Source organism: Oncorhynchus kisutch, linkage group LG4, assembly GCF_002021735.2.
Source record: "Oncorhynchus kisutch isolate 150728-3 linkage group LG4, Okis_V2, whole genome shotgun sequence".
Lineage (NCBI taxonomy): Eukaryota > Metazoa > Chordata > Actinopteri > Salmoniformes > Salmonidae > Oncorhynchus > Oncorhynchus kisutch.
In genome coordinates, this window is record NC_034177.2 from 67,472,063 (window position 1) to 67,715,855 (window position 243,793).

The 243,793-nt window shown below is 41.9% G+C and overlaps 7 protein-coding genes across 11 annotated transcripts; 4 read left to right on the forward strand and 3 right to left on the reverse strand.

The window, feature by feature from the left end:
* Positions 1 to 14,829: 14,829 nt before the first annotated feature.
* Positions 14,830 to 22,756, reverse strand: vax1 (ventral anterior homeobox 1). The gene is made up of 3 exons (XM_020479953.2): positions 21,821 to 22,756; positions 19,414 to 19,601; positions 14,830 to 16,036 (listed from the first exon to the last, which is right to left on the reverse strand). The coding sequence occupies exons 1-3, from the start codon at positions 22,032 to 22,034 to the stop codon at positions 15,497 to 15,499; spliced, it is 942 nt and encodes a 313-aa protein (XP_020335542.1). The 5' UTR covers positions 22,035 to 22,756; the 3' UTR covers positions 14,830 to 15,496.
* Positions 22,757 to 60,981: 38,225 nt separating this feature from the next.
* On the forward strand, positions 60,982 to 90,027 carry pla2g4f.1 (phospholipase A2, group IVF, tandem duplicate 1). The gene is made up of 20 exons (XM_020481686.2): positions 60,982 to 61,086; positions 63,180 to 63,252; positions 63,439 to 63,575; positions 66,596 to 66,730; positions 66,821 to 66,861; positions 74,424 to 74,466; positions 76,388 to 76,442; positions 77,114 to 77,253; positions 77,355 to 77,462; positions 77,587 to 77,621; positions 81,634 to 81,772; positions 82,050 to 82,186; positions 82,486 to 82,708; positions 84,137 to 84,254; positions 84,541 to 84,678; positions 86,853 to 86,960; positions 88,050 to 88,229; positions 88,483 to 88,652; positions 88,820 to 89,006; positions 89,324 to 90,027. The coding sequence occupies exons 1-20, from the start codon at positions 61,078 to 61,080 to the stop codon at positions 89,563 to 89,565; spliced, it is 2,418 nt and encodes an 805-aa protein (XP_020337275.1). The 5' UTR covers positions 60,982 to 61,077; the 3' UTR covers positions 89,566 to 90,027.
* A 10,421-nt stretch (positions 90,028 to 100,448) lies between these two features.
* On the forward strand, positions 100,449 to 111,584 carry kcnk18 (potassium channel, subfamily K, member 18). 2 transcript variants are annotated; one of them, XM_031823458.1, is made up of 3 exons: positions 100,449 to 101,010; positions 101,287 to 101,442; positions 109,789 to 111,584. In XM_031823458.1, exons 1-3 carry the CDS (start codon positions 100,782 to 100,784, stop codon positions 110,607 to 110,609), a joined length of 1,206 nt encoding a protein of 401 aa, XP_031679318.1. In that variant the 5' UTR covers positions 100,449 to 100,781; the 3' UTR covers positions 110,610 to 111,584. The 2 variants fall into 2 exon arrangements, with proteins under 2 accessions (XP_031679318.1, XP_031679319.1); XM_031823459.1 differs by having other exon boundaries at positions 100,451 to 100,797.
* A 1,247-nt stretch (positions 111,585 to 112,831) lies between these two features.
* Positions 112,832 to 132,998, forward strand: LOC109888781 (synaptic vesicular amine transporter). Its single transcript, XM_020479956.2, has 16 exons — positions 112,832 to 113,415; positions 113,717 to 113,889; positions 117,011 to 117,371; positions 119,332 to 119,390; positions 119,519 to 119,602; positions 119,825 to 119,917; positions 120,018 to 120,107; positions 120,215 to 120,258; positions 121,217 to 121,277; positions 122,369 to 122,464; positions 123,217 to 123,295; positions 123,826 to 123,877; positions 124,384 to 124,447; positions 124,554 to 124,673; positions 125,110 to 125,243; positions 129,533 to 132,998. Exons 1-16 carry the CDS (start codon positions 113,318 to 113,320, stop codon positions 129,629 to 129,631), a joined length of 1,707 nt encoding a protein of 568 aa, XP_020335545.2. The 5' UTR covers positions 112,832 to 113,317; the 3' UTR covers positions 129,632 to 132,998.
* A 571-nt stretch (positions 132,999 to 133,569) lies between these two features.
* Positions 133,570 to 205,568, reverse strand: LOC109889898 (PDZ domain-containing protein 8). 2 transcript variants are annotated; one of them, XM_031823460.1, is made up of 6 exons: positions 204,517 to 205,568; positions 186,060 to 186,188; positions 177,201 to 177,303; positions 152,111 to 152,188; positions 138,838 to 139,000; positions 133,570 to 138,683 (listed from the first exon to the last, which is right to left on the reverse strand). In XM_031823460.1, the coding sequence occupies exons 1-6, from the start codon at positions 205,398 to 205,400 to the stop codon at positions 136,420 to 136,422; spliced, it is 3,621 nt and encodes a 1,206-aa protein (XP_031679320.1). In that variant the 5' UTR covers positions 205,401 to 205,568; the 3' UTR covers positions 133,570 to 136,419. The 2 variants fall into 2 exon arrangements, with proteins under 2 accessions (XP_031679320.1, XP_020337282.1); XM_020481693.2 differs by lacking the exon at positions 152,111 to 152,188 and having other exon boundaries at positions 204,517 to 205,567.
* Positions 205,569 to 208,138: 2,570 nt separating this feature from the next.
* Positions 208,139 to 229,171, forward strand: edaradd (EDAR-associated death domain). 3 transcript variants are annotated; one of them, XM_020481690.2, is made up of 6 exons: positions 208,139 to 208,252; positions 225,335 to 225,393; positions 225,789 to 225,831; positions 225,940 to 226,010; positions 227,682 to 227,730; positions 227,952 to 229,171. In XM_020481690.2, the coding sequence occupies exons 2-6, from the start codon at positions 225,382 to 225,384 to the stop codon at positions 228,338 to 228,340; spliced, it is 564 nt and encodes a 187-aa protein (XP_020337279.1). In that variant the 5' UTR covers positions 208,139 to 208,252; positions 225,335 to 225,381; the 3' UTR covers positions 228,341 to 229,171. The 3 variants fall into 3 exon arrangements, with proteins under 3 accessions (XP_020337279.1, XP_020337278.1, XP_020337281.1); XM_020481689.2 differs by lacking the exon at positions 208,139 to 208,252 and adding an exon at positions 219,106 to 219,413; XM_020481692.2 differs by lacking the exon at positions 208,139 to 208,252 and adding an exon at positions 219,106 to 219,413 and having other exon boundaries at positions 225,339 to 225,393.
* Positions 229,172 to 229,551: 380 nt separating this feature from the next.
* LOC109889896 (neuroblast differentiation-associated protein AHNAK) lies at positions 229,552 to 242,661 on the reverse strand. Its single transcript, XM_020481688.2, has 5 exons — positions 242,425 to 242,661; positions 237,316 to 237,369; positions 236,572 to 236,695; positions 234,715 to 234,890; positions 229,552 to 234,549 (listed from the first exon to the last, which is right to left on the reverse strand). The coding sequence occupies exons 2-5, from the start codon at positions 237,316 to 237,318 to the stop codon at positions 230,053 to 230,055; spliced, it is 4,800 nt and encodes a 1,599-aa protein (XP_020337277.1). The 5' UTR covers positions 237,319 to 237,369; positions 242,425 to 242,661; the 3' UTR covers positions 229,552 to 230,052.
* Between the last annotated feature and the right edge of the window lie 1,132 nt (positions 242,662 to 243,793).

Below are 243,793 nucleotides of genomic sequence, written 5' to 3' on the forward strand. Positions count from 1 at the left end.
AGGAAAAAAAAACTGCACTGATCCTGTCTCACTTGAAGCAGCACGTCCAGCACAATAGGTTGTAAGCGAATGTTTGAAGATGGTTTTGAACTGGTGCCCCCTACCCAACTGACACACACACATACACACCAGCTCTCTGATGGCAGAAAAAGCACTACAGATTGAAGTGGGTAAGCGCTGCAGCGGTGAAGCTGACGACACAACCCATTCCCGTAGTCCCTGGAGAGCCTATCCAAACGTTTCAGACTGCATGCAAAAAATAGCAAATTAATGCTACTGAAGGGCTCCCACCCACAGGAGCACTGCCCTCATTTCAAAAATAAAAAGAAATTCCTGAGTATTTTCAAATAAGTTCAAAGGATATGATTTCGCACAAACACCTTGTTACTATCTACCTAAGCTACTTGGAATATTGTGTTACTGTAAAGGTGAGGTCATTGTACATTTGGTGTTAGTTGATATGTTAAATCAACCAACATTTGGTGTTAGTTGATATGTTAGATCCACCAACATTTGGTGTTAGTTGATATGTTAGATCCACCAACATTTGGTGTTAGTTGATATGTTAGATCCACCAACATTTGGTGTTAGTTGATATGTTAGATCCACCAACATTTGGTGTTAGTTGATATGTTAGATCCACCAACATTTGGTGTTAGTTGATATGTTAGATCCACCAACATTTGGTGTTAGTTGATATGTTAGATCCACCAACATTTGGTGTTAGTTGATATGTTAGATCCACCAACATTTGATGCAGGTTTATATGTTGGATCCACCAACATTTGGTGTTAGTTGATATGTTAGATCCACCAACAAATGGATAAAATAATAAAGTCATTGTTTTCTAAGGCTGTTAGTGGCTACATTTGTATTATTTAATTTGACTAAAATGTATTGATATGACTACACAAAGATTTCTATAATCTTATATCTCAAGGCCAATTGACCTACACGAAATTAGATAGTTTCCCACATCCTCGAAAAATGTAAAAGCCTTTTGAAACACATTACTTGAGGTTTAGTCATCATGCCTACAGAATGCCTTTATATAAGAATGACATAATGTCTGTACATATAATGGTAAATACTGCAATTCAATTGTTATTGTTTCAAGTAAGGCCACTTAAAGGGGCAATCCGGGATTGTAAAAACAACAAACCGTTTTGAAGCTATACAGGGTTTGTTTACAATTACATTGTTCACAAACAGCAGAGTAAAAACAAGCTTATATTATGGGTTCTGATAGGGTAAGACAGTTGAACTACCGTAAGCTTGTGAGGTGTTAGTTATATTGTAACAATCTTAACCCATCACCTAGCGACCTCATCAGGAGGCCTAATGGCTAAGGTGTTGGCTTGACAGTCGCTGTAACTTTCCAAACGTGGGCCTGCTGCAGAACCACTTCCTCCTCGCTTATCTCATGTCGAAATAAAAGTTATCCGCAAGCTATCGCTTAGTTGGGCACATATGGTGCATGTGCAGGACTTCTTCTTTGACATGAGGTGAAGCAGTGAGCAAGAGATTTGTCAGGCAGCAGACCCATGTTTGGAAAGTTTGTTTATTAATACATTATTTAAGATATTTTATCTCAAATTCCCAACGGTATAAAGACTAACCACCCAGACAACCAACTGTGTAAGTTGAAATGTAATTTTCTCTAACACCTGGCTTTGCATGGACTGATTGTTAGCGACGCTAGTGTTATGTATTGGGATTATGCCGCAGAGCATCATGGGGGTTGTGTGTGTTGAGATTATCATATTCTAGATAAATGTATGAACTGAATTCCTGTCTCCCGTCTCATCATTATTGAATTGTTCTAAAGACGTGGTTATGAAACCCACTAGACATAACAAAAGTTCGGAAACTACACTATGTGTGGAGAAAAAAGCACAGCACACCAACATCAAATTCTCATCCCAACTGTAAAGTATGTTGGAGGGAGGACCATAGTTTGGGGCTGCTTTGCTGCCTCAGGGCCTGGACAGCTTGCTATCATCAAAGGAAATATGAATTCCCAAGTTTATCAATACATTTTGCAGGAGAATGTTAGTGGCCCAGTCGGAGTCCTGACCTCAACCTGAATGAGATGCTGTGGCATGACCTCAAGAGAGTAGTTCACACCAGAAATCCCAAGAATATTGTTGAACTGAAACAATCGTGTAAAGAGGAATGGTCCAAAATTCCTCCTGACCACAGGTCTGATCCGCAACTACAGAAAACGTTTGGTTGAGGTTATTACTACCAAAGGAGGGTCAACCAGTTATTAAATCTAAGGGTTCACATACTTTTCCACCCTGCACTGTGAATGTTTATACGGTGTGTTCAATAAAGACAGGAAAACGTATAATTGTTTGTGTGCTATTCATTTAAGCAGACTGTGTTTATCTATTGTTGTGACCTAGATGAACACACCGTGTCACCGTCATAGGATGCCACCTTTCAAACAAGTCAGTTTGTAAAATTTCTGCCCTGTTAGAGCTGCCCTGCCCGGTCAACTCTAAGTGCAGTAATTGTGGTGGGAAAAAAAGAAAAGAGAGTTAGTCAGCGTGCCTGAATGGGCAACATCGATAGTACAAGTCCTTAACAAGGATGGTGGAATCATGTGGAGACTTTAAAGTCACCCTGTGTTGTTGGCTGAGCTGTATCCGCTACCACACATCAACAACCTTTTCACGGGCTTAGCTGGGGGTCAAAAGTTACACAAAACAACCTTTGCAAGCCTACTTGCAGATGCACGTGGATGAAAATTCAAAGGAGATCCTGACCATCGTGACACACAAATGTCTCTTCAGGTACTGTCGCCTACCGTTTGGAATCACAAGTGTGCCAGACCTGTTCCAGAGGGCAATGGACCAGATCTTGAATGGATTACCAGGAGTACATTGCTACCTGGATGACATCCTCGTTACTGGAAAAGATGAAGAGGGACATTTGATTTTTAGCTCAGTGCGCCTGTCTAACTTAGTTTTTTTTTTTTGCAAAGGTATTATTATCTGGCTAATAATGGGGGCCACTCATTGCTACAACGGATTGCCGCTAGTGTCCCAAGAAATTGTCACTTTCCTGGAGGTGAATGGCGTACAACACATCAGGGCCACACCATATCCTCCTTCTATCAACGGGCTGGTGGAGAGGTTTCTACAGACCATGATACATGCCTTAAAAGCGTCTCATGGTCAAGGGACACTGCACCAATGCTTGAACAGATTCCTGCTGTCCTACAGGATCATACCTCACTACAACCAAGGCTTTGCCTGCATCGCTACTCATGAAGCGAGAGCTATGCACAAGCTTCGACCTACTCAAACCTCTGAATGCAAAGGAGACCGTGTGATGTCAACAGGAGAGTCAAGTCAAACATTGTGAACTGAGAGCAATGGACAGAGCTTTCAATCCTGGAGAAATTGTCTTAGCTAGGAACTACCTCAAAGGACCAATGTGGGTTCCTGCTACAGTCATTGCTCAGACTGGTCCTGTGTCCTACACTGTCCAAACTGCAGAGGACGTCATCTGGAAAAGGCACACAGATCAGTTACTGTTGAGTAAATGCACAGGTTGTTGAGTAAAAGCACCAGTTGTGAGTGGTCTGGAGCTGTTGCTGGGTGATGCCCTGACCCAGCGATCGTCATCTAGAGGCTCACAGTCACCTTCTCAGGACACCAGCTCAGCCGCACCAAGGTGTTTGGCGAGACTGCCTGTGACACAGGCAACTCGCATGCCTACACCTGTGTCAACGCCACAGTCTAAAGGCATTGTTGAGAGTCACGTTGACCACCTATGAGAAATAGGTGGACACCTAGATGTTTGGACTTGTGGACAGACCCTCCCAACAGTTAATGTAAACTCAGAAAAAAATGTCCCTTTTTCAGGACCCTGTCTTTCAAAGATAGTCCGTAAAAATCCAAATAACTTCACAGATTTTCATTGTAAAGGGTTTAAACACTGTTTTCCATGCTTGTTCAATTAACCATAAACAATTAATGAACATGCACCTGTGGAACAGTCGTTAAGACACTAACAGCATACAGACGGTAGTCAATTCATGTCACAGTTAAGAAAACTTAGGACACTAAAGAGGCCTTTTTACTGACTCTGAAAAACACCAAAAGAAAGATGCCCAGGGTCCCTGCTCATCTGCATGAATGTGCCTTAGGAATGCTGCAAGGAGGCATGAGGACTGCAGATGTGGCCAGGGCAATAAATTGCGATGTCCGTTCTGTGAGACGCCTAAGACAGTGCTACAGGGAGACAAGACGGACAGCTGATTGTCTTCGCAGTGGCAGACCACGTGTAACAACACCTGCACAGGTTTGGTACATCCGAACATCACACCTGCTGGACAGGTACAGGATGGCAACAACAAATGCCCAAGTTACACAAGGAACGCACAATCCCTCCATCAGTGCTCAGACTGAGAGAGGCTGGACTGAGGGCTTGTAGGCCTGTTGTAAGGCAGGTCCTCACCAGACATCATCGGCAACAATGTCACCTATGGGCACAAACCCACCGTCGCTGGACCAGACAGGACTGACAAAAGGTGCTCTTCTCTGAGGAGTTGCGGTTTTGCGTTTATCGTCATTTCTGGGGGGTATGGCCAGCGCAGAGCCCGGATCTCAATCCCATTGAGCACGTGAGGGAGCTGTTGGATCGGAGGGTGAGGGCTAGGGCCATTCCCTCCAGAAATGTCAGGTGCCTTGGTGGAAGAGTGGGGTAACATTTCACAGCAAGAACTGGCAAATCTGGTGCAGTCCATGAGGAGGGGGTGCACTACAGTACTTAATGCAGCTGGTGGCCACACCAAATACTGACTGTTACTTCTGATTTTGACCCCCCTTTGTTCATCGACACATTATTCCATTTCTGTTAGTCACAGGTCTGTGGAACTTGTTCAATTTTTGTCTCAGTTGTTGAATCTTGTTATGTTCATACAAATATTTAAACATGTTAAGTTTGCTGAAAATAAATGCAGTTGACAGTGAGAGGACATTTATTTTTAGTGTAGGAGGGGAGGAGTTATGCATTGGGGTTGTGCCGCAGATTATCAAGGGGATTATGTGTGTTGAGATGATCAGGTTCTAGATAAATAGTTGAACTGAATTCCTGTCTCCCGTCTCATCATTATTGAATTGCTATAAAGACGTGGTTATGAAACCCATGAGATGTAACACCTAGTGTGCATGTCAACACCACCAGCATTGCTAAAATTGAATAGTAGGTTCATTTGGAAGTTCATGTGTCGTCTCACGGTCAGGGAAAGGGAAGGGGGGCATTGACAGTTCAACTGTTCATTAGTAAGAGGCAGATGTCAGCAGCAGAACAAGTTTTAAACAAGTTAAGACTAGGTAGCTTGTTTCAACAGCATATCTAACTAGCTGATTCATTTATATGCGCTATACCACAGGAGGTTGGTGGCATCTTAATGTTTTCCATGTGTTTGATGCCATTCCATTTGCTCTGTTCCAGCTATTCATTTGAGCCTTCCTCCCCTCAGCAGCCTCCTGTATGCCATACACACTCATAGATTCTACCCACACATCCACAGGCACATACACTGACACTCTCGCACCTCCCCACAAATACACACACACACGCATGCACACACTGAAGCTCTGAAGCTCATACACACGCACACACACACACATTCACTCACACACTACACACACACACAACCACACGGCAGGTAGCCTCGAGGTTGGAGCGTTGGGCCTGTAACTGAAAGGTCGCTGGTTCGAACCTCAGAGCCGACATGGTGAAAGATATGTTGCTGTGCCCTTGAGCAAGGCACTTAACCCCAATTGCTCTAGGAGTGCTGGACAATAGTGACCCTGGCTGTGACCCCACTCCCTGCAGGTGTCTTAGGTAGAGTTGGTCTATGCAAGAAACACATTTCCATTACACACTTGTGTGTACAGAACAGAACAAATATAAACACCCCAAAAGTATTCTTACATCTACACACAATTACCTTATTCGCTGCTGCTACTATTTGTTATATTTATCCTGCTGCTCAATCACTTTAACTTTAACCCTGATTACACAACTTTCACCAGTATCCCTTTCATTAATTGCTACTGATGTTGACCTTGTATATAGTGTATATTTTTTGTATTTCTCATGTGTATTTCTTTTATATGACTTAGTATTACTGCAACGTTGAGGAAGAGCTCAAAGCAAGCATTTCACTTTACTGTTTACACCTGCTGTATCCTGTGCACATGACAAGTAAACTCTGATTTGATTTGATTAGATTTAGTATGATCAGCTGATAGCCCAGCCCAGTGGTTCTAGCTTGCTTATGAGTGGAGGCCTTCATATACAGTGCCTTCAGAAAGTATTCACACCCCTTGACATTTTCCAAATGTTGTTGTGTTACAGCCTCAATTAAATGGTTCTCACCCATCTACACACAACAAATGTCACTGGCCTACATACATACAATTCCCCATAATGTCAATGTGAAATTATGTTTTTAGACATTTTTACTAAATCATTTCAAATGAAAAGCTGAAATGTCTTGAGTCAGTAAGTATTTACCCCTTTGTTATGTCAAGCCTAAAAAAAGTTCAGGAGTAAACATATGCTTAACAAGTCACATAATAAATTGCATGGACTGTGTGCAATAACAGTGTTTAACACAATTTATTTATCTGTACCCCACACATACAATTATCTGTAAAGTGGGTCCCTCAGTTGAGCAGTGAATTTCAAACACAGATTCAGCCACAAAGACCAGGGAGGTAGATGGGTAAAACAAATAAAAAGCAGACATTCAAAATCCCTTTTAAGCATGGTGAAATTATTAATTACACTTTGGATGGTGTATCAAATGCCCAGTCACTAGAAAGATACAGGCATCTTTCCTAACTCAGTTGCCAGAGAGGAAGGAAACCACTCAGGGATTTCACCATGAGGCCATTGGTGACTATGAAGCAGTTATAGTGTTTCATGGCTGTGATAGGAGAAAACTGAGGATTCGTCAACAAAATTGTAGTTACTCCACAATATTAACCTAACCACAACACTAACCTAACCCATCAGTCGGATTTTAGACCAGGTCATAGCACTATATCTGTTGCATCCCTAGTTATATAAATTAAGTGGTTAACTGTATGGATAAAAGGCAACATTGCGCTGTCCTCTTCATTGACCTGTCAAAGGCTTTCGATACTGTTGATCACTCACGGCTTTCCTCAATCGGCTTAGACCAGACTGCATGTAACTGGTTTAAAAATTACTTGACGGATAGAACTTAATGTGTATCCACTGATGGTTTTAAATCAGGTTTCCTGATCAACAGGGGTTGATTCTGGGTCCTGTACTTTTTACTGTTTACATTAACAGCATCAACTTGTCTGTAAAAACATTTCACCTGCACTTGTATGCAGATGATGGTGTTGTGTATGGTATTGCCCCCCACGGTTGACCAGGCTCTATCTGAACAACAGTCTGTCTTCATTGTATTACAGAAAACCTTTATTGACCTGAAATTAGCATTAAATGCCAGTAAAACAAATTATACTGTATGTTGTTCTCTAGAGCGGATAAAAATAACTCTGATGATTTAATCATATGTCCTTTGGATGGTGCATTTGGATAGATGAAAATATATATTTTAAAAAGCATACTGATGAGTTTATTAAGAAGCTGAGAATAAAATTGGGCTTGTTTTATAGAAATAGGTCCTACCTCTCGCTAAATAGTCGAAAGCAGATTATACAGTCGATGTTCCTATCGGTCCTAGACTTTGGCGACATCATCTATATGAACGCAGCTGCCACTTTATTAAAGATATTAGATGCTGTTTATCATAACGCACTGCACTTTATTACTGGTTAAAATGTTAGTACTCATCATTGCATTCTCTACCAGACAGTCGATTGGCCCTCTTTGATGATGACCAAGTTGATCCTAACTGTTATAATGTAGGCCTATTTCTATTTTGCCCTGTTTATCAAAAGTGTTGGAAAAACTTGTCAATAATCAACTGACTGGTTTTCTTGATGTCTATAGTATTCTCTCTGGTATGCAATCTGGTTTCTGCTCAGGTTATGTATGTATCACTGCAACCTTAAAGCTCCTCATTGATGTCACCATTGCCCTTTATTCTAAGCAATGTTGTGCTGCTATTTTTATTGACTTGGCCAAAGCTTTTGATATGGTAGACCATTCCATTCTTGTAGGCCGGCTAAGGAGTATTGGTGTCTCTGAAGGGTCTTTGGCCTGGTTTGCTAACTACCTCTCTCAATGAGTGCAGTGTATAATGTCAGAAAATCTGCTGTCTCAGCCACTGCCTGTCACCAAGGCTCAATCCTAGGCCTCACGCTCTTCTCAATTTACATCAACAACATGCAGTAGGAGGCTCTCTCATCCATTTATATGCAGATGCTACAGTCTTATACTCAGCTGGCCCCTCCCCAGATTTAGTGTTAAACGCTCTACAACAAGGCTTTCTTGGTGTCCAACAAGCTTTCTCTACCCTTAACCTTGTTCTGAACACCTCCAAAACAAAAGCTATGTTGTTTGATAAGAAGAACGCCCCTCTCCTCACAGGTGTGAATACTACCTCTCAGGGTTTAGAGCTTGAGATAGTCACCTCATATAAGTACTTGGGAGTATGGCTAGACGGTACACTGTCCTTCTCTCAGCACATATCAAAGTTGCAGGCTAAAGTCAAATCTAGACTTGGTTTCTTCTATTGTAATCGCTCCTCTTTCACTCCAGCTGCCAAACTAACCCTGATTCAGATGACCATCCTACCCATGCAAGATTACGGAGACATAATTTATAGATCGTCAGGTAAGGGTGCTCTCGAGCGGCTAGAGGTTCTTTACCATTCGGCCATCAGATTTGCCACCAATGCTCATTATAGGAAACATCACTGTACTCTATACTCCTCTGTAAACTGGTCATTTCTGTATACCCGTTGCAAGACCCACTGGTTGATGCTTATTTATAAAAACCCTTTTAGACCTCACTCATCCCCTATCTGAGATATCTACTGCAGCCCTCATCCTCCACATACAACACCCGTTCTGCCAGTCACATTCTGTTAAAGGTCCCGAAAGCACACACATCCCTGGGTCGCTCCTCTTTTCAGGTCGCTGCTGCTAGCGACTGGAACGAGCTGCAACAAACACTCAAACTGGACAGTTTTATCTCAATCTCTTCATTCAAAGACTCAATCATGGACACTCTTACTGACAGTTGTGACTGCTTTGCATGATGTATTGTTGCCTCTACCTTCTTGACTTTTGTGCTGTTGTCTGTGCCCAATAATGTTTGTACCATGTTTTGTGCTGCTACCATGCTGTGTTGCTACCATGTTGTTGTCATGTTGTGTTGCTACCATGCTGTTGTCATGTTGCTGCCTTGCTATGTTGTTGCCTTAGGTCTCTCTTTATGTAGTGATGTGTTGTCTCTCTTGTCGTGATGTGTGTTTTGTCCTATATATATTTTTTTTAATCCCAGCCCCCAGCCCCGCAGGAGGCCTTTTCCCTTTTGGTAGGCCGTCAGTGTAAATAAGAATTTGTTCTTAACTGACTTGCCTAGTTAAATAAAGGTTCAATATTTTTTTTTATTTTTATGTCAAGTAGGTTGATACATTGCTATGGTTTTATTTATAAAGCCCTTTTACAAAAAGTCGAACATCTTTACTTAACTTTATACATTCGAGGGATGGCTAATTCTGGAAATAAATTTGGTCTCTACTGAGTAAGGTAAATCAGCTTTTAGTTTTCTTGCACCTTATTTGTGGAACGATCTTCAAAATGTTCTTACATTTGATGTTTTGATGCCTCTAAGGCATTACTGATGAATGCTTGCATTTTGTGTTCATATTTTGACGTGTGTATTTACTGTGATTTATGTAATTCAGGGCTTATCTGTAAAATAGTATGACTCCCTGATAAAATAAAGGTTAAATAAAATAAAATTGACAGAGTGAAAAGAAGGATGCCTGTACAGAATAAAACATATTCCAAAACATGCACCCTGTTTGCAACAAGGCACTAAAGTAATACTGCAAATAATGTGGCAAAAGCAATTAAAAAGTTGTTCTAAAACAAATACACTCCATATCTTCAAGCATAGTGGTAGCTGCATCATGCTTGTAATTGTTAAGGACTGGGGAGTTTTTCAGGATAAAAAATAAATGGAATGGGGCTAAGCACAGGAAAAATCCCTGAGAAAAACTTGGTTCAGTCTGCTTTCCACCAGACACTGGGAGATTAATTCACCTTTCAGCAGGACAATAGCCTAAAACAGAAGGCCAAATATACACCTTTGACTTAAATCAGCTTGGAAATTAATGCCAAGACTTGAAAATGGCTGTCTAGCAATGATCAACAACTTGACTGAGCTTTGAAAATAATAATGTGCAAATATTTTACAATCCAGGTGTGCAAAGCTCTTTGTGACTTAAACCATAAAGACTTACAGCTGTAATTGCTTTTATTTTCATGACATTTGCACACATTTCTAAAAACATGTTTTCACTTTGTCATTATTGTGTGTAGTTGGGTGCATTTTATTATTATTTTTAAACCGTTTTTAATTCAGGCTGTAACACAACAATTCAAGCTAACTGTAATTGTAGAGTTCTAAGGTATTATTATGGCTTCTGTTCACTTTTTAAAAACTTTCCAGGTGTCAACAATGTGTTATAATAGATTTTGATCAAGAAATCAGACTCGGTAACGTCAATGGCAGAGTGTAACATTCATAATAGTAATTGTTCCTCTCCAAAGTAATAATGGAAATGACAATATTTAGAAAATTATAATATTTGTGTTCAGCAAAGCCTTTCACTCGAAATGGCTATCTATGTTTTGACCTAAGACTTACAAACTCACAGACTTTTGGTAAAGCTTGTCAATTTCATATAACATCCATGACGCCTCTTATTTACTTTATTTCGCCAACATGCCAATACTTAGAAGTCTGCTTTTTAGAGACACGCATAAAAAATGTCATTTATATTTTGTCTGACCATTCTGTGAAACATTACATTTTGTTGTAATTTTGCATGCAAATGTGATGTCGGTAATGTTGGATTGGCCCACTACTCAAAGTAGTCTCATAGTTTAGACATGTAGGAGATTAGTCACTAAGGGTTTTTTCTCTTCTCAATCTTTTGATTGCGCATAATTTGATTAATTATTCAGTGAGGTTACCAGCCTGTCCAAGGTAGGCGGGTCACTTAACATTCTGGGAAGGACTAGGAAATCCTCTAGATTTGTCGCACTTCAGGAACTGAGGTCACTAGTTCTCGCTGGTCTTATGTGGCATGAGAGAGTTGGCACTTTGATGAGACCTGTTTACTTTCTAATCCCCATACATATGTACAAACAGAAAGAGGAAAGAGGTGAACAAAAAGAACAAAAACAGACTGGATGCAGCTTTTCTTTCCTCCCAAGGCCTTAGCTTAAAGACAGGTCATGTGATGGGAGAAATGTGTTGGTGGTCTCAAGCTATGACACTCCCCCCAACAACTCCACCGGCTCCCTGACCCCCCTACTTACAAAATCTCCCGGCCTTCTGTCTAATTGGACTGCAGGAGAAGAGAGATAATGGGTGGGTGTAGGGGTGGGGGCATAAATGTGACCGTTTTTTTCTCCAGGGAGAGTCCCAAGACACAGTGGGAAAGGTAAGATTCTCTGCCTGCGTTCATACTGCTGGTAGACAAAAGGCCCTCAGTTTCCAATGCCACTGAAGCATCACTTCACTCACCCACAGCAGGGAGAGGGATTGATGGAATGGAACTGCATCTTCAAATTTTACTTAAGACCCAAGGCAAACATGCGCTGAACATTTTTATAAATGTATATGGGATGTTAAATCTGAACAGGGTTTTGTGTTCCCATGGTACCCCAAATGTAATAGGAGGTGCAGCATCAGCACTCTGAGATCAAATATTTAAATGGGCACAGACTGTTCTCGTATCATCAGGTTTCCTTGTAGCATATATTTCACGGTAACACATGACTAAAATGTTCATTTTACTAGTTCAAAGTTAGGTATCAAAGTAAAAAAAGATGAATCCTTTTTATCAAATTCCATCCGCACACAGGGAAATATATGTCCAACATGAGCCATATTGGATTACTCCCCTCTTTATATATGAATCACTGGTTGAATTGCCATGTACTTTGTGTGCAAGCTCTTTGTACTGGTCCATATTTAAATGGTTGCTGTGGCAAAAGAGGGCTATAGAATTTTTAAATATGTGACAATAATTGACAGCCAATGTACCAGGTACAACTTAATGAACTTGGCTGATATAAGCTAACGCTAATACATTTGAAAAAAAATCGTATTATTTATGCAATAATCATTGACTCAAATAAACAGAAAGCTGTTTGACACATGGTCGTACAATTTGGTACACATGTAGTATGGTAGAGCAGTAGCCATTCCAGGGGTATTATGCCATTTAGCCAGATGGTGGGCTATTTGCTTATTTGTTTGGAAACCCTATACTACCTTGATAACAACAATAATCACATTCGTCCCCAGACTTTCATGGATTTGACCACTGCAACTCCTTTTTTAAGAGACGTTTTTTGTGTTTTTTTCTCCAGGGAGATTCCCAAGACACAGTGGGGAAGGTAAGATTCACTGTCTATGCTCATACTGCTGATCGACAAAAGACCCTCAGTTTCCAATGCCACTGAAGCATCACTTCATTCACCCACAGAAGAGAGAGGGATGGACAGAATGGAACGTTGTCTTAAAATGTAACTTAAGATCACTGAAACTGCTTTTTAAAGAGACAGCCCCCCCCCCCCCCCCCCCTTGTATGACATTTCTTTGCATTTTGAATAGTTAAACTCAATTCTTTTCATAGGCCGGAGTGGGATTTTTTCCTATTCCATAGAAAACAGTACTAATGAAAAGTCCTCCATGGGTTCTTCAAGACAGAGACTGCAAAGGCCCTTTTCGCTGCATTGCTTGGCTTCCAGACAACGTTTTTTCAGTGTCCATTTTGACAGATCTATAACACTTTTAACAATCGTAATCTTTCAACTAACCCCATCTAGTTCCGAAAGTTTGTAGAAATGAGTCAGACCATATATAGACCATATTCATTCCCTCAATCACATTTTTGAATTTGTGATTGGGCACATTTTTTGTTATATTTATACATCTTTTTTATGAATTTTTTGTTTAACATTTATTTAACTAGGAAAGCCAAATTCTTATTTACAATGACGGCCTACCCCGGACAACGCTTGGCCAAGTGTGTGCCGCCCTATGGGACTCCCAATCCCGGCCGGGTGTGATACAGCCTGGATTCAAACCAGGGATTGTAGTGACGCCTCTTGCACTGAGATGCAGTGCCTTAGACCACTGCGCCACTCGGGAGCCCTAAGACTATGTACTCTCACTTCCTCCCCTCTATGTTATAATGATCTTTATCCAGTTAACTTACGAACGTCTTTCAAAGTCCTTTGACTTTAGTGGTAATATTCGAGAACACACTGTGAAAACAACATTTTGAGAGAGTTGCACTTTTTGAAGTGCACTTTTTTCCCTATTAATTAAAGGGTAAAAATGTATCAACATATGACATTTATTCTTCTATGCTCCTATCATGATTTATTAAACTGTCTCACACGATTTGTTTATAGCAATTCCATCTGCAGCTCACTATACTGTACATTTTCCCATGAGTGAGTGGTTAGTGTTTGGATTAGGGTTAAGGTAGCAAACAAAAACCCTCCCCCAAAACACGTATGCTACTGTTGAACACAATCCTGGTTACCAGCTTAGGGGGACTAATTCAATAACTAAAATGTCCTTCCCCTTGTGTCAGCATTTCCGTTATAGTGCTGTGTGAGTTCACCATCTGCTGAATAGGCTACAATAAGTAGCATTGCAACCCAAAATAATACATGAGAAGGTCTCTGCATAGGGCATTACACCCCATTTGAATACCAACAAAATATGAAATAAAGTGCTATTCAAACCCATTGTCAATAAAGGTACAACATGGCCTTTTTTATCAGAACTGGATTATCATCAAGACGAATCCATGAAAGAAATTGAAAAAACACACATGGCTTTTTTTGGTAGCCATATATATATATATATATATATATAATATATATATCCACACTCGTGCCACACATTTCACAAAGTTCAAGATATTTCACAACAACAGCACCAAAGAGCTTTGATTGATTTATCACCCCCCTCTTTTACATTCATTCATTAATTATTTTGCAGATATACTAATTATCAATTAATTACAGACGTGAATAATTTACAATAAAATAACAATTTTAGGTACAATTCTCATTTTCTTTCTTTTCTTTTATACTACAGCCATGGTGACTGGTCTTAAAACATTTCACATGAGAAAAGTTGTTGTCTCAATTAAAGATTGCAAACCTTCTGCACCGTTTTCAATCCTGTCGCATCAAGCTCAATTCTGTATATCCAACTATGCAAGCAGCATTCTGAAGTTCAAAGGCTTTCCCAGAACCCACTCTCTTTTCCCCACCCCACATTTCCAAGCTTTACTCCAACTCTTACCTGTACATGTAAATCTGGACTACCATACCACTCTAATATTATTCAAATCACAGACGAAAAAGTGGAATACTGCATCTTTAAGACATGAAAGTCACAAATTTAGACTGTGTTAAAAATCATATTGGGAAAACCCTCACAGAACCATTTAGAAAACAACTAACACAGAACCATTTAACTATCATACTGTATGACAACATTTTTCTTTAGTTTGTTTTGGGCCAAAAATAAAAACAAATACAAACTGGTATAAAAGACTGTTATTGTAGCTTAATATTGGAAAACTGCATATGTAAATGGCATTTGCATGTTAAATACCTGTGTTCCTCATGAGTATCTGCAAATGGAAAAAGAGACCTGCGATATTTCCGTAAACAGAAATGTCATATTTGACAAAGGGCCAAATTAACTCCAAGTTCACCAGGCCGTCCTGAACTGACAGTCTGTCACCTGAATTGCACAAGCTGTAGTGCTTGATAACTCTAAGTCTACACACTGTGACACAAGTCTACCCAAAACAAGCAAATAATAAAACACTAAATCAAAAAAGGTACCATCATGTTACACCCAACCACTCAAAAGCTTTGTATGTAATGTGTCAATTACCAGTAGGTACAACATTTGTGATGTGTTACCCAAACATAAACAGACTCATTTTCTGTGCTTTTTTGGGGATTACTATTGCAGATAAATCTCATGGATATTTGTTTCTCTGATCATTTGTATTGAAATTCAGAACTTGGAGATTCAATTTTAATTTAGTGCATAAGTAAGAATTAAAATGTATACGTGTATGTTTTTGTTTTCCTCCCTCTGAGAAGCATCAAATGATCAGTTGGATTTACATGAACAACAACCACAACACAAACAGGACAGAAGAGGGTGAAACAAACAAACTAAACCAAGACAATAAAAAACAAGGAGAACAACAAAACAAATCAAAATCCTTTGAAAAACATCATTCCAAAACGTTCTTGTCCACACTCTCCTTGCCATTGGTCCGTGAGTAAGGTTCAAAAGCAGAAGAGCTCAGATAGCGGGCAGACAGTTCTTGCAGGTTCCCGGCCAGGGAGCCGGCCATGGAGAGCGGGTTGGAGGACATGCGGGTGGCCACGCTGCCAAGCAGAGAGGGCATGGGGAAGCTGAACAGGCCGTGAGCTGACGGGGAGCTCTGGAGGCCTGCCACCGTCCCTGAGCTCGTCACTATAGGTAGAGGGGGACTGCCGCCGGCCGTCCCTGAGCTGGCACCACTGCTGCTGCTGCTGCTTCCGTTGCTGGCCATGCCCATGGAGGGTCCTCGCAGGGCGGCACCCAGGGAGCCGTTGCCACAGTGCTGCAGGAGCCCCGGCAGGCCTGGTGGCGTGAGGAGCCGGCCCTGCTCCAGAAGTCTCAATACACTGCAGGTGGCCGCCGTCTCTGACACCACCGAGCGCAGCTCTGAATCTTTGCCCTGGTCCTTTTTCTGTTTTGTGCGTCGGTTCTGGAACCAAACTTTAACCTTGAGGGGAGGACAAAAAAAGCAGTAGAGACCTTCAGCAACAGGGTCTATTTACAAAAGCCAAATAAATATACTTTGGTTAATATGGATTCTTTTCTAATATCTGCAGGCATTTATTGCAACACCAATGTTTGCAGAAAATGACTGAATAATTTGGATTGTTGTAAATAATTACTAATTCCCTTGTGATCTCAGTATAGGTCACTTTGATGTTCACATGAATTGAATTGTGATAGTAATAACATTGGTAGCACGATCAGGGACTTAGACCAGGGGGCCCAGCTTCTACACCTTGACAGATTTAGTAGCTAATTTACAGATTTAATTTAATTCACATTTTTGAACTCAAAGACATGAAAGTAACAAAAGCAGGGTCAGATAGTAATGAGTATATATGTATGTGTGGCTGAAGTATACTGTAACAAGGATATGAGTATAACAAAGTAAAGTGTGCATACAGATAAACATGGCTATTGTATTCCTATTCATGTGGATAAAGAAAAAAACGTGTTTGTGAAGAGGCCATTTTGACGCTAATGAAGTAATGTTACCGCATTTGCATTGCACATGTTTGATAGTCATTCAACAATGAAAATAGACCTCTCTTTTCCCATTTGCATTTCATATATTTCTATTTTATATATTCTATTCCTTTTCCAAAAAGGATAATTGGAGTTTGTATTTTTTTGTTGCAGTTTTCTTCATGTATTTCCCCACCTCGATCAAGTCTGTGGCAATTAAACCTGATTGCTTTCATACGGACCATAATTAGAGTGAATGTGTCTCAATCAATGAGCCTCCAGCTACAGTACCTCAAACTGCAGCTACTTCAATCACATCTGAATAGCATGTTTTCCTCCATGTAGTTGTTGTAGATAAACAACTCAGTAATTCTCAAGGTTAGTTGGTCAATCGCAAATCTATTTTACACTCTGGAAGTAAGGAATTACATTATGACCATATTCCCTCATGTTATAAGAATATCCTAAATTATTGGTGAACATCTTTTATCTGAGAGGATACATTTTCAACAAGGTCCAACAAGGGGCTCTGAAGCCAGCAACCCAAACAAAGATGATTAGGTGTGCACACTTCAGCATATGGCTGTCGTTTCTTAATGTAACACCCCAAGAGTGCATTGGAACAAAATGTTAATTTCATGATGCCATCATTAGAGACCACTTCATCAACGAATGAAGGAGACATTTGAAGATTTAATGCAATCAAGGAGCATGGCGGCGTGCAACATTTAATGTAGCATGTGAAAATACATTAAGAAATTCAAGCCTATTGTCCTCCCTATGAATGGGGACCTAAGGGCTGTGTGAAGTCTAAAGCACCATTATTCTATTCTAAAAACCACCAAAGAATTCTGAATTCATTGTGTGCTGGCTGACATGGTAAACTACATGAATACTGTAGCTGAATACAAAATAAATGCATCAAATGTATTGGTCCAAATGTATTGGTCAGGAAAACATTTATTTATTATTGTAAAATGTATGTATGTATGTATGTATATATATATATATATACACACTCAAGTATAAATTCCCCGAGATCAATATTAATATTTCTTGTAATGATCAGAAATGTGTGACAGAAACACGTGTCTATGCTGTGACTCAGAAAATAACTTTGCATAATGCTCCAGTCTGACCTCTGTCCAAAGTCAAGTTTGTTTATGTCCACTGAAACGTTCATGATGTACGTAATAAACATAAGGTAAATGTGGCTGACTATGCCATTAGCCAGCTTGCAAGATAAACTAAGAAATAAAATTGTGCTACAAATATTTTGTACTAAGCTCTCTGAAGCAGAGAGCAAGATTTCCCTGAAGTGAAAATTATACATTGGAGGGTGACTAAGCTTGGTATCTCGTCGAGAACGAGCAGACAAGTGCAAATACAGTTCACCCACAGTAGGCGCAGTGTGACCTTTCCCTGACCCGACAGCTAAGCACTTTTTTCTTTTTTTAAGGCCTGTGGACTAGAAACATACTGTTTCTGCACTGAAAATGAGCCTCCTTTATGCAACAATTTAGGCTAACAAGGTTATAGAATTTGTTGGGATAGCAGTGATCTGAGATGCATAGTTCACTAGGCTAAATACAATGAGAGAGATTTGATTTGATTTGAGTTTTGTATAGGATCATCACTTAACTTAATACTATTGCTAGAGCTATATGATCAGTGAAGCAGTCTGCAGTCTGCCTTTTTCTAAATGATCTTTAACTAATCAGTCAGCTAAATAGAAAATGCCAGGGTTAGAGTAAAACTTGTAAAGATTGTATTGGAATGGGATATGCTTACAGAAGTATGATGACAATATAGAAAGCATTGCGTAAGTGAGATAAGTGTGTGTAATCATACACTCTATTTTTCACATTTGAGATAAGATGTTGAAATACATAAGGGTCGTTCCACGAATAGAGTGCCCTTTATGTCCATGTGAGATTATCTGTGTGCATTTTGATTAACCACTAAATACTCCAATAGTAGTGTTTTCATGTTTGTCCGACTTCTAGGAAGATTGTAACTCACTTAATTTATTTTTATTTAATTTAACTAGGCAAGTCAGTTAAGAACAAATTATAATTTTTAATGACGGCCTAGGAACAGTGGGTTAACTGCCTTGTTCAGGAGAAGGCTACCTGTCACCCCTTAACCCCAAGACTTCACCAAGTTTTCACCATCCTTGTAAAGCCCTAGTTCTTTTGTTGCTTTGAAAAAGTAATTTCTGAAGATTATTATTTATTTACTGTGATTTAGTGTTTAATATTAAACATCTAACATTGAACATCTAATAGTCAAATAATATTGTAAACGTAGGTGAGCTGGTTCTACTCCTTTTGGCCATTGGCCGGGGTTTTGTTGTAGAAAACTGAGTACAACGAGCATAACATGTCACGCCTGTTACACTAGATCGATAGGCTAGCTCAATTTTTTGGAAAGCTTGCATTCAATTGCCCCTCCCTGTTGTACACAACAAGCTTCCATTTCCCCTGTCTCAAGGGGAGTTACGGCTGATTTAAGATGAAATCGTCAACTTTGTTACGGTCAACCCTGTTACGGTCAACCCTGTTACGATCAACCCTATTACTTTAATTGACACTTTTATGGTATTTTATTATTTTACTTAACCTCTTGACATGGGAAAACATATTTTTTATGAAGTTGAACAAGTGCTCTTTATGAAAGAATGTTAAAATGGGGTGAAAAAGAAACAGTTTTTATTTTACAAAATTACACTACCCAAAAGGCACTCTATTCGTGGAATAACCCATAACATATCTATGATAACACAGAATGTGGATTTGGTATTTATTTACTGATGGCCAGTGAAATAGGTACATGTATTGTGTTGCTTGAATTTACCTGCGTTTCAGATAGATTTAGCTGGCGGGCCAGTTCTGTTCGTTCCCTCCCAACCACATACTGGCACCTCTGGAACTCCATCTCCAGACGATAGAGTTGCTCTGCGGTGAAAGAGGTCCGGGTTCGTTTGGGACGGTCCAAATCCAGTCCCTTTGGCAGAATGATCTCTCGGATAGACCCCTTTGCATCTACAAAAAAATAACAAGTGACCATTGAAGATTTGTCAATGATAACTATATTCAAAATGTAGAAACACTCTTGGCTCATCATTATCACAACATCAGAATGACCATTCATCATTTTTAGTAATGTGTGTAGGCCTTCTGTTGTCCATGAAATGACCGATTACCGTCAATGAAAGACTTAGGTCTTGTTGCAGTGCATAGCATAAAGCTATATGAAGATATCGAGGATGATTTCATGTTTGCAAAATTTAAAAATGAACCATCCAAGTATGCACATGAATATGCTACATCATTTATATGAATGCATCAAATGCACAACATCAACCACAGTAATATGCATAACTAAAATTAACACACTGACATTTTCCAAACCAACTAGTGTACTTTCAAAAAATACTAGGGGAGTAACCTCAACCACATTAAAAGCAGTCAAAAATAACAATTAATTCATTTGAAAAAGCACCGTTTAAAGAAGAAAGTTGATCAAAAGTATAAAACAAATACAAAATACAATGATACATTTTTTTTATTTCATTGTGATCATTTCCTTTGGTCAACCCATTTAATTGCATCAATACTCTAGTCTAGATGATTATATTTTAGCATCTCAATCAGTACTCTCAGCATCTCAATAGTTGTTTTCCCTATAGTTTTCTACAATCAAAATGTAGTGTGTAATTAAAAAGTTGTACTTTTGTCATGTAAACAGAAAATAATTAAAGGATATACCTTTAGATAACGTGATATTAATTTTATAACTGTATGAGCTTTTAATGACTTAATAAAAATAGAGAAATGAGGAATAAAAATAAGGAAAATGTTTTTTCTTAAGAATTTACTCAATTAACTCAAATGAACTACTACTTTTTAAATTGTGATTATTTCTCCCATCATCTAAAAGCAGCAAAAGATAACCTGAAAGTATAAATATTTATGTTTGAATTTAGCTGTCATTTCGTTGCTAAATTATTTCCATAACAATCAGCAAGGATATATTCATGTTTTCAAACAGTCTCCATGTTGGACCAACTGTGTTAAACAGATTAAATAAATGATGTGTGCTTATTCTGCTACAATTTAGCCCTGAGGCCAGACGACACTCAGAAAGAGTACTAAAACAACATAACAATTAACTCATTTCTTTGTATTAACTGTATATGAAATACCTTATATTATTTAGAACAAGTTGATGTAAGCAAATGCAGTTTACGTCCATTATTACTACTTATTCATCATCTGTATCAGAATACGATAAGATAGTGAAAACCTGTGTATCTTATGATTTGAAACTTCTGTGAATATATTGCTTTCAAATGAAATAGTATTTTCATGGAGAGAGATAATATAGAGTAGCATGAAATTCATCCTTTATTTTAAAACCAAATGTACAGTACTTAATATCTTAAATAAATGTGCTCTATGATTCTAGAAGTGTGCTGTATAATTCAATTTTGGAAGAAACAAAATTGTTGTGAACGCAAACCATTTTGATAGGAGTATATCACAGGGGTAAAATTCGTAACATTCAAAATTCATAAAAATGTGCAGATAGTACATTTTTACAAAAGTGCAAAAATAAATAAATTTGTATTTACTTTGAATTCAAAATGGTTTAACAAAAAAGCCAAAAATACTTTTACAATGACAAAAACTACCATGAGACAGATAAGAGTGAGTGGGGGTGTGTGTTTTTTCCTTTTTTTCTTCTTTGGCATAATGTTGCACTCTCACCCGAGAACGCCCCGGAAGCTGCAAAAGGGACTATAGCGCATTGTTAACTGATAGCGCCTAATTTCCTGTGCTTTTTCTGAAAATGAACGAGTGATAAAAACAACAAAATAAACCAAATAGCGCTCAGGAGAAATTTGCTGCTTTGTGTCAAATATATAAAGTCAAATAAATAAGTGGAACAATTCTAATGGTTGGGAAATTTTAGCAATCCAATACCTCAAATATACTGTACATACAGTATAAAAACAGAGCAGTTGGTTGTGAACAATGGAGCAGTATGTCTGTAAAAACCAAAAGCTATTTCTATCCTTCTTGAGTCTACACAAAGCCACTACCAGAATCCCATATCCAAAACATCCGTCTGGCAATTCAGCATATCTCACATAGCAAACGATCTTATTTCATCCTGTGGATACATATCAAGTAAACCAAATGAACAAACAGAGTCCATACACTGCAACAGGAGTAAACATGAGTGGAAATCCTCTCACCTCGGACAAGTATTCTCCGGCAGTAGTCCGGGTCCCCAGTGCCCCGGTTTTTCTCACAGCTTTCCACCGTCCCAGATGGCGAGAAGGACTCCTGCTGATCCTTTAGGAAGGTTTTGGAAAGGTTTCCCTGGGAATCCTTGCCGTCGTTCCCATCCTTTATGCCGTTCTTCAGCCCCATCCCTGGTTCAGGCTCTTGGTTGTATCTGACCTCCATACTAACTTATCCTCTTCAATGTTTCTTTCTTTTTTTCCTTTGTCAGGTGAAGAAAACAAGGATTACAGAGAGTATTGCACGTTGTGTTGTCTCAACAGTGTGGCTTTGTTTTAAAACAGCACCTTTCAGACCAGAGAGTCACCTACCTAATGTTCGGGGAGCGCTTGCCTCACCTGCCAAGGTGCCCGATTATCGTTGTCCAACTCACTTGCCCAATGATCATGGACTTATCACTGAAACTCAACAGCCTTGTTACATACACATCAGGCTGATAGATGATCTCCAAATAATCAGAGCCATGGACCGACGCACACTCACTGTTTCAATTGATTACGGTCATTTTGCTGCCTCCACATTTGCGTAGCCTCATGAATACACTAAATTGTTTGGGAAATATATCAGGTCCTAATGGAGGGGTTTGCTCGCTCCGTCCCTCTCTGTCAGCCAGGGAATCAAGAAAAATGATTGGTCTCACTTTGCAAAAAAAGCCTTCCTGAGCACACAGACACAATCACAGAGGTACGACACTTCCAGAAAAGTTCCCAGGCACTTCATTCTTCGATCCCAGAAACATTGCCAGCCATTTTCAGCGTTTCTCCAGTGTTGGTTGTCTGGCCACGATGGCTAACTTTAATCGCATTTACTGTGTCTTTCGCCAATGACCGTCCCTCTGCAACATACAGCTCTCACCGCTATAGTGCTATCCCAGGCGAGTGGGAGGGAGAGAGGGATAGAGAAAGAGAGAGATAGAGAGAGAGAAAGTGAGAGCGAGATGAGAGAGAGAGAGAGAGAGAGAGAGAGAACAAGAGAGAACGAAGAGAACGAGAGAGACTGAGATAGAGAGAATAAAGGAGAGGCGGAGAGACGGAGGATACAGAAAAAAGTGAATACACCCCAATTGGAGTTTGTACTGGCCAACACAGCTGATTCACAAAAATCACCCGGCTCTGCTTCACAGGAACTGTGTTAAAGTTTCCTGTGTTGACCCACGTCACTCAGCACGACAAACAACAACAGCACGACGAGTAGCCCACAGGTCCTTGTCATTAATGCTGCGTCCCCACCATTCATATATATGCACCACAGAAGCAGTCTGTTGCACTAATACAATCTTAACCTGCACGATCTGAAAAACACAAAAATGGGACAAAACTTGTCATTAGTGCCTACATTAACACCCCTGGAACGGCCCCCCTCTCCAGCACTCTCCTTCCACCCCGCTACCCACCCACCAACTTTTAGCTATTTTCATTGTCAGAGCAACAATATCTCAGGGAACAGCAGTTGCCAGTAATCCAATAAGACCATTGATTAGGCTACAATGACTCAATTCAAACCAATGGCCTTGTGCAAGGAACATTCTCCGGCCCTTCTCGTCACCTTGTGGGGCCAGAAGCCCTCTTCAAGCTGCCCCCCTCCCTGAACACCATTCATTCCTTTATGGGAAACAGAGAGGAAAAGGAGTGAAAGATGGCAATTATCTAATTGGACTATTAACAAACAATTCTGTGAGTGTGGCTGCCAGGCAGCAAACTTGGGGTGGGTTTAAGGGCCTCATGTTGGACTAACTTTATTCACTGAGTGTTTGGGGGTGGCTGATTGGAGTGGAGAAGGAGCGATTGTTAAATAGAGGTAAAAGGGGGCTAAAAAGAAAGCGACTGAAGGGGACTTCTGCTTCTCAAGCTGTGTTGCTGAGCTTCAGCCTGGGAAACAGCTTGTACACGCAGCACTGTGGCCTCTCGGGTTCCAACAATGGCTCATCTTGAAAAATCCGGGCCTCAATGGACAGTTCTACAGCAATATTGCAAAGACAGTACCGCAGAATAGTATGAATATAATGTTAACATGCAAAATCCATGTTAAAGACCGGAAAATAGTATGCACATTCAACATTTTGAGTATTCAAAAATCAATGGGTGGGCTTGTTGGGAAATGAAATGCTCTATTTTTTGCCTTAGCTACTTGCATGTCCTTTCGCAGGCTTCACTGCTAGTTTTACAATTAATTCCAATGTTTTCATCACAATGTGTTTGTTGTGTTTCTCATTTTTAATGATGAGCTCACTTGAAAGCTTTGCATACATCAAACAAGGTAGCTCTGTACCTGTGTAGTAATGTTGTAATTACTATAGTAACAACATTGTATTAACATGCGGTTAATCACTTTGTAATGGTTATGGTATGCACACATGCATACCAACACAACACAAACACACATATACACACACACAAACACACTCATTTGCTGCTGCTACTCTGTTCTTTATTTTAGTCTTATTATTTATCCTGATGCCAAGTCACTTTACCCTGCCTTCATGTACATATCTACCTCAAATACTTCCTACCTCTGCACATTAAGCTGGCACTTCCTGTATATAGCTCCATTCTTGTGTATTTTATTCCTCTTGTGCTACTCATTTTCCTTGTATTATTATTTTTTTATTTGTTGGGAAGGGCTTGTAAGCAAGCATTTCGTTAAGTCTATACACGTTGTATTCGGTGCACGTGAACTCCATTACTACGCAATCAGATTTCAATAACTAAAATGCTCCGTACTAACATGGTTATTACGCAAGTATAATAGCAAGTTTATGTAAATTGTTACCAGAACCAGCAAGTACGCTAATACTGGTCAAAGTGCGACTGGTTGAGCACAATATGAAGAGGAAGCCACTGGTTGTGCTGCGGGTACTAAATGTGCATAGCCTTCCCCAGTATCAGTCCTGGCAGAGCAGTGTGCCTTCGGATCAGATGGCAAAAGCAAAACGAATACACTTAGAGGCTGCACCCCATGGTGCATCAGATTTTCCACTCTATCCAAAAAAAGAAGATTACATCACTCCCAATAACGGGCATGAGACATAACAGTCTGAGTAACAGTAACATTTTGCAACAGAAATAGCACTCTCCTTTAGCATTATCCTCCTACAAATACAGTGGTTTCCGCTTATAAGAATCACAGATAAAATAGGGAGAGAAACGTTACTTACTCTGCTCGTTAGAAGCAATTGGTTATAAGATTGTCAAAGTTGTGTGGGTTGAATTTGTTTATTTTAAGAGAAGTACATTGTGGTACACATTATTCACGTATGTACAGTTGAAGTCGGAAGTTGACATACACTTAGGTTGGAGTCATTAAACCTCATTTTTCAACCACTCCACAAATTTCTTGTTAACAAACTATAGTTTTGGCAATTTGGTTAGGACATCTACTTTGTGCATGACACAAGTAATTTTCCCAACAAATGTTTACAGACAGATTATTTCACTTATAATTCACTGCATCACAATTCCAGTGGGTCAGAAGTTTACATACACTAAATTGACTGTGCCTTTAAACAGCTTGGAAAATTCCAGAAAATTATCTCATGGCTTTAGAAGCTTCTGATAGGCTAATTGACATCATTTGAGTCAATTGGAGGTGTACACGTGGATGTATTTCAAGGCCTACCTTCAAACTCAGTGTCTCTTTGCTTGACATCATGGGAAAATCTAAAGAAATCAGCCAAGACCTCCACAAGTCTGGTTCATCCTTGGGAGCATTTTTTAAATGCCTGAAGGTACCACGTTCATCAGTACAAACAATAGTACGCAAGTATAAACACCATGGGACCACGTTGCCGTCATACCGCTCAGGAAGGAGATGCGTTCTGTCTCCTAGAGATGAACATACTTTCGTGTGAAACGTGCAAATCAATCCCAGAACAACAGGAAAGGACCCTGTGAAGATGCTGGAGGAAACAGGTACAAAAGTATCTATATCCACAGTAAAACGAGTCCTATATCGACATAACCTGAAAGGCCTCTCAGCAAGGAAAAAGCCACTACTCCAAAACAGCCATAAAAAAATCCAGACTACAGTTTGCAACTGCATATGGGGACAAAGATCATACTTTTTGGAGAAATGTGCTCTTGTCTGATGAAACAAAAAAACCTGTCAGGAGGTATGGGCCAAAATTCACTGGGAATGTGGTGAAAGAAATAAAAGCTGAAATAAATAATTCTCTCTACTATTATTCTGACATTTCACATTCTTAAAATAAAGTGGTGATCCTAACTGTCCTAAAACAGGGAATTTGTACGAGGATTAAATGTCAGGAATTGTGAAAAACTGAGTTTAAATGTATTTGGCTAAGGTGTATGTAAACTTCCGACTTCAACTGAATGTATAGCTCTATGGCAGATGGTAGGGAAACTACCCCTAATCTTTCCCCGAACTTTCATCACCAGTATCCCACTTACCACTATCCTATCATATAATATGCATCTGTAGCTTCATTCAAAACCTCTTTCAGAACACCTAACAGCAGCAGCCCCAATGACATATTGGTCATCATGGGTGGGCTAGCGACTGTTTCCAGAAAAGGCCAAGTGCAAGCAGGGCAACTACCACAACCAGTTCTAGTAATGCCATAAAACATTCATCATGATCACAGCCAGCATGATTGTTGGGAAGGTTCAGTATCAAAACCTTGCTCCTTCAGTGTGATTGTGTGTGTATAGTGCAATGGATTGGGAATCAGAGAGAGGGCATTTCAATATCCTTCCAACAATCAAGGAAACCAGAGGTTTGCTCTAAACACATTTAATGCCTCGATAGAAATGTATGTGTTTTACAAACAGACGCCCAGAAATCAAATAGGCCTGCAGGTAAAATATAAATTGGTGCAATGGTGTGGCTTGACATTTATAGCTATCTAAAATATGAAATGGTAAATGTTGACACAGTCCCAGACAATAACATCCATCTGCATTTCTATTCTAATTCCTTTATGCTGCCTAAGCAATGGTACTCCTGGCATTAGTGAAGAACCTGCTCAGTCAACAGAGAGAACCGGAGAACTCTCTTGTCGTAGGTCATTAAGGCCTAATTACCAAGCTTCCCAGTGTTTTATGTGGGTGATGTTACTTGGCACTCACTAACAAAGCCTCTAATAGTAGATCATTCAGTCTTTACATTTTTTTCAAAATGTTCTATTGAAGGTAAATGCACGTATTTAAAGAGTTTTACGTTTGCAATTAGCATGATTATGTCCTGCACAGTGGTGAAGCCAACTGTTTTCCAAACTGAACTCTGTTGTAAGGAGCTTATTGTACATAGGTACCTAGGGGACTGCACAGGGAGCTGAGCTGGAGAGTCTTGTTGGGGGTTTACAGCATAGCACAAGCTGTCATTTTTATCCTGCTTTGACATTTATATTTTCTTGTCAAAACCCTTGAGCCTTTACATTGGAGTGCTTTTGGTTACAAGTGATATTTTGAAAATAAACTTGCCTCCCAATTATATTCAACATTTTGAGAAGTGGGTTTGCACTCAGTGTACTGGGGTTTAAAAAATGACCAATTGTGACAAGTGAGCTAATAATTGGGATGAATGAGTTTGTATTGGGTTCAGGTGCCATATGTTCTTAAAGGTCCTTGCTGCGCCAAAAGAAACTCTGTTGTTTTCAAAGAGCAGGGCGTGAGCTAATCTTATGCCCTTTCTCAATCATCAGGTTATAAAGACGAAGTACTGTAAACTTACTGAATCCTAATGTATACTACACTGAACACTGAAATGTAGCCTGTAAATGAAGTGAGAGAAAGAAAGAACTTGATATTTAATGTCTTGTTGTACTGCTGTTTCATTTAACAAGGCCTAAATAAATGATGTCTTCATATCAAGAAACAGAAATGAGGCAACATAATCATAACCAATTCATATTCCACCAAAGGTTTACCATGAGACCTGTTCTCCCCTCTATGAGCTCAGTGAGGGGGAGGGAGAGGGCGAGGAACAAAAGCCAGCAAGAGAGGAGAGTGAGGGGAATATTTCAATAGGTTCAGTCTTAGAAAACAAAGGTGCTATCTAGAACCTTAGAGGGTTCTTCGGCTGTCCCCATAGGAGAACCCTCTGAAAGAACCATTTTTGGTTGCTGGTAGAATCCTTTTTACAGAGGGTTTTACATGGAGCCCAAAAGTGTTTTACCTGGAACCAAAAAGGATTCTCCTATGGGGACAGTCGAAAAACCCTTTTCAAACCCTTTTTTCTAAGAGTGTAGGCGCTCGTCACACACCAGGCCTGTCCCTATGTAGTGACTGTTCCACAACTGTACATTGCGTAATAGGTACAACTCACAGCAGGAGTAATCCTCAGTAATTCTCTATCACGTAATACAGTTAAGATGAGGTTAAATGGAGAGCACCACAGCCTCCCCCACTCGGCCTCCCATGTTTCCAAACACTCACAAAGATTTACCCCAAAAATCCATCTGTGCGCCTGAAATGACATCTATTGTTGGGTGGGAAAAATTATCTATTTTAAAAGCCTTTATGGCGCTTTTCATCAAGACTGTCATCCTTAGTCGAAAGCTATACAGTGACTGACAATGGCACATAAGTGTTCCAGAGATACAAAGGAACAGCTCAAATTACACCTGTAGCAATTACTACACCGATAAATTATACAGGACAAAGAGTGCTATCTAGAATTCCTCGGGAATACTGTAGAAAAATCTAAGGCCCATATTTGCTTCATCATAGCTTTTAAGCAGCCTGGTAATGTAAAAAATGTATTGTATTTTAAATAGTAGATTAGTGCATGCACACTTTAATGTTTTATTTCTTTATATATATATATACCAGCCTCCTGACTATTCAGAATATCCAGAATATTGAAAGATACACCTGACAATGTAAAATATTTATATTTTCAAATCAATTAGAGATAAAATGGTATCATTTTTTTGTTATTCTCCTGGCTAAACTTCATTGTACAATAAGATCAATTAAACTGTGGGCCTAGTCATACTGATGTCGAGTGATGTAACACAACGGTTTTAAAGACCACAGCACAATCGGTTCAACACAAAGATATCATAGGAAGGTAGGCAGACAATACCCTCAGGGTGAAAACAAGGTGTCACTTTGTATTTCCCTCACCATCTTGTGACCAACGGCATGAGTGTTCACATGGAGGCCTCAGATGCCTTCACCCAGACAGAACATGAGAACTGTATTGCATGTGAGTAATAACAAACAACGAATATGAAATCTGAATGAATTCAGACTTAAAGGGAACACTGTAGTCTTGTAATGTGGAGTTAGAAGTGCAATGGTGGTCTAATTAAGCAATAAGGCCTGAGGAGGTGGGTTATATGGCCAATGTATCATGGCTAAGGGCTGTTCTTAAGCACAACGCAATGCAGAGTGAATGGTCACAGCCATTTAAACAGCCACCACTAACATTGAGTGGCTGCTGCCAACACACTGACTCAACTCCAGCCACTTTAATAATGGGAAATGATGTAAAATATATCACTAGCCACTTTAAACAATGCTACCTAATATAATGTTTACATACCCTACATTATTCATCTCATATGTATAGGTATATACTGTACTCTATATCATCTACTGCATCTTTATGTAATACATGTATCACTAGCCACTTTAACTATGCCACTTTGTTTACATACTCATCTCATATGTATATACTGTACTCGATACCATCTACTGCATCTTGCCTATGCCGCTCTGTACCATCACTCATTCATATATCTTTATGTACATATTCTTTTTCCCCTTACACTTGTGTGTATAAGACAGTAGTTTTGGAATTGTTAGTTAGATTACTTGTTGGTTATTACTGCATTGTCGGAACTAGAAGCACAAGCATTTCGCTACACTCGCATTAACATCTGCTAACCATGTGTATGTGACAAATAAAATTTGATTTGATTTGATTTGGTATATTGGCCATATATCACAAACCCGAGGTGCCTTATTGCTATTATCAATGTAATTAGAGCAGTAAAAATGCATGTTTTGTCATACCCGTGGTATACGGTCTGATATACCACGGCTGTCAGCCAATCAGCAGTCAGGGCTCGAAACACTCAGTTTATAATGAAACATATCTGATCAGATAAAATCTAATTATTTTGCTCTAAAATTGTGAGGGATGCAGTATGAAGAGTTTGATTGTATTCTTGCTGATATACTGTAACTCTCAAGGCTATGATTTAAAAAAGTAACTACACTCTCGACTGATGAGGATATGATCATGTGCATGTAACAAATCAGATACAGTTTACATCCCAGCAAATGACAGAGGGTATAGAAAAGACTGAACATTTTAAATAAATTACTGCATTTAATCATGTGTATTAGGATCCCATTCTATCAATATCACCAGAAAAAATGTTTCAAGGTTAGTCAAATTTAAAAGAATATTGTCACCTGACGGTTTCATGTGAATAATTGTTACAAATATCCTCAATAATCAAACAGCATTCTATCTGGATCTGTAGCCATATGCGATCATTCAGTCTCCAAAGAAAATCAATACCTTCATAAGTAGCCTACTTCTTCAATAAACAAACCAATGCAGTGAACCAAGTCTGCACAACAATGACTACCTGGGTGAATTCAGCTCTTTTCAAATATGTCCCCATTACCCTGTGTTTAGTCTTTCTGTATTGGGGTGATATTCTTGTCAAGTGCATGGCCTGATCTTCCTCATCAGAAAGGATATGTGCTCTTTTTATTGTAGGCTCCTGAGGTCCAGATCAAGGGGGGGAAAAAAAACATATATTTTGATACAACCAGGAAAAACAGAATCTCACCAACATTGGCAATCATTGGAAGAGGGAAAGGGATTATTGTGCTGAGAGTGATCAATAACTTGATAAGCATTATAGATGTGAAGTACCATATACTTTAAGGAAATAAATGCAGTACATTCAATTTTGCGTGTACAGTTGCTCAACATGGCATCAATACAAACTTATGCACAGTGGTTATGCATACAGTAACATTTGGACCTGTGAATCAGAGCAAACACTTCAAATAAAGCAGATCAAAACCCATTTCATGCAGTCCAGATTGCTTTCATGAAAGGAATAAGAAAAGTAGCATCTATATATAACACTGTCCGAGATGACTAAATATGTCTATGTCCATGTTTAGTTAAATTCATTAATATCTTATTCAAATAGCATAAAACAATTCATATAACTATGATCTTACTGTAATTGTAACATTTTGTGCATGGCAAAATGTTTAAAGGAGAAAACATTCAGCATTTGAAGAACGATTCATTATGTATGTTTGCATACAGTTATTCAACACCTGCAACTATGAAATCTTGACATTGTCAACTTCAATGTAGCCAGCATTTGGACAAAGGTGTGCAGAGGCTTATTAGCTTAGCTATGAGATTTTGGGTGTTGGGCCTCATTACAGTATCTTATACAGCCACAATAACAATATGAAAACTATAAGCATCTCATGTTTGTGACTACTAGCTTGAATATTTCCTGTGCACGTAGATTGATTATGGTGCAGCCAGCCACATTTAAGTCTATTGATGAGTATCCCCTCCCCCAACCGCCCTCCAGCCCCCCACCCCTGAGAGTGTCCCACTTTAGCTTGGTATCAGAATTTCGTCCTCAAAGCTCTGCTATAGGAATATCCTAAAGACTCCAATCTGTTTGCAAGGTATTTAAACTCGTCTGGCAGCCTCTTACACATTAGAGCTGTCCCCTGTTCCTAAAATGAGTTAAATGGGTAAATTAGGGGGAAGAACTAATTCTATTTAATCAGACTCTGATTTGGGAATTAAAGAGGTCTGGTTGTGGGCTATTTTGAGATTACAGTTTTACCTGGCATGTCTAATTTAGAACAACAAATGCGAAAGATAAATTGATGATTACTGTAACTCCATCAAAATGCTCTGACATACACCACTGTGAATGGTAGGCCACTGTGAAAGTGAGAAAATGACATCCAAACTGGACTTATTTTAGGGTAGAATACCCCAAATGCTCTCCACTGCCCTGTATCCCCAAACAGTTGATGTATATAACAGTTATTAACATGCGAACTGATGGTGGATGTTTAAGCTACTAATGGTCAATCAGACTATTTTACATGTTGATTATGGGTATTCAAAACATCTCAAATTGAATTTTTTTTTTTTTTTAAGAAGTAAGGTGAGCCGTAAACAAACTATGACAAAGACCAAACAGAGAGGTGATCAAGGACAGACAATAAAATATGGCCATGGGTTTCAATAAGCTGCAGCCTCCTCAGTTGATGACTGAGACTGGAGGTCTCTAACTATTGAGGCTCTACCGCCCTCATGTGGCCATCCCCATCCCCTGTAGTGATAATGGGTGGGGGTATCAGAAACAGATCATTGTGAACAAAGATAAGTGTAATACCAATTATTTACAGATTATTTTGTGTTTACAGATTAGTAATAAAGGCATAGAGTTGTCAATTCTTCCGTCTGTGACTCGAAAAACATGAAAGGCACTTGTTTTGGTATACAATTAAGGGATGGAGCTAGGAATATATAACCCCTCTTAAAATATCAAAAACAGTGTTCTACATGCAAGGTATAGCAGTCCATGACTTCCAAGAGACAGTTAAACCATATTTTGAAAGTATACAATGTTTGTTTACATTCTTGTTGTTTGTAAACAATGGAGTACTAAAACCATTTTAGCCAATCGCAACCACAGGACAGAACTGCATGCAGATGTGCGTTAGAATGTTACTATGGTTGTGTTACACTGCTCAGACGTTGCTGACACATGCAAGCTTATCCTTCTGAAAAATGTCAAGTTATTTCGGGAACATTTAGGCAAGTTGCTGGCTAACTCATTGATCGTGCTTTGTAGTACACCAGTTTGTTTGAGTAATTTAGCACAGAGTCTTATCCAGAGCAACTAACAGTATTTCTATTTTAATTGAACCTTTATTTAACAAGGCAAGCCATTTAAGAAAAAATTCTTATTTACAATGACGGCCTACCCCGGCCAAACTTTTACCCAGACAACGCTGGGCCAATTGAACGCCACCCTATGAGACTCCCAACCTGGAAATGAACCAGGGTCTGTACTGATGACCCCTAGCACTAAGATGCAGTGCCTTGGACCGCTGCGCCACTCAGGAGTGCATGCATTTTACTACTTTTCCATACAGGTCCCCCGTGGGAATCGAACCTACAACCCTGGCTATTCCAACTGAGCTACATGGGACTAACCCTCAGCAGATCAGTCGATTTCATGTCATAATGAGACTACAATTAAACTAAAACATTCCTGAGTCCCGCCCTATGGACCTCTCAGGAACATTGGAAGTCACAAGGTAATTATGCAGAGTTATTGAAAGCTTATCGGAGTTATTGAAAGCTCCTAGTTCCCAGTGGGAAGTTTCACTTAAATGGCCCTCCAAGTCGGAATTTACAAGTGGGAAACTCAGATAAAATGTTGTTACCCAAGTTGCAGAGTTGTGATGTCTCACCACTGACCAAAACAAATATTTTTTTCCCCACTACAACCTTATCACTATGCATAATGTAGCTGGTTTGACCATATTGCCAATGCTAACCAAGCGAGCTTACTTTATTATTAGCAATGCTAGCTTATCAAGTTAAATAAAATCTTAATGGTTGAAGAATTTTTCCGACTTCAAAAGCACTTGAACACAATCAAGTCGGATGTATCATTTCCCACTTTCCCATTTCCCAGGAGCATGTGAAGCCTATTGCCACAGGAAGTAGGGGGGCTTATGGTGCTACAGCACCCCCTGAAAAATCATAATTAAAAAACAAATGTATTTGTTTTTATTGATTTGTTCTTTTATATACATGAAAGTAGTGCAGTGGGCCTTTACTATTCCTGTATTAGCGGTCCTATATAGCCATCTGTCGAGGTGCATTTTCCTACCAGTGGTGTGTTTCCACCAAACAGACTTGTTGCGGATAAAAATGAGTGTGTGATGACATAGTGCACACAAAATGTATTTTTTTCGCTCAAGTTTTCATTGGTTGGTGGCACCTTAATTGGGGAGGATGGGCTCATGGTAACGGTTGGAGCAAAATCAGTGGAATGGTATCAAATACATTAAACATAGGATTTTCATATGTTTAATCAACTTGGACTCATAGTAAATGAAAATCCGGGACACTCAATTTAGTATGATATGTTATGTTTGGTATGGTAGGTATTCATTTGTGGATGTTCATTATCCATTTCGTATGATATGTTAGGAATTACAATTCATATGATACCGATATGTTACAAATTTGCAATACGTATATGTTACAAATTCCAATTTGTTGTGGCTAGTGTTGGCTAGGTGGCTAACACTAACTTTAGCTAGGTGGCTTAACGTTAGCTAGGCTAGGGGTTAGGAGTTCAGGGGGTAAGTTTTGGGTTAAGGTTAGGAGTTAGGTTAAAGGATTAAGGTTAGGTTAGGGTTAGGGGAAGGGTTAGCTAACATGCTAAGTAGTTGGAAAGTAGCAAGGGAGTAAATGTTATTTATACTGAACAAAAATATAAACGCAACATGTAAAGTGTTGGTCCCCATGTTTCAAGAGCTGAAATTAAAAATGATACATAAGCACAAAAGGCTTATTTCCCCCTTAAAAAAATGCTACGCCAGCCCAGGGCCTTTACATCAGGCTTCTTCACCTAGATGTTCTGAGACGAGTCACCCGGATAGCTGATGAAACTGTGGGTTTGCACAATTTAAGAATTTCTGCACAAACCTCAGAGAAACTCATCTACGTTCTCGTCGTCCTCACCAGAGTCTTCACCTGACTGCAGTTCGGCATCGTAACTGACTTCAGTGGGCAAATGCTCACCTTCGATAGCCACTGGCACGGGGAGAAGTGTGCTCTTCACGGATGAATCCCGGATTTCAACTGTACTGGGCAGATGGCAGACAACGTGTGGGCGAGCGGTTTGCTGATGTCAACGTTGTTAACAGAGTGCGCCATGGTGGCGATGGGGTTATGGTATGGGCAGGGATAAGCTACGGAACAACAAACACAATTGCATTTTATCTATGGCAATTTGAATGCACAGAGATACCATGACGAGATCCTGAGGCCCATTATCGTGCCATTCTTCCATCGCCATCACCTCATGTTTCAGCATGATAATGCATGGCCCCATGTCGCAAGGATTTGTACACAATTCCCAGTTCTTCCATTACCTGCACACTCTCACCAGACATGTCACCCATTGAGCATGTTTGGGATGCTCTGGATCGATGTGAATAATTTAAATGGACTAATTTCCTTATCTGAACTATAACTCAGTAAAATATTTTAAATTGTTGCATGTTGTATTTTTATATTTTTGTTCAGTATAATTTTTTTTGTTGACCTCTCTGAAATGAAAATGGATGGCGCTCCAAAATAGGACTAGGGTTACCTAAACCCTCCCTAAAAGCTTGACATAAAAAAAAAGTGACCCTCCCCGATACCCAAAATAATAATTAGAACAAAGTGGATAGCAGAGAACATGTCTACTGTTTACCCTCACTTCTTGGACAGACCAGAGCCTTAGATATGCAGTTTTAGGAACTGTTCATTGTCCTGTAAGCACTACATGGCATCGCACATGGCTGCGGGCCAGAAGGTTGTGGTTTTACAGATCACCGTGGACAAGAGTAGATGTGGATAGATCTCCTGTCACGCCCTGACCTTAGAGATCCTTATTATTCTCTATGTTTGGTTAGGTCAGGGTGTGACTCGGGTGGGAAAATCTATGTTTTCTATTTCTCTGTGTTTTTGTCTGAGTATGGTTCCCAATCAGAGGCAGCTGTCTATCGTTGTCTCTGATTGGGGATCATATATACTGTAGGTTATCATTTTCCTTTTGGGTTTTGTGGGATCTTGTTTTCTGTATAGTTTATTTTGCCTTACAGAACTATGCGCTTTCGTTTTTGTCGTTGTTATGTTGCTTTGGGTGTCATCAATAAAATGAACGATGTACGCCTACCATGCTGCACCTTGGTCCGGGCATTCCACAAACGAGAGCCTTAACAGAAGATTCCACCAAAAACAGACCAAGCAGCGTGGCCAGGATGAGTGGACATGGGAGGAGATCATGAATGGAGAAGGACCCTGGACATGGGTAGGAGAGTATCGCCATTCAAGGGAGCAGATGGAGGCAACGAAAGCAGAACGGCGACGTTACGAGGAATTAGAGCAACGGAGCAAGCACGAGAGGCAGCCCCCCTCACAAATATTGGGAGGGGGGCACACGGGGAGATTGGCGGAGTCAGGTTTTAGACCTGAGCCAACACCCCGTGCTTACCGTGGCGAGCGTATGACTGGTCAGGCACCATGTTATGCGGGGATGCGCACTGTGTCTCCAGTGCGCATTCACAGCCCGGTGCGCTCTGTGCCAGCTCCTCGCAGTAGCCGTGCTAGAGTGGGCATCCAGCCAGGACATAATGTGCCGGCTCAGCGGTCCTGGTCTCCAGTGCGTCTCCTCGGTCCAGGATATCCTGCGCCAGCTCTACGCATGGTATCCCCAGTTCGCCAGCACCACCCAGTGTGGCCTGTGCCAACTCCCAGCACTTGCCGTTTTACAGGGGTATTCAGCCACGACGCGTTGTGCCAGCTCTGCGCTCCAGACCTCCGTTGCGCCTCCACAGTCCAGTGTGTCCTGCGTCGGCTCTACGCACTATGCCCCCAGTGCTCCTTCATAGCCCAGTGAGTCCTGTGCCAGCTCTCCACACTCACCAAGCTAAAGTGAGTCAGGAAGTGTTGTGGCAGCTCCACTCACTAGGCTGCCAGTATGTCTCCTCAGTCTGGTGAGACCTGTTCAGGCTCCACGTAGGAAGCCTCCTGTGATGATCCATGGCCCGAAGCCTCCAGTGATGATCCATAGCCCGAAGCCTCCAGTGATGATCCATGGCCCGGAGCCTCCAGGGATAATCCATGTCACAAAGCCTCCAGTGATGATCCATGGCCCGGAGCCTCCAGTGATGATCCATGGCCCGGAGCCTCCAGGGATGATCCATGGCCCGGAGCCTCCAGTGATGATCCATGGCACGAAGCCTGCAGCGACGGTCCCCGGTCCAGAGCCTCCAACGACGATCCCCCGGTCCGGAGACTCCAGCGACGGTCCCCTGTCCAGAGCCTCCAACGACGGTCCCCTGTCAGGAGCCTCCAGCGACGGTCCCCAACCCAGAGACTCCAGCAACGGCCCGCAGCCCAGAGCCTTCAGCGACGGTTCCAAGTCCAGAGCCTTCAGCGAGGGTTCCCAGTCCAGAGCCTTCAGCGAGGGTTCCCAGTCCAGAGCTTTCAGCGAGGGTTCCCAGTCCAGAGCCTTCAACGAGGGTTCCCAGTCCAGAGCCTCTGGCGACGATCTACGGTCCGGAGGTCACGGCGACGAACCCTGCACCAGAGTCGTCACCGAAGTGGGGGGAGCCTCAAGCGGAGCGGGTCTGCGTCCCGCACCGGAGCCTCCACCGAGAGTAGATGCCCACCCGGACCCTAGAGTAGATGCCCACCCGGGGGGGGGGGGGGGGGGGGGGGGGTACTGTCAAGCCCTGACCTTAGAGATCCTTATTATTCTCTATATTTGGTTAGGTCAAGGTGTGACTCGGGTGGGAAAATCTATGTTTTCTATTTCTTTGTGTTTTATGGCTGAGTATGGTTCCCAATCAGAGGCAGCTGTCTATCGTTGTCTCTGATTGGGGATCATATATAGGTTGTCATTTTCCTTTTGGGTTTTGTGGGATCTTGTTTTCTGTATAGTTTATTTTGCCTTACAGAACTATGCGCTTTCGTTTTTGTCGTTGTTATGTTGCTTTGGGTGTCATCAATAAAGCGCCTACCACGCTGCACCTTGATCAGGTCATTCCACAAATAAGAGCCTTAACATTTCCTTTTTTATAAAAGCATTGCATGAATCTATCATCGTATTTGCAGGTATGATAAAAAAAAGTAGCTTTTCCAAACGTTTCATGCAATTCTACGTATTTTTACATATTAGCAATTTGTTTTTAAATACCACTCAAATTACAGAAATTACAAGCTAAGAATGAGAGAGAAGATAGGCATGTGTTTATCATATTTCTCCAATGCCAAATCAGTTTGTCCTGTTTGCAAATAATTAAATCTGAGACGTCATTAGGAATCTGAGCATGGTACCTTTCCACCCCAGTCGGAGTAGGCCTACCGAAAGAGAAAAATGTAAGCTTTAACTGCTGGCTACTCTTCTTCCATGGCTTAAGTCAATGAGAGAAGGACACAAGTGTGGGGTAGGGGCGTGCGGGGGTCCCCCTCCCCCAAAAAAGGAACTCAGTCCGGCTTTCAACTTACTCTTCAGAGTTGTAATAGTAGAATGCATAAGGTGTAATTTTGAAATTGGGTAGTGCATCATCAGTTTTCCTCTTGTCATGTCTGTCATTCCATATCTTAGAGAGCACTTTAGACCTTGTCAGAAATGTCCAGATCAACTAGCCCATGTCAGCTAATGTTTTTTTGTACTATTTTGTACTAATGTTTGAGTCACTCAAATATCACATGAATATACATTAGACATGGCAAAATGTATGGAATTGCAAGAACATGAGCTGTGGGGGGGGGGGGGGGGGGTTGGGAAGCCCTGTTCTATTGTACAGTGAATAGCTTAATCAATTGATAGTGACAGAATTAGATTACTTCCCAAGCAAAGTAAATGTTTTGTCCCCTCAGCTGTAGGTTGTAGCTCAGTCTCTGAATGAAAAACAAATGAAATTATATCCACATATGCAATGGAGTTATGTCTTTCACCGGTACTTTACAGCTTCAAATCAAATCAAATTTTATTTGTCACATACACATGGTTAGCAGATGTTGATGCGAGTGTAGCGAAATGCTTGTGCTTCTAGTTCCGACAATGCAGTAATAAACAACGAGTAATCTAACCTAACAATTCCACAACTACTACCTTATACACACAAGTGTAAAGGGATAAAGAATATGTACATAAAGATATATGAATAAGTGATGCTACAGAACGGCATAGGCAAGATGCAGTAGATGGTATAGAGTACAGTATATACTGTACATATGGGATGAGTAATGTAGGGTATATAAACATAAAGCGGCATAGTTTAAAGTGGCTAGTGATACATGTATTACATAAAGCCTTATGGTTGTGGGTGGAGAAGTTGCCATACCAGGCGGTGATACAGCCCGACAGGATGCTCTCGATTGTGCATCTGTAGAAGTTTGTGAGTGCTTCTGGAGACAAGCCAAATTTCTTCAGCCTCCTGAGGTTGAAGAGGCTGCTGCGCCTTCTTCACAACGCTGTCTGTGTGGGTGGACCAATTCAGTTTGTCCGTGATGTGTACGCCGAGGAACTTGAAACTTACTACCCTCTCCACTACTGTTCCGTCGATGTGGATAGAGGGGTGCTCCCTCTGCTGTTTCCTGAAGTCCACAATCATCTCCTTTGTTTTGTTGATGTTGAGTGTGAGGTTATTTTCCTGACACCGCACTCAGAGGGCCCTCACCTCCTCCCTGTAGGCCGTCACGCCGTTGTTGGTAATCAAGCCTACCACTGTAGTGTCGTCCGCAAACTTGATGATTGAGTTGGAGGCGTGCATGGCCACGCAGTTTCTAGCATAAAGCATCGCGGACCAAAGCACTGTTATGGAACACTTTATATAATTGGATCCGTTTTATTTTCTTCAAAATCTTAAGCTAACAATGGGTAGGCGTGGGCTTTTTGCCATTTACTTGGCATACTCTCTCAATTTGAGTCTTGGTTTTAACTTAACCTACCTCTGTGTCAGTGAAGGGCTGTTATTTAAAGAGTGCACGGTGGGTGGAGGAATTGACTAGGATTTAGCTTCTCAGATTTTTTTAACATAGTGTACCAGGCATTCAATCTGCCTTTAACCCTTAATGTTTTTAATGAAGCATTATTATCCACAATAGTATTGAAGGCATCTGCAAAGAGGCTCAAAGCTAAATCAGGTTCAGGGATAGCTGAAATACAATCAAGATGTTTTAAAAAAGCCTGTTCTTTGTGATGACACGAGGCTTAGAATTCTCTAATACAAACAGCTGGGCAATGGTCACTAATGTTTTTGGCAAAGACACCAGTAGAAAAATATTTCTCTAGTTTATTCTTTAAAATAAGATCAATCAGAGATGACTTTGAAGGATCTTGTAACGGGGTTCTTCCGTCGAAGGAGAGGCGGACCAATACGCAGCGTGGTTGAAGTTCATGGTTTTTTAATAAGAAAAACTATACATGAACAAACTACAAAACAATAAATGTGAAAACCCGAAACCAGTCCCGTGTGGTACAAACACTGACACAGGAGACAATCACCCACAAAACCCAACACCAAACAGGCTACCTAAATATGGTTCCCAATCAGAGACAATGACTAACACCTGCCTCTGATTGAGAACCATATCAAGCCAAACACAGAAATAGACAAACTAGACACACAACATAGAATGCCCACTCAGTCACCCTGACCAAACAAAACATAGAAACATACAAAGTAAACTATGGTCAGGGTGTGACAGTACCCCCCCCCCCCCCCCCCCCCAAGGTGCGGACTCCGGCCGCAAAACCTGAACCTATTGGGGAGGGTCTGGGTGGGCATCTGTCCGCGGTGGCGGCTCTGGTGCTGGACGACGTGGCCCCCACTTCACCATAGTCTTAGTCCACCACATTGTCCGCTTCCGTGGCATCCTAACCACGGCGAGGGGCAGCTCGGGACAGAGGGGCAGCTCGGGACAGAGGGGCAGCTCCGTACTGGCTGACGACTCTGGCAGATCCTGGCTGACTGGCTGCTCTGGCAGATCCTGGCTGAATGGCGGTTCTGGCAGAACCTGGCTGACTGGCGGCTCTGGCTGCTCCATGCTGACTGGCGGCTCTGGCTGCTCCATGCTGACCGGCGGCTCTGGCTGCTCCATGCTGACTGGCGGCTCTGGCTGCTCCACGCTGACTGGCAGCTCTGGCTGCTCCACGCAGACTGGCGGCTCTGGCTGCTCCACGCAGACTGGCAGCTCCGGCTGCTCCATGCAGACTGGCAGCTCCGGCTGCTCCATGCAGACTGGTAGCTCTGGCAGCTCCTTGCAGACTGGCAGCTCCTTGCAGACTGGCAGCTCTGGCAGCGCTGGACAGGTGGGAGACTCCGGGAGCGCTGGAGAGGAGGAAAGCTCCGGCAGCGCTGGACAGGTGAAGCGCAATGTAGGCCTGGTGCGTGGTGCTGGCACTGGTGGCACTGGGCCGAGGACATGCACAGGAAGCCTGGTGCGGGGAGCTGCCACCGGAGGGCTGGTGCGTGGAGGTGGTACTGGATAGACCGGAGCGTGCAGGCGCACTGGAGCTCTTGAGCACCGAGCCTGCCCAACCTTACCTGGTTCAATGCTCCCGGTCGCCCTGCCAGTGCGGCGAGGTGGAATAGCCCGCACTGGGCTATGCAGGCGAACCGGGGACACCATGCGCAAGGCTGGTGCCATGTAAGCCGGCCCAAGGAGACGCACTGGAGACCAGATGCGTAGAGCCGGTTTCATGGCACTTGGCTCGATGCCCACTCTAGCCCGGCCGATACGCAGAGCTGGTATGTACCGCACCGGGCTATGCACCGCACTGGGGACACCGTGCGCTTCACAGCATAACACGGTGCCTGCCCGGTCTCTCTAGCCCCCCGGTAAGCACAGGAAGTTGGCGTAGGTCTCCTACCTGGCTTCGCCACACTTCCTGTGTGCCCCCCCAATACATCCGCGTCGCCGTGCTCGTCCCTCCAACTCCATTCTCCTATAACCCTCTTCGCACTGCTCCAGCGAATCCCAGGCGGGCCCCGGCACTCTCCCTGGGTTGATCGCCCACCTGTCTATTTCCTCCCAAGTTGTATAATCCAGACTCCGTTGCTCCTGCTGCCGCTGCCTGTCACCACGCCGCTTGGTCCCTTTGTGGTGGGTGATTCTGTAACGGGGTTCTTCCATCGAAGGAGAGGCGGACCAATACGCAGCGTGGTTGAAGTTCATAGTTTTTAATAAGAAAAACTATACATGAACAAAGGCCGCACCATAGGGCCTGAGGCCGCAGCCAATTCAGAATTCTCAGAGTAACCAATGATGGATTGTTATAAACTGACTTACATGGGTTTTGGTTGCTATCGTACAACAGCCGAAACACTCTACGTGATTTGAAAACCAAGGGGGTATTCAGGTTTATGGAATTCACATTTGAACTAAAAGCAATGGGTGAGCAGACCACAGTGGGTTTCTCTTTTGAGATAATAATAGCAGATCTAAGGTGCTGCACCTTTCTCAGTCATGACCCAGCGACAGCACGGGACCAGAGATAATTGAATGATTTTCAAGCCTTTTAGGGTGTTGATCAGCTCAATAAAATCATTTTTCAGTAGCTCTGATTTATCCTTTTTGATATAATTTGATCCCATACTTACTACGACAGCAGCAGCTCTTAGCTGTTGATGTAGGACGGACGGAAGACATTCTGTGATATCCTTCACCATAGCCCCTGGGTAGCACAGGGTCTTTGCTCCAGGAACTAAGATGTGCCTCAACAAGAAACTAACAATGATGGCTGGAGGAAGGTGAGTGGCCGTCCGGCCTTTTCTGAGCCTCCTTGAGGACCGACGCGAGATGGAGTACAGAGGACCCACATCATCAATAGAAGCCCTCCGAACAGGGAGGCGGGGGGTGCTGGAGCCTCAGACACCATCGAGGCCTGATGTGCGAGGGAGCCTGGTAGGTACAGGCCTATGGTAGAGTCCCCCTGACCTGGACCCTCAGGTAAAATATGACGGAGCAGGAATCTCTGGTAGCAGGTGGGCAAAAATGTTGGTCAGCAGTATGGGACCCCCCCCAAAGCCATTTCAGCCCCATTCACCAAAGACTGCTGCCTTGCGTTGGGTTTACGGTGTGTGACATTTCTCCACTTGGATGTAGCATCGATTACTGTGGCATAAGCCAGCTCCTCATAAATACATAATAGGCAAGAAACATATGTTTTTTAAATTAAATCAATTATAGTAGTAGCATGCTATCAAAGTTGACCTCCGGTTCTCCTTGTCATCTTCGAGCTCTCTTTCTCAAACTGAACAGAACATAGGCTATAGGCTAGTCCACACACAAGACAGTGCATTTTTCTGCCTAGGCCTAATCTAAAAAAGATTTGCGGTAGAAGACTTTTTGACTCTCATCCTGAACTGCCTTAGTTTTATTTACACCATCCCAGCAACTGGCTTAGAAATATAACTGTGCTCTGTGCTTCTTCAAGCATGCACTTCATAGCCCATAGCTTACAGGCTATGGATCATTTGATTGAGACCACACTAAATAGCTTATAGGCAAACTTGATATTGCGCGCCCAGAGGAGAATGCATTATGTATTATGTACCCATTATGTAAATGTGGATCCATCCCTAAGTAGTTGCCAAGTTGCAAATGAGTTCAAATGCTAAAGTTGTCCGTGATGAGATTTAAACACGCAAATTTTGGGTTGCTGGACATTCGCATTATACGCCCACCCATCCACCCCGAACAAACAACCAACCAACCACCCACCTTTCATTTTTTCTGTAAGTGCCCTTCAGTCGTATGTAACCATATCAAACATAACATATCATACTAATTTGAATGTCTCCGATTTTCGTTTACTTTGTTACATCTAGTCTGAGACCAGCCTGGTTTGGTGGGTGATGGTGTCCTGTGACAGTGGGTGATGGTACTGGTAGATCAAAGTTTAATTCATGGAATGGGGGCGTGGTATATTGTATATCTTAAATGTATTCCTACATTCAGATACTGTTCAATATCACTTACCCTTTCATTTCTTGACCAGCTATCTGGGAAAGGGATGTTGTTTAGTTGGGCCAATTCGTAGGCAAGTTCTCTGTATTTGAGGCTACTAAGCTCATGAAACTGGTCTGCGAAATTCTTGATAAAGTATGTTTAGCAAGTTCAGACTCGAAGTCATCAGATAATACCTTGTGTGCCCCTACTACTCTATCATAGCCTCTCTTTCACACAGGTACATGTTTGTTTATTTTTTTGTCAATGTACCTCTTCAAAATAAAAATCCTGCGATTTCCGATTTCAAAATAAGAGTCCCTCGCTTTGTCATGACAAAATAAAAGTCCAACAGTTTACAATTTCAAAATACAAGTCCCAGGATTTGTCATGTATGTTGGTTTTTTTCAATAGTAATATCAAACCGCAGGGGGGAATGTCATAAAATGAATTGTCAAGGCACAAATATACATTAAACATAATGTCATGCTGTTAACGCACCCCTTTGTCTATGTTAGCCCAACTCATGTTAGGTTGCCTCTGATTACCAGAACAAACACATCTACATCTGCATTTACATCATATTGCTGTTTATGGAAATGATTCATGATACACGGAATGAAACAGCATGGGAATTGCTATGTTTTTGTTTGCAAACAAGACTAACCTAGAGACAGCAGTCAGGATTTATTCAATCATATCGGGAAAGGGTAACATAAAATATGTTGTCAACATGTAATTAATCATTTGTTTATGACTAAACAGGTTCAATCAAACAATCACTTTATTCACTGTTTTTAGTCTATCTTGTGAGGGATGGTATTCTGGTGGTTTCCATTTGATAAACACCTATCAAACAGACAGGGTCCTATGTCATTGTGTCATTTGAAGCATTTGGGTCGGGAAGGATCCTTCAAAGAAGTGTGTGTCTTTTCCTGTCAGTGTGGAGACGGTTGTAGACACAACATGGACCATACAGTAGCTGCAGCCACCTCTTTCAGTTCAGCTTGAGTTAATGGTGTGTGACATCCATCCAGCCCACAAAGGCAAAGGCATATAATCAGTATGAGTCAAGACATGTAAGAACTCCAGTGATACTGAGAGCATCAACATGTTTTGCAATATTGTCCAGACTAAACAAAAATTGTGGGTCTACCTTAAAGTTGGTATTACTAGTTGCAGTTGGGATCCCTGTAAAGTTATCTCATACCGTAATATTGGAAAAAATACATGTTGTCAGTGGTTTACCAAATTAAGTTTTGACATTCAACATTCATGAATTGGAGACATTCATTAGAACAAATAACGCATTTAACATAGCAAAGAGCCAACTGGCTACATAGACAGATTGGGTCGTTCCATGTCATTTCAGCAAGCAGTGACACCCACCATGTCAGATCATATTGACATTGTTTCTGTAGTTAGAAACAGATAAGATTAGAATTCCTGCAACATTATTTTGTTGAAATATTAATTTGATCTCTGAGAAATTAAGATAGTTGATTGCACCCAAATTGGACATTTGAATTTATAGGATTTATCAAATAAATGCATTCAATAAATATAGTACCTAACATTCGATTTGGACCAAACTTGTTTCTAACAATGAGTAAGACATGAGGAATCGCAAGAAATAGTCAAAAGCCACCCACGGACCCCCCACACCCCACGCCAATCCCACCCCATCAACAAGTATACAGTATCAGTTCTCTATACAAGTAGTATGGAGCTGGGATTCTGACTATTGTTTCTTCATGCTATGTAACATATTCTCAACGAATTTGTAGATTATTTTTTTGCCCATGTTCAGAGAAATTTGTCTTCGAATTTGTTAGCTTAATGTCCCATCCTACACCCTGATATTACCAAGTTTTACTCCCCCTGAATTACAAAATGAGCACTTATGTATTTTCATTGCAGAGAGGTATGATTTCTCCATGTACTCCTTACTATAAATAACACAGTCCAGAAGTTAACACAAACATCAGCTATAGAGAGTGGTAATATGGTGGCCAATAATGGTTGCAATTAAGATCAGCTGTGTTAGGGACCTTAGCGCATATTAATGCTTTAACGAGAGATCACCTGCCAATAATACGGTGGCCAACAATGGTACAGTAGCAATGATTGCAACACACACACCTTTTATCCACATCCTTCTTTACCAACATCCTCTCTAACATAGAAATAGGATTTCTAGGATCACACAGGCAGGAATGTTTTGTTGGAGACTGAGATTATGAAGGAAAATAAACATTATAGTAACAGGTGGGTGGAGTGAGTGATACATTACCATGACTTGAAGGCCCCACCAGAAGGGAATGCCACCCCTATTTAGACGTAATTCCTGTCCTAGAGCGGAAAAGCTCGTTAAGGTTCCACCTCCGAAGAATGACGTAGTGGTGATTTCTAGGTTGAGTGGAGAAACAACAACAAATAGGGCACTGACAGCTGCTAACCTTATTTAGCTAGCTAGTGTTACTGTATCTGTTGTTGCTTTTTTTTATTACACCGTATAAAATATATTAGCCAGCTAGCTAGGCTATGGCTGGATTTGTCATATGCATTTTAGGGAAAACTTAGCCACAGATGGATAGGGAAAACCAGTATCTTCGACTTCACAATCTATTGTTATCTACAACATTTTGGCATCTTCCATAAACTGCGGACGTGAATCCGCCATTGAAATAGTTAGAAAGATTAAGATGAAGCTCCAGTATGTATAACTACTGAACGGTTCGGGCTAGGGACGTGTTTTTCTATACTATAATGAGCACGGTGCAACCATTGATAGGCTGGCAGGCTATTTGTCTGTGGTAGGGCAAAGCCAAGTCTCATGCTCATGGTTCTCACAGGGGTGAAATTGTAGGCTATAATGTCTTTGCTCATGATGCACAAAGCAAATGATATGTAACAACACTGTGTATCGGACAAAAAACACCAATACAAATGTAACAACAGCACAACAAAATATTTCAACATTTTCCTTTAAATGTCTTTTTGTTATAGGATAGACACTGATGGTTTCTGGCTGCACTATTCAAAGCAGTGGAGTGTGTAGTGACCAAAACTTTAGTGGTCAAAACCACTCATCTTAGGGCAACGGAGGAAGCAGGGTTGCAAAATCAAACAAATCATGCAATTATACCATTTATAAAGGGGTCAGATAAATATATTCCTTATACGGACTAGCTCAAAAATAATTGAAACTTGACATGTGAGGTCTTAGTGGCCGGGAGAGGGGTGCCTAAGCGCAGTTGCCTAGGTTCGCCTGGTGGGCAAGGTTGCGGGGGTAGCTGAGCCATGGCCGGGATGCTTTGACGGTTGATGCCCAGAGAGAGGGATGTTGGCCGAGTAGGGAGAGAAAGTGTGGAGGCATGGAGGTCCAAGGAGTAAGCTGAACCCTTAGGCCCAGGGAGAGGGCCCTCACGGGGAGGACTGCGCCCCGGCCGTTCTCCTCTTAACACGCCCAGGTTTAACCTCTACGTTGCGGGGGGCTACCTGGTTGATCCTGCCAGTAGCATATGCTTGCCTCAAAGATTAAGTGTAACAGTATAGCTTTAGACCATCCCCTCGCCCATACCCGGGCGCGAACCAGGGACCCTCTGCACACATCAACAGTCACCCTCGAAGCATCGTTACCCATCGCTCCACAAAAGCCGCGGCCCTTGCAGAGCAAGGGGAACTACTACTTCAAGGTCTCAGAGCAAGTGACGTCACCGATTGAAACGCTATTTAGCTCGCACCACCGCTAACTAAGCTAGCCGTTTCACATCCGTTACATAAGCCATGCAAGCCTAAGTACACATAGTCGGTACAGTGAAACTGTGAATGGCTATGCTAGCGATGATAATGATAAAGATGATCAAAATATACATAACCAGAGCATGATTTGTAAACCTGATTGTAATCCAAACCCAACCTTAATTTACTCATTGTGGCGCACTGAGGTTCCAATCTACATTTTAGATGAGACTGACTTTTGTTCCTATTTACACTTTTTAGTCCATTTTGACACTGGAATAAATGTTTCTGACTCATATAGATGCAACATGGGGCATTTTCAAAGTGATTTGTTCAAAGTGAGTTGTTTTTTAGGGGCAGTTACTCTTTAAAGAAACTACTCAGTCACAACCACCCATAGTAGGCCTTTTGCAACCACTGTACGCCACCATTTGACCTCCAGGTGATCTCTTATTAAACCATTAATACACACTAAGATGCTTCCAACATGTCCCGCTTCCAAAAAGCTGAAATACGCGCGAGGTCGGTGCTAACTTAGTCCTGCTTTCTTCCAAACTTTTCCAAGACATATTCACCCTCTACGGGGTATTATCTTCATTTGAAATAAAACCTGACAATCGAGAATACTAAGTGGGGATTTCACTATTTTCCATCAATGCTCAATAAGAAAAGCTAGCGGTAATGGCAGAAGGCAAACAAGAGTTGTCTTGGGGGTGTGGTTTGATGTGAGTGTTTCTGCAGTAGTGGTAATAAGGCCTTGGTAATAATACACTAGTGGGAATTTCTCGTATTCCTTCAGCCTCCTTATGTGCTCTTAGCAAATTATATGACCTGCAGTCTAACTATGCTAAATCCAAATTATTAGTAGTTGGTGATCTTAATCTGAATTGGTTGATGCCAGTATCTGATAGGCTGAAAGATGTTCGTACTGAGCTAAATCTAACTCAGCTGAAAACTAACCCAACTCACCGCAACTTTAAACACCCTGAAAAATCTACTATCTTAGATATTATTCTAACAAATGCCCCTTATAAGTTTACAGCCAATGGGATATGAGTTCAGTGACAAAGAGAAATTATTAGAATTGTTATGAGCAATTTTTTTTGTCTGAGCTGGGGTTGGGTTATGTCAACTATAACTGACTTGGATCAGGCCCTTAATTGTTTTATTTCCCTATTTAACTCTATTGCAGATAGAGTGCTGTTCGGGGCCTCCCGAGTGGCGCAGCGGTCTAAGGCACTGCATCGCAGTGCTAGAGGCGTCACTACTGTGACAGAAAAATGACATACAGTATTTACTTGATCTATTTGTTATAAATGGTTAACAATTCATGTTTAACTAATAGGAAGACATTTCTGTCCTACTAGTGTCTGTGTTTTTATGGTTTCCACTCTAGTTCCCTGTAGCTGATCTGGGTGTATGGTCACTAGATATTGCTTGTTGACAAATGATTTAAAGACTGCATTACATAGATAAGATATGGTGTGTCCTCATGTTTCGGAGGACACATGGCTCTCGACCTTCGCCTCTCCCAAGATTGTAGTTACTAATTGGATATCACAAATTTGGGGAGAAAAAGGGGTAAAAAGTTTTTTTTCAAATGTATAGATTCTTCCGTGCAAAAGAATAAGGATAAAATACAAACATAATCCTTGGTTCGCACATGAATTGTCTGAGAAATTACAGGAAAGAAATGTAGCTTGGGCTAAGACTAGACTGACTGATTCTACATCTGATTGGCAGTTCTTCAGATATTTTAGAAATAGATGTCTATCCCTGGTTAGAAAATCAACATATTTTGTATTGGAAAGTGGTGGAAATCCAGCCAACTACTGGAAAGTGGTCAAATCTTTGAAACCATCCCCTAGTTGACCCAGCAGGTTTTGACAGCCACTGGTCCCATACTAGACAAAAATGGAATCACACGATGATATTGTGTGTGGTCTTCCCACTGCTGCTAGGGAAACCATACAGTTTATTAGGCTACAGATGAAACAACTTTTGGTGGTGAAGGTGCACGGTGATGTTGATGTTAATTTTCAATAAATATTGAATGTCTGAATCTAGCGACATGTACTTGACTGCTGTTTGACAAAATAAATATCTTTATTCGGTACATTAAAAATGATGTGAAAATTACATTTTGTGGGCACTATGTCATCACGCACTGATGGGAAAATGCGCATAACTTCTTTATGCAGATTTTAGAATATTCGCATGAAATTCTGTCACCAATAGGATGGAAACCTAGCTATTGATGTATTAAGTACCTTGCTAAAGATCAATGTGAAGAAATCCACAGGTGCTGATTCACTTTACCCCTTCTTACTACAGCTCTCTGCCCCACTCATTGTTAAACCTTTAAAGATGGGTGGACACTACACGGCTTTCAAAATCGCTGAGCCTCTCACATCAAATGACTGTCTTTCCTGTAGTTTTTTGTCTTGCCAATGTCTCGCAAAAATAATGATGTGATTAGATTGTTAACGTAGCTAGAACAAAACAGCCTCAAACATTTCCAGTCAGACATTCACACCTGCCATACAGAGTTGAAACATCTAGCCAACATTTTGAATTTAATTACATTGCTTGTGAACTTCAGAGCTTTAACGATTGGACACTTTTGATGCAGAAAAATGTAAGCTTTAACTGCTGGCTACTCTTCTACTGGGGGTGGTGCCACCTTTCCATCAAGTCAGTTCCTCAAATTTCTGCCCTACTAGAGCTGCCCCGGTCAACTGTAAGTGCTGTTATCGTTAAGTGGAAGCGTCTAGGAGCAGCAACGGCTCATCCACGAAGTGGTAGGCCACACAAACTCACAGGACAGGACTGCCGAGTGCTGAAGCTCATAGCTGAAGCTCATAATGCAGTAGTGAGTGCCCTCGGTTGCAACACTCACTACTGCATTCCAAACTGCCTCTGGAAGCAATGTCAGCACACTGTTCGTCGGGAGCTTCATGAAATGGGATTCTATGGTTAAGCAGCCGCACACAAGCCTAAGATCACCATGGATTGCTGTAAAGCTTGCTGCCATTGGACTCTGGTGCCATGGAAACACATTCTCACACTTCACCACCTGGCAGCCTGACAGATGAATCTGGGTTTGGCGGATGCCAGGAGAACGCTAGCTGCCCGAATGCATAGTGTCAACTGTAAAGTTTGGTGGAGGAGGAATAATGGTCTGGGGCTGTTTTTTATGGTTCGGACTAGGCCCCTTAGTTCCAGTGAAGGGAAATCTTAACACTACAGCATACAATGACATTCTAGATGATTTTGAGCTGTCAACTTTGTTGCAACAGTTTGGGGAAGGCCCTTTCCTGTTTCCGAATGACAATGCCCCTATGCACAAAGGAAGGTCCATACAGAAATGGTTTGACGAGATTGGTGTGGAAGATCTTGCCTGGCCTGCACAGAGCCTCAATCCCATCGAACACCTTTGAGATTAATTGGAACGCCGACTGTGAGCCAGGCCTAATCGCCAGGCCTAATCGCCTAACATCAGTGCCAAACCTCACTAATGCTCCTTTGGCTGAATGGAAGCAAGTCCCTGCAGGAATTTTCCAACATCTAGTGGAAAGCCTTCCCAGAGGAGTGGAGAGTGTTATTGCAGCAAAGGGGTGACCAACTACATATTAATGTCCATGATTTTGAAAAGACGATGCCACATTGAAAGTCACTGAGCTCTTCAGTAAGACCATTTTAGTGCCAATGTTTGTCAATAGAGATTGCATGGCTGTGTGCTTGATTGTACTGTATACACCTATCAGCAACAGGCCAAAACAGCCAAATCCACTAGTTTGAAGGGGTGTCCACATACTTTTGTGTATTCAGTATAGTGCATTTGGAAGGTATTCAGACCCGTTCCCTTTTTCCACATCTTGTTACCTTACAGCCTTATTCTAAAATGTGTTAAAATATTTTTTTCCCTCATCAATCTACACACAATACCACATAATGACAAAGTGAAAACAGGGTTTTAATAGTTTTTGCAAATGTATAAAAATGAATAAAGTATTCAGACCTTTTGCTATGAGACTCGAAATTGAACTCAGGTGTATCCTGTTTCCGTTGATCATCCTTGAGATGTTTCAACAACTTAATTGGAGTCCACCTCTGGTAAACTCAATTGGTTGAGCATGATTTGGAAAGGCACACACCTGTCTATATAAGGTATCACAGTTGACAGTGCATGTCAGTGCAAAAACCAAGCCATGTCAAAGATAATGTCTGTAGAGCTCCAAGACAGGATTGTGCTGTCTTTCACCGATCCGGCCAAGAACACAGTGGCCTCCATCATTCTTAAATGGAAGAAGTTTTGAACCACCAAGACTTTTCCAGCCTGAGCCCGGACTTGAACCCTATCAAACATCTCCGGAGACTCCTGAAAATATCTGTGCAGTGATGCTCCTCATCCAACCTGACAGAGCTTGAGAGGATCTGCAGAGAAGAATGGAAGAAGCTCCCCAAATACAGGTATGCCAAGCTTGTAGCATCATACCCAAGAAGACTTGATGCTGTAATCGCTTTATGTGATCAATTTGCAAACATTTTGAAAAACCTGTTTTTGCTTTGTCATTATGCGGTATTGTGTGTAGATTGATGATGGAAAAAAACAATTGAATACATTTTAGAATAAGGCTGTAACGTAACAAAATGTGGAAAGAGTCAAGGTGTCTGAATACTTTCCCAATGCATTGTACATGTATTTTCATCATATGATTTTCTTTTCATCAACAAGTAAAGAAAATGTATAAATACATTTGTAATGCTTATTTTGACCATTGCAACTGTCAACACAGGAAAAAAATGTCACAATGTAGCACACACAGACGTCAATGTAAATTATTCATAAGATACACAGAATGAAACAGCATGGGAATGGCTATGTGTTTGGGGCGTTCTTTGCAATGCATTCTGCAACAAAACTAACCTAGAGACAGCAGTCAGGATTTATTCAATCATATAGGGAAAGGGTAACATAAAATATGTCGTCAACATGTAATTAATCATTAGTTTATGATAAAACAGCTTCAAATCAAACAATCACTTTATTCACAGATTTTTTTCTATCCTGTGAGGGATAGTGTTCTGGTTGTTTCCATTTGATGAACACCTATCAAACAAACAGAATCCTATGTAATTGTGCCATTTGAAGCATTTGGGTTGGGAAGGATCCTTCTCAAGAAGTGTGTTTGACATGCTTGAGCCTGAAAAAAGTGGAACAGCGGCTTCTCCCATTTTGCCTCTCACACTTCTTGAGAAGGGCAGGATCCTTCCCTAGAAGTGTGTATATTTTCCTATAAACACAACATAGACCATACAGTTAATCATGTGTGACATCCATCCAGCCCACATAGGCAAATGCACATCATCAGTATGAGTCAAGACATGTAAGACCTCCAGTGAAACTGAGAGCATCAACATGTTTTGCAGTATTGTCCAGACTAAACAAAAATTGTGGGTCTACCTTAAGGGAGAGGGCCCTCACAGGGAGGACTGTGCCCCGGCTGTTCACCGCTTAGCGTGCCCAGGTTCAACCTCTACGTTGCGGGGTGCTACCTGGTTGATGCTGCCAGTAGCATACAAGTCTAAGTACACACGGCCGGTACAGTGAAACTGAAAATGGCTATGCTAGCAATGATAGTGATAAATATTTTTTAAATATACATAACCAGATACAGTCTATGGTCTAGCTGCTGGTATACTCACCCCCACTGGAGACCAACAAACTTCAACCAGCTGCTCCGCATAATATGGTCAATCGGCAGGACTTGCAAACCATAGTTGTTGGCTGTGCATTCTGCTGGAAGCATGCATTGCATGGTCAATCCGTATAGGCCTTTTCATCTCATCCTTTGAACGCGCTAAGGGCGATGAAACAAATCAAATCAAATTGTATTTGTCACATACACATGGTTAGCAGATGTTAATGGGAGTGTAGCGAAATGCTAAAAAGCAGCACGGTCAGGTGGACTGGGGACAGCAAGGAGTCATCATTTCAGGTAGTCCTGGGGCATGGTCCTAGGGCTCAGGTCCTCCGAGAGAGAGAAAGAAAGAGAGAATTAGAGAGAGCATATGTGGGGTGGCCAGTCCCCTTCTGGCTGTGCCAGGTGGAGATTATAACAGAACATGGCCAAGATGTTCAAATGTTCATAAATGACCAGCATGGTTGAATAATAATAAGGCAGAACAGTTGAAACTGGAGCAGCAGCACGGCCAGGTGGACTGGGGACAGCAAGGAGTCATCATTTCAGTGAAGGAGAGTCGGACCAAAATGCAGCGTGTAGATTGCGATCCATGTTTAATGAACAAACGTAACACGAATCTAAATACAAACACTACAAAACAATAAACGTAACGAAAACCGAAACAGCCTAATACTGGTGCACATACACACAGAACAAGGACATCAAGACACTAGGGACAATCACCCACGACAAATTCAAAGAATATGGCTGCCTAAATATGGTTCCCAATCAGAGACAACGATAAACACCTGCCTCTGATTGAGAACCACTCCAGACAGCCATAGACTTTGCTAGATCACCCCACTAGCTACAATCCCAATATATACACACCACATACAAAAACCCATGCCACATCCTGGCCTGACCCAATACATGAATATAAACACAAAATACTTCTACCAGGGCGTGACATTCAGGTAGTCCTGGGGCATGGTCCTAGGGCTCAGGTCCTCCGAGAGAGAGAAAGAAAGAAAGAATTAGAGAGAGCATATGTGGGGTGGCCAGTCCCCTTCTGGCTGTGCCGGGTGGAGATTATAACAGAACATGGCCAAGATGTTCAAATGTTCATAAATGACCAGCATGGTCGAATAATAATAAGGCAGAACAGTTGAAACTGGAGCAGCAGCACGGCCAGGTGGACTGGGGACAGCAAGGAGTCATCATGTCAGGTAGTCCTGGGGCATGGTCCTAGGGCTCAGGTCCTCCGAGAGAGAGAAAGAAAGAGAGAAGGAGAGAATTAGAGAACGCACACTTAGATTCACACAGGACACCGAATAGGACAGGAGAAGTACTCCAGATATAACAAACTGACCCTAGCCCCCCGACACAAACTACTGCAGCATAAATACTGGAGGCTGAGACAGGAGGGGTCAGGAGACACTGTGGCCCCATCCGAGGACACCCCCGGGCAGGGCCAAACAGGAAGGATATAACCCCACCCACTTTGAAAAGCACAGCCCCCACACACCTAGAGGGATATCTTCAACCACCAACTTACCATCCTGAGACAAGGCTGAGTATAGCCCACAAAGATCTCCGCCATGGCACAACCCAAGGGGGGGCGCCAACCCAGACAGGATGACCACATCAGTGAATCAACCCACTCAGGTGACGCACCCCTTCCAGGGACGGCATGAAAGAGCCCCAGTAAGCCAGTGACTCAGCCCCTGTAATAGGGTTAGAGGCAGAGAATCCCAGTGGAAAGAGGGAAACCGGCCCGGCAGAGACAGCAAGGGCGGTTCGTTGCTCCAGAGCCTTTCCGTTCACCTTCCCACTCCTGGGCCAGACTACACTCAATCATATGACCCACTGAAGAGATGAGTCTTCAGTAAAGACTTAAAGGTTGAGACCGAGTTTGCGTCTCTGACATGGGTAGGCAGACCGTTCCATAAAAATGGAGCTCTATAGGAGAAAGCCCTGCCTCCAGCTGTTTGCTTAGAAATTCTAGGGACAATTAGGAGGCCTGCGTCTTGTGACCGTAGCGTACGTGTAGGTATGTACGGCAGGACCAAATCAGAGAGATAGGTAGGAGCAAGCCCATGTAATGCTTTGTAGGTTAGCAGTAAAACCTTGAAATCAGCCCTTGCTTTGACAGGAAGCCAGTGTAGAAAGGCTAGCACTGGAGTAATATGATCAAATTTTTTGGTTCTAGTCAGGATTCTAGCAGCCGTATTTAGCACTAACTGAAGTTTATTTAGTGCTTTATCCGGGTAGCCGGAAAGTAGAGCATTGCAGTAGTCTAACCTAGAAGTGACAAAAGCATGGATTAATTTTCTGCATCATTTTTGGACAGAAAGTTGCAGATTTTTGCAATGTTACATAGATGGAAAAAAGCTGTCTTTGAAATGGTCTTGATATGTTCTTCAAAAGAGAGATCAGGGTCCAGTAACGCCGAGGTCCTTCACAGTTTTATTTGAGACGACTGTACAACCATTAAGATTAATTGTCAGATTCAACAGAAGATCTCTTTGTTTCTTGGGACCTAGAACAAGCATCTCTGTTTTGTCCGAGTTTAAACGTAGAAAGTTTGCAGCCATCCACTTCCTTATGTCTGAAAAACATGCTTCTGGCAAGGGCAATTTTGGGGCATCACCATGTTTCATTAAAATGTACAGCTGTGTGTCATCCGCATAGCAGTGAAAGTTAACATTATGTTTTCGAATAACATCCCCAAGAGGTAAAATATATAGTGAAAACAATAGTGGTCCCAAAACGGAACCTTGAAGAACACCGAAATTTAGAGTTGATTTGTCAGAGGACAAACCATTCAGAGAGACAAACTGATATCTTTCCAACAGATAAGATCTAAACCAGGCCAGAACTTGTCCATGTAGACCAATTTGGGTTTCCAATCTCTCCAAAAGAATGTGGTGATCGATGGTATCAAAAGCAGCACTAAGGTCTAGGAGCACGAGGACAGATGCAGAGCCTCGGTCCGATGCCATTAAAATGTCAATTACCACCTTCACAAGTGCCGTCTCAGTGCTATGATGGGGTCTAAAACCAGACTGAAGCATTTCGTATACATTGTTTGTCTTCAGGAAGGCAGTGAGTTGCTGCGCAACAGCCTTTTCTAAAATTTTTGAGAGGAATGGAAGATTCGATATAGGCCGATAGTTTTTTTATATTTTCTGGGTCAAGGTTTGGCTTTTTCAAGAGAGGCTTTATTACTGCCACTTTTAGTGAGTTTGGTACACAGCCGTTTATTATGTTCAACATAGGAGGGCCAAGCCCAGGAAGCAGCTCTTTCAGTAGTTTAGTTGGAATAGGGTCCAGTATGCAGCTTGAAGGTTTAGAGGCCATGATTATTTTCATCATTGTGTCAAGAGATATAGTACTAAAACACTTGAGCGTCTCTCTTGATCCTAGGTCCTGGCAGAGTTGTGCAGACTCAGGACAACTGAGCTTTGAAGGAATACACAGATTTAAAGAGGAGTCCGTAATTTGCTTTCTAATAATCATAATCTTTTCCTCAAAGAAGTTCATGAATTTATCACTGCTAAAGTGAAAGTCATCCTCTCTTGGGGAATGCTGCTTTTTAGTTAGCTTTGCGACAGTATCAAAAAGAAATTTCGGATTGTTCTTATTTTCCTCAATTAAGTTAGAAAAATATGATGATCGAGCAGCAGTAAGGGCTCTTCGGTACTGCACGGTACTGTCTTTCCAAGCTAGTCGGAAGACTTCCAGTTTGGTGTGGCGCCATTTCCGTTCCAATTTTCTGGAAGCTTGCTTCAGAGCTCCAGTATTTTCTGTGTACCAGGGAGCTAGTTTCTTATGAGAAATGTTTTTAGTTTTTAGGGGTGCAACTGCATCTAGGGTATTGCGCAAGGTTAAATTGAGTTCCTCAGTTAGGTGGTTAACTGATTTTTGTCCTCTGGCGTCCTTGGTTAGACAGAGGGAATCTGGAAGGACATCAAGGAATCTTTGTGTTGTCTGTGAATTTATAGCACGACTTTTGATGTTCCTTGGTTGGGGTCTGAGCAGATTATTTGTTGCAATTGCAAACGTAATAAAATGGTGGTCCGATAGTCCAGGATTATGAGGAAAAAGATCCACAACATTTATTCCATGGGACAAAACTAGGTCCAGCGTATGACTGTGACAGTGAGTGGGTCCAGAGACATGTTGGACAAAACCCACTGAGTCGATGATGGCTCCGAAAGCCATTTGGAGTGGGTCTGTGGACTTTTCCATGTGAATATTAAAGTCACCAAAGATTTGAATATTATCTGCTATGACTACAAGGTCCGATAGGAATTCAGGGAACTCAGTGAGGAACGCTGTATATGGCCCAGGAGGCCTGTAAACAGTAGCTATAAAAAGTGATTGAGTAGGCTGCATAGATTTCATGACTAGAAGCTCAAAAGACGAAAATGCCATTTTTTTTTGTAAATTTAAATTTGCTATCGTAAATGTTAGCAACACCTCCGCCTTTGCGGGATGCACGGGGATATGGTCACTAGTGACTAGATGGTATCGAGTACACTATATACATATGAGATGAGTAATGTAGGGTATGTAAATATACAAAAGTGGCATTGTTTAAAGTGGCTAGTGATACATGTATTACATAAAGATGCCAAGATGCAGTAGATGATATAGAGTACAGTATATACATATACATATGAGATGAATAATGTAGGGTATGTAAACATTATATTAAGTGACATTGTTTAAAGTGGTTCTTGATAAAAATTTTACATCAATTTTCCCATTATTAAAGTGGCTGGAGTTGAGTCAGTATGTTGGCAGCAGCCACTCAATGTTAGTGGTGACTGTTTAACAGTCTGATGGCCTTGAGATAGAAGCTGTTTTTCAGTCTCTCGGTCCCTGCTTTGATGCACCTGTACTGACCTCGCCTTCTGGATGAGGTCAGTACAGCGGGGTGAACAGGCAGTGGCTCGGGTGGTTGTTGTCCTCGATGATCTTTATGGCCTTCCTGGGACATCGGGTGGTGTAGGTGTCCTGGAGGGCAGGTAGTTTGCCCCCAGTGATGCGTTGTGCAGACCTCACTACCCTCTGGAGAGCCTTACGGTTGTGGGCGGAGCAGTTGCCGTACCAGGCGGCGATACAGCCCGACAGGATGCTCTCGATTGGGCATCTGTAAAAGTTTGTGAGTGCTTTTGGTGACAAGCCAAATTTCTTCAGCCTCCTGAGGTTGAAGAGGCGCTGCTGCGCCTTCTTCACCACTCTGTCTGTGTGGGTGGACGAATTCAGTTTGTCCGTGATGTGTACGCCGAGGAAATTTAAACTAACTACCCTCTCCACTACTGTCCCGTCGATGTGGATAAGGGGGTGTTCCCTCTGCTGTTTCCCGAAGTCCACGATCATCTCCTTTGTTTTGTTGACGTTGAGTGTGAGGTTATTTTCCTGACACCACACGCCGAGGCGAAGGGGGTGGAGGGGTGATTTGCACAGGGAGATTTGCACAAGGAGTACTGATATAAGTAGGCACATAACATCCCGGCAACTTTGAGAAAAAACACTTTATATCGGAGTTGTCTTGAGATGGATATGCATATTTATGGCATGAGGCTAGTAGCATAGCATCTCTCTCCTTTTAATACAGGCGGCTGACGTCAACAACCCTCATCAAAAATTCAAAAAAAGGATTACAATAATGAGATGTATCCACCAACCCAAAGAAAGGATAGCCAGGAGCAAGACAGGCCACCATGCCACTTTGTGGACAACGACCCCCATTGCTGGGGCTGAGAGACATGTACTGCATTTATCTTGTCAGGATATACATAATCTATGTGGCAGGTAGCCTAGTGGTTAGAGACTTGGACTAGTAACCGAAAGGTTGCAAGATCAAATCCCTGAGCCGACAAGGTAAAAACCTGTTGTTCTGCTCCTGAAAAAGGCAGTTAACCCACTGTTCCTAGGCCATCATTGAAAATAAGAATTTGTTCTTAACTGACTTGCCTAGATAAAAAAAACAAAAATGTGTATGCTAACATGTTGGTTGCAATGGGCCCATTGGGTTATTAACAAGATAGACAGTTGTGCATGAGACAATGGGGAATGGGCCCATTGGGATATTAACAAGGCAGATGGTAAGTGCATGAGACATTTATAAGTTATATTCTTCAAGAATAAATGGGTAAATATCAAGAATTGAAATGACCATTGAACAGCTTCCCAAATCACAGACTGTAGCTTTAAAGGGCCAATCTGGAATTTAATCAATAACAAAGCATATTTCCCACCACTGTTTTGGTAAAAATCTGAGGGTTGGGGCTAGAGAAATGTAATCTCTCTCAAATTCATAGACGGTGATATGAGAGCAAGGAATGACCATCTATGATATAACAATTATAGTTTAAACCGTGTTTTGAGTCTATATCATGTTTGTTTCCATTTACTTTGTTTACAAACATGGGAGTAAAACAGGCTTATATTTTGGGTTCTGATGGGGTACGACAGTTAAACTAAGTTCATGCTGCATTTACAATAATAATAATGTGATGGTGCTTATATTTGTCTTATTTCACACATGTAAAAGTGTGTATTAATTTGCATGTGTGAATGGGAAATGAGACACCCTGGCAGAGTGGGTTCACTGTCAGTGTCTGCCATTATCAATGATGAATCAAATCAAATCATATTTATTTATATAGCCCTTCGTACATCAGCTGATATCTCAAAGTGCTGTACAGAAACCCAGCCTAAAACCCCAAACAGCAAGCAATGCAGGTGTAGAAGCACGGTGGCTAGGAAAAACTCCCTAGAAAGGCAAAACCTAGGAAGAAACCTAGAGAGGAACCAGGCTATGTGGGGTGGCCAGTCCTCTTCTGGCTGTGCCGGGTGGAGATTATAACAGAACATGGCCAAGATGTTCAAATGTTCATAAATGACCAGCATGGTCGTATAATAATAAGGCAGAACAGTTGAAACTGGAGCAGCAGCACGGTCAGATGGACTGGGGACAGCAAGGAGTCATCATGTCAGGTAGTCCTGGGGCATGGTCCTAGGGCTCAGGTCCTCCGAGAGAGAGAAAAAAAGAGAGAATTAGAGAGAGCATATGTGGGGTGGCCAGTCCTCTTCTGGCTGTGCCGGGTGGAGATTACAACAGAACATGAACCTGGAACAGTTAGGGTTAAGTGCCTTGCTCAAGCTAGCAACCTTTTGTTTACTGGCCCAACGCTCTAATCGCTAGGCTACCTGCCGACCTGAACCATCCATGATGTAACCATGTTTTGAAGCTACAGTATGCTGTGTCTGTTTTCAATTATATTCATATAAAAGTTTTTAAAAATGATGTACCAATCCTAATCTAGAATTGGTCATCCATTTTTTACCAAAACAAGTGGCAGGGGAACTGCTTTGTTTGTTTTCGAATCCCGGATGGCTCATTTAAAGGTTTCGAAGGCCATTTAATAACTGTTAATGGAGAGACCAGTCCCGGCCAGTGCCCACTCCATACAGGTTAACGTGAATGTAGGGGAAGGTTGCTCTAAAGCTGTCCTTTTTAGGATGCAGGTTTCATGAGGCCTCTGTTAGAATGGAATGACATAAATGAAAAATGAACTATTACCAACAGCAAACATACTGATGAGTTGCTGCTGATCAAAGTGTAATTGTGTCCAATTCAAGCACATATATATATATATTTGACCAACTTTTTCAGAATATGGAAAGGTTTTTGCGTCTGGCTTCAATTGAACAAAATTACGCTTTGATCAGCAGCTTCTCTTGTCAGAATGTTTGCTGTTGATAATAGTTATTTTTTATGTTGCAACCGAGCCCTTATAAACCCTACATCTCATAAAGGACAGCTTTAGGGCAACCTTCCTCCACATTCGGATTGACCTACATAAAGTTTGACATGCTTGAGCCTGAGAAAAGAGGAACAGCGGCTCCTCCCATTTTGCCTCACCTATATAGTTTATACCTTCCACTCTGCAGGGAGAAGGATACCCGACAGCTGACAGGACATTCAATTCTCTGCAAACCTACTGTAGGAGGAACATTAACTAACCATGTTGAAGGTACACTCTTTATTTTAAATATGTAGCTAGAATATTTATGCAACAGATCTTCTGAGAACTTGTGAGGACAGTGTAGGCCCAGGGTTCCTCAACTAGTGGCCCGCGGATGATTGTGTTTGGCCGGCCAAGTTGGGGTGGCAGGTAGCCTAGTGGTTAGAGCGATGGGCCAGTAACCGAAAGGTTGCTAGATCGAATCCCTGACCTGAGAAGGTAAAAATCTGTTGTTCTGCCCCTGAACAAGGCAGTTAAACCCACTGTTTCTAGGCTGTCATTGTAAATAAGAATTTGTTCTTAACTGACTTGCCTAGTTAAATAAAATAATAATAAAATTTTATTCAAAAAAAAATCATATATATATATCAAAAGTTTGGACACACCTACTCATTCAAGGGTTTTCTTTATTTTTACTATTTTCTACGTTGTAGAATAATAGTGAAGACATCAAAACTATGAAATAACAGATATGGAATTATGTAGTAAAGAAAAACCTGTTCAAAAAATCGAAATATATTTTATGTTTGAGAATCTTCAATGTAGCCACCCTTTGCCTTGATGACAGTTTTGCACACTCTTGGCATTCTGTCAACCAGCTTCATGAGGTAGTCACCTGGAATGCATTTCAATTAACAGGTGTGTGTGCCTTGTTAAAAGTTCATTTGTGGAATTTATGTCCTTCTTCATGTTCTGTGCATCTGTATATTCTTTACTTTACGCATAGAGAACAGGCCACTCAAGAGAATGGTGGTCATTAAATAAAGTTAGATTAAAGCTGAATCAGTGTCTGCAAGAGCCCATAATGATCACATTATTGTACAAAACAGAACCAAACATTTTAGCATAGTAGTATAACGTAACACCGCCACATTTTTCTCTCACGTGGTCAACATTCAACAGCATGTCCCACTAGGCAAAATACACAGGTAGGCTATTCTATGGTTTGTTAACATCATCTGCTCACCATTCAAAACAACCCTGTAGGCTACTTCGAAACAACACTGTAGGCTAATTCGAAACAACGCTGTAGACTACTTTGAAACAACGCTGTAGGGTGCTTTGAAACAATACTGTAGGGTGCTTTGAAACAACACTGTAGGCTACTTCGAAACAACACTGTAGACTACTTTGAAACAACACTGTAGGGTGCTTTGAAACAACACTGTAGGCTACTTTGAAACAACGCTGTAGACTACTTTGAAACAACGCTGTAGGGTGCTTTGAAACAATACTGTAGGGTGCTTTGAAACAACACTGTAGGCTACTTCGAAACAACGCTGTAGACTACTTTGAAACAACACTGTAGGGTGCTTTGAAACAACCCTGTAGGCTACTGAGAAACAACACTGTAGGCTACTTCGAAAAATCACTGTAGGCTAGCTACTTCCAAACAACACTATAGGGTACTTCTTCTGAGTAGCCTGTTCTCTACGCATAGAGAATGATCCACACGCCCAGAAGCTTTGGGAAGCTCCGGATCTTTAAGTCAGCAGATCTCCAAAAAGTTGGATCCGCATCCATGGCCTAAAATAAAAGTGTATGCTATGGTCATTTCTTATCAAAATTAGGGGTAAATAATCCCTGGGCTGTACATATTTAAAATGTGTAACTAAATCTTGTCAATCTAGGGAATTGAGTTATTTGTGCCAGAAGGGCATGGGCCGGAATCAGTGGGCCGAAATATGTGAAGGCAGCGGCCCTAACCACTAGATCACCCCAGGCCACAATTCAACAAAATGTTGACAGTTGATTCGTAAAATTAGGTTCGCTAGAAACGTTAAGATATCCTCTGATGGCCCAAATCAGCTTATCGACTCAGTCAGGGAAACACAAACAGTAGCCTGTTATCAGTTTTCACACTTTCAATTATGTGACAATGGATAGACCCACTGGTCCGAATGACTGCCTCCGCATGGAGAAAAGAGACATGTGGGTTTCACAAAGCTCATTTGAATTTCCTGATGCGCAAGGGAAAACAATTGCGACTTATGAGATCCGATATCTGTACACTATTCAGCACATTTGTCCATAATATGTATATAGTATGTAGTATGTGTTTGTATTTCTGTAACCATGTATGTTTTTGCCTCCCCTATTAGAGAGAGGTTATGACCTACCAGAGCCTGACAGTTACCGTACTCCGAGCAATAAACAATTGCTCTCATGATTATTGTGAGTCATATTGTTTTCAATATACTTTTCATAGATTTCTAAATTCATTATCAGAGCAGACAATTATTTCAGTTGAAGATTTATTTATTTATTTTACAAAAAAAGTGAACTATCCCTTTAAGCATTTCATTTCTGATCTGTTTTTAAGAACAACATGGTTTCTAAAGGTCGTGTTTTGTTTTGCAGGGTCTGAGTCCGACTGTTATGTTACTGTAGGTCTCCCCACAGCGTCTGCCAGGACCCTCTGTACTAAAACTGTGCCCAACAGCAAGACCCCAGAGTGGAATGAGAGTTTCCAATTCAGGGTCCACAGTCACGTCAAGGTAAACCCCCTCATACAGTATGCCAATCACTAGGCAGATATACCTCAAATCAAATCAAATTGTATTTGTCACATACACATGGTTAGCAGATGTTAATGCGAGTGTAGCGAAATGCTTGTGCTTCTAGTTCCGACAATGCAGTAATAACCAACAAGTAATCTAGCTAACAATTCCAAAACTACTACCTTATAGACACAAGTGTAAGGGGATAAAGAATATGTACATAAAGATATATGAATGAGTGATGGTATAGAGTGGCATAGGCAAGATACAGTAGATGGTATTGAGTACAGTATATACATATGAGATGAGTATGTAAACAAAGTGGCATAGTTAAAGTGGCTAGTGATACATACATAAAGATGCAGTAGATGATATAGAGTACAGTATATACGTATATATATGAGATTAATAATGTAGGGTATGTAAACATTATATTAGGTAGCATTGTTTAAAGTGGCTAGTGATATATTTTACATCATTTCCCATCAATTCCCATTATTAAAGTGGCTGGAGTTGAGTCAGTGTGTTGGCAGCAGCCAGTCAATGTTAGTGGTGGCTGTTTAACAGTCTGATGGCCTTGAGATAGAAGCTGTTTTCAGTCTCTCGGTCCCAGCTTTGATGCATCTGTACTGACCTCGCCTTCTGGATGATAGCGGGGTGAACAGGCAGTGGCTCGGGTGGTTGTTGTCCTTGATGATCTTTATGGCCTTCCTGTGACATCGGGTGGTGTAGGTGTCCTGGAGGGCAGGTAGTTTGCCCCCGGTGATGCGTTGTGCAGACCTCACTACCCTCTGGAGAGCCTTACGGTTGTGGGTGGAGCAGTTGCCGTACCAGGCGGTGATACAGCCCGACAGGATGCTCTCGATTGTGCATCTGTAGAAGTTTGTGAGTGCTTTTGGTGACAAGCCGAATTTCTTCAGCCTCCTGAGGTTGAAGAGGCGCTGCTGTGCCTTCTTCACGATGCTGTCTGTGTGGGTGGACCAATTCAGTTTGTCTGTGATGTGTACGCAGAGGAACTTAAAACTTACTACCCTCTCCACTACTGTTCCATCGATGTGGATAGGGGGGTGTTCCCTCTGCTGTTTCCTGAAGTCCACAATCATCTCCTTAGTTTTGTTGACATTGAGTGTGAGGTTATTTTCCTGACACCACACTCCGAGGGCCCTCACCTCCTCCCTGTAGGCCGTCTCGTCGTTGTTGGTAATCAAGCCTACCACTGTTGTGTCATCCGCAAACTTGATGATTGAGTTGGAGGCATGCGTGGCCACGCAGTCGTGGGTGAACAGGGAGTACAGGAGAGGGCTCAGAACACACCCTTGTGGGGCCCCAGTGTTGAGGATCAGCGAGGTGGAGATGTTGTTGCCTACCCTCACCACCTGGGGGCGGCCCGTCAGGAAGTCCAGGACCCAGTTGCACAGGGCGGGGTCGAGACCCAGGGTCTCGAGCTTGATGACGAGCTTGGAGGGCACTATGGTGTTAAATGCCGAGCTGTAGTCGATGAACAGCATTCTCACATAGGTATTCCTCTTGTCCAGATGGGTTAGGGCAGTGTGCAGTGTGGTTGAGATTGCATCGTCTGTGGACCTATTTGGGCGGTAAGCAAATTGGAGTGGGTCTAGGGTGTCAGGTAGGGTGGAGGTGATATGGTCCTTGACTAGTCTCTCAAAGCACTTCATGATGATGGAAGTGAGTGCTACGGGGCGGTAGTCGTTTAGCTCAGTTACCTTAGCTTTCTTGGGAACAGGAACAATGGTGGCCCTCTTGAAGCATGTGGGAACAACAGACTGGGATAGGGATTGATTGAATACCTCAGAGGGATATGGTGTCCCTAAAACATAAGTATTTGCATATAGGGTGTAATGACAGCAGTGTTGCCAACTTAGCGACTTTGTTGCTATATTTAGAGAGTATTCATACCCCTCTAGAGACACGTTTTCAAAAAGGCAACTAGCGACAAATCTAGCAACTTTTTCTGGTGTTATTGGAGACTTTTGGTGAAAGCAGATATCGTTCTTACTCTTCTCAACGAGCAGCGGGTGCTGCCATGGGCCCCAGCCCTGTCCCAAAGCACTCACAGGCACAGGGCACAGGGCCCAGTCCTCGCGCAGCAGTCCCTCCCAGCTGTAGTCAGAGCAGGAGATGTTCACCCCTCTGCGTGGGAAGCCGCAGCTGGCTGATCCCGCCCTGGTTTACATTCAGGACGGGATGTAAATGTAAAAAAACTAAACAAAAAAATGAAAGACATTTTTTTTAAATTAAAAACTAAGTTACTCCGCCAGAGTGTTTCTTTTGGGTCACTTTTACCGGTCCCAAGCCCGGATAAAGGAGGAGGGTTGGAATTGTGACATAAAAAAAACAAGAATCGACAGAAGAAAGTACAAACGTTATTCCTCTCTCCTACAGCATACATCACAATTACATGCACATGGCCAATTATGCAAATTAGGCGATGATGTCATTTTGTGACTTCTAGCGACTTTTAGGACAGCCACTATAGCTACTTTCCTTACTGAGGAGTTGGCAACATTGAATGACAGGCGTAGCTACACATTTTGGGTGTTCGGGCATGCTGGTAAGTCACATCCCTTGGAATCCCCTTAAGGCCGCTACACACTTTAAGCAAACTACGCAAAACTTTAAGCAAACTACGCAAATGCAGCAACGTACTTTTGTGCAGCTCAAATAATACATTTTATTGTAACATCAGTTGAATTTTAAAACATAAAAAATACATTCTACCCGACTTTGCTTTCACAAACACCTGAAAAGCTAGTTTGGATGCATTTTTTTCACTTAAATATATTGAAAATAATAGGTTATCGTGTTATTTCACATGCCATGGAACAGATTAGAATTGCAAAAGGAATGTGTTATCTTGTGTGAAAATTCCAGTAAATTCCAGAATGAGAGTTTATAGACTTACTAGTTTTGCATGTGTAAACAAACATATACTGTAAATCAAAATACAGTACATCCAATACAGTCACTGTGATAAAGAGATGCCCTTGTCTTTTCAGAATATCGTGGAGTTGAAGGTGTACGATGAGGACAGTTTCATTGGCAATGACGATGACCTGTGCTCCACCGTAGTGTTTGACATCAATAACCTCATCCCTGGGAAGAAGGAGACCAAGACCTTCATCTGTGAACCGGTAGGGCATGTTCTAGTGCTAAGGAATATAACTAGAATATGTCATTAATGAATCACATCCTTAGTCTCCTATGCCTCCTCTCTATTTCAGACCAAAGATGAATTGTGGGTTGAGTTTGAGTTGCTGGAGAGGTGAGTGTCAACTTTGACATCCATGCCATTGTGGGACCGCTATCAAAGCAAAAGATGATGAAAAGTTTTGTTGTAACAACCCTTACAAAAAAGCACAAGTGAAATAGCTGTTTTCACAAGTTGAGCTTAAATTTCACCTATGGAATTGCAAGTTCACGTGAAAAACAATGTCATTTACAGTTTCTTATGTGAAAAACTTTGTTTCTCCAAATGTGATAGTAAAAATCAAATTTGCAGTTTCACATGTAAGAAAACAATTATTCATTTAGCAGACACTCTTATCCACAGCAATTAGGGTAAAGTGCCTTGCTGAAGAGCACATCGACAGATTTTTCACTTAGTTGGCTCAGGGATTCGAACCAGCAACCTTTAGGATATTTGCCCAAAGCTCTTAACCTCTAGGTTACCTGCCACTCTTAACCACTAGTTTACCTGCCGCTCTTAACCGCAAGGCCAGTGGTGTGCCTCCAAACAATTCTAAAAGTATTTTCAGGTGTTCGACCCAGGGCTGTTGCAGTGACCGTCATGAAGGCAGTCAAATTCCATGTGACCGTTTAGTCACTGTAATTAGGCTTCTCCAAGCTCTGATGCTGCTGGTCATTAGTAGCCTACCAAACCTGCTAACTGCCTGGTACTCAGCACTCTAGTGTCCCTCTAATCACTCTGACATCAATGCAAATGTAATCGAAAATCTAACCAAACGCTTCACGAGAGCCCATGAGCTCATGTTGCGCAACATTTCAATAGGCTATGCAGTTGCACGAGAAAACTGAGTGATGGCCTCTATTAAAAAGAGGAGGATCCCATCAGCTTTCTATAGGCTAGGCCTACTAAACTCAGCAATAAAAGAAACGTCTTCTCAATATCAACCGTGTTCATTTTCAGCAAACTTAACATTTGTAAATATTTGTATGAACATAACAAGATAACAAGACTGAAGTTCCACAGACATGTGACTTACAGAAATTGAATAATGTGTCCCTGAACAAAGGGGGGGGGTCAAAAGTAACAGTCGGTGTCTTGTGTGGCCACCGGCTGCATTAAGTACTGCAGTGCATCTCCTCCTCATGGACTGCACCAGATTTGCCAGTTCTTGCTGTGAGATGTTACCCCACTCTTCCACCAAGAGTATGCAAGTTCCTGGACATTTCTGGGGAGAATGGCCCTAGCCCTCAAACTCCGGTCCAACAGGTCCCAGACATGCTCAATGGGATTGAGATCCGGGCTCTTCGCTGGCTATGGCAGAACACATTCCTGTCATGCAGGAAATCACACACAGAACGAGCAGTATGGCTGGTGGCATTGTATGCTGGAGGATCATGTTAGGATGAGCCTGCAGGAAGGGTACCACATGAGGGAGGAGGATGTCTTCCCTGTAACGCACAGCATTGAGATTGCCTGCAATGACAACAAGCTCAGTCCGATGATGATGTGACACACCGCCCCAGACCATGACATACCCTCCACCTCCAAATCGATCCCGCTCCAGAGTACAGGCCTCGGTTCATTCCTTCGACGATAAACGCGAATCCAACCATCACCCCTGGTGAGACAAAACCGCGGCTCGTCAGTGAATATAACTTTTTGACAGTCCTGTCTGGTCCAGTGACGGTGGGTTTGTGCCCATAGGCGACGTTGTTTCACGGTGATGTCTGGTGAGGACCTGCCTTTCAACAGGCCTACAAGCCCTCAGTCCAGCCTCTCTCAGCCTATTGCGGACAGTCTGAGCACCGATGGAGGGATTGTGCATTCCTGGTGTAAGTCGGGCAGTTGTTGTTGCCATCCTGTACCTGTCCTACAGGTGTGATGTTCGGATGTACCTGATCCTGTGCAGATGTTGGTACACGTGGTCTGCCACTGCGAGGAGGATCAGCTGTCCGTCCTGTAGTGCTGTTTTAGGCGTCTCACAGTACGGACATTGCAATTTATTGCCATGGCCACATCTGCAGTCCTCCTGCTTCCTTGCAGCATTCCTAAGGCACGTTCACACAGATGAGCAGGGACCCTGGTGTTTTTCAGAGTCAGTAGAAAGGCCTCTTTAGTGTCATAACTGTGACCTTAATTGCCTACCGTCTGTAACTGTTAGTGTCTTAATGACCGTTCCACAGGTGCATGTTCATTAATTGTTAATGGTTCATTGAAGAAGAAACACTTTACTATTTAAACACTTTACTATGAAGATCTGTGAAGTTAGTTGGATTTTTACGAATTATCTTTGAAAGACAGGGTCCTGAAAAAGGGACGTTTCTTTTTTTGCTGAGTTTATATTTATTTCTCAACTTTCCTAATTTTAAGCACTTTGTTTATACTTACAACAGGAGTATAGCCTACCTGGCTGGCATGAAAATGAACCATGGGAACAGCGTCCTCCATTCGCTATTTAAGTCCATCGATTACATATATTTTTTCCTGCTGCCCCTGTTTCGATACAGGTGCATGATAATGGTCCATTCTAAATAAATAAAAATTCACACATATATTATTTAGTATATGTAAAAACAAGATTAAATCAAGAATAGTCTGATGGGGTGACATTAGCCTATCACTTGTGAATTATATAGTATCACTTGTGAATGATGCCTAGAATAAGAAACAATGCCTTTATCTGCGTCTTTTTCTAATCATAGTCGCACACCTCATGTAGCCTAGCCCACAGGCCTATATGTTTTAATAAGGTTAGTATCACACCTCATGTAGCCTAGCCCACAGGCCTATATGTTTTAATAAGGTTAGTATCACACCTCATGTAGCCTAGCCCACAGGCCTATATGTTTTAATAAGGTTAGTATCACACCTCATGTAGCCTAGCCCACAGGCCTATATGTTTTAATAAGGTTAGTATCACACCTCATGTAGCCTAGCCCACAGGCCTATATGTTTTAATAAGGTTAGTATCACACCTCATGTAGCCTAGCCCACAGGCCTATATGTTTTAATAAGGTTAGTATCACACCTCATGTAGCCTAGCCCACAGGCCTATATGTTTTGATAAGGTTTGTATCACAACTAAAGTGGCCAAATAAATGAAGCACATTAATCTGCTTTACAAGGGGTTTAGAGCCTAACTGGCTTACATAAACACCTGAGTTTCAAATTTGGGGAAAATAATTTCCACCATAAAAATGCGCCTTTATAATTAAAGCATTACATGCATAATTGCATTTATGGTCACTTTTGATTATGGTGTTTTCTGCTAATGGAACATTCGGCTGATAGCCTACTACCATGTGCTCATTCCTATGCTTATAATGTGAAGAAATATCCAAATAGCTTCTCAACATTTAAGCTAAACGTTCTGATCTGCTGCGTCAGTCACATCGCATTAAAAAAATGTTTTGATGCTAGTGGTTATATTAATTTGGGATTTATCGCATCCCACAACTGTCCCAGACTATGTTTGGAATATTTATTTATTGCACAGAATAGAATAGGTCAACGTTTATACTATGGGAGATAGTAGATTGACATAGGCTAGTGCTTTTGCTGTTCGTTAGACCTACTCATCTTCTCGGCTGATGAAAAGTAAATGTGGACAGTTCTTCCAATATCTTCAATATGCACCTCAGAATTGGATAAGGATGCCCACAGTTGTGTCCCCGATGTGTCTGCCTTCACTTGTAACCTGTCAGAAAGACCCGATCACTTGATGGAGAGCCATGTGAGTGAGAGGTGATTCTGAGCGCACACCCCTCAGGGAAAAGGGCACAACCGCCACTAGCCGCAAAAGGCATGGATTTGTTTAGGGTGCATTATGTCCACAGAAAGGGGATGCCACCGCGAAATTCTAGGCATTATCAAGTGCTTGTCAAATTGTGAATGAGAGACTGATGAAGTGTATACAGCCTGCGCCCCCAAAAAACTGAGCTCATGCCTTTCAAGTGACTTTTTTCAAATCATCATTAGAGTTGCATCATGCAGCCTTACAATGTATTAAAAATCAAAACATATAGACCAACGTTTGTATAGTAAATATCTATTTCTTTGTTAATTAACGGCTCAACATAGCCGCATGTGCACACTACCTCAAATCGTTTGGAGAAAATATCCTTTCTATTTTATTCAGCTTTGTTCAATTGAATTCTTCATGCTATAAAATAATGCCACGGAATTCTAAGCAAATCTTGTCTGCTATATGAACTAGTGTAGCCCACAGCCATTTGACGTAACCAGATCAGGACCTAACGTAAGGACAACTCAGAGTATGATATTCTGGTCTTCTGAAATAGGCTACATTTTCTTCATATCGTGCATCTTTAGACCTGTCTAAAGTAAATAATAGATTTACTGTGAAGTGTAGGCTATATTACATTAATTTATTAGACTTTTTAAAATGTAGATATTCATCAGAGACAGTGGAAGCCAGGAGATGCTAAATGTGTTTATGTTAATTAACTGTCAATTACCATGAGACCAACAGTCATTTGTGTGACAATCACCGGCTGACAATATTTTGTGACTGCCACAGCCCTAGTTCCACCGTAAACTGTCATAAACAAATCTCACAAATATCTCCTAGCGACTATCTAATCAATGCAACATTGACATTATCCCACACCTGGTTAGCCACTATTGGCTTAAAAAGCCAATTAGTTTCCTGCAATATTGCCCCTCTGTGCCACGCTTGTTTATCACTCCCATGTGTAGCCAGTGGATGTGATAACCTCCTTGTGGGTTGACAGAAATACTTTCTCCAAAACCTTTATATTAAATGTTAATTGTAAAGTAGGCTTTCCTGTCAGAAGTATATCATGAGTAAGTAAAGTATATAATTTGTATCTATTATTTGTTATTTGAAAACTTTGCCATGAGCTGCTGTAGTACAGAACCATCTCTAGACCGGCACATTGCACATTCCTCACTTGCTAGATGCTCAATTAAAGGGCCAGATGCACAATTAAAGAGGAAATACACTCAAAAGTCAAAATTTCTTCCAGACCAAAAAAAAAAAAAAATGTTTTAAGCATTGACATGCTGCATTGACAACATCCAATGTAATTGTTTCTCTATGAACAATTGTAATTTTAAGACTGAAAAGTAAAACTGAGAACATCATTTGGGAAAATATGAAATATGAAAATTATTTTACCAGGTATATTGACAGAAAACACTACAACACTACTACTTCACTACTTTCTCTTGTACACTAAGGACCCGAGGCAGAGTTGCAGGTGAGAGGGAAAGAATGTGCCTATTTGTAAGTTAGAAAGAAATTACTAGCTCGTGACGTTTCATTTTTTAAAAGGAGCTCTAATGCAATAAAAGGTTGAAGACCCCTGCACTAGGCTACCTGTCTCCAATGTGTAAACAAAGTAAATGTAAACAAGCTCTGTGTAGCCTAAAAGCATTGTTACAACTAATTATGATGTCATGGATGGTCAGTCCTTGCATCCATAGAGTAATCGAGGGGTCCCCAATTACAGTTGAAGTCGGAAGTTTACATACACCTTAGCCAATTACATTTAAACTCAGTTTTCACAATTCCTGCCATTTAATCCTCGTAAAAATGCCCTGTCTTAGGTCAGTTAGGATCACCACTTTATTTTAAGAATGTGAAATGTCAGAATAATAGTCGAGAGAATGATTTATTTCAGCTTTTATTTCTTTCATCACATTCCCAGTGGGTCAGAAGTTTACATATACTCAATTAGTATTTGGTAGCAATGCCTTTAAATTGTTTAACTTGGGTCAAACGCCTCATAATTTTCCTGCCTCATGATGCCATTTATTTTGTGAAGTGCACCAGTCCCTCCTGAAGCAAAGCACCCCCACAACATGATGCTGCCACCCCCGTGCTTCACGGTTGTAATGGTGTTCTTCGGCTTGCAAGCCTCCCCCTTTTTCCTCCAAACATAATGATGGTCATTATGGCCAAACAGTTCTATTTTTGTTTCATCAGACCAGAGGACATCCCTCCAAAAAGTACAATCTTTGTCCCCATGTGCAGTTGCAAACCGTAGTCTGTTTTTTATGGCGGTTTTGGAGCAGTGGCTTCTTCTTTGCTGAGCGGCCTTTCAGGTTATGTCGATATAGGACTTGTTTTACTGTGGATATAGATACTTTTGTACCTGTTTCCTCCAGCATCTTCACAAGGTCCTTTGCTGTTGTTCTGGGATTGATTTGCACTTTTCGCACCAAAGTACGTTCATCTCTAGGAGACAGAATGCATCTCCTTCCTGAGCAGTATGACGGCTGCGTGGTCCCATGGTGTTAATACTTGCGTACTATTGTTTGTACAGATGAACGTGGTACCTTCAGGCGTTTGGAAATTGCTCCCAAGGATGAACCAGACTTGTGGAGGTCTACAGTTTTTTTCTGAGGTGTTGGCTGATTTATTTTGATTTGCTAATGATGTCAAGCAAAGAGGCACTGAGTTTGAAGGTAGGCCTTGAAATACATCCACAGGTACACCTCCAATTGACTCAAATGATGTCAATTAGCCTACCAGAAGCTTCTCAAGCCATGACATAATTTTCTGGAATTTTCCAAGCTGTTTAAAGGCACAGTCAACTTAGTGTATGTAAACTTCTGACCTATTGGAACACTGGAATTGTGATACAGTGAATTCTAAGTGAAATAATCTGTCTGTCAACAATTGTTGGAAAATGTACTTGTGTCATGCACAATGTAGATGTCCTAACCGATTTGCTAAAAATATAGTTTGTTAACAAGACATTTGTGCAGTGGTTGAAAAACAAGTTTTAATGACTCCAACCTTAGTGTATGTAAACTTCTGACATCAACTGTATATTCAGCTGTGGCGCAATTTTTCCTTGAGCGGATGGTCGTGGGGTCGGAACATAGTTAAAAACTGAATAATTTCAAACTTTAATTACATTGGGATACAAACAAACATGCCTTTCTATTACTTGGGAACAGATTTCATAAAATAAAATCACGCAATTTAATTTCCGGGTGATTTTGCAGGCATTTATATCCGACAGCAAAATGAATACAAAACAAATAAAATCACCCATGTGCTGAATTTGGACAGCGGGCTGCTTATTGGGGAACCCTGTTGTCACGCCAAGACCTGAGAGAGCCTTTTTGATGTCTCTATTTTGGTTTGGTGAGGGTGTGATTTGGGTGGGCATTCTATGTTCTGTTTTCTATGTTTTTTTGTGTTTTTTTTGTTTTGGCCGGGTATGGTTCTCAATCAGGGACAGCAGTCTATCGTTGTCTCTGATTGGGAATCATACTTGGGCAGCCTTTTTTCCCTGTTGTGATTGTGGGAAGTTGACTTTGTTAGTGGCACTATAGCTCGCTTAAGCGTCACGGTCGTGTGGTATTGTTTATTGTTTTTGTTGGCGACATCAGAAAAAAAGTTATGTACGCTCACCTCGCTGCGCTTTGGTCCATTTCTTCTGACGGTCGTGACACCTGTAGTCTATGGATTTGAGAGTGGTTGCAATTCTTCAGCCCCATCCCTCAGCTTTTTACCGAAACTGGAGGGGCGAACACTTTGTTCATGTTTCAATTAAGGATTGCTGCTTTAAACACCTTTTTTGTAAGGGAACTACTTCAATGACTGAAAAAAGTTTGTTTCTTGTGTTCCCTGTTTGCAGTAACGAGCCTGCTGGCGAGTATCTCTCTAATGGTGTACTCGTGGTAAGGGCATTCATTTGGTTTGCTGATCATTCTAAGGCAAAGTCAACATCACAAGGATGGTCAGAGATGGATAATGATGAGGTCAATAATGACAGGACATAGCAATGTGCTATAAGAACCAACAAATTATTCACACCCCTTTTTCCACATTTTGTTGTGTTACAGCCTGAATTTTAAAATGGATTAAATTGAGGTTTTGTGCCACTGATCTACACACTATAGCCCACAATGCCCCACAATTTTGACAAATAAAAAAAAATGAAAAGCTGAATTGTCTTGAGTCAATAAGTATTCAACCCTTTTGTTATGGCAAACCTAAATAAGTTCAGGAGTAAAAATGTAACTTAGCTTAACAAGTCACATAATAAGTTGCATGGAATCACTCTATGTGCAATAAAGGTGGTTAACATGGTTATTGAATGATTTCCCCATCTCTATTTTTATTTTTTAATTTTTTTACCTTTATTTAACTGGGCAAGTCAGTTAAGAACAAATTCTTATTTACAATGAGTGGGTTAACTGCCTGTTCAGGGGCAGAACGACAGATTTGTACCTTGTCAGCTCGGGGGTTTGAACTTGCAACCTTCCGGTTACTAGTCCAACTCTCTACCCTGCCTACCCTGCTGCTCTATACCCCACACATGCAATTATCTTTAAGGTCCTTCAGTCAAGTAGTGAATTTCAAGCACAGATTCAACCACAAAGTCCAGGGAGGTTTTCTAATGCGTCGCATAGAAGGTAATCTATTAATAGATGGGTAAAACATTTGAAAAAGCAGACAATATATATGAGTTTGAGCATGGTGAAGTTATTATTATGCTTTGGATGGTGTATCAACACACCCAGTCACTACAAATGTACATGTGTCCTTCCTAACTCAGTTGCCAGAGAGTAAGGAAACCGCTCAGGGATTTCATCATGAGGCCAATGGTGATTTTAAAACAGTTTAATGGCTGTGATGGGAGAAAACTGAGGATGAATCAACAACATTTTAGTTACTCCACAAAACGAACCTAAATGACAGAGTGAAAAGAATACAGTGTACATAATTAAACTATTCCTAAACCTACACCCTGTTTGCAAAAATGCACTAAAGTGTGGCAAAACTTTTTGTCCTGAATACAAAGCATTATGTTTGGTCAAACACATCAAAACACATTTATATTTTCAAGCATGTTATGGATATACTTGTCATCAGCAAGGACTAGAGAGTTTTTTGGGGGCATGAAAAGAAACGGAATAGAGCTGACCACAGGGAAAATCCTAGAGGAAATCAAGTACAGTCTGCTTTCCAACAGACACTGGGAGCCAATTCACATTTCAGCAGGACAAAAACTTTAAACTCAGGGCCAAATGTACAGTACACTGGAGTTGCTTGAATGTGGCCTAGTTACAGTTTTGACTTAAATCGGCTTGAAAATCTATGGCAAGACTTGAAAATGGCTGTCTAGCAATAATCAATAACCAACTTGATAGAGCTTGAAGAGTTAAAAAAAATAATAATAGGCAAATATTGTACAATCCAGGTGTGCAAAGCTCTTAGAGACTTACCCAGAAAGACTCACAGCTGTAATCACTGCCAAAAGTGATTCTAACATGTATTGACTCAGGGACTTCAACACTTATTTAATCAAGATATATTAGTGTTTTATTGTTTCATAAATCTTTAAAAATGTAATTTTCTTCTACTTTGACATTACAGAGTATTTGGTGTAGATTGTAAAAAAACAAAAAATACAATTAAATTAATTTTAATCCCAATTTGTAGCACAACAAATTGTACAATAAGTTAAGGGGTGTGAATACCATCTGAAGGAACTGTATGTGTAATGTAATGCTGTACACAATTAAAGCAAATAATTCACACCCACGAACAGAAGGCAATTCTATATGCTGTTTATTGTAGTATACTTTGTCCTAGGCCTCCCCATTCTCTACTGTGGATGTGAATGTAGAAAAGCTGATGACCACTGCCAGTGAGTATCATTCAAATTATTATCTACTGTATCAGGTCTGCTTATTTCTCCAAGTGCCTGTTGAACATAGTTTGGCTTTTACTTGACCCATAAAATGTTTGCAAAATTAAAGAAGAAAGTTCTATCAGTCTAAAGACTGCCCCTGCTGCAAAGTTGCTTGGAATGTCATCATGAGTCATCAGTTTCTGGTTTGATCTAGTTTTGCCTGGGGGATGTCCACTCTGTTACTACTATTTTCATTCTTCCTAAACCAGGAAAGTTCTATCAGTCTAAAGACTGCCCCTGCTGCAAAGTTGCTTGCAATGCATGTATTATCTATGTTGTTATTGTTCTAGTGGAGGGGCCACTTATTCTCTAAATACCTCCCAATGTATGTATGCATTCTGTCTGTCTGTCTGTCTGTCTGTGCATAATCAGACCGGTCTACACAGGGTATTCATAGATTACTGATCACTGAACTGAGCAACCACATCTATGTTGTTATTGTTCTAGTGGAGGGGCCACTTATTCTCTAAATACCTCCCAATGTATGTATGCATTCTGTCTGTCTGTCTGTCTGTCTGTCTGTCTGTGCATAATCAGACCGGTCTACACAGGATATTTATAGATCACTGAACTGAGATCATAGATCACTGAACTGAGCAACCACATCTATGTTGTTATTGTTCTAGTGGAGCAGAATGTGGTCCTGAAAATGAGTGGGGCCTTTCCAGAAGAGCATAAGATTCTTGCTCCTCAAAAAACATCCAACCTGACCAAAACTCTGCGCTACTACATCAACAGGGACCTGGAGACAGAGCTTTGCGTGAGGGTGCGGTTAACTGATCCTTTACTTGACCAATATCTTCCCTATCTTTATACAAGTTCCATATGATTTTTTAAATTCCACAATCATATTTTTTGTATCCACAGGATAAATTGAAGAAGATAGAAGATCCAAATGTCACTGGCTTATCTACTGTTCCACTCCTGCAACTTCCAGCCAGTAATGATTTCAAAATATCTTTACCTGTGGGAGAGGTACAGTAGACCTAATTTAAGTCTTTGCACCCTTCTAGTGTATGTATAAAGTGCCAAGGAAAGCTTATTGATGAACAATGTTTATAAAGCCCATATGATTTACATGGACACTCCCCCTTCACAGGACATGGTGGATCTACATTTGAGAACAGAGGACTGGTAAAGTGCTTTCCTTTTTATGAAACAAAGCATCAGTATTTGAAGAGTTTCTTTCCAAAACGCTATATATAGATTTTCAGAAATATTAAAATAGCTTGTATTGTTTAAAGAAATTCTGAAAAAATGGGTATATTTTTTCACGATCTAATCACGTCATGGCATTGTTCAATGACAAGCATGTATTTGTTAAATATCTTTCACTTGACGGTTTCATTTCAGAGAGACAAATTAATCATGTTTTTTTGCCAAATGCTATATATCTGCCCTAGTTACAGAGAAATAAGTAGTACAGCTACGACCGGTTGTGATACAGCCCTGGATCGAACCAGGGTCTGTAGCAACGCCTCTTGCACTGCAATGCTGGGCCTTAGACCACTGCGCCACTTGGGAGTATATATACACTGCTCAAAAAAATAAAGGGAACACTTAAACAACACAATGTAACTCCAAGTCAATCACACTTCTGTGAAATCAAACTGTCCACTTAGGAAGCAACACTGACTGACAATAAATTTCACATGCTGTTGTGCAAATGGAATAGACAACAGGTGGAAACCACAGACCACTTCTCAGTTCCTATGCTTCCTGGCTGATGTTTTGGTCACTTTTGAATGCTGGCAGTGCTTTCACTCTAGTGGTAGCATGAGACGGAGTCTACAACCCACACAAGTGGCTCAGGTAGTGCAGCTCATCCAGGGTGGCACATCAATACGAGCTGTGGCAAGAAGGTTTGCTGTGTGTCAGCGTAGTGTCCAGAGCATGGAGGCGCTACCAGGAGACAGGCCAGTACATCAGGAGACGTGGAGGAGGCCGTAGGAGGATAACAACCCAGCAGCAGGACCGCTACCTCCGCCTTTGTGCAAGGAGGAGCAGGAGGAGCACTGACAAAGCCCTGCAAAATGACCTCCAGCAGGCCACAAATGTGCATGTGTCTGCTCAAACGGTCAGAAACAGACTCCATGAGGGTGGTATGAGGGCCCGACGTCCACAGCTGGGGGTTGTGCTTACAGCCAGAGAACACCAAGATTGGCAAATTCACCACTGGCGCCCTGTGCTCTTCACAGATGAAAGCAGGTTCACACTGAGCACATTTGACAGACGTGACAGAGTCTAGAGACGCCGTGGAGAACGTTCTGCTGCCTGCAACATCCTCCAGCATGACCGGTTTGGCGGTGTGTCAGTCATGGTGTGGGGTGGCATTTCTTTGGGGGGCCGCACAGCCCTCCATGTGCTCGCCAGAGGTAGCCTGACTGCCATTAGGTACCGAGATGAGATCCTCAGACCCCTTGTGAGACCATATGCTGGTGCGGTTGGCCCTGGGTTCCTCCTAATGCAAGACAATGCTAGACCTCATGTGGCTGGAGTGTGTCAGCAGTTCCTGCAAGAGGAAGGCATTGATGCTATGGACTGGCCCGCCCATTCCCCAGACCTGAATCCAATTGAGCACATCTGGGACATCATGTCTCGCTCCATCCACCAATGCCACATTGCACCACAGACTGTCCAGGAGTTGGCGGATGCTTTAGTCCAGGTCTGGGAGGAGATCCCTCAGGAGACCATCCGCCACCTCATCAGGAGCATGCCCAGGCATTGTAGGGAGGTCATACAGGCACGTGGAGGCCACACACACTACTGAGCCTCATTTTGACTTGTTTTAAGGACATTACATCAAAGTTGGATCAGCCTGTAGTGTGGTTTTCCACTTTAATTTTGAGTGTGACTCCAAATCCAGACCTCCATGGGTTGATAAATTTGATTTCCATTGATCATTTTTGTGTGATTTTGTTGTCAGCACATTCAACTATGTAAAGAAAAAAGTATTTAATAAGAATATTTCATTCATTCAGATCTAGGATGTGTTATTTTAGTGTTCCCTTTATTTTTTTGAGCAGTGTATATACAGTACCAGTCAAAAGTTTGGACACAGCTACTCATTCAAGGGTTTTTCTTTATTTTTTACTATTTTCTACATTGTAGAATAATAGTAAAGACATACAAACTCTGAAATAACACATAGAATCATGTAGTAACCAAAAAAGTGTTTAAAAAATCCAAATATATTTTATGTTTGAGAATCTTCAAAGAAGCCACCCTTTGCCTTGATGACAGCATTGCACACTCTTGACATCCAGGGGTTTAACAGGTGTGCCTTGATAAAAGTACATTTATTTCCCTCTTAATGTGTTTGAGCCAATCAGTTGTGTTGTGACAAGGTACGGCCGGTATACAGAAGATAGCCCTATTTGGTTAAAGACCAAGTCCTTATTATGGCAAGAACAGCTCAAATAAGCAAAGATAAACGACAGTCCATCATTACTTTAAGACATTAAGGTCAATCAATCTGGAACATTTCAAGAACTTTGAACGTTTCTTCAAGTGCAAGTGCAATTGCAAAAACCATCAAGCGCTATGATGAAACTGGCTCTCGTGAGAACCGCCACAGGAAAGGAAGAGCCAGAGTTACATCTGCTGCAGACAATTAGTTCCTTGGCATTACCAGCCTCAGAAATTGCAGACCAAAGAAATGCTTCACAGAGTTCAAGTAACAGACATATCTCAACATCAACTGTTTAGAGGAGACTGCATGAATCAGGCCTTCATGGTCAAATTGCTGCAAAGAAACCACTACTAAAGGACACCAATAAGAAGAAGAGACTTGCCTGGGCCAAGAAACACAAGCAAAGGACTTAGACCGGTGGAAATCTGTCCTTTGGTCTGATGAGTCTAAATTTGAGATTTTTGGTTCTAACCGCTGTGTCATTGTGAGACACAGAGTCGGTGAACGGATGATCTCCGCATGTGTGGTTCCCACCATAAAGCATGGAGGAGGAGGTGTGATGGTGTGGGGGTGCATTGCTGGTGACACTGTCAGTGATTTGTTTAGAATTCAAGGAGCACGTAACCAGCATGGCTACCACAGCATTCTGCAGTGATATGCCATCCCATCTGGTTTGTGCGTAGTGAGACTATCATTTGTTTTTCAATAGGACAATGATCCAAAACACACCTCCAGACTGTGTAAAGGCTATTTGACCAAGAAGGAGAGTGATGGAGTGCATGCATCAGATGACCTGGCCTCCACAATCACCTCACCTCAACCCAATTGAGATGGTTTGGAATGAGTTGGACCACAGAGTGATGGAAAAGCAGCCAACAAGTGCTCAGCATATATGGGAACTCCTTCAAGACTGAAGGAAACAATTCCAAGTGAAGCTGGTTGAGAGAATGCCAAGAGTGTGCAAAGCTGTCATCAAGGCAGGTGGCTACTTTGAAGAATCTAAAATCTAAAATATATTTTGATTTGTTTAACACTTTTTTGGTTACTACTTGACTCCATATGTGTTATTTCATATTTTTGATGTCTTCACTATTCTACAATATAGATAAAAGTAAAAATAAGAAAAAACCCTTGAATAAGTAGGTATGTCCAATCTTTTGACTGGTACTGTATATACATATTTATAATAATAATATAATACAGTAATATGAGACATGTATGTAAAACATTTACATTTGACATTTTAGTTATTTAGCAGGTGTTCTTTTCCAGAGCGACATACATTGAGTGCATTGATCCTAATAAATATACAGGATGCAAACCTTACATTCTAGCTAAACAATGGATAGCGTTTTGCAAAAAAAAAACTAAATTTTCATACACATCTAAAATCTATTCATAACAAATCTGAGAACAGTAATATTTTACACATGAAGGTATCCATAAGCAATCATTTCTGATGAAAAAACACACAAAAAATTGGTTGATATATAGATGGAAATAAACTCTTCATTTCATTCAGAAGTATGCAAACACGTGGCGTATTTAGTTGTTATTAATGTGTTAGATGTGTTGTGTGTGTGTGTGTGTGTGTGTGTGTGTGTGTGTGTGTGTGTGTGTGTGTGTGTGTGTGTGTGTGTGTGTGTGTGTGTGTGTGTGTGTGTGTGTGTGTGTGTGTGTGTGTGTGTGTGTGTGTGTGTGTGTGCGTATTGTATGGCCTCTGTAAATCCACAGCCCAGACATTGAATTTGAGGTGCGTCTTGATTTTGACATCCCTCCGGAGGAAAAAGAATTCCTGAATAAGAGAAAGGTGCTAGTGGGTCAGGCCTTACAAAAGGAGTTGGGCCTCACCTCTCCCCCTGACCCTAAAAAGGTACATGGTGATGAATTTTATGCACTAATTTACACACCACACTAATTGCTGCTTATCAGCCATAATTTCAACACTAATGGAGACTGAATATTGATGCTGACCAAATTTGTTTGCCTTTTTTCAGTCTCATTGTTGTGGGGAAATTGTTCATTTCTACTGTGATGTGCAGATGTCATCCACTGTCATTACGAAACAAGTCTCAACAGAATGTGTTAAAACAGATTGACTGACAGATGGAAGATCCAACCAGAGATGTTGTTTGTCTTTCTTCCCCCAGTTGCCTGTTGTAGCTGTGGTTGGCTCAGGGGGAGGGACCAGAGCAATGACCGGCCTGTATGGCAGTCTGAAGGGGCTGCAGAGACTGGGCCTACTGGACTCTGTGAGCTACATCACTGGTGTGTCAGGCTCCACATGGTGAGCATGGCATTTATCTCCATCGCAATTAAATCTGCAGTATACTATAAGCTGAATTAATTAATTAATTCATGCATGAATGAATGAACGAACAAACGAACAAACAAACAAAAACTAACAAACAAACAAAAACGAACAAATAACATTTGTCACTTTGAATTTCCTTATGAGCTCAGACAGTTTTGTCTCACAGGTATTTTTACCCTGTAATCTCTACTGTAACCTGTCTTCACTTACTAAGTTTATACTACTGAGACTCCTACTTACAGTAAGTGACATAACACATTCCTGTTCAACAGGGCCTTAGCCACCCTGTATCAGGAAGCAGATTGGTCACAGCGTGATATGGATGAGTCCATCTCGGCTATAGAGGAGGAAATCACCAAGAGTATCCTCAGTGCCTTCACCACTGAGAAGCTGCTGTACTACAAACACCAGATGGCAGAGAAAAAGAAGGAGGGACATATGGTGTCACTCATAGACATGTGGGGTCTGGTCATTGAGCACTGCCTTCATGGGAAGGTACAGCAGCCTACTGTACACTCATACTTTACAATACACACTGTACTAATCACACTGCAATAGGAAGAAGTTCTGCAAAAATGGTTTTGTCGCCTTTAATTACATTGAAACTATGAGATGTTTTTACTACAGACACACTATTATGTCTTTCACACTGAGTTATGATACTTTACATAATGTGTTTTGTGAATTTGGTTACAGCAGCGTATTTGACAGATTGATTTCTCCCAATGATGTATATAAACCCTGGATTGCTGATGCTATTGGCCAGAAAGGCTTTGAAGCCATCAGTTGGCCATTTTGGTACTCCCCAGTAGGAGCAGTCCTCAATGGGAATGAATGGAATTCTAAAGTATTTCAATGAAATGTTTCAAGGACAGAATTACATGTATTTAAGTATTTTTTGTTGTGGTGGGTACAGTAACATATAACATATACTTGAAGGAAAATTTATGTTTAGCTCACATAATATAATTTCAAAGTATGCATTAAGGTGTCTGTGAAATAATAATGTGGTAAAAACAAATGTAGACATTAATAAATGCATTATATAGCTTCCAAAACACTTTTTTACTACGGTGGGGGAGTACCAAGATGGAGGCACGGTGGTATCAACACAGCGCCCCCCCTGTCCGTCATCTAGTGTATATATAAATCATTGGTGAGAACTCTAACAACCAAGTACCAACCTCTGTCTTCAGCCTATTCTGATTGCTAGAGTTTACCAGAGATTAATCTGATTAAATGAGAATAATCAAATAACAGGATGATTGCTGGTAGACACGGAACACAATAAAATGACTATAGGATCGAGCAGATCCAGAAACATGGGTAAATCAATCCTGTCAAAACAAAGCATGACTGACATGACTATTTGTTACGCCCGCTAAAGAAATGAGCCACCAAATCAGAAAAAAAACAGAGGGGCAGAATTGGCTCTCCACTTAGATAGTAGATTGGATGAGATGTACCCGACCTAGTATTAAACTTTGTAACTGTGTGGCGATCTAGATAGTCTTAATTATTGAGAGGCAGCTCTCTATTTGAATGGAGCAGGGCTGCTTTCTCAGTCAAGTCTCTCACACTCCACATTGCAGGTCTCTCTGATGTCACAGCAAGCCTTGCTCTGTGCTCAGTCAGCCAGTTCAGCCTGGCTGTCTGTCACTACTCATGGAATGTGGGGATTGTGGTGCTTTAACTCCCTGCTATCAACCAACCACCATCTAGGATACAAACAACCCTTTCAGAATAGAATAAAGGTGGCAAAAACGAATGTAGAAATTAATAAATGCATTTCTATAGCTTCCAAAATATGGTTTACAATGGTGGGAGAGTGCCAAGATGGAGGCACGGTGGCTTCAACACAGCGCCCCACATTAGTGTTGTATATACTGTATAAATCATTGATTTCTCCTGTGGGGTTTGTAGAAGAAAACCAGTACCCTGTCTGACCAGCAGAAGGCAGTATCAGAGGGCCAGAACCCTTTACCCATCTGTACTGCTGTCAACCTGAAGGACGGAGGGAAAGGCACCACAACAGAGTTTGGTAAAGCTGTTCGAGCAACTTATGTTTGATATGTATTTTAATGAAACCCAAACAATGGTCCACATGTTGAAGCAAGGAATATTGTAACACCATTTTGATGGTGTTAACTTATGTTATTTACATATCCTTATGTATCCAGTTACACACTAAAACGTTTTTGTAGTGGGAGGCAAGACATAGATAAAATGCCTTACAACCGATTGAAAATAGCAGTTGCAGTATAAATTACCTATAAATTTAATAATAACAGAACAATTTGTTTATCTTTCTTTTCCTATCCTTTTAGAGTGGTGTGAGTTCACACCATATGAGGTGGGCTTCCCAAAGTATGGGGCCTATGTCCATGCGGAGGACTTTGGGAGTGAATTCTACCTTGGTCACCTGGTCAAGAAACATCCAGAGATATGTATCGCCTCTCTGCTTGGTGAGAGAACACTTACTTGTGTGTTTCACACAGACACAGACAGACAGACAGACAGACAGACAGACAGACAGACAGACAGACAGACAGACAGACAGACAGACAGACAGACAGACAGACAGACAGACAGACAGACAGACAGACAGACAGACAGACAGACAGACAGACAGACAGACAGACAGACAGACAGACAGACAGACAGACAGACAGACAGACAGACAGACAGACAGACAGACAGACAGACAGACAGACAGACAGACAGACAGACAGACAGACAGACAGACAGACAGACAGACAGACAGACAGACAGACAGACAGACAGACAGACAGACAGACAGACAGACAGACAGACAGACAGACAGACAGACAGACAGACAGACAGACAGACAGACAGACAGACAGACAGACAGACAGACAGACAGACAGACAGACAGACAGACAGACAGACAGACAGACAGACAGACAGACAGACAGACAGACAGACAGACAGACAGACAGACAGAGTTGAAGTTGGAAGTTTACATACACCTTAGCCAAATACATTTAAACTTAGTTATTCACAATTCCTGACATTTAATCCCAGTAAAAATTCCATGTTTTAGGTCAGTTAGGATCACCACTTTATTTTAAGAATGTGAAATGTCAGAATAATAGTAGAGAGTGATTTATTTCAGCTTTTATTTCTTTCATCACATTCCCAGTGGGTCAGAAGTTTACATACACTCAATTAGTATTTGGTAGCATTGCTTTTAAATTGTTTAACTTGGGTCAAATGCTTTGGGTAGCCTTCCACACGCTTCCCACAATAAGTTGGGTGAATTCTGGCCCATTCCTCCTGACAGAGCTGGTGTAACAGAGTCAGGTTTGTAGGCCTCCACACGCTTTTTCAGTTCTGCCCACACATTTTCTATAGGATTGAGGTCAGGGCTTTGTGATAGCCACTCCAATACCTTGACTTTGTTATCCACAACTTTGGAAGTATGCTTGGGGTCATTGTCCATTTGGAAGACCCATTTGTGACCAAGCTTTTACTTCCTGACTGATGTCTTGAGATGTTGCTTCAATATATCCCAACCATTTTCCTGCCTCATGTTGCCATCTATTTTGTGAAGTGCACCAGTCCCTCCTGCCACCCCCGTGCTTCATGGTTGGGATGGAGTTCTTCGGCTTGCAAGGCTCCCACTTTTTCCTCCGCACATAACGATGGTCATTATGGCCAAACAGTTCTATTTTTGTTTCATCATACCAAAGGACATTTCTCCAAAAAGTACAATCTTTGTCCCCATGTGCAGTTGCAAACCATAGTCTGGCTTTTTTATGGCGGTTTTGGAGCAGTGGCTTCTTCTTTGCTGAGAGGCCTTTCAGGTTATGTCAATATAGGACTCGTTTTACTGTGGATATAGATACTTTTGTACCTGTTTCCTCCAGCATCTTCACAAGGTCCTTTGCTGTTGTTCTGGGATTGATTTGCACTTTTCGCACCAAAGTACGTTCCTCTCTAGGAGACAGAACGCGTCTCCTTCCTGAGCGGTATGATGGCTGCGTGGTCCCATGGTGTTTATACTTGTGTACTATTGTTTGTACAGATGAACGTGGTACCTTCAGGCATTTGGAAATTGCTCGCAAGGATGAACTAGACTTGTGGAGGTCTACAGTTTTTTTTCTGAGGTCTTGGCTGATTTCTTTTGATTTTCTAATGACGTCAAGTAAAGAGTCACTGAGTTCGAAGGTAGGCCTTGAAATACATCCACAGGTACACCTCCAATTGACTCAAATAATGTCAATTAGCCTATCAGAAGCTTCTGAAGCCATGCCATCATTTTCTGGAATTTTCCAAGCTGTTTAAAGGCAACTTAGTGTATGTAAACTTCTGACCCATTGGAATTGTGGGTTTTTTGTAAATTTTTTGTAAAATAATCTGTCTGGAAACAATTGTTGGAAAAATTACTTGTGTCATGCACAAAGTAGATGTCCTAACCGACTTGCCAAAACTATAGTTTGTTAACAAGAAATTTGTGGAGTGGTTGAAAAACTAGTTTTAATGACTCCAACCTAAGTGTATGTAAACTTCCGTCTTCTACTGTATGTCACAATATACCTGCTACTAATGATCTATGGATTTCAATGTAAATGCAATACTTTCTACAGTTTGGGCACCTTTGCCTCTGTGTTGACAGGTCTTTGGAGCAGTGTCTTCTCTCTTAACCTGACCCAGCTTTGGGACTTTGCAACTGGAGGTCAGACAAGCTGGAGCACATGGCTGGGGGAAGAAATCAACAAAATAGGTCTCTAACATGTTTATTTGGTATTTTGTATTTATTAGGATCCCCATTAGCCGCTGCATAAGTATTAGCTACTCTTCTTGGGGTCCACATAACATAATACATAATACAGAACATTATTAGTCAAGGACTGAAATATGTCACAAATGGCCTACAGTACATACACACAATATTATGTATAATATATAGTACAGTGCAAATTGCTCTGTCTTTGTGCAGTGAGGTATTCTTTTATCTGTTTTTGAAACTGATTTTATTACTAGCTTGAGTTACCTGGGGTGGCAGAGAGTTCCATGTAATGGCTCTATTTCATACAGTGCGTTTCCCAGCCTCTGTTCAGGACCTGGGGACTATGAAGACTCTTCTGGTTGCATGTCTTGTGCTGTACCGATGAGAGTCCGAACTGTGTGCCCACTGCTTGAACAGACAGTCCGGTACCTTCAACACACCAATACATCGCACAAAGATCAATAGTGATGCGGTCAATTTCTCCTCAACTTTGAGCCAGGAGAGACTGACATGCATGTTACTGACACTTTCCCTCCGTGTGCATCTAAATGCGATACGTGCTGCTTTGTTCTGGACCAACTGCAATTGACCTATGTCCTTTTTTGCCGCACATGACCACACAGCTGGGCAGTAGTCCAGGTGCGACAAAACTAGGGTTTGAAGGACCTGTCTGGTCTACTGAGACGTCAAGAAGGCAGAGCAACGCCCTATCAAGGACAGACCTCGTCCCATTTTCGCAACCATTGAGTCTGTTTTGACAGCTTGACAGCTTGCTATCTAGCGTTACACCAGGCAGTTTAGTTTCCCCAATTTGCTCAAATAGCCACATTATTTAATAATTGATCTAAACGAGGTTTAGCGTTGAGCAAGTGATTTGTCCCAAAAATTATGCTTTTAGTTTTTGATATATTTAGCACCAGCCTATTGCTAGTCACCCATTCTAAAACTGACTGGAGAGCTATGTTAAGTGTCTCGGTTATTTATTTTACTGCTGCAGCTAACATACTGCTCTGCCAAACTCACAATAAACTCTGTGTGGCAATGTTTGAGTTGTTTGACACCGCTCCGCTTCTTCCTCTAAAGAATTTGACAATGAACCAACCACCCTGGACACCTACCTCTTCAAGCCTATCACTAACACTGCCTCAGCGCTGACCAGCTTCTTTACCACCCGGCCAGTCATCACTCAGATCTACAACTTCATGCGTGGGTTCTTCCTGCACCGGAACTACAATGACAACAGCAACTTTACATCCTGGAAAGGTGCCACTCATGAACCACCCGAACTGTTGCTGTTAATCCAAATTCAACATGGATTTACTCAAACACTGTTATACAGTGTGTGTGTGTGTGTGTGTGTGTGTGTGTGTGTGTGTGTGTGTGTGTGTGTGTGTGTGTGTGTGTGTGTGTGTGTGTGTGTGTGTGTGTGGCACCAGCAGTCTATTTATGCATTGTATTATTAATGCATGTAGATTCAGATTATGTTTGTGAAGTTTTTCTCCCAATCTTGCTGCAGATATGCATCCAGATGCCTTCCCCAACAGACTGACTCCAGCTGACCCCACACTCTACCTGGCGGACTCTGGGTTCTCCATCAACACAGGCTGTCCCCCTGTCTTGAGACCAGAGAGGGGTGTTGATATCATCATGTCCCTCAACTATTCGTGGTGTGAGGACCAATTCAATGTAAATGGGTTGAGTTTATGAATAATACAAGAGTGAACTTAATTTGCTAGATCCATATTTCGTGCAGGTTTGCACACACACACTAGGCCAGAAGGTGCATATGACTTGTAACTGCCATACACAGTGTTTGAATTGTCTGACTGACATCTCTTTAATCGATCTACCAGGTCCTAAAGAGGACTGAGGTTTACTGCAAAGACCACAGCATCCCCTTCCCCCGCATTGACTTCAGCAGCCTGGAGGGACAGCCCCTGAAAGAGCTCTACGTCTTTGAGGATGAGGAAAACCCCAAGGCTCCCATAGTCCTTCACTTCCCTTTAGTCAACATCTCATTCAAAGAGTTCAAGGCCCCTGGTAAGCACTGTCAAGATTATCATAATTGTAAAAGAAGCAAAGGTAGTCCATGACCTACTGTAGCTAGCTAATGGCTCAAGCTGTCAATATGCCATTCGCCCTGTGCCTGTCAATCAAATCAATATTCTGTCAATTTTCAATGTTGTGTGCTTTAGAGATCAGGGCCAAAAATCATTGGCATAAACCTTTGTATCGTATTGTATTGTATTGGACTGGATTGTAATTGCACTTTGTTGATATTGTTAGTTAAACTATAGTTTGATGTTTGTTCGTTTAATGTTTAAGGCTGACAGTATTGTTATGTTCTCATTCTGAAGGTGTGGCACGTAAGGGTGAGGAGGAGAGGAAGGCAGGGGATGTTGACATTAGCTCAAGCAGGTCCCCCTACCTCACTAAACATCTCACCTACACAGCAAAGGACTTCCGAGCACTGACAGACCTTACCTCATACAACATCCAGAACAACAAGGAGCAGATCCTCCAGGCTCTTGGGAAGGTCCTCGAAAGGAAGGTGCCTGTGGAAGAATCAGACCACCATGAGCAGCACTCATATCATTGATAGGGGCCCCTCCATGGAGGAAGAGAGAGAACAACATGCATACAGAGCAGATTTAGAGGAGCAACTCTAACCACAATTTCTTGGTGGTGCGTCCTAAGCCGTGTTTCTAAAGGTTTAAAGGGGAGAATGCATTTTGTTGTAACTTTGAGTTCTTGTTTCCGAGCTCGTGGGTTGTTTTTCTAGACGGTCTTTTTTTAACATTCTGCCTTTATGAACCTTACTGTATGTTTCATATTATGAATTGTATCTTGTTGAGTTCATTTTAGCACAGAACTCCTGTGTGTTTATACACACATAGTGTTTTCTATCTTGGAGGTTATTCTGGAGACACATGTAACCACGTTAAATTGTATTTCTTGATAGTAATTTACTCTGCTTTATTATGTACCATGTCTTCAATGTATACTGTTGTTGTTTGAAAGTTAAGTAATTCATGACTAATAAATCTATTAGTTGATTTGAGTTAATGCATTCCTCGTTTATAGAGTAACTCTTTGAATGGCTATTTTCACAAGTTAGTAATGGTTACTCTTAAATTGGCTAATTGCACACACACAATAATGCTTCGAGATCCTCACAGAGTACACCTTCAAAACACTGTCAAATAAGTGTCACACCAAAGCATCACTCACAGGAAAAATAAATGTTTACAAAGTGGTTCTTTAACACAGGCGTCTTTCGAAATGATAGAAAGCTTGGCATCTTTCCCAGAGCAAATGAGACTTCTAAACATTATGTGTTTGGTGGTAAAAAAAGAGAGCAGGCTCATTGGAAATAACTTCACGATCCGAGCTCTGTCTTGAGACTCATAATATGGGAATTAGATTGTGTTAATGGCACTGGGTCCAGCATACAGCATTGTATCTAAAGGATTGAATAGAAATCGTACGCAACTCATCATAATGCAACTATAGACTTGATGCAAAATGTAGATTTTCAGCACTCCAGATTTTCAAATGCTTTTGCTATTGACCTAACTTTAGAGGTTAATTCCTTCAAAGTGGTGCAGGTGGTAAAATACAATTCTCTGGTGATGTGAGAACACATGATGGCCTATGCTTGTGACATTGCTGATACTTCAGTCAAGGTCCAGAGGATGGAAAAATAAATTACCTAAATAAACGGATTGAATTGAGATTCCCTCCGCAAGCCAATCAAACAAGCGAAATGTCAGCATAGAGACAAAGTGGAGTCGCAATTCATCGGCTCAGAAACGAGACGTATGTGGCAGGGTCTACAGTCAATCACGAATGACAAAAGGAAAATCAGACAATTCACGGACACTGACGTCTTGCTTCCAGACAAGCTAAACACCTTCTTTGCCCGCTTTGAGGACAATACAGTGCCACAGACACGGCCCGCTACCAAGGACTGTGGGCTCTCCTTCTCCGTGGCCGACGTGAGTAAGACATTTAAACGTGTTAACCCTCGCAAGGCTGCCGGCCCAGACGGCATACCATGTCTCATCCTCAGAGCATGCGCAGACCAGCTGGCTAGTGTGTTTACAGACATATTCAATCTCTCGCTATCTCAGTCTGCTGTCCCCACATGCTTCAATATAGCCACCATTTTTCCTGTACTCAAGAAGGCAAAGGTAACTGAACTAAATGACGATCGCCCCGTAGCACTCACTTCGGTCATCATGAAGTGCTTTGAGAGACTAGTCAAGGATCATATCACCAACACCTTACCTGTCACCCTAGATCCACTTCGATTTGCTTACCGCCCCAATAGGTCCACAGACGATGCAATCGCTATCACACTGCATACTGCCCTATCCCAACTGGACAAGAGGAACACCTATGTAATAATACTGGTCATTGACTATAGCTCAGCATTCAACACCATAGGACCCTCCAAGCTCATCATTAAGCTTGAGGCCCTGGGTCTCAATCCCGCACTGTGCAATTGGGTCCTGGACTTCCTGATGGGCTGCTCCCAGGTGGTGAGGATGGGAAACAACATCTCCACTTTGCTGATCCTCAACACTGAGGTCCCACAAGGGTGCATCCTCAGCCCCCTCCTGTACTCCCTGTTCACCCATGACTGCCTGGCCATGCACACCTCCAACTGAATCATCAAGTTTGCAGATGACACAACAGTAGTAGGCTTGATTACCAACAACAACGAGACAGCCTACAGGGAGGAGGTGAGGGCACTCGGAGTGTGGTGTCAGGAAAACAACCTCTCACTCAACGTCAACAAAACAAAGGAGATGATTGTGGACTTCAGGAAACAGCAGAGGGAGCACACCCTATCCACATCGACGCGGACAGCAGTGGAGAAGGTCGAAAGTTAAGTTCCTTGGCGTACACATCACGGACAAACTGAAATGGTCCACCCACACAGACAGTGTGGTGAAGAAGGCGCAACAGCGCCTCTTCAACCTCAGGAGGCTGAAGAAATGTGGCTTGTCACCTAAAACCCTCACAAACTTTTACAGATGCACAATTGAGAGCATCCTGTCGGGCTGTATCACCGCCTGGTACGGTAACTGCACTGCCCACAACCAAAAGGCTCTCCAGAGGGTGGTGCAGTCTGCACAACACATCACAGGACACCTACTGCACCTACTCACTTTAATAATGCCACTTTAATAATGTTTACATATCTTGCATTACTCATCCCATACAGTTCAAGTCAGAAGTTGACAAGTTGGAGTCATTAAAACTTGTTTTTCAACCACTCCACAAATTTCTTGTCAAACTATAGTTTTGGCAAGTTGGTTAGGACATCTACTTTGTGCATGACACAAGTAATTTTTCCAACAATTGTTTACAGACAGATTATTTCACTTATAATTAACTGTATCACAATTCCAATGGGTCAGAAGTGTACATACACTAAGTTGACTTTGCCTTTAAACAGCTTGGAAAAAATCCAGAAAATGATGTCATGGCTTTAGAAGCTTCTGATAGGCTAATTAACATTATTTGAGTCAATTGGAGGTGTACCTGAGGATGTATTTCAAGGACTACCTTCAAACTCAGTGCCTCTTTGCTTGACATCATGGGGAAATCAAAAGAAATCAGACAAGACCTCAGAAAAGAACTGTAGACCTCCACAAGTCTAGTTCATCCTTGCGAGCAATTTCCAAAAGCCTGAAGGTACCACGTTCATCTGTACAAACGATAGTACGCAAGTATAAACACCATGGGACCACACAGCCATCATACCGCTCAGGAAGGAGACCCGTCTCCTAGAGAAAAAACGTTATTTGGTGCGAAAAGTGCAAATCAATCCCAGAACAACAGCAAAGGACCTTGTGAAGATGCTGGAGGAAACAGGTACAAAAGTATCTATATCCACAGTAAAAAGAGTCCTATATTGACATAACCTGAAAGGCCACTCAGCAAGGAAGAAGCCACTGCACCAAAACCGCCATAAAAAAGCGAGACTACGGTTTGCAACTGCACATGTTGACAAAGATCGTACTTTTTGGAGAAATGTCCTCTGGTCTGATGAAACAAAAATAGAACATAATGGCCATAATGACCATCGTTATGTTTGGAGGAAAAAGGGGGAGGCTTGCAAGCTGAAGAACTCCATCCCACGGGGGTGGCAGCATCATGTTGTGGGGTGCTTTGCTGCAGGAGGGACTGGTGCACTTCACAAAATAGATGGCATCATGAGGAGGAAAATTACGTGGATATATTGAAGCAACATCTCAAGACATCAGTCAGGAAGTTAAGCATACTTCCAAAGTTGTGGAAAACAAAGTCAAGGTATTGGAGTGGCCATCACAAAGCCCTGACCTCAATCCTATAGAAAATGTGTGGGCAGAACTGAAAAAGTGTGTGCGAGCAAGGCCTACAAACCTGACTCAGTTACACCAGCTCTGTCAGGAGGAATGGGCCAATATTCACCCAACTTATTGTGGGAAGCTTGTGGAAGGCTACCCAAAACGTTTGACCCAAGTTAAACAATTTAAAGGCAATGCTACAAAATACTAATTGAGTGTATGTAAACGTATGACCCACTGGGAATGTGATGAAAGAAATAAAAGCTGAAATAAATTATTCTCTCTGCTATTATTCTGATTTTTCACATTCTTAAAATAAAGTGGTGATCTTAACTGACCTAAGACATGGAATTATTACTAGGATTAAATGTCAGGAATTGTGAAAAACTGAGTTTAAATGTATTTGGCTAAGGTGTATGTAAACTTCCGACTTCAACTGTATGTACGTACTGTATTTTATATAATCTATTGCATCTTGCCTATGCCACTCTGCCATTGCTCATCCATATATTAATATGTATATATTCTTATTCCATTACTTTACTTAGATTTGTGTGTGTTAGGTAGTTGTTGTGGAATTGTTAGATTACATGTTAGATATTGCTGCGCTGTAGGAACTAGAAGCACAAGCATTTCACTACACTCGCAATAACTACTAACCATGTATATGTGACCAATACAATTTGATTTGATTTGATACAAATGTATTCCTCATTTGATCAATTCCTGACACGTTCTACCCAAGCATGAGAACATTGGCAACGAACAAAGAGTTTAAAATACTGTGGCCCCAACAGGCTAGAAGCTGAGGCTATAGCAATCATCCAACATCAAGAAGCACGTCACCTAATTCAAACAACAGCTGACTTACTTCACTAATAAAAGGTTTGTCTGAGAGTATATGTCTGCTCCAGACATAAGAATGTGAGCAGCCGGAATGCCGCCTTACTTGGCCGTTATAAGCCACCTATCAGAGCCTTGTGATTCTGAAACTCACTGATCTCTGTTTATACCAGCCTTAATTTCAGCTAAATATTTACAAAGTTAACATTGACCAGACATTAGCTGTTAACACAATAGGTTGTTTTATATGGTAAGAGCTCTTGTAGCTTTCTCCAGGTTTACTACTCACATACTGGGATGTGTTCAGACAGTATGTACAAAACATACAGTGCAAAGTTTACATTGAACAGTCGTTGATAATGGTTGAGGGACAAGCTATCGGTGTTGAGAGTATTCAAGCTATGGAATAATGCACACTATAATTAAGTAATTCATTGTTGAGTACAAATGAAACACTTTTATGGTGATTGGGATCAATTATCCACCAGACTGATCAATTGCGATTGTAGACGTAGTGTGACACAGCATGTCACAGACTACAGCATTGTCTGTGTATGATCCTATCAATTGATCATTATTCATTGGACCATTGTATGATTGTATGATGCTCAAATGTGTGTGATGACCATACAGATAGTGCAGCAAGTTTCACAGTAAGACCACTCCTCATCTTAATTATTGTACAGTAGGCCTATATGTACGCCCACTGAAGGATGTTTTGCAGAAGTAGTGCCATGGGGTCTGAACTCTTAATGGTTTGGTATTCACCTGGAGAGTAGCCTATATGGCCAGGCTCAGAGAACTCACATGGTCAAATTTGTCCACTTACCTCTTAGGCCAGGTTAGGCTTCTTCTTAGGCCTAACAATTTTCTTACAACTGTCTGCTTTAACCTTTTACTGCATTGGGCTAAATCAGGGTCACACAGAGTGTTTCTTGGTAGTCTTAAACAAATCTACTTTGAAACAAAAGTATAGACCTCACACACATGGTTATGGGCTTAAAAAAAGTACCATGTCAGATTACATTTTTAGTTTGCATCCCAATATTACACAGTATATATATCACAGAAGACTGAAATACAGTATAACAAAACCATTATGGTATCGGCTTTCGTGTTACCATGTATTGTTATTACGGGTCTCGTACCCTGTATTATTATTACAGGTCTCGTCCCCTGTATTATTATTACGGGTCTCGGCCCCTGTATTGTTATTACGGGTCTCGTCCCTTGTATTGTTATTATGGGTCTCGGCCCCTGTGTTGTTATTACAGGTCTCGTCCCCTGTATTGTTATTAAGGGTCATGTCTCCTGTGTTGTTATTACGGGTCTCGTCCCCTGTGTTGTTATTACGGGTCTCGTCCCCTGTATGGTTATTACAGGTCTCGTCCCCTGTATTGTTATTACGGGTCTCGTCCCCTGTATTATTATTACGGGTCTCGTCCCTTGTATTGTTATTATGGGTCTCGTCCCCTGTGTTGTTATTACGGGTCTCGGCCCCTGTATTGTTATTACGGGTCCTGGTCTTGTATTGTTATTACAGGTCTTGTCCCCTGTATTATTATTATTACGGGTCTCGTCCACTGTGTTGTAATTACGGGTCTCGTCCCCTGTTTTGTTATTACGGGTCTCGTCCCCTGTATTGTTATTACAGGTCTCGTCCCCTGTGTTGTTATTACGGGTCTCGTCCCCTGTGTTGTTATTAAGGGTCTCGTCCCCTGTATTGTTATTACGGGTCTCGTCCCCTGTATTGTTATTACAGGTCTCGTCCCCTGTGTTGTTATTACGGGGCTCGTCCCCTGTATTGTTATTACGGGTCTCGTTCCCTGTATTGTTATTACGGGTCTCGTTCCCTGTATTGTTATTACGGGTCTCGTCCCTTGTGTTGTTATTACGGGTCTCGTCCCCTGTATTGTTATTACGGGTCAAGTCCCCTGTGTTGTTATTACGGGTCTCGTCCCCTGTATTGTTATTACGGGTCTCGTCCCCTGTGTTGTTATTACGGGTCTCGTCCCCTGTATTGTTATTACAGGTCTCGTCCCCTGTATTGTTATTACGGGTCCCGCCCCCTGTATTGTTATTACGGGTCTCGTCCCCTGTATTATTATTACGGGTCTCGTCCCTTGTATTTGTCACGCCCTGGTCAAAGTATTTTGTGTTTATCTTTATGTATTTGGTCAGGCCAGGGTGTGGCATGGGGTTTTTGTAATTGTGGTGTGTTTGTCTTGGGGTTTTGGTGGTGGTATTGGGATTGTTGCTAGTAGGGTTATCTAGCAAAGTCTATGGCTGTCTGGAGTGGTTCTCAATTAGAGGCAGGTGTTTATCGTTGTCTCTGATTGGGAACCATATTTAGGCAGCCATATTCTTTGAGTTTGTCGTGGGTGATTGTCCTTAGTGTCTTACTTGTACTCTCTGTTAGTTTGCACTAGATAGGCTGTTTTCGGTTTTCATTTACGTTTATTTGTTTTGTAGTGTTTATTGTTTAGTCGTGTTTACGTTTTGTTTAATAAATATGGATCGCAATCGACACAGTTTGGTCCGACTCTCCTTCATCACCACTAGAAAACCGTAACAGTATTGTTATTATGGGTCTCGTCCCCTGTGTTGTTATTACGGGTCTCGTCCCCTGTATTGTTATTACGGGTCTCGTCCCCTGTATTGTTATTATGGGTCTCGTCCCCTGTGTTGTTATTACGGGTCTCGTCCCCTGTATTGTTATTATGGGTCTCGTCCCCTGTATTGTTATTACGGGTCTCGTCCCCTGTGTTGTTATTATGGGCCTTGTCCCCTGTATTGTTATTACAGGTCTCGTCCCCTGTATTGTTATTATGGGTCTCGCCCCCTGTATTGTTATTACGGGTCTTGTCCCCTGTATTGTTATTACGGGTCTCGTCCCCTGTGTTGTTATTACAGGTCTCGTCCCCTGTGTTGTTATTACGGGTCTCGTCCCCTGTATTGTTATTACGGGCCTCGTCCCCTGTATTGTTATTACAGGTCTCGTCCCCTGTATTGTTATTATGGGTCTCGCCCCCTGTATTGTTATTACGGGTCTCGTCCCCTGTGTTGTTATTACGGGTCTCGTCCCCTGTATTGTTATTACGGGTCTCGTCCCCTGTGTTGTTATTACGGGTCTCGTCCCCTGTGTTGTTATTACGGGTCTCGTCCCCTGTATTGTTATTACGGGTCTCGTCCCCTGTATTGTTATTACGGGTCTCGTCCCCTGTGTTGTTATTACGGGTCTCGTCCCCTGTATTGTTATTACGGGTCTCGTCCCCTGTATTGTTATTACGGGTCTCGTTCCCTGTATTGTTATTATGGGTCTCGTTCCCTGTATTGTTACTACGGGTCTCGTCCCCTGTATTGTTATTACGGATCTCGTCCCCTGTATTGTTATTACAGGTCTCGTCCCGTGTATTTATTAGAGGTTTCCACCTCGCGCTTGGTTTGAGTTTACAGCCCTGTGTTATATACAGTTGAAGTCGGACGTTTATATACACCTTAGCCAAATACATTTAAACTCAGTTTTTCACAATTCCTGACATTTAATCATAGTAAAAATTCCCTGTCTTAGGTCAGTTAGGGTCACCACCTTATTTTTAAGAATGATTTATTTCAGCTTGAATTTCTTTCATCACATTCCCAGTGGGTCAGAAATGTACAGACACTCAATTAGTATTTGGTAGCATTGCCTTTAAATTGTTTAACTTGGGTCAAACATTTCGGGTAGCCTTCCACAAGCTTCCCAAAATAATTTGGGTGAATTTTGGCCCATTCCCCCTGACAGAGCTGGTGTAACTGAGTCAGGTTCGTAGGCCTCCTTGCTAGCACACGGGTTTTCAGTTCTGCCGAAAAATGTCCTATAGGATTGAGGTCAGGGCCACTCCAATAACTTTGTTGTCCTTAAGCCATTTTGCCACAATTTTGGAAGTATGCTGGGGTTATTGTCCATTTGGAACACCCATTTGCGACCAAGCTTTAACTTCCTGACTGATGTCTTGAGATGTTGCTTCAATATATCCACATAATTTTCCTGCCTCATGAGCCATCTATTTTGTGAAGTGCACCAGTCCCTCCTGCAGCAAAGCACCCCCACAACATGATGCTTCCATCCCTGTGCTTTGAACATAACGATGGTCATTATGGCCATTATGTTCTATTTTTGTTTTATCAGACCAGAAGACATTTCTCTAAAAAGTACAATCTTTGACCTGATGTGCAGTTGCAAAATGTAGCCTGTTTTTTTTATGGCGGTTTTGGAGCAGTGGCTTCTTCCTTGCTGAGTTGCCTTTCAGGTTATGTTGATATTGGACTTGCTTTACTGTGAATATAGATACTTTTGTACCTGTTTCCTCCAGCATCTTCACAAGGTCCTCTGCTGTTCTGGGATTGATTTGCACTTTTTGCACCAAAGTACATTCCTCACTAGGAGACAGAATAGGTCTCCTTCCTGAGCAGAATGATGGCTGTGTGGTCACATGTATGAACTAGACTGGTGGAGGTCTACAGGTTTTTTTCTGAGGTCTTGGCTGATTTCCCCATGATTTGACCTTAATTTAACTGGGCAAGTCAGTTAAGAACAAATTCTTATTTTCAACGACGGCCTAGGCACAGTGGGTTAACTGCCTGTTCAGGGGCAGAAGGACAGATTTGTACCTTGTCAGCTCGGGGATTTGAACTTGCAACCTTTCAGTTACTAGTCCAACGCTCTAACCACTAGGCTACCCTGCCGCCCCGTCAAGCAAAGAGGCACTGAGTTTGAAGGTAGGCCTTGAAATACATCCACAGGTACACCTCCAATTGACTCAAATGATGTCAATTAGCCTATCAGAAGCTTCTAAAGCCATGACATCATTTTCTGGAATTTTCCAAGCTGTTTAAAGGCACAGTCAACTTAGTGTATGTAAACTTCTGACCAATTGGAATTTTGATTCAGTTAATTATAAGTAAAATAATTTGTCTGTAAACAATTGTTGGAAAAATGACTTGTGTCATGCACAAAGTAGATGGCCTAACCGACTTGCCAAAACTATAGTTTGTTAACAAGAAATTTGTGGAGTGGTTGAAAAACGAGTTTTATTGACTTAACCTAAGTGTATGTAAACTTCCGACTTCAACTGTATATACGTGTTTGTTTTGGGCTTCGTCCCTGTCATGTTCATGACGTACTCTATTTTGGGCAGAGAAATAAAATCCCTCTATTTCGTATTCCTGCGCCTGTCTCCTACATTATACAACATGACATGAAGAATAAGAAAAAACTCGTCTGAGAATAAACCCTTTGTTGGCTCCTACCCGTACTCAATCCCTTATCCCCGCATAGGGCAGCAACAAAGGCTCCTACCCATAGAAGGTTCTTCATTGCCTGTCTCACAAAATTGGACAACCTTCTGGTAGGTTAGTTCCGTTACTTGTGTTTCGGTGAACCCCGCTCACATGATGAAGCACCTTGCTTGAGTCCTTAAAACACACACCCATCCATGCAGTCCTTTCGGACCTTGTCAACAGTCTCAAAAGACTTTGAATGGACCGTCTGACATTGTGCACCTTTTAATGTGATTTGTTGGATTAAACAGGACAGGATTAATTGAAAGCTAAATACAAACATTTAGAGTATATTTCTTGCTTCACAGAAGGCTCTTTGTTCAGATGTAGGATCTTAATTTGATCACTCTGTTGCAGAACATTTCTGCAATGCCGGAAATGTAAAACTTATAGTGTATCTGCGGTTTAAAAATGCTTCTGAAGTTTGTAATTTCCGCTTTTAAATGTTCCCTTACACAAAATGTATCAACCAGAGGAGGCTGGTGGGAGGAGCTATACGGGCTGATTGTAGTGGCTGGAATGGAATCAATGAAATGGAGTCAAACACATTGTTTCAATGTGTTTGATGTGCTTATACATTTCCACTGATTTACTCCCACCAGCCTCATCTGGTATCAACCCTACAAACATGTTCATGAATTATAATCCACATAATAATTAATTTTCCTGCTGTAGCAAACTGGTTCAAATTAAGATCCTACACCTAAACAGGTAATATCACAACTAAGTAAAGCAGTATGCCTATTTAGTCAATGTTTTAGGCAATGGTCATAATTCACCCAATGATTTCCATTGTGATTCACAGCAGCAGAAGTTTGTTGTAAAGTTTGTAGGATGTTTTTAATGCAGTTTTGTCGCTGTGCCTTGTAGGGAAATGCCTGTTTTACTGGCTGGAATTTGACAAGCTCCAGTTGTTCTTCTGAAACAACAGCTGCATTCATATGGGGCTAGCTAAATATAGATGGCATCAACACCTGTCCCTCAATGCTCAAAAAGGCGAGGGGGGGGCAAGATCAAATTGTGTTTACTGATTAAAATGGCAATTGCATTATCCAGTTAAGGAGGCTTTAATGTGGAATCAAGTACAAAACGAATAAATGTCCTATTTTGTGGAGTTTCAAAATAGCCTACCTGAGAGATGAAGTCAATAGCACTTGTCTCCCGGGGGACTTCAATTTGGTGTTTGCTTAATGCGGGGGGATGGCGGACACATATCATTCTGCGCTTCTCGCCGTCGGACGGTCTTGACAGCCTTGCCATGGAGAGAGAATTTGGCATCACGTTCCAATAGCTCTTCAGAGACTGCAAGATGTCGTTGGCATTGGGTAAAACACGAAGTTCGATAGAGAATTCCAAAAAGTGTACTTCAAAGCTATGGAAGCTGTTTCCTCACGTTTTTCTCATACTTTCACTCGTCGGATATGCCGCCTTGGGAGCGGTGCTATTCTGGTGCATTGAGGGGGGGAGTGTGTACAAAACAGAAGGGGAATATCATGAGTTTTTGGGTAAACTGTTGCGCACAATTCAAAATTATCCAGGTAAGGTAAATCAATCAATCAAATGTATTTATAAAGCCCTTTTTACATCAGCCGATGTCACGAAGTGCTATACAGAAACTCAGCCTAAAAAGGTCAGAAAGCTAGATCGATGTTAATTATTATTATTATTGTTATAACTTGTTATAATATAGGGCTACAGTCTTTATATATGGGGTGAAAATAGTATTTTTACGTGACACTTTTTTTATGTCTTGTAAAATGTGTTCAAAAATGTTTACGATTAACTTCATTCAAATAACTGCCTTTTATTTACAGGTAATTTGTCCAGCAATTCTTCTCAAGAACAACATTTGGTGAAAGAACTAGAGAAAGAAATCAACGGGGGTTTCAAGTCCATATGGCTTCAACGTCCAGAGCGATGGACATTCTATCCATCCCTGTTCTTCTGTTGTACTGTATTCACAACCGTGGGTAAGTCATCTAAATTACCAACTTCTAAGTTAAGTTTCGTCTTAAAGTTAAAAGACATGCAAAACAAACACAAAATAGGCCTAATTAAGGCAGCACATTAGGCCTACAGTATACTAAAATATAATTGTGCTGGTGTTGTAGACCATTTGCAAATTTTTTGGGCTCATTTGATTCTCTTTTTTAAATGTATAGCCTCATTAGGACAATATAGATAGATACTCTCAATTGTTATGTCTGGTTATGGATTGTTATGCATGGTCACCACTGATATAGATTGCCTCTAAGCAACAATGGCTTTCCTGTCAAAATGAAGCCCACCTGAAATAAATATCCATGGATTTGGAACACCAGGCATGATGTATTATTAGTACAATGTCATTACTATGTTTTTTGTTTTTTTTTACAAATAGGACACTGTCTCTCTCATCTCTTTAGTCATTGAAATTTCCACCACATTAAATCATGTTGTTGGCCTCAGGCTTGATGAACTTTGGTCTTAGTGTGCTGTGTGCCATGCTCACTGAGTGAACTGATGTTATCAGGCTGTAAATGAGAGTGGATCCGCTCTCCATCAATCAGCAGTCAACCATGAAACAACAGTTTTGGCTAACAGGGATTGAAAATGTGATATTTTGTGGATTTGTCTATCTGTAATTGGTACCATAGCTGATTTGCCTCCTACCATACCTCCCTGATAAATAGTTTGTCATTAAATGGAAATACTGTGGAATACACATTACACATTTGTGCATGTCACATCAGAGCATTTCATGGACAACGTTATCAGTAGTATTAACAGATCGATGTGTAAACATTTTCCAAAAAAAGTCTGGACTGTAGTACGAATTCATATCCATCTAACCCTTATCATTTGTCAAATGAATTGTTAAAACAATGGTTGACATTGACATACTTGTATCTAGTAGCACATGCAATGTCGATATACATAGAGTAGATTACCGCGTTCCCTAAATTAAACAAATTTGGTTTCTTGACCACCTCCCATACAATTATTTTCCAGAGGAAACCATTTTTTAATTGAGTTTAAAATGACTGCATTAATGTCAAATAAATTAGCCTTTCCGGGGACAACAGGAACGAGCTATAATGGCAGTATTCAAAACCAAATGAGTTAAATGGCAGAAGACTATGTTAGGGATGTTACTATGTTATTCTTACACTTTATAAAACTTACAGACATAAAAAACAGTTGGCTGTGATCTGCATTCATTCTTGCAAGCACCTTGTGGTTCTCATCTGCAGACAGCTGCTGCAAAGAATGGGGGGTTGCCATGTTCTGTGCGCTTTTCATGTGTCAGTCCCTGGTGCAGGTTCACGCTGGGCTCAGACCCTCTCTGATTGCGATGATCACCACCAGGGACAAAACCGCCACTTTGATTGCACCTTAAGATGAAGATGTCATATAAATAATTGAAATCAGAGGCTGTGCCCATAAGATTAATACAGGAGTATTTGGGTCTTAAGATGTGCCTATATACATAATATGAACTGTCAATGATATATGTGGTCATTGACTATACAACTACTACCATCTTGAGGGAGTGTGAGGACAATGTAATGTATGTCCAGTGGTTAAAGTAACAAGATAAGATACTGGTTAGCCTTCTCTTTCAACGCTCCTTTAGTGAAGAACATAGATCATTGACCTGGCCTCACCCCCAGTCTTGACTTCACTCAACAGCCATTTCAAGCCACAGCTTCAGCATTAGTGCCTAGCCGTGATTGCTAATGGACCATTCCCATCAACTGCATTTGCAGACAGTTTTTCACACATGCATATTATGTAGTTCTTGTTCAGTATTGTTCTGAATCTCGAAACTTTTAGTGTATCAAATCAAAAATGTATTTGTCACATGCTTCGTAAACAACAGGTGTGGACTAACAGTGAAATGCTTACTTACGGGCCCTTCCCAACAATGCAGAGAGAAAGAAAAGAGAGAAATAATGAAAAGTAAAACTGTAATAATAGAGAGAATTTTAACTCTGCAATAATACTATAGATACACAATGAGCAACGATAACTTGGCTATATACATGGGTCGATGTGCAGGGGTACAAGGTAATTGAGGTACATGTAGATATGCATATAACAACCCTCTTTTACGCTACTGCTACTCTCTGTTCATCATATATGCATAGTCACATTAACCATATCTACATGTACATACTATCTCAATCAGCCTGACTAACCGGTGTCTGTATGTAGCCTCGCTACTTTTATAGCCTCGCTACTGTATATAGCCTGTCTTTTTACTGTTGTTTTATTTCTTTACTTACCTATTGTTCACCTAATACCTTTTTTGCTCTATTGGTTAGAGCCTGTAAGTAAGCATTTCACTGTTGTATTCGGAGCACGAGACAAATCAACTTTGATTTGATTTTGATTTAACTAGGAATAAAGGGACAGATAATAAACAGTAACAGCAGCGTATGTGATGAGTCAAAAAGGTTCTATGCAGATAGTCCGGGTAGCTATTTATCAGTCTTATGGCTTGGGGGTAGAAGCTGTTCACGGTCCTGCTGGTTCCAGACTTCATACATCAGTACCATTTGTCATGTGGTAGCAGAGAGAACAGTCTATAACTTGGGTAGCTGGAGTCTTTGACAATTTTTAGGGCCATCCTCTATACAGTTGGCAAGCCATACACCATTCAACAGGATGATTTTCTAGTGAGCTGTATTGAACCAAACATTTACCGATCATATATCGGAAAGTGAAAAGGGAGAGGTTGCTAGATTCCATTTGTTATTTTCTAATGTTGTGGGAGTACCTGCAGGGGAAGTTCACACATTGTTACATGTAGGCTTCTTTTCACTCTTTCTGTGATTGTAGTTGATCCCCAAAAACGTTTTTTTCCCTCCATATTTTGTTTCATTACATATACAATTGTCATCACTTGCCATTGACTACAAGGCATTATGCAAATTTTGCTAAAACATGTTGGAAAACACTCAAACACTCCAAACCAAGTAATATTACATCAGAATCCCATTTCGAATGACATCTCTGCACTCTATTTTTTTGTTAATGTTCCACTTTATGTTCATAAAATACATTAGGAAGTCTGTTAAGGTCTGATATATGATAGCTATCATGGTCCATTTATGTTGGGGTTAATGGCTAATAGCTTGGTCGGCAAACAGGAAGGCCGCAAATTACTGAAGAAAGTCCCTCGAAGACCAAAATGCATTTCACATCACCAGAAGCAGATTAGAGGTCTCAAGACGGACTTCTTTCCACATTATTGATAATTATTGCTTTCTAGGTTCCAATCTCCAAGATCACCACAATATATCCTTATGTCACTACTAGAAAACCACAATGGATCTCATCTCAACTATTTTTCTTCTTTATCCCTTTGTCGTCAAATTGTAAATGATTGAGCTTGTATGACATATTGTTATTATACATTTGTTGTTAATGCTATGATTTGCGTCTATAGTCACTCTTATGAAGCTTCGCTGTTCCATCATGATACCATCATTACCAGGGACACTCTCTCAATAGTCTTGGATATCCCAGACCTTGGAGTTTCGTAAACTAGGCAACGGCACAAGGTCTGGGGAGGATGTCCGCTTCTCTCTGACATTTCAAAAGGGAGAAAAAAAAATCAGGGTAGGGTCCTTTTCAGACAGACAACTCTCCCAGCAAATCACAAGTTTGGGTATGCGGGGCTTAAAATGCAGGCGGGAATTGTGCTCATGTTTAGCTCATTGAGGTATAGTAAGAACTGGAGACTGCATCCAAGACCTTTGTTTTCAAGGTTATCTACTCATGTTCACATATACCAATTTATGGACCGTCTATATCCGGATTGCATCCGGTTTATACCGAACAACATCACATGCTAGCACTCAGTGTGCACAGGAAGCAGCGTGAGCAGCGACGACATCATCACGTAATCCAAAAATATAACGAGCGCGCTGAGAGTCGAGAAGCAAGTTCAGGGAGTGAGTGTTTTAATAAGTAAATGAAACAATAAACACGAAACACAAACAAGACACCAACATGAAAACAGAGTCAATAACACCGGAGGAAAGAACCTCGGGGAGTGACAGATATAGGGAAGATAATCAAGGAGGTGAAGGAGTCCAGGTGATTGTCAAGAGGCGCAGATGCGCGAGACGATGGTGACAGGTGTGAGTGATAATCAGCAGCCTGATGACCTGATGACCTAAGCTGGAGAGGGAGTATACGTGACAAAAAAACATGGCAGACATTGGATGAATGTACAATTTGAATCTCTTCGGCTGTGAAAAAATGTATTGGCCTCAGCGACAATTATTAGAATAATTCAATTGATGCTTTGTGCACAAAGGTGATGACTAAAGTGTCTTAATAGGAATTTTCTAATCTGACTTCTCTATGTAGCCGTGTATGAAAATTGTCTTTCTGGGCCAAGCATCAGTTAAGCTGCAGTACCGAAGTAAAACTGTAGGAGCAGTCAAAGCTGTGCTTCGAGACCGGCACCCTGGTCCCTTGGTTTAACTATGGCAAAATGCCGCTACGGCACTGAGCAAATTTCAGGTCTGCTGAGCGCAAACTTGAACGTTCTGAAAATCCTGTGCAACTTCCAGCGCTCGTTTACTGTGAACACTGAGGCTGTGCCACCTTTAAGTTACAGTTTTAACAGTGGCCAAGTAGGCTACTGTGGCTATTTGATCATAATGTAGACCTACCAGAAAAAAAACAATGGAGAAAATGCATCCTATAACATTTGAGCTGTTCTATCATTCAGCATTCAGTTACAGCCAATGTGTGGTGTTCAATGTAGGGCCTACGTTCCATGAGACTTTTGAAAAAAAGCATGCAGGGCTTGACATTCACCTGTTTTATCCACTTGTCCTTCAGACAGGTGACTGAAAATGTTGTTGTGTTGTTTGATGCAAGAAACCACTTTACAAAATAAAATACATTATTATTTCCATACTATTATTACAGTGTCTAGTTTGAGAAACAGACACCTCTCAAGTCCTCAACTGGCAGCTTCATTAAATAGTACCCGCAAAATACCAGTCTCAACGTCAACAGTGAAGAGGCGACTCTGGGATGCTAGCCTTCTAGGCAGAGTTGCAACGAAAAAGCCATATCAGACTGGCCAATAAAAATGAAATATTTAGATGGGCAAAAGAACACAGACACTGGACAGAGGAACTCTGCCTAGAAGGCCAGCATCCCGGAGTCGCCTCTTCACTGTTGACGTTGAGACTGGTGTTTTGCGGGTACTATTTAATGAAGCTGCCAGTTGATGACTCTCTAACTAGACACTCTAATATACTTGTCCTCTTGCTCAGTTGTGCACCGGGGCCTCCCACTCCTCTTTCTATTCTATAGAGCCAGTTTGCGCTGTTCTGTGAAGGGAGTAGTACACAGCGTTGTACGGGATCTTCAGTTTCTTGGCAATTTCTCACATGGAATAGTCTTAATATCTCAGAACAAGAATAAACTGACGAGTTTCAGAAGAACATTCTTTGTTTCTGGCCATTTTGAGCCTGTAACGAACCCACAAATCTGATGCTCCAGATACTCAACTTGTCTAAAGAAGGCCAGTTTGATTGCTTCTTTAATCAGCATGACAATTTTCAGCTGTGCTAACATAATTGCAAAAGGGTTTTCTAATGATCAATTAGCCTTTTAAAATTATAAACTTGCACTAGCTTACACAACGTGACATTGGAACACAGGAGTGATGGTTGCTGATAATGGGCCTCTGTACGCCTATGTAAATATTCCATTAAAAATCTACCGTTTCCAGCTACAATAGTCATTTACAACATTAACAATGTCTACACTGTATTCCTGATCAATTTGATGTTATTTTAATGGATAGAAAAAGTGCTTTCTTTTTCAAAAACAAGGACATTTCTAAGTGACCCCAAACTTTTGAATAGTAGTGTATCCCTGTATGGTCAAAAGACTATACCGCTATACTATATATGGAAATAATTTGTTTTGATATAGACATTGGCATTGAGGGCTTCCGCCATTTAAAAGTAGTCAACTGGGTGGGGATTCCTATGGGTTGGGAGTGATCAGCCAATGATCAGAGAGCATTGTCTATTTCAAATTGGGTTGCGTATAGTTCGTAAACCAAATACTAAGGTAATATCTAGGAGCCAAGACCAAGATTTAAATCAGGACATTGGTCCCAAGATTCAGACCCAGACCCAGTGAGTTGAGACCATGACAAGTTACTGTGCTCTGCTATACTGTATCCTACTGTACTGTTCTCTACTGTACTCTACTGCTCTGTGCTCGAGTTTACTCTTGCGTTTCTAACAATTGAAGAAAGGGCCCATGAACTATTGATCTAGTGGTCTTGGTCTGTAGAGTAGGGCACAGTAGAGTAGGGTACAGTATAGTAGAGCACAGTACAGTCAAGAATAGTAGAGTAGGGTACAGTAGAGTAGGGTACAGTATAGTAGAGCACAGTACGGTAGAGTACAGTCGAGAATAGTAGAGTAGGGTACAGTAGAGTACAGTATAGCACAATATAGATGTCTGTTTTGGCCAAATAGATGTCAATGTTTGTCCACTACCCACATCGTGGTCCTCTGTAGTAGAGGTCTGTGGAGAACTGATTTTTTAGTACGGTGCCCGCCCCCACTGACCTGCTCCTGCCAGATCTCATCCAGCTCCTGCCTGCAGTCCCACACTGTTAAAATTACACATCTTCAAAACTACCATCTTATGCATTATAATGTGCAATGAATGCATGATTTCATAAGACATTTTCTAGTTGGAATTAAGTAATGGTATTAAAACCAACTCCAGTGTAACGCATTTGAAGCAGCCCAGACAAAAGTCACTGCAGACAGAATATTTAAAAAAGAATGGATGAGTTCACCTCGTAAACTTTCCAATTCCAAACGCATTTCAACTCAAACTGTCAGTAAGAGAAAGGTAAGGCAACAAATAGGCTATTGATAGGCTGACTAGTGCCCAATCATAATATCCATTATTTCATTACCTTTAGAAAATTATTAACAACATACTTTCCAGTGAGAACTGCAAACTGATTGCTTTTATAATTCCTTTTAGAATTTATCACAAGTGGCCAAATAAACTCAATCATATCGGAGAATTGTTTTTGCCAACACTTTTTGAAGCAGACGTGCGAGCCGGTTGTGTAACGTGAGCCCCAGTTAGAGACGGGGAGAGGAGAGGGACACATGCAGCCAGAATGAAATTAAATCAATTGTTATTGGTCACATACACATGGTTAGCAGATTTGATTGCGAGTGTAGCGAAATGCTTATGCTTCTAGATTTGCCAGTGCAGCAATATCTAACAAGTAATATCTAACAATTCCACAACAAATACCTAATAGAATGATTAATGTGATAGATAAATGGTTTTATAACAATTCACAGCGCATTTAAAACAGCGATGCAACCATTATGAAATCATTTACGGGACAAACTCTTGGAAGAGTATTGGCGGTTCCAAACTTCTTCCACTTAAGAATGATGGAGGCCACTATGTTCTTGGAGACCTTCAATGCTGCTGACATTTTTTAGTACCCTTCCCCAGATCTGTGACTCGACACAATCCTGTCTCTGAGCTCTACGGACAGTTCCTTCGACCTCTCATGGTCTGGTTTTTGCTCGGACATGCACTGTCAACTTATATAGACAGATGTGTGCCTTTCCAAATCATGTCCAATCAATTGAATTTACCACAGGTGGACTCCAATCAAGTTCTAAAAACATCTCAAGGATGATGAATGGAAACGGGATGCACCGAGCTCAATTTCGAGCCTCATTGCAAAGGGTCTGAATACTTATGTAAATAAGGTATTTCAGTTTTTTTGCAAACATTTCTAAAAACCTGTTTTTGCTTTGTCATTGTGGGGTATTGTGTGTAGATTGATGAGAGAAAAAATAATTATATCCATTTTAGAATCAGGCTGTAATGTAACAAAAAGTGAAGGGGTCTGAATAATTTCCAAATGCACTGTAGAATTAGACATAATTATTACGGCTCTAAACTTCCTCCCCCCTCCATCCTCACATACTTCGTGACCCTTATAAAATAATGGGTGTATGATGCCCCTGAATGCCCTTAGAGAGAAGCATCAGCAAATCCAGTATTAGAAATGACCGACAGATGGCAGCAATAGATCTAAAACCATGTTTGACAAACTATATTCTTTCAATCTTCTGCACATATTTTTTCGTGTGTTAGGAGCGGACATTTTTACAATATGATTTGAGGTTAGACACAAAATGATTGTTGTCGATAAAGAGAATATTTGGATATGAGGGAAATAAGTAAGCTACCGACCTGTATGATCCCATACCCTGCTGCTCTTCTTGTCTCAGGTTATGGAGAGATCTATCCAGTGACCCTGCCTGGTAAGGTGGTCTGTATCCTGTATGCCATGGTGGGTATCCCCCTCATGCTCCTGGTTATCACAGATGTGGGAGACCTCCTGGCCATGCTCCTCTCCAGGGCCTACTGCCACCTGCACACTCTTTTATGCAGGTTGCCCCAATACGGCCGCTGGTCCCCCTCCCATGACACAGAGAAGCCAGGGCACGGGGGCCAGGGGGGCCTCCAGGACGGGACCTATACCTTCAGCCACGAGGTGGTGGTCCGACAGGTCCTCCACAGCCAGCAGTCTGTGAAGCGCAAGTCCATCCAGCTGCGAAACAACACAGAGATCTTCAACCGCATCATTGCACGGGAGAACTTCAACAGGCAGGGCCCACTGGTGCGGAGCCTTTCCTGCCCTGAGCTGGACCGCATGCCCCCCTTGCCCAAGGGTTTTGCCATCTGGGACTTCACAGGCATCGGGGACAATATGGACAAGCTGAACGTGCCGCTGCTCCTCATCCTGGTGGTGGTGTTTGCCTACATCCTGTTTGGAGGCCTCATCCTGCCCCTGTGGGAGACAGAGTTCCACACCTTTGACGCCTTCTACTTTTGCTTCATCACCCTCACCACCATCGGCTTTGGTGACATCGTGCCCAACCACCCCAAGTACTTCATGCTCACTTTTGTCTTCATCATCATGGGCATGGCCATCATGTCCATGGCCTTCAAGCTGGGCCAGTCACGCATCGTCAGCTGCTACCGCCAGTGCATGCGCTGCATCAGCGGGGGGATGGTAGAGAGGTTTGACGAGTTGGGGAGCGACTGAGAAAAAGTGTTTCGTCCTCCACCAGGCGGCTCAAGAGTTTTAGGGTTATGAGGCCCTGCCATTGTGGGTCCAAAAAGCACTAAGCACGAACTTCTGTACGGCTGACTTGGGAACAGTGTCTAGCTCAGTGGGGTGCAAAGCTAACCCTTGAGCTGACCCCTCATCATTAGCTTGAGCAAATGAAAATGAAAATGTGCCCAAAGCTTAAGCAAAATTATGTGACTTTATGTATGTGAGATTTATCTTACATGTCTGTTGCCCAAATATAGATATGCACTCTGTCTGGATATATTTATCCAACAAGTTACTTATACTATCTATGGTATGTATACATGTTGTCTACAGTTCAACCTGTTGGTCCAATATTCTACCTTTGATTTAGGATGGGGACATCCCAATCTACTGTTGGTAGATTTGACTGAAGCTGCAATGACTCTTGCATTGGTTAGAATTGTTTATGAGTCTTTGTTCAAGTTGTGAGAAGTGCACATTAAAGCTTTCACCTGCATTTTTCAGTGCCTTCTCTATAGGGAATAATATGGTAGCAGTTTATTTTTACAGTACTGTACCACTGTTATTTCTTTACCTTGTATTTATTATCAATGTATACCTTCTGGTGCTTACTTAAAATAATTCAACACAATTCGTAGCTGTAGTACCTGGTACCAAATGGTTATTGTTGTGTATGTATCATGTATAAATACTAATGTATGTACGGTAAAATGAAGTACTACCAATAAGGTTTTTTCAAATTGCCTTCTGTGTTCATTGAGCTAAGTTGTCTGTTATTAAGGTAGTCTTTGACTGTGTGCTTTTTATGTGCCAGCAGTATCTCCTAACATGCAAATATAGTAGTGTAATGGAGAAATATGAGCAATGCATGTTTGTTGTTAACACCCTGCATGCATAAGCTTATGCTGTCTAGCAAACTGTATATCCTGCTTTCACATCACCATTAAAACACGTTCAGGTCAATGTGTGGTGTCTAAATATTTTATGAAAGGAATGACACGAGTCATTGTGAAACATTACTCACACAGTATATTCCAAAGAGCAAAATATGATATGCTTATATCCTTTTAGTATGGCAGCAAATTCTCAGAGCACAGAAAGAAAAAAGAAAGGTAGAGAGTGGTCTGAAAAAAGGCCCATAACTCAACCTGAGGAACAATGTTGTAAAGGGAGGTTTGTTGTCAATGGCCAATCACAAGAGACCACAACCAACATACCACTTCACATAAAACCCCAGTAGCAACAGCACAGGCCAACTACATTTCAGGAAAGCTGTGTCATTACATGTTGAGGTAACCAATAGATAAAATAGTTGGATCTACTCCTACAGCAACAACATACTAATAAATCACAAAAAAACAAAGGTACAAATTCACTTACGGTTGAGAAAAGGTGTTCTTGGTAAACTTGTGTTGGCTATGTAATCGAAGGGGCAGGAGGCTATGGTTACTCAATGAGCTGGAGATCTCATAGGTCAGTCAAGGGAGTAAATAGGCTACAATGGTTGTAGGATTATGTAATTGAGTGGGTGAAACGTGATGGTCATTTAAAAAAAATCTTTATAATACAAGTCATCTTGGACAACATCCTGACTTGGTGATCCTTTAGATGTGGATGAAACTGGTGGGAGTTTGAATATGTCAATATGGTTAAGATTTGCTTCAGTTTAACTGGATGAATGTGGTGGATAAATCCAGGGCCTAAAAATGCAATGCAATTACACTTTCAGTCGCGTGAAGTCTAGACAGATTACAGCCGCATCTTTAAATCTCCACAGAGGTGGAAATGCAAAGATAGGTTGTTCCCCGTTTATGCCAACACATAGGTCTGCTAGTGTTCGTTTTGCATTGTCTCATGAAGATGCAACAGACAGCATAAAACACAAGGTGGTGCCATTGCCACCCTTTACTGCAATGAAGTGCTCAAAAGCATTCATAATGATGAGTCCTTTTCAAAATAGACTGAGTTTAATCATTGAGAGATGATTCTGCACTGATCTTGCATACAAATATAGGAAGATGAGGGTCTCTGATAAACGCAGAGAGCGAACGCTCAGGGGGTCAAGTCACATGGTTGATAAAGAGTGATTTTTGATGAGGCAGGGGTGGTCAACCGTATAAAAACGGGGTCTGACAGACTTTGTGAGGGTTGACGGTTGGCCTGACAGGTTTTGTGGCATCTATATAACATTGTAGAGATCCTGTCGCTGTATTGAAACATGGGAAGTTACAAGTGTGTGTTCTTGCTACAGCTTTTGGTTCGCAGCCCCATGCGAAATATATTTTAAGCGTGTTCCACATTGCTCGCGTGCTAGCAAGCACACGCACACGCACGCACACGCACACACACACACACACACACGCACACACCTATTGCACACATATAGGCTATTGCTTTTGTATGATAATGAATTAACCGCATTTGACTTACATAGTCAACAAAATTCTAGATTGTCAGTATCATACTGTTACTCTGATAAACTGTAGTCGGTTTCAAAATGATAATGATATCCCTCAGCAGTGTAAGTAACTAAAAACTTTAAGTAACATGCAATTTTGTTAATTTCATAGTATGCACATCATCAAAACCCCGGCTACCACATTGTCTCACGATTTCGACTTTGTCTTCAATGTTATTTGCTTGTGCGTATCCCTCACTGTGATGCTGTATGTGAGGATGTTCACGATAAAGGTTGCATGACGTCAAGGAGCATTCAAGTAACTAAAACGCCCCGCATCTATCGTTCCTTTCGGATTTGCGGCCGCAAAGGGATTTTTGCTAATGTGCATCTAAGGTAAGATTTCAACCATTATGGCACTTTTAACACATTTCAGGTCACGATCTTTTGAAGCAGATGTCCCAATTTCTACTTTATTCCACTGGCACATAAGCAATGTATTTTAGTTTACGCCACTCTGTATAAGAGCATTTTACATTGCCTTGTGTGAAATCTATACAATTTATACAAACTTAACATGTATTTATTTGACATTTTAATGTGCGTAATTTGCAATTAGGCTTCTATACTATAGTAGCCTACATTTTTGGTTTCCAGACTGTCACTCTCTGGTGTCCATAACGTTTGTTCTTTTCAGACCGAATATTTTTTCACTTGCTCCTTTGTGGACACTAAAAATGGGAAGATTAGACACACTGAGAGAATTCAATTTATTGTCATGGATGAGAGAGGAAAGACAATCGAGGAAGTTGATCCTGGTCATCGTTTTCATCGCCTTGCTGCTGGATAATATGCTTCTAACGGTGGTCGGTAGGTTCAACTTTGGATAAAGTATTTTCACACTGCTTACCTGTTGCGTCAAATGTTATTTCACCCGTTGAAGTTCGCATAAAAATGCATTTCTAAAACCAATTCGAGTCCGTTGCTAGCCTAAATAACCCATCAACAATTTGGACACATAACAGATATTATTTTGAACCATGCAATGTTTTGTTATTTCCATTTTAAGAAGGTAGTATTCTCCTCTTTGTTTCGAGTAGTTCAAAAAAAATGTTTGGGTGTGGAACAAAAGTTATTCATGTCAGCGTCCTGGCTATTGCTTTCCAATAATAAAAATAATAAACTAGGCTAGTCTAAAGCCTATGATTTGCTCATAATTTAGCCTTGCCTGAAGCTTTGTAATAATATACGAAATTAGACACTAGCTACTTCAGTTCTTACCTTTGCATAGACCTGGTCATATCATTTAATTTAATTCAAATAAGATAGACATTGATTGGTTTGTCATCCGATATCCAATATTAGATATGACAATGAGTAAGAATGAATGATTCAAATATTTCATAAATCAAATATATTCTGAATTAAAATGGTATTATACCCATAATAACATATTAGTAGGCGGCCAATGTGCAACAATGTTGTTCCTTAAACGTTTAATCTGTCCATTATGATTAGTCATGTTATCAGATTGCGTCAAATTGCTTACAACCTTAGGGAATTTTCAAACGCTGTAGCCTATAGTGTAAAGCTTCACAAGGAGATTAATTGTTCATAATTTAACATAATGTATATTGCCTTTCACGAAGCCAAGTACAGAGTAATTATTAAATCAAATCTGGTGGACCGGGATGGTGTACCCGCTACAGATATGTTTTTGGTTCCAATGTCCCTAGTTCACTTGATTTACCTGAAAGCATCAAAACTGCCATTGCCAATGGATCTCCCAGTCGTATCCGATAGATTATAGATGACAAATATGTGTGCGTAAATGCTGTTATTTCGCGCGAGATTACACCCTCAACGCTGGTCAGGTCTCCCGGACATGTCCATTGAGCACTGGATACAGGTGCGCATTGGAAGAATGTCAGAATATGTCAGTCAGAAATCACTCTAGAGTAGCTAGCCGTATATGCCTATATGTGATTGGAGGCTAATCTATATACAGCAAGGGCATAACTTTGTGTTGCATATTAGGTCAATGGGTTCCGGTGGCAACACCCCTCAAGGTGGGTCTGGGGGAATGCCCCTCAAGATATAAAACATAGCAGTGAAAGGGTTGTTTCTCGTCAATTTCTTAGGGAAAATACATCCAAAAATGTCCTGATAATTTGGTCAATATACATCAATCAAACTGAAATACCAATATTACTTTTAACTGTGTTGTTACTCTTAACAGTTCATAAAGTCACCACCACAACCCTTCTTTAACTACATTTAAATGTAAAACCCATGAATCTATTTGTGTAACCTTCACCACGGTTGGCTAGTACATGGTCTTGAATAACTCATTTCCCATACTGAATTCACTTAAAACGAGTCGAGGCCATCTGAATACAGAAACGTCTCACTTGGTTACACTATTTTATTGCAATATTATTTCATACAATAATTCAGTGACAGTCAAAATATAACTCCTCAATAAGGAATCAAATGCTATAGCAATAGACTTCAAAATAAATGAATGAGTATGCCATCATGCTCAGGAAATAGACTTCAAAATATCCCAATCAGTATGGCCTCATGCTCAAGCAATAGGCTTCAAAAATACATAGCAACAACTCATTGTCATTCAGCATCTGGTAAAAAACAAACACATTCAAAAACAGTCAATAACCGGTTGCAACCTTATACAAAGGTGGGCATATAGTGGTACAGAGAGGAGTCAGATCTTTAGTCTCAATTCACTGAAATGCACCAAATACCTTTTTATGCATGTCACTGCACGCAATACAATTATGGGCGATTGTTTTCCTATCTATGGTACCCAGCTTTTCCAGGTGGATATGACAGACATCAACATGGTTCAATCTGATGACCTGTTCTTCCTCTCCCTGCCTCAACATGGGCGGTGCTCTCTCTCCCCCTCTCTCTATACTACCTGTCTCTGACCCCTGCAATGACAACCAAATTAAATCAGAATGTGGGCAACAACATTTGTTATAGCACTTGGGCACCAGTCTATTAGGAATTGTACAGTGTAGTTAGCTAGCTAGCTATGTCGACATTTATTCATTTACATAGTCTTTTGCACTCCCAAAAATAAACGAATGTACAGCACTTTTATCCACTTTGGTTTTGGCACCTCCATTAAAGGCACTATCTACTTTTTCACAAAGGTGAACACTGACTTACTGAGTGCTGCTCATCAGAAACTGCAGTTGAAAAGATCCAGATACTGTGCTAGCTTAGCTAGTTAATTTAGCTTATGTTAGCCTAGCTACAATAGCCAACCTAACATTGCATGCATCCGTATAACTTGTAAAAAACTATTTTTACACACTATTATCTCATCACCATTAGTTTGCTAGTTACACAACAACATAGGGATACATCTATGAAATGTTCATGAAGTTTTACAAATTTTAAACTTTCGAAACATGTATACAAAGAGAAAGAGAGAGAGAGCGGTTAGTGCAGGCTGCTGAACAGTTACTGCAGAGGGGCACTCTGGTGCAAAACCACATAAAGCCAGGTGCTTTAGATTGGGAGTTTTTTATCCAAACAATTAAACTGATCATGGTATATTATTGGGGGGGTCAAATTGTCATGTTTCAAATATTGGGACGGTCATGACCTCCTAATAATCATATCGTTACAATATGATAAAAACATGATAATAACATAATAATATGAAAGTAATAGGTTAAAACCATCTTCATGGGGGAAATTATTGTGTTATCTGCCATATTTATAGCTAAATTAGTGAAATCCAATCAGTCTATTCTTAAACTTTGAAACAAATGTAGTGTGTGTCCTAATGTCCCATCCGCTACACAAATCAAATAAATACGAAATCATTTCTTAATTATATTCCCGACAGACGGTGTTCAAATTGTGGGTGGGTCTATTGGAGAGAAGTTATATCAGAATATAGATAGAACCTTTCCCCCCCCCCTCATCTCTTTTTCTGATCCTTTCTTCTTGGTAGTCCCCATCATCCCTAGCTACCTATACACAATTGATGATGCAGCAGCCAACATGGCCAAGAATCACACTACGGCCTCCCCACACACCCCTTCTGGAACCTTCCAGACCATCGTGTCCCTCTATGACAACTCTGTCAGGGTAACCAGCGGAGACCCAATGGACTCCACACCCATACCCTTGGGTCAGACGCAGGGGGTCTCTTCTTCCACCTCGGCTCTCACACCCCACAACTCCACACAGCCCGACTGCCCCAAAGCAGACGACCAGCTGCTCAATGAGAATGTGAAAGTGGGACTACTCTTTGCCTCCAAGGCCACTGTACAGCTCATCACCAACCCCTTCATTGGGCCTCTCACCAACAGGTGGGTGAATGAAAGCTTTTAACCGTCACATTTCCCCATGTCCACACTGGTGTGTTTTCTGTTACTCACTCTTTTTCAAATTCAATAGTTTTATGCTTATTTCTAGATTATCTTAAATTGAATGCCAGCTGTGAAATGGTTTGCATGGCAACTAGCTTAGCTGTATAGTCATATAATTCAGGTTTCATAAGACCTGTCTATTTATGTTTCTCTTGTTTATGAAGAGCGGCGCCAGGTAGCCTAGCAGTTCAGTGCATTGGGCCAGTAAGCAAATGTTGGTAGTTTGAATGCCCATGCTGACTAGGTGAAAAATCTGTCAGTGTGCCCTAGAGCAAGTCACTTAACCCTAATTACTCCTGTAAGTTGCTCTGGATAAGAGCGTCTGCTAAATGACAAAAATGTAAAGGTTTTAGCATTTAAAATGATTCACTGCTGGCACTCATTTATTTTAATTTAACCTTTATTTATTTAACTAGGCAAGTCAGTTAAGAACAAATTCTTATTTACAATGACGGCTTAACCGTCGCCTAACCCGGATGACGCTGGGCCAATTATACGCCACCCTACGGGACTCCTGATCACAGCCGGTTGTGATACAGCCCGGGATCAAACCAGGGTCTGTAGTGACACCTCTAGCACTGAGATGCAGTGCCTTAGATCGCTGCGCCACCCGGGAGTATAAAGTGGTTGTTTCATACAGTTATGACTTGATTTGACTAATAATTAAAACAAGTAGTTTTGAATTACACTAAAATGATATGACAGCAGGCAGGCAAGCTGGACCAGTGTTTGTATCTTCCCAGTTCAGTGCATAGCCCCATGCAGTGTGGGTGCCTGCCAGGTCACAGTGGCTTCCTGCTAGCCCAGAGCTGAATGGTGACTAAGCTTCTCCTGAGTTTGGGTACTCAGTCAAAGGTCATTATTTAATAATATTTATCTATTTATTTAAGTCAAATCACAGTATTCATGGAAAGAAAGATCAGTAACAGACTATTTTCAAGTGACAGGGAGGAAAATCAAAAACTGATAACATTTATATACATTATATTACATTATATTGCTATTTTGAGACTAATTGTTATGTAAGTTAGATCTAATCCATCCTGCTCCCATGTAGATAAATTCCTGTTTTGTGATTTGTGTTGGATTTATGCTTCCCTGCATGCATGCAGCATGCATTCAGTAAGGATCCCTGCCTGTAGGGCTTTACAAGCACTTGTAGTTATTGTTTTGAACTACTTACTGTGTTCAAATATTGCTCAATATCAATTATAGTCTAGAACAAGTATTTTATAGACATACCTGTATGTCAGCACACAAAGACCAAGGTGTCAGAAACATTACTGTGAGGTATTTTCTTATGGAATGCGCCCATGGGTAAAGTATGAAATCAGTCAAGATGTGAGCTCTAGCAGTGCTCTCTGCTCAGTATTGGCAAATGCATCAAGGCTAGTACTTACCGTCTCAACTGGGCACCACAATATGCTGTAATTGAAGCAAACAATAGAATCCTATTATTTCCCCTTAGTCACCTTCGGCTTGGATAAGGACAACACAAGGCAAGTCATGCATGTCAGTTACATGGAACAAGGCCAGCAGTACACACTCAAGTTGTATAACAACTGATGTGCAATTTATTGTGATACAACAGAGTTTTTCCTGCACAAAAAATAATTACAAGGCATTGACACCACACAACGGTTGTGTAAACATTTCTGTGGAGACCAACTCTCAGTTGTGCATCACACAAATATCAGTTGTATCACAACCATTGTGGCAAACGCATTGTACATCAGTTGTACAACCTGACCTGAGTGTGTACAGGGCCAGAGTATTTCTGCCCGACTGCTGCAACTAGACTGCCGAGTGTTAGATGAGCTGTAGTTATTGTTGTCTTGTTTTATATTGTATTGTATTACATAGAACAGTATTGAGAAGGGATGTCTCTATGTGCCTACAGAATAGGATACCAGATCCCCATGTTTGCCGGGTTCTGTATTATGTTCCTGTCAACCATCAGTAAGTATTACCCACATCCACACCCGTCACATCCACACCTGTTTTCAGATCTCACACAGTGTTTCAATGTTTTTTCATGATTGATGTTTTCTTTTGTCTGAATTTCTATTGTCGTCGTTGTTGTTAAGTGTTCGCCTTCTCATCGAGCTACACTCTGCTGTTTCTGGCCAGATCCATGCAGGGTGTGGGTTCCTCCTGCTCCTCTGTGGCTGGTAAGGTCCTTGGCATTACCCCTGACATTTATGGACGCTTTCAGGATTAGCTTCACTTTGAGACAGCTGCGCAAGAACATCCAGTTTCTCCAGAAACTTCACATTTTCATTACTGTGGGCCTACCTTGTTATGCATCTTTATGTCTCTCAAGTTGAACAATCATTTATCAAAACTAGATGTCTGTGCCCAGTGGGTAGCTACATGTCCTGTTCTTCTTCTAGGGATGGGGATGCTTGCCAGTGTGTACACAGATGATGAGGAGAGGGGAAATGCCATTGGGATAGCCCTCGGTGGTCTCGCCATGGGTGTGCTGGGTATGTACACAATTCATGATGCATTTGAGCTCTTTGTAGACTACAGTAACAGGCTATGTTTGGCCAAAACCATTGACCGTCTTTACTTTCTTCCACGCAGTGGGCCCACCATTTGGCAGTGTCATGTATGAGTTTGTGGGGAAAACGGCACCTTTCCTCATTCTGGCTGTTCTGGCTGTGCTGGATGGAGGTAATGTGGCCATGTTTCTCTCTATCATGAAGCAGACATTCTTTTTTCTCCAATCAGAAGTTACATGTTAGGGATGCTAACTAAGTTCAGACTCTGTCTCCCGACAGCACTGCAACTGTTCATTCTCCAGCCCTCAAAGGTGGAACCAGAGGTGAGTGTATGGCTATCGATTTGACAGCTCTTTTTTAGGATTATTGATGTAAATTCATTGGAATTGTGCTGGAATGTGTTCACAATCACCAGATCACTGTGAAATCAATAGTGTATTATATGTGATCTGATTGGGATTGGATTCAAACAGCGTTTTCCCAGATGATTAAAGCCCTTTTCACCAGTGATACTCAAGCCGGGGTCGCTACTCGCAACGGGAGGTTTTAAATGGGTCGTGGGTGTCTGAGTAAAAACAACCAAAAAAACAGTCTGAATTTAAACCACTAAATGTGTGGGTCTCTGGTATGATGGGTTACCATTCCAGTTAGAGGAGATGTGTGCCTGTGATAGAGATTCCTATCACAGTCCCTATGACTTTGGTCTATGGGGGTGATGTGTATCAGTCACCACGGATACCAAGAAGACAGAGACTGAATCAGGGCGCTAGATGGTGGCTGTGATTGTCAGACCAATGGCGCTTAGACGTTGTTTAGTTGTGGATGATAGGGGAAGGTTGTTTATGTTTGAAATCGTTTTTTGTTTGATATTGATGTCTTGAAGAATATTAAAAAGGGGAAAGTGGAATGGGTCTGGGTCATGACATAATCCTCACAATTAGTACATATCTGTCATTAAGCTGAGAGACGGTGTCAGAGGGACTGATAACGGGTTGTTGTCAACACTGTGCCAGTCTTTTGTAAACTCATTGGCTATGTGTGGACACTTTCTATTCGCTACTGTAAGAGCAGGGATCCTCAGAATAGAGAGGGAGAATTGTGTTCCAGTTTGACATAAGCACAGATAGTAACTAAACATCGTTGTGGAATGATGTAAAAGCGCGGTAGTAATTACGTACCGTAGATCATATTTTGGCTGCCTTTTTTGCATTAATCTGTTTTGACATGAAACTCATGGCTCTCTGTTTAGCTCTACATTTCCTGTCCCTTTTCTCTCTACAGAGCCAGAAAGGGTCTTCGCTATGGAGTCTTATGAAAGATCCATACATACTCATTGCTGCAGGTAAGAACGCGTCACTTATTAATACTGGAATATTATTGCTTTATTCTGAGGCACCTGCTGTGCCATTTCCCATTTCAGTCACACTAAGCAAAGAGGTGGAAGCAAAGAGGTGGAAGCAAAGAGGTGGGAGCAAAGAGGTGGAAGCAAAGAGGTGGGAGCAAAGAGGTGGAAGCAAAGAGGTGGGAGCAAAGAGGTGGAAGCAAAGAGGTGGGAGCAAAGAGGTGGGAGCAAAGAGGTGGAAGCAAAGAGGTGGGAGGAAAGAGGTGGAAGCAAAGAGGTGGGAGCAAAGAGGTGGGAGCAAAGAGATGGGAGCAAAGAGGTGGAAGCAAAGAGGTGGGAGGAAAGAGGTGGAAGCAAAGAGGTGGGAGCAAAGAGGTGGGAGCAAAGAGGTGGAAGCAAAGAGGTGGGAGGAAAGAGGTGGAAGCAAAGAGGTGGGAGCAAAGAGGTGGGAGCAAAGAGATGGGAGCAAAGAGGTGGAAGCAAAGAGGTGGGAGGAAAGAGGTGGAAGCAAAGAGGTGGGAGCAAAGAGGTGGGAGCAAAGAGGTGTAAGAAGAATTGATTCAGATGTTCCATCAAATTCTATTTCAGTGGTTGAATTTGTGCCCTGAGCCAGGGAAACACAGTATTATTGTCAGGGAGAGTGTTGAGAGGGAGTGAGCGCAGCATGTTAGATGGGGTCATCTCTCCATTAGAATAGAGTGAGTGAGTGAGTGAGTGTGAGCATCCCTGCATTCGTGTGTGCATTCACACATGCATTGGTGCATGTGTGCTTGTGCATGCATGTGCACGTGCGTGCATGTGTGTGGTCTGTGACTGTATGTGTGTGTGCGTGCTTGCTTGTGTGTGTTGGAGTATGTGTGAGACTGAAGTACTGGGGGAAAATGCATTTATGTGTCAGTGAGCCTCCCCACCACTTCAATTACCAGGTCCTTTGGCAAGGGTGGACTAATACTTGATATTATGTCTGAGGCTGCAGGAACGGGGGGTGGGTGGGTGGGGGGGGGGGGGTTGATAGAGACACACAAAACGTGTGAAGATGGAGAATAATAGGCCCAGGGTCCACTTATCCCCAATCACATTCTCTTTTTCAGGATCCATTTGTTTTGCGAACATGGCCATCGCCATGTTAGAACCAGCGTTGCCTATTTGGATGATGGAGACCATGTGTCCAAGAAAATGGCAGCTAGGTATTTTACATTTATTTTCCTTTTTGTCCCTCTTGACAACCCTGTTTCCCCTATTGACAATGCTGCTCATGAAACCATTCTGCCCGCTGAATGTACTTAGAATCAAGGTCCTCATTTCAACTCAAGGTTTGGATTATAACTGTAGACTTGCAATGACTTCAAACAGTATGCAGGTGAACATTGAAAATCTCATTGGATCTCCCATTGAAACCAAATCACTCTTTTTCTTTTCTGTCATTATTACTTATTTTATTAGTGGCGTTGCCTGTGAGGACTCGCACAGATAAAAGGGGATGAGAGAGGGTCTGGAGGAAGATGGGGGGACAGGGCAGGATATTAGGGTGTCATTTGAGGGCGAGTGTAGAGCGGGAGTGTTCATTACTGTGTCTAGGAGATGTGCTGGAGCCCTATGATGAAGGCTGATAATGTGGATGCTTATCTGGGCCTCTCTCGCTACCCTGCTCTCTCTCTCTCTCTCTCTCGCGCTCTCTCTCTTGTTCCTCTCTCTACCCTGCTCTCTCTCTCTCTCCACTTTGCTCTCTGTTTCTCCTCTCTCTATCTCTCTCTCTCCCCTCTCTCTCCCCTCTTCTCTCTGTACTCTGCACTCTCTCTTTACCCTGCTCTCTCCTCTCTGAACCCTGCCCTCTCCCTCTCTCTCTCTCTCTCTCTCTCTCTCTCTCTCTCTCTCTCAATCTTGCTCTCTCTTTCTCTCTCTCTCTCTCTCTCTCCCTCTCTCTCTTTCTCTCTGCTAGGCATTGCCTTCGTGCCAGCCAGCATCTCTTACCTTATTGGAACCAACATCTTTGGCGTCCTCGCACACAAGATGGGGAGGTAGGGAGGGAAATTACTCCCGTTTTTCCGTCTCCTTATCTTCTCCCGCGTTGGTATCTGTTTCCTGTACTATTGAGCAACTCTGAATGAGATTTCTCTGGCAGGTTGGGTATTTGCTGTTTATTGAAGTCTCAGTGTGACAATGAGTTTATGACCTCTTGGCTAATGTTTGTTTGTTTGCCACAGTTGATCAAGTGTGCGATCTGTCACATATGAATCATTCTATTTTTAACTCACACTTTATGAAAATAAATGTATTTCAGGACTCAAATGTTTCCTGTAGCCATAGCAGTATTATTTTAGAAAGTTTAAATAAAGCAACTCCTATTTGTTTCATAAAATGTCCAAATCCTGACTCAAAGAAAACAGATTGTGATCCATTTACTTCCTCTATTCATATATTTAAAGTTTAATATTAGAGTAAATCAGATTTTGTGGCCTTGCGGTACAAAACAACGGTGGAGGGAGGGGAGAGGGACGTTGACTGTTGTCATTGGCAGACGCTGAACTGCTCTTTCTTCCTTTCCCAGATGGCTGTGCGCTCTCATCGGGATGGTCCTAGTGGGGGTTAGCATCCTCTGTGTGAGTACTAGACACATCTTCCTCAGCTAGAATTTAGCATCCAGCTCAACATGGTGCTTACCTTACCTGTTTGGCATGGTATCGTCAGTATTAGGGGATCCATCTAAAGATTGTTTGTGTAATACTATGGGTATAGGTGAAAGCTAGGGTTTTACAGGAATTACATAGAAGTAGTAATGATGCAGTAATTAAGTAAGTAATGATGCATTTTCAAAATATTGGAACAGTCCCATTGTCCTAATGTCCTACTATATCTCATTAGTCTCCAAATCACATTCTGAGTCTAGGGAAGGGGAGTTCGCTCAGAAGTCAACCGGCAAACAGACGATTCTCTGGAAACAGACAATTCCATTTTCATTGTAGTGCCTTATGCAGTTGTGTTTGTGTGTGGGAGAACAAATATCTTTGAGTCCCACATAAAGAATGGTATTCTGGATAACACTGTAAACATTTGATCAATGAAACCCCTGTTCCACTCTTTACCTTGACTATGTTCTGTGTCACAGGTTCCTTTTGCTAAGGACATCTACGGACTAATACTTCCGAATTTCGGTGTTGGTTTTGCAATTGGTAAGTCAGTTTGTTTTCACACTGTACAGGAAAACCGCAAATGATGAAACTAGCATCTGGTTTGTAACAGATACTACTGTATTCTCACTGTTTTGTCTCTTGTCAGGCATGGTGGATTCCTCTATGATGCCAATCATGGGCTACTTAGTGGACCTGAGACACGTGTCAGTCTATGGCACTGTGTACGCCATTGCTGATGTGGCATTCTGCATGGGCTTTGCTTTAGGTAACTCAGATGCTTGAAAATAACCCAGTCAAGTAGCATAGTCTTTTAAACATTTCTGTCACACATTATTTCATTTTTTTTATGATCCGTTTTTAATTTTGGGGTTGACAAGACAAAAAAAAATGCACAAACCAAAAGACATTACTCAAATACACATTTATCCCCCCCAACCCCCTCCCCATCCCACCCACAGGACCCACTTACTTAAGTACACATATTTAAAGTAACGATTTTAAACTGCCAAGTTGTAGTCCATATTTTTATATTCTCTGATTTTGTACCGTGCATTCTTATGTATGTTTTTAAGGTGTGGCATAGTAAGAGTTCGCAGATTTGCCGTCATGGGGATAGTTATCATGATATGTCAAAATGGGGAAAATAAGGCCTCTATATTCAACTCCTCTATAAGCTCATTAGCCTTCCTTTGCTGATGAAGGTCCGTCCGCTGGGGGCGCCATAGCGAAGAGCATTGGGTTCTCCTGGCTCATGACCATCATTGGCGTCGTGGACATCCTCTTCGCTCCCCTCTGTTACTTCCTCAGGAGTCCTCCTGGGAGGGAGGAGAAAATGGTGAGACACTGAACACCTCGTACACACGCACAAGCGCACACACATGCACACACACAAGCTCGCACACACACACACACACACGGGCAAACCTACTACACACACATCAGCAGAGGTATGCATTTGAATGCGAATGACTTGTAAAGCTGCGTCTGATGCAGAGAGAACTGCCATACCCACAGGCTCAAACTACTGCCGTCTTTTACAGGCAATAGAACCAGGAGAAACAGAGAGAGAGGAACTCGAGACTCGAGTTCTGATCAAGACACACTTGCCTTCTTAGATTTGGCTGTCTATTTAAGTTGGCCTGTTCAAGTCTCACCGTTGCTGTGTAATGCATTCTACTGCTGTTGGCCACCCCCACCCCAGCTTCCACCCGGTTTTTCTTCTCTAGACTGAATTGGTTTAGAGTGGGGGTCTCCAGCAGGTCGATCGCGAGCTACTGGTCACAGCCCACCAATGAGTAGCTCGCCAAACAATTCTGAAAGTACATGCAATTTTCACGTTCCACCGCAAATTGTCATAAACAAATCTCACAAATATCTCCTAGCGACTATCTAATCAATGCAACATTGACATTATCCCACACCTGGTTAGCCACTATGGCCTAAAAAGCCAAACCTAACATATTATCAGCCAATTAATTTCCAGCAATATTGCCCCTGTCTGTCTGTGGGGTGAACGCGTTTGTCTATCACCCCTAAGTGTGTAGCCAGTTGATGTGATAACCCAATTGTGGGTGGACAGAAAACCTTCTGAATTAAATGTTAACTGCAAAGTAGGCTTACCTGGCAGAAGTAAATCATGAGTAAGTATATTATTTGTTATTTGCAAACTTTGCCATGAAGTGAGCAGCAGCAGTACAGAAGGAGGGTAGGGGGGGGGTACTACTAAGCTGTATGGAATTGTTTTAAGAAGGTCATACCAATGATCATTTTTCTATTTGATTTAGAATTCTAAGAACCGTTGAAGTACCCCAAAAATATATGGGGAAATGATTTGAGGCCTCTCGAGTGGCACAGTGGTCTAAGGCACTGCATCACAGTGTGGCAGCGTCACTACAGCCTGGGGTTTGATCTACATGGAACAACATGAAGAGTCTATCCTATATCTGACAGATGTAAGAAAGATCAGGATATAAAAAAGAAAAAAATATTTAACCCCTTATTTTTGTCACCTACAGACTCCATATACACTACAGGGCCAAAAGTATGTGGACACACCTTCAAATTAGTGAATTCAGCTATTTCAGCCACAGCCACTGTTGCAGGTGTTTAAAAATGAGCACACAGCAGCCATGCAATAATCCATGCTATCTCCATAGACACACATTGGCAGTAGAATGGCCCATACTGAAGAGCTCAGTGACTTTCAACGTGCCACTTTTCCAACAAGTCAGTTCGTCAAGTTTCTGCCCTGCAAGAGCTGCCTCAGACAACTGTAAGTGCTGTTATTGTGAAGTGGAAATGTCTAGGAGCAACAGCTCAGCCGTGAAGTGGTAGGCCACACAAGCTCACAGAACAGCTCCCAGAACAAGACCACCGAGTGCTGAAGCGCATAGCACGTAAAAATCGTCTGTCCTCAGTTGCAAGACTTAGTACAGAGTTCCAAACCACCTCTTGAAGCAACGTCAGCACAAGAACTGTTCATCGGGAGATTCATGAAGTGGGTTTCCATGGCCAAGCAGCTGCACACAAGCCTAAGACCACCATGCACAATGCCAAGCGTGAGGTGGAGTGGTGTAAAGCTCGCCGCAATTGGACTCTAGAACAATGGAAACGAGTTCTCTGGAGTGATGAATCATGCTTCAACATCTGACAGACGAATCTGGAGTTTGGCAGATAACAGTAAAGTTTGGTGGAATAATGGTCTGGGACAGTTTTTCATGGTTCGGGCTAGGCCACTTAGTTCAGTGAAGGAAAATCTTAGTGGTACAGCATCACAGTTCTGTGCTGCCAACTTTGTGGCAACAGTTTGGGGAAGGCCCTTTCCTGTTTCAGAATGACAATGCCCCTGTGCACAAAGCGAGGTCCATACAGAAATGGTTTGTCGAGATCGGTGTGTAAAAACGTGACTGGCCTGCACAGAGCCCTGACATCAACCCCATCGAGCACCTTTGGGATGAATTGGGACGCCGACGTGTGAGCCAGGCCGAATCGCCCAACATCAGTGCCCGACCTCACTAATGCTCTTGTGACTGATTGGAAACAAGTCCCCGCAGCAATGTTCCAGCATCTAGTGGAAAGCCTTCCCAGAAGAGTGGAGGCTGTTATAACAGCAAAGGGAGGACCAACTTCATATTAACGCTCATAATATTGGAATGAGATGTTCGATGAGCAGGTGTCTTTCATACATTTTTCCGACTGGTCCCGGGCGACCTTCAGACGAGTCTTGTGAGGCCTGTGGGTGTCCTAGAGCAAAACGTACGTGTTTGTAAGAGTCTCACCTTGACGCAGAGGGGTCATATTAGTGTCTAGTCCGAAGTGTCCGGACACTACAGACAGAAATTGGCAGATCAGCTGTAACGACTTCAGACGAGTCCCAAGATGCTTGTGGGGGTAGTAGAGCAAAATGGAGTAGAGCAAAACGCTACAAACGATTTTGTGATGTCTCATGATATGACAAACACTGCTCTAGCTCTGTCACCTTTCTCTGCAGGTGCGGAAGTGTTACATAGGCTGATGGAGTAGACTGACACTCATCCAATGCCAAAACTCTGATGTCTCTATTTTAGAACAGATGCAATTTTATGGGGATTATTTGATTATGCAAATTAGATTTACGGATGGACGCTGGGGTTTTAAAAGGCCAGATGCTCAATGAAAGGGGAATTACAAAATCCAAATGTACTAGTTTTCTTCCAGACCTCCCCCCCCCAAAAAAGGTTTACTGATGTGATTTAAGCATTGACATGGACTCAGAACATCCCATTTTATTGTTTCTCCAGGAACAATTGTAATTTTGAATATGAAAAACAAAAAAATGGAAAACCAGGAACATTTTAACTGAGAAAAAATAATTTGGGATAATATAAAACATAATATGTCAGGAAAAGAATCACTGATTTTAAAGGGCCCCCCTTAGAGTTGTTTATTAAAAATACATTACTTGCTCTCTATGTTTGATTTTTCTAAAGTAGCTCTCGCTAGAAAAGTTTGGAGACCCCTGGTTTAGAGTATGAGTAAGCTACAGTATGTATGGGCAGGTAGAAGAGGATAGCTTATTTGTGCACATTGTGGAGGGATAGGTGGATAGATTGTACACATGGTGGAAGGATAGGTGGATAGATTGTGGACATGGTGGAGGGATAGGTAGATAGATTGTACACATGGTGGAGGGATAGGTGGATAGATTGTACACATGGTGGAGGGATAGGTAGATAGATTGTACACATGGTGGAGGGATAGGTGGATAGATTGTGGACATGGTGGAGGGATAGGTGGATAGATTGTGGACATGGTGGAGGGATAGGTAGATAGATTGTGGACATGGTGGAGGGATAGGTGGATAGATTCTGGACATGGTGGAGGGATAGGTAGATAGATTGTACACATGGTGGAGGGATAGGTGGATAGATTGTACACATGGTGGAGGGATAGGTGGATAGATTGTACACATGGTGGAGGGATAGGTAGATAGATTGTACACATGGTGGAGGGATAGGTGGATAGATTGTACACATGGTGGAGGGATAGGTGGATAGATTGTACACATGGTGGAGGGATAGGTGGATAGATTGTACACATGGTGGAGGGATAGGTGGATAGATTGTACACATGGTGGAGGGATAGGTGGATAGATTGTACACATGGTGGAGGGATAGGTGGAACACTTTCAACGCCTTGGCCCAATGAATTGAGGCTGTTCTGAGGGCAAAAGGGGGTGGTGCAAATCAATATTCAGAAGATGTTTTGTACACTCAGGGTAGTTTCCCCTTTGGTTGCACATTTTGGGGGTAGATGGTGGTGGTGAATCTACATAGTTTGAAAAGCTTTTATAAATTGCACATGGGTGTCTCTGTAACTAGATATTGTGACAAAGGTTCAAAGAATTATACCTCTCGAGGCAGACTAATAAATTGGCCTAGGTAGTTGTCTTCCTTCAAAGCTACATGACTGTATACGATACAACCACAGTACAATGCTCTTTGTTTTCAAACAAGACATCTTTCGCCTCTGATACTTTTTTTATACCTTGATAACAAATTATTGGTTACCATTTTATTCTCTTTTTCCATTTATGGTCCATTTTTTGGGTTGTACTCTGACTCTAGACAATTGTTTTCTTCTCAGGCCATCTTGATGGACTCCAACTGCGCAATGAAGACCCGATCATACTCAACACAAGGGAACACAGAGTACGAAGAGATGGAGACAGAGTATGATGAGTAGTAATGGACACCAGACAGGTATGTTACCTTCCAGAGGATCTATTTTGTTGTACAAAAACAGAGATAAAAATTGAAAATACAAAAAAAAAACAGCAAAGCTGTTTCGATGTGAATGTCCTCCGTGCGGTCGGTCTTCACTGTTCTATGTCATTGTGATCGTACGACTGGAGCAAACCAAAGTTGTTCTCATCCCCCTGTGGTCACAAGCACGTTGCTTGTGTTTATTTTTAGCCAACAGCCTTATCCAATGGAAGTGGAACACGTGTCAAAACAGGGTTTTCATAGGCCGTAATAGTAGAATGTTGTGAGCCATATTTACTGGATAGTTCAGCTGATGGTGATCTTATAGATCACCAAATTGTGTACTGTAGGTTAGCAAGAAGTACAAACCTGTCTTAATAATTCACCTTTTGGCCATTAACAGTCTTCATCAACATATCTAATACAGAAATATGAAACAAATGGGGGTAGAGAGTTACTTTTATCTGTGTAGAAACTGACTTTGGATCAGATTCAACATCTCGAACAAGGCACTATGAGAACACTGCTTTAGTGTTTGTCATTCTATTTGTTGATTATAATTATATTATGATGAGATGGTAAATGATTTAGATATAAAGTATTATTTAGTCTATACAAGTTACTCAATACATTTGGAATGAGAATTTGTTAACTGCTTTGGACAAGGCAAATCACAATGTATGGGTTACATTTTACCTTGAAATTGGCCTTTTTTTCATTGATCCTACAAACATGTTTTTACGTTGACATTCGAATTGAGGAAATACCTGAACTGAAACCTTTGAAGTCATAGAAAGTTATATCCCCAGAATCCAGTGTTGTCCTGGGTTGACTGCTTATGGCTATTTGCATGTTATACCACATAAAAAACACAGCATCACTCCAATATCATCCCCAGTTTCACCTTACACATAAAAGAATGGTTAAGGAAACACATTTTCACTGTAAATAATACCTCAGCTCATCAAAAACATCTTTTGCTTTTTTTATTTGTACATTTTGGAGCCATTTGAATGTGTGGAAAAGTAAGACTTATATTTGAGTGATTTCTGAATACAGATAATAGAATTTGATCTTTCTGTTTACCCTCAGCTCCATTTACAGAAAATATGAAACATATATCTTATAGGCTTTTCTTAGTGTGTTTGTGTCAATACAATGTTTAGGTAGATGATGTGTAACTAAGATTCTTTTAACTTTCCCTATTGATATGACAAGCCATAAAATATACTGTGGTGAAAAGTAAACACATACGGACACAGCTTTAGTTAGTTGTCTCTGATTAAACATCACCTTAAGGAGAGGAGAAATTCCATAAGCACTTTATCAGAGTCTAGATATCCACACCATTTAACTCCATGGACAGTTCTAGTATGTTAATGTTGGTTTAGCAGAGAGAGAATATTAAGGTGATCAGTCTGTTTGGTCATGTTGTCTGGTAGTAAGAAAACACTCTCAAAGTTTTATCAAAGATACATGCACTGATTATTATTGTGTTTCAAGTACACTTTCCCAGTAGTGTTAATCCCTAAAATAAGTAGAAACTCAATGTATTTTCAAGCACTAAGGTTAAATTTTAGGTCCCAATCTTTTACCAATTTTAATCTTAGTTAAGCTAATCCCTTGAGAGCATTAACTTTATTATATGTGAATTTATTGATCACTTCCAGGTCATCAAAAGGTAGACCCTTTTTCTAGCTGTTTAACACACAATACAGAAAGCACAGCATACATTGTTTCCAAAATGAAATAAGAGTTTATTATATTGTCCAGCAGTGCATGCACATACACTGAGTATACCAAATATTAGGAACATCGTCCTAATATTGAGTTGCATCTTCCCCTTTTGCCCTCAGAACAGCTTCAATTCGTCTGGGCATGGACTCAACAAGGTGTCGAAAGCTTTCCCCAGGGATGCTGGCCCTTGTTAACTCCAATGCTTCCCACAGTTGTGTCAAGTTGGCTGGATGTTGTTTGGGTGGTGGGCCATCCTTGATACACAATGGAAACTGTTGAGCGTGAAAAACCCAGTAGCGTTACAGTTCTTGACACAAACTGGTGTGCCTGGCACCTACTACCATACCCTGTTCAAAGTCACTTAAATCTTTTGTCTTGCCCATTCACCCTCTGAATGGTACACTTACACAATCAATGTCTCAAGGATTTTAAAAAGAGTCCTTATTGAACCGGTCTCCTCCCCTTCATCTCCACTGATTGAAGTGGATTTAACAAGTGACATAAATAAGGGATCATAACTTTCACCTGGATTCATCTGGTCAGTCTGTCACAGAAAGAGCAGGTGTTCTTAATGTTTTGTATACTCAGTATACATACACACTTAAGTTTGAGGATTTGAATGGCTGACTGGGCCCTGGCCTGCACATGTCATTAGTGAATTTTGTGTGCAGTCAGTCACCAGTATTAATCCACAACACAGGGCCATGAAGGGCCCCCCCCCTTTCCCCCACCCCCTCTCCTATTTGTCCTGAAGCAGAAAATGAAAATAGACTCATCCACTATTCTGCTTTTTGTCAAAATCATGGTGATCTAACAGAAAAAGCCAGGCTTACAAAGCACAGCTAATAACTGTCAAATATATATGTAATTGTTTGGTAAAGTGCATTTATTACAAACCATTATTTGGTTCTTCAAGCAAATCTGACATCTAGATATCCTGGAAATATGTACAAATCTTTGAAAATACTTTAATGCCCTTGCCACAGAAAAGCACAATAACCCATATTCAAAGTGTCAAATAAGATAGCATTTTGAAGTATATGGACTGTTATTTGCCGAACCCTGGGTTTGCTGGATTGCAGGTCTGTTTGAATGGACACTCGAATGAGTTTCATTGTATATTAATGATATAAGCAAAATTGTCTGTGGTGGAGTTGACAGAGATAATTACCTGATAACGTCAATATTAGTTTCATTATTTTCTCAAATGTATATTTAAATTCGCCGCACCCTTAATGAAAATATTTTTATGTCAAGATGGCTACTATTCTGAGAGGTTGTCGTTATTTTGCAATACATTGTTGGGTCATGTAGGTTACATAATTGATTATATATTGTGGAGATTAATATATTTTGTTGTCATTTGTTTAGGTGCGAAATGTATTGCACACATGCACAAAAATGTGTGTGCGCTCATGTTGGTGTGTGTGCCTTCTGACATGTATGTCATTGGTTTGTGTGTATATCAAATACTTACTAACTGGTACAAAAAAACTAATGTTGACATTTTATAATCTGGACTGGTTGTTTACGTGTAAAGTGTGCTGATTGTGTAACATATGTTGATACTCAGTGGGGATGGGAAACAAAAATAAATGTTGTATACTCTGAAAACGTGTTTGGATGGAATATGTTAGCATTGGATGTCCATTTATTTTTCATTTTTAAACAGTACATTCAACCAACCTAAGTTTGATACATGTTTTCTTTAAAATAGGATTCATTGTTGTTGACTGAGGAGAAATGACACCTTTTCTTGATGTCTTGGAAGCAGTAGTGGGAGACATGAGGATGTTGGGGGAGCAGACTGAGGATAGGGGGGTGTCACCAGTTCCCCATGTTTGAGACAACACACTCTAATCATCATGTCCATCTCACCACTGGCCTCCAATTACTTACCAGATGCTCAAACAATGATTTCCCATTCCACCAAGGAACTGTCAAATATAAACAATGATTTCCCATTCAACCAAGGAACCTTAACAGTTAAAAGACCGCCATCGGTCTTGTGCTATCTTTCCCTGTGTCTACAGAACAGGCCAGTGTGAGAGAAAGGCCATTAGACCAACGTAATGTTAAACTGACTGAGAAAATACCTTAAAGTCTTACAGTACCTTCAGAATGAGTTCAGTATTGCTTAATTCAAAGAGTATTTAGAGTAGGAACACACAGGAACTCAAATGGACTTCTGGTGAGCTTTTTTATTGAGGCCATGTACAATAGCGCTTCATCACATGATCCATCTCCAGAACCGTGTACAACATCCCTCTTACAAAAAAAGAAATCCGCAGCAGAAAGCCATGACACTATGTTAGTATATTGTGAATTGTAGGGAGAGACAGATCAGGAGCGTACGAATGGGTTTAGAGAGTACAGAGTTACAACAGCAGCAGTAGCAGAAGTAGCATGACAGCCCAAAATGTGTTTTTGTTTACTCTTCTCATGAGCTCAATTCCAGCCCAGGGGTCCCAAGTTACCTAACGATCAGATACAGTTTTCTATGGAGAGAAACAACGAGAAATAGAAAACTGAAGAATCCTTTCCCGATTATCACTTTTGTCTTCATTTCCTACAAAAATATTGCACGACAATCTGAATATACAACAATTGAAGAGAGATCAACAAGTAGCAGCCAAGCCAGCTTCAACAAGAGCATCACGTCTATTGCACAGAATTTAGTTTAGCTTTCTTTCCCCTTCACCCTTTTTCTTCCATCTCCTGTCTGGCCCAAAGAGCCACTTCACCATCTCTGGTCCTATGCTGAAGCAATGGCAGCACAGCCACAGAAACGCACTGTGATTTCAATGAGCCTGGTGAGAATAGAATAGAAGTCATAGGCTGTGTCGAAATCCTGCTTGCCTACTACTTAAACTGCATACGGTGTACTAATCGTACTACATACTATTTAGAACATACTGTTGAGTACAAACGTATGCAGTCAGCAACAAATATCAACATACTACTCATCCATACTGAGAAGGCGTCATCGAATGCACGAATGTTCCCCGCCATTTCATATTTTTTGTAGAGCGTGCTCCTTATTCTGATTATCAGTTGTTCTCGAACAAACGTGGGTGTGAAAAGACAATTCTCTTCCTCAATAGTGTGCAGCGTATTCTACTAGATAAAAAAGCTGAATGAGTATGACATCCGGGCATTTAAAGTATACTAGATTTTCAACATTTCACATATTATAAAACATTATTTTTTCCGCATATTCAAACAGCCTACTATTTAGGAGTATAGCTATGGGTATTCGGGCACACCCGTAGTGATCCTATCCAGAGGCTTTGGGTCCCTTGAGAAGAGAATTACGCTTTCCTTATCCTAAAAGCAGAGCTTTTCCTTCTGTGCCTTACAACAGTTGTAATAGTTTTGTATGGAGTTTGTTTGTGGCCTGTCATGATGACATCACTGTATTGGGGTACAACAGTGGTTTCATTTCTGTAGAGGGTTTGTGCTGGACTGTATTTACACATACATAGAAATGGACATAGATTCGTCCATAATTGAGAACAACTTTCAAAGGCCAAGAACTTTACACAATCACAGCCTAACTGCTCTGAGTATTTATCAAAATCAGACCCAACACCCGTCACCAAACCACATAAATAAAGACCGATATACATACAATAAAACAAAAAGAAATCCACGTGTTCCTGTATCTTACACAACAACACTCATCACAAAATGAACCAAATAAATGAATCTTCTGCCATAAATACATAAATACTTTGCATCTATCAATAAGAATTTGAACAGTAAGCATTTAGTCTCAAGTAACATGATCGGATAAAACCACCACCACCACCATATTTGAGATGAGTTTTAGTTCAGGGTTATTATATCCATACAAATAAACCATTTGGATGGGGGGGGGGGGGGGGGGGGGGGGGGCAAGAAAACAGGTGCTTAATCAAATAACTTAATTAGAAACAACTATTACATCCCTATATCCTTTCCCCCAGAAAAAAAGTAAGAGAAAGAATTAACATGTACAGTTAATATGCTGGTTAAACAGTGGGTCATATACATAGTCAAGCATGTTTGGCCTCGGTGACAAACACTAAACCGAGGATGACAGGGATAGACCCCTATCTTCCCCACATTATTGCCCATTTCATTGAATTATCACATGAGCTTGTAGTTCCAGAACCTCCAAAAACAAATCAAGAGAAGAGAAAAGTCATGTGTGACCTCAAAAACTTGATTATGCATTAATTAAAAGTACTCAAACAGAAGATATGACTGACATGAAAAGTACATAATCTGAAACAAAACACATTTCCATATGGTTGAGTATATACAGTATATATTATACAGTATATATTATATATATATATATATATATATATATATATATATATATATATATATATATATATATATATATATATATATATATATATATATATATATATATATATAATTTTACACTAATATTTATTTCCTTGCCCAAAGACAATTTAGATAAAAACAGAACCATTTGCAATTTGCATAGCTCCTGCTATGGTGATCACATTTTGATTGTAATCTTATGCCAGATTTGAAAAGCGGTTGCTGTAACTTGAAGTGATAAAATATCGAACAGTTCCATTTAAAACATTGAATACAAACATTTAAGCTCACATTTTCAAGCAATAGGAAAATATGTTTTGTTTCAAGGTGCCTTGTAAGGAAAACAAATTAATTAACGTCAATAAATGCTAAAATAGAATGGAATATTAATGTACAGTATGTTTTCAACTTTTATTGAATCCAAGCACTTACAGATTGACTTGGGAGACTGTTCTTAATGCCAATTGAAGCAGGTCACAATCTAGCTTTCCAGCTTCCCTTTAAAAGTATGACTAAGAAAACTAGAAAAAAAAACAAGAATGAATCGCATGACCGATTGGTTTACAAAACAACAATTGCACCCTCACCAGACCACTTCAGATAATCTTCAGATGGTAACCTAAACCCCACCACCCCCAAAGAAAAAGATTCCAATGATTTTGTTGTAAGTCTCAAGCCCATGCCTCATCCTCTCTAGTGGAGCGCCTCCACACAAATCTGCTCCTCTGTGATGTCATCCAGCAGCTGAGCCTCCACTGGGCTGCATATGTCACTGTCATAAACCTCTGTCCCCAGTATTGCCTCCTCCAAGGCCCCGCCCTTGGCCTGGAGGCCATGTGGCTCCGAGGGGGAGGTGCCGGCACTATCCACAGACTCCAGGTCCTCGATGCCTGCCCGGTAGTGGATCATGAGCAGGGTGAGAGCCTGGAGCCTCTCCCCAGACTTGGCCAGGGCGGCCGTGATCAGAGCCTTCCTCCGGGCGTCCCCAGTCTCCCTCTCCTCCTGCATCAGGGCGTTGTTGTGCTCCAGCTCCTGGTCGATCTCCTGCTGCAGCTTGTCCAGCATCAGCTCCAGTTTCTGCGAGCGCTCGTCGGTGGGAAGGCCCCGGTACAGGTCCCGGCCGATCTCCTTCACCGCGATGAATACACTGTCATCAAGTCCTCCCTCCCTCCTTACCAGCTTGGTGGTGACGCTGGCTGCATGCTTGGAGGGGCTGGCCCCGGCATAGGTTTCTGTATCGCTGCTCTCATTGTCTGAGATGTCGGGGGTGTGCACCACGTCGGGCACAACGTCAGCCGCTTGCTCTGCCAGCCGGCTCTTGGGCACCTGGCGCAGGTTGAGCAGACGGGAGCCGGTGTTGATGATGTGGCGGCTGAGGCCTGTGGTGGCGCGGTTGATGGTGGACTTAGCCTCCGGGTCGGCACTGCGTCGGTCTGTGGCGGCCACGCAGAGAGGGTGCTCGGCCAGGCACTTCTCCTGGCACTTCTTGTGGCAGACGTAGGAACAGATCATGCACTGGGAGGCAGCCTTGGTCCACACCTTCTTCTTGCAGTACTCGCACCAGGTGGGGTTCTGGAACTGGGTGTCCTGGAAGTTGTGGCGCACCTCCACCAGCTGCATGGTGCTGTAGGCCAGGTCATCACTGGGAATAGAGGATGGCTGCTCCCTCTCCCTCTCCCTCAGCTCCTCGTCCGGCATGCTGGCCTTCTTCTCCCGCTCCGCCAGCCCGCCGCACGTCTCTGACTCTCCATCAGCCAGGTAGCTGAAGTTGAGGATGATGTCTCCATAGCACAGCTTCTCGTTGAAGCCCTTGTGGGTGCTGAGGCTGCGCAGGGCGGTGCGGCTGACGCTGGCCCTGGGCTCTGGGGCTTCCAGCCTGAAGGTGCTCTGGTACTCAGATGAGGACGTGGACAGACACTCCAGGGCCACGTGCTCCAGTGTCAGGCTGACGTGGCCCAGACACAGAAGGCTGCCCAGCTTGAAGGGGTCTTTGCACCACAGTGCCACGTTAAGGTACTTATGGTTGCTTTCCACCTCTAACACCACAGAGGCATGGCCCCAGTGGGCCGTCCGGTTGCGGAACATCATCTCTGAGGACTCCCACATTGAGTGATCCTCCATGCTGTCTCGGGTGTTGATGGAGCTCTCAGAAACCTTGTCTTTGGCCAGGTCCTGCTTGCTGGGAGTGGAGGGGGGCGCTGGCGGCTCTTCGCAGGGTTCGGGTGATTTGACTGCTGGCTTTGGTTCGGGCTGTTTCACAGGAGTCGTCAAAACACTGCCTTTGTCACCATTGCTTCCAGTGGAGTGTGTTTGAGTCTTTTCTGGAGTTTTCTCAGCCCCGTTGGTAGCTTCACTCCCCTCCAGCAGACTTTGGGTTTCAGAAGAGGCGGATGTTAATTTAATGTGGGGTCTAGGAGGCACCGGCGGGCGAGTGGGTGGGGGTGGAGGGGGGCCGGTGGGGCGCTGTGGCCCCTCTCCTGGCTCAATGCTCTTGTGTGGCGAGGGCTTTGGTGTGGGTGGGGATCTGGCCGGCGACTGAAGCCCTGCCAGGTTCATTTTGCGGTTGAGGATGGGCGATATGCTGCCGAGGGGTTTTGAGGACAGATTGATCACAGTCCTTTTGGGGCTTTGGTTTACGGACAGGAAATCCTCCTTGGCCTCCGCGCTACTGCTAAGGGGGTTAGGCTTGGGGTCCACAGTCAAGTCTTCAAACTCACAGTCCATGTCTTTGCTGTCGGCTATGTCGGCGAGTGTGGTGATGGGGGCCGGGTCCTCCTCATAGCCCCCCGGCGGAGGGATGAAGCTGGGCTCCTCTAGCTGGCCCAGCCCCTCCTGGAGGGCTCCCAGGCCCACGGTGGGACTCTGGTGACGCACAGGCCTCTCGTACAGGACCAGCACCCTGTCCCCCGCCTGCTTCAGCAGTTTGGGCACTTGGACAGAGGATGTCACTTTGACACCTGCCCGGAAGAAAAATAACATGTTAAAGTCATATTTATATACCAAAACAACATGCATTCCAGTGTTATTGTATGCTACTGATCTTAAGTCACTTCAAACATTCTCCGGGTTGCCAGATCATGCTAGTTAGGTTGCATGGTTTTAGGGTCTTACCTCCAATGGCGATGAGTCGATCGCCCCTCTGCAGGTCTGCCAGGGCAGCAGGAGAGTTGGGAGTGACCGTCTCGATGCTGACATGGACTGCGTCACCCTCACAGGCAGGGACGTGCCTGAACGTCATACCCACATTGCCAAAGGGTCCTTTGATCACCTCCGTCTGAAACACACACATTAGAACTTTCAACTTAGCATCACTTTAAGCTTGCTATGGATTTCAGAACAGTGAAGAAAATGCAGTAAGCCTTATCCTTTAGGCTACTCTACCTTAAACCATCACAAAACCGTTAAATTGAAGAATGTTAACGGCAGCATACCCTTACAGCATACAAATATACAACAATATTAGACCTAGTTGAATAAGTTCATTTCTAGACATTAAGTAAACACGCAGCTTCTTGTGAGGGCCTCCATTTATAGCAGAGGACTAAATGGTATATAAAGAGAGAAGACTAATGTTTCAGAACAAGAAGTCTGCCTCCACACTCCGGGTTAGATGACGGTAAAACACTGCATGCTAATTCGGAGATAAAGGAAGGTCTGCAATTATGGGTCAATTTCACCCCTGGAGTTTACCAGATGCCTCAATCACTGTCACAGCACATTAAGAACAAGTCACGTATCCCACCATGCACCTGTTATGATGTCGGGGCAACCTGCTTTGTGTCTCCCTGGGCCAATGCAACATGACAACGTGTTGCTATAGTGCAGCAGTACTTCTAATGTAGAGTCCCCCCCTCTTCTATGCAGATTCTCATAATACCATGTCATCATGGGACGATTCCAACTATCAAAATGGCATACACACCAACACAACAATAGAATTGTGGAGGAAGTTGATGTCTGTCAGATCTTGAATGTGAGGTCAAATGTGATGAGAGATTGATGGTTGTGGGAGGAGAGGAAGAAGAGTGGATAGGTAGGAGGGGAAGTGGTCTGGGAGACAGAGGGGACTCTGAGAACCCAGAGAGACGGAGACAAACGACTGTAATTTCCCAGCTGTCATTTGTTCTAATTCTCGAGGAGGGCACTGATCGAGTTAGGGGCGGGGATGAATAAGCAGATGATCTATACGAGTTGACAAGCAGAGGGTAGTTGATTCATTTGAAGCTGACGGATGATTTCAAACCTGGGATAAGAACCTTCAGGAGAAATTTGGCGATAAAGAGATCAGTCCAGAACCTAAGCTACATGTGGGTCTATCACAATGTGACACGGTAGGCAAGAACAGCTCATAATTGTCTCTACTTCTATTAAAAATGTTTCAGGTATTTTTACGACAAACAAACATTTTACTGTTGCACAAACATTTGGAAATCAAACGATTGTGCAATCATACAGTATTGCTGATTATCTTGACTATGTTCACACATGGTTTAAAAAGACTTCCAGTACTATAGAAACATAACAAATAGTGTGTGAACCATAAAAATTGCCTGTAGGCCTCGTCACAATGGTGGCAACTGACAGGAATATGGTGTGGACAGCAGTTGTTCAGTCAGTCCTATTACCTGTCTCTAAATCCTGTAGACCAAGGAACCTGCCTTTTCATTTGAAACTTTCCTAATTAATTTAATGCAGGTCCCTGCCTCAAGGCTCAACCGGATCTGGCCACATTGCACCCTTTTCCTAGAATGCCCTAATTACATTTAAAAGCCAACAGGTGTTAGTGGGGAAACAATGAGGGCTGCAAAGCAAATAAAACACTTCACCCAACGATGTACGGCAGCTGTAAAGACAACAAAATGTGCACAAGAGCCTATAAATCGTCAAGCTATTGCCATGTTAGGCTACATTGTGCACAAGTCAATGATGAAGAACACTGTGTATCTTTGAGTAGCCATTTGGTAGTGTCTCATGAATAGCTGGCCCGCGCAAGCAATATTTGATTCTGAGTTCTGATATTAGCCATTTGGCTGCTGGCATTTACTCTCTCACACAAAGCCAATTTTTCATGTGTCAAAACTCTTCCATCAGAGTTGACAGCATGGTCTTGTCATAATTGAGCAGGAAACAATACATATATTGTATGTAGGAAAGTCAAACTATGGGGCACAATCTTGCCAAAGAAAACACATTTTTTTCCCCTTTCTAATGGAAGAGGCCAGTGAGATTCAGAAGAGGGTCTGAAACCACTTACAGACAAATAAATAAAGCAATTCAAGCTCAACAAGTAGCTGGGCAGGAGTGAATATCAAGGGTGCTGCTGCTATTACTGAGGCTAATATCTTCTTTGTGCCAGGAGAGGAAACGCTGTGTGATCTAAACCTGAGGCTTTCATCTGAGGATGTCTGCCTCTGAAAGCATTGCACTCCACTTCAGTCGCTGGTTATGATGCATGTCAATCGCAAATCACACACAAGGCTGCGACTGACAAAAGACAATTGAACATCAGATCGAATGGCCTGCTATACACTGCTATAGTCACTAAGCAAATTCAATTGAGTGAAAACCATCAGCTGGACCCTCATGTGTTTCAGCATCCATCCTGAAGAAATACTGATCTCTGCATTAGCCATTCGGTCAGACACAAACCTAAAAAGCATTCAAACAAAAATGGTTTTCATGTTACTGCACCAGCAGTGAGTGTTTCACGGTATCAATACTTTGTGATAAAGCTCAGCAGGAGGGTTAGGCTTGATGCTCATATGTATGCCTTAAACAGATCTCCTACACAACCTATTCATCTGATAGGCCTGTCACCTCTTGAAGGCGCTCACTAGAACTACAGAATAGCTAGTAAGACTAAACAAAAGAAGAAAGAGCGAATACTCTCTGTTATGACTGTTCTACAGCAACACCCTGAGAGAGACATCCTGTGTCAATGTCCCTGTTTTCCCCAACAGAGGGGGCTTCATTATCCTAAAACGCTCACAGAGAGGCGTCATTGAGCTGCAATTATGGTTTACTTGCAAGGATGAGCGCCGACTAAAGGGCAATTACGGAGGAGACGGTGGGAGCTGTGTAGGATTTAGCCAGGCCAATAACGTCAGGGAGCAGGTAAACGGCTGCTGCCTCTCGCCAGGGCCGTGGTGTGCAGTGCCCGCTCCACATCCATTTACACCGCTGCTGTACACAGTCCCTAAAGATCAGAAGGTCTGGCCCACAGATGGCCTATCTGTCATTAGCTGAAGAGGCCACACACCTCCCCGAGGAAGAATATTCATTCATCAGCATAACTGTCCCCTGAAGCTGGGAGTACAAGATGTTACCGTTTTGCCTTGAGTGACATGTAAATGCAGTGACATAACACTAGAAAGCTGTGCAGTTAGATGACGAAGTTGAGGGGCAGCAGCAAAATACATGGTAGAATAAATCTATGCTTGTATCTCTAAGTTACAGCACTTCAAGTACTCATTCTGAAAAATGTTCACCATGCTCTAAGCTATGCGGTGATCATATATTTTTCTGTAAAGGTAGTAAGTTTGGTGAGTCAACACCATGACTAATATGACTCTACTGCATCCTTTGTTCATTTACTGTTCACAGGGTCCCATGTACACTACAGGAAGCATCACACTAAAAACCACAATACACCCACAAACACAATTGTATGCTCTGCTAAGCTAACACATTGCCTTTGAACAAAATGTATAAATACATGACATTGTGCACTGCAATTGTAATGACAGGCCATCTGAAACTACAATTGGTGAGAAACAAATTACCCATGTAGCAGATGCCAAGATTTGAGCAAATATGCCAAGTGACATCAACGTTTGAGGTACATGGATGCTTTACTGCAGAGCGTGTGTGTGTGTGTGTGTAGGTGGTGAGGGACAGTCATTGAAGCCATTGTGCTGATAAACACAGTATCCTTGTGTATACACCTGTTGCTCGAGCGATGCCGCTGTCCAATCTGCCTCCTCCTCCACCCCCTGGGTCATCTGCATACGAGAGCAGAGTTTTTGTGAAGTGCAAATAGTGCCCTCTCCCCTCCCACGTGATATGTGCACAACACTCACACATGGCGGACAAGATAGAGAACCCCTACTGAATTTAGTAATAAGACCACTACTCTCTCCCAGGTGCTCATTAAATGGAAAAATCCACCCCAAACCACTAATTCCTATAACTTAGTGTTAAATAACACTAATATGTGACAATAATGTTTTGTGTGAACAAATGTTTAATTTTGTCATTATAATAAGATGGGTATCAACATGTGAAAATCATTGTGGAAATCTGTTGCAGCTCAAGTCGACTACAAAACCCGCAATGCTCCATGGGCCGGCTGCAAACGTAGCTATACACAATAATACTAAAGTTAATATCGGCATGTAAAGTAGCTAGTTAGCTGTAAAAATATCCTAAACAAACTATCAATTTAGTAGGGCACAATCTCACCATTTTCAACCTGCAGATCGATGTGCCACAGAGTGGAGTCTGATATTCGCAATGGCACAATGCAATGTACCCTGGATTGAAGAGGAAGACAAATAGGAGAAATGTGGTGGACCCTCTTAAATATATTTTTTGAGGTAGGAATAGAGCAAAAATATGATCAATGGATCTTTCAAGAGAAAACATTGAAATCTGACATGTATGATAGATGTTCTTGCAATCTAAAAGTCATATTCCTATTAACTTCCAGTGTAATGAGACTATCACAGTTCTACGTCACACCGGACAGATTTCTGCCTACTTGAACACCAATAGCTCAGATACACATGAACACATGAAATGACCCTGGGAATTGATAGAACATTGCACAGAGATGCACAAAAACAATACAACAGTCAAAATGGGTGAATCGTTCATTTGGAGAATGTGATCCCGGTCCCACAGCTCTCCTTCAGTGTTACAGTTTAATGTTGCTTCATTCAACTAACATAAGAGAAACCAGCATAACCTCTTAAAATATATTTTCAGCTTGACATTAGTAATCGTTTCAGCTTGATGTTAGTATCCAAGTATTCATAAAAATAATGTGTGTCAGTAAACAAGTTTCTGATTATTAAGAAATCAGTGGTGGTCAGTGACGCTTAAGATGAGAGGACAATTTTTTTTAAATGAGAATGGCCTTTTTTCTATTACAACATATTGGATGACTGTCATTCATATTACATTCAACCAGCTCAATGAAACATAGATAGATTTAGGCTACTACAAATTCAGTTATGTTTTTCCCTGTTTCGCCATTTGCTTCCGTTTAAGAAACATTTTACAACCGGCTGAATGAATCACATGCAAACACAGTTCACATTGATAGCAGCCACTTAGAAACAGCATGATCATTTTGGCTGGTCGTTGTATAATTCCTTCTTACACCGACGCGCTCAACTTTACCCTTCACTTGTGGACTTCAGTGCACGACACATCAGCTGTCTGACCAGGGAAAAAAAAACTTTCCAAGAAAAACCTTCACATCATAACCACTAACCTCTACAGGCAGCCTACATTGTTGTCACCATGTTAGCTAATGTCAGTCAACATAGCTACTAGTAGTAACGCGTTAGTAAACCTGCTACAATCATGCAGTACAGTATACAGTCAGCAATCAGTTTAGCAGTTAAACCGGGGCAGGCCCCAGTGGCAATAAACCAATAAAACCTTGACTTGGAAGAGTTCCAGTGTTGGATAGCCATAGTCAGCTAGCTAACATAACATACTGCTCTGTTTGAGCCGGGTGTTTGAGTAGGCTAAACTAGCTAGCTGCATTCGCTAGCTAAGTGAACAAAATATAATTGTCTCTTGCTTCTCCATAATTTAAGAAACTAATTTGTTCAAACCAGTTAAACTATTGTCTTTCTCTTAGTCAACTACTCACCACATTTTATACACTTCAGTGCTAACTAGCTGTAGCTTATTCTTGCAGTACTAGATTCATTCTTTGATACTTTGATTGGGTGGACAACATATCAGTTCATGCTGCAAGAGCTCTGAAGGGTTGAGGACGTCTTCCGGAAGTCATAATTAAACCTTTGGAAGGGGGTGAGAACCATGAGCCTAATAGGTTTTGTATTGAAGTCAAGGTACTCAGGACGGAAACTAGATGTCCTCCGGCAACACTATGGTGCTACAGTGTTTTAATCAATTATCTGATGACATGAATATATTTAGCATAGTTAAATTATAAAAAGGATAACCTTTTTTTTGCTCACTTAAAAAAAAAATGAATTTCACTGAAGATGGTCCTCCCCTTCCTCCTCTGAGGAGCCTCCACTGTAAGAAATTGAATAGACTGCGGATATAAATAATGGTGTTGAACAAAAACAGACCTGAAATTCAACTAATGAAAAACAATGGGTGCCAAAAAAACTCCTTTCTACGGAACATTTCTTTTTAAATTATTTTTTTTGTGGCCTTGTACCCTCAAACTACATTGTTTTATTATTTTATGTGGGAGATTTATCTCAAACCTGAGCTGAAGCGACAGAGTAATCTAGTTAACATTGACTAAGAGAACAGACAGCTCTTGGTTGCTTCTCACTGAGGAGAAAACAAACAGGCAGTGTAGCAACAGTGAATGGCCCAGATGTAAATAGCACAATTTACTGTCTATTTCAACAAACCTCTCATATCTGTGCTGCCTTGGAGAACAAATGAAAGGTTAATATGACTATTAAGCAGTTATCACTGCTTTAAATACACAATCTGTAGCCCCATCCTACGCTTGAGTAAGAATACAGTCAGACATTTTCTTTGATTCATCACGATATAATATTTATTCAAATTTATCTCAAAGACTTGGCCAGTACTGAAAAATGTATTCAATAGTTTGTAGATACTATGTGTCTGTGTATTCTTTGTTATTATGTAGCCGAACAAATTCATGTGAAATTCAATGACAGAGCAATGTTAGATAAGCAGCAAGATAGATGTTCAATTGCAGCACTCCCTACTTCTTAAATGAAGGTCCATGTGTAGACAGACACCATGTTAGATGCTAGACTATAACACAGCAATATCATGACATTAGGAGGAAAAAGGTGCAAAACTAGAGGTTAGACAAAACATGCAAAACAAATGCTTGCAGTGATCTCACTATTCTGACAAAAGGCAAAACATGTTAACGATACCAGCCCCTTCTTTTCCTACTGCCTCCAATTTTCCTTATAATACTGTTTATAGGCCAAGTAGTGCCACAGCCGTAGCTAAACCAGCTTCATCGATGCGCTGCTCGGGTGGTCCAAGGGGTTGCACGTGAGCAGAGCATCTGCCGGATGCTGGTTGGGGCAAACAAATCCTTTTCCCGGTCACTAGGCTGCCCAGTAATCTAATCTAATACCACATGTCAGATCGATTTGTGTATGGTTATAGGGTACAAGTCCCTGCGAGGCAGGCAGGCAGCAATTCGCTGCCATGTCCAATTAGTGGCACCATCGGAGGAGCCTTGGATGGCCACTGGCTATGGGGTCCACATGAGCACTGTTCAAGTTGATTAGCTCCTTTAGAAAAACACTTGGAAATCACAGTTGCAAATTTGAGGGCTCCTAAATGAAAAACCAGTAAATAAAACATGTTGACCCCAACCATTTGAAAGGTCTCCATTTGGTTTGGCTGGATTGGGCAGTTTTTTTGCTATATAGAATAGAATGTGTGAGAGATTGAGTGTGATTGTTTTATATGGCTGGTTATGGCTGCCTGTTTAACAGATTATTGTGTATCATAATGGAGGTTTCATAAATAATCTGTTTGGGATACGAAGCAATGCAAGCTGGACTTTTAATTGAAGGAGAAAGCAAACAAGTAACTGATATAATTATTGCCTGTCATGGTTGCCCTTTTCTCTTCTGTGAAAACTCAAAACTCTAAATCAGTATTACCCCATCTCCACCAGCCCACTTACAATTTCAACATCAGAATTCATTGAACCAATCAATGTTGTCATATCAGTAAACACTGAAATTAAAGTAGGAAAGCATGAACGGTCCTGATATCAATGACTCAAAGGTTTAAAAAAAAGTTTAAATGGTGCAACCTATTCAGGATTAATTACCTTGGTTAGGTTCTTATTTTTCAGAGTAAATAACTCACGGACACTAGAGAAGCTTTAACCAAGTTTTATTCTTCCCAAAGGGTCATCACAGCTGTATTCAGACAGCCAAACATTTCTCACCATCACAGGTATATATATCCCACTTAAGACACTCCTCTCGTTCTCACATCCATACATCTTAAGGTTCAACAGGAAAAGGGTAGTATACCCTTATTACCCCATTCAGGGGATCTGACCTGACCTCAACCCCTCCTTCGACTAATCCATAGAGGTCCATCTGCTTCCCCTATAGCAATCCTTTAATCTCCTCCCTTCCACCTAGCACATTCCACAGCCACTCTTTCTACAGATCTCACTCCTTATATTCTATGGTTCTAATCGATCATTTTTTTAAATTTATTTCACCTTTATTTAACCAGGTAGGCTAGTTGAGAACAAGTTCTCATTTACAACTGCGACCTGGCCAAGATCAAGCATAGCAGTGTGAACAGACAACACAGAGTTACACATGGAGTAAACAATAAACAAGTCAATAACACAGTAGAGAAAAAAAGGGAAAAAAAGAGTATTTAATATCACAATGTTCAAAGTTTAGCTGATTCCAACACCTTCAAAGAAAAAATAGCTGAGGGTAAGCAACATATGAAATGAGAGCATAAAGTGACACAGTTACAGATGAGAAGCACAATCTGAAAATACACCGGGTGATCCAGAAGGTAATAAAGTTTCAGCATACCACCCTGCACCCTACTGCTGGCTTGTCTAAGCAGGGTCAGTCCTGGTCAGTCCCTTGATGGGAGGAGACCAGATGAGGGCACGTAATCTCCTTAGACTGGAGGGAAGTGAAGGGGACATTGCCCTGCGTAGGGTGCTGTCTTTCAGATGAGGCATTAACGGGTGTCCTGACTCTTTGTGGTCATAAAAAAAATCCCTTTTCACTTATCGTAAGAGTAGGGGTGTTAACCCGGGTGTCCAGACCAATTTCCCAACCTGGCCCCTTTCAATCATAGCCACCTAATGATCCCTCTGATTGGCATATACTACTCTCCACCATGACAGCAGATGTGTGGTGAGTGTTCTGGCACAAAATGGTTGCCGTGCATCACCCAAGTGGCTGCTACACATTGGTGGTGGAAGAGTTGAGTTTCTCCCCTTACGATGTTAAGCACTTTGAGCACCTACAGTAGGTGGAAAGAACCTATATAAAGTGCAAACAATTTTATTTCCCTTTTCTAATCTTTGACAAAGCTCAACAAAGCTTGCAGTCAAATTTATGCTTGTGTTTGTCATCAAGAGGTTCTTTGAATGTTCATGTTGCTACTGTGGCTTATGATAGCAGACTGGCTTCAAAAGCAAGGGGACAAAGGAGTTGTTATGGAGACGGAAGCGAACACAAAAAAGGTGCTCGTCCGCTCGTCCACCCCCCCCTTCCTAATTTGCACTTGCATATACAGCCTCCCTTGTAGGTTTTTCACCCACACGTAGTCCACTCAGGTCCGTTTATAGCATGTCCATTGTCCTTCACGCCCAAAGAATTATCTCTCATCAGCATCATGCTTGAACAGTTTTCCAAAATGGAAATAAAACCACCACCTCTCATATCAGCAATTTCCTTTCAAACAGCAAAGAGAGAGAGGGATGGCATGACACACTTTTTTTATTTTCCTTATCACATTGGTATTTAATTCTTTCTTCTTCGTCCTTTGAGCTCCAACGTGCAGCTAGGATCGCCAGGTGCCACTCAGCTCTCTGGAACTTTTCAGGGCTGACTTGCCTGATTAACCCCTTGCATCTCCTCAGCTTGCTTTTGGAACTGATTGGAGCACGCAGGTAAACAGCAACACAGTGCATTAGTTTGGTTCAGGCACAGTATCAGTCTGGCTAACCACAGTGTATTAGAACATCTCCTGCCAACTAGCCGACAGCACCTCCTCGAGCACCAGTCTCTCTATTTGCCATTTTATTAGCCTTCTGTTTTGGGGCTGTACTTGCACTACACATCATGTGTACTATCAGTTTTAAACAGAGGAAATACGAACTGCAGCAGTATAAATTCTAAGAAATTACAATTACCATCAATTTATTTCAAACTGAATAAAGTTAAACAGAAGATAAAACATGGACATTGTCAGATGGAATACAAAACTAAAGTAATTCCTTCAGTTCATCTGAGCAGTTTGCCAACCTGTGTGATCTACTGTATAGCCTAAGATTCATCTGCTTTGAGTCTAAGGGCTTATTTTCGGCTGGCGTTAGGGCGTCACTAGTGTCAAACGATCAAATCAAATCGTATTTGTCACATGCGCTGAATACAACAGGTGTAGACCTTACTGTGAAAAGCCCTTAAACAATGCAGTTCAAGAAATAGAGTTAAGAAAATATTTACTAATTAAACTAAAGTAAAAAATAAAATAAAAGTAACAAAATTACAAAACAATAACAAGGATATAGACAGGGGGTACCGGTGCCGAGTCAATGTGCGGAGGTACAGGTTAGTCGAGATAATTTGTAAATGTAGGTAGGGGTAAAGTGACTATGCATAGAAAATAGACCAGGTGGTCATTTGATTAATTGTTCAGGAGTCTTATGGCTTGGGGGTAGAAGCTGTTAAGGAGCCTTTTGTACCTAGACTTGGTGCTCAAGTACCACTTGCCGTGCGGTAGCAGAGAGAACATACTTTGATAAGGGTGGATGGAGTCTGATAATTTCTTGGGTCCTCCTCTGACACCGCCTAGCATATAGGTCCTGGATGGCAGGAAGATTAGCCCCAGTGATGTACTGGGCTGTATGCACTACCCTCTGTAGCGCCTTACGGTCGGATGCCGAGCAGTTGCCATACCAGGCGGTGATGCAACCGGTCAGGATGCTCTAGATGGTGCAGCTGTAGAACTTTGAGGATCTGGGGACCCATGCCAAATCGTTTTAGACTCCTGAGGGGGAAAATGTATTGTTGTGCCCTCTTCACGACTGTTTTGGTATGTTTGGACCATGATAGTTCGTTGGTGATGTGAACACCAAGGAATTTGAAACTCTCGACCTGCTCCACTACAGCCCTGTCAATATTAATGGGGGCCTGTTTAGCCCTCCTTTTCCTGTAGTCCACGAACAGCTCCTTTGTCTTGATCACATTGAGGGAGAGGTTGTTGTACTGGCACCACACTGCCAGGTCTATGACCTCCTCCCTATAGGCTGTCTCATCGTTGTCGGTGATCAGGCCTACCACTGTGGTGTCGTCAAACAAACTTAATGTTTGTGTTAGATTTGTGCTTAGCCACAAAGTTGTGGGTGAACAGGGAGTACAGGAGGGAACTAAGCACGCACCTCTGAGGGGCCCTGGTGTTGAGGATCAGCGTAGTGTATGTGTTGTTACCTTACCACCTGGGGGTGGCCCGTCAGAAAGTCCAGTTGCAGAAGGAGGTGCTTAGTCCCAGGGTCCTTAGCTTAGTGATGACCTTTGTGGGCACTATGGTGTTGAACGCTGAGCTGTAGTCTATGAATAGCATTCTCACATAGGTGTTCCTTTTGTCCAGGTGGGAAAGGGCAGTGCTGAGCGCGATTGAGATTGCTTCATCTGTGGACCTGTTTCAGGCGGTATGAGAATTGGTGTGGGTCTAGGGTTTCTGGGATGATTGTGTTGATGTGAGCAATGACCCGCCTTTTCAAAGCACTTCATGGCTACCGACGTGAGTGCTACGGGGCGGTAGTCATTTAGGCAGGTCACCTTCACATTCTTGGGCACAGGGTCTATGGTGGTCTGCTTGAAACATGTAGGTATTACAGACTCGGTCAGGGAGAGGTTGAATATATCAGTACACTTGCTCTGAGAACATGTCCTGGTACTCCGGCTGTCCCTGCGGCCTTGTGAATGTTGACCTGTTTAAAAGGTCTTGCTCACATCGGCTACGGAGTGCGTGATCACACAGTTGCTTCAGGTGTTGCTTGCCTTGCGTCACTGGGCAGCTCGCGGCTAGGTTTCCGTTTGTAGTCCATAATAGTTTGCAAGCCCTGCCACATCCGACGAGCATCAGAGCCGGTGTAGTAGGATTCAAACGTAGTCCTGTATTGACACTTTGCCAGTTTGATAGTTTGTCTGACTGCATAGCGGGATTTCTTATAAGCTTCCGGATTAGTGCCCCGCTCCTTGAAAGTGGCAGCTCTAGCCTTTAGCTCGGTTCGGACGGTTCTGGTTGGGATATGTACATACAGTCACTATGGGGATGAAGTCATCGATGCACTTATTGATGAAGCCGGTGACTGAGGTGATATACTCCTCAATGCCATTGGATGAATCCTGGAACATATTCCAGTCTGTGCTAGCAAAACAGTCCTGTACCGTAGCATCATCTGATTACTTCCTTATTGGAGCAAGTTACTGGTACTTCCTGCTTTAGTTTTGCTTGTAAGCAGGAATCAGGAGGATGGAATTAAGGTCAGATTTGCCAAATGCAAGGCGAGGGAGAGCTTTGTATGCTTTGTATGGAGTAAAGCTAGCCGAGAGTTCCCTCCCACTGGTTGCACATGTGACAATGCTGGTAGAAATGAGGTAAAAAATATTTAAGTTTGCCTGCATTAAAGTCCCCGGCCACTAAGAGCACCGCGTCTGGATGAGCATTTTCTTGTTTGCTTATGGACTTATACAGCTCGTTGAGTGCATTCTTAGTGCCCACATTGGTTTGTGGTGTTAAATAGACAGCTACGAATTCTCACAAGGCACCCCGACCTTCTCCATGTATCCCCGTCTTTTCTTCACACTAATGACAGGGATTTGGGCCTGGTCTCTGGGAAGCAGTATATCCTTCAAGTCGGACTTACTAAATAAAAAAAATCTTCTTCCGGATCGAAGTGAGTAATTTCTGTTCTGATGTCCAGAAGCTATTTTTGGGAGTGATGCACTGATATTACATTTTTGGCCGACACCTATATCCAATATTTTCCTTGCAAATAAAAAAATGATACCAATAACCGATATTTACCATTTTTGTGGCTTTTTAAGCATTCTAGTACAGTTAAATAGTTAACACACACACACCTGGATGAACCAGTCTAAGGCACTGCATCTGTGCAAGAGGCGTCACTACAGTCCCTGGTTCGAATCCAGGCTGTATCACATCCGGCCGTGATTGGGAGTCCCATAGGGCAGCGCAAAATTGGCCCAGCGTCGTCCGGGTTTGGTCGGGGTAGGCAGTCATTGTAAATAAGAATTAGTTCTTAACTGACTTGCCAAGTTAAATAAAGTTTACACACACAAACTAAAAAGTTATTTTGTTGGCATTTACCTATGTCCCCATTACCAGTAAAACATAATCAATACCTATTTCTTTCACTTACTTGCTGTGCTGTTTGGTTGTTCATTTGTTCAGTCGTTTCATTCTCAACCAGGATTTCTATGGAACGCCGTTTGGGTCTCTGCATGTCAAAAAAGATACACGTCAAATAACGCTATTTGACGTGTCAAATAAGCTTGTTGACCAATCAGGACCTGAATAGGACTGCACGTCACATAATAATTTAACCCGTTCATTGATTACACTCGTATTTCATATGTCACAATTCATCGATACATATGCTATGATGCTGGTAAAGTTGTCTCGCGCACCTACAGCGCTGGTCATAAAAAAAAAGCTTGCTAGCTCATGGATGCAAATATTTTTCTTCCCCAAAAACAGCAAAACGACAATGTTTCAGTAGCTATCGTTAGCGAATTAACAATATAGCTAGGTGTCATCTAAAATAACCCTAACTTATGACAATTCTTATTTGATTAATGGTGGTCAGACCCATCAATGTGAAGCTAGCCACAATAAGGATTAGCCACAATAGTGGACTTTGCTGGTTAGCCTTCAATATAAAAGTATGACATAATTATACTCTTTGTATTCATTTGCATTACTATCAATGATATACTTTTAGTTTGAAAGCAAACCTCAAAATCCACTATTGTTCCTGATCATTATTGTGCCTAGCTTCCCAACACATAACCTGGTCCGGTCGAGCCTCACTAGCCAGAAGAAGCTAGCTGGCTGCTTATAACGTTAGCTTTGGGCAACAGGGTTAAGTAGCTGGCTAGCTATTAATTTTCATATTCTGAAGTTCAATTTCTATAGGCGAACAACAAGTGGCAACCTAGCTAATACTTACTCAAGTACAAGTGAAACTAAAGCAGGAAGTACCAGTAACTTGCTCAATAAGGAAGTAATCAGATGATGCTACTAAATCATTACTAAGAATAATGAAAATGACTGCAGTTTCTACTGGTCATTGTTTTGGCTGGTTGTATTGGTGCTAGCTAGGTACCAAGCTAAAGCTAGCTACCCCAAGAAGTTGTGATCAAACAAATGATGCTTTATTACCAATGCGGTATTGTAAACAGACAGTCTTGCAGACTTTCTTGAAAAGCTTTGACAGTGCTACTGCATCTTTTTTTGACACGCAAAGGCTTTCCATAGTATGTATGTCGAGAAGCTATTATACATTTTTTTTTTTAACTAGGCAAGTCAGTTATGAACAATTTCTTATTTACAATGACTGCCTAGGAAAAGTGGGTTAACTGCCTTGTTCGGGTACAGAACGACAGATTTTTTACTTTGTCAGCTCGGGGATTCGATCTAGAAACCTTTCGGTTACTTGCCCAATGCTCTAAGCACCCAAGCTAATAGCAGTGACGCAATTAATGTGTAACTCCGGTAGGGCAACATCTGAAAAATTGCACAATTGGTAGTGTGTACCGGTGCTGGACCAGTCAGCAAAAGCCAACATCACCCATGACTGAGAACAGTTGATTGTCAAGGGCAATGAATTCCATTATCTTGGCTTTAATGGATTTCGCCTTTGAGTTGTTTCGCTGAAATTTCCTTACTATTTCAAATGACTGCTCGACTTGTTGACTGCTCGAGCTACACAGCAGACATTGTGGGCTAGGTTAGGAATGCTATGTTGCAACAGAGAAGGTAGCAGCAACTTCATGTAAAAAATAAGTTACAAACCATGCAAAAAAATAAATACAAAATAGCAGTTGGTTAGGAGCACGTAAAAACGGCAGCCATCCTCTCCGGCGCCATTATCCAAAGTGCTAATTTCAGGCAGCGCCGACAGGGATATTTAAAACCAACCAAAAGCTGGTTTTAGCGGTACCACTGATGTTTTAGTTTTATTGGATTAAAAACCAAGCATAGCCTCCCCTCCTCTCAATTAAGGCATTTTTTTGTTTGCCCAATGCAATTGCAAAGTAGTCAAGACTGTCGATAAAGGGTTTGGCTTCTGTGACCACTTGGAAACAAATCTTAAACACCAAAGCTTTATTAAAATATCAAGTTTGAGAGGAGTAAAACTGAGCTGACATTCCCTTTTCATCTATGCATTGTAGGCAGGCCCACATTTTAGCTATGCAGGTCCCGTTTTGGATGTGCGTCAAACCCTCCATAGTCTGCTCTGTTTTAATATTACATGCTCACAGGGAAAATGATGGTGCCTTGAAGTGTGACAGACTATTTAAGTTGTTTCGTTTTGATTATCATTTTCTTTTTAGGCCTTATCAATAATTAATTTAATCTTGCTTATTGACAATGTTTGGCATGTCCATGCCAAAATGCAATTTAGATTGGACCTAGCCCATATATATCAGTGTGAATGCCATTGAAGCCACGCAATTACTGAAAATTGGATCAAGTTAACCCATTTAGCAAAGATGGGACAGGTCTACCTTTTGTCATTTCATTTCTGTAAGTCATTTAACAAACTATTTTAGACTAACATTGGAATTGAAGTTGATTCCAAGGCAATACATAAGACCATAAATACAGAACCCTGAAGCAACCACATATTTCGCCAAGGAGCACGTTCTGATTGGCCAGTGAGGGGCCAAGCCTCAACACAATCACAACTTGTTTATTCATCGAAACCCAGCCCTTTCGCGCCAACGCCAACAAGTGCGCCAACAATTGTGATTTCTGACACCCACGAACCTATAGCGCAACTGCCTACACTTAGATTTACTATTGTGTAAAATTTGTTAAAAATAGAGCCGTAAACCAAAGCCAATTCCAACAAAAAAAATATCATTATACCAGAACTAATGAAACATCCTGGAACAATTCTGACATACAGCAGCAAATAACGTAAGGTAATTTGCGCTCTAATGAGCAACGCTGTCCAAGGCATCAGATAAAGGCATTCTGAGCACAATTGACAGGAAGTCAGTAATGCGGTTGGGGCGAGGTTCGTCATGCACACTATCGCCCGTCAATTCCGCCTTCACTGCTGCAAGCCCCCTTCCGATGTGAATTGATTGTAAATATAATGATAACCAGCCGACGAGATCTGGTGCCCGTTTCTTTAATATGTTACCACCTTGCAGACACACAGCTGTAAACAGGATTAGAGTGGGCCATTTAAAAATCTGCCACACCTACAATAGGAGGAAGGGGCTGATAACTGTCACACACTGTGGCAGCCAATTCGTTTGCTATGTAACAGATTGAGGTGACAGCAGTCCCCAAAATGGCTAGATCATCAACCCCACTGGGTTGAGAGACAAGTCTTTTACCAGCTTTTGAGAGCATTGAATCATGTCAATATGTTTGCCACATGCATTTCCTAACCATTAGTATGTGTCAAAAGGCATTTTGTCCACTGAAAGGTTACCTACACTCAGTGGTCAGTTTTTTGGTACACGACCACGTTCACGAAAATGGTTCGCTCCTACAGAGAGTGAGTCAAATGGCCGTGGCATGCCATATACACTACCAGTCAAAAGTTACTAATTCAAGGTTTATTTTTTATTTTTACTATTTTATACATTGTAGAATAGTGAAGACATCAAAACTATGAAATAACATATGGAATCATGTAGGGGGAAAAAAAGTGTTAAACAAATCAAAATATATTTTATGTTTTACATTCTTCAAAGTAGCCACCCTTTGCCTTGACAGCTTTGCACACTCTTGGCATTCTCTCAACCAGCTTCTTGAGGTTGTCACCTGGAATGCATTTCAATTAACACGTGTGCCTTATTAAAAGTTCATTTGTGATAGAAGATGACACTATTTGGTAAAAGTTCATATGGAAAAAACACGTCACATGCACCGAAAACAACAGGTGTAGACCTTACAATGAAATGCTTACTTACGAGCCCCTAATAGTGCAGTTTCAAAAAAAAATATATATATATACACAGGGGGGTGCCGGTACAGAGTCAATGTGCGGGGGCACCGGTTAGTTGAGGAAGTATGTAGGTAGAGTTATTTAAGTGACTATGCATAGATGACAACTGAGAGTGGCAGTGGTGTGGAGAGGGAGGGGGCAATGCAAATAGTCTGGGTAGCCAATTGACTAGATGTACAGGAGTCTTAAGGCTTGGGGGTAGAAGCTGTTTTAGAAGCCTTTTCAACCTAGACTTGGCAGTCCGGTACCACCTGCTGTGAGTTAGCAGAGAAAACAGCCTATGACTAGGGTGGCTGGAGTCTGATAATTTCTTGGGCCTTCCTCTGACTGATATAGAGGCCCTGGATGGCAGGAAGCTTGGCCCCAGTGATGTACTGGGCCGTATGCACTACCCTCTGTAGGACCTTTCGGTCGGAGGCTGAGCAGTGGCCATACCAGGCAGTGATGCAATCAGGCAGTGATACAATCAGTCAGGATGCTCTTGATGGTGCAGCTGTAGAACCTTTTGAGGATCTGAGGACACGTGCCAAATCTTTTCAGTCTCCGGAGGGGGAATAGGTTATGTTGTGCCCGCTTCACTACTGTCTTTGTGTGCTTGGACCATGTTAGTTTGTTGGTGATGTGGACACCTAGGAACTTGAAGCTCTTTGAGATTGTTGTCCTGGCACCACCCGGACAGGTCTCTGACCTCCCACTATAGGCTGTCTCGTTGTTGTCGGTGATCAGGCCTACCACTGTGTACAGGAGGGGGCTGATCACACACCCCTAAGGGGCCCCTGCGTTGAGGATCAGTATGGCGGATGTTTTGTTACCTACCCTTACCACCTGGGGGCGGCCCGTCAGGAAGTCCAGGATCCAGTTGCAGAGGAAGGTGTTTAGTCCCAGGGTCCTTCGTTTATTGATGGGCTTAGAGGGCATTATGGTGTTGAATGCTAAGCTGTAGTCAATGAATAGCATTCTCACATAGGTGTTCCTTTTGTCCAGGTGGGAAAGGGCAGTGTGGAGTGCAATAAAGATTATATCATCTGTTGGGGCGGTATGCAAATTGGAGCGGGTCTAGGGTTTCTGGGGTTTCAGCTCTCAGCTGTGCTTCCCTTTGTAGTTTGTAATGGTTTGCAAGCCCTGCCACATCCGACGAGCATCAGAGCCAGTGTAGTATGACTCAGTCTTAGTCCTGTATTGACGCTTTGCCTGTTTGATGGTTCGTCGGAGGGCATAGTGGGATTTCTTATAAGCTTCCGGGTTAGAGTTCCGCTCCTTGAAAGCGGCAGCTCTAGCCTTTAGCTCAGTGCGGATGCTGCCTGTAATCCATGGCTTCTGGTTGGGGTATGTACGGTCACTGTGGGGACGACGTCATCGATGAACTTATTGAAGAAGTTGCAAAAACCATCAAGCGCTATGATTGAAACTGGCTCTCATGAGAACCACCACATGAAAGGAACACCCAGAGTTACCTCTGCTGCAGAGGATTAGTTCATCAGAGTTACCAGCCTCAGAAATTGCAGCCCAAATAAACGCTTCAGAGTTCAAGTAACGGAAACATCTCAACATCAACTGTTCAGAGGAGACTGCGTGAATCAGGGCCAAGAGACACAAGCAATGGACATTAGACTGGTGAAAATTTGTCCTTTGGTCTTGAGTCCAAATCGTAGATTTTTAGTTCCAACCGCCGTGTCTTTAAGAGACACGATGTGGGTGAACAGAGGATCTACACGTGTATTTCCCACACGTGTCACTGTGTGGGGGTGCTTCGCTGGTGACAATGTCAGTGATTTATTTAGAATTGAAGTCACACAACCAGTATGGCAACCACAGCATTCTGCAGCGATACGCCATCCCATCTGGTTTGGGCTTAGTGGGATTATTATTTGTTTTTCCACAGGACAATGACCCAACACACCTCCAGGCTGTGTAAGGGCTATTTTACCAAGATAGAGTGATGGAGTGCTGCATCAGATGACCTGGCCTCCACAATCCCCCAAACTCAAACAAATTGAGATGGTTTGGGATGAGTCGGACCGCAGAAGGAAAAGCAGCCAACAAGGAAGGAGGAAAGGAAAAGCAGCCAACAAGTACTCAGCATATGTGGGAAGTCCTTCAAGACGGTTGGAAAAGCATTCCAGGTGAAGCTGATTGAGAGAATGCCAAAAGTGTGCAAAGCTGTCATCAAGGCAAAGGGTGGCTATTTGAAGAATCTCAGATATAAAATATATTTTGATTTGTTTAACACTTTTTTTGGTTACTACATGATTCCATGTGCCACTTCATAGTTTTGATGTTGTCTTCACTATTATTCTACAATGTAGAAAATAGTACAAATAAACAAAACCCTTGAATGGGTAGGTGTCATAAAACCTTTGACCGGTAGTGTCAGAAACGTCTGGCCTCCTGGACTTTTCACAAATGACAGTGTCTAGGGTTACCATGAATAGTGCGACAAACTAAAAAAGTCCAGTCAACGGCAGTCCTGTGGGCGAAAACAGCTCGTTGATGAGAGGTCGAAAGAGAATGGAAAGAATTGTGCAAGCTAACAGGCAGGCCATAAACAGGCAGGCCATAAACAGGCAAATAACAGCACAGGACAACAGTGGTGTGCAGAACGGCATTTCTGAACCCACAACTCGTGGGTCCTTGTCATGGATGGGTTATTGCAGCAGACGACCACACCGGGTTCTACTTCTATCAGCTAACAACAAGAACAAGCACCAACACTGGACAATTGAGGTGTGGAAAAACATTGGCTGGTCCAACGAATCCCAGTTCCTGTTGCGTCATGCTGATGGCAGTCAGGATTTGACGTAACCACATGATGGCGGTGTTGGTGTAATGGTGTGGCGAATGTTTTCCAGGCACACCTTAGGTCCCTTGATCCCAACTGAGCAATGTTTCCATGACCTGAAGAATTAAGAAGGTTCTGGAGGCAAAAGGGGGCCCGACCTGGTACTAGATGGGTGCACCTAATAAACTGTCCACAGTGTATATTATCACTGAAAGGATACATCAGGGAATTGAATGGCTACACCTACAAGATGAAATAATTTAAAATACCTGATAAATCATGTACTTTTTCTACATCCTCGCCATGTAGATCAAACATTTCCCTCGAGACAGGAGCTTTATAGCTCTGTCACACAATAAGGGAGCCAGGCAGTGCACTGTGTATACCACGCCGGTATGGTGGAGTTTAGTGTTGTCTGGAGCCCATCAGCCCATGGGCCTGAATGAGCCTCATCTTCGCAGGGCAGAATGAGCAGGGGCAGGTGAGGTGGAAGAGAGAGCGTGCGCATGCGAGAAAGAGGAGTCTATTGACAGCCTTTCATCAGCCGTCAGGGAGTGCCAGGCGCAGTGTGGATTAAAGACACACAAACACACACACACACACTGAAATGGAACATCAAACAGAGGCAAGTGGAGAGCTGCGTCAGAGCACCTCTGATCACCCCAATGGGCACAGGAAGTGCCCCCTCGCTATCTCTACATACCAGTGCTGGTGAGATGCTGAAGGCCAGACTGCAGAGATGAACTGGGGGAGTTGTTCCAGGTGAATTGGCAAAATGAGAGGATCCTTTGACAAAACATGTACAAAAATGGCAGGTCTTACAGTGAAAAATGAGGGAATCTCGCTTTAATAATTAGTGAAAAACAGTGGGAGGGACCGAAAACACAGAAAGACAAAGAACAAGATCAAGTATATAAAAATAAGCAAGCTCTCTAGGTCACAGTGTTGAGGGATGCCCAGTGAGCACCTGTAGTCTAGTCCTACTCTTGACACATCAATCTGTGGGGAGCTCCTCTGAACAGATGGTGTGCACCGCTCTACTCCTGACTGTGTACAGACAGACTCACTAGAGGAGAAGCTCAGTCTGCTGAAGACAGTGAATATACTCAGAGATTGCTCCTAAATCCAGCCACTGAGCCACCATGAACCTCGGGATAGCCACAGGTATTCGCTCTCTGAATGGGTCCGAGTCTGAACCCCTCCCTGTTCAACTGGGTCCTAGACTTCCTGATGGGCCGACCCCAGGTGGTGAAGGTAGGCAACAAAACTGCCATGCTGATCCTCAACATGGGGGCCCTACAGGGGTGCAAACTCAGTTTCTCCTGTACTCCTTGTTCACCTCTGACTGCGTGGCTACTAGAGTTGACCCCAATTATTTGGTCGATAGGCTGTTGGTCAAAGCAGTAGAATACACACACACACACAAATGTCCCTTTTTCAGGACCCTGTCTTTCAAAGATAATTAGTAAAAATTTGACAGGTGAAGCTGATTGAGAGAATGCAAAGAGTGTGCAAAGCTGTCATCAAGGCAAAGGGTGGCTACTTTGAAAAATCTCAAATATAAAATATATTTTGATTTGTTTAACACTTTTTTGGTTACTACATGATTCCATGTGTTATTTCATAGTTGTGATGTCTTGACTATTATTCTATAATAATATAATAAATAAAACCCCAAACCTTTGACTGACTGAATGTATGCATGCAAGTATATAGATATATATCATTTTAAATGGCTCGAGGCACCAGTCTTTTTTGCATCCATCTCAGTGTACTAACCCATTGTTAGGCCGTGGGGATGGCACAGTCCAAGAAGAGGAGTGTGGCTGCATGTCTCTCTCCAGAATGTGCTCTCTCCCACCAATTTGTACACATTCCTTGTTTCATAACGTCATTGTGTTTGATTGTTAGTGTCTATCAATTCCCCATTACATAGATCACCAGTATTACATCTCCCGTTAATTCCTATAATTTCTCATCTACAATGTTTGGTAACGTCTGTTAATGCAATCAATACATTATTCCAGTCTTAACATTCTCATAGTCAGACTGGACACATTGTTTGCAGAGAGCACAACCTTGTGAGAAACAAGTTTGTTTATTTCATTCTATTTATGAGTTGTGAACTTAGTCACTGTTTTTTTGGAGCGCTCCTGTCAATGTTGATTAAGGACACACACCTGGTTACACATAGAAGTAGGCCTATAGGATACCTGGCCTGCACACAAATGTAGGCATAAAAATGTGCCCATTTGGGGTTCTGATAGTATTTCTGATTGGCTTAACGCACCACCAGTAATGAGCTGTGGAGCTTCTCAAAGTATTTTTTTCTTCACCTCAAAACAGCAAGCAAATGATGCACATCTCCAACTCAATCATCAATAAATTCATTTTAAAAAATCCTACAATGTGATTCTGGATTTTTTTTCCTCATTGTGTCTGTCATAGTTGAAGTGTACCTATGATGAAAATTACAGGCCTCTCATCTTGTTAAGTGGGAGAACTTGCACAATTTGTGGCTGACTAAATACTTTTTTGCCCCACTGTATGTACATACAGTTATTGAACACGGGTCACTTTAATAACGTTTATTGTTCTGAAATCGTTTCTGTAGTTAGAAACAGATAAGATTAGCATTCCTGCAACATTTTGTGAAAATGTGATTCGATCTTTGAGAAACTAAGCTAATTTATTACTCACTTTATATACACTGCTCAAAAAAATAAAGGGAACACTTAAACAACACAATGTAACTCCAAGTCACTTAGGAAGCAACACTGATTGACAATACATTTCACATGCTCGTGTGCAAATGGAATAGACAACAGGTGGAAATTATAGGCAATTAGCAAGACACCCCCAATAAAGGAGTGGTTCTGCAGGTGGTGACCACAGACCACTTCTCAATTCTTATGCTTCCTGGCTGATGTTTTGGTCACTTTTGAATGCCGGCGGTGCTTTCACTCTAGTGGTTGCATGAGACGGAGTCTACAACCAACAAAAGTGGCTCAGGTAGTGCAGCTCATCCAGGATGGGACATCAATGCGAGCTGTGGCAAGAAGGTTTGCTGTGTCTGTCAGCGTAGTGTCCAGAGCATGGAGGCGCTACCAGGAGACGGGCCAGTACATCAGGAGACGTGGAGGAGGCCGTAGGAGGGCAACAACCCAGCAGCAGGACCGCTACCTCCGCCTTTGTGCGAGGAGGAGCACTGCCAGAGCCCTGCAAAATGACCTCCAGCAGGCCACAAATGTGCATGTGTCTGCTCAAACGGTCAGCAACAGACTCCATGATGGTGGTATGAGGGCCCGACGTCCACAGGTGGGGGTTGTGCTTACAGCCCAACACTGTGCAGGACATTTGGCATTTGCCAGAGAATACCAAAATTGGCAAATTCGCCACTGGCGACCTGTGCTCTTCACAGATGAAAGCAGGTTCACACTGAGCACGTGACAGAGTCTGGAGACGCCGTGGAGAACGTTCTGCTGCCTGCAACATCCTCCAGCATGACCGGTTTGGCGGTGGGTCAGTCACGGTGAGGGGTGGCATTTCTTTGGGGGGCCGCACAAGCCCTCCATGTGCTCGCCAGAGGTATTCTGACTGCCATTAGGTACCGAGATGAGATCCTCAGACCCCTTGTGAGACCATATGCTGGTGCGGTTGGCCCTAGGTTCCTCCTAATGCAAGACAATGCTAGACCTCATGTGGCTGGAGTGTGTCAGCAGTTCCTGCAAGAGGAAGGCATTGATGGTATGGACTGGCCCGCCCTTTCCCCAGACCTGAATCCAATTGAGCACATCTGGGACATCATGTCTCGCGCCATCCACCAACGCCACGCTGCACCACAGACTGTCCAGGACTTGGCGGATGCTTAAGTCAGGTCTGGTAGGAGATCCCTCAGGAGACCATCCGCCACCTCATCAGGAGCATGCCCAGGCGTTGTAGGGAGGTCATACAGGCACGTGGAGGCCACACACACTACTGAGCCTCATTTTGACTTGTTTTAAGGACATTACATCAAAGTTGGATCAGCCTGTAGTGTGGTTTTCCAGTTTAATTTTGAGTGTGACTCCAAATCCAGACCTCCATGGGTTGATACATTTGATTTCCATTGATAATTTTTGTGTGATTTTGTTGTCAGCACATTCAACTATGTAAAGAAAAAAGTATTTTATAAGAATTTCATTCATTCAGATCTAGGATGTGTTATTTTAGTGTTCCCTTTATTTTTTTGAGCAGGGTATACACATACTGTATTCTCGACATCACTCATCCTATTTAACTACTGTTATAACTTGTACTACTTCAGTATTGTCCATACTGTTCTATACACACCACATATTTATATTCTGGACTATTCTGACATTGCTTATTCTAATATTAATTTATTCTTTTGCGGGGGGGGGGGGGGGGGGGGATTATTTGTGTATTAGTATTGTACTGTTAGGCACTTACTGTTGACTAACCCCATTCCGTACAAATTTGCACAACCGCAGCATTCAAACAACGCTGTACGTTAAATTGTGACATGTCATGACGTACAGCATGCAACTCATTCTGTGTCGTACAGCCTCTCTCCACCAGGTGTAGCGCTTCTTTCGCACATTAAAAACAAGAAAGGGACAGGGTAAGGGGGGATACCTTGTCAATTGTACAACAATGCATCACTGCAAGACATCATGACTCAATAGCCGCTGTTTACTTCTGAAGATGAATTTGAATCTGTTTTTTAGGGCGGCACTAAATTTAACACAAACCTTCAAATAATGACACATTAAATAAACTCTTTATAGTGTTTATTTACATTTTAGGAGGTGATAAGTTGGACTGATCGGGTGAAAAAAGCAGTTTCCCCACGGCTCCTCCTTTCCTTATCACGCAGTAGGTTTCGTTCCCCAACCGCCATTTTTTTAAAGACCCGACGGAGCTCATTGCCTTCTTTAATCATGCAGAGACGGACAGCATCAAGGTCTCGTCATTGATTTTGCTGGAAAGGGGAGAAACCGTGCTTTACAATGGTATTCATATTACAGTTGACCTGGAAGTATTGTTTTTGGGCGCTAAAATAAGATCAATTGTACGTTACAGCGCGATGTACAAAAGTGCTTTAGGGGGGGGTGTTCATGTGAAAGGCACTGAACCAGGACACCTTTGTCATAGGAGAAATAGACATCAGTTCTTGGGAATAGCCATTCAGCCAATCACTTTCTAATCTATGCACACACCTTCAGGACAACAGAAGAACAACAACCGTCTAAAATAAATCTTGTTGAAATCAATCAAGCAATTTTTTTACCATTAAAGCAGGAATCCTTAATGGTGAAACTGCCATGTCCATTTGTGATACTACAACAAAGAAGTTACTTCAAATACCAAACAGTTTTTTCCCGCTCCGATGATTTTCTGTTTCTTCAAAACAGAAAATGTGCTGGGGGTGAACAGTGGCGCCATTACCCTTACATGTATTTCAGCTTTAACATTATTAGGGTACTCAAGACACACCCACACAAATGTAAAAACACATGTAAAGTATAAGCACCAATTTATAATATATAAACAAAAGACATACAGATAAACACTGTGGCTGGTCCACTGTTGTCTTCCCCCCCTTTTAGGCTGTCAGGAAGCATCAGCACTCAGGGCCAAATGATGGCTGATGATGGAATCAGTGAGGCAGATGTGCAAACACGCCTGGTGGAGCAGCCCGCACCACAGGCTTCCTGTCACTATTAAACCCAGCCCAGCAATGGAAAAGGGCTAATCTACTCCACAGCACGCAAAGTCCCCTCACCATTACACACAGGTGTTTGAGTGGACTTTACATATTGAACTGGGTGAAGGATCGTGAGGACACTACAGGGGTTGGCCTGGGTATTATGGGATGTCAAGAAGGAGGGTAAAGGAAGGGAGCACCCCTCTAGTCTACAATAGGATGGAAAAGACTTCTAATAATCGGTATTACGAAAGGAAAGCAAACAATGTTATTACTCAATGTAGGCTAAGTATGGTCAAGGTGAGGGTAAAAAGGAAGCAGAAAGCTCAGTAATTGTTAAACTATTCTAGGTTTAAAATGAAATTCCATTTAAAAACCTTATGCTGAATCACAGTAACTTACCAGTAATACTGTAATATTAAATCAAACTATACTCTGATACACAAATGTGACCACAACACTACTCAGTATGACTGAAAATACTATTTTTGTTCAAAAAAACATTTGGATTACCTAAAAAAATGGGGAACAAAGTAAGGAAATTGTCTGTTGGCATTGCATTAGACCACAATTGGTTAAATCAAAAAAATAAAAACCGTCTCATTTAAGCACCAAAAAATGTACAGCTGTGCCATATACAGTGCCTTCGGAAAGTATTCAGACCCCTTGACTTTTTCTACCTTACAGCCCTACTCAAAAAAAAAATTTTTTGCGAAGATATTAAATTAAAAACTGAAATACCTTATTTTTCATTCATTTCAGACCTTGCTATAAGACTCTAAATTGAGCTCAGGTGCATCCTGTTTCCATTGATCATCCTTGAGGTTTCTATGACTTGGAGTCCACCTGTGGTCAATTCAATTGATTGGACATGATTTGGAAAGGCATACACCTGTCTATATAAGGTCAAATCAAATCAAATTTATTTGTCACATACACATGGTTAGCAGATGTTAATGCGAGTGTAGCGAAATGCTTGTGCTTCTAGTTCCGACAATGCAGTAATAACGAACAAGTAATCTAACTAACAATTCCCCCAAAAAACTACTGTCTTATACACAGTGTAAGGGGATAAAGAATATGTACATAAGGATATATGAATGAGTGATGGTACAGAGCAGCATAGGCAAGATACAGTAGATGATATCGAGTACAGTATATACATATGAGATGAGTATGTAAACCAAGTGGCATAGTTAAAGTGGCTAGTGATACATGTATTACATAAGGATGCAGTCGATGATAGAGTACAGTATCTAAGTATGCATATGAGATGAATAATGTAGGGTAAGTAACATTATATAAGGTAGCATTGTTTAAAGTGGCTAGTGATATATTTACATCATTTCCCATCAATTCCCATGATTAAAGTGGCTGGAGTAGAGTCAGTGTCATTGACAGTGTGTTGGCAGTAGCCACTCAATGTTAGTGGTGGCTGTTTAACAGTCTGATGGCCTTGAGATAGAAGCTGTTTTTCAGTCTCTCGGTCCCAGCTTTGATGCACCTGTACTGACCTCGCCTTCTGGATGACAGCGGGGTGAACAGGCAGTGGCTCAGGTGGTTGATGTCCTTGATGATCTTTATGGCCTTCCTGTAGCATCGGGTGGTGTAGGTGTCCTGGAGGGCAGGTAGTTTGCCCCCGGTGATGCGTTGTGCAGACCTCACTACCCTCTGGAGAGCCTTACGGTTGAGGGCGGTGCAGTTGCCGTACCAGGCGGTGATACAGCCCGACAGGCTGCTCTCGATTGTGCATCTGTAGAAGTTTGTGAGTGCTTTTGGTGACAAGCCAAATTTCTTCAGCCTCCTGAGGTTGAAGAGACGCTGCTGCGCCTTCCTCACGATGCTGTCTGTGTGAGTGGACCAATTCAGTTTGTCTGTGATGTGTATGCCGAGGAACTTAAAACTTGCTACCCTCTCCACTACTGTTCCATCGATGTGGATGGGGGGGTGTTCCCTCTGCTGTTTCCTGAAGTCCACAATCATCTCCTTAGTTTTGTTGACGTTGAGTGTGAGGTTATTTTCCTGACACCACACTCCGAGGGCCCTCACCTCCTCCCTGTAGGCCGTCTCGTCGTTGTTGGTAATCAAGCCTACCACTGTTGTGTCGTCCGCAAACTTGATGATTGAGTTGGAGGCGTGCGTGGCCACGCAGTCGTGGGTGAACAGGGAGTACAGGAGAGGGCTCAGAACGCACCCTTGTGGGGCCCCAGTGTTGAGGATCAGCGGGGAGGAGATGTTGTTGCCTACCCTCACCACCTGGGGGCGGCCCGTCAGGAAGTCCAGTACCCAGTTGCACAGGGCGGGGTCGAGACCCAGGGTCTCGAGCTTGATGACGAGCTTGGAGGGTACTATGGTGTTGAATGCCGAGCTGTAGTCGATGAACAGCATTCTCACATAGGTATTCCTCTTGTCCAGATGGGTTAGGGCAGTGTGCAGTGTGGTTGAGATTGCATCGTCTGTGGACCTATTTGGGCGGTAAGCAAATTGGAGTGGGTCAAGGGTGTCAGGTAGGGTGGAGGTGATATGGTCCTTGACTAGTCTCTCAAAGCACTTCATGATGACGGATGTGAGTGCTACGGGGCGGTAGTCGTTTAGCTCAGTTACCTTAGCTTTCTTGGGAACAGGAACAATGGTGGCCCTCTTGAAGCATGTGGGAACAGCAGACTGGTATAGGGATTGGTTGAATATGTCCGTAAACACACCGGCCAGCTGGTCTGCGTATGCTCTGAGGGCGCGGCTGGGGATGCCGTCTGGGCCTGCAGCCTTGCGAGGGTTAACACGTTTAAATGTCTTACTCACTTCGGCTGCAGTGAAGGAGAGACCGCATGTTTTCGTTGCAGGCCGTGTCAGTGGCACTGTATTGTCCTCAAAGCGGGCAAAAAAGTTGTTTAGTCTGCCTGGGAGCAAGACATCCTGGTCCGTGACTGGGCTGGGTTTCTTCCTGTAGTCCGTGATTGACTGTAGACCCTGCCACATGCCTCTTGTGTCTGAGCCGTTGAATTGAGATTCTACTTTGTCTCTGTACTGGCGCTTAGCTTGTTTGATAGCCTTGCGGAGGGAATAGCTGCACTGTTTGTATTCAGTCATGTTACCAGACACCTTGCCCTGATTAAAAGCAGTGGTTTGCGCCTTCAGTTCCACACGAATGCTGCCATCAATCCACGGTTTCTGGTTGGGGAATGTTTTAATCGTTGCTATGGGAACGACATCTTCAACGCACGTTCTAATGAACTCGCACACCGAATCAGCGTATTCGTCAATGTTGTTGGCTGACGCAATACGAAACATCTCCCAGTCCGCGTGATGGAAGCAGTCTTGGTCGGACCAGCGTTGGACAGACCTCAGCGTGGGAGCTTCTTGTTTTAGTTTCTGTCTGTAGGCAGGGATCAACAAAATGGAGTCGTGGTCAGCTTTTCCCGAAAGGGGGGCGGGGCAGGGCCTTATATGCGTCGCGGAAGTTAGAGTAACAATGATCCAGGGTCTTTCCACCCCTGGTTGCGCAATTGATATGCTGATAAAATTTAGGGAGTCTTGTTTTCAGATTAGCCTTGTTAAAATCCCCAGCTACAATGAATGCAGCCTCCGGATAAATCGTTTCCAGTTTGCAGAGAGTTAAATAAAGTTCGTTCAGAGCCATCGATGTGTCTGCTTGGGGGGGGATATATACGGCTGTGATTATAATCGAAGAGAATTCTCTTGGTAGATAATGCGGTCTACATTTGATTGTGAGGAATTCTAAATCAGGTGAACAGAAGGATTTGAGTTCCTGTATGTTTCTTTCATCACACCATGTCACGTTGGCCATAAGGCATACGCCCCCGCCCCTCTTCTTACCAGAAAGATGTTCGTTTCTGTCGGCGCGATGCGTGGAGAAACCAGCTGGCTGCACCGCTTCGGATTGCGTCTCTCCAGTTAGCCATGTTTCCGTGAAGCAGAGAACGTTACAGTCTCTGATGTCCCTCTGGAATGCTACCCTTGCTCGGATTTCATCAACCTTGTTGTCAAGAGACTGGACATTGGCAAGAAGAATGCTAGGGAGTGGTGCACGATGTGCCCGTCTCCGGAGTCTGACCAGAAGACCGCTTCGTTTCCCTCTTTTTCTGAGTCGTTTTTTTGGGTCGCTGCATGGGAACCATCCCGTGGCACTGGTTGTAAGGCAGAACACAGGATCCGCATCGCGAAAAACATATTCTTGGTCGTACTGATGGTGAGTTGACGCTGATCTTATATTCAGTAGTTCTTCTCGGCTGTATGTGATGAAACCTAAGATGACCTGGGGTACTAGTGTAAGAAATAACACGTAAAAAAACAGAAAACTGCATAGTTTCCTAGGAACGCGAAGCGAGGCGGCCATCTCTGTCGGCGCCGGAAGAGAAGGTATGTCAGGGCAAGGTTTTGTTTGTAGAGATCAGAGACAGGATTGTGTCGAGGCACAGATCTAGGGAAGAGTACCAAAAAATGTCTGCAGTTGTGAAGGTTCCCAAGAACACAGTTGCCTCCCATCATTCTTAAATGGAAGTTGTTCGGAACCACCAAGACTCCTCCTAGATCTGGCCGCCTGTCCCAACTGAGCTATTGGAGAAGGACCTTGGTCAGGGAGGTGAGCAAGAACCAAATGGTAATTCTGACAGAGCTCTAGTGTTCCTCTGTGGAGATGGGAGAACCTTCCAGAAGGACAACCATCTCTGCAGCACTCCAACAATCAGGGCTTTATTGTTGTGGCCAGACGGAAGCCACTCCTCAGTAAAAGACACATGACAGCCCGCTTGGAGTTGCCAAAAGGCACCTAAAAGACTCTCAGACCATGAGAAACAAGATTCTCTGGTCTGACAAAACCAAGATTGAACTATTTGGCCTGAATGCCAATTGTCACGTCTGGAAGAAACCTACAGTGAAGCAAGGTGGTGGCAGCATCATGCAGTGGGGATGTTTTTCAGCGGCAGGGACTGGGAGACTAGTCAGGATCGAGGCAAAAATGAACGAAGCAAAGTACAGAGAGATCCTTGATGAAAAACTGCTCCAGAGCGCTCAGGACCTCCAACTGGGGGGATGGTTTATCTTCCAACAGGACACAGACCCTAAGCACACAGCCAAGACAAAGCAGGAGTGACTTCAGGACAAGTCTCTGAATGTCCTTGAGTGGCACAGCCAGACCCAGACTTGAACCCGATCAAACCTCTCTGGAGAGACCTAAAAATAGCTGTGCAGCAACACTCCCCATCTTACCTGACAGAGCTTGAGAAGATCTGCAGAGAATGGGAGAAATTCCCCAAATACAGGTGTGCCAAGCTTGTAGCATCATAACCAAGAAGACTTGAAGCTGTAATCATTGCCAAAGATGCTTCAACAAAGTACTGAGTAAATGGTCAGAATACTTATATAAATATGATATAAACTCAGCAAAAAAAGAAACGTCCCTTTTTTAGGACCGTCTTTCAAGGATAATTAGTAAAAATCCAAATAGCATCACAAATCTTCATTGTAAAGGGTTTAAACTGTTTCCCATGCTTGTTCAATGAATCATAAACAAGTAATGAACATGCACCTGCGGAACGATCGTTAAGACACTAACAGCTTACAGAGGGTAGGCAATTAATGTCACAGTTATGAAAACTTAGGACACTAAAGAGACCTTTCTACTGACTGAAAAACACCAAAAGAAAGATGCCCAGGTTCCCTTCTCATCTGCATGAACATGCCTTAGGAATGCTGCAAGGAGGCATGGAGGACTGCAGATGTGGCCAGGGAAAATAAATTGCAATGTCCGTACTGTGAGACACCTAAGACAGTGCTACAGGGAGACAGGACGGACAGCTGATCGTCCTCGCAGTGGCTGACCATATGTAACAACACCTGCACAGGATCGGTACATCCGAACATCACACCTGCGGGACAGGTACAGGATGGCAACAACTGCCCGAGTTACACCAGGAACGCACAATCCCTCCATCAGTGCTCAGACTGTCTGCAATAGGCTGAGAGAGGCTGGACTGAGGGCTTGTAGGCCTATTGTAAGGCAGGTCCTCACCAGACAACACCGGCAACAACGTCGCCTATGGGCACAAACCCACCGTCGCTGGACCAGACAGGACTGGCAAAAAGTGCTCTTCACTGACAAGTCACGTTTTTTTTCTCACCAGGGGTGATGATTGCAGGCAATCTCAACGCTGTGCTTTACAGGGAAGACATCCTCCTCCCTCATGTGGTACCCTCCTGCAGGCTCATCCTAACATGACCCTCCAACATGACAATGCCACCAGCCATACTGCTCGTTCTGTGCATGATGTCCTGCATGAGAGGAATGTCAGTGATCTGCCATGGCCAGCAAAGAGCCCGGATCTCAATCCCATTGCGCATGTCTGGGACCTGTTGGATCGGAGGGTGAGGGCTAGGGCCATTCCCCCCAGAAATGTCTGGGAACTTGCAGGTGCCTTGGTGGAAGAGTGGGGTAACATCTCACAGCAAGAACTGGCAAATCTGGTGCAGTCCATGAGGAAGAGATGTACTGCAGTACTTAATGCAGCTGGTGGCCACACCAGATACTGACTGTTACTTTTTATTTTGACCCCCCCCCCCCCTTTGTTCAGGGACACATTTTTCCATTTTTGTTAGTCACATGTCTGTGGAACTTGTTCAGTTGATGTCTCAGTTGTTGAATCTTATGTTCATACAAATATTGACACGTTAAGTTTGACGAGTTTGTTTGTATTTTTTATAAACCGGCAAAAAATCTAGCAGCCTGCTTTTGCTTTGTCATTATGGGATATTGTGTGTAGATTGAAAAAATAAAATAAAAATAAAAACATTGGTCCATTTTAGAATAAGGCTAACTCCTTTCAGATTTAGCTAGCTAACTCTGCAAATAGTATTGCTGGGTGATTTAAAAATTCACAGTCAATCAATAATATAATAATAATAATAATGTTGGCAAAATGTAAAATCTGTAAAAAGTATAGGAATCAAAAAGGTACTGAACTTGTGAAACATCACAGCACTGTTGAAAAATATATGTCAAAACTGGATGGTCTTCAGAAATAGACAGAGGGGTTGAGGGTAGCTGAAGGAAGAGACTAGTTATCTTTTGTTTGTTTTTAATGTAAAATATACAGTCTCCTTAAAATAAATGTATTACACTACCGTTCAAAAGATTGGGGTCACTTAGAAATGTCCTTGTTTTTGAAAGAAAAATATTTTTTGGGCCATTAAAATAACATCAGATTGATCAGAAATACAGTGTAGACACTATTAATGTTTTTCAGTTCGCTGCAGCTAGAGAATGGAACGAGCAGCAAAACTCAAACTGGACAGCTTTATCTCAATCTCTTTGTTCAAAGACTCAATCATGGACACTCTTACTGACAGTTGTGGCTGCTTTGCGTGATGCATTGTTGTCTCTACCTTCTTGCCCTTTGTGCTGTTGTCTGTGCCCTATAATGTTTGTGCCATGTTTTATAGTGATGCACCGATAGGACAATTTTGGGATATACCGATATCCAATATTTTCCTTGCCAAAAAACAAAAACAATTTAATTCGGCCTTGATTGGGAGTCCCATAGGGCGGCGCACAATTGGCCCAGCGTCGTCAGAGTTTGCCGGGGTAGGCCATCATTGTAAATAAGAATTTGTTATTAACTGACTTGCCTAGTTAAATAAAAGGTTACACACACACACACACACACACACACACACACACACACACACACACTGACCAAAAAGTTATTTTGTTGGCATTTACGCATGTCCCCATTACCAGTAAAACATAATCCAAACCCATTTATTTTACTTACTTGCTGTGTGTGCTGTTTCGTTGTTCATTTGTTCAGGCATTTCATTCTCAACCAGGATTGCTATGGAAGGCCGTTTGGGTCTCTGCGTGTCTCAAAATATACCATTTAACGTGTCAATTAAGCTTGTTGACCAATCAGGATCTGAATATGACTGCACGTCACAAAATAATTTAACGTGTTCATACATTTTTTACTCAGTTATTACACTATCACTCGTATTTCATATGTCACAACGATTCATCGATACGTTTGCTATGATGCTGGTAAAGTTGTCTCGCCCACCTAAGGTGCTGGTCATAAAAAAAAGCTATGTTCTTCCCCAAAAACATAGCAAAACGACAATCTGTTTCAGTAGCTATCGTTAGCTAACTAACAATATAGCTAGGTGTAATCTAAAATAACCCTAATTTCTAAGACAGTTCTTATTTGATTAATGGTGGTCAGACCCATCAATGTGAAGCTAGCCACAATAAGGATTAGCCACAATAGTGGACTTTGCGGTTAGCCTTCAAAATAGAGGTATGGCATAATTCTACTCTTTGTATTAATTTGCATCACTGTCAATTACATACTTTTAGTTTGAAGGCAAAACTCAAAATCCACTACTTTGCCTAATCCTTACTGTGGCTAGTTTCCCAACACATAACCTGGTCTGGGTTAGCCTCACTAGCCAGATGAAGCTAGCTGGCTGCTTATAACATTCTTTGGGAAACAGGTTTAAATAGCTGGCTAGCTATTCATTTTCATTAACTGAAGTTCAATTTCAATAGGAAAACAAGTGGCAACCTAGCTAATACTTACTCAAGGATTCCTAAATCATTGCTAAGAATAATGAAAATGACTGCAGTTTCTACTGGTCATTGTTTTCAGGCTGGTTGTATTGGTGCTAGCTACGTACCAAGCTAATGCTCTCTACCCCAAAAGTTGCGGTCGAACAAAATCATGCTTTACAACCAACGCGGTATTGAAAACACATCGTTCGTGGCCGGTGTTTGCAGACTTTCTTGTACAGCTTTGACAGTGCTACTGCATCTTTTTTGACACGCAAAGACCCAAACGGTGTTCCATAGTATGCATGTAGTGAAGCTAATAGCAGTGACGCTATTACTGTGTAACTCTGGTAGGGCAACATCTGAAAAATAGCGCTGTTGGTAGTGTGTACCGGTGCTCGATCAGTCGGCGAAAGCCAACATTACCCACGACCAGAGAACGGTTGATTGTCAAGGACAATGAATTCCATTATCTTGGCTTTAATGGATTGGGCCTTTGCGTTGTCTCACTGAAAGGTTCTTACTCCTTCAAATGACTGCTTGACCTTTTGACTGCTCGAGGCACACAGCAGACATTGTGGGCTAGGTTAGGAATGTGTGTTGCACGTGTAGCGCAACATTTTACGTGGAATCATTAAGTCACGTACCTACTATATAGGTATGCACGTCAGCTTTGACATCAGTTTTGCACATAGGCGTTAAACTAGACATCGGCCGATACCGATGTTAGCATTTTTAGCTAATCTTGGACGATTCGGATTTGGTCACAGATATATCGTGCATCCCTAATGTTTTATGCTGCTACAATGTTGTGTTGCTATCATGTTGTTGTTTTGTTGCCAGGTGTTGCTGCCATAGGTCTCTATGTAGTGTTGTCTCTCTTGTTGTGATGTGTGTTTTGTCCCATATTTAGATTGTATTCTTTTTTTTTTTTATCCCAGGCCCCCGTCCCCGCAGGAGGCCTTTTGGTACACCGTCATTGTAAATCAGAATTTGTTCTTAGCTGATTTGCCTAGTTAAATAAAGGTTAAATGAGAAATAAAAATGACTATTGTAACTGGAAAAAGGCTGATTTTTAATGGAATATCTACATAGGCCCATTATTAGCAACCAACACTCCTGTGTTTCAATGGCACGTTGTGTTAGCTAATCCAAGTTTAGGACTTTCAAAAGGCTAACTGATCATTAGAAAACCCTTCTGCAATTATGTTAGCACAGCTGAAAACTGTTGTCCTGATTTTATTCTTAAACTGTCCTTCTTTAGAATAGTTGAAGTATCTGGAGCATCAACATTTGTGGGTTCGATTACAGGCTCAAAATAGCCATAAACAAAGAATGTTCTTCTGAAAAGCGTCAGTCTATTCTTGTTCTGAGAAATGAAGGCTATTTTATGCAAGAAATTGTCAAGAAACTGAAGATCTCGTACAACGTTGTGTACAACACCCTTCACAGAACAGCGCAAACTGGACCTAACCAGAATAGAAAGAGTGGGAGGCCCCAGTGCACAACTGAGCAAGATTACATTAGTGTCTAGTTTGAGAAAAAGATGCCTCACATTTTCTCAACTGGCAGCTTCATTAAATAATACCGCAAAACAGTCTCAACATCAACAGTGAAGAGGCAACTATGGGATGCTGGTCATCTAGGCAGAGTTGCAAAGAAAAATACATACATCTCATACTGGCCAATAAAAATAAAAGATTAAGATGGGCAAAAGAACACAGATACTGGACAGAGGAACTATCGAGTCGCCTCTTTACTGTTGACATTGAGACTGGTGTTTCGCGGGTACTATTTAATGAAGTTGCCAGTTGAGGACTTGTGAGGCGTCTGTTTATCAAACTAGACACTAATGTACTTGTCCTCTTGCTCAGTTGCACACTGGGGCCTCCCACTCTTTCTATTCTGGTTAGAGCCAGTTTGGTGAGTGTGCAGGCCATGGAAGAACTGGGACATTTTCAGCTTTCAGGAATTGTGTACAGATCGTTGCAACATGGGGCCGTGCATGACCGTGCTGAAACATGAGGTGATGGCGGGGGATGAATGGCACGACAATGGGCCTCAGGATCTCATCACGGTACATCTCTGTGCATTCAAATTGCCATTGACCAAATGGAATTGTGTTCACTGTCCGTAGCGTATGCCTGCCCATACCATGACCCCACCCGCCACCATGGGGCACTCTGTTCATAACATTAACTTCAGCAAACCGCTCGTGCACACGACGCCATACACGCTGTCTGCAATCTGCCCGGTACAGTTGAAACCGGAATTAATCTGTGACAGTGGCTATCGAAGGTGAGCATTTTCCCAATTAAGTCAGTTATGATGCCAAACTGCAGTCAGGTCAAGACCCTGGTGAGGAGGACGAGCACGCAGATGAGCTTCCCTGAGATGGTTTCTGACAGTTTGCGCTGAAATTCTTCAGTTGTGCAAACCCACAGTTTCATCAGCTGTCTGGGTGGTTGGTCTCAGACGATCCCGTAGATGAAGAAACCGGATGTGGAGATCCTGGGCTGGCGTGGTACCACATGATCTGCGGTTGTGAGGCCAGAGGTGGCTTATGGTAGAGAAATGAACATTTAATTATCTGGCAATAAGTCTGGTGGACATTCCTGCAGTCAGCATGCCAATTGCATGCTCCCTCAAAACTTCTATTTCAGATCATGAAACATGGGACCAACAATTTAAATGTTGCATTTATATTTTTGTTCCGTGCATTAACATACATGTGCCACACAGAGAGCCCAGTTCAGAGGATAGTTGGGCCTCATCTCCAGCAATCATTCTTGGAATAAAAACACAAAGGAATATGCAGAGAAAGAAAGGGAGAGTGACCTTTTTAAGATGGTATCGCCTTTAATCCTTAGCATGGTCCTGCTTGGGACACAAGCTGCAAGAGGCTGATACAACGGCCCAAATGCCACCTTGCATCTGCATCTCTAGGTAGCATATTAATGGAGAGCTAGCTACAGCACTCTGTCTGAAGAGGATGTCATTAGAGGGACACACCGGGTGACAGCCATATTGGTCAAGTTGAACACTTACCTCAGCGGCTGCAGGGTTGTACATTGGAAGGAATGTTGAAGAAATTGTGTTGTAGCATGTCTGAGAGTCATAGCTTTTATTGCAGGCAGGTAGCCTAGCGGTTAGAGCATTGGGCCAGTAACCGAAAGGTCGGCAGTTTGAATCCCAGAGCCGACAGGGTGAAAAATCTGTTGATGTGGCCTTGACCTAGGCACTTAATTGCTCCAGGGTCGCAGTTGATAATCACACACACACACACACACACAAATATCACACACACAACTCTAACTTACAGATCGTGGCAGGCTAGAATGCATGGCTTACAGAGAGTACATACAGTAAATGAGGATTACTGATATGAACTATTTTACTGAAAATGTCCCTTTATTTTTTGCAAGCAATGTCGCAAGGAACAAATGTTATAGTGGCATTGCCCTCTGCTGGACAGGATGGAAGCTGCTACAACATAATAACATTATTCTGAAAAATGAAACTAAAATGTATTTTGAGCCAATGCAAATGCCAGTTGTTCAGAGAGAAGCAGCGTCGGGATGTGAGAGTGATGGTCAGTAATTAGACTTGCCATTTTCGTCTCAAACAGTCATTAGTCACTTCCGAACAAGTCCCATGTTATAATGTTAATATCTCTGAATTGCTGCAATTAGAAAAGGTTTGCTCTAAGGCTCGATTATTTTTTGTTGCTTTCAAAATGTCACTGGGGGAAATTGACTTCTCAGATGGGGGAAAATAAAACTTTTGAATCAATAGAGCAAGTATTCCATGCTTCTTCTCTAATGACTATGGTCTCGATCATGTTAATATCTTTGAATAAAATATACCATCAGTGAAACCGGTAAATGTCACCATAAGGTGTTTTGTACCAGCCAATTAATGTGTCATAAATGTAAATCATCTATAAGAAGTTAAACACTATTGTCATATTGTGACAATTGATTAGGACCACAAAAATAACATGGAGCACCAATACAATACTGCTTGCTGTTCAAGGACAAACCTATGATTCCCTAGCTCCCCTAGTTGAACATGGCAGATTAAACATGTGTCAGTAGCCCTCTGGCTCTTTGTCTGACAAATAGGCATTACGCTTGGGTGGTCTTTAAGAAAGATGACTGGTGTTGTTTTACATGGGGGGGAGTTGGGGGGACAGTATCTTAAAGAAGCCCACCGTTTTGATGGAGCTGCGTGTTTTCTCTTTCCACTCGTGGCTGCTCAGCTCAAAGGTGCAGTGCACGTAGGTCTCTCTGTCGTACGAGCCCAGGATAAAAAGCCTGAGGGAGAAATTAGAGAAGAAAAAGCTCATTTTAGAGAGTACATCATTGCTGATTCTCTCGGTCTCCCTATGTGTAGTGCATTGCCTACAATATGTAACAAAATATTTAAAATACAGACGTACACACTTGAAAGACCTTGATGCCACTGTGGACGAACCAAATTATTTGGGCTGGGACAAGTGTTTTCAGGTACTACTAGAATGCATCAGAGACCCCTGACCAATGATACTGAAGCAAACACCGTCAAGGCTATTGCTGCCCTTTTGTGAAGTGATGAAAATACACCAAAAAAGTGTAAAATACTAAGGTAAAGCAGTAGTAGATGTGCATTTGAAGTGTTTAACTATATTACAGAATTACTTTCTAAAATATACAGTAGGTAGACCTATTTGAAATTGATAGTTTCAACTTATTTTAAAGTCATACAAATACAATTGACACCTGTTTAAAAAAAGTAAACAAAGAGACAGTAATAACTATTTATATTTGCCTCAATTACACCACTGGATACGTATGTTCTTGTCCCATTAACTCAATTGAGTCCCCAATTACTGTATACAACAAGCTCTATCTGTATACAGGATGTGCAGATGACATACTGGATTCTGGATGAACAATATGCTGACTGTGTCTCCATCTGCTGGTGACAGACAATACATTTTACACAGACTTGACAACCTAATCCTGCAAGTCAATGAATTGTCAAGCTCCTTTAAAAATGGAGGTCAAATCTGGCCACTTAAACTTTGGACACCCTTCTGTCTTGACCAGTGTCTTAACTAGTTCACTAGCCAGTGCCTGACTTTAAATACGTTACCAAAACACACCTAATGTTTTCAATTCATGTATTATATACAGTCGTGGCCAAAAGTTGAGAATGACGCAAATATTCATTTTTCACAAAGTCTGCTGCCTCAGTGTCTTTAGATATTTTTGTCAGATGTTACTATGGAATACTGAAGTATAATTACAAGCATTTCATAAGTGTCAAAGGCTTTTATTGACAATTCGCATGCTGTCAATTAACTTCTGGGCCACATCCTGACTGATGGCATTCCATTCTTGCATAATCAATGCTTGGAGTTTGTCAGAATTTGTGGGTTTTTGTTTGTCCACCCGCCTCTTGAGGATTGACCACAAGTTGTCAATGGGATTAAGGTCTGGGGAGTTTCCTGGCCATGGACCCAAATTATCGATGTTTTGTTCCCAGAGCCACTTAGTTATTACTTTTGCCTTATGGCAAGGTGCTCCATCATGCTGGAAAAGGCATTGTTCATCACCAAACTGTTCCTGGATGGTTGGGAGAAGTCGCTCTCAGAGGATGTGTTGGTACCATTCTTTATTCATGGCCGTGTTCTTAGGCAAATTTGTGTGTGAGCCCACTCCCTTGGCTGAGAAGCAACCCCACACATGAATGGTCTCAGGATGCTTTACTGTTGGCATGACACAGGACTGATGGTAGCGCTCACCTTGTCTTCCCCGGACAAGCTTTTTTTACGGATGCCCCAAACAATCGGAAAGGGGATTCATCAGAGAAAATGACTTTACCCAAGTCCTCAGCAGTCCAATCCCTGTACCTTTTGTAGAATATCAGTCTGTCCCTGATGTTTTTCTTGGAGAGAAGTGGCTTCTTTGCTGCCCTTCTTGACACTAGGCCATCCTCCAAAAGTCTTCGCCTCACTGTGCGTGCAGATGCACTCACCCCTACCTGCTGCCATTCCTGAGCAAGCTCTGTACTGGTGGTGCCCCAATCCCGCAGCTGAATCAACTTGCTGGACTTGCTGGACTTTCTTGGGCGCCCTGAAGCCTTCTTCACAACAATTGAACCGCTCTCCTTGAAGTTCTTGATGATCCGATAAATGGTTGATTTAGGTGCAATCTTACTGGCAGCAATACCCTTGCCTGTGAAGCCCTTTTTGTGCAAAGCAATGATGACGGCACATGTTTCCTTGCAGGTAACTATGATTGACAGAGGAAGAACAATTATTCCAAGCACCACCCTCCTTTTGAAGATTCCAGTCTTATTCAAACTCAATCAGCATGACAGAGTGATCTCCAGGCTTGTCCTCATCAACAATCACGCCTGTGTTGACGAGAGAATCACTGACATGATGTCAGCTGGTCCTTTTGTGGCAGGGCTGAAATGCAGTGGAAATATTTTGGGGGGATTCCGTTCATTTGCATGGCAAAAAATGGTTTTGCAATTAATTGCAATTCATCTGATCACTCTTCATAACATTCATCATACAAACTGAGGCAGCAGACTTTGTGAAAATTAATATTTGTGTCACTCAATTTTTGGCCACGACTGTACAGTTGAAGTCGGAAGTTTACATACACTTAGGTTGGAGTCAATAAAACTTGTTTTTCAACCACTCCACAAATTTCTTGTTAACAAACTATAGTTTTGGCAAGTCGGTTAGGACATCTACTTTGTGCATGACAAGTAATTATTCTAACAATTGTTTACAGACAGATTATTTCACTTAAAATCACAATTCCAGTGGGTCAGAAGTTTACATACACTAAGTTTACTGTGCCTTTAAACAGCTTGGAAAATTCCAGAAAATGATGCTTCTGGTAGGCTAATTGACATCATTTGAGTCAATTGGAGGTGTACCTGAGGATGTATTTCAAGGCCTACCATCAAACTCACTGCCTCTTTGCTTGACATCATGGGGAAATCAAAAGAAATCAGCCAAGACCTCCATTGTAGACCTCCACAAGTCTGGATCATCCTTGGGAGCAATTTCCAAACGCCTGAAGGTACCACGTTCATTTGTACAATCAACAGTACGCAAGTATAAACACTATGGGACCACGCAGCCGTCATACATTTGTGCATCAGGTATCCTCGTGGTTAGAGCGTTGGACTAGTAACTGAAAGGTTGCAAGATCGAATCCCCGAACTGACAAGGTAAAGATCTGTCGTTCTGCCCCTGAATAAGGCAGTTAACCCACTGTTCCTAGGCCGTCATTGACCGCTCAGGTAGGAGATGCGTTCTGTCTCCTAGAAATGAACGTACTTTGGTGCGAAAAGTGCAAATCAATCCCAGAACAACAGCAAAGGACCTTGTGAAGATGCTGGAGGAAACAGGCACAAAAGCATATTTTCAACAGTAAAACGAGTCCTATATCGACATAACCTGAAAAGGCCGCTCAGCAAGGAAGAAGCCAATGCACAAAAACTGCCATAAAAAAGCCAGACTATGGTTTGCAAATGCACATGGGGACAAAGATCGTACTTTTTGGAGAAATGTCCTCTGGTCTGATGAAACAAAAATAGAACTGGTTGGCCATAATGACTATGGTTATGTTTGGAGGGAAAAGGGGGAGGCTTGCAAGCCGAAGAACACCATCCCAACCGTGAAGCACGGGGGTGGCAGCATCATGTTGTGGGGGTGCTTTGCTGTAGGAGGGATTGGATTGTATGTAAACTTCTGACACACTGGGAACGTGATGAAAGAAATAAAAGGCTGAAATAAACAATTCCCTCCACTATTATTCTGACATTTTACTCTTAAAATAAAGTGGTGATCATAACTAACCTAAAACAAGGAATTTTCACTAGGATTAAATGTCAGGAATTGTGAAAAACTGAGTTTAAATGTATTTGGCTAAGGTGTATGTAAACTTCCGACTTCACTGGATACAGTATATGTTGGATGCATGGTAGGCAAGAGAAAGCCGCCATCGATAAAAGACAGTACTGTGCAGCCGTCTTCATCGACCTGGCCAAGGATTTCGCCTCTGTCAATCACCATATTCTTATCGGCAGACTCAGTAGCCTCGGTTTTTCTAATGACTGCCTTGCCTGGTTCACCAACTACTTTGCAGACAGAGTTCAGTGTGTCAAATCGGAGGGCATGTTGTCCGGTCCTCTGGCAGTCTCTATGGGGGTACCATAGGGTTCAATTCTCGGGCCGATGCTTTTCTCTGTATATATCAATGATGTTGCTCTTGCTGCGGGCGATTCCCTGATCCACCTCTACGCAGACGACACCATTCTGTATACTTCTGGCCCTTCCTTGGACACTGTGCTATCTAACCTCCAAACGAGCTTCAATGCCATACAACACTCCTTCCGTGGCCTCCAACTGCTCTGAAACGCTAGTAAAACCAAATGCATGCTTTTCAACCGTTCGCTGCCTGCACCCGCACGCCCGACTAGCATCACCACCCTGGATGGTTCCGACCTAGAATATGTGGACATCTATAAGTACCTTGGTGTCTGGCTAGACTGCAAACTCTCCTTCCAGACTCATATCAAACATCTCCAATCCAAAATCAAATCTAGAGTCGGCTTTCTATTTCGCAATAAAGCCTCCTTCACTCACGCCGCCAAACTTACCCTAGTAAAACTGACTATCCTACCGATCCTCGACTTCGGCGATGTCATCTACAAAATAGCTTCCAATACTCTACTCAGCGAACTGGATGCAGTTTATCACAGTGCCATCCATTTTGTTACTAAAGCACCTTATACCACCCACCACTGCGACCTGTATGCTCTAGTCGGCTGGCCCTCGCTACATGTTCGTCGCCAGACCCACTGGCTCCAGGTCATCTACAAGTCTATGCTAGGTAAAGCTCTGCCTTATCTCAGTTCACTGGTCCCGATGGCAACACCCACACGTAGCACGCGCTCCAGCAGGTGTATCTCACTGATCATCCCTAAAGCCAAAACCTAATTTGGCCGCCTTTCCATCCAGTTCTCTGCTGCCTGCGACTGGAACGAATTGCAAAAAACTCTGAAGTTGGAGACTTCGATCTCCCTCACCAACTTTAAACATCTGCTATTTGAGCAGCTAACCGATCGCTGCAGCTGTACATAGTCCATCGGTATATAGCCCACCCAATTTACCTACCACATCCCCATACTGTTTTAATTTATTTACTTTTCTACTCTTTTGCACAGCAGTATCTCTACCTGCACATGTTCATCTGATCATTTATCACTCCAGTGTTAATCTGCTCAATTGTAATTATTCACTCCTATGGCCTATTTATTGCCTACCTCATGCCTTTTGCACACAATGTCTATAGATTTTTTTTCTACTATGTTATTGACTTGTTTATTGTTTATTCCATGTGTAACTGTGTTGTTGTCTGTTCACACTGCTATGCTTTATCTTGGCCAGGTCGCAGTTGCAAATGAGAACTTGTTCTCAACTTGCCTACCTGGTTAAATAAAAGGTTAAATCAAAAATAAATCAAAAAGCAAGCATGCTATCCTTACAATAAGAGGTTTTTCACTGTCCTTGGGCAGCAAGCAACAGACAAAGTAACCAATCAAGAGAACATAAAAATAAAGAAGATGACAGGCAGTTTAAAATGATCTTGTTGCTATTTACAATCTATAAATTATTCATCTGAACTAATTCACTGATCATTTCAGGTCTATTTAGAATATTATAATGTTCCTCTGAATATCAACAACCTTTTATTCCTCCTCTTAAAAATGCATTGCCTATTCAGAAAAACGAAGACTTTCTGGCAATTCGGTTTTATTTGGCTCCAACCCAATGGAATCCTACAGAGACAAATGCAATATTAGGCACAGTAGAGCCGCTGTAAATTGAAGTGGATGGGCGTCATTGTTAGACATATCTGGCTGCGCCCAGTGAGGTAAGAGGGTATCCATTTGCAGCAGCTGTAAGGATAGAAGTGCCAGCCAGCCATAGCTTGGGCCTGGCCTCATAATGGGCAAGGCCTGTGTATTATTAATGAGGAGCTTTTCTGGTGTCCTACAGTCTTGTGGCCACTCCACTACTATACTAGACCCAAGCAACACAACAAAGACTTACACCGCCATCAGGACAGGGTGAAGGAGACAATTCTCAGGCCCAGAGCTGACATGTTTAAGTTGTCATTGGCCCAGAGGAGATGTGGCTGTGTTTTAGGAAGGGAGGGTAGACTAGAGATACATGACCTACCTAAATACAAACAAACTGCTTTTTAACTGTGCAAGGCATTGTCACCCAAATGGATTAGGCTACTTTGAGCAGGAGGTAACATAATTACCTGGTAAATGTGTAGCCTTGCTGGCTAAGTTTATTATTGATGCATTTCCTTCATGGGTGAGGCCAGAGCCTTTACCAAGAGCAGGATTGGACACCTAGCACATATACAGTGCCTTGCGAAAGTATTCGGCCCCCTTGAACTTTGCGACCTTTTGCCACATTTCAGGCTTCAAACATAAAGATATAAAACTATTTTTTTGTGAAGAATCAACAACAAGTGGGACACAATCATGAAGTGGAACGACATTTATTGGATATTTCAAACTTTTTTAACAAATCAAGAACTGAAAAATTGGGCATGCAAAATTATTCAGCCCCCTTAAGTTAATACTTTGTAGCGCCACCTTTTGCTGCGATTACAGCTGTAAGTCGCTTGGGGTATGTCTCTATCAGTTTTGCACATCGAGAGACTGACATTTTTTCCCATTCCTCCTTGCAAAACAGCTCGAGCTCAGTGAGGTTGGATGGAGAGCATTTGTGAACAGCAGTTTTCAGTTCATTCCACAGATTCTCGATTGGATTCAGGTCTGGACTTTGACTTGGCCATTCTAACACCTGGATATGTTTATTTTTGAACCATTCCATTGTAGATTTTGCTTTATGTTTTGGATCATTGTCTTGTTGGAAGACAAATCTCCGTCCCAGTCAAACATGGGGGAGGTTCAGTAATGCTGTGCTAAGCTGCCTCTGGTAATGGGGGTGTTGAATGTGTGCAAGACATCATGAAAACAGCAGATTGTCAAGATTATCGGAATCACATCCAAAACCTACGGCGAGATCTGAAAGCAGCAGTTGGTAGAGGGAACCACTCATACAAAGAAGAATTAGAGCAGTTGCTGCTTTAGAGTGGGCCAAATTGCCCGTAGAAAAGGTACAGCTAGGGCCTTCAGGGTGGTGCAGGAATCTAAGACACTGCATGCGGTGTCACTACAGCCTGGGGTTTAATCCTGGCCAGCCGCGTCCGGGAGACCATATGGGGCGGCGCAATTGGCCCAGCGTCGTTCGGGTTATGGTAGGGTTTGGCCGGGAGGGATGTCCTTGTCCCATCGCGAACTAGCGACTCCTGTAGCGGGCCGGGTGCAGTGCACGCTGACACGGTCACCAGGTGTATGGTATTTCCTTTGACACATTGGTGCGGCTAGCTTCTGGGTTGTGTCAAGAAGCAGTGCGTCTTGGTTGTGTTTCGGAGGACGCACGGCTCTCAACCTTCGCCTCTCCCGAGTCCGTACGGGAGTTGCAGCGATGAGGCAAGACTAACTCCCAATTGGATACCACAAAACTGGAGAGAAAAAAGGATAACATATTTATAAAAATTGCCGATGACAACAGTAGGGCTGATCACAGACAATGATGAGACAGCTTACAGGGAGGAGGTCAGAGACCTGACCGTGTGGTGCCAGGACAACATCCTCTCAACGTGATCAAGACAAAAGAGATGATTGTGGACTACAGGAAAAAGAAGACCGAGCATGCCCCCATTTACATTGATGGGGCCGTAGTGGAGCAGGTTGAGAGCTTCAAGTTCCTTGGCATCCACTTCGCCAACAAACTAACATGGTCCAAGCACACTAAGACAGTCGTGGAGAGGGCACGACAAAACCTATTCCCCCTAAGGAGACTGAAAAGATATGGCATGGGTCCTCAGATCCTCAAAAGGTTCTACAGCATGGTTGCAATCACTGCCTGGTATGGCAACTGCTCGGTAACCGACCATAAGGCACTACAGAGTAGTGTGTACGGCCCGGTACATCACTGGGGCCAAGATTCCTGTCATCCAGGACCTCTATACCAGGCGGTGTCAGAAGAATGCCTTAAATTGTCAAAGACTCCAGCCACCCTAGTCGTCTGTTCTCTCTGCTACCGGCAAGCGGTAGCGGAGCACCAATTCTAGGTCCAAGAGGCTTCTACCCCCAAGCCATAAGAATCCTGAACATCTAATCAAATGGCTACCCAGACTATTTGCATTGCCTGCCCCCCCCCCCCCCCCTCTATGCTGTATTCAGTGCATGTGACAAATAACATTTGATTTGAGGCTTCCTCCAGACGTGACGCTTGGCATTCAGGCCAAATAGTTCAATCTTGGTTTCATCAGACCAGAGAACCTTGTTTCTCATGGTCTGAGAGTCTTTAGCTCACCTCCCTGACCAAGGTGAGCAATTCATTTGATTGCTCAGTTTGACCGGGCGGCCAGCTCTAGGAGGAGTCTTGGTGGTTCCAAACTTCTTCCATTTAAGAATGATGGATGCCACTGTGTTCATGAGAACCTTCAATGCTGCAGACAGTTTTTGGTACCCTTCCCCAGATCTGTGCCGACACAATCCTGTCACGGAGCTCTACAGACAATTCATTCGACCTCCTGGCTTGGTTTTTGCTCTGACATGCACTGTCAACTGTGAGACCTTATATAGACAGGTGTGCCTTTCCAAATCATGTCCAATCAATTGAATTTACCACAGGAGGACTCCAATCAAGTTATTCAAGGATGATCAATGGAAACAGGATGCACCTGAACTCAATTTCGAGTCTCATAGCAAAGGATCTTAGATACCTTATTTAGATAAGTATTATTTTACATTTTTAATACATTTTCAAAAAAGTTTGTCAATATGGGCTACTGTATAGATTGCTGAGGATTTCTTTTTATTTAATACATTTTAGAATAAGGCTGTAATGTAACAAAATATCGAAATGAAATATTTCACGATGTAAACAGGGCATGAGACATCCTACCTGCTACATTCAACAAGGGTGACCCTAAGCCGGCCCTCCACCAATCCTGAGTCCTGAACGGAGAGGTCCAAGTCACAGGCGGAAGACCCAATAGGAGGTTGCACTTGGAAAGGGAAAAAGGGTTTGTATCTGTAAAAAAAAACACAAACAGACAATGATTAAATTAGAAAATGGTTGTCCATTCGTTGTATACTGCTAGTGATTTCAGTGTGAACATTACGACTGAGGGATTCAACACTTCATTGAGCAGTGTTTGACAATCTATGCATAGGCCTATGGCTATTCCACTGGGGGAAGAAAATAACAGAACTTGTGATCACTTTCCTCAAATCCCAAACACTACTGTATCAGCAATTTGATTCAGCGTTTAAGCATTGCTTAAAACACTTCTGCTTAGTTCTGCTATTCTAGCCACCATACTGTTGGAGAAGTTGAGTAGCAAAGCCCTGAGGACATCCGGTGCTAACTCGCTACTGTCTACGTTTCAGAAGATGATAAACTATTGCCGTGGGCTAACAGCACAACAGACACAGAACCGGTTAGCGCCTCTGCTTTGTCATCATCCTCAGGATTGTTTCCCTTGAGTGACTGAAACACGGGCTCAGTGATTAGGAAATAACCAATGTACTAAAATGTATGCTAAAGCTGCTATTGACTGCTTCATCACGACACCTACACTATCAGCATAGGCACATAGTAGGCTGTCGAATAATTAAATGTGTAATAATAAATAACTACACAGTAATAAGGTCACTGTAATACAAAGTGTAAGATACACATCTCCTTGCTCAGAGGACTGATGGTTTGGAAAGTGGAATGTAAAAGTGAATGAGATAAGTAGAAATTTAGAAAATTGAGTGGAAATAAAGTTGAGATTGAGAAGACTTGGAGTTGAAAAATTAAAGAGGGATGGATGATGGAGACATGAAGAGGATGGTGAGACGAGAGGAAAAGTGGGGGAGAGATGGAGAAGAGATAGTGTCTTCAGAAAGTATGCATACCCCTTGACTTATTGGGGCGTCTAGTAACCGTAAGGTTGCAAGTTCGAATCCCCGAGCTGACAAGGTACAAATCTGTCGTTCTGCCCCTTAACAGGCAGTTAACCCACTGTTCCTAGGCCGTCATTGAAAATAAGAATTTGTTCTTAACTGACTTAAGTATTCACACGGCTGAGTCAATGCCTTGTTGAAGCACCGTTGGCAGCAAATACAGCTGTGAGTCTTTCTGGGTAAGTCTCTAAGGGCCCGATTCAGATTAAGGGCCTGATTAAGCCATGCAAACGGGACACAATTCTCTTTTAAATACACTTTTCTCTCTATGCATATTATGACCTTGAACTTAAGCATGAGAATAGCATGCTATTCACCTGCTATTACTTTTCTGTGTGTCTACAAATACAAATGACTGAATTCCCAAATAATTCCACCACCTTTATGCGCAAGAAAACCATGAATAAGGTCTACCGAACCTACCGGTTCCAAGTGGGAAAAGCATGTTCTTTCTCCCCCCCCCCCCCCCCCCCTCGATAGAAATAACAGCATTCTCCATTAACTGTAATTAACAACTTGATAAGCGCTAGGTAAATGAGTAATCCGTTTGAATAAGGGAATTGTAAATATAAATGACACTTGCTTTAGATAAACTACATGACCAAAAGTATGTTGTCCCCCGGTACCAGTCAGAAAAAGTTATGAAAGTACGCAGTACATGGCCAAAAGTATGTGGACACATGCTCATGGAACATCTCATTCTAAAATCATGGACATTCATATGGAGTTGGTCCCCCCCTTTGCTGCTAGAACAGCCTCCACTCTTCTGGCAAAGCTTTCCACTAGATATTGGAACATTGCTGAGGGGACTTGAGGCACAAGAGCATTAGTGTAGTTGGGCACTGACATTGGGCGTTCAAGCCTGGCTCGCAATCAATTAATCCCAAAGGTGTTTGATGGGGTTGAGGTCAGGGCTCTGTGCAGGCCAGTCAAGTTCTTCCACAGCAATGTCATCAAACCATTTCTGTATGGACCTCACTTTATGCACGGGGCATTGTCATGCTGAAACAGGAAAGGTCCTTCCTCAAACCGTTGCCACAAAGTTGGAAGCACAGAATTGTCTAGAATGTCATTGTATGCTGTAGAGTTAAGATTTCCCTTCACCTATGGGCCTAGCCCTTGAACCATGAAAAACCGCCCCAGACCATTATTCCTCCTCAACCACAGTTGGCACTATGCATTCGGGCAGGTAGAGTTCTCCTGGCATCTGCCAAACCCAGATGGTGAAGCGTGATTCATCACTCCAGAGAACGAGTTTCCAGTATTCAGCCCCCTTGAACTTTGCGACCTTTTGCCACATTTCAGCCTGAAATGTGGCAAAAGGTCGCAAAGTTCAAGGGGGCCGAATACTTTCGCAAGGCACTGTACCTATAACATGATACAGCCACAACTATGCTTGAAAATATGGAGTGTGGTACTCAGTAATGTGTTGTATTGGATTAGCCCCAAACATAACACTTATTCAGGACAAAAAGTGAATTACTTTGCCACACTTATTTTGCATGTTTTGGAATATTGTTATTCTGCACAGGCTTCCTTCTTTTCACTGTGTTAGTTCGGATAGTATTGTGGAGCAACTGCAATATTGTTGATCCATCCTTCTCCTATCCTAGCCATTCAACTCTGCAAATGTCTTAAAAAGTCACCATTGGCCCCTGAGGGGGTTTCTTTCCTCTCCAGCAACTGAGTTAGTAATGACGTCTGTATTTATACACCATCCAAAGCGTAATTAATAACTTCACCATGATCAAAGGGATATTCAATGTGTGCTTTTAATATACCAATAGGTGACCTTCTTTGTGAGACATTGGAAAATCCCCTTGGTCTTCATGGTTGAATCTGTTAGAAATTCACTGCTCTAATGAGGGACCTTACAGATAATTGTATGTGTTGGGTAAATGAGCTAGTAGGCCGGTTTGGGTTTTGAGCTAGTAGGACCGGTTTGGGTTTTTACTACCTTCTATACTGGTATTTCAATGTTTAATTTGTTAAATGTGATATTCCGTGTGTAACGTCCATTTTTATAGTTTACTCTTCTACTTGAGTCATCCCTCTCCACAGACCTAATCCCACCCAGTCACTGAAGTAGCGCATTTGTTGTTGATTGACCACGAGACACTTTCATTCAGTCTGCAGCACATGCAACAAGTTTGATGACAACGATGTTGTTTGCACAATGATCTTAATATAAATCCACAAGCGTTCTATAATTACAATATTAGTTTGTGTTTCTTACATCTGCAAAGAGCTAGTTTGTATTTTCTTAGCAAGTTAAGCTAAATCGTGTTAGACACTAATGCTAATCGCTAGTTTTATATCGATGGCTAGCTAACTAGCTAATAAAAGTACTTAGTCAGAGCAAACGTAGCTAGCTAATACAGCCTGATACCAGTACTGGTGGAGGCAACATTTGGTTAAAAATAAGGCCTAGTATTTTTGCCCATATTGTGGCAGTGTGGAAATGATCTCAAATGAATGCAGAAAATGCAGAAATTGATGGAAATAATTTTAGGTGGAAATTGCAGGGTAGCCTAGTGGTTAGAGCGTTGGACTAGTAACCGGAAGGTTGCAAGTTCAAACCCCCGAGCTGACAAGGTACAAATCTGTCGTTCTGCCCCTGTACAGGCAGTTAACCCACTGTTCCTAGGCCATCATTGAAAATAAGAATTTGTTCTTAACTGACTTGCCTGGTTAAATAAAGGTAAAATAAAATATGAAACAATCAGAATGGAGAAAGACCCATTTAAATAATTTAGAATATATATGTGTTGCCACCCTAGGGTCACGAACTACTCATGAAGCAAATTTAGAACTTTTATTAATCAAAAACATAAATTTGAAAAATACCATATGATATTTTGGCCATATCACCCAGCCCTATGAGGTAGTCATTCAAAAATCATGTTAAAAACTTATTGCACACAGAGTGAGTGCATGCAACTTATGTGACTAAGCAAATGTTTATTTAGGCTTGCCATAACAAAGGGGTTGAATTCTTATTGACTTAAGACATTTCAGCCTAACATTTGTAAAATTTCAAAAAACATAATTCCACTTTGACATTACAGGGTATTGTGAGTAGGCCAGTGACAACAAATCTATAATTAATCCATCTTCAATTCAGCCTATAATGTAGAAAATGTCAAGGGGGAGAATACTTTCTAATGGAACTGTAGATGTGAAATGGAGTAGATGCTACAGGAGCATCTACTGGAGGCCCACGGTGGGCGGATAGGAAATCCTTGCCCTGCTGGGATCAGATTATCTAACAGATCCTGAGTGTTTCCTGCTCTCACTCCAACACAGGAGGACTGACCTCAACCAGTGTGGGGTGAGACACACAGCTTGGCTCTCCATCTCTCGGTCTCACCCTAGTTCACGCGCTGACCCACTCATACAACATGATGTCCTCCAAAACATTTGGTCCCAGCACTGAGACTTCCTCTATTGGGTGTGGTCATTGGCTAAAAGCAAAATTAAGGCCAATGATTAAACAGTAACGAAAATCCTCATTGTAATTATGAACATCATGTTGTTTTGGACTACACGCCTGCCTCTACTATTTTTGGCCCCTGGTGCCTTGTCTGGCCTGAAGCCTCTGGCATTCTATACCAGAGAGGATTTTGCGTAACTGTTCGTTAATATAAAATGCTAGATATGAGACAGCCTAACCATAGAAATAAAATAAATATAAATAACTTATTCTAGTTATGAGCCTAACCTACATCCAAAGATTATATTTTGTTTTCAAGATGAAGTGTTTATATCGATGCCTCTACAATAGCTACCACTTTGATTATTCATTTTTTTATTAGCTTTTATCCAATCCAAGCATCTTGAATTCCCAATGTTGACATACATAGCAGCTTATCTGTCATGCTTCAACAGGTTGTCCAGAGAGGTCAAACAACAAGGTGGAAGAGAATGGTACCACTACCACCTTCAGCATCCCAGCCCTGGCTGTACCCTCCAGGTTCTTTGGGTACTGAACAAAAGCAGAACCATTGTTCAGGGCTCAGTTCCTTTAGGCTCCTTTGTGGTTGTCAGCACACTGTCTCCAATACATTTCCACAGGGCGAAAATAGAAATCCAGAAGAGGGGGAGAAGAATGTGACAGGGGACATTCTGAAGGACTTCGCTGGCTAACTCACGGGCAGCCTGTTTTTTAAACCGGCAACATTCATCTCATGCTAAACTCCAAGAAGAACAATGTCTTAGCACGTGAGAATGGCTAAACAACACTTCATTAGTCCTTAAATATGATGAGTAGTAGGCTATGATCTACAAAAGGTAAGCTAACTCCCTAAAGGGACAGTATACTTTCAAATCAAAGCCTGTCAGATGTTTGGTGAGTGGCTAATTATACTGTACTTTGTACAACCAAATGTTCACATCAACAGTTGACACTGTTGTGCGCCTCCGTGGTCATGAATGAACCCAGTTCCAAAACGATTTATCACAAAGGCCACACAGGTCTACATTCTTAAATCACAGTTAACATTCCCTCAATTGCACAGACAGCGCAGGTCAGAGAGGAAGAGGCAGCTCAGCTCAGTAACAATGATTAGGAGAACATAGCAGATTATTAGGCATGAGGGCTTGACAGCACCATTCCACGACAAAGTCATCTTAATTGGAAAACACGTTTCCATTTTGTCTTGGTGCAAGTACAAGCGGGCAGACGTGGCCTATCACGTTCCACAGACACCATTAGCCTCATCAAAAAGCCTCTATTAAAAATGCATAGGGAACATCCCTATCCCCTTGGCCTACCTGCATCTTGCATTTAGTCTCATTACAATTATCCATTAGATTAGGCCTTCACAAATATCGTACCCTGTCACAAAAGCTAACACCACCTAATTGCTGAAAAGAAAACATGCATATTACAATGTAAACCAAACATGATTGTTGCTATAGGCCTAGTCTCTTACTAGAATATTATCAATAATTGTTTCTTGTATCGAGGGATCTAAAGATTGCCTTATTTCTAGTGGTTGTGCTTTAGCCTTTAATAATTAAGTAGGACCAAAGCAAGTCTCAACCACAACAACCATGGGTGTTAGAGTAGAAGTGAATATCTCGTTCTGAGATGGACACACAATACAGTTCTTGAATAAGTTTGGCCAAATATTCCTTGTATTCTGTGCTTGGCATCTCCCATAGACCCGGTCCGTTATGGCAGCTCAGTAGTGCTGAGCGATTAGTATTTTTAAAGTAATTTCAGATTCCTTCAGATTATTAAAAAATAAAATCACACTTTTTGATTCAATAATTTTTTTGTGAACGCTGTAACACTACATTAATAAAAGTCCCATGATGGTAGTGACTTCCCATTACTCACTTATTAACCATCATTTATTCACATGACTTTACTTGAATAAAATATTTCAGTTGTGTATACTTAATTACCTTTGTTTAATTTGATGAGTATCATTCTGTCCCAAGTCATCTCATCTCTATAGAGCTGCTGCATATGCTGTCTGACAAAGTCACTATTTTGTAGTTCTTCAAAGTAAATTAAGCATACATTCTGCGGTCTCTTCTGTAGCAAGCATAAAAACAAACAGACATGACAAGTAGGTGCGCAATGGATTATGGTCATTGTAGTTAATTATCACGTTTTCCACTCTACACTATATATAATTATGGCCTGTTGGAAACTACTAGAGGTCGACCGATAATTATTTTTCAACGCCGATACCGATTATTGGAGGACCCAAAGAAAAGCCGATACCGATTAAAATCGGCCGATTTTTTTTACATGTGCTTGTAATAATGACAATTACAACAATACTGAATAAACACTTATTTTAACTTAATATAATACATCAATAAAATCAATTTAGCCTCAAATAAATAATGAAACATGTTAAATTTGGTTTAAATAATGCAAAAACAAAGTGTTGGAGAAGAAAGTAAAAGTGCAATATGTGCCATATAAGAAAGCTAACGTTTCAGTTCCTTGCTCAGAACATGAGAACATATGGTTCCTTTTAACATGAGTCTTCAATATTCCCAGGTAAGAAGTTTTAGGTTGTAGTTATTATAGGAATTATAAGACTATTTCTCTCTATCCCATTTGTATTTCATTAACCTTTGACTATTGGATGTTCTTATAGGCACTTTAGTATTGCCAGTGTAACCGTATAGCTTCCGTCCCTCTCCTCGCTCTTCCCTGGGCTCGAACCAGGAACACATCGACAACAGCCACACTCGAAGCAGTGTTGCCCATGCAGAGCAAGGGGAACAACCACTCCAAGTCTAAAAGCGAGTGATGTTTGAAACACTATTAGCGCGCACCCCTCTAACCATTTCACATTGGTTACACCAGCCTAATCTCGGGAGTTGATGGGCTTGATGTCATAAACAGCGCAATGCTTGAAGCATAACGAAGAGCTGCTGGCAAAACACACAAAAGTGCTGTTTGAATGAATGCTTACGAGCCTGCTGCTGCCTACCATAGCTCAGTCAGACTGCTCTATCAAATCATAGACTTAATTATAACATAACACACAGAAATACGAGCCTTTGGTCATTAATATGGTCGAATCCGGAAACTATCATCTTGAAAACAAGACGTTTATTCTTTCAGTGAAATACGGAACAGTTCCGTATTTTATCGTATTTTAACGGGTGGCATCCATAAGTCTAAATATTCCTTTTACATTGCACAACCTTCAATGTTATGTCATAAAACGTAAAATTCTAGCAAATTAGGCAGCCCAAACTGTTGCATATACACTGACTCTGCGTGCAATGAAAGCAAGAGAAGTGACAATTTCACTTGGTTAATATTGCCTGCTAACCTGGATTTCTTTAAGCTAAATATGCAGGTTTAAAAAATATATACTTCTGTATTGATTTTAAGAAAGGCATTGATGTTTATGGTTAGGTACACATTGGAGCAACGATACGCACCACATCGATTATATGCAACGCAGGACACGCTAGATAAACTAGTAATATCATCAACCATGTGTAGTTAACTAGTGATTATGATTGATTATTTTTTATAAGATAAGTTTAATGCTAGCTAGCAACTTGCCTTGGCTTACTGCATTCGTGTAACAGGCAGGCTCCTTGTGAGAGGCAGGTGGTTAGAGAGTTGGACTAGTTAACTGTAAGGTTGCAAGATTGAATCCCCGAGCTGACAAGGTAAAAATGTGTCGTTCTGCCCCTGAACAAGGCAGTTAACCCACCGTTCCTAGGCCGTCATTGAAAATAAAGTATGTGTTCTTAACTGACTTGCCTAGTTAAATAAAGGTGTAAAAAAAATATTTTTGCCAAATCGGTGTCCAAAAAAACGGTTTCCGATTGTTATGAAAACTTGAAATCGGCCCAAATTAAATCGACCTCTAGAAACTACTCCAGTACTCCATACTCACACAGTTCAGGTTGTATCTGATTTCTCTCATGAGAAACTGTGCAACATGCGCATTGAGCTCACATTTAAAAAAAAAATGGAATCCAAATAAATTTTACCATTTAAAAAATGAAAAATAACCAACATTTTTGTTAATTGTCAGCTAATAAGAAGTCAAAAGCTTTCTGAACAATGTTCCGGCCAGACATTCCTTTCAGTAAGGAAACTTGATTCTTTAATCAGAAAGCTCTTAAAAGATTAGCCAAGGCGTAGATTTGTTTTCTGTGAAAACGGTTTGTGCACACACAAGGACAAGAGGAATGTACTTGTAGGCTCCTATATTGGTAAGGAACAACTGGATGCAATAGTATTGGTATCATATTCATTCAAGGGCTTACAAGCTAACATACAGTAACTCTCAAAAGATGAATATTTGTACAAACCAATAAACATGTAACAAAATAAACAAACATTTCAATAAACATTTCAATAAACATGTAACAAAATTAAAATGGAAAGGGCAGTCTAAATAAATGCTGATGGCAGTAATAAAACAGTAACAAATAGCTCTCTGTTGGGCTCAAAGCATTTAAAAAAGCTACATGAGAATATGGCCTCTTCCTGCTATGAAACCACAGATTAACTGTCTGATTTAGATTTCACAAATCCTGATGTCAAACCAGGCCCGGGCTCTGGTAAGCCATCCCCAAAATCTGATCGTGACAGCCCAGGTGTTCCATGTCAGCAGATTTGATTTGCGATTATGTACCAACTGCCTGGGTTGCCTACTAAAGATCTGCACACAAAAGTTAAATCGTCCTGATGTATCGGTGAGCATTAAAGTCTATTTTGGGGGGACTGGCACAAAACGTAGCCAGGGCAAAGTTCCAGGCAATAATCCTAAAATGACTTAAACTGCATTTTCTGTAAAGGTATCAAGTCCCAATATGAGAAGAAGCATGTCTGTAAAAATGGGGTAACCTCAATTATTTGTTATAAAAATGGACTCAACACCAACTGTGCAACACCCCAATTCCCTAACAATCATAAGCTTGTAGCATGTGTGTGGAAAAGAGTGTAGAATAGCATTTGCTGCAACTTAACTAGAAATTTTACTGAATAATTACATGCATGCTTCTTAAGTTATTACTGTACTCAAGACAAAAGGTACTTTTTCCTACTGTATCTCCTTTCCTCAGCTACGAGTAAATTCTAGTACCCCCATTGCTTATGGTCAGTGCCCAAGCAACAGTAAGATCATAAGATGTTACATTACAGATAGAAATCTTGAGAACCTTGGAGTTGAAACAGGTTGTGCAGATCCATATTTAATAGACAGTGGGTTATGTCACTTTAGAAAGTAAAGCATTTGGCCAGGCCCCCCCAAAAAACAACAAAGAAGCTTTGCTCCAAATTTCAAGCAAAGAAGTTATTCTCTATCAGGATGTCATGAACATGTACTGCAGTGGACTTTGTGTATAACTACAGGGCTCCTTTTCCACACATTAGCAATCAAAGCTTTCAAAAGTATTATTGATTAGAACCCTGACCACCAGTCATTAACACACACTAATGCAAGAGTATGCAATATTTCGTTCTATTGAAAGAGGTTGGACATACTGTAAGGGGAGATTTAAGAGATGAACAAATGGTGTGGGAGGGCAAAGTCCACTATGACGTAAAAATAGGTCTGGCAATTGCAAGGGACCTCACGAAACGATATTATCACGATACTTAGGTGCCGATACTACAGTATATATATATTGCGTTTATCACATTATTGTGATTTGATACTGTGATTTTATTCCAATGTTCCAAACATATTGCTCACCCTGTTTGCTGCAGAGAGACAAGAGAGAACCACGAGAAAATTTGTTTTGATCCGTCAAGGAAATAAGTGCTGGGGGGAAAAAATGGTCTCACCATTTAAAAAGAAGTAGAACAAGCTATGAAGGGAAAATACTGGGGTTTTAGCACAGGTACAGCCAACTAGCACAAAAATAGTGATCTTGTCAAAATGACACATCGTCCAAAATAATATCCCGATATGCAACTGTATGAAGTGCATTATTGCACCAAAATGGTGGCTTTCTGGCTAGAGGCTGTAGTATTACTTCTCTGGGATCCAATAGAACAGCTAAACAACAATGACAGCTCAATCAATGAAGAGTATGAAGTAGGGTTGTCACGATACCAGTATCGCGATACTACGATACCTGATGTTCCATGGCAAAAAGGAAAATTCAAAGCAGACTTAAAATACTTCCGTCCTTTAAAAAAACCTACATAATGTATAATAGTTATATACCTTAGAATAGAAAAGTGATTCTGGGTGACAACATAAGGCTGCTTGTTTCCAACATTAGGACTGTTGTCCTCAGGAAATGTAATCCTCTTCATGTTTTGTTTCCTTGCTGCGCGCCTCGCGCTACCGCTGCATAAGCAACCTTCACACGCTGCCGCTGCATAAGCAACCTCCACATGCTACCGCTGCATAAGCAACCTTCACACGCTGCCGCTGCATAAGCAACCTCCACATGCTGCCGCTGCATAAGCAACCTCCACACGCTACCGCTGCATAAGCAACCTCCACACGCTACCGCTGCATAAGCAACCTCCACACGCTACCGCTGCATAAGCAACCTCCACACGCTACCGCTGCATAAGCAACCTCCACACGCTACCGCTGCATAAGCAACCTCCACACGCTACCGCTGCATAAGCAACCTTCACACGCTGCATAAGCAACCTCCACACGCTACCGCTACGTGCAAACGCCGCAGCACAGGAAACATGGAACCAACACTTTATACATGTGGCATTTACATATATTTTTTCAGCATAGTTCCTGTTTTTACTGATAATTTAGTTTATGAAATATTAAGTGATTAAAACGAGTCAATCTGTTATCAAATCGGTAACAGAGTGCCTGAAAAATCAGTAACAGTAACAGTATTTTTGCAATTGAATTGGCCACAATGGGAAATCAGTGCAAAGGTGCAGTAGAGGGCAGTACAGCAAAGCACAGTACAGCAGAAAACAGTACAGCAGGGTTTCCCCAAACTCTGTCCAAATGTGGTCTTGTTTGAGGCCGGAGCTCATTAGAATAATAGCCAGTGGATAGAATAATATCGAAACACAGGAGAATATTACAATTTCCTACCTATTCAGGATACATCACCTTGAAAAGAACAACATTAATAATTATGCATTTCTGTGAAGTACAGACCAAGGACCCATGTCATTCTGTTACAGTCAGTCTATTAACATGTGCTGATACACTTCACTTACTGTAGTTCAATTACCAAAATGGATATTTCCAAACTCAAGGTGTCATGACAAAGCTGAAACCCGTTTGGTCGACACGACCAAATTCACAAAGAAATGTGAGTTATAGATGTGTCATTTCTCAATGAAAGCAAGTCTAAGAAGTTGTAGATATGTTCTATGTGCCCTATTTTCATGGTTCCCGCACTCAAAATTTAGTTTTTGCATCTTTTACTTTCGGTTCTGTACACCAGCTTCAAAACAACAGAAAATACAATATTTTGTGTTATGGAAAATATATTTCACAGCGGTTTAGATGGTACAATGATTCTCTACACTATACTTGCTTTTTTTGTCACAAACTATTACAATTTTAGCAACCAGGAAATGGCAGAGCACATGGTCACAAAAAACATTGTTATCAAACTTTGCATCTGCACTGTTCCTCAAGTAAACGTGTTTCAGTAAAATATTATTTGGAAATTGTCAAAACTAGACTTCTATATATGGGTGTATGGTTTGTTAAACTTTGCAGTCAATGGTTTTGGCTTGGCATTAATTTTAAAGTGGATCTGAGCATCACTCTGATATAATGGAATTGCCCGTAAGAAACAACCCAGCTGACATTGGATAAGGGAGGGATGGGGGGGCGGTAATGGGTTCATTACATATTGGTACACATTACTTGTCCAGGACAAATCAAATGTAATAAATTCAGAATTTCACACAGGATATTAGAATCATATTGAGGACAAGCCAGTCCAACAACCACCCAAAGTCATGAAAATGGAATGGCACACGGTAAACCCAAGCTCACGAAGAAATGTTGCCAATCTAGCATGTCCTGTCCAGATAAGGATGGGGACAGGGGTGAATGGCTCAGTGCATTTGACTGTGATCTAATATGCCAAGTGATTGGCCCCCTACTTGGCAGACCTGGAATGTGGTTAATGATGTGCACAAGTTAACACTGGTCCAGTGTCTGAGAATTATTCTCTTATAGGTTTAAATACTCTGACCCCCCAAAAATCTCAAAAGGCTTAATACCATTTGAGGGCGTAGCCAGAAAATTCAGCAATGATCTGTTCACCACCCCCATCTATTATGCTAAGAATACCTACCGCCTGAACGCAACATTTGAGTGTATTTGCAATGCATGTAAACAAGAACTCTCCAATCCACACCATGTGGGTTTGCAGAGATTGCAGGGCTATCAGTGTTAGCTTAGTGAAGATAGGAGCAGGTGAAAGGTTGATTCCAGTACTTAATCAGCCATTCATCTCACGCTTTTTAACTGCATCGTCTCCTATCTCATGAACATTCCATTCAGAAACCAGACAGACTCACTGTCAAAACCTGTCAGGTTTGTAGAGTAGAGAGGGAGGGAGGTCATCGTAACTCTGTCAACTCTCACCGTAAATCTGGAACACAAAGAATGTTACCCTCTCTGAAACTTACTGCAGAGATAAAGCTTTATTCTATGCTACAGAGGATTGCTGTAGTATCTCATTCCCCACTGTTTCAGTACAGTATACATATTGCTTTTGTTCTGACTCAAGATGGGTGTTGTTATGCCTGGATTACCTCCAGCCCCCCCTCCCCTCCAGAGTCCTGCCATCTGTGACATTCAGCTAATCCTAATGTCCACTGCTCCGTCCTCAAAGGCTGTTTTAGATGACATCGACATCGAGTCATTATCATGGGCACCTCACAAACATGCACCATTTTAGGTCAATCCTCCAGATTGTTGCATTTAGCCTACATTTAACATTTAGCTCCCACACATGATCCAAACCAGATATTTCACAAGAAGTGGCTATGCCATGCCAGTAGAGGCCTGTGGCTGCACAGAGGGACATAAAATAGTTACATTTAGTTGTTGTTCTCACAAAACAACCAAACCATTGTTTGCCTGCTCTGCAGCCCACATAGTAAATATGGTGGACAAAAGGAAAGTCTGTTCATTTTGTCAGGCACAAGACAGTGTTTCATTGATTTTCAAGTGAAACAATGTGCCTTCTCACATAGTCTGGCATTTTAACAACAATAATCACCTGATTAATCCCACCTAATTATATTCATTTAACCTAAATCAATGAGAAATGCTGGTTTTGTATGGACCGTTTGCGGCATTACTATATAAAATGTCTTCATATTAAATCAAAATTGTAAATGGCAACAGCCAGGTTATTTATTTATTATACCTGTCAAAAGTTTGGACACCTACTCATTCACCTGGAATGCATTTCAATTAACAGGTGTGCCTTGTTAAAAGATCCTTTGTGGAATCCCTTTCCTTCTTAATGCGTTTGAGCCAATCAGTTGTGTTGTGACAAGGTATGGGGTAGTATATAGAAGATAGGGCTATTTGGTAAAAAGACCAAGTCCATATTATGGCAGGAACAGATCAAATAAGCAAAGAGAAACGACAGCCCATCATTACCATAAGACATGAAGGTCGGTCAATGCGGAACATTTCAAGAACTTTGAAAGTTTCTTCAAGCGCAGTCGCAAAAACCATCAAGCACTATGATGGAACTGGCTCTCATGAGGACCACCACAGGAAAGGAACACCCAGAGTTACCTCTGCTGCAGAGGATAAGCTCATTAGAGTTACCAGCCACAGAAATTGCAGCCCAAATAAATGCTTAACGGAATTCAAATAACAGACACATCTCAACTTCAACTGTTCAGAGGAGACTGAGTGAACAGGCCTTCATGGTCAAATTGCTGCAAAGAAACCACTACTAAAAGGACACCAATAATAAAATAAGAGACATGCAAGGGTCAAGAGACATGAGCAACGGACATTAGACTGGTGGAAATCTGTCCTATGGACTGATGAGTCCAAATTTGAGATTTTTGGTTCCAACCGAAGTGTCTTTGTGAGACGCCTAGTAGGTGAACTGATGATCTCCGCTAGAGGTCGACGGATTAAACGGAATGGCCGATTAATTAGGGTCGATTTCAAGTTTTCATAACAATCGGAAATCTGTATTTTTGGGCACAGATTTGCCAATTTTTGTAAATATTTTTTTTTATACCTTTATTTAACTAGGCACGTCAGTTAAGAACACTTTTTATTTTCAATGACGGCCTAGGAATGGTGGGTTAACTGCCTCGTTCAGGGGCAGAACTACAGATTTTCACCTTGTCAGCTCGGGGGATCCAGGCTTGCAACCTTACAGTTAACTAGTCCAACGCAATAACGACCTGCCTCTCTCTCGTTGCACTCCACAAGGAGACTGCCTGTTATGCGAAGGCAGTAAGCTAAGGCAAGTTGCTAGCTAGCATGAAACTTATCTTAGAAAAATCAATCATAATCACTAGTTAACTACACATGGTTGATGATATGACTAGATATTATCTAGCGTGTCCTGCGTTGCTTATAATCTGACTGAGCATACAAGCATCTAAGTATCTGACTGAGCGGTGGTAGGCAGCAGCAGGCTCGTAAGCATTCATTCAAACAGCACTTTCGTGCGTTTTTCCAGCAGCTCTTCGCTGTGCTTCAAGCATTGCGCTGTTTATGACTTCAAGCCTATCAACTCCTGAGGCTGGTGTAACCGAAGTGAAATGGCTAGCTAGTTAGCGCACGCTAATAGCGTTTCAAACGTCACTCGCTCTGAGCCTTCTAGTAGTTGTTCCCCTTGCTCTGCATGGGTAACGCTGCTTCGATGGTGGCTGTTGTCGTTGTGTTGCTGGTTCGAGCCCAGGGAGGAGCGAGGAGAGGGAAGGAAGCTATACTGGTTCACTGGCAATACTAAAGTGCCTATAAGAACATCCAATAGTCAAAGGTTAATGAAATACAAATGGTGTAGAGGGAAATAGTCCGAAAATAACTACAACCTAAAACTTCTTACCTGGGAATATTGAAGACTCATGTTAATTAAAAGGAACCACCAGCTTTCATATGTTCTGAGCAAGGAACTGAAACGTTAGCTTTCTTCTCCAACAATTTGTTTTTGCATTATTTAAACCAAATTGAACATGTTTCATTATTTACTTGAGGCTAAATTGATTTGATTGATGTATTATATTAAGTTAAAACAAGTGTTCATTCAGTATTGTTGTAATTGTCATTATTACAACAAAAAAAAAACATTTTTAAAAATCGGTCGATTAATCGGTATCGGCTTTCTTGGTCCTCCAATAATCGGTATCGGAGTTGAAAAATCATAATCAGTCGACCTCTAATCTCCGCATATGTGGGTCCCACAGAGAAGCATGGAGGAGGTGGTGTGATGGTGCTTTGCTGGTGACACTGTTGGTGATTTATTTAGAATTCAAGGCACACTTAACCAGCATGCCTACCACAGCGATATGCCTCCCATCTGGTTTGTGCTTAGTGGGACTATCATTTATTTTTCAACAGAACAATGACCCAAAACACACATCCAGGCTGTGTACGGGCTATTTGAACAAAAGGAAAGTGATGGAGTGCTGAATCAGATGACCTGGCCTCCACAATCACCCGATCTCAACCCAATTGAGATGTTTGGGATGAGTTGGACTGCAGAGTGAAGGAAAAGCAGCCAACAAGTGCTCAGCATATGTGAGAACTCCTTGAAGACTGCTGGAAAATAATTCCAGGTGAAATTGGTTGAGAGAATGCCAAGACTGCTAATCTGTCATCAAGGCAAAGGGTGGCTATTTGAAGAAACTATCATTTTGATTTGTTTAACACCTTTTTGGTTTCTACATGATTTCATGTGTGTTATTTCATAGTTTTAATGCATTCACTATTATTCTACAATTAAGAAAATAGTCTAAATAAAGCTAAAAACCCTTGAATGAGTAGATGTGTCCAAACCTCTAACTGGTACTGTATATCTATGTATATTACAATTATACAGATGTATGTCATGGACCAGAACACAGACGAACCAGCTACATGGGTCAGTGTGCCATGTAATTGAGGCCACAAATGCTGAGCCCAGTAAGTGCTGTCACAACATTTGTGACAAGCTGACTGGGCCAAAAGAAGCACTAACAAGAACCTCAACAATAGCGACTTCTGTAGGGGATAGGCTAAGGCTTACCCTTTCAGCATAATTCAATAAATTTGTTTTCCACATCTAGAAATAGCCTAGATTAATTTAACATTCAGGCCTAGTCATGTTGAAAGCTAACACTTAGCGATTTCCTGGTACTTTTGTATACTTTTTAACCAGTAGTTCTTAAAGTAGCACTCACAAGCTAAAAGTGGTCCCCGAAAATTGCATACATATGTGCAGATACAGTATGTGCACCACGTCATTGCGCTCTCACTCTGCTGTATGTGCATCTTGCCAAATGTCAGTCAAATGGCAAGGTGCTGAAGCTCATTGGCTAGAACTCAAATTGCTAGGGGGCCAGCCATGTGGGGAAAATGTAGGCAAAGTACAGCACAGCTTCCAGAACAACAGTCGCTTTCAAACTAGGCATTTCGTGGATAATTCAGGTATTAGCAGTATTTCTGCTAACAGATTATGCATGTAAGAACTACACATTGACACATCCAGCCCAAAGCGGGAGGTTTAAATATACTTAGTAGTCACCAAAGTTCGAGAGCATGTCTAACATTAATTTGCTCTTATAACTGAGAAGTTAGAATGTACTACAGTAACATATTAGCAAGGAAATATATTAGTTAAATTGTTACATCTAGGCTGTGTGACATCAGGTCTGTTAATACATCCATAGAAAATAAGTATACTTTCAGGCCTAGTTAAATCTACATTGGTGTTTTTTGCCTTGAGCGAGTGCAACCAAATACAAAAGTGATGGTGAACACTTCCAGCAAATAATCCATCTGCAAAAGGGTACCTGACTAATGTGATAGAGTCTAAAATAAATAAGAGGTGACAAGATGCTGCACATGCATTCATGTTACTAACAGGGAAGTACTAAAAAGCTCTCTGTCTTTCGGTTTTAGTGTTGGCAAAGTGTTTAACTGTGACTATTTCACACCAGGTTGTGGTCATTTCAAAATGTTCTCAATGTAGTGACAGGGGGCACTCCTCTGTCTCAGAAGGATCAACACTATCCTTGATCATTTCATAGGTTCGCAACTATGGTGTCCCTCAATGGCTTCCTTTGCAACAGGTGCTGTCCCATGTCTCAACACTGTATACTACCACACTGCCTACTGACAGTCGGTAGGCCTATGCCCTGACAGATGAAAAAAAATTAAAGACTGCATGTTTGTCATCATTTAACCTTTCACTGCAACCTGGACTTAACAAAGTTGCTAATTATCTACAATGCTAAAGTTGTCCATGGATGTGACTCAAACACAACCTTTGGGATGCTGGTCACACGTTATACGCCCACCCATACTCCCCGAACAAACTCAGTCCTTTCATTTTGGCTAAGTAACCTTCGGTTTAATGTAACCATACCAAACATATCACTCATTTCAGTTTCACAGATTAACATATATTCTGTTACGTCTAGTCTGAGGCCAGGCTGTTAAATAACGTGGTGGACAATTTCAACCTAAAATAAATATCTACAAGGTTGCATTAGGATAGAAGGCCTAAGCAGAGCCTTCAATTTAGCCAAATAGAAGGCTATATGGCTATGCGTTATCACCCACTTGGAGTCCAAATGTGCATCTTACAGATCTTGGAAGCTATCAAAATAATAGTTGGGCTGTTAGTTGGGCCACTTTCTCTTGTCCTTAAATCAGCTTGAAATGTTGATGATACACATCTCTGACCATCTCTTGGTAGGCCTACTGACATGCATAGACCTAAATAAATATAAGTGGTAGACTCCGTGCAAGTTTTACCTGATTTTGTAATTTGGCAAGGTGTGTTTCTTCTTGATGATTCTTTTCAGCTGGTTGACAATGATTGAGGTGAGCTGGGGCAAGGGCCTTCCCTCGAACTGTGACTTCACCTCGAAGTCTATCAGTGGGTCCTCAAGGAACGCGAAGGACCAGTGCGTAAAAGGCATGCGAGTGAACTGCAGCTTCAGTCTTCCAACCACACGCGTCATTTTTACGAACAGGTATGCTGACTTCCCAAAAACGAGGTCTACATCAATTGCTAGATGGAACCCGCCATTATATTCAAGGTCCACCTCGAAATTGAGTTCCTCGGGCATGCCGTCTTCATTTAAACTCACTGGCTTCATAAGTTTGGCCGTTTTAAACACGGGCAAAGAATTACCCAGGGAGATATCCCTGAGACTGAGTCCCTCCAACAGCCGACCAGCTGTCTTGGTTTGTAATAGCTCCTCGAACTCCACCTTGAACTTTTTGGTCAGCCAGTGCCTAACGACGGGAGTGTCGCGGAGTTCTCTGAATAGGAACAAAAAGATAGCATTTAGAAAATTGCACGTCTCCGGTTTGGAGGTGTGGAGGGGCTCACTTTGACAAGGCGGTGGCGGTTGTTGTTTAGGGCTACTGCTGGTGGCAGCCGCTTCCTGATGCCTGGGAGTGATGGCCTCTTGCTGTTTGGGTGCAGCGGATGATGTGTTGTCTTGTTGCTGCTGGCCTGATTCTGCATGTTGGTTATTAAAGTAATCCTTCAATGCGGGATCAGGCACTGCTTTGACATATTGCACTGTCCTGGCTATAGGCTCGGGGCTTCTCCGGTAAAGCAGTAAGAACTGTAATAGCAATGTAAAGAGTGCTCCAGATAATGCGGAAATGACTATCAAGTAAATCATTTCGAGCAGTGTCCCTCTCCCTGTTTCCGCGTTAAAATGTTTTCATATTCCGACGTTTAACCGTCTTAACAATGCAAGTTCCACCTGGTCGCTCACAAAGCTGCCATATCATCTGCCTCTTCCCTGATCAGCGGCTCGTCAGCGACACTAAAAAAGTACTTCCGGGTCACAGAATTTCGGAAATGATCCAAATGAAATTTCCCCCATACTCGTAGGAAAACATCATTAACCTATATGTATTCATGAAGTATGAAAAAATAATTGTCTAAACATGAACAATGATTAATATGTGTTCAATTTTCAGTTGCATTTGCATTAAATCATGGTTTTAAAACATGTTCTAGGATCAAGGTGCCTGGACACAAGATAGTACAACTATAGTGGTACAGGGAAAAATGTTTTGTGCAGATGTAAAAGTGGGGTGTAGAGTCTTCAGTAGGGTATGTATATTCTAATATATATATATATATATATATATACTGCTCAAAAAAATAAAGGGAACACTTAAACAACACAATGTAACTCCAAGTCAATCACACTTCTGTGAAATCAAACTGTCCACTTAGGAAGCAACACTGACTGACAATAAATTGCACATGCTGTTGTGCAAATGGAATAGACAACAGGTGGAAATTATAGGCAATTAGCAAGACACCCCCAATAAAGGAGTGGTTCTGCAGGTGATAACCACAGACCACTTCTCAGTTCCTAAGCTTCCTGGCTGATGTTTTGGTCACTTTGAATGCTGGCGGTGCTTTCACTCTAGTGGTAGCATGAGACGGAGTCTACAACCCACAAGTGGCTCAGGTAGTGCAGCTCATCCAGGATGGCACATCAATGCGAGCTGTGGCAAGAAGGTTTGCTGTGTCTGTCAGCGTAGTGTCCAGAGCATGGAGGCGCTACCAGGAGACGGGCCAGTACATCAGGAGACGTGGAGGAGGCCGTAGGAGGGCAACAACCCAGCAGCAGGACCGCTACCTCCGCCTTTGTGCAAGGAGGAGCAGGAGGAGCACTGCCAGAGCCCTGCAAAATGACCTCCAGCAGGCCACAAATGTGCATGTGTCTGCTCAAACAGTCAGTAACAGACTTCATGAGGGCCCGACGTCCACAGGTGGGGGTTGTGCTTACAGCCCAACACCGTGCAGGACGTTTGGCATTTGCCAGAGAACACCAAGATTGGCAAATTCGCCACTGGCGCCCTGTGCTCTTCACAGATGAAAGCAGGTTCACACTGAGTACATGTGAGAGACGTGACAGAGTCTGGAGACACCGTGGAGAATGTTCTGCTGCCTGCAACATCCTCCAGCATGACCGGTTTGGCGGTGTGTCAGTCATGGTGTGGGGCGGCATTTCTTTGGGGGGCCGCACAGCCCTCCATGTGCTCGCCAGAGGTAGCCTGACTGCCATTAGGTATCGAGATGAGATCCTCAGACCCCTTGTGAGACCATATGCTGGTGCGGTTGGCCCTGGGTTCCTCCTAATGCAAGACAATGCTAGACCTCATGTGGCTGGAGTGTGTCAGCAGTTCCTGCAAGAAGAAGGCATTGATGCTATAGACTGGCCCGCCCGTTCCCCAGACCTGAATCCAATTGAGCACATCTGGGACATCATGTCTCGCTCCATCCACCAACGCTACGTTGCACCACAGACTGTCCAGGAGTTGGCGGATGCTTTAGTCCAGGTCTGGGAGGAGATCCCTCAGGAGACCATCCGCCACCTCATCAGGAGCATGCCCAGGCGTTGTAGGGAGGTCATACAGGAACGTGGAGGCCACACACACTACTGAGCCTCATTTTGACTTGTTTTAAGGACATTACATCAAAGTTGGATCAGCCTGTAGTATGGTTTTCCAGTTTAATTTTGAGTGTGACTCCAAATCCAGACCTCCATGGGTTGATACATTTGATTTCCATTGATCATTTTTGTGTGATTTTGTTGTCAGCACATTCAACTATGTAAAGAAAAAAGTATTTAATAAGAATATTTCATTCATTCAGATCTAGGATGTGTTATTTTAGTGTTCCCTTTATTTTTTTGAGCAGTATATATATATTTCCCAAAAAATTGACCAAGCAAAAATAAAAAACATAAGTTATCTTTCATCTCTTTTTGTTTCATAATTAACCTTCAATTCGCTGTATCTCACTGGAGAAAGCATCCGACAAAGTGAAACAGCGCCCCTCTGTCTCTGTATGTGTAGCCAATCTATCTGATGTTGTCAGGTCAAAAAGAGTATGTATGATATTGTTGCCACCGTAGGGTTGTGTGCAAGGGAAGCCGGTAAGCATTTGACCTCCCTTGATGAAAAAAAATATTTATACACTAATAGCCATTCAGTATTGAGCTAAATTGTATGAACTCAACTGTGAATGGTACAAAAAAAGTGTAAAGGGAAGCCCGGTTGGATTTGGCTTCACACCAATCACTTTACATCAAAAGCCAAATGTCATTAACAAAAAAAAACTTGAATTGTTGCATGTCGTTGTGTTGTTGTCCTCCAGTGGCGAGCTATCTAGCTAAAATTGGCCCTATCCTAAATTAGCCATTTATGGAGATAGGGATTTGGACTTGTGGTTTAACTTAATTCTCAGTACTGGCCAATGATTATAAAGGTGATTCTGACCCAACCATAAAATTATACATTGTGCCTCGGGGCTGAGAGGATGGAAGTTCAATATGTAGGTAGTAACCTAATGTTAACTAGCTGGCTAATCATTGCTCATGAAAGGAAGTTATACTAGCGAGCAAGCCTAGGACAACAAAAACTAAAAGTGTGTACTGTATCACAGCCATAGATTGTTTCGGCAACATGAAAGAAAGGAGGATGGCATTGGTGTTTCTCTACAAGTAGGGTGAGCCAACATGTTTTTCTACTTATGTACACACACACAAATCAGTACCAATAGACAGCCACATGGTATTTAGCTTACGTTTATTGGACTAAATTGTTTTGGGAATCTTTTAGTTCACTATATTAGACATCTATTAGCATAGGTGATTTGATGATTTGGTGATTTGATGATGTTGAAATAGTGCTGGAATAGTGGAAGCAGCTCCTGTTTTCTTTGCGACTTGTTGTTACTTTCCTGTGTTTGTTTAGTAGTCCGAAAATGACGAAAACATTAACTTGATTGACCATGCTGTCAGTCATGTTACATGCAATATGCCTTGCGGACTCCACTAGACAGATGTTGCGCTCCAGTTTTGTGATCAAACAAAGGTGTGGTTGAATTTATTCTGCCACTGTGTCTTCTTATTGTCTCGGCCTTAGGCCTATTTATCACAGTGGCAAGGCATATGAACTAACAGGTTATTGAGGAAATAATGAAAATATCACAATACAGGTTGTAATACGGCATTATTGTCCTGGCTTGGCTTCCCCAGGGATTTTACCCACACACTGCTACTGCTGTTCAAACTAATACAGATCTCTTGCACGGTGTATTGCATTGGGGGCTACGGAGGGGGCAGAGTCAAATGCCAGCAACGGGCAGTGCAACACATTCCCCCTCCAAAGTTAATCATATTTGGTTAGTAGAGACTCTACTGAGTATTCCCCCCCCTTTTTCAAGGGGGACTGTGTTGCACAGCTTGCTGCTGGCTTTTCACATTATGCACTATATAAAGCTGCAAAAATATATAGATTTTGTATCATACGCCTAGCGTTTTTACCGCTGACTTTTATTTTGAAGGCTAAATTCAAAATCCGGAAGTCTTAATGTGGATATGATCCAGCTGGTGCTGCTGCCGTGACACTAATTCTTTCCTGGGGTTCAAGCTCCTCATCTGATTGGGCGAACGTTTTACGTAGTTGTGCGTAATGACGGAGTTCACAAAAGTGTACGTTTGGCCTCGGTGCGTTGTGTAACCTGAGGTGTATTCACAAAAAACCAAACGGAACGAAACGGGGAGATGCATACTTGCATTTCTCCAATAGGAACTCTTATTTTCGTTGCAAAATGGAACCTTTAGCAACTGTTTTGATGAATGGTTATACCCCAGGAAAACTGAAGCCAAATGATTGTCTCTTTCAAAGTCACCTGCCAGTTTTACGCAGTGAATCATGCCTCGTGAAGAATAATGCCAAATTCTGGGCATATTTCATCTTTCCACAAGAACATCTGCTTGCCAAAATAACACTTTAAACAGTAAACAGGATAGGCTCCAAAATAATTTATGCGTAAAGAACATAATATTGCGCATTGATTCAGGCCTAGACTATAGACTGAAATTAAGTCGCAATAAATGCATAGGCCTAAAAGCAGGTGTTGCATTACATTTCGAAGGGAACCTGTGTTCGTACCCATACATGACGTACTCATACATGACAGCAGATGGCAGCACCTTTACATTTGAATCTGCAAAATACACTTTAGAAAGGAAGCATCTTGCGCAGTGCAAACGCAATGGTGCATTGCAAGTAAGCCATTAAATGATACCATGATGCAATGCAGCCTTGTTACATTGTATCACTGCTTTAACAGTCAAGGCAGTGTCAAATAAAGTATCTGTTTATTATTTCCCATAGCACAATGTGTGTTTGTTTTTTCACATAGCGGACACCACCAACATTTATTTCAACATTAGTTTCTACTGGAGTCTAGAGTAGACAATGTATCAAGCCTATTGGATTGGCTGCTATATTTCATTCTGGGATGTTTCCTACTGTTCAATGTTCACATTTCAATACTGTAGCTAAAGTTACTGATATACATTGATTCTTGAAGAATATAACTTATAAATGCATCATGATGCATCAAGATTAGGCAAAATCTCCTCTGCACACCAAGTGGCATGGCTGCCTTTGGCTGAAGCATGATTACTGTTAGGCCATTTTCGATAACAGTGTTATGAGACCTACAGTACCAGTCAAAAGTTTGGACACACCTACTCACTCAAGGGTTTTTATTTATTTTCCCTATTTTCTATATTGAAGAATAATACTGAAGACATCAAACCCTTGAAATAACACATAAGGAATCATGTAGTAACCAAAAAAGTGTTAAACAAATCAAAACACAGTGCCTTGCGAAAGTATTCGGCCCCCTTGAACTTTGCGACCTTTTGCCACATTTCAGGCTTCAAACATAAAGATATAAAACTGTATTTTTTTGTGAAGAATCAACAACAAGTGGGACACAATCATGAAGTGGAATGACATTTATTGGATATTTCAAACTTTTTTAACAAAAAAAAAACTGCCCCTTAAGTTAATACTTTGTAGCGCCACCTTTTGCTGCGATTACAGCTGTAAGTCGCTTGGGGTATATCTCTATCAGTTTTGCACATCGAGATTTTTCCCATTCCTCCTTGCAAAACAGCTCGAGCTCAGTGAGGTTGGATGGAGAGCATTTGTGAACAGCAGTTTTCAGTTCTTTCCACAGATTCTCGATTGGATTCAGGTCTGGACTTTGACTTGGCCATTCTAACACCTGGATATGTTTATTTTTGAACCATTCCATTGTAGATTTTGCTTTATGTTTTGGATCATTTTCTTGTTGGAAAACAAATTTCCGTCCCAGTCTCAGGTCTTTTGCAGACTCCATCAGGTTTTCTTCCAGAATGGTCCTGTATTTGGCTCCATCCATCTTCCCATCAATTTTAACCATCTTCCCTGTCCCTGCTGAAGAAAAGCAGGCCCAAACCATGATGCTGCCACCACCATGTTTGACAGTGGGGATGGTGTGTTCAGGGTGATGAGCTGTGTTGCTTTTACGCCAAACATAACGTTTTGCATTGTTGCCAAAAAGCTCAATTTTGGTTTCATCTGACCAGAGCACCTTCTTCCACATGTTTGGTGTGTCTCCCAGGTGGCTTGTGGCAAACTTTAAACTACACTTTTTTATGGATATCTTTAAGAAATGGCTTTCTTCTTGCCACTCTTCCATAAAGGCCAGATTTGTGCAATATACGACTGATTGTTGTCCTATGGACAGAGTCTCCCACCTCAGCTGTAGATCTCTGCAGTTCATCCAGAGTGATCATGGGCCTCTTGGCTGCATCTCTGATCAGTCTTCTCCTTGTATGAGCTGAAAGTTTAGAGGGACGGCCAGGTCTTGGTAGATTTGCAGTGGTCTGATACTCCTTCCATTTCAATATTATCGCTTGCACAGTGCTCCTTGGGATGTTTAAAGCTTGGGAAATCTTTTTGTATCCAAATCCGGCTTTAAACTTCTTCACAACAGTATCTCGGACCTGCCTGGTGTGTTCCTTGTTCTTCATGATGCTCTCTGCGCTTTTAACGGACCTCTGAGATGATCACAGTGCAGGTGCATTTATACGGAGACTTGATTACACACAGGTGGATTGTATTTATCATCATTAGTCATTTAGGTCAACATTGGATCATTCAGAGATCCTCACTGAACTTCTGGAGAGAGTTTGGTGCACTGAAAGTAAAGGGGCTGAATAATTTTGCACGCCCAATTTTTCAGTTTTTGATTTGTTAAAAAAGTTAAAAAATCCAATAAATGTCGTTCCACTTCATGATTGTGTCCCACTTGTTGTTGATTCTTCACAAAAAAATACAGTTTTATATCTTTATGTTTGAAGCCTGAAATGTGGCAAAAGATCGCAAAGTTCAAGGGGGCCGAATACTTTCGCAAGGCACTGTATATTTGAGATTTGAGATTCTTCAAAGTAGCCACGATTTGCCTTGATAACAGCTTTGCACACTCTTCAAATAAAATCAAAGTTTATTTGTCACGTGCGCCAAATACAACAGGTGTAAACCTTAACGTGAAATGCTTACTTACAGGCTCTAACCAATGGTACGGAATAAAAAAGTACGTGTGTGTGTGCGTGTAGGTAGGTAAGTAAAGAAATAAAACAAAAGTAAAAAGACATTTGAAAAAAGAGTAGCAAGGCTATATACAGACACCTGTTAGTCAGGCTTATTGAGGTAGTATGTACATGTAGGTATCGTTAAAGTGACTATGCTTATATGATGAACAGAGAGTAGCAGAAGTGTAAAAAGAGGGGTTGGCGGGGGGGGCACACAATGCAAATAGTCCGGGTAACCTTTTGGTTACTTGTTCAGGAGTCTTATGGGGGTAAAAACTGTTGAGAAGCCTTTTTGTCCTAGACTTGGCACTCCGGTACCACTTGCCATGCGGTAGTAGAGAGAACAGGCTGACTGGGGTGGCTGGGGTCTTTGACCATTTTTAGGGCCTTCCTCTGACACCGCCTAGTGTAGAGGTCCTGGATGGTCCAGTGATGTACTGGGCCGTACGCACTACCCTCTGAAGTGCCATGCGGTCGGAGGCAGAGCAATTGCCACACCAGGCAGTGATGCAACCGGTCAGGATGCTCTCGATGTTGCAGCTGTAGAACCTTTTGAGGATCTCAGGACCCATGCCAAATCTTTTTAGTTTCCTGAGGGGAAATAGGCTTTGTCGTGCCCTCTTCATGACTATCTTGGTGTGTTTGGACCAATCTTGTTTGTTGTTGATGTGGACACCAAGGAATTTGAAGCTCTCAACCTGCTCCATGACAGCCCCGTCGATGAGAATGGGGGCATGCTCGGTGTTCCTTTTCCTGTAGTCCACAATCATCTCCTTAGTCTTGGTTACGTTGAGGGATAGGTTGTTATTCTGGCACCACCCGGCCAGGTGTCTTACCTCCTCCCTATATGCTGTCTCGTCGTTGTCGGTGTCGTCAGCAAACTTAATGATGGTGTTGGAGTCGTGCCTGGCCATGCAGTCTTGGGTGAACAGGGAGTTCAGGAGGGTGCTGAGCACGCACCCCTGGGGAGCTCCAGTGTTGAGGATCAGCATGGCAAATGTGTTGTTACCTACCCTCACCACCTGGGGGCAGCCTGTCAGGGAGTCCAGGATCCAGTCGCAGAGGGAGGTGTTTAGTCCCAGGATCCTTAGCTTGGTGATGAGCTTTGAGGGTACTATGGTGTTGAACGCTGATCTGTAGTCAATGAACAGCATTCTCACATAGGTGTTCCTTTTGTCCAGGTGGGAAAGGGCAGTGTGGAGTGCAATAGAGATTGCATCATCTGTGGATCTTGGGCGGTATGCAAATTGGAGTGGGTCTAGGGTTTCTGGGATAATGGTGTTTATGTGAGCCATTACCAGCCTTTCAAAGCACTTCATGGCCTCGAACGGGAGTGCTACGGCTCTGTAGTCATTTAGGCAGGTTGCCTTTGTGTTCTTGGGCACAGGGACTATGGTGGTCTGCTTGAAGCATGTTGGTATTACAGACTCAATCAGGGACATGTTGAAAATGTCAGTGAAGACACCTGTCAGTTGGTCAGAACATGCCCGGAGCACACGTCCTGGTAATCCGTCTGGCCCCGCAGCCTTGTGTATGTTGACCTGTTTAAAGGTCTTACTCAAGTCGGCTATGGAGAGCGTGATCACACAGTTGTCCAGAACAGCCGATGCTCTCATACATGCCTCTTGACATTCTCTCAACAAGCCTCACCTGGAATGCTTTTCCAACAGTCTTGAAAGAGTTCCCACATATGCTAAGCACTTGTTGGCTGCTTTTCCTTCACTCTGCGGTCCAACTCATCCCAAACCATCTCAATTGGGTTGAGGTTGGGTGATTGTGGAGGCCAGGTCATCCCTAGGTCATCTGATGCAGTACTCCATCACTCTCATTTTTGGTCAAATAGCCCTTACACAGCCTGGAGGTGTGTTGGATCATTGTCCTGTTGAAAAACAAATGATAGTCCTACTATGCACAAACCAGATGGGATGGGGTATTGCTGCAGAATGCTGTGGTAGCCATGCTGGTTAAGTGTGCCTTGAATTCTAAATAAATCACCATCAGTGTCACCAGCAAAGCACCCCCACACCATCGCACCTCCTCCTCCATGCTTCACTGTGGGAACCACACATTCAGACATCATCCGTTCACCTACTCTGCGTCTCACAAAGACACAAAGATTGGAACCAAAAATCTCACATTTTGACTCAGTCCAAAGGACAGATTTCCCCCTGTCTAATGTCCATTGCTCATGTTTCTTGGCCGAAAGAAGTTTCTTATTATTATTGGTGTCCTTTAGTAGTGGTTTCTTTGCAGCAATTCGACCATGAAGGCCTGATTCACGTAGTCTCCTCTGAACCGTTGATGTTGAGATGTGTCTGTGACTTGAACTCTGAAGCATTTATTAAGGCTGCAATTTCTGAGGCTGTTAACTCTAATGAATTTATCCTCTGCAGCAGAGGTAACTCTGGGTGTTCCTTTCCTGTGGCGGTCCTCTTTAGAGCCAGTTTCATTATAGCTCTTGATGGTTTTTGCGACTGCACTTGAAGAAACGTTCAACATTTTGACAGACCTTCATATCTTAAAGTAATGATGGACTGTTGTTTCTCTTTGGTTATTTGAGCTGTTCTTGCCATAATATGGAATTGGGCTTTTACCAAATAGGGCTATCTTCTGTATACCAGCCCTACATGGACTCCACATGTGAATTGATTGCCCCCAATTTATCTTCAGAGTTCGTATTCTTAGGTGACTTAAACTGGGATATGCTTAACACCCCGGCCGTCCTACAATCTAAGCTAGATGCCCTCAATCTCACACAAATTATAAAGGAACCTACCAGGTACAACCCTAAATCTGTAAACACGGGCACCCTCATAGATATCATCCTGACCAACCTGCCCTCTAAATACACCTCTGCTGTCTTTAACCAGGATCACAGCGATCACTGCCTCATTGCCTGCGTCCGTAATGGGTCCACTGTCAAACGACCACCCTTCTCTGTCAAAAGCTCCCTAAAACACTTCAGCGAGCAGGCCTTTCTAATCGACCTGGCCCGGGTATCCTGGTTATTCTTTAAAAGTGCTTTCCTCATCATCTTAAATAAGCATGCCCCGTTCCAAAAATGTAGAACTAAGATCAGATATAGCCCTTGGTTCACTCCAGACTTGGCTGCCCATGACCAGCACAAAAACATCATGTGGCGTACTGAATTAGCATCAAATAGTCCCCGCGATATGCAACTTTCAGGGAAGTTAAGAATCAATATACACAGGCAGTTAGGAAAGCAACGGCTAGCTTTTTCAAATAGTAATTTGCATCCTGTAGCACAAGTTACAAAAAGTTTTGCGACACTGTAAAGTCCATGGAGAATAAGAGCACCTCCTCCCAGCTGCCCACTGCACTGAGGCTAGGAAGCACTGTCACCACCGATAAATCCACGATAATCGAGAGTTTCAAGAAGCATTTTTCTAAGGCTGACCATGCTTACCACCTAGCTACCCCTACCCCAGCCACCCCCCCACCCCCTGCATCTCCTTCACCAAAATCCAGATAGCTAATGATATGAAAGAGCTGCAATTTCTGGACCCCTACAAATCAGCTGGGCTAGACAATCTGGGTCCTCTCTTTCTAAAAGTATCCACCGCAATTGTTGCAACCCCTATTACTAGCCTGTTCAACCTCTCTGTTGTATTGTCTGAGATCCCTAAAGATTGGATAGCTGCCGCGGTCATCCCCCTCTTCAAAGGGGGAGACACTCTAGACCCAAACTGTTGTAGACCTATATCCATCCTGCCCTGCCTTTCTAAAGTCTTCGAAAGCCAAGTTAACAAAGAGATCACCGACCATTTCGAATCCCACCATACCTTCTCCGCTATATAATCTGGTTTCCGAGCTGGCCATGGGTGCACCTCAGCCACGCTCAAGGTCCTAAATAATATCATAACTGCCATCGATAAGAGACAGTACTGTACAGCCGTCTTCATCAACCCGGCCAAGGCTTTCGACTCAATTACTGTAATCTTATCGGCAAACTCAACATCCTTGGTTTCTCAAATGACTGCCTCGCCTGGTACACCAACTACTTCTCAGAGTTCAGTGTGTCATATCGGAGAGCCTGTTGTCCGGACCTCTGGCAGTCTCTATGCAAAAGGGTTCAATTCTCGGGCCGACTCTTTTCTTTGTATCTATCAATGACGTCGCTCTTGCTGCTGGTGATTCTCTGATCCACCTCTACGCAGACAACACCATTCTGTATACATGTGGCCCTTCTTTGGGCACTGTGTTAACTAACCTCTAGATGAGCTTCAATGTCAAACAAACACTCCTTCCGTGGCCTCCAACTGCTCTTAAAGGCTAGTAAAACTAAATGCATGCTCTTCAACCGATCACTGCCCACACCTGCCTGCCCGACTAGCATCACTACTTTGGATGGTTCCGACTTAGAACCGTCCAGAGTTGTGATGCTAGTCGGGCAGGAGGGTGCGGGCAGTGAAGTTGAAGAGCATGCACTTAGTTTTACTTGCATTTAAAAGCAGTTGGAGGCCTCGGAAGGAGTGTTCATAAGCTTACTGATCACTGCACCTGTACACGGCCCATCTGTAAATAGCCCACCCAACTACCACATCCCCATATTGTTATTTATTTTTGCTCTTTTGCACCCCAGTATCTCTACTTGCACATTATCATCTGCACATATATATCTCCAGTGTTAACGCTAAATTGTAATTATTTTGCCACTATGGCCTATTTATTGCCTTACCTCCCTAATCTCACTACATTTGCACACACTGTATATAGATTTTTCTATTGTGCTATTGACTGTACATTTGTTCATCCCATGTGTAACTCTGTGTTGTTGTTTTTGTCGCACTGCTTTGCTGTATCTTGGCCAGGTCGCAGTTGTAAAGGTGAAATAAAATAAAAACATACAAAATAAATACCTTGTTACAATACAACTGATTGGCTCAAACGCATTAAGGAAAGAAATTCCACAAATGAACTTTTAACAAGGCACACTTGTTGATTGAAATGCTTTCCGGGTGACTACTTCATGAAGCTGGTAGAGCGAATGCCAAGAGTGTGCAAAGCTGTCATCAAGGCAAAGGGTGGCTACTTTGAAGAATCTCAAATATAAAATATATTTTGATTTGTTTAACACTTTTTTGGTTACTTCATGATTCCATATGTGTTATTTCATAGTTTTGATGTCATCATTATTATTCTACAATGTAGAAAATAGTCTAAATAAAGAAAAACCCAGGAATGAGTAGGTGTGTCCAAAATGTTGACTTGTACTGTATACAGTCGTCACCAAAACTTTTGAGAATGACACAAATATTAATTTTCACAAAGTCTGCTGCCTCAGTTTATATGATGGCAATTTGCAATTACTCCAGACTGTTATGAAGAGTGATCAGATTAATTTAAATTAATTGCAAAGTCCCTATTTGCCATGAAAATGAACTGAATCCCCCAAAAACATTTCCACTGCATTTCAGCCCTGCTACAAAAGGACCAGCTGACATCATGTCAGTGATTCTTTCGTTAACAACGGTGTGAGTGTTGACGAGGACAAGGCTGGAGATCACTCTGTCATGCTGATTGAGTTCAAATAACAGACTGGAAGCTTCAAAAGGAGAGTGGTGCTTGGAATCATTGTTCTTCCTCTGCCAACCATGGTTACCTGCAAGGAAACATGTGCAGTCATCATTGCTTTGCACAAAAAGGGCTTCACAGGCAAGGATATTGCTGCCAGTAAGATTGCACCTAAATCAACCATTTATCGGATCATCAAGAACTTCAAGGAGAGCGGTTCAATTGTTGTGAAGAAGGCTTCAGGGCGCCCAAGAAAGTCCAGCAAGAGCCAGGGCCATCTCCTAAAGTTGATTCAGCTGTGGGATCGGGGCACCACCAGTACAGAGCTTGCTCAGGAATGGCAGCAGGCAGGTGTGAGTGCATCTGCACGCACAGTGAGGCGAAGACTTTTGGAGGATGGCCTGGTGTCAAGAAGGACAGCAAAGAAGCCACTTCTCTCCAGGAAAAACATCAGGGACAGACTGATATTCTGCAACAGGTACAGGGATTGGACTGCTGAGGACTGGGGTAAAGTCCTTTTCTCTGATGTATCCCCTTTTCTGATTGTTTGGGGCATCCGGAAAAAAGCTTGTCTGGAGAAGACAAGGTGAGCGCTACCATCAGTCCTGTGTCATGCCAACAGTAAAGCATCCTGAGACCATTCATGTGTGGGGTTGCTTCTCAGCCAAGGGAGTGGGCTCACTCACAATTTTGCCTAAGAACACAGCCATGAATAAAAAATGTTACCAACACATCCTCCGAGAGCGACTTCTCCCAAACATCCAGGAACAGTTTGGTGACGAACAATGTCTTTTCCAGCATGATGGAGCACCTTGCCATAAGGCAAAAGTAATAACTAAGTGGCTCTGGGAACAAAACATCGATATTTTGGGTCCATGGCCAGGAAACTCCCCAGACCTTAATCCCATTGACAATTTGTGGTCAATCCTCAAGAGGCGGGTGGACAAACAAAACCCCACAAATTCTGACAAACTCCAAGCATTGATTATGCAAGAATGGGCTGCCATCAGTCAGGATTTGGCCCAGATGTTAATTGACAGCATGCAGGGGCGGATTGCAGAGGTCTTGAAAAAGAAGGGTCAACACTCCAAATATTGACTCTTTGCATCAACTTCATGTAATTGTCAATAAAAGCCTTTGACACTTATGAAATGCTTGTAATTGTACTTCATTATTTCATAGTAACATCTGACAAAAATTCTAAAGACACTGAAGCAGCAAACTTTGTGAAAATTTATATTTGTGTCATTCTCAACTTTTGGCCACGACTGCATATAATTCCTTGGCCATATAGTATGCAATAGCATCGGCTCGGCTAAGGAAAGTTATTGGGTCATGTAGTAATGGAGGAACTTAAATGGTTAATCTCCAGACAGGTCTTTCGGCCTCCATGACATGTCTTCCATTGTGTACGGGAAGTTGCTCGACATGAGACACTTCTGATCAGAGAAGAGGCATATACTTTTTTAGAACTTTTTCTACTATTGAGCATCATCATCATCATTACATCATCTTTAACCTCCTACCCTCTCTGCTCAGTCTCCGGTACTCAGTCGCCGAAGTGGTATCGCCACTCCTCATCAATTTTGTTATCAGACGTTGTCATTTTACTATTAGGTGCAACGGACTTTTCTCTTATGTGTACGTCAATTTGTGTCAAGATGAATAGCTTGAAGGCGTTTAAGGAGCCATTCGGTAAGTCTACACTTTTATTTAAAATGTTTAAATTATATAGATATGTCGTTTATGGTCCTCTTGTATGTTATCTATAGGCTTCTTACTGGTTGTGGATGAATGTCATCCTTAACGCATGTTTGAATCTACATCTTCCCACTGGGCGAAAACTGTTTGAATCAACGTTGTGTTCACGTCATTTCAACAACAAACAATTCAACGTGGAAAACTGATTTAATTTGTATAAAGACATACACGTAGTTTTTCACCCAACACATTACTTTATTAGGCAAGTCAGTTAAGGACAAATTCATATTTACAATGACCGCCTAAAGGGGAAATGTGGGTTAAAAATATACGTTGAATGACGTCTCTCCCCAGTGGGTTTTGTGCTTTTTGAACAACCTACTAATTTACAAACTAATTTACAAACAAATGTTTTTTAAATGTAGGCTATAAAAACTTTTTTATTAATACCTATTTCCACATCTTAGTTGTAAGAATGTATTGACATAACAGAGAACTTGCAATTTATTGGTTCCATTTCAATGTTCTCTTCTCACAACTGGCATTTCCCCAAACATAAAAAAACCCTTCCTGTATCAATGACTGTAAGGGACTTGCACCGTATTCTCAGTCAGTGGCGGTTGGTGCAGTTTAAGATGAGGGAGGATGATACATTTTTTTAATGAGCATGGCCTTATTTCTATTACAGCATATTGGCTGGCTGTCATTCATATTCCATTCAAATCAAATCACATTTTATTTGTCACATACACGTATTTAGCAGATGTTATTGCGGGTGTGGCAAAATGCTTGTGTTCCTAGCCCCATCAGTGCAGTAGTATCTAACAATACAAACAAATCTAAAAGTAAAATACTGGAGTTAAAAAAATATATAAATATTAGATTGAGCAATGTTGGAATGGCATTGACTAAAATATAGTAGAATAGAATACAGTATATGCATATGAGATGATTAAAGCAGTATGTAAACATTATTTAAACATTTATTAAAGTGACAAGTGTTCCATTATTAAAGTGGCCAGTGATTCCAAGTCCATGTGTAAAGGGCAGCAGCCTCTAAGGTGCAGGGTTGCGTAACTGGGTGGAAGCTGGCTTGTGATGGCTATTTAACAGTCTAATGGCCTTGAGATAGAAGCTGTTTTTCAGTCTCTCGGTCCCTGCTTGATGCACCTATACTGACCTCGCCTTCTGGATGTTAGCAGGGTAAACAGGCCGTGACTCGGGTGGTTGATTTCCTTGATGATCTTTTTGGCCTTAAGCTTTCCACCTTCTCCACTGAAGGTGTCGATATAGATAGGGGCATGCTCCCTCCAGCTTTTTCCTGAAATCCACAATCAGCTCCTTTGTTTTGTTGACGTTGAGTGAGAGGTTATTTTCCTTAGGCCACTCTCCCAGGGCCCTCATCTCCTCCCTGTTGGCTGTCTCATCGTTGTTGGTAATCTGTTGTGTTGTCTGCAAACTTGATGATTGAGTTGGAGGCGTGCATGGCCATGCAGTCATAGGTGAACAAGGAGTACAGGAGGGGGCTGACCACACACACTTGTGGGGCCCGTGTGTTGAGGATCAGCAAAGTGGAGGGGTTGTTTCCTACCTTCACCACCTGGGGGCGGCCCATCAGGAAGTCCAGGTGCCAGTTGCACAGGGCGGGGTTCAGACCCAGGTTCCCGAGCTATCGTCACAGCATTCTTACATAGGTATTCCTCTTGTCCAGATGGGATAGGGCAGTGTGCATTGCGATGGCGATTGCATCGTCTGTGGATCTATTGGGGCGGTAAGCAAATTGAAATGGGTCTAAGGTGTCAGGTAAGGTAGAGGGGATATATATATCCTTAACTAGCCTCTCAAAGCACTCCATGATGACAGAAATGAGTGCTAAAGGGCAATAGTCATTTAGTTCAGTTACCTTTGCTTTCTTGGGTACAGGAACAATGGTGGACATCTTGAAGCTAATGTCCGGAAGCAAGACGTGGGTGGTTTTCCCTTTGTAGTGTGTGATTGTCTATAGACCATGTCACCCAGCTCAATGTAAGATTGATAGGTTTAGGCTTCTACATGACACTTTACATTTCTCTGTACCCATCACAAGGTTGCTACTACATAGCCTAGGAATGAAAGTTTACAACAGAGAATTTTGAGTAATCAAGGTGACAGACAGTGACACATTCAATACTGCCTTGCACACTCTTGCCTGCAACTAGCTGATCTAGGGAGTAATCATTAGTCCAACAGTTGCAAATGTGAATTTCTATTGGACAAATTCAGGTATTTTTATCCCAGTTTCGTTCTGTTTAAGAAATATTTTTGAACAGATTCGGTGGAATGAATTTGCCCCTAATAACAGTCAAACACAGTTCACTGCATTCTCTAGCTAAGTGAAAGTAAGACCAAATACAACCAAATATAGCTACGTAGCTCTTTCTCTCGCTTCTCCTTAATTTTGGAAGAAATTAATTTGTTCAAAACTGTTCAACAATTGTCCTTCTCTCTTTGAGTCAACTACTCACCACATGTTATGCACTGCAGTGCTAGCTGTAGCTTATGCTTTCAGTACTTGATTCATTCTCTGATATTTTGATTGGGTGGACATGTCAGTTCATGTTGCAAGATCTCTGATAGGTTGGAGGACGTCCTCCGGAAGTTGTCATAATTACTGAGTAATTCTATGGGAGGGGGTGAGAACCATGAACCTCCTAGGTTTTGTATTGAAGACAGTGTACCCAGAGGAGGACGGAAGCTAGCTGCTGTTGAGGCTACTCTAGACCTTCATTGCAAAACCGTGTTTTAATCAATTATTTGGTGACATGAATATATTTAGTATAGTTTTATCTAAAAAGGCTAACTTTTTTAAATGTTTCACTATTTGAATTTTTATGAAATTCACTGAGGAAGATAGCCCTCCCCTTCCTAATCTGAGTATCCTCCACTGCTCTCAGTGGATGTATAAGGTGTGTGGGAGTTGGAAAATATAAAATTCTGTCAGTGATAAAAGTGAGTAGGGTAGGCCTAGGCTATGACAAACTGTACTAATGTGATTAAACATAGCATAAAACTGTTATCTCAAATTTGAGACATTGGACACCCTGATGAATCAAACCTAAATGGTAAGCTATGCTACTGTGTTTTTTAAATGTCAATGTTGTAGAAAATATAACCACACATTTTATGTTTGGTTTTCACTGTGAATCTATAATGATTTTAAATGGTTAATCAATAATGTTTGCAAATGTAAATGGTTGTTTTGGTGTGTGAAAATGTGAGCTGACACCTTGAGCTCATGCAAATGAATGACATTTACTCTGTGATCTGTTTGAACAGATATTTGTTGGGTCTTGAGGATGCCTTTTCACTTGAATGAGCAGAACAATAATACCCCACTGCTGCACAATGCTCTGGTTCTTTCATAAAAATGTCTGCTTTTTTAATACTGAAACGTTGTCCTCATCAGCATGTCTTGAAGAACAAGATCTCTATTATTTCTTACTATTGCGTTGTCAATTTTAGTATAGCAGCCAAGGCCTTTACAGTAGCCGAAGCCTTTACAACAGCCGAAGGCTTTAGGTCAGCAAAGTACGCCTCATCTCACTCAACAAATCACATAACTTATTTTTCGTGCTGAGCATGGTGGAACTTGAGTTTTCCAGCACAGACACACACAATCCACCGTGCATAGACGAGGCAACGAGGCATTTGTCCATCTTTGTGTTAGAGATAGAAACTGCATGGATTGAGTTAGGTATTAGCACGTCAGCACGCCATTCATCTCAAGCCATTTGTGTGCCTTTGTCACTGCCGAGCAAATGCACCGTTACACGATCTGATTAAATGTTTAAAAACTTGACTTATCTTAGCAGCAAAGGCATGGGTGGTCAAAAAGGAGAAAATCTAGGTTAATCTCTGTGGAATCATGGCCTCGAGGGATCTAACGTTATTATGATGTGGCTTATATTTCATCTCTTGAACTTTTTCCTGAGCGAGTAGGTACATGTCTCTGCATTCCCTGTGCAGCAGAAACAATACTGAGATGAGCTGGGTTTCTGCTTATAGTTGATGAGTAGGGGATGTGGGGCTGATGTGTCTCAGCATTGCATGCACTAATAAGGAGCAAGGTAGAATGAGTATGCATTACCAAAGGATCTGTACATAACTGTGCAACCGCAGGCCTAGAATGAGACTCTATTTCTATGTATGCAACAGCAATTACATGGTTATTACAGTGACACTGCATAAAACATCACTAACTCTTCTGCTGTTATTGATCTTACTGAGAGCTTGGCATATGGAGAGGTAACTGGCAGGTCCTCTCTTGTCTCACTGTCATCATAATCATGTAGGAAACAGTTGAGAAAATACTGCAATATGACAATATGCAGAAAATACTGCAAAATGTACTCTTTTCGCACGTGGCACAGATGTCAATTCAACGTCTATTCCACGTTGATTCAATGTAATTTAATTCAACATTAATTGAACCAGTGTGTGCCAATTAAGTTGTTTGTAGCCTGCACAGAAATTATCACAGTTTCTGGACCGTGATCTATGACTAGAATATGTGAAAATAATTTTGTTCAATCAAAACTCATGAGGGTGTTTTAGTAGTTATTTGACATCTTGACAATTTCCCTTCTTGTTGGTGATATGGTCAATCAATGACAGACTGACAGGCCCCTGGTGTGAGTGACCTTACAGCTCCATTATAATAACATTTGCTGTGGTAAAATTGGATACGTTGCATCAGTTTGTGTGTATATGTTTGCTCACGTCACCAATGTGTGAGAACCCTGAAAATGTTGTCTCTGGTTCGAGGAAGTGAGTCCACCCACGTGTTTTCATTTGAGATCTTTGCCTGGCACAGTTTCAACTGTGTCACTAACTTAATGTAGCTATAGGAAATGGTCTTTAGTTCACTTGAATGTGTTTACAAACCCAATGTTCCCATCTAAGCCGAAGTGAGTGTCAGCTTCATGGAATGTAACCTAAGAAAGGCCAGAAAAGTCAGAGCAGCTCTTTATTTGGAGCCCAATACAATAGCCTTACAATGATGCAGACTGATGGAAGCCTGAATGACCTTGTAGAGGTACAGGTAAGTGCCAAAATAATGTAAAGATGAGCAACTGAGGAATACAAAGTAAATTGAAAGCAGGTGCTTCCACACATGTGTTGTTCCTGAGTTAATTAAGCAATTAACATTCAATCATGCTTATGGTTATGTATAAAAATACTGAGTAGGCCATTATTTTGGCTACCTTGACTATGCCCCCATCCACAGGGCACAAGTGGTCACTGAATGGTTTAATGAGCATGAAAACAATGTAAACCATGGCCGTCTCAGTCACCAGTTCTTAACCCAATTGAACACTGATGAGAGATTCTGGAGCGGCGCCTGATACCGCGTTTTCCACCACCATCAACAAAACACCAAATAATGGAATTTCTTGTGGAAGAATGGTGTTGCATCCCTCCAATAGAGTTCCAGACACTTATAGAATCTATGCCAAGGTGCATTGAAGCTGTTCTGGCTCGTGGTGGCCCAACACCCTATTAAGACACTTTATGTTGGTGTTTCCTATATTTTGTCAGTTAGACTTAGCTGTATGTTTTAAAGCCAAAATTGAGGGCTTTGTACATCTGCAACTCATCCATGTGTGTCCATGTCCACTATATCAAGACCCAGGACAATCAATCATTTCAGATTTAATGTATCCTCTTCATTCTGATATTTGCTTTGTTGAAAAACTGCATTCCATCATTTCCATCAGCCATCATTATCGCAATTGTAAATGAGAACTTGTTCTCAACTTGCCTACCTGGTTAAATAAAGGTAAAATAAATAAATAAATAAAAAATTATATATAACATCTGCAATATGTTCCTTTCCATTGTTCTCTTCATGTAATATCCCTGTTTTGTCTTGACAGATAGAATCATCTCTGAACCAGTGGAGGACACAGATACTAGTAGCTTCATGGCAGAAATGGTATGGCCGTCAATCATCAGAAACAAACTAGTGTTAAGAAATGTACAATCTGAATTTAATTGAACGTTTTCTAATTTCAAAAGAATAGAACAAAATGAGTGCTAACTCTTCAGTCTGAGTAGACTGAGAAAAGCCATGTTTTCAGAAAATAGCCATTGAAAGTAATTTAACCATAGTTGAGTACATTATGCTGGGATTTCTTACGCCCAGGGACTAATATAGAAGCAAGTTGCAACAAGCCACTTTTTGCTATCCAACACAGAGTATTATTTTTCTCCACAGTTTGTGTTTTAATTGCTATCTCTCTGTCTTCAAATATTTCTATCACTATAAAGATCAGAATCCATCCGTGTCATTTTGTAGCAAAGCTGAACATGTGTGTTTGTGTCTCTTAGTCCTTGAAGTCCAACTATCCAGTCCAAGTCACAGAACCTCAAGGTAGGTGCTCTAAGCTCAATACATCTGTTCACACAACTGATGTGCCTTTCTAGGGCCTCTGATGAGAAAGTACAATATTCATCTATACCTTCGATCTGTCCTTTCCAGATACAGTGACACTGCAGCTGAGGTCCATGCCACCTGGCTACCTTACACCTCTCTCAGACAGAATAAGACAGGTGGGTGATAGGCTCAGATAGTGTAGTTTCTTTGTTAGTTTCATATTAATGTGAAAATGTGGTGATGCTCCTGTAAACTGTAGATTACTAAAGATAACTCCAACCGCTAAGCCAGCATCTGAAAATGTCATGACCTGGTCTGTAATGTTTGAGCCTTTGTAACTGGAACTAGTGGTTGGTGTCAAAACCACAAGACCGTTTTAATGAGTGAGAATGATCGCTTGTTTCCGTATAGGAAAAGGTTTATGAGTTGGTTTAAAAAGGTTGTGTTATTTTAATACTATCAATTAGAATACTGTAAGGCAGGTATTCCAAATAAAAATGTGATTCACATGTTTTATATATATATATACATATATAAAAAATATTTATTTATTTATTTATTCACATTTTCAAACAGTCCATGTATATTTTCCAACAATACATTTGGGTGAGTTTTTTTTCTTTCCTGAGCAGCCTCATTTCACTGTCAAACATTTAATTAAACCATCTAGTGTTCAGCGAAATAACAACACAATGTCAAATACAGGTAGCCTAGTCAAATAATTAACATCCAATCACATTAACCGTTACTCTCTCGCAGGAATTACACTAATGGTCCGTATGTAGCCAAACGTAGCTGCTGCTCATGTTGGTATCTGTACTGATGGTACAAAAGCCATGACAGGGAGACATAGTGGAGTGGTAACGCACGTGCAAGCAGTTGCTCCCGACGTGACATGGGTACACCGCAGCATCCACCGAGAGGCTCTTGCTGCCAAGGGAATGCCTGACAGCTTGAAAGACGTTTTGGACACTACAGTGAAAATGGTTAACTTTGTTAAAGCAAGGCCCCTGAACTCTTGTGTATTTTCTGCACTATGCAATGATATGGGCAGCAACCATGTAATGCTTTTACAACATACAGAAGTGCGCAGGTTATCAAGGGGCAAAGTATTGACACATTTTTTTAAATTGAGAGACAAGCTTAAAGTTTTCTTTACTGACCATTTTCTCACACAACTGGCCTATCTGGGTGATGTTTTTTCTCGCCTGTGATCTGAATCTAGGATTATAGGGACTCTCCGCAACTATTCAATGTGCGGGACAAAATTGTTGCTATGATTAAGAAGTTGGAACTCTTCTCTGTCTGCATTAACAAGTACAACACAGGTCTTTCCATCATTGTATGATTTTTTGTGTGCAAATGATCTCAAGCTTACGGACAATGTCAAATGTGACATAGCGAAGCCCCTGAGTGAGCTATGTGAGAGTGGATTCTCGGCCCTCACTAGCATGTGTGTGTGGAAAAAGATTAAAGACTGAGACTCTCTCCAATACAACCCAACATTGCAGAGTTATGTGTATCCTTTCAAGCACACCCTTCTCATTAACCTGTGGTGAGTTATTCACAATTGTTGATGAACAAATAAGGTTTCATATGTAAGATCGTTAAATAAAGAGCTAAAATATTGATTATTATTAGTTGTATGATGGCAAAAAAAACATTTGAGAGTGCGCAGACTCTGGTGCTAGAGGGGGTATGCAGCTGGAGGTTGAATGTTTGAAGGGGTACAGGACTATAAAATGTTTGGGAACCACTGCTGTAAGATATTCTGAATCATATCGTAGTTAATTCCTCTCTATAATTAGAACTGAATGTAATGTTTTGTTTTATTCAACCTCGTACAGCCAGTGGAAGATGGTGTAGAGTGCATCTGCACAGGCTCCATCTCACCAGGTAATTTTCATTTTATCATGATATATACTATACCCTTGAACAACATTTCCAAGCACATGTTGTAGATAGATTATAGCAACACATATTTCAAGACAGATGCATTACATTTGCATACAGTAGTACATGTACCAAAATAGTAGACTAATCATTTTCATGTGGACTGTATATTTCCAAGGCTGTTGGTAATTCCATTCTCCCTTGCCCCAATCCCTACCCCTTAGACTTCCCCAAGGAGCTGCAGTTCTTGAACAACCAATGTGAGAAGTGCTGCTGCTCAGCTCCACCTCCAAAGATCAGTGACCTAATGGATGACAACGACTTGCTTGACTTACTGCGTCTTAAACTGGATCCAAATCATTGCACTGTCAAGAACTGGAAGAACTTTGCGAGCCGTTGGGGTATGAGCTATGATGAGCTGACTCTGCTGGAGCACCGGACCCAGGGCTCAATGTGCCACAGCCCCACACAAGAGTTCCTGCTGCGCAACAACCACAAGACCGTCACTGAGCTCACCGAACTTTGCCGGGTCTACCAGCGCATTGATGTGCTGCGGCTTCTGCAACGCTGGATGGAGAACGATTGGCCCTCACGCTGGCAAAATGCTCATTAATCACATATGCCCTCATTAATTGCTATCCACTTTATTGAATTAGCAATGACAACAGGGACTTGGACCATTTGTTATCAGAAGCCTATTTATTTAACAACCAGTGGTTCCCGGATTTTAGATGATTTGGTGTGCAAAAGACAACTGGATCACATGTTATGACTCCTGTGGAGTTGAGGACTTAATGGGACTGATTGTCGTTTTGTACTTGTTACCAATACTGTAGTTCTGATTATCTCAACCGGCACATTCTTTTCTTTTTCAAAAGGTTCCTCATTCTCTGAATTGTTGTGTGTTCAAGTGTTGGTGCTAGAGCATAAAAAGTAGAGCTGTGTTAACCAACATAGCACGTAAAGAAGGTGAGTTGGGAAAAAGAGAACGAGATTAAAAGCGTGAATTGTTCATCAATTGTAATTTTTTTAGAACAGTGACCATGATAAGAATCAATGTAGTATATATCATATGGCAAAGATGACAGTGTTGCGTTTTGGTCATTATAGTCTCATAAAAATAGGAATAATCTCCAAATAATGTATTGTTCGTATTCATAGTTATTGAGTCTTGATTATTTTGGGATAGTTTGATGAAGCTGAGATTGTGTTTTTCAATTTCACTACAGTTTGAATTCTAATTAGGAATTTGCCCTTATGCTTTATATTGAATGTGGTTCCAATTCCTCTCCCCAACCCCACTTGAAGCAAATAAAACCTAGATGTTTTGCATATTCTTGCTAATATTATTAACTTTCCCTTAATAACACGTTTAAAAAAATAATCATATCCTAATATCATCATTTACTTTAATCATGTCAATTAAAATACTATTTAAGGGATACTGTGAGATTCTTGCATCAGTTGAACTCTTGGATACCATTTGTAAGTCTCTGCGTGCAGTATGAAGGACATTAGCGGTAGTTTCGCGAACCAATGATAACTAGTGTTAGCGCAATGACTGGAAATCTACAGGTACGGAAGCATTGAAAATACAAGTGACGAAAAAAAGGTTTATTATAGGAAGTCTTCCATGAAAGTTTGAGCTTTCTGTGTGTGTGATGATTATATCACCTTGGTTCATGTTTATTTGTTTTAATTTCAGTGATGAATATCCAATCAAACAGGAATTCAAACCTGCCATGTAATATAATACTGTTACATATTTCTGTAGTCAATTACAGTATAATTTATAGTCAATCATCAATAAATGATTGAGTCATATAGACATATTGGAGTTTATTGGAGTAGGAAATAACATATTAATAGTAGAATTACATTTCACTGTTCAACAATTGTTTTAGCTTAAAATGTGAAGATGACAGCTTCCATAAAGATTGTCTCCTTTATGGGTGAAACATGTCTGAATTGTGAAAGATACAATACTGAGGCATTTGTAAAAAAAAAAAAATCAAAATAACTTCCAAGTGAACAGCATTTGGGAAACATTACCATCATTTAAATACGTTTGGGTACACAGAGCCAATGAGCATATTTTCCTTCATTTTGCTGTCAACTGTTTGAATATAGATGTAGTAGCATATGGATTAACTAAGTTATCAGAGAATCGACAAACAAATAATTACATGTTTCTGTTTTGTTTGTACATAGAGACAAAACACATCCTTAAAATGGAGTCAACTCATGAACAAATTGATGTATTTACAAAGTAGTTACAATCATGTTGGTTTATCCCAAGTGTACGGTTCACATGACTGGAAACTATCAATAATCTGTATCGGGCTCTTTGATATTCAGACCAAGCATATTGGAGAGGCTTATTGACATGCTATCGTTTCCCTCTGAGTCCACTACAGGGTATTCCAGGCCTATCCCAGATTCAGGTTTTGTAACTTTGAAAGTCCCTCTTTTAAGCTTAGTGGAACTATCTATGTCTGAGGTAGAGCTGACATCAAGGCTAGAGGTATGGAGCTCACCTTTCACTTCTGGTAGGGAGACATTAGCTGTGGGTGTTTTTGCTTTAAATCTATTCAACCGCTCCATGATGTTAATAAGTCCTGAAGGTGATGTCACCTTCTGTCCTTCATTCACTTTAGGCAAACTGACCTCTACGCCAGCTGTTTCAAGGCCTCCTTCAAGCTTTGGCGTGTCCATCGCCTCACCAAGGGCCTTGGCAGCATCTTGGAATGCACTCTCAATCTTGTTGTTCTGTGGCAGTCTGTGAAATGTAAACATTGGCACCTCCACCTGATCACGCTTTGATTCTTCCTCATCGTCCATGTCAGAATCTTTACCTTTTGAGCCAGATAAGTTAAAGCTTGGCCACTTGAATGGCCATTTGAATGTACTTTTGTGAGTGTCTCCCTCAACATCTACTTTGAGGTCAGCTTCTGGTACATTTACATCCAAATCTGGCATGTCAGCACTGGCCTCAATGCCAGGAGCAGAGAGACTCAGTTCAGGGGTACTAATCTCTCCCTCCTTTTTGGGGACTGAAACTTCCACATCAGGTGTATTTACATTTGCACTAGCATTAAATTCTGTGCCCTTTATTCTAGGCCCCGAGAGACCAGACTTTGGCATCTTAAAATGTGGCAGTTTTTCAGAGGGAGCCTCAATGTCAACGTCTTTAGCTTTAAACTTGGCCTCAGGGCCTTTAATGTCTGGGACACTTACTTTAATTCCTGGGGTAGAGAGATTTAGATCAGGACCATTCAACTCTACCTCAGGGCCAGAGAGGTCCGTTTTTGGTAAACTTAGATTTACATCTGGAGCACTGATATCACTTTTAACATTAGGATCTGATAGCTTGAGGTATGCTTGAGGTAGAGCTATATCTACCTTTGGAGCTTCAAGTCGACTCTCAACTCTGGGAACTGAAACTTTAATGTCAGGTGTCTCAACGTCAAGGTTTTGTCCCTCCAGTTCAGAACCTGAAAGGCCAAATGTGGGGAGCTTAAAATGGGGCAATTTGAATTTGCCTGAAGGGGCATCAATGTCTACATCTGGAGCTTTTAGAACTAGTCCAGGTCCTTTGAGATCAGTTTTGGGTACATTCATTCTAATCTCTGGTACATTCACTTCACCATCAAGTTTGGGGGCAGAACGGTTGAGATCTGGTGTTTTCAGCTCTACTACAGTGGCTTGGAGGTCAGCTGTCGGTAAATTGACATCCACATCAGGAACAGAGACATCCAATTTTGGGGCCTTTAGCTCAGAATCAAGGTTTGGTCCTTTAACTCTTGGTCCTGTTAAACTGGATTTGGGGAGTTTGAATTTGGGCAACTTGAATGTTCCAGAGGGAGCATCAAGATCAACTTCTGGGGCTTTAAGATCTATCGCTTGACCTTTAATGCCAGCTTCAGGCAAATTGGTCCTCAAATCTGGAGCAGCCATAGATCCCTTGATTTTGGGGGCAGAAAGGTCTGGTGTTTTCAGCTCTACTACAGGGGTTTGGAGGTCAGCTGTCTGCAAACTGACATCCACATCAGGAACAGAGACATTCAATTTTGGGGCCTTTAGCTCAGCATCAAGGTTTGGTCCTTTAACTCTTGGTCCTGTTAAACTGGATTTGGGGAGTTTGAATTTTGGCAACTTGAATGTTCCAGAGGGAGCATCAAGGTCAACTTCTGGGGTGTCGAGATCTACCTCTGGACCTTTGATGTCAGCTTCAGGCAAACTGACACTCAAATCTGGAGCAGCGATGGTTCCCTCAATCTTTGGAGCAGAAAGGTCCAGGTCGGGTGTTTTCAGCTCAACTACAGGGGCTTGGAGGTCAGCAGTCGGCAAACTGACATCCACATCAGGAACAGAGACATCCAATTTTGGGGCCTTTAGCTCAGCATCAAGGTTTGGTCCTTTAACTCTTCGCTCTGTTACACTGAATTTTGGGAGTTTGTATTTTGGCAACTTGAATGTTCCAGAGGGAGCATCAGGGTCAACTTCAGGCAAACTGATATTGAAATCTGGAGCAGCAATGTCTCCCTCAATTGCTGGTGCTGAAAGGTTGAGATCTGTTGTTTTCAAGTTGAGACAAGGCCCTTTCAGATCTGCTTCAAGTGAATTAACATCAACAGCTAATTCTGGGGTCTTAAGACCAACATCAAGTTCTGGTCCTTTTACTTTTCTTATTTTTGTCCATTTTAGTTTTGGCAACTTGAATTTTCCAGAGGGAGCATCAAGGTCTAAATCTACATCTGGTCCTTTGAGGTTAGCTTCAGGCAAACTGACATTGATATCTGGAACAGCGATGTTTCCTTCAATTGCTGGTGCTGAGAGGTTGAGATCAGAGCCTTGGAGATCTGCTTCTGGTAAATTCACATCAACCTCTGGAGCTGAGAGGTCCAAATCTGCTTTCTTTAGATCAGCATCAATATCAAGGTTTGGTCCCTTCACCTTATGTCCAGACCAGTTAATTTTGGGCATTTTTAAAGTTGGAAATCGTTTCTTTCCAGTGGGTGTCTCAATGTTAACTTCTGGTGCCTGAAGATCTACATCTGGAACAGCAATGTCTGCTGTAATTGATGGTGTGGAGAGGTTAAGATCAAGGCCTTGGAGATCTGCTCCTGGTAAATTCACATCAAACTTGGGAGCTGATAGGTCCAATTCTGCTCTCTTCAGATCACCATCAAGCTTTGGTCCCTTCACCTTATGTCCAGTCCAGTTAATTGTGGGCATTTTTAAAGTTGGAAATCTCTGCTTTCCAGAGGGTGTCTTAATGTCGACCTCTGGTGCTTGAAGATCTACATCTGGACCTTTCAAATCAGCTGTGGGCTTCTTTAGGTTGAACCACTTGAATTTTCCAGAATGGGCATCAGTGTCAACATCTACCTCTGGGCCTTCCAGGTCAGATTTGGGTAAAATAAGATCTACATCTGGTGCATTTATTTCTCCATCAACGTTTGGAGGGGCGAGATTCAATTCTTCGAGACCCTTAACCTTGGGTCCAGAGAGACCAAACTTTGTTTTTTTTAGAGTAAACCATTTGAATTTCCCTGAAACGGGCTCAATGTCCACTTCTGATGCGTTCAGGTCTACTTCAGGGCCTTTGATATCTGCATTTGGCAAATTGGTGTGCAAATCAGGCATGTTAAGCCCTGCCTCAACTTCAGGGACAGAGAGACTGAGGTCAGGTGCCTTCAGATCTGCATCAACATCAATGTCTGGAGCTTTTATATTTGGTCCAGAGAGCCTGAAATTGGGCTTTTTGAGTGTTGGGAACTTAAGTTTCCCAGTGGGAGGATGAATATCAACAACATGGGCTTTCACATCTACCTCAGGGCTGCTGAGGTCTGGTTTGGGTAAATTCAGTTCTAAATCTGGGTTGCTCATTTCAGCCTCAATCTTTGGGACAGAAAGATCAACTGTTGGTTTCTCCAGATCTGCCTTAACATCCACACCAGGGGAGTTGACTTTGGGCCCATGAAGACCAAATTTGTGTTTATTTAAATGAGGCCATTTAAATTTACTTGAGAGAGCCTCAATGTCGATATCTGGAGCTGGCAGATCTACCTCAGCTTTTGGTATACTCAAGTCTACATCTGATGCACTTATCTCTCCATCAATGTTTAGAGTGGAGAGATTCATATCAGGTGCAGACAGGTCAGCATCTATGTCTACTTCATGTCCCTTCATTATTGGTCCAGATAATCCAAACTTGGGCTTTGTGAGAGTAAGCCATTTGAATTTGCCAGAAGGAGCCTCTATGTCAACAGCTGGAGCTTTCAAGACAGCATTTGGCCCATTCAAATCTGGGCGTTTGATTTCCACATCAGGGGATGAGAGGTTCAGGTCTCGTGTCTCTAGCTCTCCACTGAAACCAGGGCCTTCTAAATCTGCTGATACATTCACATCTCCCTTTGGCACGTTGGCTTTTACGTGTGGTAGTTTGAAGTGAGGCATTTTGAATTTTGGAGGCTTGTACATAAATCCACTTGTCTTAACCTCAGGTTTCTCCAAGTCAAGTGAAGCATCTGGAGTGCTGAACTCTGGTGTTGATAGACTGACTTTAGGGTGTGTGAGGGTGCCCTCCTGATCTGCTCCTTTCATTACTGGCCCAGACATTCCAATGGTGGGGAACTTTGCACCTCCATCAGGTCCAGGTGTGTCCAATGTCACATTGGGCAATACCCCATTCAAAGTGGGACCATTGATTTCATTCTTCAACCAGCCTTCTGCATTTAATTGTCCATTGAGGCCATTAACCTCAATAGATGGTGCCTCAACTGCTCGCTGCATTCTGCTGTAGGTATCTTTGAGCATCTGTAGACAATCAAATAGCAATTAAGTGGTAGTCAATGGACAAATACTAAGGTATTGATCCATAATACATTATTAATATAATTGTTCAGAAATTAAAAAGAACCTTGAGCATAGTGTAATGAATGCTGACATAAATCATGAAGTAAATTTGATTCTGAAACGTACATCCCCGGGACTTTTGAGACCACTGTCCAGTGAGCTGAGACTGACGCTGGCATTCAGATCCGGCTTTGTCACAAAACTCATGTTGTCTTCATAAGGCTCCATGATCTTAAGTATTTTCATCAGGTCATCTTTATTAAGGTGGTTAAGATGTATGGTGGCAGCGACAATCTCATCGCCTAAAACAGTAGAAGAAATGGAGGGTTTAAAAGGGTTTTCTTATACAGTTGGGCACAAAAAAGTATTTAGTCAGCCACCAATTGTGCAAGTTCTCCCACTTAAAAAGATGAGAGAGGCCTGTAATTTTCATCATAGGTACACTTCAACTATGACAGACAAAATGAGAGAAAAAAAATCAAAAAAATTACATTGTAGGATTTTTAATGAATTTATTTGCAAATTATGGTGGAAAATAAGTATTTGGTCAATAACAAAAGTTTATCTCAATACTTTGTTATATACCCTTTGTTGGCAGAGGTCAAACGTTTTCTGTAAGTCTTCACAAGGTTTTCACACACTGTTGCTGGTATTTTGGCCCATTCCTCCATGCAGATCTCCTCTAGAGCAGTGATGTTTTGGGGCTGTTGCTGGGCAACATGGACTTTCAACTCCCTCCAAAGATTTTCTATGGGGTTGAGATCTGGAGACTGGCTAGGCCACTCCAGGACCTTGAAATGCTTCTTACGAAGCCACTCCTTCGTTGCCCGGGCGGTGTGTTTGGGATCATTGTCATGCTGAAAGACCCAGCCACGTTTCATCTTCAATGCCCTTGCTGATGGAAGGAGGTTTTCACTCAAAATCTCACGATACATGGCCCCATTCATTCTTTCCTTTACACGGATCAGTCGTCCTGGTCCCTTTGCAGAAAAACTGCCCCAAAGCATGATGTTTCCACCCCCGTGCTTCACAGTAGGTATGGTGTTCTTTGGATGCAACTCAGCATTCTTTGTCCTCCAAACACGACGAGTTGAGTTTTTACCAAAAAGTAATATTTTGGTTTCATCTGACCATATGACATTCTCCAAATCTTCTTCTGGATCATCCAAATGCTCTCTAGCAAACTTCAGACGGGCCTGGACATGTACTGGCTTAAGCAGGGGGACACGTCTGGCACTACAGGATTTGAGTCCCTGGCGGCGTAGTGTGTTACTGATGGTAGGCTTTGTTACTTTGGTCCCAGCTCTCCGCAGGTCATTCACTAGGTCCCCCCGTGTGGTTCTGGGATTTTTGCTCACCGTTCACTTGTGATCATTTTGACCCCACGGGGTGAGATCTTGCATGGAGCCCCAGATCAAGGGAGATTATCAGTGGTCTTGTATGTCTTCCATTTCCTAATAATTGCTCCCACAGTTGATTTCTTCAAACCAAGCTGCTTACCTATTGCAGATTCAGTCTTCCCAGCCTGGTGCAGGTCTACAATTTTGTTTCTGGTGTCCTTTAACAGCTCTTTGGTCTTGGCCATAGTGGAGTTTAGAGTGTGACTGTTTGAGGTTGTGGACAGGTGTCTTCTATACTGATAACAAGTTCAAACAGGTGCCATTAATACAGGTAACGAGTGGAGGACAGAGGAGCCTCTTAAAGAAGTTACAGGTCTGTGAGAGACAGAAATCTTGCTTGTTTGTAGGTGACCAAATACTTATTTTCCACCATAATTTGCAAATAAATTCATTTAAAAAAGTGTACCTATGAGGAAAATTACAGGCCTCTCTAATCTTTTTAACTTGCACAATTGGTGGCTGACTAAATACTTTTTTGCCTCACTGTATGTACAACCAATAACAAAACGTACATATGCTTTACATTTTATAATTAAGAATGTTTTTTGTTGTTGTAGAAATGAACTGATCTGTGACACTTTACCTTCTTTCAAGCCACTCTTATTAGTGACGCTAGGGTCTGTGATTCCAGTGATGACAACTCCTCCTCTGTCTGAATCCTCCAGGACCAAGCTTTCGGAATAACGTCTTTGCTGACTTTCCCCATTCTAAGATGTCAGCAGTGAAATACAATTAAATCAAATCAATTGTAGTCACTATCATGAAGTTTAAGCATCAACTGTTTGTAACAGTTACATTAGTATGTGAGCAGTATTCAAAGACTCTGGTAAGACAAAATATTTGCATGGTTTTAGGATCTGATTTCCAACAGGATAGATAGCTTGTTTTTAGGAGAACATACTCAATGCTTCTGTTCTTTTAAAGGGAAAATCTGCATTTCAAACACTGTTTTTGTAAAAAAGTTGAGGGGTGAGGCTAGAGAAATGAAACCACTCTCAAATTCATTGACAGAGCAATGGATGCAAGGACTGACCAACCATGATATAAAAAGTATAGTTTTAACATGGTTGGAAGCTAGTGTTGGTTTATAAATCAATTGTTTACTAACAATGTAACAAAATACGTGTATATATTTTGGGTTCCGATGGGGTATGACAGTGGAACTAAGCTAATGAAGCTTTTTAAGTTAGATTCTTCATGAATCAATGGGTATAATTAATTTAAAAGTAAAAAAAATTGATGTACCAATCGCAGATTGCCTCTTTAATGGGAAGCATGAAAGGTTATGAAATGTCAGGAAACTGTATAAATAAAGTATTTCACTCACCATGATTTCTGAAGTATATTTACAGCAGCATATCAAGAAAATGTTCACTATAACCTGTAAAAACAAAAAAGTAGTGAGGTGCAGTTAATAATGTGGTTTAAGAAGCAGATATAAAACAATCTTACAGGGTTTTATCTTGTACTACATTAAAATGGACATTGAAACATCTTCAAGGACAATTTTCTCCTATCATTTTGTGACAGAATAATGAAAAATCTATTTCAATGTAATATTTTCAACTATTTTTATTGTAGGATACCGTTCTACAATGAAAATGTGGAATTGTTGTAGTTACTACTCTGAACAAATATATAAACACAACATGCAACAGTTTCAAAGATTTTGAGTTATAGTTACAGTAAATTCGTTAGGCCCTAATCTATGGATTTCACATGACTGGGAATACAGATATGCATCTATTCTTCAAAGATACCTTAAAAAAAAAAAGATACGGGCGTGGATCAGAAAACCATTCAGTATCTGGTGTGACCACCATTTGCCATCATGCAGCGTGACATAGCTCCTTCGCATAGAGTTGATCAGGCTGTTGATTGTGGCTGCCCATACCATAACATTAAATTATCTGCCAGCAGCTCCGATGGACATTCCTGCAGTCAATATGCCAATTGCATGCTCCCTCAAAACTTGAGATATCTGTGCACATTTTAGTGGCCTTTTATTTAATTTTTTGTTCAGTATAATTACAAAACTTCCTCACATTATAATAATATCTGTATGTGTTGATATAACTGGTGCAACTTTTTAGAGGTGTAGCTAGCAGGAAACCACATCCTCTCCGAGCCCATTGGGTGAAACATCCACACATGCATGTACATGCGTGCACACACACAAACGCATACCACTTCTTTGAAGTAAAACTACTTTTTATGCAGGTGACAACACTTTAGAACCGAGTTAATGCATCTCTCTGGTCAGACTTACAACTGAATAGTCTTTCCTAGACCTTTGCTACATCTCAAGACCCCTAACCCCACTCATACAAAATGATAAACAATTCATCACACAAAAGATGTGTTATGGCCTAGGAATGCCACTTATTTCAATAAAGGGGAAGACAACTATCATTCTAAACAATACTACATATTACATTATTACTACATTCTCGCATCAATACTGGAGTTATCGTATCATAACATGCAACAACCAACCAAAATAGAAATTGGACTATAACAGTGGTTCCCAAACTTGTTATCAACCTCCAGATCCCGTAGGTGAAGACACCGGATGTGGAGATCCTGGGCTGGCGTGGTAACACGTGATCTGCGGTTGTGAGGCCGGTTGGATGTACAGCCAAATTCTCCAATACAGTGGTTCCCAAACTTTTATAGTCCCGTACCCCTTCAAACATTCAACCTCCAGCTGCGTACCCCCTCTAGCACCAGGGTCAGCACACTCTAAAATGTTTTTTTTGCCATCACTGTAAGCTTGCCACACACTATACGATACATTTTTAAACATAAGAACGAGTGTGAGTTTTTGTCACAACCCGGCTCATGGGAGGTGACAAAGAGCTCGTATACAAACCTTATTTGTTCATCAACAATTGTGAATAACTCACCACAGGTTAATGAGAAGGGTGTGCTTGAAAGGATGCACATACCTCTGCAATTTTGGGTTGTATTGGAGAGAGTCTCAGTCTTAAATAATTTTCCACACACAGGCTGTGCATGTACTTAGTTTTCATGCTAGTGAGGGCTGAGAATCCACTCTCACAAAGCTCACTCAGGTGCTTCGCTATATCACATTTGACATTGTCCGTAAGCTTGATCATTTGCACACAGAAAATCATACAATGAATGAAAGACCTGTGTGTTGTCCTTGTTAACGCAGACAGAGAAGAGCTCCAACTTCTTAATCATAGCAAGAATTTTGTCCCGAACATTGAATATAGTTGCGGAGAGTCCCTCTAATCCTAGATTCAGATCATTCAGGTGAGAAAAAACATCACCCAGATAGGCCAGTTGTGTGAGAAACTTGTCATAATGTAAGCGGTCAGACGTGTCAAAAACGTGTCAATACTTTTGTCCCTTGATAACCAGCGCACTACTGTATGTTGTAAAAGCGTTACATTGTCACTGCCCATATCATTGCACAATGCAGAAAATACACAAGAGTTCAGGGGCTTGCTTTAACAAAGTTAACCATTTTCACTGTAGTGTCCAAAACGTCTTTCAAACTGCCAGGCATTCCCTTGGCAGCAAGAGCCTCTCGGTGGATGCTGCAGTGTGCCTAAGTGGCGTCGGGAGCAACTGCTTGCACACACGTTACCACTCCACTATGTCTCCCTGTCATGGCTTTTGCACCATCAGTACAGATATCAATACATCTTGACCACCAAAGTCCATTTGATGTCACAAAGCTATCCAGTACTTTAAAAATATCCTCTCCTCTTGTCCTGGTTTCCAGTGGTGTGCAGAAGAGGATGTCTTCCTTAATTGACCCCCCATAAACGTAACGGACATACACCAGGAGCTTTGCCAGGGCCCCCACGTTTGTTGACTCATCCAGCTGTAACGCATAGAATTCACTGGCTTGTATGCAAAGCAGTAATTGTTTTAAAACATATCCTGCCATGTCACTGATGCATCGTGAAACAGTGTTTGATGAAGACATCGTTTTTTGGACCTTTTCCCCCAGTATTGTCCCAGCCATATCCGTGGCAGCAGGAAGAATTAAGTCCTCCACAATAGTATGAGGCTTGCCTGTCCAAGCCACTCGGTAGCTCACCATATAAGACGCTTCTAGCCCCTTCTTATTAATGGTATCTGTTGCTTTTATACATGTCTTACTACTTGAAAGTTGTCTTAATTCTCGCTCAAAAAACTCCCATGGCTTATTTTTCAAATTGTCATGATTAGTTTCTAAATGTCTGCACAAGAGTGAAGGTTTCATCGAGTTGTGAGATTGTACTTTTGCACATATAACACACTATGGCTGAGGAAAGGCACTACTCCCAATATAAGCGAACCCCAAATCAATGTAGTTCTCATCATATTTGCGCCTCTTCGATTGTCCAACGTCCCTGTCTGTTGTTCGGTGCTTTCACGGGTAAGGGGGCAGTACCCCCAACGGCATTGCACGCATACCTCAGTTTGGGAATAGCCGGACTATACTATACACTACGTATACAAAATATTATGAACACCTGCTCTTACCATGACAGACTGACCAGGTGAAAGCTATGATCACTTATTGATGTCACTTGTCAAATCCACTTCAGTCGGTGTAGATTAAGGGGAGGAGACCGGCTAAAGAAAGACTTCTAAGCCTTGAGACAATTGAGACATGGATTATGTATGTGTGCAAGACAAAACATGTAAGTGCCGTTGAACGGGGTATGGTAGTAGGTGCCAGGCGCACCAGCTTGTGTGAAGAACTGCAGCGCTGCTGGGCTTTTCATGCTCAACAGTTTACTGTGTGTATCAAGAATGGCACATCACCCAAAGGACATCCAGACAACTTGAACCAACTGTAAGAAACATTGGGGTGAAGATGGGCCAGCATCCCTGTAGAGCGCTTTCGACACCTTGTAAAGTCCATGCCCTGACAAATTGATGCTGTTCTGAGGGCAAGGGGGTGTAACACAATATTAGGAAGGTGTTCTTAATGTTTATAATGACAATAATACTTCATATCCACGCTAAAGCTTGTCAAAGCTCTCTGCCTTTAATGTATTGCTGCCAGACTGACAGAGTAACAGCGACACCCACCTACAGCCTCACGCCTCAGGAATCCAAGGCATGGCCCCGTGCCAGGACGCTCAGGGGAATGTATTGCAAACCAGTTGGTTGAGACACATGCTAGCTTACATGCCATACCTACTACCACAGCCACACACTGCCACACACACTACTCTCAATGAATGTCAATACATTCACCTGCATTGTGATAATGAGGGTTTGGGTGGGCAGCATGTCAGAAAGAATGGTGTAAGTGGAATTATGAGTGTCATGATATTGGCTTCAAAGCAATACATTATTACACCACCACAAATGCATTCGGTGAAAATGTAAAACATGAAGCCACATAAGTTTGGTTACAACTTTAACCAGTCTCTCTGTTTCATGAAAAGGAAAAAAGTTATTTTTCAATTGAGGATAAATATTAGAAGTAAAAGAAGATATAAGGCAGTTGAAGCAAGTCAATAGTTGTGGGTATATAATTGTGGCTTCATAGACCAGCAAAAATACAGCAAGAATGTCTTGGCTTGGTATGCAACACATTAAATATGTCAAATGAGTTCTATGAGACAATGATTGAAATGCTGTATACCTTTTCATCATGTTATGGTGGCTTCATTCTCATCTCACCACTATGAAGAACGTAATGCAACAGCAACACCTCAGAGATATTAAGTAACAAGGGTACTATAAAAGACACAATACACATGTTTCCATGACATAGATTAAGCTTGGACTAAAAAGCGTGCTGAACTGGAGAATCTCAATGGAGAATTCTATTCCAGGACTAGGCTTAATGTGCATCTGGAAAACCAGCCCTATATGTTTGATGAATAGTACCACACTAGCAAAATCCACTTCACCAATCATTGATCAATCTACAGTTCTGGGCAAGGTATTTTGACAAACAATCTTTCAGGGTGACGCCAAGTTCATTAACAATCAGCCAACAACAATAACCCATGTGGCAAAATACATTACTGGAATATGACCCTACATCCACCCACAAATGTCGATATCACAGAAATCAAGTCGTAGGGGCACACGAATCAAATGATTTGCTACCTTCACCTGCTCATTTACATTTAAGTAAAGACAATTTCACGAGGGACCATTTAATCTGTTTAGCAAAACATTTAAAATATAAAACTAAAAGAATTTCATAAAATTGCAGAAACTATAAATCCATTACTAGTTTCAACACAGCATGATGAACAACTGTTAGGCCTCTGTACTCTACATACAAGATCACTAAACTGAGTTCCCAACAAAGTTCCCATTGTACCATCAGCACGAACGACAATGTTAAATATCACATTCTAATGGCAACAGAAGGCTTATAAAGCTCATCTTTGTATGCTGGGGTTTCGCTGGGCTCGGATTAGAGCATAGGATGGGAAGGACTCACCTTGTCAACGTCTTAGAGTCCTCCAAAAGCCCAGGCAATGTTGTTTCCTCTGTACCTCAGCTGTTCTGTCAATTTAAGAGGATCTGTCAGTTAAATGCCTTCTCTGACCACCACCTAAGCTGGAGAACAGGTTAGACTACACCTAGACCTGCTCCTCAGTGCCACCCCAACCCCCACCCTGAACCCTTTCACAGGGAGAGGGACATGTCACACACATTTGCAGGGCTGGTGACAACCGAAACTTGCGAAGAGAGTGAGAGATCATGAATAAGAGAAGTACACACCACTCCTCCTTAACAGGCTGAACCAGGTTTACAAAGAGAAAAGAAACAGAGGCCTGCAATAGTTGCAAAACATACACTTACACTCATCAACAAATTAATGCATTCACACACACTCACACACGCACACACACACACACTCACACACGCACACAGAGCTCTGGAAAAATGAATGGAATCAAGAGATTCCATTCTTCAGTATTTGCCATCTCCGACTGTATCCAACTGACCTGTGTAATGAAGGGGGACTGAGGTGTTCTTATTTTTAAAGGCTTGAACTTTATCGTGATCTCTCAGAAAGTTGATTAATTATCTTTAATTTAATGAAAAGTCTTTGTATTTTTGTTATTTCAACTTTGGGGGTTTGTGTGTCCATACAGTTGGTACATGGCAGGCATCTTACCTCTACCCATCAACCCCTCCACTACATCATCATCATCATACTGTATACTGTGATTTACTATACTTACAGATTCCACTTTGTCCCACTTTGTCCCATAGACTATGAAATTACAGAGTTATGCTTACTATGTGCACCATACCAAAACCAGGCATAGCATAGTGAGTCATTGCCCTACCCACTCTGCCGATGAATAAAATTTTAGAACAATGCATCACAAGAGTAGGGCTCAGCTCCAGGAAAATAGTTGTTCTCTACAGTGGTAAGTGCTATAAAAACTGCCTCTGAACTCAAGGTTTAATTTCCTGATTGGGTGTTGGCAAGTGAACATGATATCTCAGGATGAGACAAAAACCTACTTGCATTGAAGATATCAAAAGACAGAGTGGTGAACAATTGATACGTGGGTAACATGCAGATCGATACTTTCCTGAATATTTTCATTCAGAGACAATCAACATAACATCTGTCAATAATATGATTTAAAGTCAGACTGAAAACATTTGCGCTGGATAGGTGAAGCATGGTAACAGCTTCGCCAAGCCTTCCAATACCCTATGAAAGTCCCGCCTACTTCCTGGTGCAAGTCCCGTATTGTTTTTGAATGGGAGTCAAGCTTACCATCAAATTCATGAAAATGGGACCACTTAAGATATACAGTACCAGTCAAACGTTTTCACACGTCAGG

What these genes read in the sequence shown, in the direction of transcription:
- vax1 (XM_020479953.2), bottom strand. Translation starts at nt 22,034, where the DNA reads ATGGAGGTCAGATACAACCAAGAGCCTGAACCAGGGATGGGGCTGAAG. An exon ending in CCGGAGAATACTTGTCCGAG is followed by an intron (nt 19,602 to 21,820) that starts GTGAGAGGATTT and finishes ATTTTTTTGTAG; the next exon opens with ATGCAAAGGGGTCTATCCGA. An exon ending in TAAATCTATCTGAAACGCAG is followed by an intron (nt 16,037 to 19,413) that starts GTAAATTCAAGC and finishes CCTCCCCTCAAG; the next exon opens with GTTAAAGTTTGGTTCCAGAA.
- pla2g4f.1 (XM_020481686.2), top strand. An exon ending in TCTCTAATGGTGTACTCGTG is followed by an intron (nt 74,467 to 76,387) that starts GTAAGGGCATTC and finishes ACTTTGTCCTAG; the next exon opens with GCCTCCCCATTCTCTACTGT. An exon ending in GGTGTGAGGACCAATTCAAT is followed by an intron (nt 88,653 to 88,819) that starts GTAAATGGGTTG and finishes TCGATCTACCAG; the next exon opens with GTCCTAAAGAGGACTGAGGT.
- kcnk18 (XM_031823458.1), top strand. Translation starts at nt 100,782, where the DNA reads ATGTCGTTGGCATTGGGTAAAACACGAAGTTCGATAGAGAATTCCAAA. An exon ending in CACAATTCAAAATTATCCAG is followed by an intron (nt 101,011 to 101,286) that starts GTAAGGTAAATC and finishes TTTTATTTACAG; the next exon opens with GTAATTTGTCCAGCAATTCT. An exon ending in TACTGTATTCACAACCGTGG is followed by an intron (nt 101,443 to 109,788) that starts GTAAGTCATCTA and finishes TTCTTGTCTCAG; the next exon opens with GTTATGGAGAGATCTATCCA.
- LOC109888781 (XM_020479956.2), top strand. Translation starts at nt 113,318, where the DNA reads ATGACGTCAAGGAGCATTCAAGTAACTAAAACGCCCCGCATCTATCGT. An exon ending in TATGTTCCTGTCAACCATCA is followed by an intron (nt 119,391 to 119,518) that starts GTAAGTATTACC and finishes GTTGTTGTTAAG; the next exon opens with TGTTCGCCTTCTCATCGAGC. An exon ending in TCCAAGAAAATGGCAGCTAG is followed by an intron (nt 122,465 to 123,216) that starts GTATTTTACATT and finishes TCTCTCTGCTAG; the next exon opens with GCATTGCCTTCGTGCCAGCC.
- LOC109889898 (XM_031823460.1), bottom strand. Translation starts at nt 205,400, where the DNA reads ATGATTTACTTGATAGTCATTTCCGCATTATCTGGAGCACTCTTTACA. An exon ending in ACCCTTGTTGAATGTAGCAG is followed by an intron (nt 177,304 to 186,059) that starts GTAGGATGTCTC and finishes TTTCTCCCTCAG; the next exon opens with GCTTTTTATCCTGGGCTCGT. An exon ending in ACAACCAAACAGCACAGCAA is followed by an intron (nt 139,001 to 152,110) that starts GTAAGTGAAAGA and finishes TGTGTGTTTCAG; the next exon opens with ACGGAGGTGATCAAAGGACC.
- edaradd (XM_020481689.2), top strand. Translation starts at nt 219,356, where the DNA reads ATGTGTACGTCAATTTGTGTCAAGATGAATAGCTTGAAGGCGTTTAAG. An exon ending in GGCGTTTAAGGAGCCATTCG is followed by an intron (nt 219,414 to 225,334) that starts GTAAGTCTACAC and finishes TTGTCTTGACAG; the next exon opens with ATAGAATCATCTCTGAACCA. An exon ending in GTAGCTTCATGGCAGAAATG is followed by an intron (nt 225,394 to 225,788) that starts GTATGGCCGTCA and finishes TGTGTCTCTTAG; the next exon opens with TCCTTGAAGTCCAACTATCC.
- LOC109889896 (XM_020481688.2), bottom strand. An exon ending in TAAGAGTGGCTTGAAAGAAG is followed by an intron (nt 234,891 to 236,571) that starts GTAAAGTGTCAC and finishes CTACTGTTTTAG; the next exon opens with GCGATGAGATTGTCGCTGCC. An exon ending in GTCTCAAAAGTCCCGGGGAT is followed by an intron (nt 234,550 to 234,714) that starts GTACGTTTCAGA and finishes GATTGTCTACAG; the next exon opens with ATGCTCAAAGATACCTACAG.